This window comes from Malaclemys terrapin, chromosome 8 (genome assembly GCF_027887155.1).
Source record: "Malaclemys terrapin pileata isolate rMalTer1 chromosome 8, rMalTer1.hap1, whole genome shotgun sequence".
In the NCBI taxonomy this organism is placed as follows: Eukaryota; Metazoa; Chordata; order Testudines; family Emydidae; genus Malaclemys; species Malaclemys terrapin.
Window position 1 is genome coordinate 48305306 of NC_071512.1, and position 288358 is coordinate 48593663.

Below are 288358 nucleotides of genomic sequence, written 5' to 3' on the forward strand. Positions count from 1 at the left end.
GCTGTAAGATCTTGTCCACCTCCATTTCCCTGCCCACCCTTTGTCTAGCTTGTACGATCTTTGGGATGTGTGTGGGGCCAAGCCCCAGGAGGTTCTGAGCTTGGCTGGGGGCTCCAGGCATTGTTTGCTGCCATCACAGCTTTTCTGGGGAGTCCCAGATTAGTTCCTAGCAGAGAGCGGGGTCCCTACCACAAAAGCACTTGCTGCAGGGGTCATCTGAGCAGCTATGCTAAGGATTTTATTGTAGCAGCACCTAGAGATGGCCGTGGAGATTGGGGACCAGACAAAGGTCTTACAAGAGTGGAGAAAATCCCATTTTTACAGATGGGGAACTGGGGCCCAGAGAGATTCAGTGACTTGCCCAAGGTCACACAGGGCATCTGTGGCAGAGCCAGGAATTGAACTCAGCTCTCTTGAGCCCCAGTGCAGCACTCTGGGTACAAAACTGTCCTCTCTCTCTTCCAGCATTTGGTACCTGGAGAGCGATCTTCCCTCTCCTCCTCAGAAATGGCTCGTTTTGTCGGGTGGGTGTGGGATCCTCATGGGCTGGGGTGGAGGGAGCCTGCACAGCTAATGCCCCTTCTGCCAGGCTTTGCTGCAGCATCCACCAGTGCAGTACCCGAGTCTAGAACTTCAACTCGTCTGGTGCCAAATTGCACACGATCCCGGGAAGGACACCATCAAGTGACCCTACTCTCTGTGTTCACATCGCAAAACCCCCACAGCTGCACCCTCTCCTCCCCACACAGGCCTGCAACATCCCACAAGCCGGGAACCAGCCTGCAGCAGGTGAGCGCAGACAGGGTTCGCCTTCAAGCGGCATTCCCTAGCTGGGGGCCTGCGCAAAGCCTGAGTCTTTAAGCCCTCCGCTGCAAAACACCAGTGCCCGACCCACACCCAGCTGATTCCTAGGTCCAGAAGCCATGCCCATGGGCAAAATGGCTGCCACTCGATGCTCAGGAGCCAGGATGAGACGCCAGGCCTGGGAGGGGCAGCAGAGACCCTGGGAAAGGTGGGTGAGAGGAGCGGGGGCGGCAGGGCACTGGGAGGAGCAGGAGGCAGATTTAGACAATGTGAGGGGCGGAAGCGAGTGGAAAGATAGTGATGGGGGAAGGGGTTGGATGGCAGCCCCCCCAGCCTGGGGGCAGTGATGGAGGCGGAAGGGAGCAGGTGGCAGAGAAGAGGCTGGGGGTAAGACAGTAATAGGCAATGGACAGCAGCAATCCCCTATCTCAGGAGGGGAGGAGAGGGTACGTGGAGTCAGCAGCTGAGCAGCCCGGGAGATGGCGAGTGCAAAGTAAAGGTGGCCTGTGCAACCTGCAATTCTCACCCACGCCCTGGCAGAGGCATAGAGGGGAGTTCTAACCACTCCCCAGCCAGCCTTGTGTCAGCAGCGCTGCTGCCACCACAGCGAGACTGGATTGCCAGGGCCCCGGTGAAGGTAATTACCCAGCGGAGACTAGCCCTGAGCCCATTCATCGCAGCCAGCCTAGGGGGCTCCGGCCCTCCGGATAGGGCTTGCCCCCGTTGTACTCCATTCATGAACATCACTTGCTCTGGCTGGCCATTGTTAAGCTATTGTAAGCGGCTGAAAAGGGGCTCGGCCTTTCTCAGTTGGAAACTGGTCTGAATTAAAGTGCACAATGCAACCAGTTGGCTGCAATGAGGGTGGGTGCATTGGGCAGGGAGAGGAGGGGAGTCATGGGCTATGCAGCCGTTTACCTCTTGAGGGGGCTGGTTCAAATGCAGGCAAATGTAGGGCTCAGGCTGCAAGGTGCTGAGTGCCCTGGCTGCCCTAGGCCAGTATACAGGAGTTGTATGGCAACGTGGGGGGAGGGAGGGAGCAGGACCCACAGCTGAGCGCCCAGTGGCTTGCAGGCCCAAGCCCTTACTGTTGCGGGAGTGCTGTTATTCTCTGCATGGGGTTTGGCCACAGTGGTCTCTGGAGATGAGCCTTGTTCCTTGGCGACGGATGTTCACAGGGCCCGGGTAGCACTAATGGGCACCTTTGTGGGCAGTCCAGGCCCTGGGGCCTGATCTACTCCCTCACCTGAGTGGGGTCCCTCCATGCTAGGGTCAGGGGGGTACGCGTGGAACGTGCAGGGTCACTGCCCATGCTGGGCCAGTTCCGTGGGTGCTGCTCCAGTGTCCTTGCCTAGCACTGGCTAACAGCATCCGTATAATGGCTTTTCACTCAGTCGGTGCTCTGGTTTCTGCGGGTCCAGCCTGAGAGCCCTTGGGCCTGGTTTCTGAGTGTGCAGAGCAGCCCTGACTCCCAGTGGGGACGAATCGAGCTGCATGCTGGGCGGTTCCTAAGCCAGCCAGTCCCCCCAGCCGCTCAGCTCTCTGTCCCTTAGCAGCATCTTCAATCGTGACTGAAAATGCTGTTGTTAGAGCAATGGCCCCATTCCCCCCACCTCCCGCAACCCAGGAAAAGCTCAGCACGGATCAGAATAATTTGCCTGGCTTTAAATGTGACATGGCGTAAGGTTCAAGTATTGGAAACCCAGTGGCTAGTGGAAAGAAATGCAGATGGGCTTGGCTGGCAACCTCCTGGGTCCACATAGCAGAGGGCCTCGGTGCAAGAAGCCACCAGAGCCCTGGTCCACCCCTGACCATATACCTCCTACTATCACCAGCATGTAATCCTACCAACATGAGCTGGGCTTATGCTTCCCAGATTCCAGGCAGTCGTGCTGCCAAAGGAACAATCAGTAAAGGAAAAACCAGTGCGCTGGGAACACCTTGCAGTAACACTAGGCCATTCATTCACATGGCTATTAGGCCGTCCAACAAATATGCTGGCATTTAGAGCTAGGGGATATTTGTTTGCAGGGATCCTAATATTTAGATGAGGTCTGTACCCACCCCCCCTCATCCCAGCATGAGTATTGCCAACTCTCAGAATTCAAAAATCACAAGCCAGGGCCTCAAAGATCATGAGATTGAAACAAAATGTTGAGTTCTCTGTATTTACCTTTGGGGTCTGGTTTTAAAGCTTTTCTCTGCAACCATGAGGGCTAGAAACTTGCTCTTTTAGTTTAAATGGAAGCTGAGAGTCTCACATAATCCCAGGACTCCAGGAGCTGGGGCTTTAAAACACCAAATACTGTGAGACTCATAATAAAATCACTGCAATCCTGACTCAGCTTCCCACCAACCCTCCTCCACCTGAGGAAACGGAATCAAAGGGATAGACTTTGCCACAACAGTTAACTCAAACTATTACACTGGAGTTATTCCTCCCAAGATAGCCTAGCAGAGCCTACTGAGTGACTGGATTAGCTGCTGAGGCGCTCCAGCTGCTGCATCCCCACACAGCTGTACTAGCTGGTGCATCGGCAGCAATTAAGGTTCAGTCTGTGATGGGCCAGCTAGTTTGAACTGAAAGCACCATGGAAATTGAACTAGCCATTCTGGTGTGTGGCCAGAAGTTAGGTTAGAAGGCCAGCGAACACTGCAGTGAAGAAAAGCCCCAAGTTTCTAGCCCTTTTGAAGAAAACCTTCCACAAATAAAGTGGGGGCAGTGACATCTGCTTGTCTGCAACCGGCCTGAACCATGAGCTCTGGGACAGCTGAGGACTGATCTGTTCTGATGTGCTCCTCCTAGTCTAGTAACGATTATCCCCAGGGAGATCGCTGTGCTATTAAAGACTCCGAACCTGATCTGGGAAACTTCAGTGACTAATCTATTAGTTTTATGACTGTGGCCCTGAGGTGCCCTAGGCAGAGGCCAGCACAAACACAGAATAAAAACTCTACACAGCCCCTTGGCTCCTTTTGCTTCCTCCAGACACATAGTACGTCCTCCCCAGTCTATTGTACTTTGGAGTGATCTGCTCCTGGGAGAACTTCTTACCCATCAAGTAAACACTGCCAAAGGAAGACAAGAATGTGAGACTTTCCCCTGAGCTTCCACCATGGTCACTGTGCTCCATGATAGACAAGCTGACAAAGAACCACCCTGAGGTCATGTCTACACTGCACCCTAAACCTTGGCTCTGATTCAGGTATGAGCCCAAACTTCCCTTCTGTCCACACACAGATCAGTCTGACTCTGGTCAGCAAGCACTCAGGACCCAGATCCTAGGACCCTGCTACAGGGGTGGGTCAGACCCCAAGTTCAGCAATGACTCACTCCAAGCCCTGTCATTTTTGCAGTGTGGACGCAGGTGAAGCCACAGGCCTAAATCAGAAGGTCTGTGTAGTGCCATATGGATGCATTGGCACAGCTGTGAGAGCCAGGCCCAGCAGTGTAAACCTGGGCTTGGAAACACAGAATCCACAAGCATGGGCTTAAGTGTGTGCAGTGTAGACATACCCAACGAGGGAGCTGAGAGACAAATACTAATTGCTAGCTCTTTAGGGCAGGGACTGTGTCTTCCTGGGTGACTGGAAAGTGGCTAGTAGAGTAGGGGAACGTTAATAACTGTCTGTTAATTATTTAATATCAGCCTTCAATGCTGATCTCTCCTGGCATCAAATACATTTAGTTTTAAATACTTTCAGTTATTTTCCACTAGGGGGCTCCCTAGGACACATCTTTCCCGGTTTGATTTTTCAGGCACTGAAATCAGCATGTACTAGCAGGCAGCCCTCACTAAGCTGGCTCCCTGTAACAGAGGCAGGGGTCAGCCTTCACTCCTGCTGCAGCTGGGTCCCCTAATCCGATTTCTGGCCTTTAGAAGCATTACACGGTAATGGAATGGCTGCTGAGCCCTTTCTAATTGCCATCGCCAACAACGCTTGAGGAGGAGGAGAGCTGAGAGTGAAGAGAAAAGCTTGCTGAGGTGTTGGGTCCGATTCTCGGCTGGTGTAGATCGGCGTAGTGCTGATGAAGTCTGTTTACACCTGCTCGTGGTCTGGCCCTGTATGGCGCGGGGGGCACAAGAGAGGAGGGAGATGAAAGCACAAGGAAACTTTCTCCCTTCCCTTGTGCACTAGAACCCAGCACAACCTGATTCTTGGGCTCCCCACCTGCAAGGCTGGGGGAGTCTCGTGTGCACAGACTACACCCCAGAAGTGGGAAGGCACCTGGCCCTGCCCCATTGCACTGGCCAGCATCGCTCGGCTGGTATGGGGCAGGGGGCAGTGGTACAGTGTTATGGGAAAGGCGGGAGCAAGGCCTGCACTGGCACCCATTCCCCCAGCATTCCCTGGAGCATTGTGACTGGTTCAGGAACAGCATCCCGTAGTGAACAAGAGAGATGGAGTTGTTACCCCACCCCCAGTCAGCTGGCAAGGTAATACCCCCTAGTGGAGAGCCCCTCCTTACTTGGTGTGGGCCATGGCTTACAGACACTTCTTGACCTTAGTTTTGACAAATGTTACCCTAGCTGTAAGTCAAGCATCAGTGATTCTAGTACACAGTATTGCCAGGGCCAACCAATCAAAAACCATCATCATCATTGTTATTATATCATTGCAATAATGCCTGAGAACCCCAGTCATGGACCATGACCCCATTGTGCTAGGTGCTGTACAAACACGGAACAAAGACAGTTTCTGCCCCAAAGAGTTAATCATCTAATCTAGTCAGCCCTAAAATATCATGAGATTGGCTTACATTTGGGATTCTTATCCTTTGCCTTCTGGTTCCTGACCCATTAGGGGTCACATTTTCAAGCTCTTCTTTGCAACCAGGAGGCCTAGAAATTGATCTTTTAAAAAGGTTATCTTAATCCCATGCCTCCGGGAGCTGGGGATTTAAGAAATAAAAAAAGACTGAATATTGTGAAACTTGCACTGGGAAAGAGTCTAAGAAAAGCTAACAAATGCCACTTAAAAACTGCACTACCCCCCCCCCCCCAAAGGGGTAGCACTGGGGGTTTCTTTCTAAATGAATTAATTAGCATAAATGAGTTAAAGAAATGAATTCATTCTCTAAGTGGAGTTTATCCTTGCAGAATAATATAGTAAACCTATAAATTCATATACAGCTTAAATAATAATAAATATATGTATTGGTTAATCAATTCCCCCTTTGTATCCTGCCCTGCCCAGACATCATTGAGAGGCATTGGGGGTCTAGAGATTAGAGCAGGGACCTAGGTGACAGTAAATGGAACTGTAAATCTGCAACTCAAACTTGTCAAAAGTTGTGGAAGTTCTGAAAAGTTACAGTTGCGAAAGGTTAAAAGAAAAGGGGGGGGTGAGATTAGACACCAATCAGTCTACTGCATTCAGCGGCAAAAACAGGTTGAGGGGGAGAAAGGGAGGGAAAACCCAACAAGCAGAAAATGTGACATTTCAAAAATTGAAATATTTCCATTTTGATGGAACCCCTCCCCCCCAAAAAAATTCAAAATAACCCAGAACTTTTCACCCAAGTTTTCAGTTTTAAAAAAGACCTTTTTAAAATTAAAAATAAAAGTTTAGCACAAACTTCAACCAGCTCTACATGAGAGCTATGACTGAAACTCTGGGATGTTACTTATCCTCACCTGTAGACAACACAAAGAACCAGCCATTGAACTCTTTCTGAGTTGCCAGTTTTGGTTGGACGTATCCCTAGAGGTGTCATCACATGACCTAATCTTTAATTCCTGGAGACTCCAGGACAATCCTAGAGGGTTGGCCATTCAGCATTATTGATCAAGACTGCTGTGCTCAACCAGCTCTCTCTTCTGTTGCTCACTGTGACTGGTTTGTTAAACAGGGAAGAGACAATCATAGATAGGTCATTTAGTTCACTCCCCTGTATTGAGGCAGGACAATATTATCTAGACTATCTCTGTCAGGTGTTTGTCAAATCAGTTCTTAAAAACCTCCAGCTCCAGGCTCATCTTTTCTGGCCTTTTCACTTCAAGAACCGTTGGCTTTCAATGGACTGTCTCCCAACTGTTGAGCTGGTTTTTGATTATGAAGTCCATGTCTTCTGTATTTCCTAAAACCCACCAATAGTGGTTCAGATCTTTCTTCAGCTTGTTTGCTTAAAGCAAGTAGCATTGATGTTTTGGAGGCATTATCTAATCTGACTTAGCAAGAGGATGTGGCCACTTCTCAGACATGTGGAAGTCTGCCCCTTCCTTAAGCTATCTGTGGATGATGCAATGCTTGCTGTTTCCTGCCCGGTCTCTCTCATACACAAACACATCTGCAGAAGATGCTTGAGAAGATAATGTACTTGGATGCCAATCACATCCTACATTTTAGTCAGGGTGTAGGCCTCCCTTGAGGATTATGATCATTGCTGTGTTGGTCATAAAGGATCTCTTGCTGATGTTAAATTGGGGTCAATGGATTCATAGGGCCAAGATTTTCAAAAGCACTTTGGCCTAGGTTCTCAAAGACATTTTGTTGCCTAACTCCCATGTATTTCAATAGGAGCTAGGTGGCTAAATACCTTTAAGGATCTGGGCCCTTGTGATGTTGGGTACTCCATGTTCGGGTGTCCAACCTGAGTCACTTTAAGGGGTCTGAATCTCAGAGGTGGGTGCTCTGCATTTCCTGGACATCAAGACCCTTGGGTGGGTTTCAAGTCAGACACCCAAAATGACCAGTCACTTCTGAAAATCTTTGGTTCTTCAAGTGATGATCCCTATGTGTATTCCACATGTGCATGGGCACCGTGTGCCGGAATCTGGAATGCTTTCAAAGCAGTGTCCATTGACTCGCACATGCTCAGTTGCTCTCCTTGTTCTCCCATCTGAGAGGTCTCCAGTTTCTTCTTACCACATATGGTGTGAGTTGGCATCATGTCCTCCTTCACTATTGCGCAACCTGTAAAAATGTAATTGTAGCTAGTTTATATCTTAGCACAGGAATTCTAGTTAGTGTATAGTTTAGAAGTAGAGTAAAATACCACCCCCAGCAGGGGGGAAACCCTTCTGGTCCCAGGACTATGCCTAGGGTCCTGGTCTTCAAGAACTGAGTCTCCTGTCTTGCTCCTTCTCCATCAGCAACAAGCATCACTGGTGCCTGTACTGTCTGGGTTAGGCATGTATCTCTGCTAAGTGCAGTATCTATAAATCCTTCTCACCCAGGACTAGAGAGGCCCATGAGCTCCGTCTGAAAAAGTTCCTGATGGAAAAGGCTTTCTTGTGTTTTGGTCATATGCTAGATTTCCCAAATACTGATCCCACTGAACATGGATTATTGCTTTGATTCCAAAGGGGCATTGCTGGTTTGCCTGGAACTGCCCCCAGGGGATTCTGCCCTACCTAGAAAGCTGGAGTCTGATGGTGGTAATGAACTACTAACTAGTTGCCATCACCTAGGATTTGGTGTGTTGCATCCCTCTGGGTTTGGCCCTAACTCTCACGTTCTTCACATGATTCTTAGTAAGGCCATTTCTAAACACTGAGTAGGGCCACATCCCTTAGGGGAATTCTCTCCTGCAGGAACAGTATCTGTAAATTATGTTGCTATCATCACCACCAGAAAAAAACCCAACAGCAGTAACGTGAGCACTAAAGTCACACATCTCTGGTCACAGGAGAACACAGACACTTCAGTAGGAGAGGCAGTGTTGCCTAGTGGATACAGCACTATACTGGCACTTGAGACCTTGATTCTATTCCAGGCTCAGCTGCTGGATGACCTGGGGCAAGTCATTTCATCTTTCTATGCCCCCATTTTCCCATCTGTATAATGGGGATAATGCTACTGACTTCTTTTGCAAAGCACTCTGAGATCTACTGATGATAAGGGCTAAAAAAGAGCTAGGGATTATTGTTATTGTTACAGACTTCTTAATTCTGTACAGTGATTATAAACCAAGATGATTAAGCACCTTAGAAATACCTGAGCACTAAATGTGCAATATTTAGCAATAATACAACTGTACAGCTCTTGGTCTTGGGATCCTGAATATTTGGTCTAGAAGAATGTTTGGATGCTATTGCTGGAGCACTCCTATTCTCAACCCCGGGAAAACAGAATTCTTGCAGAAGGGCAAAGGACACCATTAAAAATAATTTAATTAAAAAGAAAACACCTGTCAGTGCAATAATCAAACTTTCCAATTTAAAGCATTCAGAAGTCAAAAAAATGCCAATAATAATGTTCGACACAAAATCTTAACTTAAATGTGTGTGCTTTGATGCTGTCTCAAAAATCTCTGATCATATTCCACTTTTCAGGTAAGACATACGATAGGATTTTTCCTCACAATCTTGACTATGTATAACTTGCAGAAACTTGTGATTCTTTTTTTTTCAATCCTTCTATATGTACATTCATTACAATGACATTATGGTTCAACATGTTCTTATTGACACTGATCGAAATGTTCAAGTGTTCAATAATTGTGGGGCTTCACTTTTGGGGCCTGTTTCTGAGTGGTTCAGTGCTTAGGGAGGTTTCTGTAGTCTACAGAGCTCATAATGTTGCATGTGATATAACTGTGAAAATGGGATACAAATGGAGTATGAAAGATCACCATGTCATCATCTCGTCCCCTCCCCCCTCCTTTTATGACGATCTATGCTATAACACTTTTCTGTTCTCACTGTTTTTGGGACTCAAATGAGTACCAGAGTCATGACACCTGGGAATCAGTTGGGTTACCTTACCAACACATTAGCCAGAAAAGACAGAGGATGACTGCCCTGTTTTTCATCCTCAGAGGCCAGGTGAGGCTTGTTGAGGAAAGAAGAGATTGGGGTCAATTAGGATCAGATAAATGCAGCTGTCCTCAGGGTGGTGCAATTCCTTCATGGGAAGTTACTGACCTACTGAATCTGAATCTTGGGGTTAAACCTTGGAGGACTGCAGGCTGGAGAAACAACCCTGTGGGGAAACTGAATTTTGACTTTGGGGCTCTTGTGTTTTGGTGCATTTCTGAGCTGGGAAAGGACAAAGAAAACTTGTATTGCCCTTGAGAGAGTGAGACAAAGCCCTTGTGACTTATGTTGGATGAAATCCACTGTAACGCCAGGCCAGTTGGCAGCAGCCAAGATCAAACCTGGGACTTCTGGAGTTTCATGCATGAGCCTCTACTGCGTGAGCTAAAAGACATGTCTCTTAGCCAAGACTGTGGCAGACTAATCAGTCTGCAGCTGCTACTAGAGGAGGACAGTGCTATATCAAGCAGGTATGGGTTACACCACTTGAGACATCTATGTGATGGGGATTCAACTTGAGGTACCTCTGGAAATTAGGTGGTCAGTGACTCAAGTAGGGGCCCCCTTAACTGGAATGCTGTACATATCAGCAACTTGAAAATGTGGATCTCAGATTTCCTATATAGCTAACTCACTTCTCAGGAAGTTTGGTATCTTAATAATTTTGTCAATGCCCATATACTTATAGATTTGAAAGGCCAGAAGGAGCCATTCTGACCTCCTGTGTAACACAAACTAGTGCATTTCACCCAGTGACTTCTGAAGAGAGACCAGCAACTTGTGCTTGAACAAGAGCATCTCTTTCTGAAAGGTATCTAATCTTGATTTAATGACCGCCTGTGATGGAAAATCTACCACATTCCTTAGCAAGTTGTTCCAGTGGTTAACTACCCTCTCTGTTAAAACCCACATACTATTTGCATCTTTATTTAACAGGGTAAACTCAATTTCCTGTGCTGACAGCTACATCTCAACTGTTCTTTTAGTAAGTATGTCCTAAGCTGTGTCTCAGCAAAACACACCTGTAGAGTTGTAACTGTACCCTGTATTTATAGTGCATATTTGAGGTGATCTTGTCTGTCTCTTTTAGGGTAGAAGTTGAGCTAAAGTATGTTATTCAGGTGACCTCTTCAAACTGTAGCTCTAATTCAGGAAAGCACTTATGACTGTCCTTAAATCCATCCCCATTCAGGAACGCAGGAACAATGCTTAAGTGCCCTTCTTGAATGAGGGTGCTCATGGCTGGTCTTATTAAAATTCAGGTGTGACTTTCTCTGACTATTCAATACACTTTCTTTAAAATATTACTAAAGCATCAGTGTGCTTCTATTTCTACTGGCCCGCTGTCTGTTCACCATATGTATCTATTATGCTTCTTTGCGAATTCTTAACTTTGGGGCTCTTCACTTGTTTCTTCCTGGTTGCAGTTAGAAGCCCCCCACCCCTGATAGCCTTGAAAGGGGAGGGGCTTCTAGTCACAACTTAAAAGGGGCGGGGTCAGCTCCTGGAAAGAAGTCAATGGCCCCTCCTGAATCGGAGCTGTAGTTCTAAAATAGCAGTGAGGAAAGGCAGCTGTCTCTTCCCTGCAGAATCCATAGCAACCCAGGGCAGGGGAGGCGGAAAGGGAAGGCCCTCCCTCGGAGTAAGAAGAAAGATTCAAGGGGTCTAAGGACACAGCGGCCTCCCTTTAGGACACACCTGTGGCTGGGTGATGAGAGATCCGGGAGCGGGTGGGGGTCTGTGAAGGCACTTAGGTGCCCCCAGCGGGATAATGGGATGGTGGTGATACTTATACTGATGCAGCAGCAAGAGGATCCCACTGTGCTAGGTGCTGTACAAACACAGAGCCAGTCCCTGCCCCAAAGATCTGACAGTGTAACTTTGGAATGGAAAATGCTTTGTGCCTTTATCCGTAGAAGTTGCTACTAGCACCCTGTATTATAATATGCCCTTCTCTATCCCTTTTCATTCAGGAGTCTCTCAGCAGCTGCCAAACATCTGAACTATGCCTCACAGCCCCCTTTGAGGAAGGGAATAACACCTCCACGTTTGCAGATGGGGGAAAATGTGTTGCAGAAAATTTATGGCCCAGCCGCAGTGTCAGAACTCAGCAGAGTTCATAAATCATGACTTCTACCTTCCAGGCTCTGTTGTCCTATCTCTGCCAGATGGCACTTTCTCCCTTCCTCTTCATACTTAGGCCCTGAGCCGTGCTTAACATCAAGCACGGATGTCAACAGAAGAACTCGTGCAGTGAACATGTTACAAATGCTCAAGTACCTTGCTACATCAGGCCTGGTAGAGGGAAGTTGCTGGGAGGTTGCGTGAGGCAGACTACAGACCTTGGCCTAGCTCCCAAGTGTGTCTGTCCAGAGTGAGGCAGGGGTGTTTTTTCTCAATGGTGGGATACCACAGCATAGCCTGTGCATACGTTTCTGGGCTCAGGGCACATTGCCTTTGTTTATTGATCTCACAGTCACATAGTAGTTTAGCAACTGACTGAGTTTGTAGCTGGTCCTTAAGAGATTAAACTATTTTCCTCTAAAATCTATCTAGTTCAATGCTCCTCACTTTCCAAAAAACCCACTTTGGGCTGGTTCCTCAGCAACTTGTAAATTACCATACCACTGGAGGGGTGCTGATTTACACCATCTGAGACTCTGGCCCCCTTGCCTTTTCTTTGGCCAAAGGAGAGCATGTTGTTGCTATGTCTATTACCTTCCCTTCCCATTTGTACCCCCACCTCTGGATGGGTTGGATGTATATGAATTTTAATAGGGTCTGTTTATGATCGTCTTTTTATTTTGCAATGTTTTGAGGGTGCTGTAGACATCTTTTTAAAGATAAATATTACAATTTTCCTTTTTAAAAAATAAAACCAGGGAAATTCCATGCAAAATGATATGTTAATTGTAACAATACCTAGGTCTAATACAGCACTTTCATCCATGGATCTCAAAGCACTTTACAAATGGCGTTGGTATCCTCATTCCCACTTTACAGATGGAGAAACTGAGGCACTGAGCGATGACGTGACTTGCCCAAGGTCCCCCAGGAGGCCAATGGCAGAGTCAGGAGTAGCACCCAGGTCTCTTGCCCCTGGCCAGTGCTCTACTATAAGGCAACACTGCCTAATGTAATGTTAGGTGTCTGCTGTGAGGGTCACAGCTGTGAAGAAACATAGAGGTACAATTGATTTGGTATTACACATGTGGGTATGCATTACAATGCAGTCTTTAAGAATGTCATTTTTCTCCAGTATTGTAGTGTTTATACGATTTTCTCCCCATACGGGGGTAATGCCACCCTAATTCTTCATTTCCTGGCTTCTCTGAAAGGGCATAAGGCACCCATAAGGGCTCTGCTGAATCAGCGCCATGCACCTGACTACGGCTTCTAGACCCTGCAGTGCGCTGTGCATGCAGCACCCTGTCAAGTTGTTATCTCTGAGAGAAGAAATATAGTGGATGGATCCCTGTAATTTGTCTGTAGGGAGATACACCTCTACCTCATTTAGCTGTGTGACCTGGGCAAGTCACTGCTCCTCTCCGCCTTAGTTTCCCCTCCCTGCCCTTTCTTTGTCCTTCCTATTCAGAGTATAAACCCCCAGGGCAGAGATTGCCTCTTACTATGTGTTTGTACAGCACCTAGCACAGTGGAGCTCTGATTGCAGCCCAGGGTCTTGCAGGGCGACTGTAACCCAATTAACAGTACGTATGCAACCGTCTCCTGCTGCAGTTTTCTCCTTATTTTACATTGGATCCAGTCTCCGAGCCAAATTCCCACTAATGCCAATGAGAGCACTGCACAAATAAGTATAGTTAGAAACAGCCAGCCTTGTGCTCCCCTTGTCCCTGTGCCCACAGTGCATAAAGGAGCATGACATGGTGGGTGCCCCCACATGAAGTTCAAGATTGCTGGGTTGGGAGAGGGCAGAGTGGGGAGCACCAAGCACTAGCACATTCTCTCCCCTTTGTGTAGCACCCCTTTCCAGGGCTGTGCCCTCCCACCCCCATGAGGGCCCAGGGGCAGCTGGCACTCAGATCTCTGTGAGAGCTACTTTCTCAAACAGGGAGCAGGAAGCCAGCTGGCTAGAAGCAAGGGGACTGCACCAATGCCCCTGGATTCTAGCAGCTCCCCTAAGACGTGTGGGTTTCAGATGGATGCATCTGGGCCTCTCTCCTCGCAGGTGCAAAGCAAACCCTGCCCCACAATGAGAGAAACTTCAAGCAAACTCTGCAGAGTGAAACTCAACTGGTTTCAATTTCCCTGTCTAGGAATCTCTTACATGGAGGAGAATGGGGCCCTGGGGAGGAGTCAGGATTTGGTCTTACATCCAGAGTAGTTCTGAATTGCAGCCACCTCTGGGGCCCGGGATGGCCTCTTACCAATGCACCGGCCAGAGGAGTGAAATGTTGGCCCAATTTCTCTTTCAACCTGCGAAGCACATGCAGTAAGCACCCTTTATAAAGTGCTTTGAGATCCATGGATGATCCAAGGGGCCCATTGGTATGACGTGCCATGGATGCTGTACCCAACACCCTGATCCATCCCATTGAGGTGCAATATCCAAGATCAATGAGATTATGAAAGCGCTGGCATGATTCATACATGCAAAGGAACAGCGCAGAGAGTGAGCCGTTAGCGTCAATCCTTCATTGGAGGGCTTCACTGCACAGCATCACTGGGGGAGCACTACAGTAGACTTAATCAGTGCCAGTCTAGCTGAGATGGGGTAAGCAAACACAGGTGTCTTGTCTAAACTAGGGCTCTCACCAGCGGCACTACAATGGTGGGACTCCAGTGGGGGAGAGTTCCTGGGAAACACTAGCAGAGAGCAGGCTTTGGTCCCGTTGCTAATGACTTGGGAGTGTAACTAATAAAGTGGGAGAGGCTGTGACCAGGTCACTGATCTCTCAGGGGAAAGGTGGGAGGGAGGAGATGCAAGAATGGGGAATCTTTAAAACATTTAAAGCTTTTTCCTTTTCAAGTGCCTTGAGCCAAGCCATGCCTGGGCCATCTCTGCTAGAGCTCCCCTTCTCACAGCCCCCTGGGGGGTACAGAGGAATGTGGGGGGAGCTGTATCTGTGCATCACTACTTTCCCCTCACACATGTTTCTTCACCTGGAGGAAGCAGGGAAAAATCTGGGCACCCCGCCCCCAGGCAGTGCTCCCTTGCCAGCTGGGAGCAGTTTCTGACACTACACCGGGAGTGCACACCTCTGCACTGCTGCATGGTGCCCCCTTGACCATGGTGTCCCCAGGCAGTTGCCCGCGTGGCCCACCCCTAAAGCCGGCCCTGACCAGAAGAAGCATCCTAATGTCTAGTTCTTAAGTATCCAATGGATCTTTTGGAGAACTTTCCATTTAAAATGTTGCGACTGAAAACAAATATTCAAGTCTACTTTTGGAGAAGACCTTGAACCGCCCCCACTTAATGAGATTTACAACAAAAAACTACAACTAATTTTCCCTGAAGCTGTGCATAGCCCTACACATTTTTTGCACATTGACAATGACTGCAGCAGAAGCCGAAAGAAGTTCCAGCAAGCCAGCATTCATCAGAAACTGCAGACCATCTATTCTGTGCCAGTCACCATGCTGTCTTGTCTATTGAATGTGAACTCGCAAGAGAAATTCACCTTTGTGAGGTCGTTTGTAATAGTGCAATGAAAAAGGGCAGAAAGGTAAAGTTGTAAAGTGATAAGACCGATCTATACCATTCCAGAACTAAGACAGTATTTTCTTTCATTAATGAGCTTGTCTGTGTGGGACGGGCTGGGGGCCCAGATTATGAATTTGCTCTGGGCCTAGCAAAATATTGTTTGGAGCTTGTATCCTGGCTGAGGTCAGAGAGAGATGCACTGTTGTCCAGTCACCGGATGAGGCAAATGAGGTCAGTGTAACTGGAGAACAGAGTTCCTTTGCAGGTTCCTTTCTGAGAACAAGAAGATGCTTCCAAATACTCCTGAAAGGACCAATTGTTTAGACAGCACCAGAAAGTGCCACATTTCTCAAGAACTATAGTCCGGTATTCAGATCCCAGAGCCACAGAATTGGCTGAAGACTCCACACTTTGCCATGCAAATTCAGCTCCAGAATCATAGTTTTTGGGATGGGGGTTAGGAGTCTAGCCCTTATGGTTGTGTTAAGATAACCTTCCAATCACCCACTATGTAACTAATGCAGTCCGGTCTGCCTGAGTCTGCAGTCAGCCCGAAAGGCTGGCTCTGAGAGGGGTGAACGACCCATTCATCTCAAAGGGGTATGAGGTTTGAAACTCAATTATGGCAATTTCAGTGTGAACACTGTTAACTATTTAACTGCTGGTTATTTTAGCAGGCATATCTAGCTAATGTGCTAACCCCAAACTGCCTGCCACACTTCCCCATGTCAAATGCCAAAACCTCAGCTTGCCCCTTAACCAGCTGCCACTCCCTTCAGCTTCCCCCTGATAGCATCTACGCTTATATAGATTTAACACAATACTCTTCAGCACACTAAAAATTACATATTTGGGGGCAGAATCAAATTAATTAAATTTAATATCAAACTAAATATCCCAAGGAGTATTGCACTGAGTGTATTATTTATTTTCATATCTCAATCAATATCAACCTCTATTTCTTACTTTGTCTGACCCTGCCACCAAATTGCCGGTCTGCTGAACAAGAGCGCTGCAGAATCCAGGGATTTTGCCACAGAGTTTAGCTCCAGCTTGCCACAGGGTATCGGGCCTTGGCTACAACTTTGTGTCCAAGAAAGACCCAGCATTAATGCAATGTTAAGGAAAATGGAGAAACCCCCCATTCAAAAGTCTGAAAATACAATGTTGAGGTTGCAAGTTCAAAATGAATTCTGCTCTTTCATTTCATAGTTTTATAGATTTTTAAGGGCAGATGGGATCATTAGCTCATCTAGATTGACCTTCTGCATAACACAGGCCATTAAACTGCACCCCTATGTTAAGCTGAACAATTTTAGTTAGACCAAAGCATTTCAGTCCTTAGGAAACTAAACTATGTGCCATAGGCAGAGAATAGGAGAGACCCAGGTGCCACTTGCAATGGCCAGTAATTAGTTAGGTGAGAGATGCCCAGATGATTCAAATTGGTGAACCATCCCCCATTCTGCAGAGGAAGGTGAAACCCCTCCCCCCCCAAGATCTCTGCCTATCTGACCTGGCGGAAAAATTCTTTCCCTGCCAGTGGAATTGGAACAATGTGTGTAGTGGGGGTGCTGAAAGCCATTGAAGCAAACTGTAAACCCTGTATGTGATGGAAACCACTTTAAACCAGTTCCACCATCCCTGTTCCTCACCCCAAATCTAGAGACTGTGGACGTATGAACAAGGCACACCTGCCACGTGAATAAAAAGAATTTTTTGTACCATCTCTTGTTCTTATGTGTTAAATTATTGTGAGAGGTAGCAGGGCTGGGGGAATAACCTGGGACTCTGGTTACGTAGGTTCTCATCTCACCTCTGCCACTGGACTGCTGTGTGATCTTGGGCAAGTCATTTCACCTTGAGGTGTCTTAGATTCTCCTCAAACCCATCCTCAGTCTTGTTTGTTTAGTTTTTAAGATCTTCGGGGTTAGGGTAACCTGTCTGTTACTGGTACAGCTGGTCAGAAAATGGATTTTCTCTCCTATGACAAATGTCGAGATTTTGAAAAAAAAGTTGTCCCAAATTGAAGTAAAAAGCCAAAAATTCAAAAAGCATGGCAAAACCAAATAAAAAATTGTGTGGGGCCAATCAAAATATGTTATTTCTAGAAATGTGAAACATTTTATTGCTAGGGGGATTTGTTTTTATTTTTATTATATAGATATATTTCTAAAATACAATGCAAGATGAAAAGGCACTTTGCAATGAACCATCAAAACTTTTCAGTTCAAAAATGTCAAAATGGGATGTTCAACATTTTGAAAATTGTTTTTCCACTTTTTAAAACATAATTCTCACCCAAATTGATACATTTTCATGAAAAATTGCAACTAAGTTAAAATTTCATTTTCCAGAGGAAAACTGTTTCAAGGAACATTTGCGAATCCATTCTACTCTCTACAGGGTCTCAGACAATGGGACCCTGACATCTGTTGGAACATCTAGGCACTACTGAAACACAACTAGTGGAAATATGCCTTGTCTTTGTACTATTATAAGTGGTTGATAATCAAAATGTGATATAATTAAATGCAAATAATGCACATTTAAAATGGCTCTGAGAAGTACTTAAAAGCCAGGAAATGCTGGGGTTAAAGTTGCCTGTACAAATTTAAATGCCATCTTAAGCGTATGTAAACAATAGTCTTTAATTAAGAGATCACAGATTGTGTCTCAAATAATATATAATGTAACATATTATTAAGGAATGTAATGTAGATGCGATGGATAAACATGTTTAATATCTTGTCATATATTAGTATCTTAATTTTTTCTGAGTTCATTATCTTAATGTTATAGAATATCTGGACTGACTTGGGTTTTTTAAAAAGGGTTCCCCACCCCCCCCAGCATGACATTAAATAATGGTGTGAACACTGTGCATCCAAAATCCAGCGATTTCCCTCTTTGGATGAAGATACATTTATGCATGATCAAATAATAACCTTATCAGTCCATATAATAGCAGTATATATGATAATTTATTAAAATGTATCTTTAATATGAAGAGTTGGTCCAATATTTCTTTCCGAGCAGGCCTAGCCCCAAGTTCTTTAGCGAAATCCAAAATGTTTTGAGTACTTTGCAATACAAAATGAAATGATGATAATATTGCAAAACGGTTTCTTTAATTTCCTATAGCAGATGAAAACATTGATACTGACAACTTTCGAGGCAGGGTGTATTTCCCATTAAGACGGTATTTCTAACCTGTCAAGGTGCAAACTGATTTGATTGTTTCATTGTCTGACGTGTTTTCCCAAGAACTAATTATTTCCTTGAATTAAATAATTACAGTATATTTTCAAGATATTAAACCTTGCATGTTTTGGATATAGCTGCCCTTAAAATGAATGGGAGATTTACTTAGCTCCAGATCAGGCAAAAACTGAATTCAGACGTTAAAATTTGGCTCCGCTTTGCTGTCCTCCGTCTGAAATATGTTGCCTAACTACTTTTTCTTGGGTGCTTTCCCTATCGATGATTATCAGGCACTGTTTGTACAGCTGAAGTAGGAATACAAAATGCTACACACGTCTAGTTAAAGGTTTTTTTAAAACGTAAGATATACAATATTAGTTGAAGAATACCGCGACCCTCAAATTAAAGGGTGAAATTCCGGCCCCACTGAAGTTAATGGGAGTTTGCCATTGATTTCAAGGGAACTCGGGTTTCCCCCAAAGATTGTATCCTAGTGAATACACTGGGATGCTAAGATTGCACATTCGACCTTAACTTGAGCATTTCCCGGCTGAGAGTGGTTAGATTTACCACCCTAATATTGCATGGGTGTAGGGTGTCCCCCCCCCCACTATTAAATATGCATGCGGCGTGGGTGCTTTACACGTCTTTACTGCACCCTATGTCCTCTCTTCATTTCGGAGCTGCGTTTGCAGAGACAGGGAGCAGGCTAGTATGGAGAGAGAGAGGGTGCGGTGAGGCAGGAGAGTTGCAGATGGGGAGGAAACTTAGAGATGAGACTGGGAGGTACCAGAGTCAGGAAATGAGACCAGCTCCCGCAGCAGGGAGAGAGCTAAGTCCCGAGCTCGCTTTCCCCTAGGTTAGCGCAGCGTAGGGCCCGAGGAGAACTGCTAGGGGAAGCCACCTACCCGAGAGAGAAGCAGACATATGCCAGCAACTCCGGGTAACCGCCTCCCGCTCACCTGCAGCTCCCCACCCCGAGGAGCAAACACAGCTGGCCCGGCCGGGTTCGCTCTGCAAAAGCGCAACCCACGGGGAGAGCGGCCCGAGTTGGTCTCGGGGCAGGAAGGCTCTGCCGGCCCCTGGGAGCGAGGAGGGGGCAAAGCCCTGCCGAAGAGCAGCCGGGGGGCTGCTGCGGGGGCTGCCGGCCCAGGGGAGGAATCGGCCTTTCCTCCAAGGCCCCCCAGGCGCGTCTGCCCGCAGGAACCAGGGATTCCCCCTTTGCTGCTACTTTGCAACTGTCTCCCCCCCGGCCAGGTAAGCGAGCTCTGCCTTGGGATGGGGTTGGGCGCAAAGCGAGGGGACTTTGCGGGGTTCCCCAGCGGCTTTCTGATTGCCCTGGGTCCCTCTCGGAGCGGTGGTAGAGATGGATCCTCGCCTCGCCTGCAAAGAGGGGATGGAGCTGAAGCGGGGTCCGCTGGGAGGGGACCAGTTGGGAAGATGCAGCCCTGGATCCCCGGAGGTGGGGGCCAAGGGAGTTCTTGCAACGAGCCAACCGGCCTAGGTCAAAATCTGATCGAGTAGCGACCCCCCTCCCCCGCCCTTCCCCTCTTCCCCCCGCCTTGTCAATTTCGGCCCCAGCCCGGCTCTGGGGTGCGTCTAAGCGCCGCGTGTCCATTGCTGTTTTGCAGCCGGGCTGACTCCCCTCCCGGTCCCTCACCATGTTAGACGGGTTGAAAATGGAAGAGAATTTGCAGAACGCGCTGGAGACTTCGGCCCCGTTCTCCTCCTTGCTGGGTAAGTTGCAAAAAACTTCCCGTGCTGATCTCGCCCCAGGGTTGAGGGGGCCGGGAGGGGGGCCCCGCATCCCACCCGTTGGACAGGGAAAAGAAAAGGCTGTTGAGTCTTACGAGGGCGTGAGGCGCTGCGCAGCTCCCTTGCTGCCCCGGTAAGAGACCAGGGGTTCGGCTCGGTTTCGTGCGCTCTCTGGGGCAATGGTTGATTTCAAGCCCCTGGTGAAATCTGAAGCCCCTCCAGCCGCGCAGATCTAGCTTCCCCCTGAAATCTCGGTCCAGTCTAAAGCTGCGGTTAAATTGGGCCTTTTCTTCCCTGCCCTTCCCGCACTCCACTACCGAATGCATGTGTGAATGTGCCGCTGACGTTCTCAGAGCGAGAAGGCAAGAAATCGGATTTAGCCAGAGCCTCAGCAAAAGTTTGCACGATTTCACTCCGGTGGGCACGCGCCCTGGTTCCAGTGACCAAGAATAAACAGCCCAGTTAGGTGCATACATTACCTCCCCTCCCCCCAGTTTAGAACTAATTTCCCACCTGTGAGAAAGTTACAAATAAAATCAAGTGTAGAAGAACCAGGGATCGAAATCCGCAGCCTTTGTGCGTGGAGCAGGCGGATTCTGCTTTTTTCTTCACCCGGGATTGTCTTTTGTTTTTGTTAAACAGGCCTTGAAAAATCAAAATAAAAACTATTTGAAAATTGCCTTCCAGAATATTAGGCTAGGATTCAGGAAAACGGGCGATTTTTCATTGAATCGTTTGTTTTTTAATTGTCTTCCCCACTCTTAAAAGAAATGAAAAATATCCACCTAATTTGCGATGTTAGCGTTATAAAATTAATGGATTAAAAAAAAAAGAATGAACCGCTTAGATCGCTCTCTCTTTCTTGCTTTGATTAGTAATAATAATAAACATAATAATTACAGTGTTGGAAATCTCAGATTGGTGCCGACAGCATTGTGGAATTTATTCCGATGGAATGTGTACAAATTTACCATCTCCGATATCATTCCTGTTATTCTATAGCGCGTTTCTCTATATTAGCTACACTAATTTTTGTTTCTAACTATAGATCTATAACACACAAATGTAGTGTGTGTATATATATAAAACATACATATATACCCACATATATACTGTGCACATATAAGATATACACACTACATATTTGTGAAATCTAAATCTATCTATCTATCTAGATTAGTTTAAGAGGAAAATACCCATATTTTGAAGAATGTTTAGTCCTTGTAAGAAATACCTAATTCCAGAATAGATGACTTAAAACTAAATTCGTGTTCAAGGTTCACAGTTCAACTGTTGATAAAAAATCTTAAAATTCAAACGAGTGAAATTTCTTTTTTTAATTAGCTGAAGTGTTTTCTTTTTCGTCTTCATTTCACTTCTCTATTAGCACGAGGCACAACATTTCCCCTTTGATGATATCTGCCCCTAGTTTTTGTTGATTTATAAATTCTCTCCTTATCTCGTGAGTCAAACGGGTTCCTTTAGGATTATTTCGACCCCAAACATTTCATTCTTTCAATGCCACTTTTTAAAAAAATGTGTCACGGGGGGAAGGGGGGGGATAGCTCCTAACCTGGGGGCGGGGGGCGCTTTCGTGAGCATAAACACGAATTTAAATAAGGAAGGTTAATTCTTTGAAAAACTAACCGCTTCCCATCGAGATGTTTATCTCCATAGTGGATTTCCTGTCGATCATCTTTTGCCATCTTTGGGAGGTCAACTATTTTTGTTATTTTCCTACAAATTCGTTTAGGGAAAAAAATGACAAAATATTCTTGAGACTCGAGTCTGACTCGCACCCGCTCAGTTGCGGAGGGGACACACCAAACAGCGGGCAGTGTACTTTCTCGCCTGTGTGTCCCCCTTGCGTGGTGTCTAAGGCGCGTGTATGCAAATCCCACGGGTTTGTGTCAGGGCGGCCTGGGAATCCTTGCTCTGGTGAAATAAGTTCACCGGATCATTTCTCTGCCCAGAAAACATCCCCTTGCCGTTGTAATGATCGTTTTGGTTTGCTCAGCCCCCCGCTCTTCCAAGAAGAGGCACAACAAGCCCAAGGAGCCTCTGGCAGTGGCTCGTGACTCATTGGAGACCCACCGCCTGGGGTCGTTGGGGAAGGGAGGCCGGGGGAAAGGGCCTCTTTGCTGCCCATGGTGCCACCCCTCTCTGGGTTTCTTTGGTCGCAGGCAGAGCCGTGAGCCCCAAGTCGGTGTGCGAGGGCTGCCAGAGGGTGATCTCGGACCGGTTTCTGCTGCGGCTCAATGACAGCTTGTGGCACGAGCAGTGCGTGCAGTGCGCCTCTTGCAAGGAACCTCTGGAGACCACCTGCTTCTACCGCGACAAGAAGCTCTACTGCAAGCTCGACTATGAGAAGTAAGTTGAGCGCGATCAGATCGGCCGGCCAGCCCCCACCCCGGTCCTTTCAGAGCGCGATCTCTGCCCGGAGAAAGGCCTGTCCTGGAGGCCGCAGGTCCGGGTCTGATCCGCGGGGAGAAGCGATCTGAGAACGGAGCTGTGGGGCCGGGGGAGCGAGGGCCGGTGCGTGGCAATCAGGTGCATCGCTTTGCTGGAGCGCAGCCACAGTGTGCCCGAGCCCCCGGCCAAACGCGCACTCCCGCATGCACGCGGCTACCGACGGGCTAAGGGCGATGGCCAGCAGCTGGCCAGGGCTGGCTTCGCTGCACGGGACTATTTCCCTCCGTCGCTTCTCACTCAGCCGCGCCCCTTGTGTCTGGGCTGCGGCTCTGTGTTCGGGACACTCTGGGGACGCAGCCGGACCCCCAGCGGGTGAGATTGTGTCTGTTTCCTGTTGTGTGGAGCCCACCGCCTTGCTAAGGCTAGAGGCCGGGGGGACAACTACAAGTGTTGCAAGGGCTGCAGTTTCAGAAGGGCCCTGTGCACTCGGGAGCCCGTGGAAAGCTAACGGGATTCGGGTTCCTGAAAGGCCTTAAGTGGCCCCTGGAGCGTGTGGATTCTTCACGGGCACACAGGCTGTATTTGCCACACAGAACTCTGCACACACAGTATGTCCCAGCGGGATATCTGCTGGGTTGTTCCACACCACTTCCCCAAGCCCCTCTATGTAGCTTTAAAAATGGGGATTCCTGGTTTCTTTCATATGATCTCAAATGCACCCAAAGTATTTATCTAAGGAGCTTACCAGCCCCCCATCACTGCAGTGTCTGAGCACCTCCCAGTCTTCGGTGTGTTCACCCTTTCACCCCATTGCACAGACGGGGGAACTGAGGCACCCAGAGATTAACGGCGAAATTCTGGTCCCATTGGGCTTAATGGCAAAACTCCCATTCACTTCAGTGAGGGCATGATTTCATTCTAGGTGACTTAGCCAAGCTCCCACAGGGAATCAAACCCGTATCTGCAGAGTCCCAGTCTTGGAAGTAACCCTGCAGGGCTGGAAAGGTGGGGAGAGGGGGCACCTTCTTGTTAAGACAGGGAGTGGGGCCTTGCTCCTGATGTCTTCACCCAGGCAGGACTAATCTTGACTCCAGCAGGAGTTGACTTGGGTGAGAACCACAGGATGTGTCCTTTAGTAGGTACTGGGGTGGAATGGGAGTCCCTCTTGTTGTATTTCCCCTTCAAATCCTTCTGCAGTGCTAAAGGCAGGGCTGGAGGGAAGTTCGGAGAGCAAGGAGCTTTCTCCCCCAGCATAAGGGACGGAAGCAAGAGTGGCCCTGGAACTGCTACTTTCCCACAGACACAGCACCCCATGGGCCCACCCTCCCCTCCAGACTGCATCGCCCCAGGGACCTCTTGATGCCAGTTGGGCAGAGGGGATAGATGGGGGTTTACAGGGATTCCCTGAATCAGGTGTATGCATAATAATTCACCAAAGGGCAGCAAGTAAGTTCTCTGCTGAGAGCCAGTAGCTCACTGGTACCATAATCATTGTGTGATGTAGCTACAGATAATAGTTAAGAAGTTTTGTATCTACTCTGGAAATTATTCTCTTAAAAGCATTGACATTGAAAGCAGGTCAGCAGAGGTGACATTTCCCTCTCTCTCATTCCTTGGGTTTGGCTCCCTGTGGCTGCTAGGGAGGGCTTGTGATTCCCTGCACAACTCCTCCAGGCCTGCTTGCTGCCTTTTACTATGGGTGCTACCTACGTGGCAGAGCTGGACCCTCAGGATGGCCTGCTTCAAAGCCTGTTTAAAGCCAATGGAAAGAATCCTACTGCTTTAAAGGGATTTTGGATCAGGCCCTTGGCAAACCAGGAAAATGGGCCCAGATCCTGCTGCCACTAAAGTCAGTAGCAGTTTTGCAGGTTTCTCAGTGTTTAATGCTGGGGCTCATTTTCCCAGGTTCTGCGAGTTGTTTAGTTTGTGTCTTTGCAGGGGTGTGCTGGTGGGAGGCCAGCCATTCGTCCCACATTAAGCCGGACAGTCCTCTTTTTTCCTATGGTTTTGTCCCCTGTGCCGTACCCTGGATGGGCAACACCAAAGAGCGCACCACTCTGCCCCAGGAGGTGTGACCGCATGTGAAGTCATGCTAGCGGCTCTTCAAAATCTCATCCTCCGGGTGGTAGGGCGGTGTCACATAGGTGAGGGTGGGCCCATGCCCTTCCCGGAAGTACCATAATGTCCAGTATGCTGGAGATGCATCAGTGGCCACCCAAGTTTGTGGGCCAGTGGGCTTGTTTAACAGGGCACTTCCCAGGAGTCAAATATTCAGACTTTTATGCATGAGAATACTACACATATTGACAAGCCCCATGATATTCATTCAGAAACATTGGAAATGTATCTGATATATTAGAAAACTGAGTATACTGGCAAAGTTCTTCTCTTGCCATGTTAATAAGGAGAGTGTATTCTAGAGCAAATCTTATATTTCGCTAAAGCGACTTCTGTAACTTCCCTTTAAGGCCTGTGTAGAGGACATGAGTTTAATTACTGCAGCTATAAGTAAAGTTTGAAGCAGAATTTGTGAGAGTGGAAGCTTGGCGTTGTTTTCAAACGCTCAGGAAACAAGGAAAGAACTCTCTGAAGCTGAAATGAAAGGAAGAGGTTCAGCTAAAAAAATTAAAAACGGTTGTGGTTTTTTTTTGGTCTCATGCCTTGGTATGTGTGTGTCGTGTTAATCCATTGGTAAAAATATAGCTGCAAGTTTTAGTACTTTGTGGGATTAAAAGCAATGTAATGTGTCCTCTTTTAAAAAAAATTCAAAATGCGTCTTCAGAACATACTTCCTTGCTATTATGGTAGTGAAGGGAAAATATGATGAAATGTCACAATATAAACACCTGCCTAAGTTGCCGTACGCTTGGCTTTTGAGGTTGTGCCTTATATATGTCTGTTTTCATGGCTTCTGAATGTTTAGCTAGAAAAGGGGCCCAGTCCTGCTGCCTTTACTCATATGAATCTACCTTATTGAAATAAGATGTCACAGTGTAGTCACTGAGCCAGATTTGCAACTGGGGCACATTGCAAAATCTCTGTTGAAATGCACCGAGCAATGCTGATTTCCACCAAGTGGAGGGGATCTGGCTGACCGGGACTCTTTGCATGAGTAAGAACTACTTGGAAAAATGGTTCCAGCCCAGAGATAGATAGCGAGTTACATAGTCAGAAATGTATACAAATGAAAAGCCAATTTATTGTGAATATACCACTTAATCTAATTATTAGATGGTTTCATGTTATTACTAACTTTTTACTAGAAATAAAAAAAAACAACTCTTTGACAGTATAATTATAAATTAAATTAATTGTTGCCTAAGTATTAAGGGCTCAGTCCTACACCATTGAAGTCAGTGGGAGTTTTGCCATTGAATTCTGTGGGAATAGGATCAGACCTTTAAGGAGATGAAAAATACAGAAGTTAAGGGAACACAGCAGAATGGAGACAGTATGAGTTACAATGGGTATGCAGATTGTTTTCATACAAGATAACCAGATCACGTTAATTAGTGTGACAGCATAGAGAAGAGGGGGTGGGGGAAAAACTCTTTCAGTTTCTATACTCTTTCAGTTTCTTTTAGCTGTATTGAGATTTCCCACACTTGTATGCTTTTAATAACTATTTTCCAAACCTACTAATCTTCCTCTTATTCTGCTTATAGTTTGGTTTCTTCATGTGCCAGATTTAGTGACAATTGCTTAGAAGATATATTCTGGCTGAGATCCACATAGAGATGCACACAAACAGGCCCACAGTCTTGATATGTATTGTATTGGCATTATTAGCATGAAATTAATGTGGAGAAAGCAGTTAATATTGGAAATATCTAATTATTCTAAACTAATCTATGATTCTGTAATGGTTAGTTATTATTGTAGGTGATTTATAAGTTAGTTCTGTTGGCTCAATTTCCAAAGGTAAGCTCCTAAATATTACATCCAAAATCTCACCCAGGGGTACTTAAATGAGAGTTTAGGAATGTAAAATAGTTGTTTATTGGCCTAGACCTTCTTCCATACAAATCAATGGCAAAGCTCTCGTTGACTTCAGTGCCAGCAGGATTGGATCCCATGATGAAACCTTGGTCAGTTGAAGTCAATGGGAGGTTTGCCATTTAACTCAATGGGGCCAGTATTTCACCTATGTGTCTAGATGTTGATTTAAAACAAAATTATCCAGATAAGGGATTTGGACAAACTTTATGGTGGCTTTAAAAAACATTTTACCTAAGATAAATAGTTACATTTCCCCAGTATCTGCAGCATTTCTTTCTGCTTGCAATGGGATTAAGATTTTCATTCATAAAGAGTTTAGAAATGAGTATTAGATGTTCTAGTATGTATTTATGGACGGGTATAAGCACATCAGTAGAAAGCGTTACAGATGGTTCTAATAAGAGCAGGTTGGGGATTTTTCAACTAAATAATTTTCACCGAAAAACGCCAATTTGCGAAGAAGCCTCGGGTTCAGTGAAGCATCCGACTTGAAAAATGTTTGGTTTAAAATAAAGTTTCCGTTGCTTTGAGTCGAGGCGACTTTTCCAGATTGTGACTTTTCGGCCCAATTGAAGATGGGGAAAATTTTTCAAAATGTCCAAAATTGGCACAGGGCAGGAAAACCTTTTCTTCCCAGTCTGAGTTATGACCAACTGATTTATTGGCTCTATCATAATTGATTAACCATTTCATAAAACATCTATTAATCATTTATTACCCCTTTATAAAGCTTTTATGAATGGCACTTTAACGTAAAACATGAAGGGGAATCCATTAACAATTGCAAATACTGAAGTTGCCTAAATCCAAATACTCACATAAGCACTAATCCTGCCATTCAGTACACAGCACTAAGCCCTGGGTATCTTGATAGCAGAAACAGGGGAAATAATGAATGAATGACATTTAATACAGTAGTGCCTACCGACCAACCAATATAGGGACCCCATTGTGATAGGGCTCTAAAACAGTACTAGACACTTCCTGCCCTGAAGGGGCAGACTGACACAGGCTAGGGGGAAAGAGAACAAGCCGAGGGATGATGGGAAACATTATATTAGTTCCATGATTTTTATTTGTGGTAGTGTTTAGTTAGGAGGAGTTGAGCTGGGAATGCTCATCTTCCCCCAACTCTCCATGGCAGGGAATTGTGAAGCCATTAGAAGGCTGTGACTACAGCCCTGAGGCAATGTGAGGAGGAGGGGGGAGCCTTCCTTGGCTCGCTTCATAGCCTTCTGCATTAAGCAGAAGATACCATTTCCTTGGTGCAGAGGGGCTCCAGTGAAGCCACTTTGCCTGTAATACCCACTGCACTGCCCCTAGGCAGGGCCCCAAGTATTGTCACCTCATGGTGCAACCAAACAAGCCAGTATTTAGATATTCTTACCCCCTCTTCATTTGGCATAGCGTTCTCTTACAAATGCCCTGAATCTCTCAGGAATTTGCAGAATTTATTTTAGTGCCCAAGGAAGATATTTGTGGTGTGTGTGTGTGTGTGTGTGTATTTGGCCTGGGTCACCTCTTTTTCTGTCCATGAACAGACCTCGATTTCCTCCACTTGACCAGGTCATTAGAAATTATTTGCCCACTGATTTCTCCAAATATTGCCGGGTCTACAGATGATTTGCAAGCCGTTCATTGCAATCCTTTGGATTGGACACAGAGGTCAGCTGGCATTGTTTCTGTTCCCTGAGTGGATGAGGGTGCATCTTGGAATCAGGTTTGCACAGTGCATACTTGTGATTTCAGGGTCAAAATTCACTTTCTGGGTGAAATTTGTCCATGTGCATAGAGCCAGCCCCAGCTAATTAAGGTTCCATTTATAAACAGCAACTCTGAAGCCTTATTTTGTGAATTAGCAAGTCTTAAATGGTGCATGGCACTTGTGCTGGCCATCAGCACAGGCGTGAATTTCACCCAAAGATGATAATGTTCTGTGGAATGGGCCCTGACTTGGAATCCAGGGCCTGCGTCTATTGAAGTCCAGGGTGTTTTTGCTTTAATGGGAGCAGAATCTGGCCTCAAGTTTTCATTGTTACTTTCATGTGTTTGTGAATCAAGCCTAGACATTTCCCAGTGCGGGTGAAATTGATCATTACAGAGCAGTTGGGGTCAGACATTTTAGGAGCAGTGCGGAATATTGGTGTCGGTGTAACCGACTGCTGAGCATGTATTACCTGTCCTCCTTGTCAGGGCCAGCTCTACCATTTTTGCTGACCCAAGCAAAAAAAAACCCAAAAAATGCTCGGACTGGTGCCACCCGAACTGCCGAAGCGCAAAAAAAAAAAGCTTCTCGGACTCTGCCGCCCCAAGAACGGACGGAATGCAGCCCCTTAGCATGTGCCGTCCCAGGCACGTGCTTCCTCCGCTGGTGCCTGGAGCCGGCCCTGCTCCTTGTACCCAAACCACAGAGCACAGGAGTTTGTTACAGCCTCCACCCAAGGGGGTTGGCTCTTTAGCTCAACTGTAGCAGCTCAGGTTTCAAGTCTGGATGTCCCTGCTTCAGTCCCCAGTGTGTTATTGGCCAAGATAGCAACCATGACACTATGATCACCAGCCGTTCACACCAAATCAAACTGTGCGCAGCTCAGTAAATCTCAAAAGATTTTGGAAAACCTTTCCTTGGAAGAAATGACCTTGTTTAGAAAGGGAAGTAGGTTGAGAAAGTGAAGTCTGAATTTCTATATAGCCAACGATTGGCAAAATTATTAAAGGCCTGATCCAAAGCCCATTGATATCAATGACATGTCTCCTGTTGACTTTGGATGAGGCCCTAAACTGGGGAGGGATGCCAGTTGCAACTGGGATGCATAGGTGCCATCTTTATGAGTTACTGAGGGATGCTCGAGCCCCTGCTCCACCCCAGGCCCCGCCCCCACTCCATCCCTTCCCCCAAGCCCCTGCCCCTGCTCTGCCCTGTTCTGCCCCCTCCCCCAAGCACACCCCACCCTCGCTTCTCCTCCTCCTCCTCCTCCTCCCCCTCCCCCAGCATCTCCTGGATGCTGCTAAACAGCTGTTCCGTGGCGGGTGGGAGGTGCTGGGAGGGAGGGGGGGGAGTTGATTTGTGGGGCTGCCAGTGGGTACTGAGCTCCCACTATTTTTTTTCCATGGGTGCTCCAGCCCCGGAGCACCCATGGGGTCGGCGCCTACGCTGGGAAGTTTTTGGGTATTAAAATCGGAGATGATAAACATTCTGGATTTCATCATTGCTGCGGAGTTTGGGTTGGTATTTTTATTTATTTTTGGGGTACAAACACATTACTCACAGATCAAAACTACATCTGTAGTTGCTCATATAAAGCTGCACTTGTGAAGCCAGTCACAGCTGTTTGCTTTGGCTTTTCGTTTTTATTTTTTTTGGCACCGCAGCTGGTAAAATAAAACAGAGGGGAAAAAATAACACTCAGAAAAATAAAAACCATACATTGACAAGCATGTTAGTTTCTTGTGGCTCAGGGGCTGAAAATCAGAGCCCTTGAAAGTTTAATGTGTATCTAGGCCCAGGCCAGAATTAAACAATAACTGAAAACATTTCTTTTTCAGAATCCGCCCTCTCCCCCCAAATTTAATGAGCTGGGACATTGTTTGAGACCCTCCCTTTTTAAATGTAAACAGACTTTACAAGGTAAAAACATGAACATGATTTTATGTGGCAACATTAAAACAGCACACAATGGTATTTATAGTGTGAGAAAATGACCTAGGAGAAAGGATAGGAAACCAAGCAATTGTGGGGCAGATTTTCCATTGACTTTCGGTGGGATTTGTGCTCCTAAATCCCCTAGTGAAATATTTATATTCTCCTTAATGAAAGGAAATGTTTCTTCTTATTTAGTCTCCAGCTAGCTTAGGTGTTTTTTTTTTCTCACCTGCAAGGAACGGAAGCTCTGAAGAAAAAAGCCACCAGCCCCTTGATTTTTCTCCATGATATCACTCTGGTTTGCATTTTAATACTAGTGTAAAGCAGAGCTGGGAGTGCCAAGTTGCCCCCTCCAAAGGGACAGCGTGAAGTGCATGCTGCTCTGACACACCACGGCTTGTGGGAAGGGACTGTTCTTCCCAAAGCACAATCCCTCCTGCAGCTCCCCATGGGCCACCGCAGGTTGGTGGCTTAATTCAACAAACTGGACCTTATCCTACTTGGGCTTCCTTTTCTGCATCTGTGCAATTGGGTTAATAATCCCGCCCCTCTTTGTAGGGGTTCTGTTAAGAATAATATGCCGGATCCTCTGGTTCAATGATTTACCCCAGCTAGGGATCTGGCCTAAAGTTTATAAAGCTCTAAGCATTATTACTGTTGTCATTTTTTCTGGGTACTAAGTAAAATAGAAGATACTTCTCCAAAGGAACTCTATTCACAACTATTGCAGAGTACATTGTTGGGTTGCCAACTCTCATAGCATAATCTCTAGTCTCCCAATATTACGTGTTTTATTTGAAGCGTCAGCTCCTGGAGTCATGTGATTGTGCAAGCATCTCAGCTTTCTTTCTTTTTTTTTAAAGTAAGTTTATAGCCTCCTGGTTGCAGAGAAAAGCTCAAAGCAGTGACATGAGTGGTCCTAAAGGCTCAGAAGCCGGACGACAAATACGAACCTCAATGTATTTGGCTTAAAAGTCCTGGGATTTTAAAAAAACAAACAACTCATGATGTCAGGGGATCTGACTTGTGATTTTTGAACACTTGGGGTTGGCAATACATAGTGAGAGATTTAAGAAGCTCAATCTATCTAGTTTATCCAAGAGAAGCTTAAGAGGTGACTTGATTGTGGTCTGAAGGTACCTATAGAAGGAGAGATTTCTGGAAGTAGATGGTTCTTTAATTTAGCAGAAAAAGACATAACAAGATCCAGTGTCTGGAAGCTGAAGCTAGACAAATTCAGACTAGAAATAAGGTGTACATTTTTAACAGTGGGGGTATTTAACCATGGAACAATCTACCTAAGGGTGTGGTGGATACTTCATCACTTGAAGTCTTCAAATCAAGAGGGGCTATCTTTCTAAAATACATACTGTAGCTCAAACAGAAGTTATGGGCTTGATGCAGAAATGACTGGGTGACGTTTTAGACCTGGGTTATGCAGGAGGTCAGACTAGATGATCACAATGGTCCCTTCTGGCCTTAACGTCTATGATGCTCTGAATAAATTAAATGAGAATCGGAGGCTGCTATTGCAGTGGATGAGAGGGGAAGTGGTTTAACCCATCCTCACTACTTATCTCATTTGTTACATTACAGAGTAGCAGCCTTGCTGTGTATAATCAACAAACCTAATTGCACAATTAGCTGCAAATCACATAACTGCTCCCTCAGCCTACAACCTTTAGGAAAGGGATTCCACTAATACCTTCCAAAAATGTAATTATCAAGCACAGTAACACCAGTATTAAACAATTAGTTCACAATGACATTTCTTGTCAGGAACTTTATCTCAGCATAAAGGGAAAGGAGAATTTGGAGTCTCAGCATGAGCTAATGATGCACTTCAGGTTTTTTAAGGATGAAATCCTGATGCCATTGAAATCAAGGGGGGGTTGCCATTGACGTCAGTGGAATCGGGATTTCACCTTAGCATTTTGTCTGGTGGTTCTGTTGTTCACATTCTGATGTTTAGGGTTGGCATGTGCCGAAAGCCTGGAGCTGCATCTGAGATTCAAGTTCACAGTTTAGAGATTTCTTTATAATGGCCCCAGCTTGATCACTCTGAACCTATTTCAGTCACACAAGTTATGGGTTTGATGCAGAAATTACCAAGGTATGTTCTTTGGTTTGTATCCGGCAGGTCATGTGAGATGATCATAATGGTCATGGGAATCTATAAGCAGACTAAGACCTGGGTTTCTACCCTCCAAGTTTAGGAGTGTTTTGGTCCAGGATTCTGATTCTGCTCATTATAGATATTCTCCATTGCCCTGCAGCTGTGCAGAATGAGGGCACAATGGATTCAGGGATGCAACTGGTGTTTTCCTAAGGAGGGGGCCCAGAGATCTCCCTCCCCTGTCCTGCATCCAGCCCTAAGTTGTCCCTATGTACTCAGCCCTGAGCTCTCCCCCTGCTGCTCCTTCATACCAGGCCTGAGCTCTCCACACTGCCTCTGCACCCAGCCTCACGCTGTCCTCCGTGTGACCCAATCTACACCCACTCTTCTCCTTCTGCCCCACACCGAGCTCTGAGCTCTCCCCCTGCACCCAGCCCTGTGGCCTCCCCGCCCCACACCTAGCCTCAAGCTCATACCCAATGAGGCAGTCAGGCTAAAGAGCACCATCCGCACCAGGGGTCAGGCAGTTCTGAGAGCCTTAGACCCCCTCCTCCTTCTGCGTCCCTGCTTCCCCAGGCAGCACCAAAAGCCTGGATCCAGTTCTCCACCCTTCTGGGGCCTGGGGGTTCCAGACACCTGCTTCACTTCTCCCTGGGGGTGGGGAGCTCGTACCCATGGGCACTGGAAGGATTACAAAAGTGTGGGAAGAGGCAAGCTGGTGTGTGGAGTTGCAATGCCGCTCAATTTTCCATCTGTGCTCAGGGGTCAAGGGGTGGGTGGTCTGGGCCCCTTTCCCCCTCCTCCAATTATGCCCGCCAACTAATGTATTTTGTCTAGCGCCCAAAGCCTCTTGCATGGGGCAAAGGGGGAGCATTTAGAAATTTCTGTTTGAACCATCTGCTTGGTTGTTAAAAGAGGGGACGGCCTCTGAGAAAGCAGAGTTTCACCCCCATTTGTAGGGCAGGTAAGGGTTTATCTGACTGGGTTTCAATTATCCTTCCTCCTGGAATAAAACCTTGCTGACTGTTTTCAGCAGAACCCGGGGTCCCGCTACACCAGCTCACAGTCATTTCTTTCAGTGTGAAAATTTAACAATGAAACAAACCAGCTAAATGTCTTTTAAATACCGGGCCATTAAAAAACAATGCATGTGCATTGCCATTATTCTTAAGGAGAGGTTATTAAATTAATGAGTGCTAATTATGGGAGGGTTTCATGCTGTTTTAGTTTATGGGGAGCATACTCTGGCAACCGTATATCTGTGGGGTCTTTTCCACATGAATGGGAGTGAATAAAATGGGAAGTTGGATGGTAAAATCAGAGGCCCAGATCCTAAAAGGTATTTAGGTGCCTCAGTCGTGGGAGTTAAGTGCCTAAATACCTTTGAGGATCTGAGCCCCAGCTCCCTGAGGCGTTAGACATCCGTGCAATGCAATTCTGAGGCCCAGCCCAGAGAAGGGGGGGAGCAAAGATATGCTAATGTGGGGCAACACTAGGAGGGGTGACTCTATCTTGGAGTCCCTTGGCATGTGCACCTGCGGCTGCACCCCTTTATTGGGTTCATGTAGCCCCCCCAAAGGTTGTGCAGCTGCCGGGGTGACCTTTGATGCCATTTATTTCATTGGCTAGCTTGCATGCCTATAGATAACTTGCATGTGATCCCAGCCATTCCTTTGCAAAGCCCCGTGTGGATGTAGCGCTGGCCAGAGGCATGGGGCTGAGGTTGGATTTCGCTCATGAGGTTCCAGCGAGTGGTGGGAGCCAGAGTGAGGGGGCAGGACCTTGTCCCTTTCTCCCCTCAGAAGAGGAGTGCCCAGTGGGTAGCCAAAGGCTTGTGTGGGATGGCCAGGGCCCACAGAGGGTGTGCGGCTTCTGGGCAGGAGGGAACTGGAGTGCTGCTATAGGTTGGCATGAGCCCCATGAACTCACCTTCCCTCTGTCTGCCCCTGTTCCCAGCCTGTTCACCCTTTCCCACCAGTAGCTCCTATCACCCCTTCCCCCAGCATTTCCTCTGTGACCCCCACTTTCTCCTCCAATGATTTCTGTCCCCCATTTTCCATCCTCACCAATCGCTCCTCATTCCATCCCCTTTCCTCCTAATGGCTGGCATCCCCCCTTATTTCCCTTCATATCTCTTTATTCCCCCCACCCCAGCCCCTGATCCCCCCTCTCCATTCAGTATACTCCCACTGTGCCCCAGGCCTGCCCTGGCCAGCATCACAGTTCTGACCGCTCCTTATGCCCTTCTGGAGCATCACGTGTCTCTGGCGTGGGTGAGTCTGGAACATTCCCTGCATCTCCTGAGCTCAGAGACTGCAGTTCTTCCAGGTTCTTAGGCAGCGGGAGGTCCAGTGCAACCTTTCCCAGGTGTACTGTCAGGCAGAATTTGGCCCTGAATAAGGAAGAATGCAAAAGGGAGGCCAGGTAATTCTATACTCTGCTAGTCTGTCTCACCTGCTTTTCTTGTTTGCATTACGGGGCAAATTCAGCTCTCAGAGTGAATCCGGATCCAGATTGTCACCTGTGTAGCTAAGAGCTGAATCTGGCCCTGAGCCTGCCAAGAGAGCATTGATGGATTCGACAGTTGTTGTACCAGTTGAGGTACTGGGAATGGTATCTTTAAGTGGTTTAGCTTTGCAGATAGGAATTCTGGGGGAGGGCCATGGCGGAAACCCACGTTCTGTTACGAAGGGGCAGCTGGAATTGGGACATGCCAGATCAAGAGGGTGTCTCTCAAGTGTGTTGGGCCTGGAGTGATTGCTGGACCCAACACAAGCCCAGCCATTGTGTTGGGACAGGCCAGGGTTTGATGTGGCTGCTGTCAGGGCTCCTCTTACTAGCCAACCATAATGTGACGACAAGTAAAAATACAAGGAGTGCTGCTTGCCGTTCCTAGCCTGTAACTCGAACCACGCGAAATGGCTCCTCTCATCTAGTGTTCTACTTTAAGTAGCCTATTTTAGAAGGGGAGCAAATAATAGACTTGGATTGTTGCCCCTTCACCCCGCCCTTTAATTAGATTTATGCCTGACAATTATCATTTCATATAAAGGGCTGGGAGTGATGGATACTTGGCAGCCTTAGCACTGGGCATCCTTGCCTGCAAATAAGACAGATAAATACATCATCTGTCCTTCATTGCCCGGGACATACCTCATCTTGGATTCTTCTTCCTCCAGTCCTCAGAGACCTGCTTTCACCTCCTTTTTATCACTGTAGAATTATGGACATGCGATAGGCTGAATTGTGAAACTAAGCTGACAGGGATTGTTATCAGTGCTGGTAAAGTGAGTCCAACATTGATTTAAGCTTCTTGTGCTACTAGCTTTCAACTGCTTCTTATTCTGGGACTGTTTTTTTTATTGTTGGGTTTGGGATAGGTTAGAGCTGGTTCAAAAAAATCAAATGGTGACAATATTTTTTTCATTGAAATTTCAGTGAAGAAACTAAATGGAAACCAAAATTGTAGGGAAAGTTTTAATGAACGTTTCAATTTTCAATCAGCTGTAATCATAGCATTTACTTGTGATATTGACTATCTATCATCTATCTTATAGCTAATCTTCACCCGCTTTTAGGTTCTACTGGGATATGTGAATTTTTTAAATAGTATTTTAACATAACATCAGGCTTCCAGTTGTGATGTGAAATGCTTTATCAAAATTATGAGCTTTGCAGCATGTTCTAAAAGTAGCCAGATTCCAGATTACTCTGATCTCCTCTTGTAGCTCCCTCTACAGCCAGACCCTTTCAACTGATCAACACTTTATTTTTGGCTCTCCTATACTCTCCCTGGGCTTTGTAAGCGGCATTATCTCAGAGGAGCTCAGCTGTCACGTTAGGTCATAGATGGAGATGTAGTTGCTGATGCAGAGGTGTCCTGACCCCACTGGTGGCCATGGAAAGTGGGATCAAGTCTTTAAATTGGACCCAGAGACAGAGAAGCAATCAGAACACAGGGATGACGTACTTATGGCCGCTTATCCTGACCCAGAGGAAGCCTCCACCTTGCTTCCAAGTTCAGCTTCAGACACTGTGGATTACAGTAAACTAGTAAGGAGGTGATGAATGTGGCCAGAGTTTCATCCAAGAGGAAGGAGCGAAGTCTCCTATATAATGAAGACAGAAGATGGCATTTCTTGATGTTGTTGCTACCTGGTCATTCCAGAGTGTTGGACCCCAAGCCTTCATAGAATCATAGTAATGTAGGGTTGGAAGCATCATCTAGTTCAACCCCCTGTGCTGAGTCAGTGGCATAGCACTGTGGTGAAATGGGGCCGATGTCTTTGTTGGGAGTGAGGGTCAGTGTCCTGGCTAATGCTACAAAACATCTTCCCCTTCTGGCTAGTATCACTTGTGAAGTCTGAGACAGCTTCACGGTTATGGGCATTGGGCCCTCTGTGCGGTGTCAATGGCCATGTGGGCAGAAGATGTCACCCAATTGGAGTAGAGTCCACTGGTCTTGCAGCCTCTCCAGGTGATCTTATATAGATATTGAAGAGGAGGAGGGGGACAGGTTAGATCCCTCTGGGGCTCCACAGTTGAGGGCTTCTGAGGAAGGGAACAAAGCCAAATAGAAGAGGAACAGAAATTAACAGGAGAGATGCAACGTCATTGCTGTGTCATGAGAAGAATGCTGGGTATTTTTCTCTTGAAAAACCTCCTTGAAATTTCCCGCACTCCCTTATTCTGTGACAATGATATTGCTTCTGGATGCAGAGCTACACAGCCTTATCTAGGGAGACTGTTGACATACCGGTCCTTTTTATTTACTGCCGGCCAGATTTTGCCACCCTTACACTGACTAGCGCCTTATTCTCCAAGTAATTCCATGGCAACTAGTGCAGTTACTAGCAGAGTAAGGTACAATTCCTTGTGAATCAGGATGGCAGAATCGGGCTCTGAATAAATAAGAATCAATTAGAGCTAAAATTAGAAGATGCATATTTATTTGAAAGTGGAGCTGGTTGGAAAATTTCCAGTGAAATGGTTTCCAATCTTTTTGAAACAGAACCTTTTGATTTTCTGTTCTGAAAGGACTTGTGATTACAATTTTTAAAATTTTATATGGTATACTATAAAAATAAAAAAGACACAATGAGAATGAAATGTTTCGATTTCATGCCACAACTTTTTTTAGTTACATTTTATGGGAAATTTCATTTTTTGTTTTGTTTTGTTTTGTTTTTTACTTCCTTTTTGGAACAGATTTTTTTGGTATTTCCAACCAAATGAAAATTCTGGTTCTCGCCTAGCTCTATTTGAAAGTGTAAACTATAGTTGTCCTTTTTTAATGGCTGACACTACAAAACTGCAAGCAAATTGATAAATATCCTATGGACAAAACAAGCCAGCCTTCTCCCTAATACATGGCACCACAGTTCTATCCTCCTAGGAGACATTTAAAACCAGACTGAACAATTAACTACAAAAGGCAGAGGACAATCTGACTCCCAGTAAATGGACCAGAGGCCCAGTCTTTCAAGAGCTCCTGAAGTCAATGTGTTCCATTCCACAGGGTTACTAAGATCATCAAACCCTAATTGATCTACAAGGGCTTTTCCATCTCTGACTTTCCTGATTCTCTGAAAGCACAGGTTAGTTACCAGCCAAATCCTGCAGTTCTGAATCAGGCTTGATGGCCCAGATTCTCAAAGATATATAGGCTCTGAAATGCCACAGACATCGTTTAGGAGCCGAAATACCTTTGCAGATCTGGGCCAAGGTCAACAGGAGTTTGGAGGGTGTTAGGACTTCAGGATTTGTCCCAGTATCACTAACAATTGCTGCATTGTTTTTCACTATCAGTTGGTTCTTCCATGGGCTCTCTCATCATCTGTCCTATTCAGAATCGCTTGATTAATTAAGGGCTAGATTTTTCAATGTGCTGAGACTCGTCAGCGCTCATTGAAGAGCTTGCAGAGTTGGAACCTACTTTCTTTAGCTAGTGTTTGACTAATACAACACTACTTGTTTACGTAGATCAAAATAAAGGGGATGGAGTCATGTTATGTCTTATACAAGTGATTCCTTTCCTGATTTTTTTTTTTTGATCAAATTTTTTTGATCAAAAAATCAAAGGGGGCCTTAGTAATCAGTGATGAATGAAAAGTATTCTCTGTCCTTGTGGATCAGAAAAAAATCTAGGATTCAAGGCAACTGGTGGTTCAATTCCTGGCTCTGTTGGCACAGATTTTGAGTGACCTTGGGCAAGTTCTTTAACCCCTTCTGTGACTCAGTTTCTCCAACAGTACCATGGAGTTAATATCCCCAAAGGGGTGTTTGAAGGGTTCATTCAGGAAGGACTATATTTTTTGTTCTGTGTTTGTACAGCACCTAGCACAATGGGATTCTGGTACAGCAATACCAGTAATAAATAATAATACTTCACTATGGTTTGAAAGTGTGCCTTGAGCACCACAGATGGAAGGTGCTATATAAGTGCACCCCTATTATTTCCAAATCCCTCTTTTTGCAAAGTGACCTAGTTTTAATATGGACAGAAATATTCCACCCCCACCCAAAATTGCCAATTAACCCTCGTCTAACTCACCACTCTGCTCCACCTGAATTTTTAGCCCACCCCCATTTTCATAGACTCCTCCTGGCTTTATCTGGAGCTGCTTTTCCCTGCGATCCCGGGTTCTCCTCTAAAACTATTAGGGAAGCCGCATCCGCCCCAGATCTGAGTTTTATTCTCAATGTTGTTGCCATGAGATGGTTTGCAGCCAGAGAGGACTGGCTCTGTACAGCAGGGACAGCCACAATGCTAACTTATTTAGTGCTCTGACCTCTCAAGATGCAATGAGCTGAGCGGCAAGGCATTTGTGTGAGTCAGTTTAGTGTCTCTGCTCCTCTCCAGGGCATAAATACCTAGAGGAGCGTAGCATGTTTGCTGGGTATTCCTCAGACAGTAATTGTACTCTCTGAGCCCATCAGGGCTGCATGTATTGATTCTTCACAGCTGTCTCCCTGTCGCTGCTGTCTATACATTGTCTCCTTCTCTCCTCCCCTCCTGGGCTTCATTTCCTAATGCCGCTCTTAGGGAGATCTTTCTGTCGTTGACAGCGGAACAAATCCCTTTTAACACAACCATCACTCCTTTCTCCATTGTCCTCCCCCCTTCTCCTTCACCCCCACTGACACCGTGCAAATCTCCCAGTTGCGAATCTATTCCTCCAGAATGATTATAGCTCTGAGTCACGACGGGATGATGTGCCAGGGGCAGAACTCAATGAAAGAAAGAAACTTCCCCCCACCTGAAGAAAGCAAAGTGCGAACTAAACACCGTGATGAGCATCTTATCCAGGAGGTCATGGAGAAAAGTTTCATTGAATACCATTGTAATTGTAGTCTGTCTCGCTGGCGCATGTCCCTTTACCTCATTTTTATGACGTGGGGCTATTTGAATAAATCTGGAATTTTGTTTCTCAAGGGAACCTTCCTCATCCAGCTGAATTCAGAGATGCAAATTATGAGTTTATTTACACTTCGTGAAATCCCGTCAAAGCCAACTGGGTTGCACCGGGAGAATTAGGCCTCGAATCTCCTGTTTGCAACGATGGCTCATTTGAAATGTTTGTAATGAAAAGCTTTTTTGGTAGGAAAAATGGCCCTTTTTTCAAATACAGTTTTTCACAAATCAAAGCTGTCAAATTTTTTTCTCCAAAAAAAAAAAAAAAATGTGGTGACATTTTTTAATTGATGTTTCTATCCAATTTTTGTTTTGAAAATGTTAATGAAGTTTTTCTTTTACTGGAAAACAGGTCTTTGGTAAATGAAAAATTTCAATAACGTTTCAATAAAAGTGTTGATTAAATTTGGGGGGGGGGGGGAACAAAGGAAAAATGGGTCCGTTTTTTTGAACCCTGTGTATTTGAACTGTAAATTTCAAAATTTCTTGTGAAATTTGATTTTTGTCTGTATTGATGCCTTTACAACTGTCTCCACACCAACTAATTTTGATTTAGTAGATTCATAGATTTTTTTTAAGACTGAAAGGGGGCAATTACCATCATCTAGCCTGAACCTCCTGTATAAACAGGCCAGAGAATTCTACCCCTAATTCCTGCAGTAAGCCCGTATCTTGTGGATGAGCTAGAGCATGTTTTGAAGAAAGACATCCAATCTTTTTTTTTCCGGTTTCAGAGAGGATTCTGGTTTACAGTTGGGACTAAGCAGCAGAAATAGATTAAACATATTCAGACACACCTTCATAAGAAGCAAAATGATCCTTATGAATCATTACAGATACTCATCTTTAGGATTCAGTGCTGAACGGGGAGAGCAGAAAGAACTGAGTTCACCTTGGTCTTCTCACTTCTACATTGTAGAACACTCCCCAAGCTGATGGCAGGGAGGTGGCTTATAGCATGAAGATAGGGGGAGAGGGAGCCTCAGGTAGCAGAGAGGCAGGACCAATTGCTGCAGGCATCAAAAACTGCAACTGACACGCCATGTGTCTTTTCCCCCTTCCGAGGTTTATTTTCTAGAAACAGAGAGAAGAAATGCAAGCAGCCCCTGGAAAGCCAGTCACTAAGACACTGGTGGCCAATCAAAAGCAACCATGCAACTGAGTTTCTGAAGAGTAGTTAGAGAATATGGAGTATAGGACATATTATGGGCACCAAATGCTTCTGCTTCCATTAACCTCTGGTGACGTGAAGCCCAGTTGTGCCTATCCATAACATATTGTGATTGAGCAGGAATGAGAGTCACATTGTGCCCTAACCACACCCTCTTCTCCCCCAGCATCTCAGGACAAAGATGCGGATTAGAGGTGCCTGGGTGGGATTGGATTTCTACTTTTCTGATGCATGGTCTGGGGCAGCACCATGCATTGCTCACTTTTTCCCTGGAGCCCCTGGTCTTTGCCCATCACACACACTGACATTAAACGACCACCCTGCTCTGGAATGTAACAGTACCACACATTACATGACTATTGTGCTACTGGATACCTAACCTGCGTAAACATGGGCTCCTTCCCTTTGCTGTGCAGTGCTCTCTAGACCGAACAAAGGGGTTACAAGTGTGCTAGGAGGTTGAGAGAGCCAGAGATGAAATATTTAATTATGCATATCTTTTGACTTCTCCGCTGACAGTTAAAGAGCTGGAGCCATATTAAATGTATCCTTTTAAATGGCAACATGGCCACGGTGCATTGGTAGGAAAGCCATTAGTGGTTGAATCTACTTAATATCTGCTCAGGTAAATGCTGCTCCACTGTTCTGCATCTATAATTATGAAAGGCTTAAAGGGCAACCTCAATGGACCAGCTTAAAAGTTTAATGACACTTAAAGTTTTATGGGTTAGACTATTAAGACCAAGCTTGTTTCAGCTCTGGCCCTGAGAACGTTGGTTAACCAGAAAGAAAGAGAGACTTTTTACTGCACACATTTCCTCTAGGATGTTAAAACCCACACTTATAAAGTTGTATTAGGAGAATGTAATGGGAGGGGACCATTACACACCATAGATGAGGCATGGGCTCTGTGTAGGAAAGTGGACCTAAAGGATGTAGACTTCCCTTATGGAGCAGGGAAGGACTCTTCCCATTCTCTGGTCTGTATGATGCTGGAGATTAGACTAGCCTTAGAATCTATGGCTCCAGGAGGGTGGATTACCAGCTCACTACAGTTTACCAGTCTCTGATGAGGTGATTATTCCACATTGGCAGTGACAGGGTTAAGGGGAGCCAGCAAACCTAATTAGCCCATTCTGTGGCATTTGGAGGGGAGTCAGTTAATTAACGATTAGACCCAGCTGAGGAGAAGTAGTCTGGGTGGTTCCTATAGAGGAAGGACTGCACAGCACTAGGGAGAGGAGGCACAGGATAAAGATGATTGGAAGTTTCTTTTCTCTGGGGAAGGAACCACAGAGGGGCCTGTAGGAAGGAGCTTGTACCCTGGGACTCCCTGAAGCGAGAAACTGCTGGGGAAAAGGAGACTTCTAAAGTGGGCCCGGGAGAAGAGAGACCCCAGGGTCAGTGGTTTGAGAGGATCTGGGCCTCCAGGCAGAAAGCCCTGGGATGCAGCCCTCTTTAATAGAGTGAGGAAGATCTCTGAGATGTCTGGGAGAGAGGCCAAGAGCCTGTAGAGGACTGAGCCCAGGAAAGGTGGTGGAGTCTCTGTTTCTTTGAGTTCAGACATTGTTACTCTAGAAGGGGTGAAACTCTCAGTGTGACATGGCTGGAGGGCCCAGACCACCAAAGTCTGGAGGAGGAGGGTTAGGAGTGGGGCTGCAGTGCTGGGTCTCACCACAAGGAGATGCTCCGGGATGGTGAGTCTGTGGCAGGGTCATTTTCATCTTTGTCTCTGAATTATCCAATAAAATGTGCACTCCTTTGGGTCAGTTCCTCTCTGCTGTGAAATTGTCCAATCTGTAAGGGATGCAAATGAGTCCTGACCATTTGGTGGTCCACATGAAATGATTTGGTAGCCTCAGTCCAGTTCCTATGGAACCAGCTGTCCATATCATAGAAAGCATCATCAGGGAAGTTCTCTCTGCATGAGGACTGCAGGCAGGGCTGACACAACCCATTAGGTGACCTAGGCAGTCGCCTAGGGCACTACAATTTGGGGGGCGGCGACCACGGCGGTATTTCGGTGGCAGGACCTTCCGCTGCCTTTGTGGGGGGTGGCATTTCGGGGTGGGACCTTCCGCCACCTAGGGCGACAGAAAAGCTGGCAGCGCTTCTAACTGCAGGACTGAATCCCTGATTTGCACGTTTGCTGGCAATCTCAGAAACGAGGCCCAGGTCTGAAAGGACAACAGAGACTGATCTCTTCTCTCACAGCCAAGAACTGATCCTTTCTTCCATGGCAGGATGAAGGCACCTTCATAGGACAGCGGGGGTGGGGGGAGGGGGTTGAGGAGAAGATGTTTCCTGGTGGACTTGTTTAGAATTCTTAATTTGATTCAATTTTCTACTAGTGACTGGAACTGAATGACGCTTGGATGATGGTGAATTGTGAGGTCATAATGGTTATGGTGATTAAATACTCCCTGGATCTTTTTACAAGGGTCTGGATAATAGATCTGTTATCATGGCTGAACTGCAGCTTACCTTATGCAGTATCATTCTTTTCCATAAATTGCCCTTGGAGTTTGAAATGAAGACTTGGGCCCAAATTTTCAAATTAGGATGGTTGAAGTCCAACACCTAAACCCATCATTAGGCACCTGGGTACAATAAAAATGGCCTGATTTTCTGAGGTGCTCAACACCCAATTCTTCTGCTGACTTCAATAGCTGCTGAGGAGGTTCAGCACCTATGAAAAGGAGCCATTTGTTTCTGAGCCTGTCCTAAGACACCTTTGCAGAAAGTGCTGAGCACACACCTTCTGAAAATCAATCCCCTTTAAGGCATCTCAGAATGGGCACCAAAAAACAGAGGGACTCAAACTGACTTGTCCTTCTTGAAAATCATGTCCTAAATGCCTAACTTCAGGTATCCAATTTTCAAAATCCTTTATTCTCCACTTCCCTTCCTGAAGTGTAGTGTTACTGGTAGAGAGTGGCTGCTGTGTTTCACCCCAGAGGCAGCTGCATTTCAGTTGGGGTTAGACTAGATGACCCTTGCAGTCATTTCTTACCCTATGGTTCTATGAATGATTCTTATACAGCATAAAGAAGAACAGGAGTACTTGTGGCACCTTAGAGACTAACAAATTTATTAGAGCATAAGCAAGTACTCCTGTTCTTCTTTTTGCGGATACAGACTAACACGGCTGTTACTCTGAATCTTATACAGCATGTTTTATTGGTGCTGGGTGTTGGGCTCCTGCTGGGTGATAGATACTGTATATAGATATATGCATCTATTATTATTATTTAACTCGAAAATTGTAGAAAAAATTGAGTGACTGCACTGATTATAGAATCTGCATTTTTCCATAAGGATAAGTGTTCAAGAGCTGAGTTTTTTAGCTGACAAGCCTTTGGCACAGAAATAATTATAAGCTCTTTTTGCTTTGTGTTTGTTAAGCAGTTCTGAATGATTTTATCCCACTGGGCTTTTTTTTTTTTTTTAAAGTCCACAAAGAAACGTGCATTTCCTTGGTGCCCCTGAAAATATGTAAAACCCTTCATGTTTTAACTATAGTTTGTTTTTAAAAAACAGGGCTCATGATCTGGCATTTCCTGGCTAATGAAGCCTCAGAAATAGATCTTAGGCTACATCTACACTACAGGGGGGGGTCGATTTAAGATACGCAAATTCAGCTACGTGAATAGCGTAGCTGAATTCGACGTATCGCAGCCGACTTACCCCGCTGTGAGGACGGCGGCAAAATCGACCTCCGCGGCTTCCCGTCGACAGCGCTTACTCCCACCTCCGCTGGTGGAGTAAGAGCGTCAATTCGGGGATCGATTGTCGCGTCCCCACAGGATGCGATAAATCGATCCCCGAGAGGTCGATTTCTACCCGCCGATTCAGGCGGGTAGTGTAGACCTAGCCTTAGAAATTATAGATGAAGGTCCCTATTGGGTCCTATCTAGCCCATCCCTGGAGTCCATTGCACGATTATTCTCTACAGCGTATTCTATAGTGCGTTTGTTCAATTGAGTGATAGAGCTTTATGTTGTTTATTTCAGATCCACCTACAATTTTTCATTGTTCAGTTGCATGAACGCCTCATTATTCCCTGATACGACTTACTAACCAATTGCTCTTCCTCCATGGCGTTTACAGCCTTGAGATATCTGTAGATGGTTATCATCCTCACACACGATCACCGTCTGGCCAAGTTACATAGTTGACATTGGCACCAAAGCCTATTGAGGTCAATGGAAAGACTCATTTAGAGCTGGGTGAAATTTTTCAGATGAAACTATTTTTTTTTATAAAAAAAATGCAGATTTTGGGTTGACTGCAACATTTCATGAATTCATGTCAAATCGCCCAGTTGTTTTGGTTGAAAAACAAAAAAAATCAGAAAAAACAAATGTTTGAACATTTTCAGAATAAAACATTTTTGATTTTTTTTTTTTTGGTTTCCAAATGACTTTTTTGTTTTTAATTTGACTTTAATTTTATTTTTTTAAAAACCCCTCAAACTCAAAACTGAAACATTTCCTTTTGGGTCAAACTCAACAATATGTTCAACCTTAAACAAAATTTTTCAACTTTTTTGGCTCCCCCTCTCTGCCCTCCCCCACCACCAAAAGTTTTGGATCAATCTTCACAAACAGGAGCTATTTCCCCCCATTGCCATTGATTTGGATGGAGGCTAGTGTCCTAATTCCCTTTTGTGCCTCTGAAAATCTCCTTCTGAATTTTCAAATTTGAGTGCACAGAGATAGACATCTGGGCCAAGATTTTAAAAATGGCAACTTAAAGTTTAGCTCATAGCGTGGGGGTTTTCAACAGCACCTAAGTGATTAAGGAGCAGAAATCCTGTTAACTTTTAACGGGACTCATGCACTTAATTAACTTAGGCACTTTCAAAAATCCTGCCCGTAAACCTAGACGTTTGTTTCTAAATAGGTGCCTTGGTTTTCAAAACAGCTGAGCACCCAGCAGCTCTGCTTGAGCTTTGGAGATTATGGCACTTATTGGAATGTCCAAAGATGAGACTAACTTTAGGCATCTTGTCTTGAAAATTAGACCTTACGTTTGAAAATTTGTCCTCAACTCACTTGCAGACTTTGAAACTCAGCTTGAAAGTTCCCTTTCCTTCATAGCAACTCCCTCAGTGGGAGGCGCTTTGGGACAGCATCTTTGTAAGATGCTACATAACTCAGAGTTGAGCTCCAACCAAGACCCAAAGCCCCCTGAACTTCTCACCTGAGATTTTCAAAGCCACCTATGAGATGTGGAAGGCTAACTCCCTTTAATTTTAATGGAAACTGGGTGTCCAGATGCCATAGGTAGCTTTCAGAATCTCTGCCTGAATAGGTGGATAATAATTCGGTGGCATCATACTGTGTTGTTGTTTCCCCTGTGACCCTATGTCTTGCCCTCAGGGGTATTTAGATATTGAAATCGGTGGGAATAAGGTGTCTAAGTACCTCAGAGGATCAGGGCTGTGGTTCTTATGGGATGCCATGGGAATACTATTGTCCTGTTATTTTTGGCTGTCTTTCTGCATTGGCTGCTGTAGATCAGAAGAGACAGACCCAACAAGGATCTGGACCAGTTGACCTTGGTCACTGATACCAGTAGAGATTCCGGGGAGGTGAAATGAATGTGCTGGTGAGTTCCTCATGTGGGATTACACGGTTGGAGCCTGGCTAATATTCCTGATGCTTATAGATATCCCTGAGTTATCTGGAGGGGGAAGGGAGGAGAGCTGCTTGCCTGGAGGGTATTGAGAAATATGGAGTCTTAGAGATGATCATATTGAAATCTGAGCTAGTGGGCTTGCTGCTGACAGCTCAGGCATGACCCAAATCCCCCTCCATCCCTCCCTTTTAATCATTCTGTGCATCCCACCCCCACTGGAAAGGTCTGGGTTTGAGTGAACAGTGTGTAATATAAAAGGGCAGAGCCGGGCCTGGAGGGACCAGAGGCTGCATACACGGGCTGTGTTATTGCTTCCTCTGGCAGGCCAGCACTGAGGGTCTCCACTGGGATTACTCACACAATATTACTGCCGTCAATGGGGTGGGGAGGGGAGGGTCCCAGCCATGCTCTGATAATAATAACGCCGCTTTCCTCTTTTATTAAGTTGGGAAAGTCTCTGTTCATCATAGTAAATGCCCCAGGCTTGTCTGGGTTCCTCATTCCCAGGCTCTTGCGGAGAGAAGGGCGAGGGGCTGGCATTTGAAGTAATTAGAGAGAGTCCATTGCAATGAAGCGCACAGGCCAGAGCCGGGGATTAGCCAGGCGAAGGAGGCGGCTCGCCTGTTTCCCAGCCATCGCCTTATGACCAGGGCTGCTGTGACGCTGGGGGCCACACTGGCTGCTCGCATGGGAGCCCAAGGGCTGTTCATACCTTTGGGTAGATTCCCTCATGGCCTCTACTCACCACCCCAGCATTTGAGCAGGGATGGCTTCTCGGGTGAGCTCACCAGCTATAGAGCACTGCTGTTCTGTGCTCATCCCATCCGCTCAGGACTCAACTCCTGCTCTTCCTCCACCTTGTATTTCTCTGCACACACCACACAGGGTCCTCTCTTCCCCCTCTTTTATTCTCCCTCAGGATTTCCTACCCCTCTTTCCCTCTGCTTCTGCCCCAGAGGATTACCCCTCTGCCAGAATCTCTCTCCTTCGCTTGGGTCCCTGACTCCTTCCATCTCCTCAGTCCCTCTCTCCCTCTCCCCCCAAGCTTTCCCTCGTTCCCTCTCCAACACCCTGGTGAGCCAAAGGGGTGGGGGTAGGCCCCTGATGCTGTGGCTAGAAAACTCCAGGCCTCCAGCAAGCTACACATTAGCCTCTTCTCTCAATCTGCGGTGAGACAGGGACAGACAACCTGGAGGCGGTGGAGCCAGGAGAAGGTAAGGATACTGCCCAGAAGGACCCTTGCTTTTACTGAGCTCAGGCCTCTGTGTCTTTGGGACATTTGTCAGCTGTGTGTGTCTGTGATGGCACCACCAGGCCAAATGTACCATGGAATACAGGGGAGCTGGCAAACCTGCCCTGCTATTGACTCAGGTGTAGGAGGGGCATGGTCAGATCCCAGGTGTTCTCCAGCTTGCTGCAATTCCGTATAGATTGCGCTCAGCTGCACGTCTAGACACTTTGAATCCAGCTAAAACTTTTGAGCAGAGCAGGGATTACATGATCAAGTTTCAGCCCGTGTTTAGAACTGGTGTAAACTTTCTGGCCTGAGTTGAACTGACATTTCATGGGAGATCACAGGGTATTAAGTGTAGGTTCTTGGAGATAAAAATAGCAGGCTTCCCAAGAGCCTTTTCTGTCTTATCATCTCTCGGGTCACGGGTGTGCCCCAGCTCTGTCGTCTCCATATTGGCTCCCCAAATCCAATCTTTCCTTAGTGCCAGAAACTTAGTACATGCAGTTATACGAGTCACACCTCCCTCCATGAAGTTGTAGCCAACACTGGCATCAGAGATTTCATTCCTTTCTTCCTGCCCTAATTTGCCCTCCAAATCTCTTGGTCAGACACTTTTTGGCTCTGCCTCCTGGCTGGCTGCTCCCTCCCAGCAGTCTTTGCACATCTACGATTGAGAGGTCTGACTGGAAAGGCTTCTGGGATGCATGCACTAGTCAGTTGATTGTCATGCCAGTAGGCTTTGCACCCACCAGCTGTGGTCTGTTGGGTTTGCCAGCATGCCAGGAGCCAGGGAGACTGCCAGATGAAGAGAAGTGAGCAAGGTGCCGCCCATAGCAGAATGTATTGCATCCTGGGGTGGCCAGGAATGCTCCCTGGATTACTCACATCAGTACAAACCCCACACTAGGCAACAAGGGGATAAGGAGTTACTTTGGGTCCAGGCAGCCCCGCCCCGCCACACCTGCAGCAAATGCGCCATCTGGTGGAGGACTTAAAAGACAGGGAAACATCCAGGCTTTCAGCACCTGACACCTGGGGATGTCTTTCAAGCTTCCTTGTGATGCGACAAATGGCTGAACCTGTCCGTCAGTTTGGGACTGAGTCAGTGGTTGGATCAAAGCAGGTTAATGCTACGTTCTCTAGTTCATAAGAGAAGGTCAGTGCTGGTGGAAGGTGTTGCCTAGGCATCCTTGCAGGCTGTACTCATCTATTCATGGGAATGGGTGACAGGGGATGGATCACTTGATGATTACCTCTTCTGTACCTTCCTGCTGAAACACCTGGCATTGGCCACAGACAGGATACTGGGCTGGATGGACTGTCTGACCCAGTATGGCCTTTCTTATGTTCATTCATGTGTGCAGCAAGGTCAACAACAACGCATGCTTCCTTCTCCCCTCATAACCTAGCCAACCCTGTCCCTGACCTGAAGGGACCACCTCTAGGGGAGGCCAGGAAATTCCTTCTCTGTATCCCTTTAACCTTTGGTCTCTTCTGAAACTGCCAACATGGGGGGCAGTTGTGGTGGTGGTTTTATTCAGTTACTGGGAAGGGGCCTGAAATTAGCCCAACTCCCCAGCTGGTGCTGCGTCTTGGAGACTCATAACATTAAAGAGCATAGTTTCTTCTCATTGGAGGAAAAGAATATGCTGAGAAATGACAACACCTGGCTCTTATTCAACATGCTCCATCTGCAGAGCTCAAAGCATGGGGCAGAGAAGAGTATGACCAGCCCCATTTTACTGAGGCGGAAACAGGCACAGAGCAGTGAAGTGACTGGCCTGGTCACTCAGCAAGCCGATAGCAGAGCTGGGGAACAGAGTCTGTGTCTAGAGAGGCAGAGGCGTAGGAGGAAAGGTGAGAAGTTCAGCCTTGGAGAGACTGATTTGGAGGGGACAACTGGGTACCCAGGAGGAGATGTCATGGAGGTAGCTAGAAATGCTGGTGGCTGGGGCTAGAGAGGGGGACTTAGGGATCGTTAGTGTAGACATGGTTGCTGATGTCACCCTGAGGGGGCATTCAGGGGAGAGCTGGGTGGAATGGACCTCAAATGATGCGAGGAATAGGGAGGATAGAGTTTGTTTGAGAAGCAGCAAAGGAGGAGGGGAATGGAGCGCACTGGATGCCTGTAGGGTCTGCGGGGTTAGTGCTGGAAGGGTGGGAAAGGAGGCGTGGGAAAGAGCATGAGGGGGAGAAGATGGGAATGGAGGATGGGGAGACATCATTAGAGCAGAGGAGAAAAGGAGACTTGTGAGAGTGAGAAGTGGGGTGAGGGGAGGGGGAATGGAGAAGGCAGGCAGAGAAGCAGTGAAAGAAGGAGATTGGCCCCCGGGAGTATCCCTGCTTATAACTGATTGGCTAGCTAAAGCAGCTGTTCTATGCAGCTCTATCTTATAGCCTTCTTCTCCCGTTAGACCTTATGGCAGGCGGCTCTAGTTCTAACTACCAGGGCTCTGTGAAAGGACAGCAGTGGCCTCCATGTGAATCTCTGAGACCTAGGCCGCTCTGGAAGCAGCAGTGCTCTTTGGCCACGCTGCTGTGAGATCTGGATGACCTTGAAAAGGCAGTGGGGATGCCAGGGAGTCACTAGAAATCTTTGAAATCGGGGATGATGTGGTCATGCTCCTTGGTATAAGTGTGTACGTGTGACCAGCCCAAGGCTGCCAAAGAGCTGTGGGGGAGGATCAGCATGGGAGTTGCTTCTCAGTCTGGTCTTGCTGCTAAAGGGGAATATGGGGCCGGCTTATGACTGGGATACAGTACAGGAGCTACAGCCCTGCTGGCCGCCTGCTTTGGCTGAGTCCTGTGGTAAAGTGTCATGGATCTGTAATCCCGCTGGAGCCCCCACAATCAACTTATAGATGGTGGAATAGAGTCTGCTTATTGCTGGTTTCCAGCAAAGATTTTAGGTTCTGATGATCTATTCAGTGACTTCACCGTTTATTTCTTTCCTCTGACTGCGAACCTCTTAAAGAAAAATAGTACCTTCCCCAAAGCAACCGGGAGAGTCTTATCGCATTCTTAATCAATAAATAGGCAGTTTAGGCCTATTACTGTACATAACAATTCCAAGTACCTTTAGGATGTCTTATTAAATCGGAATAAGTGAGGTTTAAAATATTAATGGACAGTTGGCTCTCACCAGCTCTCCTGTTACATGAAAATTTCATTTGTAATTTGGACAAGACTTGGGATGTGCTAGGAGACACTCGTAGTACAGCTGTACAGAAGGGATACTGGGTAGTTCTCTCAGGCCAAAAAATAATCGAGGCCAGGGGCTATCTAGAGATCATGCGAGAGGGGTTGGGGATGGGATATACATGGCCTCTATGCAGCTGGTTGGAGTCTAAGCCGGGATGGTAGTGAATGAATATCACTGCTTTCTGATGCCTGTTTGGTGGCCTGTGTGAACTGAGCTGGTCAGGTGTTTGTGTCATGAAACCAGAGAACTAAACTGGTGCTAGTAGGTGCTTTTGTGAGTGGTTTCAGCGGAAGAGCTGATGTTTTTCAGTGGGACATGGGAACTGAACCGCCTGTCACTCTCATAGATGGTCCTTTGCAGTCACAGTTGAGCCATGTGCGTACAGAGTAGAGTAGAAGAAGCTTGTATTGTTGCTATCCATGAGATATGCCCATTCTGTGGCCAATAAGAGGACTTTGGCCAATATTTTCAAACATGAGAGCCTAAAGTTGCCTAATCGTTGGCACCCAAGTTCAAATACATTGGCCTAGAGCTGCCAGCCTGGCACATCATCAGTCAAGACATCTACATCATTCTTTTAGAAAGATGCTGGGTTGCCAACTCTACTGATTTTTATTGGGAGACTGGTGATATCTGGTGTATTTCGTTTTAAAGCCCCATCCTTAGAAGACACATGATTAGGTGAGAATCTCAGCTTTCATTTTGAGAAAAAGGAATTTCTAGCTCTGAGATCTGTGGAGGAAAGCTGGAAAACGTGACCCAAATGCATCCTAAAGACTCAAAAGACAGAAGATAAATGTAGCATTGGCTTAAAAATCATATTGAAGATGCCAGCTGTTCCCTGAAATGTTTGGCCACCACTTTGTGACTCAAAACTCCATGAAACCAGAACCAAACTCCCGGTGGTGGTAGTGGGGAAATGCCATCAGGTGTAATCATTGTTAGGGTTTTCCAAGTGAATTTTGGGCTGATGAAGTTTCTGCAGCTGCCTCCGATGATTAGGGCTACAGTTTTCTCATGGTGGTCATGGAAACCATGAATTTGATTAAAGTGTGAAATGCCCCCGAACTCAATGTCGTTGTGACTTGGCACATGGTGTCGCAGTGCCACACAGGTTTGGCCCATCTGCCCCTCTGGCTCAACTGACAGAGGGGTGGAGGTGCCAAACCTGTGTGGCACTATGACCATGTGTTGGGTTGCAATGCCTGGACTGGGGAGCTGGGCCCAGGTCCACAGGACAGGAGCTGCAGAGGAACAGTAGCCCATGCTAACACAATGTGGCTCTCTGTCTCCCTCCAGTGACTAGAGCACATATAGAGACTTATGAATCTGCTACTGCCCCAAGCTAACAGAGCTGGGCCGCTAGTTTAAGCAACAGTGGCTCCTGCTTTTACATCCGGAGTTCCCTGGCTCAATCCCTGCAGGCTATTCCTCCAGCTTCCTCCATGCAACACATCTGAACTTTGACCAGGAGGAACCAGCTCTAGAAATGATACAGAATTTCTACTGTCTACTCAGAGGAGCAGCATAGGGGGGAGACTGTGAACCAGGATGAAATGGAGCTAGAAGGACAATGGGTCTATTCTAGTGTGGCAGCTTCCGTGTTCATGACGTTCAATCATTGCAGAGTTGTTATGCTGCCTGAAAATGATTGGAAAGAGAGTCAGGGAGTGGCATTCCCCTGTGATCACTGAGCCAACAGGACTACCCATCCTCACTTTTGTGACCACTAAATTTAGGGAGATATGAGTTACCACACTGGGTCAGACCAGTGGTCTGTCTAGTCAGTATTCTGCCTCCCACAGTGTCCCGTGCCAGCTGGTTCCAAAGGAGTGTACAAGAAACGATGTGGTTGTAGAATAAATCTGCCCAGAGGGAAAGTTCCTGCATGAACCAAGCTTTAATTAATAGGGCTTAAACCCTGATGTCTACAGATTTATAACTCTTCCAAACCTCTTGTTATATTTCTAATTATAAAAATTAAAAGTGAAAGAAGAAGATACTGTGCTAGCCTACCAAGCTACTCTAAGATCTCTCTGCTTCTTATTTGACATGCTTCTTCATTCCAGAAGACCATGGCGATATTCCTCTTCTGTAAAATAAGGCGGGGCTGCATGGCCCTCAATCGAGAGAAGCACGTTGCTTTTGTGGCAACTATTAATTGCTTCCTGAATTTGAAAAGCATAAACACAAGAGCTTGCCAGGGAACAAGTTAGCCAGTGGATAAATGCTTTGCCATTAATGCATTGTTGACCCTGAGGATGATGCGAGATCCATGAGAGCTCTTAAGAAATTTACCAGAAACCATTTCAGCGGAGGTCGTGTGTTATAAATCCTTAACTAATGGGATGAAGGGAATGAGACTAGATAATAGTTCGCACAAACTGTCTGGGCATGAATCTCCATTGAGGAACTTTGGAGCATTATAAATATGACATTGTGATGCTGGGCTTTCGTGCACTGTTATCCCAGAAACTAACAAGTGCTTTTATACATCCTGAAAAATGAGATGATCCCAGGCATGTCTAGGGTTTGTTATACACACTGCAGTAACAAAGACCAATACATTGCCCTTCTATGGAGCATTGCATCCAAAGCTGTAAAAGCCCATCACAAATAGTATCATCATGAATTTCAAGTGGTCGGGCACCTGAATGTGTGGCATTATTTTCAGAGGCGATGAGAATCCACTAGCTCACGCTGACTTCCACAGAAGTTGTAGGTGCTTGGTCCCTTCGAGATTTAGATAATAGACCAGGGGTGGCCTAACTTACTGATCCTCTGAGCTGCATATGATAATCTTCAGAAGTTCGAGAGCCGAGCGCACCTGCTTCAGCCCCATGGGAGGTGCCTGCCAGGACTCAGGGCTTCAGCAAGAACAGGGCTGAAGCCCCTAGATCCCCTCCACACCGGGCAGAAGCCCCTAGCCCCACCACCCAACTGCAGGGCAGAAGCCCTGAGCTCCCCTCCCCCAGTCTGGTAGGTGGAGAATGGGGAACTCCGCGAGCTGCACTTTAATTGTAAAAGAGCCGCATATGGCTCACGAACCGCAGTTTGGCCACCCCGTCATAGACCCTTGTGAAGCAATAGCCAAAACTTCAGCTCAGTGAGCCAGGGAGTTTCCTAGATTTTCCCACTGGTACAGTATCAAAGCACCTCACAACATCCCAATTAGGCGAGGCAGCATCATTATCTGAATATTACCAAGGGGGGGACTGAGGCACAGAGAGACTAACGGACTTGCCCATGGGGGTACTAAAGGGGGTGTGACCAGAGCTCCTGAGTGATGGCATCCATTGATTCCCAGAACACCTGGGACTTGCTGATACCGAGAACTGCGGGGCAAGAGGACCGAGCAAGACCTGGTCTCTTTGCCCTTCCTGAGGGACAAGAAGCAGTTTAATTTGTGAAGGCCTGAAACTCAGGATGGACTCCCTTTCCTCTTGCCATCTCTCTGTCTCTCCTGTCAATTGACAGAACGTTCCAAAGCTTCTAGCAGGTCTGAGGTGGGCCCCCCATTGCCATCTCTCACCCCTGCCTGGGGATGCGGAGTTATTTCACAAGGGGGTGTTGGCGTGTGGAGAAGTTTGCTGCCTTCACTCCAGAAAGCATCTTCTGTTTGCTTGTTACCTTTGTCAGTTTGCTGCTACCACCCTATGTTTTCATTTTCTTTGGAAGGAGAGGAGAATGAGCTGGAAACACTGAGCATGTGCAAAAGGGGGATGTCCAAATTAGGTATCCACCCAAACAGGAATGCACTGTACGAGGGAAAGAAGAAAATATTAGCGAGATAGGATGGCTTCCTGGACTGGTCATGGGGTAGAGGTGAACAGACATGGGATACAGGGCATTTCATGTCTAAGTTACAAATTGAAATCCAGACCAAGCAGGTGTTGGGTGGGGCCAGCTACTGCCAGGTTTTTAAGTATATAGCTCTAGTGCTTGTTGGGAAGTAATTTATTTCTCCCCTCCCTGCCCGTGAAAAGTTTTGACAAAAATTTTAGATGGTCAAAAAAGTTCAGTGGCCAAAAACACACACTTTTTAAAAATGGAAAACTGATACTTTTCAGCAAAGCTGGTGTGTTTTTTTACAGGAAAAATTCCATTTAATCAAAAGGCCATTTTTGATTAAAAAATGAGAAGTTTTGATGGAAAGTTTTCATCTAACCCTACTTAGCACCCACATTTGGAGCAGATTTTCCAACATGAACCCAAGGCATTGATCTCTTTGGAAACTCTAGCCATGACCATCTATTCAGTGGCCTTTGAATACAGGGAGTCTCATCTGATTTGACTGGATTGGTGCCCACATCATGAAAGCGACCGACCATGAAACCACCAATCACAACTGACCCATGAGAGGCAGTGTCACCAGAGAGGTCTAGGGCTGAAAGGGTCACAACAATCAAACTCCCTTGGTGTCTCTCCAAGGTTAAGGCCTGTTGGTGAACAGTATGGGGCAAGTTGGCAGTGCCACAACTTGTGCTTGTACCTGTTTTGTAAATAGAAGACATTAGTTCCCATGGCTGTTAATCCAACACCTTTTACTTGGGGTATATAGAAAACTGTATTAAAATTATAGCGCTATCACTTTAAATGCTATGGGGTTTCCTGGTCTTGATTGCAGATTAGGGGGCTCTATAGGGAGCAGCAATCTGGAAAGAAGCAGCCTAGAATAACGTGGAGTAATTTTAGGTTTCAGAGTAACAGCCGTGTTAGTCTGTATCCGCAAAAAGAAGAACAGGAATACTTGTGGCACCTTAGAGACTAACAAATTTATTAGAGCATAAGCTTTCGTGGACTACAGCCCACTTCTTCGGATGCATTTTGTGGAGTAATTTGTGCCTCTCTACCTTTTGGAGCAGTCTGATTTGTCTCTCTGTTTTTGGTGACTATGTGATATCGTTCTTGATTCTAGGAATAAAAGTAGGGTTTCTTTGCAACCTTTCAGCATGATACAAAACAGAAAATACTCTATTTTTTCTGTGTGAAAGCTGTGAGCGTAACACCACTATTACTAACATGCTCTTTAAAAATGCAAAAGAATGAAGACTGTATTGTATTAGTGAAATAGTCTGGGGTGGTAATAAACAATGGCGCCTACTCATGCAAATTAGGAACTTTACATTCAAGTGTAATTTGCACACATTCACTGATGATTGACTATTGTATTTTACTAACAGCGTGCGTTGACTTTCCGGACATGTACCCTGCCCCAAAGAGCTTACAATCTAAGCAAACGATGTTAGACCAATTTGCATCTAAAATGGGGACATGAGAGAGAAATTCTCTACAGGGGCAAAAAGCTTTTCCCAAACCCCATTAGCCATGTAACAGGCAACTACAAAGTGGGAATTGTATCCTGACTTAATGGAGCATGAATAAATGACAGAGTTCTAATTACAGCTTCGCCGATGATGTGCTGTTTGTCACAAGTGTTCAGATCAAAACTGGCAACGGATCTTGGGTCCCTTTTGAAAAAACTTCTGAGGAACAGATCTGTGCCTGGCTTGCACATCTTGGAAATGGGAAGTACTAGGGTCAGGGTAAGGTCCTAGGATCACTCCTCATGGACTAACATTGCTCCACTGACTTCAGTGGGACTTTCCTGTTGAACCCCCACTACACACAGATTTTATGCCGATGTAGCTATTTCAGTTGGGGGGAGGGGCTGACATTCTACCAAAATAGTTAAACTGGCACAACCCCTAGTATAGATGCACTTTTATCAATACAAAGTGCCTATAGTTTATTCCCTGTTCTCTAGGGGAACAGCTCTACAGATATAAGGTATCTTTATACCAGTATAACTGCATCCACACTAGAGGAAGGGTGTTGAATCGTTTCAACTCCAGCAGTATTGTTAAAGTAGTACAATTGATGTGTAGGGCTTGAGAATTGGGCCTTAACTGGGACTGTTATGCTATGTCTACACTACCGCCGGATTGACGCTCTGGCGATCAATGCACCGGGGGTCGATTTAGCGGGTCTAGCAAAGACCCACCAAATCGACCCCAGATCACTCTCCGGTCAACCCTGGTACTCCACTGGGAATGAGAAGAGTAAGGTAAATTGCCAGGAGAGTGTCTCCCATCAATCCAGCACGGTGTAGACACCGCAGTAAGTCGACCTAAGGTACGTTGACTCCAGTTACGTTATTCACATAGCTGGAGTAGCATAACTTATGTTGACTTACTGCGGTAGTGTAGACAAGGCCTTAGGATCCGTTGGTCAATGTCTGCATAGGGCTGAGGCTGTTGATGTTGAGTGCCATATAAGTTGTAACTGTTATTATCCAAACAAGTAGGAGGATGTCATCATATGGTGAGGGGGGGAGGGGGATTCTGCTAAACATCTGGGCCCTGATCCACACTTGGTGTAAATCAGCATAACTCCATTGGAGCTGCACTGATTAACCCCAGCTGAGAACCTGGCTCTCCATTCAACTCCCTGCTGCTCAGCCGGCAGGATTTGCCTTTAAAGGAAACCTTTCATGTGGAAAACCCCACGGGGCTTGTGATAAAGGAAGCTAAACCTGAACAGAACTCCAGGCCAAACAAGATCAAACAAAGAAGGCGTTAGAAGAGCCTTAAACCCCTCCAAGTATTTTGGTGACTCCACCCGGTCCCATCCCCTAACCTGCAATAGCAAAGGAGACTCAAAGAATTCCCGTGAAGGTGGGTGTGACAAAAGCAGTGAGTGACTTAAGCTGCCTCCAGGAACGGCTGAGGTTTCCAAGGGCTCAGATGGCAGCTTTGAAAGTCAGCTTCATTTATTTATTTAAATCTCTTGCTCTTGAGATACATATCTCATTTTGGCAAGGGTGCCAGGTGGCAGCAGCTGTATGGTATTACTCCAGCAAGAACTGTAAAACCGAGGGCATTCAGGCTAAACCAATTTCTAAAGCACCTAACTAACCTCCACAGCCCACCTGCAAAGTAGGTAAGCTCCATTTTACGGATTGGAAAACATGCACAGAGAGCTTAGAATCAACTTGCCTCAAGCCCCATAGTGAATATCTGTCAGAACCAGGACTAGAACCCTAGAATCCTGCTCCTCTAACAGCTAGACAAGACTCCAGCACTGAGCACTCACCATTGCTTTTCACTTTCACACCCTCACTTCACTCTCTAGATCATAAACTCCGCAGGGCAGAGATTGCCTCCTACTGTGGGTCTCTCCTGCACCCAGCATGTTCTGAGGTCTCTGTATTATAACTAATAATAAACTTGACAGTGACAAGTCTTTGTAAGATGATGACTGGGAAATTTCTCCAAGCCAGATGTCCTGGGTGCCTGTTTCAATGGGCCAAGTAGCCTGTTTCACCTTTCTCAGGTGGCATCCTCAAAAGCCTGCCTCCCTTTGCCAGCCGTAAGCTATTGCAGGGAAGGGAAGAACATGATATGGGTTTGGATCCTATATACAAATCCCAACCTGCTTTTGATCTGTATTAACAGGGATCTCAGTAAAAGTTCTCAGACACCGGCTGTGCAGTGAGTGAGGCCATTTTTGTGTGGAGTCGTCCCATCTACAGCTCCTTTCCACTAGATCTGAACTTAGAGATTCCAAGGCCAGAAGGGACCACTGTGATCATCTAGTCTGACCTCCTGCAGAACACAGGCCAGAGACCTTCCCCAAAATAATTCCTAGCACAGATCTGTTAGAAAAACATCCTATCTTGATTTAAAAGTTGTCAGTGATGGAGAATCCACCACAATCATTGGTCAGTTGTTCTAGTGTTAATTACTCTCACCGTTAAATAATTACACCTTCTTTTTAGTCCGAATTTGTTACCATTCATCTTTCTGCCATTTGATCATGTTAGACCTTTCTCTGCTAGATTGAAGAGCCCACTATTAAATATTTGTTCCCCAGGTAAATACTTATAGACTGTGATCAAGTCACCTCTTAACCTCCCTTTTGTTAAGCTAAATAGATAGACACAAGGAACTCAATCACTATAAGGCAGGTTTGCTAATCCTTTAGTCATTCTCATGGATCTTCTCGGAACCCTCTCCAATTTATCACCACCTTTCTTGAATTGTGGGCACCAAAACTGGACACAGTATTCTAGCACCAGTCACACCAGTGCCAAATACAGAGGTAAAACAACCTCTCTCTTCCTACTTGAGAGTCCCCTGTTTATACATGCCAGGATTGCATTAGCTCTGTTGGCAACAAAGCCACACTGGAAGCTCATTTCAGCTGATTATCCACCATGATCCCAAATCTGCAAACTGTCCTGCCACCACTCCCTAGTGCCAGAAGTCCTCTCCTGCTGGTCAGGCTGTTTCCTGCCATAGCATCCTTAGAGCTAGGACTTCCTTTCGCCTTCCCTTGTACCAAGATCCTTATCTTGCATTCATAGGCATCACCCTTTTCTGCTGCCAACATGTCTCTCCTGCCTACCCTACCTTTGTATGTGCCTATCACTGGGGTATATAAGCACTGAGGGTGAAATGCCGGCCCCATTGATAGCAGTGACAGAACTCCCATTGAGTCCCATGGAGTCAGACTGAGAGCTGCTGTTGGTACGCACCCATTCTTAAAAAGTTGGAATCATCCAATCCCTAGTTTTAAGTTGTAGATCCACTAATATGTGCTATTGGATCGTGGGCTTGATCCACTACCACTCAGCTTCAGTTCTAAACCAGTGTAACCCCAGTGAAGTCAGGGTAAAATGTGGTGATGAAGCAGGCCCTACCCAACTATAACTGCAGACAAATCTGGGTGGGCATTTCAGTCTTGTGCCAGGTATACACTAGAAACTTTTGCTGGATTAGCAATGTTGGTTTGGTGTGAGGGAGGGAATAGGTCAGTTCTATGCTGGCCAAAACCCTAGTGTGGAGACACAGTAATACTGGCAAACAATGTTATTTTGCTGGTATTGCTTATTTCGCTTTGAGGAACCAGTATAAGCTATAATAGTGTGAGCACTCTGGTGCATCTGCTCTTGGAAGGATTGCTGGTATAGCTGCAAATGCTTTCTAATGCAGTCCTGGCCTAACTCATTCCTGAAGTCGGTGTGCTAGCTGTTTGCTCCACTCCAGACAAGGCGAGAGCAGGGGACGGTTCACCCCTCTCTTGGGCGAGTGGAGTAGGCCGGGTTCCCAGCTGCAGCAAGGTGGCAGATGAGGTGTAGGGGACGCTGGGGTAGGGCTGAGGTTGTTGATGTGAGGGTGGCTGGAGTAGAGACAGTTCTTTTGTCATGCCCCTTACTCTGGGCGGGAGGGGGAAATTAACCTTTCTCTGACTGCCTTAAGAGACCCATGCACTTACCTACTTGGGTATGTCTACACTGCAAAGAAAAACCTGTGGCGCTGAGTCTCAGAGCCCAGCTCAATTGGCTCGGGCTGAGGGGCTATAAAATTGCAGGGGTGGGAAAACTTTTTGGCCTGAAGGCCGCATTGGGTTTCGTAAATTGTATGGAGGGCCAGTTAGGGGAGGGGGTCATGGCCTGGCCCCCTCCTCCTATCTGCCCCCCCCCCCCGGGACTCCTGCCCCATCCAACCCACCCTGTTCTCTGACAGCCCCCCACCCCCGGGAGCCCTGCCCCATCCACACACCCCCATTCCCTGTCCCCTGACCGCCCCCAGACCCCTGCTGCCCCATCCAACCCCTCCTCACATTCCTGACGGTCCCCCCGGGACCCCTGCCCCTGACTGCCCCCTGCCGCCCCATCCAACCCCACCTCCTTCCTGACTGCCCCTCCGCCCCAGGACCCCTGCCCCCATTAAACTCCCTGTTCCCCCCCCGACCACCACTCCAAACTCCCCTGCCCTCTATCCAACCCCCTCTGCTCCGGGCCCCTTTACTGCACTGCCTGGAGCACCGGTGGCTAGTGACGCTACAGTCATGCCGCCCGGCTGGAGTTGGGCTACGCTACTGCCACCACCACGCAGCACAGAGACCAGGTCAGGCCGGGCTCTGCAGCTGTGCTGCCCCAGGAGCTCACAACCCCACCACCCAGAGCATTGCGCCGGCAGTGGAGTGAGCCAGCTAAGGCTGCGAGGGAGGGGGGACAGAAGGGGAGGGGGTTAGCCTCCCAGGCCAGGAGCTTGGGGGCCCGGCAGGATGGTCCTCTGGGCCGGATGTGGCCTACGGGCCGTAGTTTGCCCACCTCTGGTGTAGACACTCGGGCTGGAGTCCAGGCTCTGAGACCCGCCTGAGCCCAAACACTTCCACTGCTATTTTCATCCCTGTGTCCCTGAGTCAATTGACCTGGGCAGTGAGACTCATTGTTTTATTGTAGTGCAGATAGAGCCTGGACTCTTACCCAGGTGCTACCCCTAACACCACTCCTGCCCACATACAAAACCCTCCGTAACAGGCAGGGCGTGCCCATGGGCTGGAGAGACTGGGGCTAGACCAGCCTTCCTTACAGGATGAGCCCACCTGAGGGGAAGCAGGTATTTCAATCATCAAAGCTGCAGGGATGTGGTGGGGGGAGGAGTCAGGGAATCCCAACAGGAGAGGGAAGCAGAGCTAAGCTCTAGCCAGAAAGGGCGGGGGAGTGGTAGCTGCAGGTGGAGCAGATTGACACAGAAAGAGCTCTGGCTGTGGCCGAAGAACCGGCACTAAGTAGGAAGGGTTGAATTATGGTTTGAGGCTGTATACTGAGGGCTCATTGAGGGTTGTTTGGATTACTGACTTTAGGGGAACTTTAGTTGATATTAAATCTGCCCCAGAAAGGGGGGCTTGAGCCCCAACAGAGATTGTCTGGAGAGCTCAATGGGGCTACCAGGGGCAAGATGCCTGTCACATGATGCCTGGCCATGAGGGGGTGCTCAATAAGTGGCCACATTCTTATATCCTCTAACCTGTGTTTCATGGTGCTTTCAAGCTGGGCTAGCTGGCCTGGCTGTTGCTCAGGTGATGCTTTTGCTCCGGCTGGTAACCCTGCCCCTTTGCAGTGGGGAGGCAGGCTAAATTACTCCTATGTCAGTAGTCCTCCAATGCCTTCCCACAATTCCCCCTGCGTGCCCAGAAAGACAGAAGTTCTCCCGCAGTTCACTGGGAAGGAATCACAGGAGTGACTCAGCTTCCTGTAGTGCAAAGAACCAGGGGAAGTGCCCCCAGAAATCCTAGTGACATGCATGAGAAAGCACAGCACCCGCGAGAACACAATAACTCAGGAGGGGCTTTGCACTGTGGCTGTTACATCTGGGCAAGGCTAACTGGGGTGTTCAGAGTAGGGTTGCCAACTTTCTATTTGCAGAAAACCGAACACCCTCGCCCCACCCCCTGCCACACCCCTTCTCTGAGGCCATGTCCCCTGCTCAATCCATCCCCTTTCCCTCCATCGTTCGCTCTCCTCCACCCTCCCTCACTCACTCATTTTCCCCGTGCTGGAGCAGAGTGCGAGAGAGGGTGAGGGCTCCGACTGCAGGCTCTGGTGTGGGATGGGGGATGAGGGGTTTGGGGTGCAGGAGGGGGCTCCTGGCTGTGGCAGGGGGTTGGGGTGCAAGAGGGGATGAGGGCTCTGGCTGGGGGTGTGGGCTCTGGAGTGGGGCCAGAAATGAGGGGTTCAGGGCTGGGGCAGGGTGTGTGTGGGCTCTGGTGTGGTGCTGGGGGTTGGCGTGCAGGAGGGGATTTGGGGTGCATGCTCCAGGTGGCACTTACCTCAGGCAGCTCTCGGGAAGCAGCAACATCTTTCTCTGGCTCCTAGGCAGAGGCGCAACATGGCTTTGCGTGCTACCCATGCCTCCAGGCGCCACCCCCTCAGCTCCCATTGGCTGCGATTCCTGGCCAATGGGAGCTGCTGAGCTGGTGCTGGGGGCGGGGGCAGCACGCAGAGCCTCTGTGGCCATCCCTCTGCCTGGAGTCAGAGGGAGATGTCGCTGCTTCCCGGGAGTCATGCAGAGCCAGGTAGGGAGCCTGCCTGCGCTGCCAATCAGACTTTTAACAGCCCAGTCAGTGGTGCTGACCAGAGCTGCCAGGGTCCCTTTTCGACTGGGTGTTCCAGTCGAAAACTGGACATCTGGCAACTCTAAATTCAGACCCAAGCACCAATGACCAGGGCTAGCTCTGCAATGGAGGCACAGCCTTAGCGTATATGCAGTGATGAGCTGCCAAAATCTTAACAACCGGTTCCCTATAAAAAGTTCTGATTTAAGGGATCTGCCACAGTATGTATTTTTTGTACCAATAGGGTTACCATACGTCCGTATTTTCCCGGGAGGAATTTTTAAAATTTAAAAATTCCTCCCGGACGGTGATTTAAGAACCCAAAAGCCTGACATGTCCGGGAAAATACAGATGTATGTTAACCCTACCTAAAGTTCTTTTTTAAAAAGATGGGCCTGAACTAGAAATGAGCTGCGTTTCACATGTGTGGGTCCCCACCACTCTCTGGGGGAGGTGTGCACATGTGTGGATCCCAACTGCTCCTTGCCCCCCTCATTGAAGCAGGTGTTCAGGGTTACTGCCCTGGGAATTGCAGGGCACCAGTGGACATGGGGCCGGCTGCAGACAGAGGCATGGGGCAGGGCTAGCTGGAGGCAGGGGGTGCGGGGCTGGCTGGAGACAGGAGGGTGCGGGGTTGGCTGGAGACAGGGGGTGTGGGGCTGGCTGGAGGCAGGCAGGGGCTGACTGGAGGTAGGGGCTGGCTGCAGACAGGGCAGGGGGTGCACAGCTGGCTGGAGACAGGAGGGTGCGGGGTTGGCTGGAGACAGGGGTGTGTGGGGCTGGCTGGCTTTGGGCAGGGCCGCGGTGGGGTGTGTGTGTGGCAGGGGTTGGCAGGGCTGGAGACAGAGGAGTGTGGGGTTGGCTGGCTTTGGGCAGGGGGGTGCAGCAGGGGTTGACAGGAGACAGGGCAGGGGGTGCGGGGCTGGTGCAGGCAGGGCAGGGGGTGCGGCAGGGGCTGGCTGCAGGCAGGGCAGGGGGTGCGGGTACTCACGCGGAGAGCGGCTCGGAGCAGCCCGAGCAGCAGGAGAGCCCAGGCCCAGCAGAGCAGCTGGGGACCCAACAGGCAGCAGCGGGAGCCCCAGGGCCAGGGGTCAGGGAAGCAGCAGCAGCAACAGGACCAGGCGGCAGCCCACATGGCTCCTGCAGCACAGTGCCCCGGTGGCTGGAGGAGGAATTACACACTTCCCGGCCGGAGCCTATCAAAACCGCAGCGCCCCCTCCTCGCAGGGAAGCGGGTTAACAACCGGTTCTAAAACCGCTTCAAAATTTAACAACTGGTTCGCGCAAACCAGTGTGAACTGGCTCCAGCTCACCACTGTGTATATGCCTGCTGCGCAGTATGCTGTTGAAATAGGAATGTACCACGCTGGCGGGAGGGGAGTACTTTCCTAATGAAAAGGGAATGAACCAGTTGCACGAGTTTTAAAGCTGTTGAATACCTAGAGCTGTTTTTGAAATCAAAGGGAGCTGTGGGTCATCAGTTTTGGAGAGAATAGGTCAGAGGAGAATGATGTTAATAATACTTTGATAGATAGTGCCCTTTGTTTTAGAATCCCAATGCATTTTACAATAGTAGGTATTATTAACCTCATTTTATAGAAGGAGAGACTGAGGCAGGGAGCTGCTCAGTCTAACAAAGCAAGTCAGGTCTCCTTTCCCTAAGGCCTTTTCTCTAACCCTTAACCAGTGCTGCCTCCATTATGCTTTTGGACCAGGAGTGGGCCATGAAGAATAGGATTCCCACTCCTGATGGCAGAAGGTACCTATGGAAAACCAGACTGGGTTTGAAAGATCAGAGGGTCAAGAGTTAGGTCTCCTAGTTCAAATCAAATAGCTCCAATTTTGATACATTAGCCTTGTGTCCCAAGACTAAGCTTTTCAAAGATTTAGGTGCACAGTCCCCATTGTAAGTAATGGCAGTGGCAGACGCACATACAAATAAGGAGAGAAAGAAGATGAGAGCAGTGAATGAGGGAACAGTTAGATGCAGAGCTTGAAACATTTCCAGGGCACTTTGTTTAGAAACACTTGAGCATGTGCATGAATTTGATGTACATATCCAAATTTGCGCTTCTTAAAATATATCTTTGTGAAAAAGCTGATCCAACAAGGGATTTGCCAGAGCAGGAGAAAGACCCAAGAAATGGCTCTAACTTTGTCTCAGGGTGAAGAATGGGATTCAAAAAATCCCGCAGGCCTATAGTAAGTTTTTGGTAACACCCAATTTCCCTGTATTATATCATCCAAAAGGGGTTAAACTCTGGCTGGTGAGCTCCAAATTCAGCAGCGGGTTGAAACCAGGTGTCTCAGAGGTGAAAGGTCAATGCTGTGAACCCGCTGCACTCACTAAAATGGACACACTGACCGTTCACCTTGAGCAGATGCAACGTCCTATTTGGTCCAGTTTTGAGTGTTTAGAAATGTCTTGTTGAGATCAATTTGGGGCAGAATCCATCAAATTCCAGGATGTGGGCACCTGAGTCCAATTTTCTGTCTCGGTTAATGGACAGGAACATGAGGGTTTAAGTCCATTGTGTAAATGTCTAGTGGCCAGACTGCATGGTCCTTCCCCAACTCCAGGCTGCTGGGTTCGTTTCTGGAGCTTTGACTAGGGTTCCTGGCTGCATCTTTTAATCCATAAGAAGCTGCCTAGATGCAACGTGCACCCGCCCTCCCCCCCATACTGCCTATTTTTTGTTGTTTTACAAGGAGCAATGGGGTTTAAGGCCATTTTCTAGAAGCTGGAAGATCAGGACTCAGGTTACATAGCAAGTCAGTGTTTGGACCAGGATTAGAGCCAACAGTGCATGCTCAGCACCACTGTTTGAGGGTTGCTCCTGCCATACAAAGCATAGAAATTGCCAGAGCCATCTAGCCCAGTCCCCTGGCTCTGACAGTGACCTACCCCAGAGTCTTCAGAGGATGGTGCAAGAAACTCCATAATAGAGAACTATGGAATAACCAGCCTATAGAAGAAATGTATTTCTGACTTCTGTCAGTGAGAGGCTAGTTATTCCGTAGTTCTCTGTGAAGTCTGAAAGTTTCTATTCTTTTTCTTCTTCCTGCAGTGTAACAAGGGGATGTTCCCATTACCCTCTAATCCTGTGTTAAACTCCTATTAGGTTCTTGACCCCAATACTATCTTGTGGCAGTGAGTCCCACAGGCTAATAATGAATTGTTTTAAAAAGCGTTCTCTGTCCACATTTCCTTCCGCAAAGCTGACCAAGTGGCCAAAAATTTCAAACTTATCTCCTTAAAGTTAGGCACTTAAACTCTATCTTTAAGGACCTGAATAAGGGCTCGAACACCAGCAGCTCCCTACAAAAATCAGGCTGTCGTGTATAGGATACTCTCCCTTTTAATTCTTGGCGAGTCCACTAGTGGTACTCACTGTGTTCTGTATTTCAGAAGCCCTCAGAACCCAGTCAGAGCAGCAGTGTGTGTAGGTAGGTCTTGCATGTTTGTGTATAGTTAATAAACAACTGTGCCTATAACTGTGCCTATATGATTTCTTCATACTGTTTTTGTTGTGTAAAGTGCTGTTTTTAATTTAAGCCCCTAACTATGGATTTTTGATGGATCACTTTTAGGTCTCCACAGTGTGAAAAATTAATATCTCAGTGACTGTCGCCTCATCTGTAAAGTGGAAATAATGCTTCTTTATAAAGCTGCTTGAAAAACAAGGGGGAAAATTCATGAAAAGAAATTAAACAAAAATAATTCCCTGTTGTCTTGGTGGCAGTTGGTAATAGTGTTTGGAGGTGGTGGTTGTTTTTTGTTTTCGCTTTGGAATGCTTCAACTGGTTTTACTTATTTACCTATTTCACAGAGGCTGTGTCTCCGTTAGCAGCAAATAGGTGCTCAAATGAGCCAGCTGAGTTAACTCACTCGAGGTAGAATCCTAGTGAAGAAATAGCGGGCTGTAGTTTCCACACACACTAGCGGGTCACAGTCAAGTCTGCGGGGGAGCCTAGTTAACGTGTGTGGAAACTACAGCCTGCTATTTCTTCACTAGGATTTTTAGCTCAAGCAAATTAGCTCAAGTTAGCTAACCTGAGTGAAGAACACACCTTGATTTCCTCACAAAGAGAAGGCTAGAGGGGCTTGGAGGATTGGTCAGTGCTTTGAAAGCTGTAACAGACTGTAGAAAAAGCACTGTGCATAGGTCACCCACTCATATCAAGTGTTCCCAGGAATAACCCTATGCCAGTAAGGTTGCACAACCATAACTCCCTGGAGTCAAGGGCTGGTCTACACTGGATTTTTACATTCGTCTCCCAGGGGTGTAAAAAATCCACACCTCTGAGAGATGTAGCTCTACCGACCTCAGCCCGGTGTAGACAGCGCTAAGTTGATGGAAGAATTTGGCCGTCGACCTAGCTACTGCCTCTCAGGGAGGTGGATTACCTATGGCGATGGGTATGGGTAGTGTCTACACTGAAGCACTACGGCAATGCAGCTGCACTGCTGTAATGTCTTAAGTATCAACAAGGGATGGTTCATCCTGGAGCTGTAATTTCCAGCTTGGGTAGAAATACCAGTGCTAGCTCTGCTCGAGCTAGCCGCTAAAAATACAAGTGTAGCCACCTTGAGTCTGAGCCCATCTGAAACCTGTGCTTGGGCAGCTAGTCCCCTCCCCCAAAGCTTGCAGTGTCGTGGCTACACCGGTATTTTTAGCACTCTAACGTGTTCAGAGCTAGCGTGGGTCTGTCTATCCAAGCTGGAAATTACATCTCCAGTGGCCGTGTAGACATACCCTTCGTCCAATGCTTTCTAAGAAGAACAAGGAAGCAGGAAGCTGCTCGTAAGTTGAGAAGCAATTGGAAGGGTTGTCGAGAAGGAAACTTGGCAGATGTGTCTTCCTGCAGAGAGAGAACACGATTAATGGTACAAAGCAAATAAGAGAGGAGGAACATGGACTCTCAGATTTAGCATGTGTGTTACCATTGCACCGAGGAGACCTAGTCCCAGACCAGCAGCCCCTTGTGCTAGGCGCTGTATAAACACAGAACAAAAAGACTCAACGAGTTTACAATCTAAGCAAAGGGCTCAGCTTTGAGTGTCAGCTAGATGCTTTGGCTGAGGACCAGTGTGCTGTGTGGCAAGCTAGGTCTGCGTTCTGCAGCACAGCTCCTGGTTTCTAAGGGGCTCCAAGTTTGAAAAGCCTCTGGCCAATCCCAGTATATTAGAAAATGGAGCATTCTGGTGAATTAAGAATGCACCCTGGAAATGAGCAATACCATCAGCACCATAGTCTCTGTGGTGTTTATTCTGATGGTCAAGGTCGCTACATGTAGTTTTGCTGCCTTCCTATTTTCAAATGTTGCTTTACTGTGGGATTGTGTACTGAGGAAGTAGAATTTCGTTGTGGAAGTTGCAGGGGGAGGAAGCTAGAGTTTTGGCAGCTCAGTGAGGGATGCGTGACAAGTGGGAGGTGCTTTTGAGTTTTGGTAGGCAGGAGGTAGTTAAGGCTCTTTGCACTGTGGGGAGGGTACATTTCCTGTTTCCCTCCCTGCTGAGCAGGGCTCGGAGGTGACTACATTTTAGGAAGGAAGGCTTGAACTCTTCTTTCCCCACCTCAGCAACCCTGGACAGAATTAGCAGTGAAATAGTTAGCAGCATTGACATTTGTCATCATTAGGCTTCAGTGTTAACCTGCCATTGCTATGAATGGGGGCATTTTACACCCCTCTTGGAGCTATTGTTTCAGGCTGTCTGCAGACTCAGGAACATAACGCTGTTTCGATTTCCATTCTGTTCACAAGTATAGTGGCAGAAAGATGAGGTTTTTGCTGCACAGCTCCCTGGTAGGTTGCAGATTCTGCAGCAAATTTTAGGACGACTCATGGACTACACAGGCTTAGTGGTCATAGTGGAATATGTAGTCTTCCTGGAGCCACAGGTTCAAATCAAGGAAGGGTTGGCTCGGCACTTCAACTTCATGGGAGATTCTCCACATCTTTGAAACCGATGGAAGGCGTCCACAGAGTAGGGATCTGCATGTGGGGAGAGGGCAAGTTAGGGGTCAGGCCTCAGAAATCGGGCTTGGGGAATTGGTATGCTGTATGCATCTCACTTGACAACCACAGAAAAGGTAACCTATCCCTAGGTTGCCATGGAGACCACACAGGCAATGTATAGGTTCCAAAGGCTGAATCGCCGGGCTACGTCCTGTGGATTTTCTCACTGGAGGGGGTAATCTGGCCCCATGTTTCCCAGCCACCAGGAATCTTAAAGACAAGAGTTTTTATGGGACGTTGCAAACTTCCCCGCCTCAAACACATGAGCTAATAGTTTCCACAGTGAAGCAGAACACTCCCCACCCTCCAGTTCTCTCAGGGTTACCTGGGTGGAGAACGTTGCTGAGCTGGGTGGCTAAGAGCATGGGATGTAGGCAGAAGAGCGATCTGACAGCATCCTTGGCTGGCTTGCTTCTGCCACCATGAACGTTGGCAGCTTGGGGTATCTTGCACCGACAGCTTTGGGTAATTGATCTATGTGTCGGAAACTAGAGGGAAAGCCTTTCAATAAGCATCCAAGCAGGATTCCCAGCCCTCAGCCGCAGCGCATGCCAAAGGCTGTGCCTTGAACTTACTGCTTATTGTCCCCATTAAACTCTCCACATCAGTCACTTTGTCAAGCTATTTTGGTACTAATTGTTTCCAAATGGAGTTTGCGGTCACCAGCAAGATGAGGAATGTCTTCACTTGGGATCTCTCTTTGGAAAGTGATTTTTTTTTTAAACAGCTTATTTTTCCAAATAGGATTGGGAATAGCATTCAAGATGTCAGTGAGTATCAGTTAATGTCACCTCGAATAATAACCGTGTCTAACAAACACAAAGATGGTGGTGAAAGGATTGCTGGGCCGTGTTTTATCCAAGCCATGTTTTAGTGTTGGTTACTAGAGATGGTCCCAATCCCAAGGCCCAAATTCAAACACCTTTAAAACTGGGGCAGGAGGGATGGAATTTGAACCCTGATCTCAATTTTGCAGCCGGCGCCATCTCTGTGACATGCTCCAGATCCAAACGCTCCTGAACTTGAGGGGAAGGAGCGATTAGCGTCTAGCTCTAAGTGTTGCCACTTGATGCCTTCTCTGATCATCCATATAATAAGACTGCAGGATTGTCAGCAGTCTGTGCATCACACTGAAGCCTAGAATGGCTCTGGACTCAGTATGTGATGGAAACAACCACAAGCATGGGTCAGAATAGCACCGGGTTCAATCAGTGGATTTTGCGGTCTGTTACCATCCCATTTTTAAGTTCTCAGCCATTTGGACTTTACAAATTACACCTGGCTGGGGTAGCTACAGTAAAGCATGTATTCTATGTCAATGCAAGAGTCTTAGACCACTGGGCTATCGGATAACTCAACCTTTATTGCTTTCTACTTCTACTGGTAGAACAGATCAACTACCATTTATGGTAGAAAGGATACCTAGTAGATAGGGCACTAGCCAGCCTGTTTGGGTTAAATTCCTAGCTCAGACACAGTCTCCCTGTGTGACCTTGGTTGAGGCACTTAATCTACCATGTTTTTAATCTGTAATATGAGGGTAACACTTCCCTATGAGGGATATTGGGAGGGGAAATCCCTGATTGTGAGATGCTCAGCTACAGGTGGCTGCAAGGGACATATTAGATAGAATCGGTCAAAATTATTGTGCTTGTATAAGCATAAGATTATCTGCTCCATCTAAGAGGAGGGTGGGAGAGGGAAACTTGTGCTGCAGCTGCCCTTGTTGTCTCTGAGCAGGAGTTTGGAGACCAAGGTTCTGAGCCTGGTTCTGCCAGTTCCATGCTAGGTAACCTTACATGTCTCAGGCTAGAATTTTTAAATGTGGGCACATTAAGCTCCCAAATCCATGTTTAAGCTCCTAATTGAAAGTGGCCTGATTTTTCAGATTTGCCTAGCATCTGCATCTACCATTAAAATGAATGCTGTGGCATCCCATTTACTCCATCCCTGGTATAAGCAAAGTTGCTTAAACTAGAGATGGAGAAGAATATTTAGCTAAACCAGTCCAATCCCCCTGCCAGTTAAGGATTGTTCCTTAAGGTACATTTTTTCCCCTAGTGTTTTGTCCAGGCTGGCTATAAAGGTTCCAAAGGTTGGGGCTTCCACCACATTCCTTGGGAGATTATCGCACAGCCGAATATGTATCCATTTCATCTCCCCATTTCACACATACTCCCTTTGGATATATGCAAAGAGAGATCATAACTATAACCTTTGCTTAGCTAAGAGATACACTGTTAGCTCTTTAATCCTCCTTTGTAAGTTGTTTCCCACCTGCTGATCATTTTTGTTGCTCTTCTCCTGAATTCCCTCCCGTTTATCATTATCTGTGTGTTGCCAAGAGCTGAGTGCAATATTCCAGGTGTAGTGACATCAGAGCCATGGAGACAGAGAGCGCTTATTACCTCCCTTCTCCATGGCATAATGCCTTTGCATCTACAGCCCTGTATTGTGCGGGCCTTTTTGCAGTCACGTCACTCTGCAACCTTATGTCTATTTTACTGTCCACTATCACCTCTGTCTCTTGCAACCTTCCTGTTTCCCAAATTGCCTCTCCTAGTGAAAATCTGGGCTCCAGATTATTTCCCCACAGATGTAATAGCTGCATTTTCCCAAGCTAAATTTCATTTGTATTCTGTCCATATTTCTAATCTCTCTGGGTCCCTTCAGATAATTTTGCTCTCCTGACTGCTGTGATTATCTTGAAATATAATTAGTGTGCTATTTACACCTTACTATAGTTGGCTGATGATGTCAGATAAGACTGGTCCTAACTTTGATCCCTGTGGGATCCACTTCCCTCAATAATACATATTGCCATTTATCACTATTCTACCATTTTCTGCAGGGCTTTAGCAATTTTCAGTTTACAATGAATGTTCCTATTGTATTGATCAGTGGAGCCAATACAGTGCCACCTACTGGTGGAGGTATCTTAGGGTTAAATTGGTATGGTCTTTGTCTTTGTTTGCGGGGGTGGGGAAGTGAAGTCCTGCCTGAGTTTGCTGGAGTTGTTAGTTGCAGTGTCACAATGAATCCTGTGATTTCTGTAAGTGAGTATGACGATAGCCATACAATTAGAATTAATCTTTCAGTAAAGATTTAGTGAGACATCAACTGCTTTATTAAAATCCAAGGGCCATATCATCAGCTGTTATAAATTGGCATAGCTCCACTGCAGAACTATTCTGAGTTACACCTGCTGAGTTTCTGGCTCAAAAAACCAGATTACATTGCACTTCTTTTGGTCCTTCTGTAAGGACCTAGAAGTGCATTGCCAACATTAATGAACGCTCTCTCACAACTGCCCTATTAGGTAGGTAGGTATTTCCATTTCACAGATTGGGAAACTGAGGCAGGGTAAGTTGACTTAGCCAAGGTCACACAGCGAGCCTGTGGTACAGCCAGCAATATGATGCATTCCTGTATTGTAAGTTTCCTAGTAATAGTAGGGAGATGATCATATGCACTGGCTAATACAATAACAAAAGTATTTAAGCATATTGTAGGGACAGAGGAATTTTCAGACCTGTGGCCCATCTAGCCCAGTGTCCTGTTTCTGACACTGGCCAGCGCTATGTGCTTCAGAGGGAGGTGCAACAACGGGGGCAGTTATAGAATAATGTTCCTATTGGTGACATTTCTTCCTTATCACAGCCGCTTGTTAACAACCTACTTATACAAGAATGTTTATATCCTTTCACAACAGTTTTAAAATGAATCCTACTCCTGCTAATCCCTAGGTTTTATGTAGTGATTTTCATCCGTTGATCTTGAAGCGCTTTACAAAGCAGGTCGGTATCATTATACCCATTTTACAGATGGGGAAACTGAGGAACAAGGCAGGGAAGTGACTTGCTCACAGTCATGGAAACTGTCAATGTCCTCATTATCCATGTAAATGTCCAGTTCTTTTTTTGAGTGGTGCTAAATGCTTGTTCTCAATGGTAGTGGCATTGAATTCCACTGGCTAGCTGTGTGTTGGGGGGGAAATGTATTTTCTCTTTTCAGTTTTAAATTTGATCCCTCTCAGTTTCATTGTATGGCCTATTTATTACGAGACCGGTGCTCCTGTTTACCCTACCTTCCTTCTCACTATCATATATCACTATATCTTGCATACCTCTGTCTCCTCTCAAAACTAAACAGCCCGAATGTCTTACATCTTTCTGCAGACAGAAGTCTCTCCTTTTCTCTAATTTTTGTCACTTGTTCAAATCACAGTAACTTTTTTGTGACAGCTCCTCATCATCCAGTCAGGTAACAGAACAGATATCATGTGACTTATCTAAACACACATCTCAAATAGCAATTTGCTGATACTGGATATTCAAATCAAATGTGGCTTCTGACCAATTGCAGTTAAACTGCAGACTGAAATTTGAGTGATTACAAATAGTGGGGATTGGGAAAACAACTGATAAAATACAAACTCTTTGTAGACCACATGCAAAGAGAATATGGGCTTTAATCCACCAAATAAATTATGCATTGTGACCTGTTCACCCAGCTGTTGTGATGACTCAGGAGAGGCCCTGAACCCACAATGAACTAATAACCATATGGTTTGAATGTGCTTTAACACGCTGACCTTGAAGTGAGTGCAAGGTTAAATAGATCAGTAATATGGACCAAAAGGCTGATAACTGCATCCCAGTGTCTGCTTGGAGAAGGAAGGGGCAGATAGATACATGTGCTTCCTGAAGGGGAAGTTTGCACCACCACTGCCTATGCCCTATGCCATTCATGGATAATAGTATTGCCAAACCCAAGTGTTCACAAATGATGAGTCAGGCCTAAAAAATATCATGAGATTGACTTAAAAATCATGAGATTTAAATAAATATTTGAGTTCTTTTTATGTGCCTTTAAGGAATCACATGTTTAAGCTTTTCTCTGCAACCACATAGGCTAGAAACCTACTTTTAAAAAAATAGAAAGCTCAGATTTTCACCTAATCACTTGCCTCTAGGAGTTGGGGCTTTAAGTAAAACACCAAATATTGCAGGACTCAAGATTAAATCACCAGACTTCGCAACAATGAGGCTGTCATCTTTCACCAGCTTAAAGCAGACATTTAGAATGAAGTGAAAGCAAGGTAGCGACCACGCTGTCTGACTTAATAAGTCTGTGGGGTGAGTGCACCCTCTTTAAATTGGAGATATGGGCCTGAACCCCAAACGTTCCCAAAGTTTAGAGGGGTATCTGCATTTTGCAACTGTCTCCTCCTTCTATAATGGATAATGCCTCTATCTGAACAGCCCTGTACTTAGGAAAAGTTCAGATCCTGAGTCAAGTGTTGTGTCTTTGACCCCCTCTCTGCTTCCACTGAACTGCAGCATCATTTTGAGTAACAAACCTGGAAACAGCCAGGTTTCCCCAGGATTATGCTTTCATAGCCAACTCTGAAGACAGCCGAAACTGGGGGCTGTACGTCTCTAGAAATCAACAAGTGTGATGCCCACAGCACTGCTTCTAATACAGCCTGTATTATCAAACTAACAAGTTAACTTCCAGGGATCAATAACTTGAAAACAAAAACTCCTGAGTCATCATAAGCTGCCTTTCCCCCTTCTATGTTTGAGGACTAATTTAGCTGTAGATTTCTTTTTCAGTGCATCTTTGGCTTGGGCTGTGAGTTTTGACACTGCTGGTGCATATTTAGCAGTGAGTTCTGATTTCTTTTTTTTTTTTTTCCTTTCTTTTTTTTCATGGTAAGCTGTCAGGTTGCAGGCTCCGTAAGTGTGTGATCACAAAACATGCTGTCACATTTCTCTGAGTGTAGCATAAAACTGTATCATTTCACTGCAAATAACTCAGCATATTGCATTGTTCGACTATCCCTGAAACAACCCTGCAGTCACTGTGCAGTCATTTCATATTCCTCTGTCACATCAGTTTTCATTTGCTGGTGTAGCAGCACAGTGGCTTGATTGTGAATTCAGAATATAAACCCAAGTGTTAAACTGAGACGTTAGACAGTAGCAGAAGTGCATTCAATTCAGATAAGAAATACCCAACATGTGGATTCTGAGTATACAAACTGAAAGCAAATTTTATTTCTTAGCCTGCTGCATGAATCTCTGTTGCATTTTCGCAAGAGCCGGTTGAAAAATGGGGGGTGGGAAATTATTTAAACTTTCAAAGTCGTTTTGGTTTGCAGGTTCAAAATGGAACAACTTTTTAAAAAAGTAATGATTCATTTATGAAAATGTTTGAATTTCCTCAACTTTGGGAAAGTTCCAACTTGGCAAAATTAGAATGCTCCATTTTTCCTTTTGCCACTTTAACTTTCCTAAAATTGAGACAATTTTTAGAAGTTACAGACTGGAAAAATGAACAAAGAAAAAGTTAAATAAAAACCCAGACATTGTTCAGTTCATGGCAAAAAAGGTGTGAGGGGAAAAATATGAAAGTTTGAAATAAAAAAAAAAAAGGTTTTCAGAAGCCCAAAACTGTACAAAAATTTCAATTAAAAAATCCCCAGAAAACTTTCATTTAATTTTGTTCAGAAATCTTACACTGAAAAATAGAAACAATTGATTTTAAAAAATTGACCTTTTCCTCCAAAAATGATGTTTTTGACAAAATCCCATTTTCACCAGAAAAAAATGAAACCAGTAACAAAAAGTAACCAGCTATGTGTTCAGAGGAGAATTTGACTCTGGATGAATATACCCACTACTTCTTGTTGTATTGGGAGCCAGTCCCCAATGACCTGTAACGAATGGCACAGGAAACTAGTAACCATCCCAAATGGGCAGGACTGGGGGTAAACTGAAGCACTCAACTCCCATTGAATATCAGTTGGTTGCCTAATTCCTCTAGGTGCCTTTGAAAATCAAGGTCTTAAATCTCATCTCCAAAACCTTCTGTGTCTGTCACATTATTCCCAAAGTGCTGTGAAATGTTCACAGTGTAATCTGCAACCAGACAACTGCCTGGCTTGAGCTTTCATTACAGAGCTAATTAGGATGGTCAGATTTTTTTTTCCAAATAAGAATTTAAGAGCTGCCAGACTGGCTCAGACCAGTGATCCATTTTGTCCAATATCCTGTCTCTAATAGTGGCTCATACCAGAGCCTCAGGGGGAGTGTACAGAGTAAGGCAATTATGGAGTGTTCCCTGTCGTCCCCTCCTGGCTTCTAGTAGTCAGAGGGTTAGGGTTGCCCTAAGCATGGGCTTGCATCCTTGACCATCTTGGCAAGTAGCCATTGATGGATCTATTCCCCATGGACTTCTTTTTTGAGCCCAGTTATACTTTTGACTATCACAACATCCCCTGGCAATGAGTTCCACAGGTAAGTTGTGCATTGGGTGGAAAAAATGCTGTCTCTTGTTTGTATTAAACCTGCTTTCTATTAATTTCATCAGATGAACTCTTTGTTTTTGTATCATGTGAAAGGGTAAATAATATGTCTCTAGTCACTTTCTCTAAATCATTCATGATTTTATAGACCTCTATTATATCCCCCTTAATCATCCCTTTTCCAAGTTGAACAGCCCTAATCCTTTTAGTCTCTCCTCATATGGAAACCATCTCATACCTTTGATTATGCTTGGTCCCCTTTCTTGGAACTTATTCCAGATCCACTATATTCTTTTTGAGATGGGAATACCAGAACTGGACACAGTGTTCAAGGTGTGGGCGCACCATGGATTTTTGTAGTGCCCTTATGATATTTTCTGTAGATATTTGTGCATGTGGGACTGTTTTGCAGGACTAAGGTCACAGGGGGTATTGCCTGGCAAAGTCAGGCTAGGAAGACAAGCATCCCTACATACAGCTCTGCCAATGCACCTCCAAACCTGATATTCAGCACTCTCTGCTGTTCCAGTCCTGAGCCTGATAGATCTCTGACAATCCTGACCTGCAGCCCTCTTACTCTTTCACTGCTGGTCGTTTCCTTAGCAGCCAGCCAAATATTCCAGCAGAGTCTCTCGAAGTAGCGGAGTTCATTTCCCCTCTCTTAAAGGCCAGCCTCTAACATTTCAGTACCGAAGTGACTGCCACGTACATGCGGAGCAAACACACCTGTTTCATCCTTCCGAATATTGCTTGTCCATCATGATGACTTGCTCAAAAAATAGCTGAGTCCAGAGCAACTGCGTGCGCTGACAAAGGGGACATCTGTCCGCTCCCATGCCATGGATTTTACAGTCACCTATGTGAGCACCAGCTCTCCAGAACAATGTAGATTTCATTTCATATGTCAGGAGACCCAAGGATGTTACCTTGGAGAGGGACAGTGCCTGTTCCGCCTCTGGAGGATCCCCCATCAAATGCTGCACGTAGCATGGTCAGCTTGCAGGACCTGGTGTGCAATATCCAAGCACCCAGGTATTCTGCAGCAAGCTGGGTTGTGTTTATACAGTGCCGACCTCAATGGGGTCCTGGTCCACGATGAGGACTCCTAGGCGCTATGGAAATACAAATTAAATAATATTGTAAACCTCCGGAATGGCAGACTTTAGGTATATTCTAGAATGGAAGAGTGCAGTGAATTAAACATGACACAGAGTAATACAGTCCCTACAGGATCTCTTAAATTACTTATTTTGAGGTTAGCATCAACTTATTCAGCCCCTACCGTTCCAGCATGCTGTGGATATTTGTACTAACTGGTTTGTAAGGGTTGGCAGAGGGAAATCTGAAGGTTTTATCAGCTGCCCTAAGGAGAATTGGAGCTTCTCTTATCCCCAACCAGGTGTCAGGCCTTTGGAGATTATGGGATAGATACATTACCTGGATATTTCTGCTAAAATCTTCAGTGGAGAAACAGCTAACAAAGTTGTCATTGTTAGGCTCCAGAGTTAACACCCAATTACTATGCATCAGCCAGTTCACACCTCTCTGACTGATTGTTTCAGGCTCAGAGGGACAACACAGAATCAGTTTACACTAAATTCACCTTCAGCAGTTTACCAGAAGGGTTAGAAATGTACTTTTAAAAAACAGTAAGGCCATTTCTATACTAGCGGGCTTACAGTGGACAGCTGTACAAATGCAGCTGCGCTACTGTAAGAGCGCTTGTGTAGTCGTTCTATGCCGATGGGAGACAGCTCCCACATCGACATAATAAAACCACTCCCACGCGCGACGGTAGCTAGGTCGGCGGGAGAAGCTCCCCCATCAACATAGCGCTGTCCACACCGGTGCTTAGGTCGGTGTAATTTATGTCGCTCAGTGGGGTGGCTTTTTCACAACCCTGAGCAACATAAGTTATACCAACATAAGTGGTAGTGTAGACATAGCCTTAGATTGTGAAGTACCATTTTGCTGCACCGGGTGGATCCTGTGGCAAATGCTGCAGGTGTTGATTGTGGAACCCACGGGGCCTTGGTATTCTGCCTATGTATGGTGCCATCATACCTGTATCAGCAAAGGTTTCTAATGGAAGGATGTTTCTGGACAGCCCATCAGTCAAGTGGCAAGACCTTCCTTATATAATTAGAGCTTAATTGTTGCCATTAGGCTATACAGATTTGTTACTCCCAGAGGGTTGCAGTAGATAGTGAATGCAAAAAGGGCAAAGTGTCAGGTTTTTAGCTAATTAGGGCAGCAATTGTATTCCGTCATAATAGCGTTTGTTCTTTATGATCATGCTGTGTCAAGGGGTTAGTTTTGTAAGCCATGAAATCACTTTCTTCAGAACCTCTGGTCATCAGGACGTCTCTGGAACGTGAAAGGGAATGAATTCCTGAAACCTTCTCTGGTGTGATTCTGTGGACCTCAGTAGAGGTATACCTGGGATGAATCTGGCCCCGTGTTCTTAGCAAATTATATTTCCATCTAGGGTGACCAGATGAGGGAAAGAAAATATCGGGACACATGGGGAGGGAGGGGTGCCCGCTGGCGGAGCAAAAAAAAACCAAAAAAACAGCGCTGCCGACGGATATCGGGACAAATTGCGTCCCGACCGAGAATCAGTCGGGACGCGGGATAAACCCCGAAATATTGGGACAGTCCCGATTTTATCAGGATATCTGGTCACCCTATTTCCATCCCTTGGGACATATTGTTTTTTTTTTAATAGGGTTACCTGAGAATACTGGGCTTAACATGCTAGTTTGTTGCTGTCGGGTCTGGGAGCAGAGCCAGATATAGATGTCTTAGAAAGACTGGATTTGGATCCTCTTACCAATTGCTTCCTTGTCCCTTCCTCCGGTCTCCCCATCCACTCCCCTCCTTGCACCATTTCCTTCCTTCCTGAGCTATCTTTAATGTGCACTGTTAGTTCACAGTCATGCCCCAGAATACTTTGCCCTAGTTGCAGTAGGGCTTCAAAAGAAGTAAAACTCTGGTCACTGCAAGGGATTCTGGGGGGTGTCAGAACTGAAGGTGCCCCCACCCCGAACACCCAGTGGAGCTGAAACAGGCAGGGCAGAAATACTGTAGCCAGCAAAGAGCAGGTTGGCTATTTGGCCTGTTGGAGCATGGCTCCAGTAGCCCCAGCACTATGGAGCTATTCCAAAGCTCATTCAAGTCAGTGGAAAGACTCCTATTGACTTAAATAGGTTTTGGATTGGGCCCAATACTGGCAGTGTTGCCCAAGGTGCCACTCCCAAGACATCTGGCTACTTCACCTATGCTTAAGATAGCCTTGGGGAGCAAGGAAGTGCTGGCTAGCTCTCAGTTTGCATGCTGGAAATTCACCCTGCCCCTTGCACAGAATGGGAGATGCTCAACAACCTTTGGTGGAGCTAGTGGTTAATTTGAACGATCAATATTTGTTTTGTAAATGCAATCGGAGGAAAAGAGGGATTTAGAGAGCCAGAAATTAAATTGACCTGTAAAAATAGATACTGAGTAAAGCGAACCCTTTTCCTGCCAAGCAAATATTTAGAAAGGAGAAGCAATAAAATGAATAAGCATCAATGTAATATCCTGCTGCCGAAGTCTGGCGGGAATAGCTACTACAATCGATGCACCGATAACCCCGGGGAAACTTGAAACTGGAAGTTTTGTTCTGGAAACAGATTCATTTTCCTCTCTCACATGCTGCCTCAGACTAGCTCATGCAGCACTAGCAACTACTGCTGGGAATGCTCCTTAGTGGTTAAAGACCTGGGCATGAGATCTGGACTGAGCTGTTGTTTGTAACTGTAACCTTGAACTAAATCTTGTTCTTGGGGCCTGATTTGCAAAAGAGCTCCAGCACACAGCAGCTCCCATTGCTCTCCATGATCATGTGGGGGGGGCGGGGGGCGGTTGTCCATTGCTCTGTGTGTTTTGGCAGTGTGGGGGATGTTTGTGTGGGGGGATTATCCATTCCTCTCTGTGCGTGTATGGAGGAGGAGTAGGGCAGAGAAGCAGATGAAAATGTTTGCTCTGCTCTGCTCACCAGCAATAGACTTTCTCCCAGGAAATTCCAATACTTCAACATTTGGTTTGGTTCTGAATTGGGATGGAAGGTTGAACTATCAATTTTAAGTTCTGAAAATTTCAATTAGGAAATGGTGAAATGTTTCATGGGAAATGTGGTCTACCCAAGGAGCTCGGCCCTTCTGGGGCCTGAGGCAACCAAACTACAACTCCCATGAGGCAATGTGGCACCTGAGCGAGATGCACTTGAATGTTGAAGTGACTCAAAAGGAAATGTTTCAGTTCAGTTCGACCCAATAAACTGAAATGTTTAGATTCACGTTGAACCAACTCCAAATGAAATATTTCATTTTGATTTTCCTGATGGGGAAAACTGCGAATTTTAACTTTGCAGAAACTACATTTTCTGCCCCGTACCCTGCTACAAAAATCTAGCACTTCGCACTTTTCAGAATCTGGCCCCAACTGTGGGTGCTGAGCCCTTCTGGAAAAGCTGCCCTTAGTCACACCAATACATGAGCCCCATCCAAAGTCCATTGACATCAGTGGAATCTTTCCTTTGCCATCAGGAGTCGTTGGATGAGACTCTAAATCCAGAGCTACTCCTCTGATATCAGGAATGACTGGATTTGTACTGTTGTATCCTTTAACTCTGAATTTCTTGGCTTTCAGCCTCATCCATTCCCTAGAACATTCTACTAAGGATTTCCCCCTTCAGTTATTGATAGGGAGGCAGTGTGGCCTGATGGGCAGAGCACTGGACTGGCACTCAGACCTGGGTTCTATTCCCAGCTCTGCCATGTCCTGCTGGGGGACCTTGTGCAAGTCACCTGATCGCCCCGTGCCTTCGTTTCCCATCTGTATAATGGAGATAATGATGCTTTGTAAAGTGCTCTGAGATCTATGGTTGAGAAGTGATCTATAAGTATTACTACTTACAGCTTTTTCTGTGGGGGAAGTGTTCTTTTCTAGACTGAATGCCTGTTTTCAGGGTATAACCAGCCCTCAGTGGGTCACAACTGAGAATGCCAAATTCAGGACAAACTGCTGAGAAATAAGGCAGATACAGCCCAAGACTGGTGGCTAATTCCCCATAGGATGTACCAAACCAGCAACAAAGGTAAACTCCTGTTTCACCACATTGGCTAACAAAAAGACATAAAGGCAGTTTCCTCAGGCATTCCAGTTCTTATATCTCAACCAAAACCACTGGATTCAGAGATGAGTGGTTCATTACAACCAGTCTCATAAAATAAAAGGTTCTTCTGATCCCAAAGGACCAGCCACACAGCCAAGTCAATATATAATTTAGATCTTACCCAAAAATCACGCTAATGCCAATCCTTTAGTATCTAAAATCTAAAGGTTTATTCATAAAAAGCAAGAAAGAAAGGTGAGAGTTAAAATTGGTTAAAGGAATCAAATACATACAGTAATTGCAAAGTTCTTGGTTCCACCTTGTAGCAGTGATGGAATAAACTGCTGGCTTAAGTCAAGTCTCTGGCTGCTTCCAAATCATTGGAAGTCCTCAGTCCATTAGTTAGAATGCTCCCATTAGTATAGTCCAGAGGCTGGAGCAGGATAGAGGCAAAATGGAGGGGTTTCCAGGGCCTTTTATGGTTTTTGCCATGTGGAGGGAAACCCATTGTTTCAAACAAAAACCTCAGCAGAGCCAGTGGAGAATCACAGGTGACCAGATAGTGTTTGGAGTCACATGGGCAAGTCACATGTTCATGCCCAATTTCACTCAGTCAGGAAGCCATTACCTATATTCCAGACAGCATGTTTACAGGACAGTCCACTCAGTGTAGATGGGAGTCTTCCATTGTCCATTGTGAGTTAATTGTCCTTTTGAGGTGCTACTCAATTTGAATAGTCCCTTGAAGATGTGCTGGCTAACTACCTTGTGGGCGGTACCCCAGGAGCAAACGTTTGAGATCAAGGTATAGAGCCAATACTTATAACTTCAAATACAACAATGATACATGCATACAGATAGCATAATCACAACTAGTAAATCATAATCTTTTCATAGACACCTCACTTGATAACCTTTGTACAAGATTTGTTGCAAATATATAACAGCGGTTGCAACAATGATCTATATGCTCATATTTTAATCAGATAACGTCACACAGGGTCACTTTGGTTATGTTTACACTGCAAAGAAAAACCTGTGGTGACCTCAGAGCTCAGATCAATTGACTTGGGTTTGTGGGGTTCAGGCTGCAGGGCTACAAAGACCAGTGTAGATCTTCTCACATGGGCTAGAGCCTGGGCTCTGAAAGCCAGGGAGGAAGGGTCTCAGAGCCAGGCTCCAGCCCGAGCAAGAACATCTAAGCTGCTATTTGTAGCCCCGCAAGCTAAAATCAATTGACCTGGGCTCAGATGACCTGTGCTTGCCGATTAGTGGGGGGACAGAATGAGGGCAGCCAGCTTCAGCAGTGTTACTGAGCATGCTCAGTCTGTGTCATCCTGTTCAGTACAAGCTAAGCAGCAAATCTCAGGAGAAGGGGGGAAGCACATGACTCTGTATGCCCCTCCCCATGCATCGCCTCTGCCGAAGCTCTGAGACTCAGCACTTTGGATATTTCTTTGCAATGTAGACGTCAGGGCCGGCTCTGGCTTTTTTGCCGCCCCAGGCAAAAAAGCCTCCCACTGACCCCCCTCACCTCCCAGCGTGGCAGGGGAGGGCGCCCAGCCTGGCCGCCGGCCACTCTCCCCAACCGGCCGGAGAGCAGGGGGGAGGGCGGCGAGCCCGGCCGAGGCTCCGCTCTCCCCGGCAGCCATAGCGCTGGGGGGAGGGCGGCGAGCCCAGTCGCGGCCCCGCTCTCCCTGGCAGCCAGAGCGCCGTGGGAGGGCGGTGAGCCCAATGCGGCTCCGATCTCCCCGGCAGCCGGAGCCGGAGCACCGCGCCGCCCCCCTCCAGGTGCCTCCCCAAGCACAAGCTTGGTGGGCTGGTGCCTGGAGCCGGCCCTGGTAGACGTACCCTTTGATGCTGGCCTGCCCTCGCTGGTTTGGTATTGTTGGATTGGATAGTCCATGGCAATTGGGTTTGTTGGGTGATGTGTGAAGAATGTGCCATACAACTCTGGACAGCTCTCACTTGTGAAAGCTGTGCCCACTGACATATTATTTTAGGGTTGCGTCTTGCTTTTGTGCTGCTGACATTGCAAAACATCATTGAAGATTTTTGTTTAAAACACACAGAAAGAATTCCAGAAAGATCTTGCAAAATGATATTAAGGCAGGGAGAAAAGGTGCTTACATTTATTTCCATTCATTCACAAGCATGTTCCTCTGGCACTTCTGTGCTTCTCTTTAGCTGAATTTGGGTAACATTGAAACAGGTTAGAGTGCTCTCTAGTGCACAGATCTATGAATGAAGGGTGCCTCTTCTGAGATATCTAGATCTGCAGTGCAGCTTTGTTTAAGAACCACTTCACTTGGCTTGTAAGTGATACCAGAACAATTGTTTTTTCCATTTAAAAAAAACCCTGACCACACATTTCAATTATTTTTATGAAAGAATCAACATTAAGCTCCCCCCCCCACACACACACGGCTGAGTTGATATTCATGAAAATGAAAGATTAGATAATGAAGAAATATTCTAACGGGAAATTGACAACTCCATTTTATAAGTCCCTTGCTTGTTTCTATAGCCTTTTCCGATGTTTTTAGCTCTTTGTCATGTTTGCTCTAAACAGCTGGCTTGTACGTCAGGCTCAGTTTACTCTGTTTAGATTGTATACAACTGAGCGAGTTTTATAGCAGCCAGCTCATAAGGAAGTGACATGCCAACGTGACAGGATATTGCCTTTCATATAATTAGAATGCTCTGGATTAACACATCTATAGCCAGCCGGGCCAGCGCTGGCAATGATAATGCATCATAAATTTTAAATGCCTGAGAGAGGTTTGTTTGAGGAGCATTACTGACAGTGAGCATGTATGATCCTGTATGCAGATGTTTAGATAGTCCTCCAGGAATATACATCTTCTGCTTTAATGCAGTCCTTGATTGAAACCTTGGAGACATGACAGCAGTTTGGGATCTGGTTCTTTAACCATTTCTTCCTGCTCTCATTCCTCCATCTCTCTGGTGTCACTGGCACCCAATAAGACTGGTAGAACAGGCAGCTGGAGAGCCCCACTTGAAAAGGAACGAGTTGTTGTCATTGCCAGGTTGGCTTGGCTTGGTGTTCCCTGTTTACAGCATCGCTGGCCTGATAGGCAGATGTGTGTGGCAGGGGAATCAAAGGCAAACCCTTCTCAAGCACCATAAGGGAACTGAATCATCACTGTTAAAGTTTGCAGATGGTACACAAATTGGGGAGTGTTAAATAATTAAGAGGACAGGTCACTGATTCAGAGCGATCTAGACTGCTTGAGCCCAGTTTACCAAGCAAACAGTATGCATTTCAGTAGGGCTAAATGTGAATGGATACACCTAGGAGCAAAGTGCATAGACCATACTTACAGGATGGTGGATTTTATCCTGGGGAACTGTGACTCTGGAAAAGATTTGGGGGACGTGGTGGATACTCAGCTGAACATGAGCTCCCAGTGTGATGCTATGGCTGAAAGAGCTAATGCGATCCTCGGACATATAAACAAGAATCTTGAGTAGGACTAGATCTACAGTAAAAAGTTAGGTTGACCAAGCTATGTAGCTCAGGGATGTGTCTACCTTGAAGAGCTACAGTGGTGCAGCTGCCGCTGAGCTGCTGCAGCAGTTTTAGTGTAGACATAGCCTTGGAGTAAAGAGGTTATTTTATCTCTGCATTTGGCACTGGTGGAATACTGTGTCCAGTTCTGGGGCCTGTCATTCAAGAAGGATGTTCGTAAATTGGAGAGGGCTCAGAGAAGAGGCACAAGAATGATTAAAGGATTAGAAAATCTGCCTTATACTGCCAAGAAGCTCAGTCCATTTAGCTTAACAAAGAGAAGGTTAAGGGGTGACTTGATCGCAATCTGTAAGTACCTACAGAGGGAACAAATATTTAATAATGGGCTCTTCAATCTAGCAGAGAAAGGTCTAACACGATCCAATGGCTGGAAGTTGAAGCGAGACAAATTCACACTAGAACTCAGGTGTAAATTTTTAATGGTAGGAGTATTTAACCATTGGAACAATTTACCAAGGGTTGTGGTGGATTCTCCATCACTGGCCATTTTAAAATTAAGATTGGAGGTCTTTCTAAAAGATCTGCTCCAAGAATTATTTTGGGGCAGTTCTCTGGCCTGTATTATGCAGGAGGTCAGACCTGATGAAGATCATGGTCCCTTCTGCCCTTCGAATTTATAAATCTATTAACCTCAAAGATCTCTGAACTTTTTACTAACAAGAATTAAGCCTCCGTGCTAGGGCTAGGTTAACATTTTTCCATCAGCACTTTTTTTTAATGGAAAATTGGGTTTTGATGAACCAAAAATTTTCCTGGAAAGTGTCTGCTTTTCCTCAAAATCTTCGGTTTTTCACCAGAAACCTGTTTGGCTGATAACTGAATTTTTCTGGCAGGTTTTGGCCAAAAATGTTCATGTTTTGAGTTTTCATTTCTTTCAATAAGTCAAAATTTTCTGGGGGAGGGGGAACCTCACCTTCCAGCCAGTTCTACTCACAACGGCCAAAGGAAGGAGGTGCTATTGTCATATCCACTTTGCGAAGTGGGAAACAGAAGCACAGAAAGATGAAGCTACCTGACCAAGGCCAAAGCATGAGTCAGTAATAGAATTTAGGAGTAGAATCCAAGTGTACTGCCTCCCAGTCCTTAGTTTTAACCCCCAAACAGCAGCTCCTATTTCACAGCATGGGACTGTGCTGAAGAAAACTGAGTGCCCCATTGCTGGAAGGTCTCTCTTTTAGATGAGACCATAAACTGAAGTTCCTTCCAATTATTTCTGGCCCAGTTAAAGTTTGCCGAGTGCTTTAAAGAGAGCGGGATAACCTAGCCACTGGCCCTGATTTTGGTGCTCATGGGAGTTGAGCTGTTTTGAAAACTTAGCCATGCCCTGGCGCACACGTTTACCCAGCTGGTGTGGAAAACGTTTTTTTCCTGATCAGAAACAGAATGAAAAATCTGCATTGAAAATGTTTTGGTTTTCCCAGGGGAAGCTTCATACCAATTCAAAACAAAAATGTTCATTTAGAAAAACTGCAATAAAACAATTGAAGCTGAAGCAAAATGAAAATGTTCACTTCAAAATGTTGCTACAAAACAAATGTTTTCATTTTAGAAATTTCCAAGGGCGGGGGGAGGGAGAGAGAAATTCAGTTTCAATAAAACCACATTTTTCAGCAGGAAAACTTTTGGCATGCAAATTTTTGAATTTTCTACTCATAAGCTTTTCTGAAAAGTGCTTAATTTGGATGTGGCAATGAATTTTGTAATCCAGGAGACCTTAATACTACTGGTGGATCAGCTTTTGCCTCATATTCACTTCCATTAATCTCAATATAAACAAAAGCTCTGAAGAGGAAAGTTGAAAAGCTCCTGGGGGTACATTTAAATCAGTCCTTTCTAATAATGTCTGTCGGCCTCTCTGCGGTAGCTACCGCTCCCCCAGGAGAGGGCATGTGTATGCAGCTCTGTGGCGAAACACAGAAGGGTGTAATTAATTCTGACCTCTGGCTCCTGCTTGCTCTTTCCTAATATTAAATTTGACTAGTGATATTCTGGTTTTCAATTATCTTGGCTTTCTTGGGGGGTTTCCTGCTCGTAAATTGAGTTGGTTCAGGCTGTGCCTTCTGCCATGCAGAACTGTAATTAGGGAAGCGGCAGGCTGGGGCCAAATCACTAGATGATGTAAATCAGCAGAGTTCCATAGACTTCAATTGATGATTGGCACTGGCGGATCTACAGTGATTTTATACCAGCTGAGGATCTGGTACTAGTACAGGCTTTATATTACTGTAGACCAGCTTGTCCTAACTTCGTCCCAACCCTGATCCAAGTGCTAGGCAGTTCAAGGTGAGAGCTTCAGCTGAGATCCCGCCGGCTTTTTGTGCACATGAAAGATCTCATGATAGGTCCCTCAGAGTAGAGATTTGCACCAGGCTTTTGCCCTCAGCCAAGGATTTCTTTCCTCTGTTGCTTTTGTGAATGTGGTCTGTCTAGCTATTGCTTTCCCACTCCAGAGGCAGTCGCATGATTCCTGTGTGCACAATGGAGAGACTCCCAGATTCTGCCCCCACTTAGTTCAATGGGGGTTCTGATAATTTATTTATACAGGAGCAGGCCCATGGCTTGTAAACTGTTATGGGGCTCTCAGGGATTAAAGATCCTATAAAAATATAAGTGATTATTATTCTTACCCATTATCCTTATCAGTAAACGTTAATATTAGAAACCCTTTGCCACGCCCTGCCTTCAAGGTGATATTTGCTACTTTGTGTTATAAACAAGGCCTGAAAGTTGTCAGGTTTTTAAGTTTTTTGTCTTTTAACACTGAAATACGAGGAACATCAGCTGTTCCCTGGTTGTCCTGGGAGGATCATTGGAATGTCTTAGGTTGTTAGTTCTGACACCTTAACCAAAGAATGGGGACAGAGAGGTCCTTTCTCCAACATGTTAATTAGACCTTTAAGTTCAGGAGGATTCAGTGGAAAAAATAAGAGTTGTAAATAGCCAGGCAGCAAAAAATTCCTCTCTCTGTTGCTCATCTTTCAGTCCTTGGGTTTTGTGATCTCACCATTTCACGAGTGCTCTAGTTACCATCAACCTCGTCGAAAGCAACTGCTGCTGACAAAGGGGTGTCCTCTATGAAGCATTGTTGATGCAGGGGTAGACAAGGGCAAGTTGTTTCCTGGGTTTGGTTGCTAAACCCTTGCTGAGAAAAGTTTGTAGTGAATCTTGCAACTGACCATGAGTATTTTGGGTCATGTGGATAAGCCTAGAGAATCTCACACAAACTTCTGAAATTCGGAAACGTTTAGACACCGTGTTGTTAGATCTATGCCATGCTTATGCACTTTCGAGACCAACCATCAGCTGGTGTGCATTGGCATAGGAGCTCCACTGGGTTCAACAGCACTATGCCCAGGGGCAGGTCTGGCTCCTGGGTTCTAGCTGAGGCTAGAACTGGAGATGTTACTAGCTATTGAGAGGCTGTGATTGTGGTATTTTCCTCGGGAAGGAGAAGGGCCAGAATTTGGTGGCGCTTCAGTATTAAAGGCATCACCTACCTTATTCAGCAGTTTGGAGAACCCAAAAGCTTCCAGGTGAGCTGGAGTCTGAGTAACCAAGGTGGCAGCTTTGCAGAGTTTGAAGACTTGAGCTCAGGGTTTTCCTCGTCCTCATTGCTGAATTCAAATCCTGCAGCACAGACAGTCCCAGTTATAGAACTGAAGTGCCTTCCTCCTGCTGGCTTAGCCACCTAGTCCTGGGGGAGCTGGCCATCAGTTTTTGTCGCCAAATCCTGGCTCCAAAGGAGATGCTCTGATTTATACCAGTGGCGAGAGCCTGGCTCTAAATCCAAGTCTCATTCATCTTAAATATTTTGAAACAGCTGGGGAGTTAGCCCCAAACCCCTGTAAATGGGTAAGCGAGGTTCCATGAACAAGACCTTGTTGTATATGAATCTCTACAGTGCAATGCCATGGGAATCTGCCTTACTGAATTTGGCAGCCCAAGAGGTTTGGGCAGTGCAGATTCAGCTGAGGAAATTTGGGATGATTGCTCAGACCTCATCTGAACTTTGAATCTTTTATGGTTCACCTGAAGTGTAGCAAAGGGCTCAAAATTCAGATCAAATGCTCCAGAGTTTGGAACTGAGATTTTGGTTCACACCCATCTCCACACCAGCAGCTTGTCTGCAATGTTTTACTTCCACTTAGCACCATCGCTCGTTACCCTTTCCAAAAGGGAGACGCCGAATTGCCAGAATTCTCATGCCATGGCTGTGACATGGGAGAGGCTAAAGTTAATGCACTTGATAAAATAATACGATTTACCCTCGGTTGCTAAGTCCCCTCCAAGCATGAGAGGATGCATTCTGCTGGCAGGAATGAGGAGAAACTGAGACAAGGGAGCTGGGGGGGGAAGGAGGGCAGCTAAAAACCACACTTGCTGCAAAGCAATAGAATTCCCCAATAAACCTGAATCTGCTGAGAATACATTTTACTAACATGCAGCTGAGTTGGCTGCTTTTGTTCTGGGGTTTGTTAAGCATTAGCTAAAGAATGCGATGGTCCAGCCTGCTCGGTGTGAAACCTAATTCTTCCCCTTTCTGGAGCCATGGCATGGAGCGCTCAATTTTTTTCTCTCCATAGGGCTGCAAGCCCTCCGGTACTCCAGCCAAAAACCACTCATATTTTAGCAAGCTTAGCTCCAGCCTGGTTGCCAGGCAGTCAAGCGAAACACTTGTCCACCCCAGGGGGAGGGGACGCAGACATCGGGGGGAGAGAGGGAAAGGGTCATGCTAACGACTCGGAAAAACATCCCTCCTTAAAGCCATTTGGGAGGAGGTTTTTTCCCAAACACCTTTGGATATTTTTTTCCCTATGGAGAGAAAATACAAATAGCAGCAGTTGCTATGGGTTAGAAAGGGTTAAAGTTTTATACCTATTTGAGCTTGGTGGAATCCTCCAGTGAACTCCTTGACTTCACCGGAGCCAGGATTGCATCCTAAATTTCTGTTATCTATCTTCTAAAGATGGGCCACACCTGACCCTATAACCCCATTTCCCTCACCCCTTAACCAGGGGGTGGGATTGCTCTCCCTGTGCCTTGATTCTGCAAACAGCCAAATTGGCCAGAAGTTTTGCCAAGCCCAACCCACCACCACCTCCTCAGTCCAGCTGAACCGTAGAGGAAACCAGAACGGCCGTGAAAGGTGTTGAGTTATCAGCCCTGAAGACTGATCCCTCCCCTGCCTCTCCCCCCGTCACCGCCACAGGTTCCCTCTAACCCCCCTGCCGGGATGCTTTCACCCAGGGCGAGGGGTGCCGCACTCGGAGGGCAGCTCTGTCTCCATGGCGAGGAGTTGCTAACAGGCAGGGTGGCTTTGGGGCACAGAGGCCTGTCCACTAGGAGCCGGAGTTAGGCCCATGAGGCTTTGCCAAAGAGACATTAGAGGATAGTGACTTTTGGGAGGTAGGGTTCGTAGCAGTGACTTGATCTCCAGCCCTTCAGAGTTACCAATCCCCCAAACAGCTGTATTTCCCCCGCCCTCCCGATACAATTCTAATGGAAAAACATGCCCCTTTTCTTGCCGTATCTGTGTGTATGTACCTTATGCAGTGGTGTTGTCACTGTGTTGGTCCCAGGAGATTAGAGAGACAGGGTGGGTGAGGTAATATCTCTTGGACTTAGTTTTGTTGGTGAGAGAGGCAAGCTTTTGAGCTACACATGAGTAGAACCATAGGTTAGAAGGGAGCGCAAGGGTCAGCTAATCTAACTCCCTGCCAAGATGCAGGATTTGTGCTATAGTAGCAATCTTCTACACAGGACCTGAAGAAGAGCTCTATGTAGCTTGGAACCTTGTCTCTCTCTCCAACAAAACTTGGTCCAATAAAAGATATTACCTCACCCACCTTGTCTCTCTGTATGTATCCTACTCCTTTGGTCAGTATTCTGAGAGACAACATGGAAGAAGATGTTTCACTTGGGCCATTTTGATCTTTTGATGATTGTATTTCTTTTCTGACAGAACCAAATTTTTAAAGGTCCCAGGGTCTATGCGAGGCTCTCATACATGCCCTCAAAAGCGGGTAGAGGGTTTATGTGACACATTCATTCCCCCTGCATTCCCCTCCCCTAGCAGTCGGTTAGAGGTCTGGGATAGCTTGGGAGGTGGAGACATGGCATGATCAGCATGGAGGGAGTGTGGTGGCTGATAAAGGAGGTTGGCAGCTGGAATTGAGAGAGAGAATACCTGGCATCTCAGAGGAAAGGAGCCAGGGTCTCTGTGTCCTACCTTCTGTCACCACCTTCCCCTCCCCCCCAAACAAAGAAGTAGAAGGACCCCCAGATTCTTGCTAGGCCAGTAGCTGCTGCACTGTGTGCAGCTCCCGCACTGCTAGGGGAGCGGTCTCTGCTTGGCGCCCCTGCTGGGCAAAAGGTGTACTCAGCACAGTGCAACAGGTGAGGTCGCTCCTGCTGGGTCAGCACGACATAAGGACAGCTGCAAATCTGTGTGAGTGCAGCCAGTGTGAGAGCCTGGAAGGTAGCGTTGCCAGTTTAGGTTGGACGTATTCCTGGAGTTTTCATCACATGATATAATCTTTAATTAAAGATTAATCTTTAATTCCTGGAAACTCCAGGGCAATCCTGGAGGGTTGGCATCCCTACTGGAAGGTGGTTTGGGGAGGGAGTCAGGCATCAGCAACCTGACACAAACTGGAAACCTGATTCCTTTTATCTGCCAAGCCTTCCCTGAGAGTATCGTCACAGGTATATTGTCAATATAATGAAAGCTCTGCACCCGTCTCTCTCCCCAATTCATATGTACCCAGATGCGTGTAGAAATAATGCAGAAAAGGAAACACACCGTAACACCATTACCATCTTCTCCCAGCTCAGGCCAGCATGATCTGGAGGTTCCTTACCTGGAAAGCAGAATCTGGCTGTTTCTTTCAATGAAACCCTGTTGTGGGCCAGTTCCTCAGTTGCTGAAATCTGGTGTTGCTCCATAAATTCGTCGAGCTATGCTGATCTACACCAGCTCAGGACCTGGCCCCACGTCCCTGGTTTGGAGCTGTGACACTGAATGAGAAGGCAACCTGATGCCAAGACAACTCAATCCAACATAATTACCTCCTGCAGAGCAGTTCCGCTAGTTGCCTGCTGCAGTCTCCACTGGCATCTACTCCTGTCCTTTTCGCTCTGTACGTCACTGCCAAGCTCGTCCCCAGGGAGATCTTTGCTCTCACCAGCTGCCTTTCCACTCTTCTGTCTTGCATGTATTCAGATCTCTCTCCACAGCACCTAGGTGAACATTACCACATGAATGCTTGTGCACTGCTTTGAACACACATGCTATCACACCGTGGCACTTCCATACTCGCTCACGTACACGCCCATTCACGCTAGTGCCTCCATTCACCCAAACACACATGAGTGTGAATGTCTTGTCATCTCTCACTCATCAGTGGGGAGTTATGCCAGGGCTAGTCCCTAGGCAAAAGCTGGCCAAAATCTGCTAGGGAGTGTAGCCCCTGCTTCTTACCTGTGTGCCCCCACGAGTGCCAGGTGCACAAAAGGAGCAGGCGGCGGGCATAGCATTCCCTCAGCTGAATTGTCCAGGCACAGATTGGGAGCACACTGCACCCTCTCCAAGGGTGGAACAGCAGGTACGTGGATGCGCGCTATCTGGAATGCATTCTGGCTGAGTCAGATTAGGGACCCAGCATGCCCCACTCAGTTGCCAGCATGGAGAGCCCCCTGGCTGCATCATTGCAAACTGAGCCACAAGTTGCCAGAGATACTTGTTGAGAACTCCTGCCAGCAAATGGATGTCCAACGTAGTATCTAGCCTTCAGCTTGCCACCTTAGGTGAATGTGTCTTACATTGGTACTGGAAGGAAGGGAGGGGGACTTACCTTGTGGGAGGTATCTGGAGTACTAATGAGCAAAGCAGGGGCTGCTCTCTAGTCTTTATCAATGGGTATTGGCCGGGAGAGGAGGAAGAGAGACTATTTAAATAACTTAGTGTGACTTAAATAACTAAGGGTCTATGTCTGGAAAGGAAAAACAGACATAGACCCTTGGTCTTGTTACCCAGGGACATTGTGCCTGGAGGATCCATTCACACTATCGCAGCCTTCCTCCAGCACAGCTCCTCGTTCATGTCTGCACTGTATGCAAATACAACAGCTCATGAGCTGGCGTCCCTTTCTGCAGCCTCCCATGTACAGCAGTGGTTATTCTCTCACACAGCATCAGCGGAGCTGTCTGCTGTGCAGAGCTGGCTAATGTTCAACTCTGGGGCTGCAGGGGGAGGGACATGAAGGAATCTGTAAGAACGAGCCAGTCGAAACCCCCTTGGTTTTTTGTTTCTTCCTTAAGAACTGGCTGTGGAGAGCCTTTGGCTGGACTGCCTGCACAATAGATGTCTCTGCCCCAGAGATGGGTTAATCAGTGTTTGCTTGGCCTCTGGACTTGTCCTGTGAAGGAAGGAGGGTGGTGCTGAAAAGTCTGGCACCTGCAGGCGGGGAGAAAGCAGAGGGAGGCCAGGCAGGCCTGGGGGAAGGGAAGCAGCCCCTTCTGCTAAGTACTATTGTACTGTATATTGTCAGAACCAAAAGTCCATCTTCATCACTGAACAATTCCCCACAGCTCCTAATTCACAGCAGTTCAAGAGCTTGGTTTCTGCACCATCGCCCCTGTTTCCTGGGGGAAGAAAATACTTGTGTATAACCCACATTTTTGGTAGTTAGGAATGGGTTCGCGAGGTACCATTGTGACCCCAATCTCAACCCCCCCCGCCTCCCATTTCAGCATGATTTGGGACTGAGGGTGTGGTCAGGCACGTTATGAAGAGAGACTATTTGCAAAACTGGGCTTTTTGTCTGGATTTGGATTCTGAACAGCGCCAAAGGGGCCCAGGTTCATGATTCAGATCCATCTCTAACTTAGTGCTGATTGAAGGTACCAGGCTGTCAGCCCTGGAGGTTGACTTGCTGTTTTTTTACCCCCAGAAGACGTACAGTCAGCAAGTGTGATTGCAGCAAGTGTGGATCAAAGCTAGCTCCAGTAACACTAGCCATGAAGCCGCGGCTGCTCTAGTATGTAACAAGTTCCTGAGCAGACGAAACTAATCCTTGCAGCTGCCCATCCTGCCGTGGCTTCATTGCTGTGTTACCCAAGCTACCTTTGATCTAGTATGTCTACATGTGCTGCAATCAGACCTCCTGCTTGCAGTGTAGACATACAGCAAGGGCAAGGATTGCAGCAGTCCCTCACGTGTAGTATTCTGCCCCACCAATGAATCCTGAACTCTGGCAGGTCCATCCCTTTGTCCCTTTTGTCTTTTCAGTCCTTGGCCCCACTAGGCATGGGATTGAAATAACTCATTCATTTCCATGTTGCACCAAACACCCATTTCTGATGGGCTGATCTAAAATGACCCATCCTGACCTTTGCCCAAAGCCAAACTGAGACTTCTTGAGTTACTGGGTTGTTTGACATTATAATGGTTGCACGCCTTTCTGATCCACATTTCTGCCACTGCTTTCTGCAACCAAGTACTGGAAATCTGACAAGAGCAAACCAGGTTCAGATATATTTTCTTTCTTGGTCCACAGTAACTGCAGTGTACGTGATCACAGTGGTCCCTTCTGGCCTTAAAAGCAATGAATCTATAACAGGGCTGAACTTGACCCCTCTTTTTTTTTTTTTTTTTTTTAAATAACTTGCTCCAGACAACTTCAGACAGACACTTTTGTTCTTCTGTCCCAGTGGTTTTAAAGCTTCAGGTCACGACCCAGTACTGGGTCGCGGAATGCAAGGCACTGGGTTGCCTTGCTCAGCACTGAGGGACCCTGGTGGCTGGCCAGTAAAAACTACTAGTGCCTACCTGTTCTGACACCATGCTCTGCCCCAGAAGCTGCCAGCAGCAGGTCCGGCTCCTAGGCAGGGCGGGCCACGAGGCTCTGCATACTGCTCCCACCCCATGCACCTGCTCCGCACTCCCATTGGCTGGTTCCCGGCCACTTGGAGCTGGGAGGGTGATGCCTGTGGGTGAGAGCCACACAGAGCTGCTTGTGCACCTCTGCTTAGGAGCCGGACCAGCTGCTGGCCGCTTCCAGGGTGCAGCGCAGTCCGTAGTACCCGGACAGGCGGGAAGCCTACCTCTGAACCCTGGCTGTGCTGCTGACCGGAAGCTGCTAGAGGTAAGCCCATGCCCCAACCCTGCGCCCCAATCCCCTGCCCCAGACCTGAGCCTCCCCAAACCTGGAGCCCCCTCCTGCACCCCAAACTCCTCATCCCCAGCCCCATCCCAGAGCCTGCACCCCCATCCAAGAGCCCTGACCCCATCCCACACCCCAACCCCCTGCCCCAGCCCAGAGCCCCCCTCCCACACCCTGAACCCCTCATCCCCAGCTCCGTTGGGTCATGGGATCAACAATTTTCTTCAACTGGGTTGCCAGAAAAAAAGTTTGAAAACCATTGTTCTAACCCATACCCACTCCTTCCTCTTAAGTAACATGGGCTTCTTTTCTCCCTTTCTCCGTTGCTGGTGCAAGGCTCTTCCCCTCTGCAGCCAGTGCCATCAGTAACAACTTCCTCGTAGCTTTTCACCTCGCCTGCTCTCCATCTCCTCTATAGCGTTTGGATGGCTCAAAAGGGTGAAATCAGCTGACGGGATTTTCATCTCTGCATCACCTGCTTTGAATCCTTTGATACTTTGAGTCATGACCAAAAGTTACTACAGACTCAGGTAGAGCTGGTCAAAAAATATCAATTTTTCTTGGCAAGAAAATTCAAAAAAGATTTATTGTTTTCATTGGGGTGAAATTTCCTGTGGAAAATATTTTGGCTTTGCAATGAAATCCCCAAAATGAAAACCAAAAACTTCTGGTTTCCCAAAAAAAGCATTTTTTTGCCAAGAATTTGTTGGGTTTTGGTAAAAATGTTCAGAATCTGAAATCCAAACTGGACTATTCACTGAAAAACAAAAAATTTGACAGAAAAACCTTTTGGTTTTGTTTCCTTTTTTTTCCCCAATGAAAAAACTGAAAAAATAATAAAAAAATGGAATGTTTTTGGCAAAAACTTTCTTTTTTGACAAAACAGTCTTCTGTCATCGAAATTACCATCAGCAAAGAAACTTCAGCCAGCCCTAGTCTCCTGGCTTCTCATTGTGCTATGCAGCCAGGTGCTTCCACCCCCAAAAAAACCACAGCTGGGATTAACCAGCCCCTTTGTCAATGCAGGGATCGAGAACTGCGTGGCACATGTAGCCCATAGGACTATGTAAGTAAGTATGTAAGTGTAAGGGGGAAGTTTGTCCATAAAGACACCAACCAACCACAGAAACATGAGCTAACACCAGCTTTTGGAAAGAACATCCAACCACAAGAGTACCATAGCAACGAATTGATATGTATGATAATAAGTTGAGATCATTGATATACTAACCTATAGAAGGACACCTCAACATTAGTAGGGTGAGGAAATACAAATATCAGGTAATCACTTTGATTACCTGTTCTATCATTCCCTCTGGGGCATCTGGCATTGGCCACTGTCGGAAGAGAGGATACTGGGCTAGATGGACCTTTGGTTTGACTCAGTATAGCCATTCTTATGTTCTTAAGGAAGAGGGGAGAAACCCCTACTGAATATACATTAGGCATAGTGGCATCAGCGTAATATATTATGAAAAGTTACATTCCAGTCTGTGGGCAGGAGAAGAGAGAGATGTAGCCCTTGGGAGGCGCCAGGATGATGGCCACTGGTGGTGACGAAGAAGGTGATGGTGATGAGGAAGACAATGGCTAACTTTTCAGTTCTGCAAGGGATGGCATGAGTATATGGATGTGCAGATGTACTTGCTGTAGTCTCTCTATCTACCTTACTGAATTAAAGTGTTTGACTTTGCTAAATGTATTAATAATAGGGCTCTCAAGCGATTAAAAAAATTAATCATGATTAATTATGCAATTAAAAAATCGTGATTAATCATGCTGTTAATAATAGAATACCATTTATTTAATATTTTTGTATGTTTTCTACATTTTCAAATATATTGATTTCAATACAACACAGAATACAAAGTGTACAGTGCTCACTTTATATTTATTTTTTATTATAAATATTTACACTATTTGCAAAAGAAATTGTATTTTTCAATTCATCTGATACAAGTACTGTAGTGCAATCTCTTTGTCATGAAAGTTGAACTTACAAATGTAGAATTATGTACAAAAATAACTGCATTCAAAAATAAAACAATGTAAAACTTTTGAGCCTACAAGTCCACTCAGTCCTACTCCTTGTTCAGCCAATCACTCAGACAAACAAGTTTGTTTACATTTACGAGAGATAATGCTGCATGTTTCTTGTTTACAGTGTCACCTGAAAGTGAGAACAGGCGTTCGTATGGCACTGTTGTAGCTGGTGTCACAAGATATTTATGTACCAGATGCGGTAAATATTCATATGTCCCTTCATGCTTCAACCACCATTCCAGAGAACATGTGTCCATGCTGATGATGGGTTCTGCTCGATAACGATCCAAAGTGGTGTGGACCAATGCATGTTCATTTTCATCATCTGAGTCAGATGCCACCAGAAGAAGGTTGATTTTTTTGTTTGTTTGGTGGTTCGGGTTCTGTGGTTTCTGCATTGGAGTGTTGCTCTTTTAAGACCTCTGAAAGCATGCTCCTCACATTGTCCCTCTCAGATTTTGGAAGGCACTTCAGATTCTTAAACCTTGGGTCGAGTGCTGTAGCTATCTTTAGAAATCTCACATTGGTACCTTCTTTGCGTTTTGTCAAATCTGCCGTGAAAGTGTTCTTGAAACAAACGTGTGCTGGGTCATCAGCCGAGACTGCTATAACATGAAATATATGGCAGAATACGAGTATCACCGAGCAGGAGACATACAATTCTCCCCCAAGGAGTTGAGTCACAAATTTCATTAACTCATGATTTTTTTAATGAGCGTCGTCAGTGTGGAAACATGTCCTCTGGAATGGTGGTTGAAGCATGAAGGGGCATACAAATGTTTAGCATATCTGGCATGTAAATACCTTGCAATGCCTGCTACAGAAGTGCCACGTGAATACCTGTTCTCACTTTCAGGTGATGTAAATAAGAAGCAGGCAGCATTATCTCCTGTAAATGTAAACAAACTTGTCTGTCTGAGCGATTGGCTGAACAAGAAATAGGACTGAGTGGACTTGTTGGCTCTAAAGTTTTACATTATTTTGTTTTTGAATGCAGTTATGTAACAACAAAAAATCTACACTTTCACCATAATGATCTCACACTTCAATACTTGTATGAGGTGAATTGAAAAATACTATTTATTTCATCACTTTTACAGTGCAAATATTTGTAATAAAAATAACAATATAAAGTGAGTACTGTTCACTTTGTATTCTGTGTTGTAATTGAAATCAATATATTTGAAAATATAGAAAAATATCCCAAAATATTTAATACATTTCAGTTGGTATTCTATTGTTTAACAGTGCGATTAAAAATGCGATTAATCACAATGTAAAAAATTAATCATGATTAATTTTTTTGAGTTAATCGCATGAGTTAACTGTGATTAATCCACAGCCCTAATTAATAAACAATATGTAAATACAGAAGAGTTCCTACAATGGGAGTGTAGCAACCGTGCACATCGGGGTTCCCCACTATATAGTAACTTTAATAATACTGGGCCTGATCTTGCGACAAGAACCTATCAACCCTCAAAGTGATAATATTATTAATACATAATCTATAGATCAGGCTACAGATATGGCACCCTAATAGGGCCAAACTTCCCCCTTACACTCTATTTCCAGTTTCTCAAAACTTAGGGGTGACCATTAGATCATTTATCTGTGCCAAAATCCATAGGCCTCATGCTAAATGGTGAATCCAATGGCTTACAGGATACAGGCCTGTAGGTTCCTTGCACTACTGCTTAATATAATAAAGGCAAGTCAGTGACTATAGTAAAGGCAAACTAGTCCTATGGGCTACAAGTATTCAGACCGAGCTTCCTGCTTATCCCAAGTGGGGGTCAGGATTGAAGCACGGTGCCAGGAGACAGGGTAAAGCTGGTGTATTGCTGTCTGTGCTAGATGTCTTTGATGCAGAATCCCCCAGACTGTCAGCTGCCACCCAAGAAGAGGAGAAATTCCCATCTCAGCTGAGTGCCTCTCTTTCCCCTTGTGCCCGTCTACCTTTTAATTTCTCTCCCTCCACTCCTATTAAATATTTAACTCTGAAAAGCTTCTGGGGTGCAGCTGAGCTGCAAGACAGCTCTGCCGAATAAAGTTGTAATGCATTAGGCATTCAGAACTGAAGCAAGCCTATGAATCTTTTGAGATTTGTCCATCACTATTTAATAATGGAATCCCTGACCCACCACAACCTGTGCTAGAAGGCTACAGAGGCCATTATTCATATGCTACGCAGATAGCTAGTGTGCGGGCAAGACAGCAGCCTGGAAGCGCCTGTCAATCACACCCCCTCTTATTGTGTCACATTAAAGTGTTCTCGGAATCTCATTGCAAATGCCTCATCCCTTGTGAGAAACGTTAGCTCGCTCGCCAAACACCATCTTCTCCGCCAGCCCTGCTTTACACTTGGTAACTCCCCACACTACAATCCCTGCTGAGGACGCCAGCAAGATTTCAGCAGAGGATTTTCCCCTATCCCGGTGGCTTGGACAACCCACCCAATCCATACCTGTGTGCATGGATCCCCTAGAAATCTGATCCTGCTTTATTCCACCTCTTGGGTCTACTGGCATTCATCAGAGCCTCTGATTTAGGTTTTTTTGATGGTGAAAATGGACCAATTGACTTCTCATCCCATCCCCATTGCTGTGCTCTATCAGTATTGATGGAGAATTCACACACTCTGGGGTTATGTGCATGGTGAGAGAGAGACCGTTCCTGTCGCCGATAACTCATCGGCTTGGCTGCATGAAGTGAGCCAACAAGGTTGGCTGGTGTTCTGGCCGCTGCAGTAACCAGAGCTTGATGGGCTCTTGAAAAATGGAGCTGTCTGCAGGAGCAGTAAATGTTTGCAATTAACTTAAATATGTGGTGGATTTTGTGTTTGTGTGTCTTTCGAGCACAAGAGCCAAATATCTGGCACAAAATGCACCCAGTGTGTGTCATTCACTCGTCCTGATCAAACCACAGGGTTATCAGAATTCGATGGAAGCTCCTCCTGAAACACCACTTAATCAACAATCGAGATTGCTTCAAAGCCTCCTGATACCATTCAGTAAATCAGCACCATCTCCATTTCAATGATGTGTCCACAGCAGAAGTGGCAAGTGTTTCACCTCTCTCTCTCTCTTTCCAGTCTCAGCAGTTGAGCCTTCCTCGGGATGCTGGTAGCTTCTTCCTCAGCTTTGCTCTTTGTCTGGTGCTGCAGTGATTCAGAAATCATTTATTATCACTGTTCTCCTGGTTATATTAAATTTATCCACATAGGTGGAACCTGCTGAATATGCCAGATCTTCAGCACTTCACAAATAGTAGAAATAATATAGGTTGGATGCATCTGAGCATACCTGGGAGGTTCAGGCAAAATCCACTTGCCATGCTGCTAAACATTCTAGATCCACTCAGGTCACACACCCCCGCTGTGCTGCTGAATGTTCTAGTCCCACTGCAACAAACCATTGATTTATATGGAATGTGAGTGGACAATTGCAGCTCTGAGAGTGCACGACGCTCCAGCAGTGGTGGGCTGAGGTAATATCTTTTTGGTGTAGGCGATAAGTTGGAAGATCGCTATGACTTACGAGACAAGTGAGGGATGTGGGTTTCGAAAGATACTCAGCTGTTGGGCTGGCTGGAAAACAGTCGTTCCATTTTGTGAAAAATTGTGAGCTTTGGGCATTTGTGTTTGTTCTGCAGCAGAATAAAACTGAGACTGTTTGAAATTTTTCACAAAATAACCCGAGAGCCCTGCCCCAGAATAGTAAATAGCCTGGTGGTTAGGGCACTCAGCCGGGACAGGTGGGAGTGTGGATCAAGTCCCAGCCATGAATCAGGCAGATCAGGGACTTGAATAGATCTATTAGAATTGTTTGAGGGGGTCAGCAAGCATGTGGACAAGGGGGATCCAGTGGATATAGTGTACTTGGACTTTCAGAAAGTCTTTTACTAGGTGCCTCATTAAAGGCTCTTAAGCAAAGTAAGCTGTCATGGGATAAGATGGTAGGTCCTCTCATGGAGCAGTAACTGATTAACTGATCTGTAATTGATTAAAAGAAAACAAAGAGTAGGAATAAATGGTCAGTTTTCACAATGCAGAGGTAAACAGTGGGGTCTCCCAAGGATCTTTACTGGGACCTGTGGTATTCAATATATTCATAAATAATCTGGAAAAGGGGGTGAATGGTGGAATGGTAAAATCTGCAGGTGATACAAAATTTCTCAAGATAGATAAGAACATAAGAATAGTCATACTGGGTCAGACCAGTGGTCCATCTAGCCCAGTATCCTGTATTCTGACAGTGGCCAACACCAGATGCTTCAGAAGGAATTAACAGAACCGGGCAATTATCAATTGATCCATCCTGTTGTCCACTCCCAGCTTCTGGCAATCAGAGACTTAAGGACTCCCAGAGCATTGGGGTTGCATCCCTGACCATATTGGCTAATAGCCATCGATGGACTTATCCTCCATGAACTTATCTAGTTCTTTTTTGAACCCAGTTATACTTTTGGCCTTCATAATACCGCCTGGCAAAGAGTTCCACAGGCTGACTGTACGTTGTGTGAAGAACTTCATTTTGTTGGTTTTAAACCTGCTGCCTATTAATTTCACTGGATAACCTCTCATTCTTGCATTATGTGCAGTGGTAAATAATACTTCTTTATTCATTTTCTCCTCACCATTCCTGATTTTATAGACCTCTATTATATCCCTCCTTAGTTGTCTCTTTTCCAAGCTGAACAGTCCCAGTCTTCTTAATCTCTCCTCATATGGAAGCTGTTCCATACCCTTCACCATTTTTGTTGCCCTTCTCTGTACCTTTTCCAATTCTAATATCCTTTTAGAGATGGGGTGACCAGAGCTGCACGTGTAATGCCAAGAGACCCAGGACATCATCAGCCAGGATCAAACCTGTGATCTCTGCAGCTTAATGTATGAGCCTCTACTGCATGAGCTAAAAGACATGTGTCTCCTAGCCAAGGCTGTAGGAGGCTCATCAATCTCTAGCTGATCTAGCCACCACTAGAGGGGAACAGAGCGCCACATGAAGCAGGCACGCAGTTCTCAAGTTGTGGGCATACCATAGATTTATATGGTGGCATTATGATATTTTGTTTTATTTTCTATCCCTTTCCTAATGGTTCCTAACATTCTGTTAGCGGTTTTGACTGCCGCTGCACATTTAGTAGATATGGTTAACTATCCACAATGACGCCAAGATCTCTTTGGATTGGTAACAGCTAATTTAGATCCCATCATTTTGTATGCAATGTTGGGATTATGTTTTCCAATGTGTATTACTTTGCATTTATCAACATTGAATTTCATCGGCCATTTTGTTGCCCAGTCACCCAGTTTTGTGAGATCCCTTTGTAACTCTTCCCAGTCTGCTTTGGACTTAACTATCTTGAGTAATTTTGTATTGTCTGCAAATTTTGCCACCTTACAGCTAAGTCTAACCTAGTATAGCCATTTTTATGCCTACTGCATCCTGAGCTACTGGCTCTTATAGAGTGGGTTGTATTCTCTCTGACCAGAAATTCCAGTCTGGATCTGAGAAACCTAATTGGTACTTCCTGATCAAGAAGTCAGTGGGTGGTTACAAAAGCTGTATAAAAAATGGTGCTGTCGGTCCACTGTAGCTATGGGTAATAATAGACAGGGCCACCAAGAGGATTCAGGGGGCCTGGGGCAAAGCTGGGGAGCTGCAGCACTTGTACTTACCCGGCGCGGTCATCTGGGTCTTTGGTGCCATTTCAGCAGCAGGGGGCCCTACAGTCACTCCGCATCTTCGGCAGCACTGAAGGGCCCCCTGCCACCGAAGACTCGGACCGCCACCGGGCCAGGGCTCGTGGGACCCCTGCAGGGCCCGGGGCCTGAGGCAAATTGCCCCACTTGTCCCCTCCCACCCCCGGGCGGCCCTGATAATAGAACCTAGCTCTCACATAACCACTGTGCTATGGTTTACAGCCCAAGTCATTCATGTTTAGAAGCTCATAGGTTCAAGCCTTTGATTCACAACAAATGGTACAGGCAGGGGTGAAAGTAAGTCCAGTGACTTACCGGTACACTGGGGCCAGCTCTGGCCCCCAGAAGGGGCGGGGCCTAGGGCGGAAGGGGTGTGGCTGAGGGAGTCAGAGCCAGCCCCAGCCCACCCTAAAGGTAAGTGCCCCACCCCACCGGGGTAGCAGCAGCATCCCAGGGCTCCGGGGGCTATTTAAAGGGCCCAGGGCTCCCTGCTTCTACCGCCCCGGCCCTTTATATAGCTGCGGGAGCCCTGGGGAAGCAGTGGGGCTCCTGCGGCTATTTAAAGGACTGGGGCGGCAGAGACAGCTGGAGCCCCAGGCCCTTTAAATAGCCCCTGGAGCCCCTCGCTACCTCTGGGCTCCGGGGGCTATTTAAAGGGCTTGAGGCTCCCCTGCTTCTACCACCCCGGCCCTTTAAATAGCCGCCGGAGCCGCCGGAGCCCTGGAGTAGTGGTGGTGGGGCTCCGGCGGCTATTTAAAGGGCCGGGGCGGTAGAAGCAATGGGAGGCCCGGACTTTTTAAATAGCCCCCAGAGCCCCGCAGCCCTACCCCAGGGTTCCAGCAGTGGGGCTCTGCTGGCAATTTAAAGGGCCTGGGGTTCCAGACCCTGCTGGGAGCCCCAGGCCCTTTAAATTGCCCCCTGGGGAAGCTGGGCCGCCCCGGTACAGCAAACCAGCTTTTGCCGGTACGACATACTGGGGCGTACTGGCTTACTTTCACCTCTGGGTACAGGTACACTCCTGGGGAGGTGTCAAGTTGTCAGAGGTGTTGGCCTTCAAAAAGGGCTGTTAAACTGCAGCAGAGGTGGAAGGCCACTTGGTTTCAGTAAAATAAATGAGGTCCCATTGCTTTTTCTGGATGGTTAATTTGCTCTTTAGTGAGCCTGCACCAGACAGATGGGAAAGATTCTTACTGACTTTAATGGGTTTTGGATCAGGCCCTAGGTTTGCCCTTGCTATGCACTCCGCCACTTTGTGTACAATCATTCGTGCTCCTCGCCCTTCATCTTGGAGGAATAGAAAGCAGCAGTGCATGGAGAGACTATGGGCAGGCCTACACTACAAAGCTTTGATGAAGACTTTCTAAGCCAATGGGAGAGAACTCTCCCGTCGGCTTAGTTACGCCACCTCCGCAAGAGGCAGTAGCTATGTCCACAAGAGACGCTCTCCCGTTGACATAGCGCTGTGTACACAAGGGGCTAAGGTCAGTATAACTATGTCACTCAGGGTGGATTTTTCACATCTCTGAGCGACGTAGTTATATCGGAGTAAGTGTGTAATGCACCGTGGGCATTCTGCCTTCCACAGAACCCAGAACGTGTGGGGGAGTGGGGTGTCTCTGCATATCCAGGAGGAAATGAAATGGAAGCAGTTGCGGGAAAGTTTGGCAGGAGCATTTTTTGTAGAGAGAGAAAGTAGTTGTTAGCACTCCCTAAATCCTATTAGAACCATTTCCAATGTTTCCTGTCAGATATGATAAGGAGCATTGTTATAAACCATGTGATCTTCTCAACAACGAATCAGCATCCAAAAATCCCCGCCAGTCTGAAAAGTTCCAAGTTTGCTCTAGGTAGTGTCTTCACCAACTCTAAAGACCCTGGTGAATAATATGAACTGTGCAAAATAAATTGATTTATAATAAATTATTTCCTGACAGCTAGAGTATGGAAGGACTCTTTGATTCATGATATAGGTGCATCATTAGACAACAAAAGGGAATATTAAGCAATGAATAAGAGGTTGGTGGTATAATAGCATCTTCAAGTGTCTGAAGTGGGTAAGCACCAAGGAGAGAGAGCTGGGAATGAAAGGGGTGTAGCTAGGAGAATATGTCTCAATGTCTGTCTGAAAAGTGTTCAGACAGTGAGCTCTATTATACTTTGTAATAGTTGCCCAAGGAAAGTTGTGGGTCATTTAAAACTGGACTATAACGTGCTGAAGAACATGCTGGAGAGCAGTCCTCCATCGACTCTATTCCAAGCAGTTAGGTGAAGTGACTTGCTTGATGTCATGTTGTAGGTCAGTGGGTGAGCTGAGATTAGACCCTAAATCACCTGACTTCCTCACCCAGTCCCTTTAACCATAGGCTGCGCTGCCTTTTTGGCAGCAAATAGCCTAAGGGGCCAATTACAGGAGATTCATGTAAACCTTTCCCTGTTGTTCACTTCAAAGAAAAACTCCCCATCTGCATGTTAATACCTGAAATAAGATTAGGAGACAGAACCGCTTCGATAAACTGGATCAAACTATCTCGACATTCTCTTGTTAAGAAAGAAAAGCAGCAAGATGGTTCCTGGAGGTTCAACCAGTAGGTGGCGCTGTTAGTGAAATACCTTATTGAAATGAACCTCAGCCGCACCTAGCAGAGCATTAAAGGATTTTATGAGGAACATCTCTGCTGTGGATAAGCAAGCTCTGCGACCAGTCCCTGTGTGGTAGAGGAACATGGTACGAAGTCAGGAGTAAACTAAAAACAGAAACAAAAGGAACATAGCTACAAGGGTTGCAGCATCTCCTCAACATGCGCCTCTTCACTGCCACAAAGGATGTCACCTTTGACAAACCTTCACAATGCACAACCTAGAAGCTGTATTTTTGCAAGATTTCAAATTGCAAACTCCACAGAGAAACTGGAGATATACAGGTATCTTCTTGCTTCCCTGCAGCATAAATTAAAGCAGAGCTTATCTTTAAATCCTCTGACTTTACTGAAGACAGTCACAAAGATGACTATGAAAGGGTTCTGGCTATGTTTGATGTGTACTGTATACCTCAGAGACATGAGGTTTATGAAAGAGCATGTTTTCACCGGAGAACTCAAGACTAAGGAGGGAAATGTTGAATGTCTTTATAAGAGCTCTGCCATGCATTAACTGAAAACTGGTTTTGGGGAATACAGAACATGAAAATATCAGACAGGCTGGTTATTGGGTTAACAGATAGAAACCTTTCACAGCAGCTACAATTGAAGAGAGATTTGACCTTAGGCACAGCTTTACAAAAAGCAAAGCAGTGTGAGCTAGTGAAACAGCAATCCTAGAGCAACTTGAAAAACCTGCAGTGAGCTTACAAACTGTAAACAGACACTTGAGTGTTAAGTCATTATCATAAAGCCCCTGAAACAAGGAGAAAGAACTCCCAGTTCTAGCCTATGTGCACAAAGTGCGGAAAAAATTAGAACCTAAGAGATGATGCACGCCCAGCACAATGTAATAAATGCATGAAATATGGACATTTTGCAGCTGTTTGCCACCCCAAAGGAGTCAGGAAACTGTTTTGTCTTATGGACAAGCAAGAGCCATTGTTTCTGGGATCTATTACGTGTGATGACATAGAACCTGCCTGGAGAGTGAAATTGAATATTCATGGCAAGACAATTGACTTCAAAATTGATTCAGGAGCTGAGGTCAGTCATCTCAGAAGGGACTTACAATCACCTTCAACCATTCCCAGAGCTGAAGTCACCTGACATAGCTCTGACTAGCCCTGGAGATTCTGAACTGCATGCACCAGTTCACCACAGAAACCACTTACACTCTGAATGCAAAACTTTTGTCTTTGTGTGTGATCAAAGGACCACAGACCAACAGCCTTCTCAGCCACAGCATGGTAGCCATGGATGGACCTAGTGGGAAGTGTGAAAGAACTCGATGGAATGTTTGGTGATATTCAGGGGTGCCATTTAGGGAAGGGGGAGTACCTGTCCCCCCTGAGTTTCATGTCACATTTGGGTGAAGTTTGCAGCAGGAGGGAAGATGCTGCCCCTCCTCCCTCTGGTTCCCTGCTCCACTGCCATCTGCATCCGCAGCACTACAATGGGGCTGCCACTGACCAAGTTGTTCAGGACTCAGAGCCTGCCTCCTGATCTGCTGCGCAGAGCCAGGCAGAGGCTGATGTTGGGATGTCCCCCTCCCCCTACCCATCATGTACCCTGTCTCTGCTGAGGTGGGGTGGGGGAACAGGGAACCTCTCTGTGCCACTCAGGAGTGGGAGCTGCGGCTGCTGCTGCTGCAAGCATTCAGGTTCTTGAGTGCTCTACTTAAAGAGACACATTCCTCCCAACACACACACACACACTCCCCCCAACACACTCTCCTCTTTTTCACACACACACACACACACACGTTGTAGTTGTTGTTATAACTTGGTACTTCCTGTCAAAATTTGCAATGCACATATATTCTCTGTAATTTTATTCTTCCAAAGATCGTTAAGGATTACAGTGCTGTTATTTTTGTTTTTTGTGCATTTCATAATTTAATTTCTCTTATGCTTAAATTTAATTCTTTGAGTAGTGAGTTCTAAAATGCCTAATCTGTCCTGGCTGGAATAATTATCATTATTACTTTATTACCATATTTTGCTTTGTCATTCATTATTTAAAGTGGTACAATCAACTAATAGTATCCTTCTAGAATGTAAATTTAACTTGCACTCACCTTAGCAGGGCCAGTTTAAAAAAAAATAGCTAAACACATAACTTTAGACACTGGGCAGATGAAGGTTGCTTATTTTCAAATGTATTTTTAGTTCTATCTGTAAAATAACTTAAAATCTGTATGAAAATAAATGCAGTTCCACGACTGATACTAATAGTAATAATGGAGTCAAATGTTAGTGAATCACATACATGATTGTGATTGGTAAACTTAAATGCCAAAATAATTAGAAAAATAAATTCCTTTTCTTAATAAAAGATTAAAAAACCTTAATTGCTTATGTTAAAATTAAATAAATATGCTTTTATTGGAATGAAAAACAATTGACTAAAATAGAGTAGATAATGGCAGTAACACAGAGTGTGTCTGTTAGAGGAATTAGGAAGATTTTATTTTGATTTATCTTTACTAAAGATAGTGTACAAAGTATCAAACTTGTGCTTCTGAAATCTGTGTTAAATCTCCAGAATTGATACTTTAAGGTTTGGGATTGGGAATATCTTGCTATATTATCTCCTGATTGTTCTAAATTTACATATAATCTTAAAATGTGGTTTTAATTGGTGTTTGTATATATTTTTTCTTTCTTTATATGGGAATTAGACACAGTGCTCCTGTCAGCTAATTTCTAAGTTATCTGCAAAAATAAACTAGAGTTCTCAGGTGCCTAAGTAGCCCCTGGAATCACAGTTAAAGTTGTCCCCCCGCACAAAGAGAATCTGAAATGGCATCCCTGGTGATATTGGATTTTTTAAAGGGGAAGTGGTACAAATCACCTTAAGAGATGATGCTGAACCATATAGTGTACATGCACCTCACAGCCTTCTTCCCCCATTACGTCATTAAATAGAAAACTTGTTAAAGAGACTGGAGCTGATTTGCATAATTGAGAAAATCTCTGAGCCAACAGCATGGTGTACCCCAATGGTACCAGTATAAAGAAAAATGGAAACATATGAATGGGTGGATCATAAAATACTTAACTTGTGAGAGAAAAATCTATCCTCCTAACACTGGATGACTGCCTCCCCAAAGTGAAAGGAGCTACAGTATTCTCCAGGAAGGATGCTGTGAGTGGATTTTGGCAAATTCCTTTAGCCAAAGAAAGTATTAAACTGACTACATTTATCACACCCTTTGGGAGGATTTGCTTTCAAGGATTACCTTTGGGATTACCAGTGCACCTGAAATTTTCCAAAGAAAGATGGCAGGATGGTTAATGAGCACAAATGGAGTTGTAGTTTTCCTGGATGACATTGCGAGATATGGATCTTCAATGGAAGAACACAGCAAAACCCTCAATGAACTCCTAAACCTAATCAATTATTCTGGACTGAAGCAACACAAGAGAAAATGATTTGGGAGTCGGCAGAAAATGCAAGTTTTTGCGACAGGCAACAAACAAAGATGGAATCAGTCCTAGCCCTGAGAAGTTAAAAGCAATTCGAGAATTGAATGCACCAATGAATGTACCAGAACTGAGATGTATACGGGGTATGGTAAAATAGTTTGGTCAATACCTACAAGACCATTCCACAGTGACAAAACCACAGGATGAACTATTCAAGTCCAACACATCTTGGCTATGGGGCCCAAATCGAGAAATTGCCTTCAAAAAGAAATGATCTCAGACGCTCCAGTTCTGAAGTACTATGATGTGAACAAACCCACGATGGTCAGTGCGTATGCAAGCAGTTATGTTCTCGCAGGTGCACTGTTGCAACGACATGATTCTGAGTGCAAGCTAGTTGCCTGTTGCTCTCGCACACTCACAGAATGAAAAGGAGTGCCTGGCAAGTCTATGGGCATGTGAACACTTTTACAGGTTTTTGCATGGCCTGGACTTGTTTACACTGATACCAGACCATAAACCTCTTGTAACTTTCGTCAATGGAAAAGAGCTAGATCAAGCACCACTGAGATAGCAGCATCTATTGTCACTTGCATTGTAATTCCAAGGGAAATGAGAGGAGAAACCTTATCCGGGAAGGAATCAAGGATTAGCTAAATGCTGTGAATGGGCTAACCAGTCAACATGGTGGCCGGGTATCCTCCTATCTCCTAGAACTGGAATGGACCTTGACAAGTCATCGAGTCCAGCCCTCTGTTTTCACTAGCAGGACCAACTACTGATTTTGCCCCAGATCCCTAAGTGGCCCCCTGAAGGATTGAACTCATAACCCTAGGTTTAGCAGGCCAATGCGCAAACCACTGAGCTATGGACATAAAGAATAAATTATGCGCATGTGACAATTGCAGAATTAACAGACCAATGTAAAGAACCTTTTTAATAACAACACCTTTACCAGACAGAACTTGGAAGAAGCTGCAAATTTATGGAAATTCAGAGGATATCATTGCCTGGTTGTTGTAGACTATTTTTTCAGGCATATAACAATATAATATACTTGAAATACATGTTGCACTGTTATCGAGAAAATGAAGTGGACTTTTGCTCATTTTGGTATTCCAGAACTTGTGATGGACCATAGACCACAATTCACTGCTGCAAAATTCTGTCATACTGAACAAAAAATGATTTGATCCTATTACTAGCAGCGCACATTACCCTCAAGCGAATGGAGAGGCTGAGAGAGCTGTTCAGACAGCCAAGAAAATGCTACAGCAGGAAGATCGATTCCTTGCTCTTCTGAGTGACAGATCAACACCAATAGCAGCTCTTGGATATAGTCCAGCACAGCTCCTCATGGGAAGACAATTCAGACTGTTTTCCAAAGTTGGAACGGTAGTTCTGTCTCCAAAGTGAAGAGAGGAGCCAAATCAGAAAAAAAAGGCTAAAAGAATTTATGAACGCATTTACAATGGACATCACACCGAGAACTGCTAGGTCTAGAACCTGGTGACTGTGTTCATCTCAAACTGGACGGAGAAAAAGGATGGACAACTCCAGCTGTCAAAAAGAAAAGGAATTCAGCACCCAGATCATATGTCATTTGAGAATGACAGTGGAGAGTTCAACAGAAACCATTGACATCTGCAGTTTTTTCCACAGAGAGAACAATCAAAAGAGCAAACTCTACAGGTAGCAGATGCAGAAAAAGAAATCAACAACTCAAGGATTCTGGACCGACCATAGCCTGTTGTTGAAACTAATGGACAGCCAGATGACCAAGCAGTTACATGTTCAGGCTGCATAATTAAGAAAGCAGTGCAATTCAGAGACCCTTAACAAACCAATACATACTGAACTTCAAAGACAGAGTACAGTGTAAATATTGTAAATGGTAGGAATGTCAAAATTAAAGGGGGAGATGGAATGGAATGCTAAAACCTATTATACTGTTCAGCCACCGTGTGTGTGTGTGTGTACAAATACCTTATTTAAACAAACCTCAGCTATACCTGGGCAGAACATTAAAGGATCTTAGGATGAACACAGTTGGAGTGTATACGCAAGCTCTGGGCCCAGTCTGGGTACAGGAAAATGACAGTTCCTATTTCCAAAGTGTCAAGAGCCCAACATTTCCGTGGGATGCTCTGACCGGGTGGCGTAGGTGACTCAGGTAGCTGGCAGTGGGCGACAGATGCTTCTCATGTGGGCAGCACATGGAGGGACAGCTCTGTTTCTGAAATCGGAGGCCTTGTGTGTTTCAGTTGACTGCCACACAGCGACTGAGAGAAGGAAATGAGACAATGAGCATCTCTGGCCACTTGTTCCTTGTTCTTCATTCCACTGTTGTGGAGGAGAGAGAGACCAGACGCTGAACGGGCACCAAGGCTACAATTCTCCTCGTGCTAATGGATTTGAAGGAGTTAAATTTGGCTAATAAACTCCAGCCTCTGGGGCCTGATTCTCCTCTGATTCGATGCCGCTTGAGCTCACCCGATCTCGATGGAGCTACTCCCAGCTTTAAACCACTGAGATCAGAATCTGGCAGCGTGTGGGCTACACCCTCCTGTGTACACAGTCTGACGCCTACGACAGACATTCGGACAATTCCCTCAACCCCAAACCGCCTTCTACGGAGGAATGAAGGAACCTGACAACACGTGCTGCTATTTCCTGTGACACTTAGTTCAGCTGTGAAGGATCAGTGTCCAATATCCTCCCGCAGCTTGGATACAGCATGTTTACAGCCCCCAGAGGAGCCATAGCTTACTGTGGGGTGTCTGAGAATTGTGGGGGAGGGGGAGCTGATTTATGCAGGCATTTGTCCCACACTTTCTCTGACAGAGTGCTATCATCAGCATACTTGCAAGGTGACTATTGCTCACCAAGCATTTATCTAGTGAATTCCCTCTCTCTCCCGTCATAGCTTAGATAATCCTCGTGTTCGGGGAGGCACTGAGCATGTTTGGAGTGCGTCTAGGAGTTGGGGGGGTTGCAGTGTGTACTTTCAAGGGGTAAAGCAGGGCCTCGCTACCACACAGTAGGTGGGCCTGGGAAGGGGGACGGCCTGTCTGTTGGCTCAAGAATGATGAGCATCTACTGGCTGAACCCTCCTGCTGCAAAGCGGTGACAGAAGCTACTACAGATTGGAGGAACCTGGTAGGGCAGATCCCATCTATCTATTCCTCCATCCCAATCACTGCAGAACCCCACCCTTGGGTGCCCCCTGTTGAGGGGCATGGTGCAGGGCCTGGCACGTGGCCCGTCAAATGTGGATTCCATTGTGTCTGAGGATAGTCTGTGTGCTGCGATGCATCAGCCAGACCCTAAAGCAGTGCCGGTGCTTTTCCCGCCCTGGCCGGGGGTTAGCTCTCTGTGTTGTAACATGAAGAGCACAGGATTCGTTCTCTGCGCTTGGATTCTCTTTTTACAGTCCACTTAGTCCCTGTCCCTGGTCTCTTTGTGTCTTGTGGCAGCAGGAGAAAGGAGGGGTTTGGGGATTCCATGCTCCGCTGCTGGTCCTCCTCGCTCTGGCCTGCAGGTGCCGGCGTGCCCATGAACGAAGCATGTCATTTTTCTCTCTCCCATGGCTGGCTGGCATTGGAAGGTTTTTGTAGGCAGTTTCCCCCTTAGGGTATGTCTATATTGGAATTAGACACCCACGACTGGCCTGTGCTAGCTGGCTCGGGCTCAGGCCAAGGGGCAGTTTCATTGCAGTGTAGACGTTCTGGCTGGGCTGCAGCCCCAGCTCTGGGACCCTCCCACCTCACAGGGTCATACAGCCCAGGCTCAGTACCGAACCTGAATGTCTACACTGCAATGAGAGAGCCCCTTAGCCCGAAACCCGGGAGGCCGTCAGCTGGCCCGGGCCAGCTGCAGGTGTCTGATTGCAGTATAGACACACCCATGTCCCAGTTCCAGTTTCCCCAGGGTGGACCGAGATCTCAGTGCAAGCAACATGTTCAGCTCCCAGTCTCTCACCAGCAGGAACGGATGGGCTGCAGAGCAAGCACACCCAGCCTCTGCTCGCCACCTCTCTCTGCCCGGAACTGGGCAGGTTGAGGAGACAGAGGGCCTGCTTCGTCATTGCAGCACTCCAGTTTCCCATAATAGATCAGATTGACACCGGGGTAGAACTGGAGGAATACACTGGCCTGGAGTGAGATAGAAAGGATGCATTTTGCACCATTCTGCAGTGCCCTCTGTGGCTGAGCAAGAAACTATATGGCTGGGGCTGTGACAGAGACCCACCTCCTTAGCAAAGCAGGGATAGCAAGGAGGGTGCAGGCGCAGGAGGGGAGGAAGGATGCAACATTTGTTCTGTATAAGTAAGAGATGCAGGAGGCTCCCAACTTCAGACAATTTCTCCTTACCATCCAGCGGGATTACTAATAGGAAGGGAAGCGCAGGCTGAGTGTTAATTACATCAGGAGCTTTCTAAAGGGTTTCCCCCTCCTCCAGCCCACCTTGGCGGAAACAGCTGGCACGTGGCGTGTTCAGCCACTGGGTCAGTTGTGGCACCCGCTCAGCTGTGCGCACATCTGGCTCGCAGGTGTTTGGTTCTGTACTTCGAAGCTTGGCAGATACTGGGGGAGCTGGGGGTGGTGGTGTCCCCAGTGTTACCTACATATGGAGAGAGACTGAGGTTAATCATCTTCCCCTCCCTTCTCTGAAGACAAGTTCAGGGCTGATACTGTCGCTTACTCCCCTCCCCTTGCCTGAGTCAACATGATGCTTTGAGAGAAGAGGTTAATGAGATTGGCACAGATGGCACCAGCTGCTGTGGGCTCTGAAGTGCTTGTTGACTCCCCAGCAGTGTTTGTCTCAATCTCTTGACCGTTTATTCAGCTGACATGGGCGGGGTGGAGGCCGGGCAAAGGGAGGCAGAAGGGAACAATGAGTCCTCAGTGTTGCTCATTTAGGGAGCGTTACCGGCTTGGGCCAGTTGGTGAGCCCAGTGTCCGCACTCAGCGCGTGAGGACTAATAGTCAGCAGACTCAGGAGTGGAGAGGCAGGTGGATACGGTGTTCGCTTGGGAGTCCTGGGTTCAGTTCCCGGCTCCAGCCCAGGTTTTCTCTGTGCCAAAGCAAGGCACTTAGGGCCAGATTTTCAAAGGCATTTAGGCAACTAAAGATGTAGGCCGCCGCCTAGTGGAAGAACTCCCCAAGTGCCTGACTCCCACTGATTTCAATCTGTTTAGGTGCTTTGAAAATACCACCAGGCACTTATCGAGCGGTCTAGGTGCCTAAATACCTGCCTGTTAGTCTCTCTGGCCCAGATCCTCAAAGGTCCTGAAATCTTGGCCCATTGGTTTGCCTGGGCCTCGTTTTTCCACCTGTGAAGTGGGGATAACAGCACTACCCTATGTCACAGGGGGGTTGTGAGGCAAAATACGTGAGTGTGTGGTGCTCTGGTGATGGGGGTCTGTGTCTGAGACTAGGATTGATAGATGCTAGAGGTGAGGGCGTGGGAATGTCTTCGCAAGAGCTCTCCTCCCCCCTGAGATGCTCTGTAGCTACATGAGGGGCGGCTGAGATGTCTCCCCGCATTGGCCATTCCCCAAATGTATGTCTGCATCAATAGCTAGTGGATGATGCACCAGTAGATGGCGCACAACAATAGGCAGCCTAGCTCCTGGATTTTATTGGACTAATAAAACACATTGGGCAGTGCATATGGCTGCCTTCGGGCAGCTCTTTACCTCAGCTCTTAACAGATAAGTCTAGCCTTCAGTCCAGCTGTTTTCTGTGCCTTTGTGGGACATGTATGGCTTGGGAGCTGGCTATAGCTCAGTTGGGTATAGCACATAGGTTATATCTGTCTGCATATACACCCCCCCCCCATACCCCTTTTTATAGGTGTTTTTTGTCTCTGTCTCCTGGGGATCCATAATCTCATCCCTAGGATCCCTATCATGTAACTGGGTCTGCATAGGCGCTGTGTGGGTGCTGGGGTCCATCCACATGGGTCCAGTTGCCAGGACCATGGTCTAGAAAGGTGCAAATTAGCACAATTTTTTTTGTTGTGGTTCCTTTTGTTTGGTGTGATTTCTTACAGACACCCCAAATTGTGCTTGATGCAGAGTGACTATTTAGAGATTTTTAAATGGGGGGGGCAGAGGGAGGATTTCTGTGTATCTCTATGTGAGCCTGTCTTTGCTGTCTAAAACAGGTCCAGGTTGTGCTCATTTTCTCTCCAAAAGGATCTCTGAAGCACTCAAAAAATGGACAGAACACAGCCTTAGCAGACGTAAGTCAGCCAAGCTGCACTGATTTCAATGATCCTAGGCTGACTTACACCAGCTTAGGATCTGGTCCGATGTACCTGAGCAACTGTTTTGGCCTAAAAGCTTTCATGTTGGTAATGAAATCTGAAAATCCCAATGATCACAGTGGACCCTTCTGCCCTCAGAACTGATTAATCTATTTTCTGGTAGTTTCTGCATTTTGCTGTCAACATTTTGCACACATCTGCTCCTCTCCTTGTTGGAATGATACTGATTCAAGACTGAGGCATTTCATTTCCTCTGTGTGGGGGGGGGGGGTTTCAATTGATTTTTTTTAAAAGTATCTACTCTGACGACTTGATGAGGAATGTTATCATCTGGTAAAGTCTGCCAAGCTGTTCATGGGAAACCCAGGGAAATATGAAGTATCCAAGGGAAGTGGCAAATTCATCATTGCTTGAACTCATTCAGTACAGGTTGGAAGCTTTTTAAACACCATGCTGTAGTTCAAGCCCAAGTGATTGGACTTAATTAGTGTCATGTAGTAACGAAGAATTATTCTCTGGGTATTTATCCAGAAGGTCAGACTAGAGGATCACAATGGTACCGTTTGTCCTCAGTATCTATGAATGTCAGGATCCCAGCTATGAGATGCAGACAGAGGCCAGAGGGGGGCTCGGTATCTAGGATCTGAGTTCAGTCCAGGGGGTCCAGGCCAGAAGCAGCAGTCCGTACTAGTATCACTCTGTAGGGCAAGGTCATGTTTGAGGTCAATGAGCCGCACCGGGTTGGAGCCAAGTAGGTCAGCTGAGTATGTGAGTGGAACAGAGGCAGGGTGAGAAATCAGGAGTGGAGCAGGGGCCAAGAACCATGAACTGGGACCAGGAGCAAGACTAGGAGTGTGCAGCAGGGTCTGTCGCAGCAGCAAGAATGGGGTCTAACTACTTTCACAGCCAGCCTGCAGATGTCTTCCCTAGGCCTTACATAGCATGCCTGGGCCAATCAAGGAATCCGGTAGGCACTGCCAGTCAGGGCCTCTGTGGTAGAACATCCAGTGGTATTAGAGCCCATAGGGCTAATAGGCAGCTTTTCCCCACTCAAACAGACCTTTCTGGGTGGTGGTGTGTCCAGGAGCCAGACAGCCAGGTCCAGACCCCTGGAGCTTCACAGGGAACTTGTAAAATATTGGTAGGGTGCCGTGAAGATGAACACATTAGCCTACGGTGCCTGTGTTTCATGAACAAAACCAAGATGTAAGTGCAGACCATAGATGCTGGTCTCATCCCATGGACACAAGTGGTACACCACAGTTTGGGAAGCATCTGAATGACATTCCGAACCCCCCTCCCAAGAACAACCCATCATCTTCTGTTTTCTACAGTCCTTTTAAACACTTTTCAGTGTGCGGGGAACTGCTGGTTTGAAAGCCCAAGAGATTAAACGCCAAATGGGCATGTGCCTAAACCATGCGTTGCCAGAACAACCTACCAAGATGCAAACCTCACTCTGTCTCCATGACCTGTCTGCTGAGATTAACATCAGTGGCTCCAGTTGAGATGTGATCTGTAACTGGACTCTTACCAGCATTTGTACAGGCCCCTTGAAAGCCATCAAACGGTCTGAACTTGGCTGACTTTGAACCAGTGATCTACAGGTGAAAGGTGGCCTAGTAGGTGTGAGCACCAACCAACAGCCTAGTCCTGAAAGTATCCTCTACCATGGAACCACCCACACAGGTTACCATGGTTCTTGGACAAATGGAGGAAGTTGAAATGCAAAGGCAGGAAGCCGGAGGACATATTCTCCTCAGAATCCAACCAATGGCAACATAAGGAATTTATACAAACTCAGGCAATGTCTCTGGTCCTCTACTCTACCACAACACCCTCCAAATTCCAGCCTTGGAAGCTGTTCCGAATAGTCAGTCAACCAAAAGCCCACACTGTGTCTGCTCTACCCCAAGCCCAGCCACTACCTGCAGTGAGCAACTTTCCTTTCTCTTTTCTAAACAAATCGAGTGAACCCATCGCAGCCTCCTTGGCCGCATGATCAATGAACCTGTGCAGAAGGAGACTCACAAACCAGACACTTCATCAGAATTGGGCACAGTGCTTCAGCTGCTGGAGCTCAGAGTGAATTCTGTGGCACCATCTGGCACCTGGACCCTGCCCCTCAGGGGTGATCAAATCCAGCCTGCAATGCCTGGTTCCTCTGCTGATAGAAATAGTGAGCTCCTCCCTCTGGGAGGACACCATGAGTCACCCTGAAACACTCAATAACCCACCCAATTCACAACATGCCACTGACTGAGTCTCAGTCCTCTCCTTCTGGGGCAAGATCCTCAGGAACCATTGGAACCATCTGTCAAGAGTTGTGATGGATTCTCCATCATGGGCAATTTTAAAACCAAGATTGGATGTTTTTCTAGAAGACCTGCTGTACTTCAAGGAGGAGTTATTTCACAGAAGTTCTCTGGCCTGTGTTCTGAAGGAGGTCAGGCTACACGATCACAGTGGTCCCTTCTGGCCTTGGAATCTATGAGGCAAGACGACCTGGATCCTTCAAAGTCATCTTCAGGCCATTGTTGTTTGCACTGGTGGACTTCCTCCTCAAGGAGATGGGTTAAGCAGTATCAGCATCTTTGTCTGACTTCTGAAGTGCTAACTCACCAGATCCAGCAAAAAAAAAAAAAAAAAAAAATCACCATAATTGCACTGAAATGGCTTTCTTCACTCCTTCCCAACAGCTTCGGTGGGCGGGCACCTCCTGCTCCCCAAAATCTCTGCCATCCAGAATTGCACAAGGCTTGGTCTTGTTACCGCTCCTCTTACGTACCTTAGTACAAACCTCAATGATAGAGTGAGACAACATAGGCTGTCAACAGTATGCTAAGTATCCTTTCCCTCCAATGTGTCCTCATATCATCCAGGGCTTCAGGGATGTTCAAGGCAAGATGGAGAACAGCTGGCTTAATCAGAATCCTGGGAAGACTGAAGTAATGCTAATTGGGAGAGGTAAATAGTTGGAGGTGTTGTCCAAAGCCATCACCTCTCTGTCGACTGTGCATTCTGGCTGGCGGGTAAGGGAGTACGCAGTCTCAGGGTCACACTGGATTCACCACTAACCCTGGTGCATCAATCAGCAGCAGGTACTAAAGCATCTTTTCTCACCTTCGGCCAACCAGGGATTTTCAAAAGTACTCAGCATTGACCTAACTCTGCTCCCACTGATGTCAATGGACACTTCACCACTGACTTGGCTGGGAGCAGTTGGGTCAACCCTGACGTCTCCACCCATTCCCCTCAAATGGAGACCCAGCCGCTGTAATTCATACATGACTGGACTCTTGCAGCTCTCACTCCTCTGCCTAGACAAGATATCCAGAAAGGAAAAGCGCATGCTGATCAGTGGAATGAGCCAAAGAGAACACTTCACATCCCAGTATGCCGCATCCAGCACAGGCTGTCTGTGAACCACAAGATCTAGTTGAAGTTCTGCTGCCGATTTTGGAAACCCCAGAGGGGCTAGGCCATTGTGATTTCAAAGACCAGCCTTTGTGGCAGCCACAGTCGTTGGGTGTGTATCAAGTAGAGATTCAAGAGAGCAGGAAACAGAGTCAACATCTTCTCAAAAGCAGCTGAGAAGAGTCCTACTCGTGATATTTTCAGGTCATTTCTGTAAGACACATCTTCAGCATAGCATTCCCCAAAGAACAAGAGAGAAAGAAGACTTGGCAGCACATGCAAAATAACAGCCTATGACTGAGCTGAAATCAGGATAAAGAAATAACATTATATTCAAAATCAAGGCCCTTGATTACACCTGGAGTAGGTTGGACAAATGCACAGACTGTGCACTGGGTGGTTCTCTGCATTTTAACCTTGCTCAGCACTTAGGTTCTTTGTAAATTAGATTGAGAGACAGATTATATGGGGAGACTCTGTATCCCATTCCCTTGAGTCACCTCATCCCCCTGCAGAGCTGGCCTCCTGTGGTAATGACAGCTATTCCAATAGGACGGGCGTTGGTGCTAATTGGTGGCAGCTGCCGTTGCTGTTATGTTTACATGGTGCACTTGAAGAATTGATGCCAATAAACCAAAGCAGCCTTGTAATGTATGGCATTAATGGAAATAGCCTGGATCACAGCCCTTCTCTCCAGAGATGTGAATAAGCAAAGGGGGCAGACTGGAGACAAAGGGTGATTTCTGTGGTTCCTACACTGAATGACGGACAATAGTCCACATCCCATGTTAATGAGGGGGAATAGCCACTTGTAATGTTAATGGCTTTATGAATGGGGGAATGGACTTTAGTAATATCAACCAGGGATACACATCCACTACAAAGGGAAGTACACACCGTTCATATTAATAGAGGTTTCACCCACCATACCCATGGGGAGCTCACCCAATAATGTTAATAGGAGATGGAACCTATTCTTCTCAGTGTGAGTCTCCAATAGGGAGAGTCAAGTGTCCCTGTTGAACAGGTGATATTCCCTACTAATGCTAACAAGACTTATTCCCTCTCTTGAAAAGGGAAAAATTCCCATTACAGTTAGTTAATAATCTCTTGCTCTTATGACTAACACCTATTACTTAATAACCGCTAGCATTTTTTCATCTATAGATTTCAAAGCACTTTACTTAAGAGGCCAGTTTCATTAGCCCCTTTTTACAGACAGGAAAACTGAGGCACAGCGCAGGAGCACAACTTGTCCAAGGTCACCCAGCAGGTCAGTAGCAGGGTCAGGTCTTCTGAGTTCCGGTCCATTGTGCTATCCACTAGGCAAAAATAAATATGGAGTACGTTTCATGCTACATGACAGGATCGCGGTCATTAAAGATGGGTAAAACAACCTGTTGTAGCCTCAAATGCATCATCCTACAAGGCAAAACACAGGATATGCAGCTTTAGCTCCTTTGAAGTCAATTTACAGGCTGTGCTGCATTGAAACGTCTATGTCCAAATCAGGAGGACAATACAGTCCGCAATATATTACACGTTCTGAATTCAAAGACAAAATTTTAGCCATAATTATTATTAGAGATAAATGAAATTTTTCAAAATAAAAAGTTTAGTCAAAAATGGTCTTTTTTATCAGTTGACAATTTTTGTGACACATTTTCACGTTGATTCAATTTTTTTTTCTTTATTTGATGAAACTGGAATTAAAAATTTTAGGCCCTGAACCTGCAAACACTTCTGCAGGTGCTTAACTTTCCTAGCAGATGAGACCACATTGGAATTAATAAACCTGCTCAGGGAGCAAAGCTGAGCACACGAGGAAATAGTTGAAGAATCGGGGCCCAGGTCTGTGGTTTTTCTTTTCTTTTTTCCTTTTGCTGCTCTGTAACTTTGGCAAAAGTGTTCAATTTTTTGTAAGTGTCAGAACTGCAAAAGTAAAAATGACATGAAAAAAAGTGGGGAAAAAGAGAAATATTGATGACATTTTAGTCCATTCAGTAGAAAAAAAAATTAAAAAGGGAGAGATAGGATATAAAAAAAACCCAATTCTGAAACACATTTTTTTGACAAAAAATTGAATATTTTCCAAAACAATGAAAAATAATTCAGTTTTTAAACTTCCCAAACGAAAATGGCTTTTAAACTGTTGTTTGCAGTGTTGTAGCCATGTTAGTCCCATGATATGAGAGAGACAAAATGGGAGAGAGAGATCTTTTATTGGACCAACTTATATAGGTGGAATAGACAATCTTTTGAGCTACACAGAGCTCTGCATTCCTTGTGGGTAGACATAGGACGCCTTTTGGACCTAATACAAAGCAAAGATGCTTATGATGTGGTCGGGAGTTGCCTTTACCTTTAACTCATAGGATAAAAAAGTATGTTTCCATTTAGCTTTTATCAATTAAATAAACAAAACCCTCATGCCTTAAAATTTGGGAAATACGTAGTTAAGGAAATTTCAGATAATTTCATTTCAGTATCTAGAAATATTTTTCAGCACTTCTAGCTTTTATTTTGTGTATCTTAGTACTTGCTTTACTAATTAATGAACCACAGTCCACTACCGACCTTAACTCTGACTTTATTCTTATTAATATCTTGAGTATAAATAAACTAAACACTTCTATTACTTCTGATAATTAGTAAAACGGACTTTGCTACACTCTATTACCCACAGAGATTAGAAATGTATTGCAGTTTAATTATGGTATGTACTTTTTTTCCCAAACACTTTAGGTAATTGAAAGTTGTGAATTACTTAATTTACATAATTCTTGACTCCACTATTTTCTTATTTGTCAGAAGTAAGCACCGTAAAATGGAGCGATGGGCCCGTGGATACTACAGGTTCCATCATGCCATGCTCCATCTTGAACTGATGGTGTTATGTTCATGGCACACCCGCAGAAAAGTTAGATTAGAAACATCAGATAATCTTGCTGGAAGATTGCAGTGTAACATTACTTTATTTCTCAGTGGTCAGAGCGATAACACACGAGAATCCCAAACCAGAGAAAGACAAAGCAGGCTGCTCCCTAAAACAGGGAGACAACTCACCCCACCATGTTCTAGGCTGGCTCCTTTCAGCCTGACTCTGCCTCTCTGAGCCCTGGATCTCATGCTTCACCAAAGAGTCATCTAGGCTGCAAGCAGGACCAGGAAACCCCCCAACTCTTAAAGTGATAGCTTGCAATTCCAACACAGTCCTCAATAGACCACAGAGGGAAGGTGGAGCATTGGACATTGGGATTTGCAGTGCAGGCTCAACAAGCCACTGCTCCATATTAAAGACGAGGACAGGTCTGTTTAATACAGATTTGGCGTGTCCCTCCCATCAGGGGCAGGGTGGTAACCAGCAGAAGGGGTCACGGTGCCCCCAAGTTGGCAGCTCCGCTGGAACGTGTTCCTTCTCTCTCTCCTGCCAGGCTATTCGCTGTGAAGTGCGGCGGCTGCTTTGAAGGCATCGCACCCAGCGAGTTCGTCATGAGGGCCCAGAAGAGCGTCTACCACCTGAGCTGCTTCTGTTGCTGCGTCTGTGAGAGGCGGCTGCAGAAGGGCGATGAGTTCGTGCTGAAGGAAGGCCAGTTGTTGTGTAAGAGCGACTATGAGAAGGAGCGGGAGCTGCTCAGCCTGGTGAGCCCGGCTTTGTCGGATTCCGGTAAGGGGGAACCCGGAGCAGAGAGTAGTTTGTGGCCTGTGCTGTGGGGAGTGAGTCCAGGCCCCCGCAGAAACATGCCTGACTATTGTTATTGATTTGTATGACCCTAGCACGTAGGAGCCCCAGTTATGGCCCAGAACAAAAAGACGGCCCCGGCCCCCGAGAGCTTATGAGAGATGGACCCCAGCTGGGACATATAAATCCAAACTGAGAACCACTCTAAGCTGTAGGGGTGGGTATGTAACCCACAATAACAGTGTGGCTGCTTTTCCCACTCGAGTCATGTAATGAGACTCCTCCTTGGCTCCTGTGTGATGACTGAACCCATATCTCTGCCTCTAAAAGCTCCAGCTTCTATGTCTTGCGTCCAATAACATTAGCTTGTAGGGAGGAGCAAGCTTTTAAATCTCTAGGTGTGGTCTACCCACTAGAGGGAGACAGAGATTACCATGGGAGCCCCAGTCGTGGGCCAGGATCTCGTTGCGCTAGGTGCTGTACAAACACCAAATCAAACAACAATCCCTGCCCCGAAGGGCTTACAAACTAAGCATAAGCCAAGAGACAACCAATGGAGATGGACAGAGGTGGGAGCACCAGGAAGTGAGATTGCTCCGGTCCGTATGATTGGCTGTGGGCTCTGCACACCCACAGCTGAACCGTTATTAAGATTTCTTTAGGCCTCATGGCAGAGAGGAGTTTTAATGAGGGATCCAAAGGAGAATAATGTGTTAGTTTTGTGGCTGTTCGCAGGGCACTTCTCCAAGCACAAGGAAGAGCAGGGAAGAAAATACCAAGGTGCGGGTTTGAAAATATAAGTGGGTGATGGAGGCTGGAAGTGGGTGATGGAGGCTGGCATCAAGAGCCAGTCGGAGGTGGGAGTCGACCTTTCACTACTGGATGAGATGGAGGGTGAAGAAAGCCCATGGAAGGTCTCGAAAGTGCCGACAAGTAGCTTATGTTTGATACAATCAAGATCTGGGGCTGGATTGTCACTTCCCAATCTGCCTGAGGCAGAGATGGCATGTAGCTGCACTGCCCCAGGAACAGACCTGGGAAGGAATTGTGCATCTGGTTTCCCTCTTGCTCCAGGGAGGAAGTGCTCTGCTGCAGATATATACTCCAGCCAGTGTGTCAGAGGGGTGGATAGTGGTTCAACTGTGGGTCTGCCCATTCCCTGCCCCTATCTACCTACTCCTCCACCAGCAAGGTGGAGGAAGAGTTGCTCCTTGGAGACTCTTGCAGTAATCCATGATGCAGCCTGACTCCTCTCTGCACTATCGTGAAAGCACTCCTTCCCTTGATGGACTGTTCATTGTGTGATAGACCCAGACCAGTTGGGAACAGCAGAGTAGCAGAAGGGAGATATACTGGCCACTGGATAAGTAGTTTTCTGTTCCCTGAGTGACCAGAGCAGGGGCTGCTCCAGGCTAATAGACCACCTGACTCCAATTAACCTGCTAAGAGTCAGGTGAGGCAGTTAAGCACCTGACTCCAATTAAAGCCCCTCTGATGCTATAAAAGGGCTCACTCCAGTCAAGCCAGGGAGCCAGAGGAGAGGAAGTGTGTGAGAGGAACTGGGAGCAAGAGGTGTGCAAGAAGCTGAGAGTGAGTAGGCGTACTGCTGGAGGACTGAGAAGTACAAGCGTTATCAGACATCAGAAGGAAGGTCTGGTGGTGAGGACAAAGAAGGTGTTGGGAGGAGGCCATGGGGAAGTAGCCCAGAGAGTTGTAGGTGTTGTGCAACTGTACCAGGAGGCACTCTAAACAGCTGCAGTCCACAGGGCCCTGGGCTGGAACCTGGAGTAGAGGGCAGGCCCGGGTTCCCCCGATACCTCCCAACTCCTGATCAAACACAGGAGGAATTGACCTGGACTATAGCTTCTACCAGAGGGGAAAGTCTCTGGACTGTTTCCTGACCCACAGGGTGAATCTGTGAAGTGGGCAAATCCGCCAATAAGCGCAGGACCCACCAAGATAGAGGAGGAACTTTGTCACAATTGATAGGTTTTTACACCATCCCACCAGCTCTGACTATATTTTACAAAGGTTATGCAGAATTATGGACACGCAGAAGGTTTGCAGGACTTGGAATGTTGAAATGATGGAGAGATGCCTTCCCCATGTAGTGACAATAATACTTAGCAGCTTACCTTGGTAGATCTCTTTACAAAAGTGAGTTAAGTTATTATAATGAGTATGTATTATTGTGCAGACATGGTGGGGGAGGTAATAGCTTGTTACTGAACCAACTTCTGTTGGTGAAAGAGAAGCTTTCAAGCTTACAAAAAGCTTAAGAACTTCAACTGATTCCGGGCCTTATTATGCTGAGTGCTGTACAAATACATAGTGCAAATGTCCATAGAGCTGTGCAACAAACTGATCTTTGGTTCAGTGGCGGATCTGAAAAATAAATTTTAAAAAATCAGTTTCGGGTTGATCTGAAATTAAAATGTTTTGAACTTTTCAGTGAAAAAAAAGTTAAAAAAAAAAATTCATTTCAGATCTAACTGTTTCAGTCAACCTAAACCAAAATGTTTTGTTTAGTTTCTGAGGGTTTTAACCTTTTTTCTTAAATAAAATGGAAGTAAAGTCAAAGTGAAAAGTCATTTTGAATAGAAAAATCAAAATATTTTGTCTTGAAAATGTTGAAACAAAACATTTTGACTCTTTTGGAGTTCTTTTCTTTGTTTCGACCAAAGCAATTTGTTTTCCATGAATGAAAGTACAACATATTGGGTCAGACCAATGGTCTATCTAGCTAGGGTGACCAGACGTCCCGATTTTATCGGGACTGTCCCAATATTTGTTCGTTTGTCCCATGTTCCGACCAACGTTTGGTCAGGACACTGGACAAACAAGCAATTTTTGCCCTCCGCTCTGGCTCGCGCCCCGTCCCTCGCCCCAACTCCACCCCCTTCTTCCCCCATTGGATCCCTCCCCAAATCCCCGCCTCATTCCGAAGCACGCCACATTCCTCCTCCCTCCCAGGCAAGCGCTGGAGGGAGGAGGTCCGGGGACGGCGGGGTGAGTCTGGCCTGGCCCTGGCTCGAGCGCAGGCAGGAGGGCGGGGGGATACCTGCAGAGGGGCAGCCCCGGGTCCGGCCTGGGGAACCGGCTCCCTTCGCGCCCATGAGTGGGAGTGGGGGGGCAGCAGCTGCCCGCGTGGGGACTCCGGTTCCTCGGGGCGTCACCTCCGCCACATGCGCCCCAGCCCCAGAGGGGTGTAGTTGGCGCTGGTGCCAGGCACATGCCTCTGCCTGACACGCGGTGAGGGAGGAGCAGCTGGAAGGGCCGGTCGGGTGGCGGCTTCGCCACGGTGCTGGGGATAACTAGAATTTGTGAGTTTGTCTGCCTCCGGGGGGCAGGGCGGGGGGAGCAGTGCATGCCCGGCTGGGTGTTCAACCCTAGGTGAGGAGATCCCGTCCCGCGATGCTTGGGCGAGTCCCGGCCTGGGGGCCGCGGCAAGGTCCCGCTTCTCCAGCAGGGTGTAGCCCAGTGGCACGAAGGTAGCTACAGCTCCGCACTCCCGGGCCCGCGGGGAGCTGGAGCCTGCCAGGGAAGGGGCTGCCACACGCTGGCGCCCACTCCCCCTGTCCATGCCCATCTCCACGGCATTGGGGTGTCAGTCCTCGGGCTCCGGGCGGTTGTTGCATCCCGGGACCTGGGGGCCGCTGTTTACATCTGTGTGTTGCCGGCGCCAGCCTAGGCGCTTCCAGCTTGTTCGTGCTTTTTTTTTTTTTCTCCCCACTGGCTTTTTTATTTTTTGGCTCCGCCCCCTTCCCTCCTCCCCCCCCGCGTCCCGATATTTAGCCTCTGTGATCTGGTCACCCTATATCTAGCCCAGTATCCTGTCTTCCAAAAGTGGCCAATGCCAGATGCTTCAGAGGGAATGAACAGAACAGGGCAATTAACGAGAGATCCACCCCTGTCATCCAGTCCCAGTTTCTGCAAGTCAGAGGATTAGGACACCCAGAGCATGGGGTTGCATTCCTGATCATCTTGGCTAATAACCATTGATGGCTGTATCCTCCAGGAACTTACCTAATTTTCGTTTAACCTAGTTATAGTTTTGGCCTTCACAGCATCCCCTGGCAATGAGTTCCACAGGCTGACTGTGTGTTCTCTTAGACTTTAGGTGAGAAGGGACCATCATGATCATCTAGTCTGACCTCTTGCCCATTGCAGGCCACAGAACCTCACTCACACCAGTATTGTTGTGTTAAGAAGTTCTTTCTTATGTTTGTTTTAAACCTGCTGCCTATTAATTTCATTGGGTGACCCCGGTTCTTGTTACTTGAAGGAGTAAATAACACTTCCTTATTCATTTCTACACACCATTCATGATTTTATAGAGCTCTATCATATCCCCCCTTAGTTGTCTCTTTTCCAAGCTGAAAAGTCCCAGTCTTTTTAATCTCTCCTCAGACGGAAGCTGTTCCATACCCTTAATCATTTTTGTTGTCCTTCTCTGTATCTTTTTCAGTTCTAATGGGGTGACCAGAACTGCACACAGTAGTCAAGGTGTGGACATACCATGGCTTTATATAGTGGCAGAATGATATTTTCTGTTTTATAATCTACCTCTTTCCCAATGGTTCTTAATATTCTGTTAATTTTTTGACTGCTGCTGCACATTGAGCAGATACTATTTTTAGAGAACTACTCACAGTGACTCCAAAATCTGTCTTGAGTGATAACAGTGAATTTAGATCCCATCATTTTGTATGTATAGCTGGGATTATGTTTTCCAATGTGCATTACTTTGCATTTATCAACATTGATTTTCATCTGCCATTTTGTTGCCCAGTCATCCAGTGTTGAGAGATCCCTTTGTAACTCTGCACAGTCAGCTTTGGATGTAACTATCTGGAGTAATTTTGTATCATCTGCAAATTTTGCCACCTCATTGTTTCCCCCTTTTTCCAGATCATTTAGGAATATGTTGAACAGTACTGGTCCAGTACAGATCCCTGGGGGACACCACTATTTACCTATCACCATTCTGAAAACGGACCATTTATTCCTACCCTTTTGTTTCCTCTCTTTTAACCACTGATTCATGATTTCCTCTTATCCCATAACTGCTTATTTTGCATAAGTGTTTTTAGTGAGGGACCTTGTGAAAGGTTTTCTGAAAGTCCAAGTACACTATATGTACTGGATATCCCTTGTCTGCATATTTGTTTGACCCCCCTCAAAAAATTCTAATAGATTGGTGAGGCATGATTTCCCTTTACAAAAGCCACGTTGACTCTTTCCCAACAAATCCTGTTTATTTACGTGTCTTGTGTTCTGTTCTTTACTATCCTTTCAACCAGTTTACCTGGTACTGAAATTAGGCTGACTGGCCTGTATTTGCTAGGATCACTTCTGAGGCCTTTTTTAAAAATTGGTGTCACCTTAGCTATCTGCCAGTCATCTGGCACAGTGTCTGATTTAAATGATAGGTTACATACCACAGTTAGTAGTTCTGCATGAATTTGTGAAATATTTTGCTCAAACTGACTATATATTTAGTTTGGGGAGGATGGAGTTCTGTTTGAAAAATTTTGCCCAGGTCCAAAGCCAGTCTCTGCCATAAAGAGCTTCCAATCTAAAAGTAAGTTTTAATATTAGGCAGCGTGACCTAGTGGATAGAGCACTGGATTGGGAGATCTGGGTTCTAGTCCCAGCTCTGCCACTGGTGTGCGGTGTCACTTTGGGTGAGTCACTTCCCCTTTCTGTGCCTCAGTTTCCCCATCTGTAAAATGGGGTCTAAGGATAGTAACCTCCTTTGTAAAGTGCTTTGAGATCTGGGGATTAGAAAAGCTAGGTATTTTTATCATTATTTCCATTTTTACAGAGGGGAAACTGTGGCACAGAGATATGACATACCTTGCTCAAGGCCATTTGGTGACTCAGGGGCAGAACTGGGACTAGACTCCAAGCCTTCCAAATTCTCTGCCTATTCCCTAGCCTCTGAACCACGGTAAATAGCCTGACTCCAAAACTGAGTCTGACATACCCCGGATTTGGTGACTTTGCGGGCATACGGCCAAAGGACTGTTTGATAGGATGTTTGGAAAGGGCTGAGGGTGTGATTCCCCAAATGACGAAGGGCTGGGAAGGAGTTTTGGTAGGTGCGTGGCTGGCTGAGTTCCCGTTGAAATGGTGACTTTAATGCTGCTGGAATTTGATTGTGCTATTAATGATGTGTTAGAGTGCCAGAGCCTTGGATCGGCCGCTTTCATTATTTTACACATAAATGTTTAACATTTCCTTTAAAAAAAAAAAAAACCCAAACCCTAAATAAGAACAGTCCCGCAGCAAAAGCTAGAAAAAGAAAATGAACTTTAAAGAGAAATATTTCAGTTAGATGGGGTGCAGTCCCTAAAGACGCCGTCTAAGAGCAGGGGCAGACAGACACATGCCATTTGCCTGTGTCTTGCAATTGCATCTGATTTTCCAAAATACTGTTGGCTTCCTTTTTGAAACATGTTGTCAGACGATAAGGTGCTAAACACCTGGAGGCCGGTGCCCTGTGAAAGGAACAGCCGGCAGTCATTTGTAGCAAGTCTTTGTCACTGTAATAACAGCTAGCTCTTCTGTAGCAGATCTCAAGGGGCTTTGCAAAAGGGGTCAGCATCATTTCACAAGCGGGGAAACTGAGGCACAGAGCAGCGACGTGACTGGTCCGAGGTTACCCAGCAGGCCAGTCGCAGAGCTGGAAATAAAACACAGCTCTGCTAAATCCTAGTCTAGTGCTCTGTTCACTAGGTCGCACTGCCTCCCCTAATAGTTGTCATTATCCTCTGGGAATGTCCCTTTCCAGTACAGGTGTGATGAAGATGGACTGGGACCTTTCTCTGCACTTGTAATGGAGGTGGAAAATCATTGCAGCTGTTGTAGTGAGTGTTGGGTGCCTTGCTGATTTCACTGTTGGGGGAGTTGTATGTTTTGGATGCAGCAGTTATGGTGAGTGAGTATCCATAGAATGAGTGAGATCCCTTATAGCCAATGGATCTCCTGGAGAGAGAAGCTGATATTCTACAGATTTGGATGGCCCCTATTGGAGGGCTTCCATGCCCTGTGATATTGAGTCAATTAGCGTCACGAATGATGAACGCCAACAGCTGAGGGTGCAGTTGCAAGTATTGTTGCTAGAAAGTCAAGTAGATGATTGTCCAATATTGGAATGTATGAATTGGGAACATGGTGCTGTGAGAGTGCTGAATCAGACCTTGGAAAGTCAACTGGCAAAAAATCCCTCTCGCCTCCACTTTTAACTTACTGGAGATAAATATCTATATTTATCAAGGAACAAGAGAGCCAATTCAGATAAAATAAGAACCAACAGGAAGCCTCACCCCAAAAGTGAACCAGATCTGATTTGTGAGGGGTTGTTGTTTTTTGAGGTTTAAAAAAGTTTGGCTAACTTTTTCCCAGGTATTCCCAACAACCTCGGCTGTGCTTACAATACATCTAGCCCAACCAAAAGGAGTGGCAGAAACCTCAGGGAAAAAAGTCTCTTTCTATGACAACTCCAGCCAGATTCTGGAGACCCAGGAGATCTGGAGGGTTGGGACAAACTTCAGAACAGGATCCAAATCCTTGAGTGGCGGTCCGCCATTGCTGCTTGTGACGTGACTGCTTTGTAGCTCAGTCCAGGATGTTCATCTCTTTGCTCCTCCCATCCGATGGGTTCAGTAGCGGGATCTCACTGAATGTGGTGGTGTGCGTGTGACACGGTGACTTTGATTTGTGATGCCGTCTGGCAACCCAACATCTCAATGCGCCTCTTTCGAGGTGGAGTGAAAGGGAAATGGGTGATACGCTGCCCTCTTCTGGAGAGGGATGGCTTTGCACTCACTGTGGCTGAGCAGCTGTGTGAACCAATGGACTGCTGCCGTGCCCTGTGGAAAGGAGACCGAGCTGTAAGTCCCAAAGCAGAGCAGTGCTCCAGGAAGGTGGAGTAATACCGTATCATGTGAGAAGAGGACGAGGCTGTGGTTCAGGCAGAACCACAGTATAAGCAGTGCTCCAGTGCAGCCTTTCATGAAAGAGTGACCCATGCAGTCTGGCCAGCCACCTCTGTGCTCCTTTAACCTCTTCCCATGGCTTCTCAGTCCCCTAACTCTTCTCAGGCTGCTGGCCTGATTTCCAGAAGGGCTGAGCAGCCATAAATCCCAGTCAAGGCAATGGGAGCTACAAGCGTGAAACCAGGGAGTGCCCCTCCCCCCCCCCCCCCCCCCCCCCGCGAGGTTGTGACTCTCCTTCGCATGGTTTCCTGTCTCTCGAACTCACTGCGGGTGGAGTGAGACCCTGAGGCCTGTCACCACAGCAGCTTTCCCCCAGTGCCAGGTGAACCCCATCGAGATCTCCAATGGAGCTTGGTCCCTGACTTTCCCTGTGCTGGAAGGAGCTGTGAAATTAAGAGCTGTGTGTGTCCAGCCGGTGGCTGCCTTCCCAAAGGCCCTCCAGAAATGTAAGAGGCTGGGAGGGAGGGACACAAACTGAAGGCCATTTTGTGAGAAAATGCAGATGAAAAGCAAGGCTGTGGAAGCCATATGTTCTCTTTAATCTCCCAAACCCTTGCTTCAATTACTGCCTCCCCTGAGCTCCAGCGGCCAAGCCTAAGTAAACAAGCCCTTCTGAAAGAAGACCCTAGTTTCCAATTAAAAGTGTACTAACATTTCTCCTCTCCCTAATTCCTTCTAACCAAAGAATTTTTTCATCTCTGCGCACGAAATCGAGTAGCCCTAGATTGCTTCCCCACACCACCCGGCTCCCTTCCCCATTGAGTTGTGGGGTCACCCAGAGGTCACCACAGACAATATAAATGGCCCCCAGCCCTTTCCCATGTGATGTCAGAAGGAGCCTTAAAGATTAATTAATTCCTACCTCGTTCACGGAAGGCTTTAAAGGCAGAGTTAATTAAAAGTATTACCACACTAAATCCAACTCAACTTTTTTTTCCCACTCAGATGGATTCTTGGAGCAGGTGTTTGGGGAGTTTGGTCCCCCTTTTCATCACTTGCAGAGTAGAGCGCAGAGATCTGTTTGTTTTCAGTGGGGTATTTTTTTAATGTCTTGAAAGCTGTAGCGGCTCCATTATCATCCACTGAGCTGCACTTGTCAGACACTAACAGCAAAATGTCCTGCTGCACTCTAAAATCATGTGGTTAGAAATAGTAGCCAGATGCTAGCTGGGAAATAGCATCAGGGCAGTAGAACACCTACAGGCATCGTCATAAGATGCTCTCAAGCACCCAGCTTTCTTTGAGAGAGAGAGAGAGAGAGAGAGAGAGTTTTATTGCCATCACCTCTGTGGTGGGATATAAATGAAGACAACAGGGTCACTTGTCCCGAGCAGAAAAAGCTCAGGTTCCTTATTCTTAAGTCTCCAGCAATGGGCTGCAGCCACCAAGTTCAGATCTGGGGGGTTCTTTTAGGCCGTATATAATTCTTGATAAATTACACATAGTGTTAGACAAACATGAATAGGTTCTGAATAGAAATGGGCCTGACCCCTTTAGCTTTGGGAAAGTTCAGATCCAGCAGCAGTTTCTTTTGCAGAAGCTGACATAACGCTTAGTGGAATGTAGCTGTTTATATAGGCATTGCTTTACCGGCTACTGAAATGCAGCCATCTCTGGTGTGGAACACTCCTCCCAGGTGTCTAACGGCACAGTATTGCTGCACAGTGGTTTAGGATGGGCATAAGAATGCCATGTGCAGTTGGAACTGCAGGCGGAAGAATGTAATTACCCACGCTGGAATGTAAGCAGGACATTGGCATTAATGCAGCATTACACATACACAAAGTGGCAAGGAACCAAGAAGTGGCTAGCAGTTACATATTGCATCTGAAACCCAGTGAGCAAACCCCCTTCCTTCGTTTCCCAGTAGCCTGCAAGGAGAATGGGTTTCTTTCTTGGAGAGGGAGGGAGAGAAAACCCCTGCAGCAGCAGCCAGAGATTGGTGGGAATTAGTGTGACCGGTCTGCCCCCTGAACCTAAGCTGCCTGTGGGGTGGGAAAGGAAAGCAGCTGCATGCTGCTAATAAAGCATGTTGTTCCATGTTGGCGGTGCCTATTAGCCACACCAGGTGTGTGTGCTCAAGGAAGAGTGGTGCTGGAAGCATGCAAAACGGCAGGGATGCCATAGGGAACCAGTTAAGTACAGTGGTTAGGCAGCTGCGCTGTGATGGCTGCTTACCACACCAAGCTCCTCCCATCTGCCTGTCCTATCCCCCTGCTGGCTCTTGCACATAGGCACTGTCTTTTTGTCATGTGTAGAGCCTGGATCCTGGACTCAGGCCTCTAGGCACAGCTATAATAATAACAGCAATGATGAAGATGATGATGATATGGCAGCCGCAAAATCTCTCAATCAGTACTGTGCCACTCCTCTCCTGTTGACCAGGGCCAGCTCTAGGCACCAGCAAACCAAGCATGTGCTTGGGGCGGCACATTTTCAAGGGCGGCATTTTGGCCATTTTTTTTTTTTTTTTGCTTCCCGTGGCAAAAGCCTAGAGCCGGCCCTAGCAGCAGCAGCGTGTCGTGCGTGGGGGGTGCCCTGGGGCCACTGCGGTTCGTGCCGCGGGGCAGCAGCGACGTGCCTTGTGGCTGGGCCGGGCAGGCTACAAGCGGGGGACACTCGGGCTAGGGGCCACCCCGCGGGGCACACGGAGCGGCCTGCAGGTGCCGCAGGGCGGCTGCCCCCCAGCGGTGCAGCCGGGGCTGGGCGAAGCGGCCCGAGCCACCCAGGGACTGCGGCAGGGCAGCCAGAAGCAGCAGCAGGGCCATAGAGGGCGGGGTGCTGCCATGCGGGGCCCATGTCCCGCTCTCCGGGACTCTGCTCCCTCTGGGGCTACCCTGCCCCGGCTCCTCAGCCCCCTGCTGGGGCGGTCCCCCAGCTCTGCCCTCCCGGGTCCCGGCCAGTCCTGGAGGCAGGAGCCCTGGCTGGAGAGACCCTGGGCTGAGGCGCGGCCCAGGAGCCCCTCTGCTTATCCCGACCCTGCCAGCGCCAGACCGGCTAGAGGCGAGGGGGGAGCGGGCGGAGTCAGCACTGGTCGGGGGGAGCCCAGGGCTGGGGCAGCAGGGGGTGCGGGTGGGGGGGGGAAGAGAGAGCCCAGGGCTGGGGTGGCAGGGGGTGCGGGTGGGGGGGGGGAAGAGAGAGCTCAGCGCTGGGGCGGCAGTGGTTTGGGGGGGGTGAGAGCCCAGGGCCGGGGTGGGGGGCAGCCCAAAATTTTTTTGCTTGGGGTGGCAAAAAAACTAGAGCCGGCCCTGCTGCTGACTAATGCAATCCTTGGATGAATAAACAAGGCGATATCGAGTAGGAGCCAGGAGGTTTGTTAACTTCCTTTGTAATGCACTTGGAGACCACTGATGAAAAGTGCTGTGTAAGAGTGAGGGATTAGTTAGTTATTTGGCACTGGTTCACTTGCTGCTGGATACGGTGCTCACACTTCAAGAAGGATGCTGATAAATTGGAGAGGGCTCAGAGAAGAGCCACGAGAATGATGGAAGGATTAGAAAACCTCTCTTAGGGTATGTCTACACTACGAAATTAGGTCGAATTTATAGAAGCCGGTTTTATAGAAATCGGTTGTATACAGCCGATTGTGTGTACCCACATAAAATGCTCTAAGTGCTCTAGTCAGCGGACCGCGTCCACAGTACCAAGGCTAGCGTCGACTTCCGGAGCATTGCACTATGGGTAGCTATCCCACAGTTCTCACAGTCTCCGCCGCCGATTGGAATTCTGGGTTGAGATCCCAATGCCTGAATGGTGCAAAACAGTGTCGCGGGGGGTTCTGGGTACATGTCGTCAGGCTCCTCCCCCTCCATCAGAGCACCGGCAGACAATAGATTCGCGCCTTTTTACCTGGGTTACCTGTGCAGACAACATACCACGGCAAGCATGGAGCCCGCTCAGATCAGCTCACCATCACCATATGTCATCTGGGTGCCGGCAGATGTGGTACTGCATTGCTATACAGCAGTAGCAGCTAACTGCCTTTTGGCGGTAGACAGTGCAGCAGGACTGGTAGCCATGGGGCTGGCAGCCGTAGGGCTGCATTGCACCAGCCCCTTGCCTTTTGGTAGAAGATGGTATATTATGACTGGTAACCATCGTCATCGTACTGCAGTGGCTGTCAATCATGGGCACCTGGGCAGACATGAAACTGTCTCGATGATGATGGCTATCAGTCGTAGTATGCTATTTTCTGCCAATCGCCCAGTATTGTCTGCTAAGCACCCAGAAGAGGCCGAGGGCGATCTGGGTGCTGGCAGATGTGGGGCTGGCAGACGTGGGGCTGCATTGCTACACAGCAGCAGCCCCTTGCCTTTTGGTAGAAGATGGCATATTACGATTGATATCCATCGTCGTCGTACTGCAGTGGCTATCAGTCATGCTGCACCGTCGGCTGCCAGCTTCAGATGTAAAAAATAGATTTGTTCTGTATTCATTTGCTTCCCCTCCCTCCGTGAAATCAACGGCCTGCTAAACCCAGGGTTTTCAGTTTAATCTTTGGGGGGACCATTCTGTGTGACAGTTGTTTGTGTTTCTCTGATGCACAGCCACCTTTCTTGATTTTAATTCCCTGTAGCTGTACGCCATGTCGTCACTCAGCCCTCCCTCCCTCCCTCCTTCCCCTGGTCCATCAGATACTAGTTTTGTGCATTTTTTCAGACCAGGCACCATAGCTAGCACTGGGATCATGGAGCCCGCTCAGATCACCGCGGCAATTATGAGCATTATGAACACCACGCGCATTGTCCTGGAGTATATGCAGAGCCAGGACATGCCAAAGCGAAACCTGGACCAGCCGAGGAGGCGATTGCAGCTGAAATGGGATTCCCAAACTGTGGTGGGGCCATAGACGGAACCCATATCCCTGTCTTGGCACCGGAGCACCAAGCCACCGAGTACATAAACCGCAAGGGGTACTTTTCAATGCTGCTGCAAGCCCTGGTGGATCACAAGGGACGTTTCACCAACATCAACGTGGGATGGCCGGCAAAGGTACATGATGCTCGCGTCTTCAGGCACTCTGCTCTGTTTCGAAAGCTGGAGGAAGGGACTTTCTTCCCGGACCAGAAAGTGACCATTGGGGATGTTGAAATGCCTATCGTGATCCTTGGGGACCCAGCCTACCCCTTAATGCCATGGCTCATGAAGCTGTACACAGGCAGCCTGGACAGTAGTCAGGACCTGTTCAACTATAGGCTGAGCAAGTGCCGAATGGTGGTGGAATGTGCATTTGGACATTTAAAAGCGCGCTGGCGTAGCTTACTGACTCGCTCAGACCTCAGCGAAAAGAAGATCCCCATTGTTATTGCTGCTTGCTGTGTGCTCCACAAGATCTGAGAGTAAGGGGGAGACAATTATGGCGGGGTGGGAGGTTGAGGCAAATTGCCCGGCTGCTGATTACACGCAGCCAGACACCAGGGCGGTTAGAGGAGCACAGCAGGGCGCGGTGCGCATCAGAGAAGCTTTGAAAACGAGTTTTATGACTGGCCAGGCTACCGTGTGAAACTTCAGTTTGTTTCTCCTTGATGAACCCTCCGCCCCCCCCCCCCCACCCGGTTCACTCTACTTCCCTGTAAACCAACCACCCCACCCTCCCCTCCCCAATTCGAGCACCGCTTGCAGAGGCAATAAAGTCATTGTTTTTTCACATTCATGCATTCTTTATTAATTCATCACACCACTAGGGGGATAATTGCCAAGGTAGCCCGGGATGGGTGGGGGAGGAGGGAAGGAAAAGGACACACTGCAGTTTAAAACTTTAAAACTTTAACACTTATTGAAGGCCAGCCTTCCGATGCTCGGGCAATCATCTGGGGTGGAGTGACTGGGTGGCCGGAGGCCCCCCTCACCGTGTTCTTGGGCGTCTGGGTGAGGAGGCTATGGAACTTGGGGAGGAGGGCTGTTGGTTACACAGGGGCTGTAGCGGCGGTCTCTGCTCCTGCTGCCTTTCCTGCAGCTCAACCATACGCTGGAGCATATCAGTTTGATGCTCCAGCAGACGGAGCATCGACTCTTGCCTTCTGTCTGCAAGCTGACGCCACCTATCATCTTCAGCCCGCAACTTGCTCTGTTCATCCCGCGATTCAGCCCGCCACCTCTCCTCTCGTTCATATTGTGCTTTTCTGATGTCTGACATTGAATGCCTCCACGCATTCTGCTGTGCTCTTTCAACGTGGGAGGAGTCTTTTGGCTTTTTTAACCTTCTTAACATGTGGGAATGGTTTCAAACAGCAGCGCCCTCATTTCCCATATCAAGGATGAATTGGGTTGGCCATTTAAAATGGGTTTGCAATGTAAAAGGAGGGGCTGCGGTTTCTGGGTTAACATGCAGCACAAACCCAACTAACCCCCCTCCCCCGCACACCCAATTCTCTGGGATGATCACTTCACCCCTCCCCCCACCACGTGGCTAACAGCGGGGAACATTTCTGTTCAGCAGAGCAGGAACGGGCACCTCTGAATGTCCCCTTAATAAAATCACCCCATTTCAACCAGGTGACCGTGAATGATATCACTCTCCTGAGGATAACAGAGAGCGATAAGGAGTGGATGTTGTCTGCATGCCACCAAACACCGGGACCATACGCTGCCATGCTTTGTTATGCAATGATTCCAGACTACATGCTACTGGCCTGGCGTGGTAAAGTGTCCTACCATGGCGGACAGGATAAGGCAGCCCTCCCCAGAAACCTTTTGCAAAGGCTTTGGGAGTACATGAAAGAGAGCTTTCTGGAGATGTCCCTGGAGGATTTCCGCTCCATCCCCATACACGTTAACAGACTTTTCCAGTAGCTGTACTGGCCGCGATTGCCAGGGCAAATTAATCATTAATCATTAAAGACGCTTGCTTTTAAACCATGTGTAATATTTACAAAGGTACACTCACCAGAGGTCCCCTGTGTGCCCTCAGGGTCTTGGGTGAGTTCGGGGGTTACTGGTTCCAGGTCCAGGGTGACAAACATATCCTGGCTGTTGGGGAAACTGGTTTCTCCGCTTTCTTGCTGCTGTGAGCTACCTACATTACCTCCATCCTCATCTTCCTCGTTCCCCGAACCCTCTTCCCTGTGTGTTTCTCCAGTGACGGTTGGGGTAGTGGTGGCTGTACCCCCAGAATGGCATGCAGCTCCGCGTAGAAGCGGCAAGTTTGCGGCTCTGCCCCAGACCTTCCGTTTGCTTCTCTGGCTTTGTGGTAGGCTTGCCGTAGCTCCTTAATTTTCACGCGGCACTGCTGTGCGTCCCTGTTATGGCCTCTGTCCTTCATGGCCTTGGAGACCTTTTCTAATACTTTGCCATTTCTTTTACTGCTACGGAGTTCAGCTAGCACTGATTCATCTCCCCATATGGCGAGCAGATCCCGTACCTCCCGTTCGGTCCATGCTGGAGCTCTTTTGCGATCCTGGGACTCCATCACGGTTACCTGTGCTGATGAGCTCTGCGTGGTCACCTGTGCTCTCCACGCTGGGCAAACAGGAAATGAAATTCAAACATTCGCAGGGCTTTTCCTGTCTACCTGGTCAGTGCATCTGAGTTGAGAGTGCTGTCCAGAGCGGTCACAATGAAGCACTGTGGGATACGTCCCGGAGGCCAATAACGTCGAATTCTGTCCACACTACCCCAATTCCGACCCGCAAAGGCCGATTTTATCGCTAATCCCCTCGTCGGAGGTGATGTAAAGAAACCGGTTTAAAGGGCCCTTTAAGTCGAAAGGGCTTCGTCGTGTGAACGTGTCCAGGCTTAATTCGATTTAACGCTGCTAAAGTTGACCTAAACTCGTAGTGTAGACCAGGCCTTAGGCTCAATCTATTTATCATAACAAAATAAAGGTTAAGGTGTGATTTGATCACAGTCTATCAGTATTTACACAAGGAACAGGGATTTGATAATGGGCTCTTCGGTCTAGCAGAGTAAGATATAATAAACTCCAATGGCTAGAAATCGAAGCCAGACAAATTGCAACTGGAAATAAGGTGAAATTTTTGACAGTGAGGGTCATTAACTCTTGGAACAACTTACCAAGAGCCGTGGTGGATTCGTCATTACTGGACATTTTAAAATCAGGATTGGCTGTTTTTTCCCTAAAAGATCTACTCTTGTTCAACCACAGCTATTGGACTGGAAGCAGGAATTAATTCAGGCAAGTCCTATGGCCCGTGTGATGATGCAGAAAGTCAGGCTACATGCTCACAGTGGTCCCTGCTGATCTTAAAATCTATGCTGTATCTCGCTGAAGCCTTAATGATCATTACCAGTTGTATTGTGGTAGCCCTTCGCAACCCCAGCCTCAGCGTGAAATGTGCTTTCAGCCCAACACCCAGCAGTAGAATAGAGCTTCTCCTCATTTCAACAAAGAGTCTGGTGGCACCTTAAAGACTAACAGATTTATTTGGGCATAAGCTTTCGTGAGTAAAAACCTCACTTCTTCGGCACCAGACTCTTTGTTGTTTTTGTAGATACAGACTAACACGGCTACCCCCTGATACTCCTCATTTCAGTTTCCCGTATCCATCCTTGGCTGTCCAGCGGCTGCTGCAGACATCAGGAGAGGAAGAGCTCAATACACAAACATTGGATTATTATTTATTTATTGCTATTCCAGGAGGACCTACTGATCCCAATGGAGGTCAGGGCCCGCACTGTACAGACATATAGCAAGAGCCAGTCCCTACCCCCAGAGAGCTGGTAGTCTAAATAACCACAACAGAAATAGAGTGGGAAAATGAACCATTAGCTCTACTTTGTGGACGAGGAACAGAAGGATCAAGTGACTTACCCAAGGTGACATATGGTGTCTGTGGCAGAGCTGGGACGTCAACTCAAATCTGCTGAATTGCAGTCTAATGCTCTAAACACAGAGCCATCCTTCCTCCCTTTGCCAGAAACAACTTTTGCCTATTTTGCGAATACACTTTTTGTAAGTCTGGCTGATGTTGAAGTTACGTTTTTCTAGCGCAGTCGACAGAGAGGTCATGAATGGGTGTGAGATCCTCACTGACTTTCTAGAATTTGTGATTCAAGTTATTGTCCACTGATAGAGAAATTCCTTGGTCCCACATGAATGTATCTTCTGTGGACTGCTGCTGCCTGGAGTAATTCCCAGTTTCCTAAACGGCATTAGTAAGGCATATGCAGTGTTGTTGTAGCCGTGTTGGTTCCAGGATATTAGAGAGACAAGGTGGGGGAGGTAATATCTTTTACTGGACCAGCTTCTGTTGGTGAGAGAGACAAGCTTCTTCAGGTCTTGGAATACTGCAAATACCAGGTGGAACAGATTGTTTAGCATAAGTAGTTACACACATTTCAAGAGACCATGCAAGGTGAAGTAAGTTTTGACTGTTTCGTATAATTAATTGAAAGAGGAACAGAAATATGTCTGCAAATCTGGGCATTTCAATGTGGCCCATTCTATTTCAGAACCCTGCTTAACCCCCTGATTCTTACTGTGGAAATGAGCCAGAGAGATCACAGCCAACTGCCTGCTTTAAATTACAGCCTGCAAGGTGTGGCGCGCAGCTGGAGTTTCCCCAGACCACACCCATGTCTGTCAAAGACCACATCCACCTTTTCTGGCTTCACTGCAGACTTCCTAGAACTGCTTTTCAGCTTGCATTGCACCGACGCGGAGTCAGTCTCAGCTCCCCATGAGCAGGGTCCCCACCTTGTGCGCACATGGAAACATAGAGGCTGGGAGACTCTTCCCAGATCCTCTAAGGTTGGCCTTAATTACTGCCATTTTGCTTATCCCTACAATGAAGCCCCTTCCAAGCCTGCCCACACTGTGCGTATCATGTTGTTAAAACAAGCCACTTAGCTTCATTATAGGTGTAATCACCATAAACACTTCCCCAATGGATCCTAGAGCAGCTTTGCTGGAAAGGTTATGATTGATTTACAGCACATTGGAGGGGAATTCGTACACAGTAAAATGGTCATTTTACAAGTGCTTTCATGGTGCTCCTCTGAGGATTAATAACCGAGGTTACCAATACAGTATTTAAGTCATAAATAAGGTCTTTTAATTATGCAGCACAATAAAGTGTTCATTGCATAGCATCTTCTGTGCAAGCTGTGTCCCAAAATGCCACACTGAGTTAAGCATCACAAAGCAGCGTGGGACACAAGCTAGAGAGAACAATTGTGGGGAGGCACTGAGGGGTGAAGAAATAAAAGCAGTTTGGGCTAATAACTGAGGAATTAAAAAATGAAAGGGATGTTTTGTTATAGAAGATTACAGTGGGGGGCATTAAAAATCACTAATTAATGGTTTCAGTTTTTAAAAAAACATGCCCACGTCATGGATTACTATTATTTTAATCAAGATAACTTCAGCCTTGGAATAAAAACGGTTTGAAACAATTTCATAGTGCTTAGTGATTTTCAAAAGCATTTCAAATCCCTACCTCTGTGGCTTCTGGTTCAACCATACGGAAGCAGAACAGGAACGCTGGTGGTTATCTTCCTGCTGCAGTCTCTGCTAACTTGCTGTGCAGACACCACTTAAACTGGTGGGAGAGCGCCGTGGATTTGTTCCCAAGTAAACGAGCAATAATAAAATCCAGGAGGTGTCAGTAAGTGGGTCACAGGAGACTACCGTTCTGTACCTCACTCTTCTACTGACCTACTTTGTGGCCCTGGGCAAGTCACAGCCCCTCTCTCTTTTCTTGCCCAACCTTTTTCTGCCTTGTCTCTCACTACGTGTCTATACAGCACCCAGCACAAAGGAGCCCAAGTCTCGGTTGGGGCCTCTTGGTACTACCATAAAATAAATAATCCTAAAATGACTTTTGGGCCTGCTCCTGCTATATGATGTGTGCGCACTACAGGATACCAGGTGCTCTCAACTCCCACTGAAGTATTGCAAGTCCAAAGACTCATAGATTCCAAGGCAGAAGGGACTTTTGTGATTATCTAGTCTGACCCCCTGTATAGCACAGGCCAGAGAACTCAACCCAAAATAATTCCTGGAACTGATCTGTTAGAAAAACATCCAATCTTGACTTTAAAATGATCAGTGATGGAGAATCCACCACAACCTTTGGTAAGTTGTTCCAGTGGTTAATTACTCTCTCTGCTAGATTGATGAGCCCATTATTAAATATTTGTTCCCCACGTAGGTACTTATAGACAGTCATGGAGACACCCATTAACCTTCACTTTATTAAGCAAAATAGATTGAATTCCTTGAGCATATGTCTACACTGCACTGTAAGCCCAGAGTTAGTGGGACTCAAGTCATCTGACCTAGGTTAGAGCATCTACACTGATTGTTAACCCTACATTAAGAATTTTCAAACCTGGGGCTCTGGCATCCACACTGCAGCATGCAGACCCGAATCAAACCAACCATACCGCAGACTCCCTACCGCTCTCTCGAAATGTGGCTGCTCTAGGCCTTTGACCATGCTGCACTACGGGAAAACTTTACAGTGCACCCAGCACCTTACAGGAAGTTTGAACAGCCCACCAACATTGCCAGCCGAGCAACATGGGGAAGGCTCCTTTTCAAGTTCTCTTGCTTGCACTTTCACTCCTGTGTCAGGAAATGGGCAGAGCTTCCATGAGGCATTGGTGGGCATTTCGGCTGTGTTTTCTGACCCACCAAAGGCATCTGACAGAGCTCAACATGGAGGAGGAGGAGATGTATCCAGGCATGGCAGACTCACACTCGCTCATGCTGCTCATGACAGTGTAGCCGCTGATGTCTCCTACGTAGGCTGGTGGGATCTCATCATCATGGGCACCTGCGATGACCAGCAGTGGGCCAGAACTTTTGCATGAAGAGAGCTACATTTCTGGAGCTTTGTGGGCAGCTTGCCCCGACTGTCTGGCGTAAAGAGACACACATGAGGGCACCCTTCCCAGTCCAGAAGTGGGTTGCTATAACCATCTGGAAGTTGGTTACACTAGACTGCTACAGGTCTGTTGCCAACCCAGTTTGGTGTTGGAAAGTCAATTTGCGGATACATCAGTGGTGGACATTTCTGAGGCAATCAGGTGTGTGGGTTACCCCAAGGCGGTGGGCATTAAAGATTTTCCTGAGGTAATTGCTGGCTTTCAGAGAATGGGGTTTCTATCTGCGCTGGAACCATTGGTGGGACTCATGCCCATAATTTGACCTCCACAATGGTACTATCCCACTGTTATGCCAGCCCTCGTGGACAACAGAGGGAGATTTAGTAATGCCAATATAGGCTGCACTGGGAAAGTTCATGAGACCAGGGTTCTTCGCTGATCGGAGGCCTACGTTCATGGACAGGCTGGGACACTATTCCCACCACATGACATTGTCATCAGTGGAGCTACTGTCCTACTGTTGTTCCGGGGGACCCTGCATTCCCCCTTTTGCCTTGGCTTATGAAACCATACCCTAATTGCAAAGGCCCTGGCAAAAGATGGTTTAATTATGCTCTCGGCAGGTGAAGAATGGTGGTTGAATGTGCTTTGGGCAGATTGAAAACCCATTGGAGGCAGCTACAGACCCATTTGGAGGCCAGTGTCATCAGTGCTGTCCCCCTCACTGTGGCTTGCTGTGCTCCTCCCAATCTTTGTGAAGCCAGAGGTGAGCCATTTCCCCCTGAAAGGACCTGTGCGGGCGAGGGGCCACTGAACCGATACACACAGCCAAAAAATGCAGCTACCACAGCTGGAGCTGGCTATGCCCAGGCAACAGAAGTCAGGGATGCTTTGTGCTCCCTTCCATGTTATGGGCGTGTACGGCCCAATGGAAGAGGGAGACTAGCACCTTTATGAATGTGCTTGTGGGCAGGAGGGGAGGGCATTAATTGATTTGGGGGGGCTCAGTGCTGCAGGGGTGCTGGTTACCATGCAACGTACTTGCGAATGACAAGACGACTTATGAAATGGGCGGGGACATGATTCACGGTGTGGATTCATATAAGGGAGTGATTGAAGTGTGGCTTGCTGAACGGAACCAGATAGAGGCTTAGGATCTGCTTACTAATTCCTAATTGTTCCTCATCATGTGTTCGCCTTTATTTCAAATTGGATTGTATCATGAGATGCAGGGACAGCAATAAACTTTCTTGATGACATAAAAAGCGTTAGTTGTAAACATGTATTAAAACCGTACAACATTCACCCATTTCCAGGCAGGCAACACCATAACACCAGTTACAACAAGATCTAAAAGAATAACAACAAATGAGCATGAAGTGCAAACTGTGAAACCATGTACAAGACAGAAACCCCCTATCATGCCATGTTCCCTGGCTTCCCCCCCCCCCATTTTCCTTTCTCTTCGTTCCCTCTTTTCGCACACTTAACACCGGGGAAAGGGGGTGGAGGCATCCCCAGGAGAAGGGGGTTCAAGACTAAGGCCTGCATGGGACTAAGTTGCTCATGGGACTGATTGCATGGGTCACCCAACCAGGAAGTTTTCCAAGCTGTTTCTGGACTGAGATATGTTGTAGGGGACTCAGGCCATGGTGTGGGAGAGGCAGCAGGAGCCAATGATCTGGCAGCCAGTATAGATATGAGCCGCTCAAACGGTTCTCTCTGCTGAGCAATGTCCGCCTCCCCTAGCCGCTGTTCCTGTTCCAAGAATTGGGAAGCAAGTGCCTGCTCCAGCGCTGAAACCCTGTCCTCACTCTGTGCAGCCAGCCGGAGTATTTCCTCTTGCCTCTTGCCATGGCTTTTCCCTAGCCGCAAGTCTTTGGAACTGGACCTGCTCATTGGCCCTGTCCGGAACTTCAACTGTGAGTTCATCACGGAAACACTTCCTCTTGGAACGGTCCATGGAGGTATGTTGGCCCAGGCTTCTGCTGCAGTGTGAGCAAGCTGTGAAGGTGCTGCAGCCGGTAGACGTTGAGGGGCTTGGAACAGGACAAGACCCAGTGGGTTATTGTCTCCAATAGTTCAGTGCAGGAGCACAGAAAAAATCCTTGTGGAATTTCAAGGACATAAAATATTACTTTTCCAAACTGAACCTCAGTATATTGTGAAAGGGATACTTCAGTCTGGAGTATCTCCCTGGACACAGCCTGCAGGGCAGTGAAATATGTGCAGAGACCAGGGTAAGTTAAACATTCCAAGCTTTCTTCTGGTCTTCGGGAACTTCCCGTGTTCCAAGACTTACTGAAAATTGACATGAACAATCCAGAGAGCTCTTCAGACAGCTCTTTTAAAACTCTTGGATGCGAATCTTTCAGACTTGCTGATTTTAAAATGTGGATTTGATAGTGGAGTAGATAGAGTTGGCACCTTGTAGGAAGCACGCAGGCCTGTATTTTGTATAGTGTCTTTCTTTTAAGCTGTATCCCAGAATTCTGTACTTGCTTAGAAAATTCCGTTATGGAATTGAATAATAGAGGGGGAGGGAGGGGGTGGATAATGAGGTTTTCAGTTCACTGAAAAAAAAGGTTTGGGGTTGAACTGGAAATGAAATTGTTAGAAATTTTTGGCAAACCATAAAGTTAAAAAGAAACAAAAAATCTTCATTTCAGTTAGAACAGAATGATTAGTCTCAAGAAAATAGAATCATTTTTGCTTGTTTCTAATAAAACAAAAGGAAATTTTGAAACAAAGAGTCATTTTGAACCAAAAAGCAAAACATTTAATTTAGGAAAAGTCAAAATGAAATGTTTTGATTTTTTCAGAATTTTTTTTTTTTTAGTATTTTCGACCCAAGCAATTCAGCAAAATGAGCCCAGTTTGGTGAAACTTTTTGATGTGGCTGAATCTGAATTTTTTTACCAAAAAAAAAGTTTTGATTGAAAAATCTCAGCCAGTTCTCCTGAATAATAAATGAATATTGACGTCTGTTGATGTGAAATTGACATTAACCCAAGAGGTAAATATTGACTAATATGACCTGCATGGGAAAGAAGGTTTTAGGCGGTCTTAGGCCATTTGTACCATTAGTTGGGTGGCAGGAGATAAGAGCCCAGAGTGGATGGATCAGTGAACTGGTCAGGCGTCCTAGGAGGTTGGCTGCTGTATAAAATGGAGCAATGGTCTGCTGTGGTATAGAACGGGTTTCAAATTAGACAGACCAGTGATCTAGACTGTTGGAGCAAATCCTATGAGCTGTTAGTCATGTGGAACGGCTATTCCAACCCATACCTCTCAACTGTCGTGCATTGTGCAGGGCGTCCCACGCCTGGCCCCGATTTTTAAAGTTGTCCTTCAGTCCTGTGCATTGCCATTGCGAAGTCCCGATTCGGCTGCTCGGCCAGGTTCCTGTTAGTGAGCTGCATGTCTTGGTGCGTGATGTCGTCATACCTCACATTCGCAACCAGTCACTGCCACGCTGCAAGCAAGTGGAGCAAGGGATGCCTTGAGGGCTTCCCTACACTGGGGGAAGGTGCCCAAATTCCTCTCGGAGCTTGAGATCAAGGACATCCTTCAGGCACCCGTGTTGACTCCCAGGGCCAAGGAAGGGGCAGCCAAGCAATTGCTTAGCACCTCTCTCGACTGCTCTTCAGTCACCTGCTTCCTTGAGTAGTTGGACATGGAGCTGCCTGTGCTAGAGCTGGGCTGGCTGGGTTTCTCCAATGGCTTGGACTGCAGGCTCAGGTGAGTGGAGGCACATTTCCAGTCCAGCTTCGGGGAGACCATCTGCAGCTGCAAGGATGTGGTTCACAGGCAGATCCGTTCTGCCAGGGAGGGGGATCCCCTGCCCATGCTCTTCCCTGCAGCTAGGGCCATCAGCATCCCTGGGGAACTGAGGGGCCACTTCATTGCTCCACCTGCTCCCCTTTCCTATGAGCTGCAAACTTGGATCAAGAAAACTGGAGTTGCCGTAATACCTGCCCCTGTCACCTCACTCCACAGTTTGGAGCTTGATCTTAACTATATGGGTTCATCCTAACATTCTTTCTGTATTATTGTATTTCATTAGTATAAAAAATCACTAATTTGCTTTAATGCTTTGCTCTTCCAAAGCCCGTGACACTCATGATTGAAGGTAAAGGCCAAGAACCAGACTCTAAAGAGACAAGTGCTCGCATTATTTTCATCTTAGCATCTTAAGTATGCTTTTAGTGCACAGAATCATTATTTAGTTTCATAATAAGTCCCAGGCTATTTGTATGCTTGTACTTTGATTTACAAACAAACCCAGTGTGTCCAATAAAAAAAAATTGTCCCTCATTTTAAAGTGGGTTGTCCCTCATTGTCTCTCATTTTGAGTGTCACTGTCCCTCATTTCAGAGTCTGGGGGTTGAGAGGTAAGTTACAGCCTTTGAAAATACAGTGAATTCATCGGCTGAACTCTGATCCGTCTGTATTGCTCATGCTGCTAAAATTACTTCCCTTCCTGCTCTTCTGTTTGGATAATTCAGCTTTTAATCTGCCACCTGAGGCACTAAGCAGTGAGTTTATAAATTGTTAAGTATTTTAGACCTCCAGGGAAAAATGTCCAACTTGTATGGCTTCAGGCTCCACCTCCTGTCCTTGTATTGAAAGTTCAGCTTTCCTCGAAATGGATTTATAAATCATCATTCCTTTTTCTATTGCTGACACTGTTGTCTCAAGCAAGGTTCCACAGGTGTCTAGCTCTCACAGGATATAACCTTCAGCAGAGACTGCTTACACCATAAATTGGTGGTATGAATAGAGGAAAAAAGGGGATGAGAAAACCCCCCTCAAATTCCTTCCAATCTTTAACAAATATATGAAACAAGTTTAAACTTCACATGGCATTAATTCTTGTTTTTCCCCAAGTGCCTGAGTTTGGGTGGTTTTATGTCAGAGAAGAGATGTATGCTCCTATTGCCTACAGTTCTGCAAATATCGAGCGCTAGTCCTTTCATCTCGCTTTCACATTGTCAGGTTAAATTATGAAGAACATCTAGACCAGGGGTCGGCAACCTTTCAGAAGTGATGTGCCGAGTCTTCATTTATTCACTCTAATTTAAGGTTTCACATGCCAGTAATACATTTTAACGTTTTTAGAAGGTCTCTTTCTACAAGTCTATAATATATAACTAAACTATTGTTGTATGTAAAGTAAATAAGGTTTTTAAAATGTTTAAGAAGCTTCATTTAAAATTAAATTAAAATGCAGAGCCCCCCAGACCAGTGGCCAGGACCCGGGCAGTGTGAGTGCCACTGAAAATCAGCTCACGTGCCGCCTTTGGCACACGTGCCATAGGTTGCCTACCCCTGAACTAGACTTTGGATTTGGGGGTCAGAGCCTGTCCCCTCTTTATCTCTCTGTAATATTTGACTGCTACAGCATTTTTAGTTTTTAAGAGAAAAGTTCTCCCACATGAATTCTAGGGAGAAGCTTCTACGGTTTCATGTTTCACCTTGGATGTATTCCTGACCCAAAATCATAATGTCCTGTTATATAAACTCCATACGTACACATTTAAATCTGGCCTGATCTATGATCTGTAAGTGAATGCACAGCAATATCTTTTGATCAGTCAAGAATGGCCTTGCCCTTCTTTTGTATCAATATAAACTGTCCAGGCACAGTGTGTGATGATGAGACCCACAAGACAACAACAGAAGGGTGGTTTGAGGAGGTCATTGTACAATAGAGACACAACACAGTGGATAGTCCTGGTTTCTAGGCCCAGCTTTACCCCTGATCTGGTGTGTGACCTTGGTTAAGTCACTTCATCTCCCTGAGCCTTAGTCTCACCATCTGTAAAATGGGAATAATGATACCTTTGTAAAGTGCTTAACACAAGAATCTGGAATTATGGGAAGTGTGGGTTGGGCCTCCGTAGCTAAGGCTGCATCTAGACTTCCATTCTAAGCCCTATTATGGTGTGACCAACCCGTGTGATTTTATTATGAATCTCACAATATTTGGTGGAGTTTGTTTCACATAATCCTGGAATTCAAACTTGGGAATTTCCCTTTGTTCAAAATGGCCACCACTTCCCCTTGCTTTCAACAGGGCTGAAGCCAAACCTCCCCCAGTCAAGATGGCAGTAATTCTACAATAGCTTTGCATGCAAAAGTGAGGCTGCCTCTAGTGAAGATGGCCGTCCCCTCTGCTTTCAGTGAAGCCAGGCTGCCCTCAGGGAAGATGGCTGCCACTTTGTGATTAGGAGGCTGGATAGGAAACTATGAGGAGGCAGGGGAATGTGGAATCCCCCAAGTCTGTGGTGGTTTGGATCAAATATACGTAGCCAGATGAAAGTGTAAATAAACCTATGTGAGGTTTGGCGGGGTGGCTGGGGAACTTGCAGCAAAAAGTCTTTAAAAGGTGTAGATATATGTACTAAGGGTTCAAAAGTCGCCAAGTGATTTAGATGCCTAAATCCCATTTTCACAAGTCACTTAGGAGCCTAAAACTCATTGAAAGTCAATAAGTCTCCGGCTTCTAAGGCCAAGTGGGAGTTGGGCACCTAAATCCCTTTGAGGATCTGGGTGCTAAAATGTACAGTTCAGCTAAACCAAGACGCACCGCCCAGAAAGCTGGCACGCTCTGTCCATCACCTTTATGGGCCTGCTTAATTCTTTCAGGTAAAAGTGACGATGAAGAGAGTCTATGCAAAATGGGCCACGGTCCCGGGAAAGGTGCCGAGGACAGCAAGGATCACAAGCGTCCCAAGAGACCCAGGACAATCCTGACAACGCAGCAGCGGAGGGCATTCAAAGCGTCATTCGAGGTCTCCTCCAAGCCATGCAGGAAGGTACAATGATAAGAGAACCGTCCGCATGTTGGAGATGTCGAGCCAGATCCTCAGCCGGTGTCACTCCATTGAAGCCACGGGGGCGGTGCTGATTTACAGTGGCTGAGAATCTGGCCTGCTCTGTCTCTGTTGCGTGTGTGTGTGTGTGTGTGTGTGTGTGTAACATGTACTTGTGCAGCCAGATGTACCCAAGGAACTCAGCTTTCCAAAGCACCTCCAAATGTGAGCAAATTTCCCAGCTGTGCATGCAAGAAATGAAGGTATGTGCTGTAAGTGTAAATATGAACGCCTGTGTGCGCGCAGCATGGTGGGTAGTTCTTTGACTCTAGGCCCAAGCTGCAGTAAATCCTCCTAGTTCCACTGAAGTCATTGGACTGACACCGATTGACACTTGCTGAGTCCCAGCCCCATGCCCTGTTCACTGGGGGAGGGCGGGCGGAGTTACTGCTGTCTGTGGCATGCATGAAGTGCACCTACCAGTGCCCCAGAGATTCCAAAAATCTTACGGAAGAGCCTGCTTATATCTCCCTGGGTGCTCAGTAGCCTGGTGGGAGTCAGGTGGAATGGTATCTTCCATGAGGAAGATTAACAAGTAATATCCTTTTTTTGGAGCGGGTTTGCTTCGTACCACTGATGCGCTTAGCCGAGGGAAGCATCGTCTTGTAGCTACGGCACCGGCACAAGGCTCAGCAGAACAGGTTTGGTTCCTTGCTTCGCCCCAGACTTCCTGTGTGAACTTGGACAAGTCCCTTGTGCCTCAGTTCCCTGTCTGTAAAACGGAGATTTTAATTCTCCTTTGTCTTGTCTATTGAGATTGTAGTCTCTGTAAGGCAGCGTCTGTCCCAGACACTGTGTGCTAGGTGCCGTACAACGCATAGTAGAGGATACGACCCCTGTCCCCAGGACTTTCTGGTGGAAAGGATCTCTTAGATCAAGGGTTCTCAACCTGTCTCTTTCTGAAGCCCTGTCAACATGTTATAAAAACTCCATGGCCCAATTGTGCCACAACCATTTTTTTTCTGCATATGAAAACCAGGGATGGTGTTAGGGAGTAGCAAGCAGGGCAACTGCCCAGGGCCCCACACCACAGGAGGCCCTGCACAGCTAAGTTGCTCAGGCTTCGGCTTCAGCCCCGGGTGATGGGTCTTGGGACCCCAGGCTTCAGCCCCGCATGGTGGGGCTTTGGCTTTCTGATCTGGGCCCCATCAAGTCTAACATTGGCCCTGCTTGGTGGGCCCCTGGACTCCTGGTTGAGAACCACTGTCTTAGATCATCCAGGAAAGTAGAGGTGGAAAGGATCTCTTAGATCATCCAGGCTATTTCCTGAAAAACGGAGGATTGTTTCCTTCCTATTGTACATTTCTCAGTGTTTTAAGTCTAGTTTTTAAAAAAGTCCCAAGCACCTGCAATTTCTGCTCAGATTAGGTGTTTGCTGGACCTTAATGTCCTAGAACTTCATGAAGTTGAACCCAAAGAAAGCAGGAGATTGGATCATTGACTCCAATAACATCGATTCAGTTGCTGAGCAGTGCGTCTGTCCTGGTGATTCCATTGGACAATATATCCCTGACTCCATCCTCACCCAACTCTGAGATTCATATTATCCTCCAATTGGCAGTCCTTCTGGGCCAGCTACTCGGATGATGTAAATCAGAACAAGTCCATTGAAGACAATGGAGCCACGCCAACTGACACCTGCTGGGGATCTGGCCCCTTCTCTCCATTCCATCATTAAAAGGGCCTTTTCCCACCAGTGCTCCGGCAGATAGATTTAGAGTTACGGCTAAACGGCTGTGTTTTTTCAAGGCTCGATTACTGTAATTGTTTGTTATACGGGTCTCCTTCTCATTACTGATCGAGGCTAACGGCTCATTCAGGCTGCTGCGGATTCCATTCTTATGGGCATGGAGCTGCCCGAGGACATTACTTCGCTGCAGAAATTGTTGCTCTCACTCCCTGTCAAGCTAGACATTGATTTTCTTTAAAGTTCTTCTATTGTGTTTAAGGTCCTGAGTGGCTGTGGTTCACATTATAGACCCCATCTCTGTTCTGATGTTCCCAGCCAGTTCTTATGATCGGAAGCTGCAGGTAGCCGGACTGCGCCTGGCTGTGATCTTGCGTCCGTGGAAGAGAGAGCATCTTACAGTCACGTGCCCTATCTGTGAGGTTCTCCACCAGTCGCAATAGGAGGTGCTCAGTCTGTCCCACAGCTGAAACCTGTCTGGGATTCCCCAGTACTATAGCCCTCCCACCAGCCTCATCTGCCTACCCTCCCGCACCTTGGAAGAGCCTGGACCTTCCAGCATGACCTGAAGGCTCTGGTGAACTGATGGGGAAGCTGGTCCATAGCTGAGACCCCCCCCAACTAAGAAGGCCCTGCCTCCAGTCACACCCAGGCTCAACAGGAGGAGTGCTTGCTCAATGCTGCTGTATGATCGCATGAGATAGTCTTTGAGATAACCAGGACCCAGTCCATATAGGGCCAGATTGTATCTTACTGGCTCTGTCCCACTGGTGGGGAGCTTCATGGGCTCCTTCCAGATCACATGGGGGTGTAGCTACTCCGTGCCTTAGCTGCAAGGGGTGGTGAGGGCGAGAGAGGGATGCATGGCCCCCATATCCTCCCTGCCCCCTTGGTGCAGCTTGTGCCCTTGGAGGAGCTAGGAGGGAGCAGTCCCTGTGCTCCCCCAAACACAAGCACTGCACTTGTGCCCCGTCCCCACATGGGGATGTGAGGGAGAGGGCAGGCAGCAGAGATCCTTCTCTCTCCCCTGGGCCCCTGTTCTGGGCCGGGGCACGGAGTTGGCATTAAGGTGAAATCCTGGCCCCATTGGCATCAATGGCAAAACAGCTGTGGGGAGCAGGATTTCACCCCCAGGCTTCATAGGCTAAACTAAATCCCTTAAATTCCAGCCAGTGCAGACTGGGGACTCATCCCTAGGCATTTGATTGCTTGTGTGTACATGTGAGGCAGAGAGCGAGCTATATTGTGTGATTCCTTATTCTTTATTATTTTTACTACGGAAGCACCCAGAGGGCCCAGTCAGGGATTGGGGTCCCATAGCACTAATTGTTGTAAATGTAGGTCATTTAAAAAAAGAGTCCTTACCACAAAAGGCTTACGGTCTAGACTGATCACCAGACCCAAGAGGGAGAGCAAACAAACTGAGGGGCAACTGTAGGAAGGCAGAGAAGATGGGGATAGTGAAACAAGCACTTCATATGGGAAGCAGCTCACAGCTCACCATCTATGTGGCCAGCTGCAGGGTTCAAAGGCCTCGAGGCAAAGCCTCTATCCAAAGGGATCTGGAGGGGATGGTGCAGTCCATGGTTCTGTCTCTCTGAGATGGCTCCAGTGGTAGGAAAACGCCCCGCCAGCAAGCTGCCTGCCAGGCCTCCTGGGGACTGTGTGAACTGGAGACTCCCTGATGTTCTGGGTCACCAGGGTTTGTCTGATCGCTGTTCCTCCTCTGCAATGAAACTGCAAAGTCGCTGGTTAAAAGACTGAGGACGTCTGCTGTGTCGTTTATCCCAGGTCAGAGAGACGCTGGCAGCCGAGACGGGGCTGAGTGTGCGAGTCGTGCAGGTTTGGTTCCAGAATCAGAGAGCGAAGGTACGTAACCTCGGGGGACAATATGGGGACTGGACTCAGTGACCCAGGAGGTCCTTCCGGCCCTATATTCTCCTGAAAAACACTGTCCTAGAGCTTTGCTCTTGCCTCCTCCATAGATTGACTTGTTTCAACCCTCTGCTTTCCTTTCCTTCCTGAACAGATGAAGAAACTCGCGAGGAGGCAGCAGCAGCAGCAGCAAGATCAGCAAAACACCCAGCGGCTCAGTTCAGGTACTGCCCAAGAAGACCACCTAACCCCCTTGCTGCATGAGACCCCCATGACCACTGTCAGAAATCACAGAGAGGCTGCACGATGCTGCCCACCCCCCCAAAATGCGGCACTGGTATTCCCAGTTCAATTGCAGTGCCCACTTTCTGCTGCCTGTGTACCGTTTCCTGGCCTAGAACCCCAACTCCTGTAGCTGGGATCTCCCATTCTGCTGCGAGACAGGCCCCCACTGCACTTCAGAACTCTGCCCAGGATCCCCCAGCTCTGAGGTGTGTTACCCCCAGATCCACTAGCCCAGGCGTTCTCAAACTGGGGGTCGGGACCCCTCAGGGGGTCATGAGGTTATTATGTGGGGAGTCGCGAGCTGTCAGCTTCCACCCCAACCCCGCTTTGCCTCCAGCATTTATAATGGTGTTAAATATAGAAAAAAGTGTTTTTAATTTATAAGGGGGTCACACTCAGAGGCTTCCTATGTGAAAGGGGTCACTAATACAAAAGTTTGAGAATCACTGCACTAGCCCATTGTAGAATGCCCTACATGCATGGGGGAGTCTCCCCATTAGCCAGCAGAGCTGAAAATGTTACTATCCGTCATAAGATAAACAGCTCACTTAGAAGCCCAGCCACAGCATGAGACTTGATAATCTCTTTGCAGCAGTGAGTTCCACTGGTTGTTTACATGCTGGGTGAAGTAGCGTTTCTTTATTACATGGCTTACAGTATAAGGGCAAGGGGCCGGCAAGGGCAGCTAGTGTGGGAAAGGGGGTCCGGGTTCTCATTGCCGCAAGGGGTGAGGCTAGGAAAAGGTGGTTTGGCTTTAATTAAAACAGAGACGAGTAAGGGCTCGGTGCTTCTCTGAGAACCAGCCTAGTGCACTGGGCAGGCAGGGGCGGGGGTGGCAAAGCTGCTCCTGTCAGCGAGGGAGAAATTCTCATTTCTGATAAGGCACCTTGGTGCTGCTCTGGGAGTGCAAAGGAGCCTGAAGGGGAACGGGAATGGCCCCCTGGCTGGTGCAGAGCTGGTGAAAGGGCTCTACAACCCTGATCTACAACCCTGGGCAAGGGGTGTTTTTGCACTAGGGAATAGGAGGGAGGGCTATGCTCGTGGCAGGGGGCGGGAAGGGACATGGCCAAATCACACTGCTCTTCATCTGTTCTCTGCATTCCAAGGCCCATGGGGAGTCATGGGAAGCCGAGAGTCAATTAGAGCAGCCCCGAGGAGGCTCTAAATTACACTGCAGGGCATGGTAGCCCCATAATGACCCCAGAATACATGGTATGTGAAGGTGACTTAAAACCACCTTTGTATTACCCCTCCATCCGGGCCCCAAGCATAGGGCTGGAGTGACTGACAGAGCATTTTCCGGGGAGCATGCAGGGCTATGACTTGTCCAGAAGTCTGGAGTGGACAGAGCCTGACAGACATCTCTGCCCATTGCTGCAGGAAAGGAGGGATGACAGCAGCACAGCACAGAGAGACGCTGATTCTGGCCGAAGGGGGGGCAGAAGCTTAGGTGACAGGGCAAGAAGGGGGGAGCTGAGTCCTGGCACTGGTGGGATAGAGTAAGGGGTGCCACCGTGGGATTGCAGGCTCAGGGATATGTGTGAGAGAAGAGCCCGGAGGGGTGAGAAGGGACCCAGCACTGCTGCCTGGGGATGGGTTTGGAGTGCAGACCTGTGTAGCAGCCCAGGGAGGTTAGAAACCGGGGACCCCTACAGCAGCATTTGGCTCTGACATCAGTTCTCCCTTGTCTTACAGCTCAGACAAACAATGGTGGGAATGCTGGCCTGGAGGGGATCATAAACCCATACACCACACTGGCCCCGCCACAACAGCTGCTGGCGATTGAGCAGGGCGTCTACAGCTCGGACCCCTTCCGGCAAGGGCTCACCCCGCCCCAGATGCCAGGGGACCACATGCACCCCTATGGTAAGAGCCTCTGGGAAATTGCAGTGCTCATCTCTAGGCACCTCTGCAGCGGGTCTCTTTCCACCCGCCAATACAGGGCCAGAATGGAGATTCCACCCTGACTTACACACACACGCCAGTTCTCACCTTCCCCGCGAGTCTCCACAGCTGGTGAGATTGGCGCCTTCCCGAAGCACATGCTGCCTTCCAGAGCTCCAGCTGGAGTGTCGTGAATCAGCAGCGCCCCCTAGCGTGAGCAGCGGCTGAATGCCCACACTCCAGCCCTTTAGCTCTGCTGGGGGACAGCGCTATGTCACTGCAAAGCACTTTGCTAGGACTGTCCATCGCCAATAATACTCCAACATCGTTTGTTTGCCTCACTTTAAGGTGCTGAGCCCCTTTTCCATGACCTGGATAGTGACGATACCTCACTTAGCAACCTGGGCGACTGTTTCCTAGCGACTTCAGAAGCTGGACCGCTGCAGTCAAGAATGGGAAATCCCATCGACCATCTGTACTCCATGCAGAACTCCTATTTCACTTCTTGAGCCTTGTCTGTGTCACCTGGCCAGGCACAGGTGCCTATGACATTACAGGCTAAACCCACTTCAGATATGGCGGGCGAGGAGTTTGTGTTTCTGGAATGCTGTCAGACAATATTTTGTAGCTCAGTATTTCCAAAGACTGAATAAGTTATGGATTGCATAGTGTAATGTTTTTATTAGAATCCTAGTACTAGATACTAAGTGTTTATTAGAGCTGGGCTGCTAGGTGTTTTCAACTTGAAATTTTAACAATGGGGGAAAAAACAGGTTAAACATTTCTATGAAATTTTAACATTCTCAATCTCCTGTTTACCCCCCTGTCCGGCTATAGAAAGGGTTGATTTAAAAAAAAATTATTCATGTATTTATTTATTTTTATTTTGAAATTTAGACTGAATTTTGATGGAGAAAGAAAAAAACAGGGAACACTTTGTGCAAAGTTTTCACAATTCTGTTACCCACACCCTCCCCCTGCAATTTAATGGGATTTATTTCAGCAAAGTTCTCTGGCCTGCGATATGCAAGTCAGACAAGATGATTGCATCGAGTGACCTTCTGGCCTTAGAGTCTCTGACCATACGATTTCAGTCCTCCTGTAGAAATGGTCCAAAACTTTTCAAATTTTGCAATTTTGGCAAAATTTGATGAAAAAACAGGGAAAATTTCAAAGAAATGTTTACCATTTTTTTCTTGTATCTCTACCAGCTCTAGTGTTTATTGACAAAAACAGGGACTTTTAATATAGACATTCTCATGCAAGTTTAGACTTCTAGAAACTCCTAATCTGTCTCTCACTAACTGGGAAACTCCTGGCAAGAGGTAGGTATGTTTGGGTGTGTGCCTATGTGCCTGCACATGGGGTGTGTGTGTAAATGTATGTACTCCACAGACACACTTGCATATAGTATCAACAAAGTTTATTCCTAATTCTATCAGAAATGTACTGTACAGCAAAAGTAACTTTATTTTCAGCGTGAACCATATTTAAGGAAATGCTTGATGCACTTAAGTTATAAGACAATAATTTACTTTTATAAAGGTTATGTGTAGTTTTCAAAAGCCCAGCGGCAGGGAAGGAACACTCAATTCCTTGCAGTCGAGAGGTCTTTGGTGCTTTCCATCTGCTTGGTTGCTTTTAAAGGTTGGTTATAATCCAAAGAGTGTCCGTGTCAGTCATTGGAGCCTGATCCTGGGCCCACTGAAGCAAAAGGCAAAATTCCCATGGACTTTAATGGGGCAGGATCAAGCCCTGTATCTGCTCTGCTCCCTCTGTGTCTCTGAGTCACAGCTGCTGGCGTCACTGACCATCTCAGGAGTTTTCCATTCCTAGCCCGGTAGGAGCCAATAAAGCGATGGAAGAGTGAGATGGAATATGTTCTGCCCCATGCATCATCAGCAAGTGGATTAGCCCTAGAAGATTGCAGATCTGGTGACCAGCACAAGATCTCGATTCTCCCAGTGAGGACCTGATCCAAAGCCCATCAAAGTCAATGGAAAAACTCCCATTGGTATTACTGTGCTTTGAATTGGGCCCTAGAAGGAGAACGGGAAGTCGTTTTTCATGATCTTGGGGAGAGTCTGCAGATCCTTGTGTGAACATTTACAGGGGGCTGTGTTTGACCTTGGGCCAACCCTGATCAGCTAAGCTCAGATGGCAGAACCTAAGGACTGGTCTACACTGGGAACTTACAGCTGCACAGCTACGCATAGCTGCTGGAACTAGGGGTGCTGCCGCACTCCCTGGCTTGAAGTGGTTTCCATCGTAGCCAGGGTTTACAGTTTGGATCAATGGCTCTCAGCTCCCCCCACTGTAAAAATTGCTCCAGCCCCCCTGCAGCTATGTCGCTCAGGCGTGTGATAAATCCACACCCCTGAGCAACACAGTTAAACCGACCTAATCCTCTGTGTAGACAGTGCTAGATGGATGGAAAATTTTTTCTCTTGACCTAGCTACTGCCTCTCAGGGAGGTAGATTACCTATGCAGATGGGAGAACCCATCCTGTTAAGCACAGATAGTGTCTACACTGAAGCGTTGCAGCTGTGCCACTGTAGTGTTTCAAGTGTAGACAAGCCTTACATTGCTGCTGCAGCTGAGCACAAATGGATTTCCAGTACCCAAGCGGGAAATGTGAAGCCAGCACTTTGGGTTTGCTCATGTGAATGCTTAGTTTGCGGCCAGTTGGGGGGTGAATCTACACTGCACTAGCTGTCCATGCGGACCCTGCTGTCAGGCACTAACCGTTCCCTAGTGCATTTTAATCTACTCCAGTTGCAAAGCAGGCTAGAGCAAAATGCACTTTCAGAATCTTTGGTGCTCAGCAGCAGGGTCCAGATGGACACGTAGCTTGCAGCAAGCCCCGGTGTCAATCTACCCAGCATTAGCTTGCCGCACCCTAAGTGTTTGCAGAGATGAGCCCTGAGAAACACCCTCCGTTTGGACCTGATCCAAAGCCCATTGACGTCAGAGGTTTTCTGATCGAGCCCTTCATTTGAAAACGGAGGTTCAACACTGGATCCACATGAGCTATTCTTCCGCCTCTGGAAGGGAAAATATATATGGAGCCTCACACGGTCACTTTTCTTTAAGCAATGGGTTACCCTGCTCTTTGCTTCCCCAGTGCAGCACAAAAGCATGAAATGTCAATGTCCCAGTGGTCTTTGGGACAAATCAAGTGTGGGGGGCCTGCCTGCTTTCCACCCACGTGCTCCATTGAACCGCTGGGGTGGGGAAGCCGCGGGCACCTTGGCAGAGTTTTTCTTAGAATCAAGCCCTGTGCTGAGGCAGGTGCAGACGAGTCCTTATCCTATTATAGTTTATGTGTTGTGTAATTTTGTGCTGTTGTTATGGATAAATTATGCAAACAACAAAATGTAAATGAATGAAAGTAACTGTGGTGCTGTAGTTTCCGGCTAGTGGCCATGTTAAAGACCTGACACTGAATGTAACGGGGGGCTGATGGATGAAAATGACACACCATCGGAAGTGATGTACGAAGATTAAATTAAAAATCTCCGCAAAGTGGCTGGTCTCTTTGTGTGTGAGATGTTCTGTTTACTCTGCAGTTATCAGCAGGGTGGGGATGTCAAGGAGGAAGAGGAGTTGGGCAGGGCATAGTGAGATAAACTGACCAAAGAAGGATTTAGACTGAATAGTAGGCAATATATATATATATTTAACAATGAGGGCTCTATGCGACAGGGGAATAGCCACTCATAAAGAAGCAATCAAAAGTCCACAACTGGTCTGTACCTCTGCCTCCCACTCAGAAATAAACCAGTCGCTGCTTTCCAACTGGAAAGCCCCACTAACTGGCATTTCAAAGTCAAAGGGGTAACATCAAACGGGACAAAACCCTGGATAATCCCTGCCAGGGCTGGGGAAACGTGGTAGAAAAAACAAACTATAGCAATAGGGATTTTCCATCTCTAACTCCTGGGATGTTACAGCTCTACTCTGTTGCATTGCCTGGTGTTTGCTCACTTTATGAGGCCTGAACCAGAGCCTTTGAAGACTGTGGGAGTTTTTCCATTCACTTCTTTGGGCGTGGGATCAGGTCTTTCTGCTGCTGTCTTTTGGTAACCATTCATTGAAGCACTTTGCGCAACTCATTGTTTTCCTGCACTGGCTCAGTGGTCACCATAGGATCAGTCCTCCCTTATACGGAAACCACCAGGATCCTCACTTGCATGTATTCGGACCATTGGTTAGCTGTCTTTTAAAGCAAGCGGTGGTTGTGCCTTCCTTTAACTCTGGCAAGTTTGGTTTCAAAACAGACAAGTGGAACAGGGATTGTGTCTAGCTGAATCAGGGCAGTGCTTAGCACAATGGGGCCCAGATCCCCCCTGTTCTTGCCTGTTAACATGGGGCTGACATACCAGCTGTCTCCTGACAGTGGTGCTGCTGGTAATTCAACACGTATTCCACGCCCTGTACTGTTATGAACTTGATCGCAGGTAAACGCTGTCGGAACTGCCAGCCGCACCAGGGAGGTTTTAATACTAACGAGGTCACAGAAGGTCTCTCTGGCTGTTCCTATGTCTTTCTTTGCTGCTTGTATGGCTGCCTGGGGGGAAGGCAGCGAAGAGAAAAGCATAGAGGCGGAGGAAGTTGGGGACAGAGATTTCAATTCACCCCTCTGCAGAAGATTTAAATTGTGCTTAGACCTTATAGTGGGTGAACTTCACCCCGGGTGCTGAAGTGAGAGACCAAACCCTACAGGGCTGGTGGTGAGGATCAGGGCTGGCTGAACTGACACAGATAAAACAAACCACCTCCTAACCAAAAACCTGAAGCCTTTGGAAGTTTAAACTGAAACATCTTCATTTCTCTTCCCCCCACCCCCCTTTCAGACTGGAAAATCAACGGGAGTTAGATGCCTAATACCTTTGAAAATCTAGGTCTTGCTTCCTAGAAACAACCAAATGTTGCAGACCAAGGAGGCTGGGTTGGTTGGGATATTAGTCCAAGCAGCTGGGTGCTTGCTGGAACCTCTGGACTTCAAGGGGTTCAGTAATCGTGGCTGGAAGGAGTTATGGAACAATGTCCTAATAATAGGATTGTTTAAAGAGGCAGGAATGAAAAGAATCTGGCCTTAGGCAATGATGATCAAAACCTTTCAGATCTCCTCTGAAAAAGACAGGTAAAAGCCACTATTAGCTAGAGGCCAAATCGTACAGACAGCTCTCACTCCAGTAAAACTCCCATTGAAGCCAGCTGGAGTTTCACCTCAGTAAGGGCTTGGGCTGGTGTTTTCAAAGCCAGGCATTGAAACCCTACTGATCCGAAGAAGTGGGCTGTAGTCCACGAAAGCTTATGCTCTAATAAATTTTAGTCTCTAAGGTGCCACAAGTACTCCAGTTCTTTTTACGGATACAGACTAACACGTCTGCTATTCTGAATACTGAAATTCAGTGGGTGATGGGCACCGCCCTCCTTCAGCTTTCTTTGAAAGGGCTTGTGGTAGGCTGGGCCGCTTGGGCTCCCAGATCTGGCCATACAAATATAGAAATGTCTGAGGTCGGTTGGCTACTGGCCATGTCAATGCATTTCAGAGCTTATTCCCCATTGATGATATTTCTTTGTAAGACAGCGATGCTCCCAGTGGTGTGTAGGGCACAGCAAGCCCTGGATTGCAGTGAAAATATGGTTTCTTAAACCTGTCCTCCACCAGAAATGATTTCTAGGCACGTGGCAGGTCTTTCCTGTGCCTTCTTCAGAGGTGGCTTTACAAAGCTGCTGGCTAGACTGCTTCTGATACCGCCAACTGCCCCTGAAATGGCCCTGCTCAATGGGACGATATCTCTTCTGGCCTAATGAGCTCATTCCTTTTGCCCAGATTGTGGGTCTCACCAAGTCCATAGCCACAGCAGCCCAGATGTGCAAAGGTATTTAGGTGCCTATCTCCCACTAAAATCAATGGCAGGATGGCACCTCAGAACCTTTGAGGAGCTGGGCTGTGGTCACTTGTTATCAATCTGCACCCTCCATTTTGCATTGAGTGGCACCCATGAAGGTGCATAGGCATCTAAACACCAGACTTAGGTGCCTAAATCCCAGTTTTGGTTCCACTGTGATCCGCAAAATTCCTCCTATAAGCATCTGGACTCACTGACTGCCTACATTTTTCAAAGTAAAAGTCCCCTATATTCCCTGGTGGTCACGTTCCAGTCTCTGGGCATGCTCACTCTTAGGAGTCTGGCCCCCTAAGCCCAGGGCGATTCACAAACCAGGGGAAGTTAGGAGTTCACCAGTCTAAGTTATGGGCGGGGCCCGATTTGGCAAGTGGCCTCTAAGCACTTGTACTGGATTGGATCCCCTTCAAAATGCAGGGGGAAAAGAGCAGGAGGTATGGGTTATAACTCCTAGCCTAGTAGTTAGAGCACTTCCCTGGGGTGTGGGAAACCCAGTGCATTCCCCCTCTGCCTGATGGGGGGACAGGATTTGAACAAGGGTCTCCCACCTCTCAGGAGAGAGCACTCTAACCCCTAAATTATGGGATGCTCTATGCAAGTCTCCCTCAGCCTCTCCTGGTGAAGCTGTAGCACGCCGGATAACTAAGGAATGAGTGATTGGAGCAGGGGGACTGGACCCAGAGTCTCCCACCTCCCAGGTGGGTGCCCAATCCACTGGGCAACAGAGTCATTGTCTGGCCTATTGTGGATAAATACATAAATAGTCATTAGGCCAGAGAAAGAGAGCAAGACAGCATGAAGACCCTGAAGCCTGGTGGTTTGGGCACCTACCTGGGAGGTGGCAGACTCTGGGTCCAGCCCCCCTGCTCCAATCACACTTTCCTGATTTATCCAGAGGGCAACAGTTTCAACATTTATTTTTTATTTATTTATAACAGGAGAGACTGAGGGACTCTTCTATCAGAATCTACTAAAGCTCACTAGTTAGAGCGGGCTGTGCAGGAGTAATAGACCTCTGTCTGAATCCTTTGCCACCCTCCCCACAAGTCTGAGGGAGAATTAAACTTGGATCTCCCTCATCCCAGACAAGTGCTCTCGTGATTGGGCTGAAGGTTCTAAGGTGGACACCTCCTCCTCTGGCCATTTTATGAGGCACCAGGTAGGCACCTAATGCATTCCCTCAAAAAGTGCCTTGGGCACCTAAGCCCCCCGACTCCAGACAGTTCGTGGATCTCAAAGTAGAGCTAGGTCCCCTCCCTGAAGCCTGGATTTAGGCGCTCAGCTCTGAGGGAGGGGAAGGGCTTAGCACACCCCTTTCTTGGTGGCACCTCTCAGGTTGCCCGCCTTGCATGCTGGCTTTTGTGGATTGCATTCTAAGGCACCTCTCTCTCCCCATTCATTGTACAGGGAGCCTTGGTGTCTAACTCAAGCTTTGTGGGGTGCAGTGTTGTTCCTGTGAAGTTCTAGACACCTAAAAGTTAGGCACTGTGATGCTCAGCATCTCAACACCTAAGTCCCTTTGTGGATCCCACCCCTATGGCTACACTAGAAATGCTGCAGCTGCACAGCTGTAGTGTAGACACTGAGGACTTGTCTACACAGACACACAGCTGCCCTGCTGCACTGATTCAATGTAAGCATTACCTACAGTAACAGAAGGGATTCTCCTGTCAGCGTAGTTAATCCACCTCCCCAAGAGGTGGCAGCTTGATCTATGGAAGAATTCTTCTGTCAACCTAAGAAGTGACAAAGAGTCCTGTGTCACCTTATAGACTAACAGAAATATTGGACATGAGCTTTGCAATTAAGCCAGAATAATTTGGTAGTGTCCCCCTGCCTTTGTGACTGCCCTTTTGATTGTGAAACTGTTCTGAGCCCTCCCCTTGCCTCTGTCACCTCCTCTAGATCTGAAAACATCAAGAAGTGTCAGAAGGAATCCTTCCACCTAGCAGAGGGCTAACAATGGAGAACAATCAAGAGTCATTAAATTAGATGATCTTCTATTCAAAGGGAAATCCCTGGAATAATGATCTGGCTGCAGTGTAGAGAAACCTTTGATCAGGTGGGCCATAGCTAAGCAACAGATCACCTGACAAGGGACTTGAAGCTGCTCAGAGTGGTCACCTGACAAGGGCCTGGAACTCTATAAAAGGAAGGTGCTCTCACTACCCCATCTATTTTAGAAGCAGGTTAGAAGCAGGCAAGGCTATGCGGAAGGAAGGGTCCTGAGATCCTGAAAGGACATGGACCAGCTCCCAAAGCACTTTCAGAATGGTGAGAAAACTGAGGCAGGGTTTTACATGAAGGTTTTGTTGCGTTTCCATAGATCTGCATATCTCTAGTACTGTGTGTGTGTGTTTAGAAATTCCTTTGCAGAGTCTCTTTGTTACTTGCTTTTACTGTCATCTAGCCCTTGAACAAAGGAACAATAAACCAGATTTGGTGGAACTCTGGGAATGTGCAAAAGCTCCTAAGCAGGCTTGGGAGAGCTGGTGCTACTTTCAGGGCCTAGACAGTTGGACTGTCCCCAGCTCTCAGAAAGGTATGCTACACAGAGGATCTCCTCCCTGAGAGAGGGTGGAGAGATCCAGGGTCACTGACAATGCTTAGACTCTGCCCAGCCCTAGTGAGACCTGAGCATGAAGAATCCAGGGGCTTGGGTCCAAACAAGGAAATCCGCTGAGCATCCTCCAGGGAAGCCCCTCCAAGGGTTTAAGAGGGGCCTATATTTCTGGGTGCCCAATTTGAGCAACATTAAAGGGGTCTGAGTGTCAGAGGGCATGTGCTCAACACCTTATGAAAAAAATCAGATCCCAGGATGGTATCTCGAATTGGGCATCCCAAATCACTGGTTTCTTTGGAAAATCTTGGCCAGGATTCTTCTAGCTGTCTTTCCTATCCCCACAGCATAGCCTTCTCTCCTGACGTTTCTGGGAGACTACAGCCCTCTACTTTCAACAGAGCAGGTTCAGCTGTACCATGCAATGCACATGTTAGGCAAATCCTGATCCTCTGGCCTGGTGGAGGACACAGTCCCCTTCATTCTGTGTACATGGACTCTACCCCAAATGCTCAGGTGGGCCATAACTAAGCAATGGATCACCTGATGAGGGGGCTTGAAGCAGCTTAGGGTGGTCATCTGATAGGGCCCTTTCACTGGCTACCTCTCTACTTTGACCCTTGTCCCCTTGTGGTGGGATGATGGGATTGCGGGAGCACCAAATGTCTGCACACCAATTTTTAGCTTCTCTCCCCCTACTCCCCCCCTGCCCAAAAAACCCAAGTCAGTTGACCTGGGCCAGCTGCAGGTGTTTAAGTGCTGTGTAGACATATCCTAAGTGGCCAAGGAGCACCAGCTGCAATGGTGACCGTTGTCTCCTAAGGAATGAACTGAAGCCCATCAAGTCATCTGACCTAGGGGATTCAGCAGTCAGCACATGACTGACAACTTTCAGCCCCTGTCGCTATCAGCCCTCTTATCAGCTACGTGTCAGGTTAAAACTTCGCTATGGCCCATTACTCATCTCCTGAGTTGTCCAGTTCATGGGGAAACCTCTCCATGTGAGGGGCACTTTTGTGGTGCTAACCTAAAACTTTCAATTCCATTTCTGCTTAGCCTGCTCCCGGCCCAGTTAGTGCCTTGTTTCCTTCTCTGGGTCGGACAAACTACAGCCTGCCACCAGATTGAGAAGGAAAGAAATGCGGGGTTTCTCTGTGAGTCTCCTACAGAAACCAAGTCATTCCCATTTTACCCAAAGCAAGGACACTGAAGGGGAAGAACCGGGCTGCGACCTTGGCGTCTCAGTGGGAACACTGAATTAACAAAGCCCCCAGTGTTTTCAGAGGCTGCTCCATGGCCAATCAAAGATCAAGGCAGAGATTACCTTTCAGGTGAGGCTACTGATTAGATGATATTGATAGGAAGGAACTAGCTAGCTCTGAATGACATTATGTTAATTAACTTGCTTCCAGTGATGAGTTTATACAGGCGCTTGGCCAGAGGTAGAATGGAATGAAGCTGAAATAGACTCAGCCGAAGTCAGCTGGAGCACGTGTGCTTCTAAGCAGCAAAGGTCCAAGGCTGCGCTGTCTAGAAGCACGTAACAATGGGGGCAGGAATTCTGTGTCTAGAACAAATACACTCCAAATTATGTGTGAGATCCTCAGCTGGCTTAAATCAGCATTGCTCCGTTGAAATCAATAGAGTGATGCTGATTTAGACCAGCTGAGGATCTGGCCCTAAATAGACCCGAGCAGTGGAGAAAAGCAGCGGTTGCTAAGTGGCATGTTTGGGAACCCAGAGGTTAAACTGCAAAAAGGAGAGAGGAGGGGGTAGGTAGAAGCTTGCCAGTTCTGGCGGCTGCAGGTTGTCGGTGGGAGGACACTGCGTTGTCTTGTGTCTGTGTGGGGAAGAGAATCAGTGCACCTGAAGGAAGCTCATAGCCAGACATGGGAAAGTGATTGTATTTGTGTGTGGAGCTGTGTAGGGGAATTCCTTGTGCTTCCAGGTGGTCTCCTGCCCCTCTCCACCTTGAGGGATGGGTGATCTCAGTCCTTGGTCTTGTTCCACGAGGGAAGGTGGGAATAGGGTCTCCCTTTTCCCCAGGAGGGGAGGGAGAGCTGTAGGCAGAAGGCTCTGCCTCTTTTCCCCTTCGGGAGAGGAGGGGAGGTAAGTGGAGGACTCCGATGGGGCAGCTCCTCTCCCTGCTGGCAGGAAAGGTCTGGAGCCTCATGCACTCCATAGCCAGGCACCAGCTCTGCCTACTGCTCCCTGTTCAGCTTCCCTCACCTGGTGAGGCCCAGTTTCAGCAGCCAGCAAGAAGGCAGAGCTCCATGAGAGGAGCTTCCCAAGCCCAAGAGAGTGACAGAAGCAGATGGCGCTGGAGTTGCAGAAAGGGCTTAGGGTTTTTGCTGTGGCAAAACAGCGAGGTTCTCACTTCCCACATGGCAATGGGGAGTTCTCCACTCCAATGGAGGATCAGGTAACTCACATAACCAGTCCAATACAAGCGTGGGCTCCGTCTGCGGCGGCGGTTGGGTAAACAAGTGCATTTCTTGTCTCCAGACCAGGATGCAGAAGAGATTCTTAAAGAATTTGATGACTGGGTTAGTGGACGCATTAAGCAAAATGATAGAGAATCTCCAGGTTATAGTCAGGAGCAGAGGATGGAAGAGGATAAAGTAGGGGCCAGATCAGATGATAAACATTCACATAAAAAAGAATCTGATACATCAGAAAAGGGCAGACAAATAAACAGTGACAAGTTTTTAAAGTTTGTACACAAATGCTAGAAGTCTAAATAATAAGATGGGTGAACTAGAGTGCCTTGTGATAAAGGAGGATATTGATATAATAGGCATCACAGAAACCTGGTGGACTGAGAGCAATCAATGGGACACAATCATTCCGGGGTACAAAATATATCGGAAGGACAGAACAGGTCGTGCAGGGCGGGGAGTGGCACTATATGTGAAAGAAAATGTACAATCAAATGAAGTAAAAATCTTAAGCAAATCCGCATGTTCCGTAGAATCTCTATGGATAGAAATTTCATGCTCTAATAAGAATATAACATTAGGGATCTATTATCGACCACCTGACCAGGACGGTAATAGTGATGATGAAATGCTAAGGGAAATTAGAGAGGCTATCAAAATTAAGAACTCAGTAATAGTGGGGGATTTCAATTATCCCCATATTGACTGAGAACATTTCACTTCAGGACGAAATGCAGAGATAAAATTTCTCGATACTTTAAATGACTGCTTCATGGAGCAGCTGGTACGGGAACCCACAAGGGGAGAGGCAACTCTAGATTTAGTCCTGAGTGGAGCGCAGGAGCTGGTCCAAGAGGTAACTATAGCAGGACCGCTTGGAAATAGTGACCATAATACAATAGCGTTCAACATCCCTGTGGTGGGAAGAACATCTCAACAGCCCAACACTGTGGCATTTAATTTCAAAAGGGGGAACTATGCAAAACTGAGGGGGTTAGTTAAACAGAAGTTAAAAGGTACAGTGACTAAAGTGAAATCCCTGCAAGCTGCATGGGCGCTTTTTAAAGACACCATAATAGAGGCCCAACTTCAATGTATACCCCAAATTAAGAAACACAGTAAAAGAACTAAAAAAGAGCCACCATGGCTTAACAACCATGTAAAAGAAGCAGTGAGAGATAAAAAGACTTCCTTTAAAAAGTGGAAGTCAAATCCTAGTGAGGCAAATAGAAAGGAGCATAAATGCTGCCAAATTAAGTGCAAGAATGTAATAAGAAAAGCCAAAGAGGAGTTTGAAGAACGGCTAGCCAAAAACTCCAACGGTAATAACAAAATGTTTTTTAAGTACATCAGAAGCAGGAAGCCTGCTAAACAACCAGTGGGGCCCCTTGATGATCGAGATACAAAAGGAGCGCTTAAAGACGATAAAGTCATTGCGGAGAAACTAAATGGATTCTTTGCTTCGGTCTTCACGGCTGAGGATGTTAGGGAGATTCCCAAACCTGAGCTGGCTTTTGTAGGTGACAAATCTGAGGAACTGTCACGGATTGAAGTGTCACGAGAGCAGGTTTTGGAATTAATTGATAAACTTAACATTAACAAGTCACCAGGACCAGATGGCATTCACCCAAGAGTTCTGAAAGAACTCAAATGTGAAGTTGCGGAACTGTTAACTAAGGTTTGTAACCTGTCCTTTAAATTGGCTTCTGTACCCAATGACTGGAAGTTAGCTAATGTAACGCCAATATTTAAAAAGGGCTCTAGAGGTGATCCCGGCAATTACAGACCGGTAAGTCTAACGTCGGTACCGGGCAAATTAGTCGAAACAATAGTTAAGAATAAAATTGCCGACACATAGAAAAACATAAACTGTTGAGCAATAGTCAACATGGTTTCTGTAAAGGGAAATCGTGTCTTACTAATCTATTAGAATTCTTTAAAGGGGTCAACAAACACGTGGACAAGGGGGATCCAGTGGACATAGTGTACTTAGATTTCCAGAAAGCCTTTGACAAGGTCCCTCACCAAAGGCTCATATGTAAATTAAGCTGCCCTGGGATAAAAGGGAAGGTCCTTTCATGGATTGAGAACTGGTTAAAAGACAGGGAACAAAGGGTAGGAATAAATGGTAAATTCTCAGAATGGAGAGGGGTAACTAGTGGTGTTCCCCAAGGGTCAGTCCTCGGACCGATCCTATTCAACTTATTCATAAATGATCTGGAGAAAGGGGTAAACAGTGAGGTGGCAAAGTTTGCAGATGATACAAAACTGCTAAAGATAGTTAAGTCCAAAGCAGACTGTGAAGAACTTCAAAAAGATCTCACAAAACTAAGTGATTGGGCAACAAAATGGCAAATGAAATTTAATGTGGATAAATGTAAACTAATGCACATTGGAAAAAAATAACCCCAACTATACATACAATATGATTGGGGCTAATTTAGCTACAACAAGTCAGGAAAAAGATCTTGGAGTCATCGTGGCTAGTTCTCTGAAAATGTCCACGCAGTGTGCAGAGGCGGTCAAAAAAGCAAACAGGATGTTAGGAATCATTAAAGAGGGGATAGAGAATAAGACTGAGACTATATTATTGCCCTTATATAAATCGATGGTACGCCCTCATCTCGAATACTGCGTACAGATGTGGTCTCCTCATCTCAAAAAAGATATACTGGCACTAGAAAAGGTTCAGAAAAGGGCAACTAAAATGATTGAGGGTTTGGAACGGGTCCCATATGAGGAGAGATTAAAGAGGCTAGGACTCTTCAGCTTGGAAAAGAGGAGACTAAGGGGGGATATGATAGAGGTATATAAAATCATGAGTGATGTGGAGAAAATGGATAAGGAAAAGTTCTTTACTTATTCCCATAATACAAGAACTAGGGGTCATCAAATGAAATTAATAGGCAGCAGGTTTAAAACAAATAAAAGGAAGTTCTTCTTCACGCAGTGCACAGTCAACTTGTGGAACTCCTTACCTGAGGAGGTTGTGAAGGCTAGGACTATAACAGAGTTTAAAAGAGAACTGGATAAATTCATGGTGGTTAAGTCCATTAATGGCAATTAGCCAGGACCGGTAAAGAATGGTGTCTCTAGCCTCTGTCTGTCAGAGGGTGGAGATGGATGGCAGGAGGGAGATCACTTGATCATTGCCTGTTAGGTTCACTCCCTCTGGGGCACCTGGCATTGGCCACTGTCGGTAGACAGGATACTGGGCTAGATGGACCTTTGGTCTGACCCGGTACGGCCTTTCTTATGTTCTTCTGTAAAATGTCATGAGTCAAGTAAAATCTGGTCTCGTGCACGTGGTACAAGTAGAGATTCCTGAGAGTCTATGGCTACCAAATCCTGCGGGTCTTGCACAGTGGTGCCATTGGTATCCAGTCCCTGGGGGTGGAGGTGGTGGATAAATCACTATTTCATCTCTTTTATGGTTTAATCATTTGCCGAGTGTCTTCATGTTTAAACCAAATCTGAGTTTTTAACTCCTGGGTGTATTTTCCAGCACAAAGCACCATCCAATGGTAGAAAACCCTCTACTCCCTTAAAGCCCTTTGTATCAAGTGCAAGGGGTTGAATCAATAGCTTTGCAAACTCTTCAGGTGCAAAAGTGATGCTGGGAGCCAGATCCTCCGGTAGTGAAAATGGCACAACTCTGTTGCTTTTGCTGAGTTCCATCCCTTGAGGGTCTGGCTTTCTATGCACCAATCAGCAGGAGGGAAAGTTCACTGCAAAGTTTTATATAAACCCGTGGCAAGGGAAATGTGCAATGGAAATGCAGACAAAGGGCCAGATTCTCACCTGGTGTAAATGGGCAGAGCGCTCATCAATAGAGCTGCAATGGCTGAGGCTAGCTGAGGAGCAGTCCCACTGAGTGCTGCTCTTCTCTCGGCATTGGTCATCTAGAGGTGACCGCAGACTCCGACAGTCGGTGGTTTCCAGGTTGACATGTATAAGGTCACAGACAGAAGATGAGTGTATCCAACTGATCAAACACTGTTGGGTCTTTTAAAAAGAACCCAGATTCCAGATACCTCGGCTCCCTCTAGGCTGCTGCTTATGAAGAAGGGTTCATGTTTCTCCTTTGGTGATCTGCCCATGAAAACGAGATGGATTCCTTTCACAAGGGCACTTGATGGGGTGAATTCTGTACTCGGAATGGCGTATATCCAGGCTGTGACTGGAGTTACTCTGAAGGCACGTGGGTAGAATGAAGAGCAGAGTTTGGCTACAGTAGTGATGGCCAACAGTTGACTGGCAAAAATTACGTGCAGTCACAGATAGCAGCTTCTCAGGGAAAGAGCAATGGCCAGCTGTTCCTCCTCTGGTTTTATACTGCTGTGACTCCATTAGCTTCAATAGCTCTGCTTCTGACTGATGCAAATGTGAGTGGGTCAGACTGCAGCCTCCCTTGGGTGGCCCATGCAAAGGTCGGCTGGAAGGACAGGCTTGGGCGAGTGCCGGCCTGCCACCGAGATGTTCCCCACCAGGAGCAGTGCAGCAGAAAGCAGACATGGAGGGTGGGGAAGAGCAGGGTATAGGAGAAGCCGTGGCCTTCCCCACCACTGTAGGCACTGGCCAGCAGGAGAGACCCCAGGTCCCTGTGAAATGGAAACCAGAAAGTGCATGTAAATAGCAGCTGCTGCGACCCATGTCTGTAATGACCATCAATCAGTCCCACCCTGAGATAGTGAGGTGGCCGGCACGGAGCAGTGTGAACAGCAGTACCCTAACACCAGGTGCCCACCAATGCACCCTGGAGCCCAGGTACTCGTGACAGCCATCAGCAGGGCTGCCCAACACCCACAGCTCATGGGGAACAGATCACGGGTGGGAAAATCAAGAATAAGAGGCCTGTGCGTAGGAGGCGTGACGTGTCTGTGACGTGAGCCACTGCATCACAAGATGCTGTCCATACACGTGCCGGGGGGCCAGCTGTCTTTTGTCACCACCACTGAGCCCCAGGCAGTGAGCCGGAATCCAGCTTAGGAATGTGCTGCCAACTAACGTGGGTGATACCAAAAGCAGGGAAAAGAGCAACAACATTTCTAGGGGAACAGGCAGCACCGCCTATTACAGTTTCCAAATGCTGTCCGTTATAAGACCCTGGTTTCAGGGGTTTATAACTTTACCAAACTTTAACCATTTGGTCTAAAATATCCCAGGCTGGGTGTCTGCCTCAGGGTGAATTTTGTTTTTAAGTTTCAGATCAAACAATTCAGCTGTTTTCGAGACTAAGATTAAGGGGAAAATATGTATTTTGCCCATGTTGAAAAATTCTGTTCCATTGAGAACCTCTAGCGCCCCCTTGCTTTGGCTCAGGGAGTTAGAATGTGTCAGGTGGTCACTGTGGTGTCAGGGATGTGCTTTTGCCACCACTGGAAAATTTAGCCAAGTTATAAGCCCCTGAAACATCTCAGCGTGCACATGCTCAGTGGGGACGTGTTAGAGCACGCCGCCTATAACCGCTGAAGGTTCCTTCTTCACTGAGCATGCTCCGTCACCTCACAGCTCCTAGAGCTGAACAAACTGCATGCACTGTCCTAATAGAGCAACTGAGCATGTTCCCTCCTGTGGCTGCAAGGCAGAGCAGGACTTTGCTGCTGTTGCTACTCCTGGCTGCTGCAGTGCTGGGCACTGGAACTAATAACAGTGAGAGTGTGTCCTGTGCATTTAGTGCTCCCCCTGCTGGTACAAAGAGCCAGGAGTGAGCAGCCCCACTGCAGTGCAGAAGGGTGAAAATGAACAGGTGGGGGCGAGTGGGAGAGGGGGTACAAGGACCAGGGGATGGGGAGGTTAAATAGGGAGAACAGCAGGAGCTGGAGTGGGCAGATGGGAGCACACAGGGACAGAGATATTCTAGAGACAAAACAGAGCTGTGAAACCCACTAGCAAAATGTCTCAGCCCTCCTCTAGTCACTGGTCCACATAAAGGATAACAGCCTGCTACTGCTACCAGTTACTCTGTTTTTTAAAACAGGAAATTGCAACCTTAATATTGTTTAATATAGTTTTTGGATGTAAAGTCACGTATTCAAAAGTTAGGAAATGCCAGAATTAAGGTTGTCCATTTAACCTTAACTTGACCCCCTTGTGCATAAGCATTATGATCGTCTTTAATTACATGGTCACAGAATATTTTTTTCACAAGACCCCTGCCTCATTCAGTGCACAGGATGGACCTGCTCTGGGGATATATCAGGGTTGTGTTGTGAAGGAGGCTGTTGTCTGCAGGACGCCTGCTTCATTTGTTGCAGAATTGGGAAGGTGTGTCATGAATGAGGCAGAGGATTGTAGGAAGAAAAAGGACAGTCTCATGGTCAAGGCAGTTGAATGCTACCCTGGAAAACTGGATTCTATCCCTGCCTCTGCCACAGAGTTACTGTGTGATGCTGACAAGTCACGTACACCAAACTTTTCACAGGTGGTCACTGATTATCTGCTCCTTGTTTTCTGGGTGCCCAACATGAAACACCTGGGGCCAGGTTTATCAAAGGGCTGAGCACTCACAGCTGCAACTGAAGTTGACTGGAGCTGTACTTTGAACATATAACGTGGCACAAAATTGCAAATTTCTCTGAAAAATCAGACCAGGCGAATCTAAATTAACTGGCATGCTTGACAATCTTGGCTTTAATCTCCATGTGCCTCAGTTTCCCCTCCCCACATCACAGAGGGGTGTGTGAAGTGAAATTAACATTTGTGAAGCACTCAGATACTGTGGTGAGAGCACCAGAGAAACACCCAGAAGGAAACGAATAATTCTGTGTTCAGTGCAGGGGTTGGATGGCATGCGGTAAATAAGGCACAGGGCTGTCACAGTTTCATGGCAACTGCACCTGTATCTCTCCCCTTCGTGGCCAGCTCCAGGAATGCCCAGTCAGGTCTCAGGTCTCCAGGCATCCTATGTCTCTAGGTAAGGACCCTTGACCTGCTCCCTTCTGAGAGGGTGTTTAAGGCTGCACAGCTCCCTGCATAACACTGTGCTCTCCCCAGCAAATCAGACTGCCTAAAAGGAGCACCTGCACTTTGCTTTCTCTCTGAGTACGGTGAACAGCGTATTGCCAGCAGTTACAACTTCCCACCCAGCTCTTTCTAAACAAGCACATTTATTCTTAAGGTAAAAGCATTACCAAAAAACCATATAAAAGTTCCTATAAATGTACTAAGAGCTTACCAGAGGTCACCCCTCAGTCTTATGGGGCCGTAGTCAGCCAAAGTTCTTCCAACCCTTCTGTTTGCTGGACTGGAAGGAAGGCCCTGAGTCAGTTTAAATGTAACCTTTGTATAGCAAAAGCCCTTTCTTTGTCTGTTTTTTCTGAAAAACCTAGTTTGAAGCAGGATATACAAGCTGCCCCGAGGGGGCGGTGCCTCTCTGGAGGTGTTTACAACCTGAGTGATTCATCTGAATTGCCCCCTCGCTGACTGTGCATTGGGTTTGCAATATCTGTCATGGTGGGGGGCCCACAGTGAATGTGGAGGATAAAAAGAAATATTGAATAACTAGCAGTTCCCTGAATGAGGAAGGGGTCCTGTGGAACAAATAGTAGGTGATCATACAATTAAAGACTCTCCGAATGCAGACATACAAGGGGGCTGAATTAAGGTTGCACTGGATGGTTTGGGGGAAAGTAAAGAGATCTGACTTCTTAAAGATCTAGGGTAAAATTATCAGAAGTGACATAAGAGCCCAAATCCCAGTGGGGTTAGACTAGATGAGGGCGTTAGACTAGTTGATTCTTGCAGTCCCTTTTAAGCCTATGATTCGATGACTTTCAGTGGTCTAAGTCACTAGATACTTTTGAAAGTTTTACACTTAATGAAAGAGGGAGTGATTGGCCGGGAATAGACGGACTAAAGGGAAATGATATGAATGAGGAAAGAAGGGTCAGCTGTGTTCCCATATAAACTAAGACAACGCAAAATGTGTCAAATATGATGGAGAAAAAATAATCTTCTTATCCGTGATCTAATTCAGCATGACTTCAATGGAGAGAACTTGGCCCAAGATATTAAAGGGGCTAAAATATAATTAAGACATTTTTTGCAATAGATGATTTTATTGAAGTCGTACTTTCTACAGATCACTCATTGTGCACATTTTGACTATGCACTCATCGTGTGCAGCAACCTTGGGCTGAAACGCACCAAGCCATCTCAGGGTTGTGGATGCCTGATTTCCATTAAAATGTGAGGAATTCTGTGCTCAGATCCCTAAAGTGGCTTTCAAAATCTCAACCCTAGTTTTTCTTAAAGAACATCCTTGCCCCCTATTTGTCAAATGGTGCTTAAGATGTACAAACTCTCAGAATAGCAAACCATAAAGCACAGACACTAAGAAATGTTAAAAAATCAAATAACAAACCATCTTCCCTATCATAACACCCAAGAGGGTATTGTACGTTATGGAACAAACCCCCAGATGAAGAAGAATTCACCACTATGCTCTGCTGACTCTTGACACAAGTTCTTTACTCTTCCAAATATGGATTTAAAATTCATCCCATTCTGTTTAAATAGTGCATCTGTCCGCTTCTCTCTCTCCTCTTTGGCAGTGAGGAGCTGCTGCTGTGTAACTTAGGAACATTTGCACAGCTTTTACCTTTTTCAAAATAGAAAAGAGCAAGGCCAATGGTCTATTGGCTTTACATAACATGTACTGCACGACCAGCCTTGGCTCCTATTGGCTTCAGTGGACTTCTGAATCAGGACCCATAAAAGAGGCATGAGACTCAAACTCCCAAGGTCTTACTATAGCCTTTCCTGAATAGCAATCACCATTCAATGAGCTTTTTGGTTTTGCTGTAGGGATGATCTAGTCCTAAAACAACCCATGGGAAGAACTTTCTCATCCCAGTGATACTTTTGGTAACACGCCTATATTTTAGGGTACTCTTTCATGGGAGGGATAACTCAGTGGTTTGCGCATTGGTCTGCTAAACCCAGGGTTGTGAGTTTAATCCTTGAGGGGGCCATTTAAGGAACTGTGGTAAAAATATGTCTGGGGATTGGTCCTGCTTTGAGCAGGGGGTTGGACTAGATGACCTCCTGAGGTCCCTTCCAACCCTCATATTCTATAATCTGCTGATGCCTGCCTTCCTTTTCAGTTCTTACAAACAGAAGGCCAGAGTGCCTTACACCATGACTAGTCCCATTGAAATCACGGGGCAAACTCTCGCCCCATTGACATCAATGACAAAATTCCCATTGACTTCATTGGGGTCAGGACTTCACTCAGTCAGATCCTAGTCAGTATGAGAGAGGAGATCACAACCTTGCCCACAGAAGCTATACATGTGAAGATACTAGTCTGCCATGCATTTGTAAGTGTCCTTCCCCCCATTCCTTTCAGTCCCCATGTAGGCCAAAGAACTGTTTGGCAGACTAGCCCTTGAGTGTCATTAGAACATCTTGGCCATCACATCCCTGGTCTATTAGACAAGAATGATGCAATTAGTAGGTCTGAGTTTCAGTAATTCTCTTAAATAATATCTTTTGGTGCATTGTGGTTTATTGCATCTTTTTCCTCCTTGGTCATAAAAGTCCCATCAAGCAGATGCTAGTTGCTTGCTCCCGAAAGCTTTTAAGTGCAAACAAGCTTAGTAAAGAAAATGGAATTATCCCTTAATTAATAATTCCTGCAGTTTAACATCTGTTTCTTTGATTTTTTCTCTCTCTCTCAGAATAGCAGCTACTGCACTGTCCATCTCACCTCAGGCTCATAACACTCAAGGAGCTACCAAATGTTTACCATGGTTTCTCATTTATCTGGAATGAAAGGCTAGACAGACAGATACATATGGTGACTATATAGAGAATTCCGAACTCAGCAAGTAAAACACTACCCAATTAAGTACTAATGAGTCTTTATAAATGTGTTTTGATCCCAACAGGCCTCACAAAGCCCACTGTGTATTTAGATTGGGGATGAAGAGTCCTGTTTCGCTCCATCAACCCAGGGCCACCCTAGCTTAGCCACTATCTGACCGCATGCACTAGGCCGAGCCTGGCTTGATAACATCATTTGGAGTATAGTAGGCACATTGTGTACAGGAAGGGATCTGGTTACCTGGGAACCGCTCAATGGAGGCTGAGTGCAAGATGACAAGAACGAGGGAATGACTAAGTAAAAAAGGCATTAAAAGAGATTGGTTTTGAAATCCTATCGGATTGTCCTTTAAGGTGCTTCCCAATTCATCAGCCCGATCACTGTTGTTAAACTCTTCATGCAGAGGGAATTTGGGGAGTACCTGAGGGTGGTTTGAGAGCTCATTCTATAGGGGTTTACAGCAGGAGATTTGCCAGTATGCTCACAGCTGCTGTGCTACAGTAATAATGGAGCATGCTGAGCATAGCATACGCAGGGGAGAGAAAAGTGTATTTACTGTGCTATGGTATGGTTTCCTTTTCACAGAAGCAATCTCCTATTTGCTGCCAACCTGGTTCCACTCACTGGTACCTGCAGCAAGATTGGGGCCCCAATAATCATGTTTAACCTTTCCCTCCCCAAATGTCAGGTAGCAGAAAACCATTTCTCATTCACTTCCCAAACACTAGTCCTGCTGGCTTATTCTGCTCCGGCCTCCACAAATGGGCCTGGCCTCTGACATGGGAAAGCAAAAGTGCGGGAGCTAAAACATCACTCAGTCCTTGGTCTCTTTGCTGAGGCACCCAGCGCTGGGGAGGAGTAGGGCCAGTGCCAACAGACAGGCATCTAAAAGGAACAAGCCTAAGGTCCTAAACTCATTTTGCATTCAGGAGGCCACAGAATAACCATCAGATGGTGACACTCTTCAGCCACTACCGACCTAGGCTGCATTGGAAGTGGACTAGTACCAATGTCAAATTTGCTGGTACCAAAGCTCCCCATGTGATCGCGTGAGTAAAACAGTACTGCGGGGGCTAATGCCACGTGCATCAGCATTCACAGCATAAAACAAGGGCAATGCTTTGTAACTGTAGTCTCAATAGCACAGATGTTGTAGGACCAGATCCTTTGTTAATATGAGTCAGCATAGCTTCATTGAGGATCCTGTGCTTAAGAGGCTAGCTTGGGATTCAGAAGACCCGAGTTCAGTTCCTTGCTGTGCTACAGACTTCCTGTGTGACCACAACCAATCACCTACCTGTTCTGTGCCTCAGCTTCCCCATCTGTAAAATGGAGCTAATGCCACTGCCCTACCTCAGTGGGATTTTTGTAAGGAGAAGTACACTAATGGTTAGTATGTAGTAGGGTAATGGCAGCCATTCATACTCATTTACACTAGCTGAGGATTTGGCCCAATATTTGGAAAAGTCACCAATATTCTTCAATAATTTATGCATGCAATGAGTGCTATGCCACTAACCTATTCAGTGCCTTTTGGGGTAGAAATTTTTTCCCTTAAGGATGAGTCCTACTGAATTTAGTAACATTGAAATCAAGAGGGTTCTTCAGAAATGACTCAACATCTCTGGAAATGAACAGAGAATGAGGTCTTTCCTCTACAGCTGGTTTGAACTTTCCTTTAGAATTTTACAGCAGAAAGATAATTCTCCATTCAATTCTATGGGATTGAGCACCAGCCTCTCTTAAATTACACAGGGTGTTTCCATCAAGAAGTAGTATCCTTTAAAACAGGCGATGGGCTCTGGCAAGTCTGGGGAAAAAATTTTGTAACGTGTAAGTTGCAAAGACATGCCAAATGTTAACAAACATAAGCCAACTACTAAGATGCAGAGGAGTGAGCATCTGAGTTGAGGTTAGTATTCACAATGCTTTGGTGTGTGTTTACAAATCACCAGGGAGAAGACCTCTCAGTGGTTGGACTTTAAACAGAACCTTCAGTGTAACTTTACACTTCTCTTCATGGAGGAAAACTAGAGTATAAAATGCCACCTGGTGAGTTACAGCCTCTTTATTCCAGGTTTTGCAATTGTTGTTTAACACATAATGGTGTGTAACTGGTGTGAATTGGCACAGCTCACAGCCTGGAGAGTGTTGGACAAGGCAGAAAACTGAGTCTGGGAAACATGGGGGCAGGAGAAGATGGAGGAGGTGCCAGGAGAAATGGGGGGGCTGGAGGAGATGGAGGGGTTGTTGGAGGATATGGGGGGCAGGAGATAGGGGGCAGGACAGGTGATGAATGACTAGAGGAATTCTGAGTAAAGCTTGTCACAATAAGTGTGTGGCAGGATGCTTGTGTGTGCAAGGTGAGTGCATATGGGTACAATGCGAGGATGTGGAAGTGGCTGGGTGGATCTGTGGGCTGAGCACAAGTGTGTGCACGTGGGATACGCTATATGTGTGCACACAGGCAGGATGAGGTAGGGCCAGCTTGGTTTGAATGTGTAGCTAAGTGGTGGGGAAGAAGTGTTGGTGGAGGGCATGTGTTGTATTTGTAGAAATGTGTCACCAGAAGAAGGACCTGTTGCCAGAGTGACTCAGCTGTTTTTATCTTCTCCCTTCTTTGCAAGGATCAGATTTTGCAGGGCAGCTTCATGCCCTGAGCTCTCTGCAGCCTGCTGAAATGAGGGAAGGGTTGTGGTTTTTAATCTCTGCCCAGCAAGCCCAATTTGGGGCCATGAGTAGGCAGGGGCAGGGCTACCCATTGTAGAAACTAAGCTGCCTCCCTCAGACTGGCCACACTTATTTGCGAGCAACAAAACACATCTCCACTTCTTCCCTAACCCCCGAATCTCTTCCTAAGGCCAAACTGCTTCTTCTGGGAGTGACTGAGGCTAAGAAAACGACACACCACAAATAAGATTAAAACAGTGAGGGTGAAATTCACCCCATCACTTAATTCCTCTGAATATGGGGGGGCGGGGGTGGATTCATGGTCCCATCTCTTCCCATCTCCCTCCACATCTGTGTGTGTGGAGGGAGCAGTCTCTGAGCTTAACTGAGGGATGTCAGTTGGGCAGGATGCAAAAGGGGGCAGAATCTTTGCGTGCACAGAAGTGAAAGGGCCTTTCCCAACCTGGTCCTTATTTAATATCCCTGAGACTTTTTTCAAAGGGAATCAGGCACCCAACTCCCCTTGACTTTTGGTGGGAGTTGGAAGCCTAATGGGTTTAGCCCCCTTGAAAATCTCAGACTGTTTATAAGACACTTACTGATAGGCCTCTAGGCTCTGTGCAACTAATAAATATTACACTCCCAATAAATGTGCACTGCTTCCGACGTGACTGTAATTGTCAGGATGGAGTAGTCAAGCCTACAGGTCCTTGGCCCCTTAATCTGCTAATGGGTGAAAGAAGCACAGCCCTGTTTGAGATAGCCTTAGTCAAACCAGCAAGTACGCGACAGAACAATATATTCTAACCCTTTCCAGAAAATAGCGCTTCCACCAGGGTGTGACTCGTTTGCTCTTTGCTGATGTTCCCTGGAAATCAGACTCGAGGCATGACTGGTGATTGCTTTTAACAGATGGCTTCAAGTGGCCATTAGCAAAGGTACTGATCTTTCCATGAGCTGCTGCTGTTGTTATTTATATGATAGTGCTAAGTAAAAACAGGGCCCCATTGTGCTAGAGGTTGTACAAACTCTACGCTGAAGAGTTTACAATCAAAATAGACAAAGACTGGGAGGAGAAACAGAGGCGGAGAAATGATAGAAATGTAGGGCTGGAAGCAATCTCAAGAGGTCATCTAGTTCATCCTCCCCAAACCAAGACAGGCATGCCTAGACAATCAACTCGCCTGAAGTCACACAGCTGGTCAGTGGCAGAATTGGAAGTAGAACCCACGTTTCCCGATTTCCAGTCCAGGGTCCTGCCCCGTTACGGTGCATTGCCATCAGCAAACGAAAGGAATCAGAGCTGGAAAAAGGCCTGTTGGGTTATTTAGTGTACCTACCTCCAACCAAAGCAAGATTGTTCCCCACAGCATGTGATCTGAAGTGCTCTGTCCAATCCAACTGTAAATGATTTATCCTACCCCAAGGCAAATTGTTCATTTTCTCTGGCTATGACCCATTGTGTACTACGTTGCCTACATTTAAGGGATTGTGCTTCTCTCTAGCTGCATGGTCCTGGGCCATTATCTCATTGAGCTTAGAAAGTAAGGACCCAGTTGTGCAAGCTTTCCTTGGACACTTAAACAAGTAGCCCCAAATGCTCAGGGATCTGAGTGAGATCTGGAGAACTAGGCCTGATGTAGGTTACGGTTTGGTCAGTATTTACATGGAGGACTATAAAGGAAAATCCAGTGGTGTTGGTGGTTGAGTAGCTCCAGCTCATCCCTCTGTCATCCCACTTCCCCAACCTGATGTTTCTATGCTGCTGAAGAGGGAGTCCGAAGACTAGGCATCTAAATCCTTGATGTCATTACATTTCTCTGTGTCAGCTGAGGAGTGCTGGACAAATTGCAGCTCAGGCATTTACATTCTCCATCCCCAAAATTCCTTCTGTTTCTATTGCAGCTCTTGCTTCACCTGGGAACTTTTGTATAGTGTTGCTGTAGCGGGGCGGCCTGGCTCCCAGGCGCCCAGGAAGCGAGGAGCCAGAACAGCCGCCAGAGTGGGCGGAGCCACCGCGGCCTGTCCCCGCCCCCCGGAAGTCAAGGGGCGGGACAGGAAGTATAAAGGCCAGGCCACAGCGCTCAGTAGCTGGCCGGCAGCAGGAGAGGACAGACGCTGGTGCCCAAGCTCCCGCGGACCTGAGCCTGCCGAGAGCCCGGTATCCCGAGGAGGACTGGCCGAGCCTGCCGAGAGCCCGGTATCCCGAGGAGGACTGGCCGAGCCTGCCGAGAGCCCGGTACCCCGAGGAGCGGCCTGAGCTTCCCCCCGCCGAGGGCCCAGAGGGAGCGACAGACCTACCTGGTGCTCGGGGCTCGGAGGAGCCCATGATCTGTGACCCAGCAGACGGAACTCAGGAAGAGCAGGTACCCATGGAGGAGGAGATGGGAAGTGGCCCGGGGATAGCAGACCCCGAACCCATGTCAGTGTGTTGCGGTCAGGATCCCCACTGACTGCGCGGCAGATGGACTGCTGTGGATAGGGCCCCAGGCTGGAACACAGTGGAGCGGGTGGGCCTGTGTTCCCCCCTGCCACCCCGCGCCGGGTGGCAGTCTCTCCTCCTCCTTGTCCAAGGGGCCTGGGCCCCTGACAGACTATCTGTTGGCTGCCCCGCCCTGACCTAGGGCCTGGGCTAACCCAAACTGACCCAGCCCCTACTACAAGGCCTGGGCCACTGACTGACTATTGGTTTGCTGCCCCGCCCTGACCCAGGGCCGGAGCTGTTAATTGTATGCTCAGTCCCTGCATAAGGGCCTGAGTCCTGAACTGTTAACTGTGTGCTCAGTCCCTGCACAAAAGTTGAGCTCTGGACTATCAATTGTGTGCTTAGCCCCTTCCCAAAGGTCGGGGCCCTAACTGCTATTCGCTTTGTAGCGGGGCGGCCTGGCTCCCAGGCGCCCCAGGAAGGGACGAGCCCCACCCCGGAACTACTACAGTTGCAAATGAAAAATGGATGTCACATGTTACCCCAAAGATGGCTGCATTTCAGTGGTGGGCAGAATCATCCCTGTACAGCAAGACAGAGAGACCATGAAGATGGGCAAGATATAAAAATATCTATAGTTTGTATAGTGCTTTGGCACCCAACATAGTTAAAGGCGCTATTTACTGTATACAACTATATATACTATATACTACTATTTACTATATACAACTATATACTCTAGTTGTTCTGCCAAAAAGCAAATAATATGGTGCATTCTGCTTGATGCCCAACAATTACTAGAAATGGGGCTATGCCACAAAGTTGGGGTCCCAATCTAGACTCCTCCAAAGTTCAGCAGTGTGTGGATATGGGGGTTTAGTTCAGGTCCGTCTCTGGCACAACATGATCCAATGGCTGGAAACAGAAGTCAGCCAAGTTCAATCTTGAAATTTGTAATAGTGAGGGTAATTAACTGATGGAAAATGGTGGATTCTCCATGTGGAATCTTTAAATCAAGATTGGATGTCTTCCTAACAGATATGCTTTAGTTCAACTGCACATAAGGGGACTTGAGGAGGTTCTTTGGTCTGTGTTATGCGGGAAGTTAGACTAGATTATCATAATGGTCCTGCTTGGCCTTAGAAGTCATGGCTTTTAAGGCCAAAAGGGAGAATTATGGTCTTCTAGTGAGACCACCTGTATAACACAAGCTAAATCTAGGAGTCTGGGATGATTAGTTGATAGAACTGCCCACATCAAAATGATTTACAGAGTATGAAAAAAAATTCCCCATCAGGGCTTGGCCATCCAGCTTCTCTCATCGCTGATGGGTTTCCGACTACTTGAAAATGTAAATTATTCACATTCTTGACTGGGCTCAGGTGAGCACAGGTGTGCTAGTCTGGTCCCCCCATGCATTCCACTCTACCTTCAGGCAGACAGACCCACTATTGTACTGCAGAGAGCAGGGTGTCCAATGCATATTCATCAGATGCATACAGGGCAGGAGATCAAATGCATATTGGGGGGGAAGGGGTTGTGCCACAACTCACTAGAGTCCAGGGAAATAAGGACTGCAAGCCTGTGGACACTGAAACATGTAATCTGGTTTTGCATAAGAAAAGCAATTTACAAGCCAAATCATTTTTTCCCCTGTGACTCCGCAGAGTAAATCAGTTAAATGAAGAAGGAAAATATAACCCTTATTCCAAACTCCCCATCCCCTTTGGCTTTCACACTGATTAGACTCTAGAGCTATTTAACACATTAAACTTCTTATAAGGTTTCTGTCAAGAAGGATTAGCAGGGAGTTGACAGATTTCTATTAGGGCTCCCGTGAACTTTTAATACCCACCAATCAGATCTGTGTGTGTGCGTCTCCCATAGATCCTTATGGGTTCTATTACTTTACATTACCTCCATAGCTGCCATTACCATATATTCTTGCAAAGTCGCACACTTGTATAAGCCCCACCACATCCATTTGTCTAAAGTGCCAAAATCAAGAAAAGGAGCCCCAGGCGGATATGATCCTAATGTTTACCTTCTTTCCAGGGACTTGAAAATGCTTCAAATACATTAATTAGACTTCCCACCATCCTGCTGAGAAGGGTATTGTTAGGACACAAACTGTGTTATGACAGATGGTTTGGACTAGTGGCGTCTCAGGTAGAAAAAGCCCAGGGGCTGGAGGAGGAGAGGGGAATAGAGTTTTCTAAAATGCTCCAGATCAAAGGGGGACAGACCAGGTGATTGGAGACCAAGAAGTGAAAGGGGCTGTTCCTAGGTAGCAGGGCAGTGAGAACTGAACTGAGGTTTCTGCAGCAGGATTACCTGTGTGCATTTTGGTGCACCACTGCCTGAGAGTATGTCTATACTGCAACCACAGGGTGTGATTACAGCGCAAGGAGCCACACCAGCACGAGCTTTCACTCTGGTAGCTCACAGTCCAGAGCAGTGAAGCCGTAGCAGTGCACTTGCTTTAGCAGGGGCTGTTCAAACTTGCCAGGAACCCTCTTTTTTGTTATTTTTCTCTTCAGGGCTCAACTCAACTACTCTGGGATCAGAGCTAGCTCCAGGAAAGCGAGCTTGGGCATGTCGACAGTCACATCCCATGACTGCAGTGTAGATGTACCCTAAGATCAACAAGGCTGACATACATCGTGTACACAAAGACAACGTGGTGCCTCCTGTAAACAATTAAATTACCCGACATCAGCCGTACAAACCAGCCAGCCCTTGGAGGAGAGCTGGGCTCAGCATTGACCCTGCCTTAGCAGCTAACCCTCAGCCATCCTGAGGAGCTGGCTAATTAGTGACCCCAGCTGGGTGTGATGAGGCCTAGTTAAAAAGACTGACCCCAGCTGTGGTGGGGCAGCAGGTGAGCGCTACTTAAACAGAGTGGGAAGTCAGTAGAGGGGGAGCCTCTGGAAGGAGCAACAAGGGGAGTGCCCTCTGGAGGAGTCTGAGGAAGTCAGGGTGAGTTACCCTCTGGGAACCCTGAGTTAGGGCCTGTGACAGGAGCTGGGAGATCCCCAGAATTAAACTCTGGAGTCCCTGGTGAAGGGAAGCAGCTGGGGAATCCTGCTGGAGAAGAAGCAAGACAAGAGATGCTCTGCCAGGGCTAAGAAGCAGAGGGCATCAATGGTGCCTGAGAGGGACAGAAGCACTATTAATTTGGGCATGTGATTTGGACTCTAAGTTGGACCTTTGTTACCCCGGAAGGGGAGTGAACTGTTGCGTGACTTTGCTGGAGGGCTGAGCCCAGAGAGGGAGATGGGAGAAGACATTGGCTGGGACTGGCCATTGTGGCCAAGGAAGTGGCTGTGAGGGGGGGCACAAGAGGCCAAGTCCCCTGCAAGCCCACATTCAGACAGCATGGATGGCCCCGGAGGTGAGGATGTGCCTTTACGGTTGGACATTACATCACCAATTTCTCTAACCACACAGACAGATCTGCTGTAAGGCTCCCAACCTGACCACTGCTTGCACAAGGGGTAAGGGCATTGCTTGAATTCTGTTGGGGGGTTTTTTGACTTTTTTTTTTTTTTTTACACACACACACACTGAATTTCACATGTAATCAAGAGTTCAGATGCTGGGGCTTTAAGAAAGACACCAAATATCATGAGACTCACAGTAAAATTGTGAGTTAGCAACACTGCATTCCCCCAGTCAAAGCCAGACCTCACAGCATGCAAATTGCGATGAAAGCAAGATTGTCAGAGACACTGCTCTTTTGCTCTAGCACATTTCAAAGTGTCTTACAACCAACAAGCTCAACATCTTACAGAATCTAATCAATCTAAATGGTCTCATGAAAAAACAGCCAATGACAACAGTTCTTTAACAGCACATGAATGTTTCTCTGTAGTGTTGGGAAATAAAACCCAACAGCCCTCTATCAGGCCTGCAAGGGCATCTCTGTCCCCAACATGTCATATCAGCATATAGCAATGGCCCATTATCCTAGACAAGTCAACCTCTGTGCGTAAACTCAGCCATACTAAACCAGACTGCCCTTGGGAGTGGTTAGAGGAAGGGCCTGCAGTCAGGACTCCTGGGTTTTTTTCCCAGATCCTCCGCTGATGTGCTGTGTGCACTAGTTAAAATCATAGACCATATTCTGGACCCCTCATTGGCACAGGTGAGCAGCTACACGCACGAGTAGACGCAGTTTTGTCAATGGGACTACTGTATGAGTCACTGCACCTCCCAGTGAGCATCGCTTGGCCCATCGCTTCTGTGATTCATTGCGCCCCTCTGCACAATGGAGAGAGCAATTAGAGCTCGTCAAAAACCAGCAATGACATGGGGATGACATTATTCATTGGCAAAGAGACATTTTGGGGGTTGAAATTCAAATTTTTTTTTTTTTTTTTTTTGACAAGTTTCTAGCCCAAACGGTTGCAAAGGAAATCTTGAAAACATGACCCCAAATACACCCCCAAGGCCGAGAAACCGGCAAACACCCCACACCGCCAAAATTACTTTTAAAAAAAAAATCTCATGGATATTTAAGGGACTATCCTGAGTATTTTTTTGAGACCTGGCTCATTATTTTGGAATGATTACAGCTGCCGATAGTAAATGTATCACCCCTGAAGTACATCTGCATGTATTCATTATTCTTCACAATTCTCAGTGTTTCATCTACTGGGAAATAGGGATTCCCCAGTGGGGAATTCAGCCCCTACAAAAATCTCAGAACTGTTGATTAAACAATGCCTGTTGGATCAGGTGTCTGCCTTGGGCCTAGAGGCTTGTGAACCTGAAACTGGTCCTGGGTGCCTCTATAAATGTCCTCTTTCTGTCTCGTGCAATGTAAAAGGCTTGGCAAAGTTCTTGTCACTTCTCCATTATCTTTATCATTCAGCAAGAGGTTACAGCTGACTCGAGCATCTCAGCAGCTCTTTTGTTGGAATTAATGAAGTCTGCTATTCTGGCCTCTTGCCTGCGTGCAGCATGTGGCACCGACTAGGCAATGTGGCTTGTGCAAATGCTGTAGCTCTCGGCCTCAAATCCACCCAAGCTTCAAAGATACGTGACTGCAGCCTTTGCAGTGGGCTGAGGCTATATGCACGTGATTCCTTGGGCCAGGGGTCTGATCCAAAGTCCAGGTAAGACAAAGGGATTTAGGTGCCTAACTCCCTACTGATTTCAATGGGATTTAAATACCTTTGAGGATCTGGGCCTGGCAGTTGTCTGACTTCAGTGGGCTTTGGATCATGACCCAGATCCAGGCTCTCGCAGTGGTACAAAGTGACAGGGAAGCTGGAGGAGGAGTCCTACACAAAGGAACCCCATGCCTGGCATAGAATTACTGTGGCTCTGTTCTCTTCTGGTCTCCAGAACCGGGATTATTTCTTCATTTCCAAGAGCTATGGGCTTGGCCTGCATACTCTGCATCCCGGTGAGACCTGAGTCTGCTCTGCATTATACAGGGAACTAGCTGTGCCTGTTAGGAGATGGGCAATAAAGTATCTTACTGCTCCCCTGCCCCCATCCCGTGCTGTGCTGAATACAGCTCCAACAGGGCCAAGATTGGGACTGATGGGGTTTGGGAGATTGACTGTGGGGAACAGTGAATTTAACCACACGTTTGTGGGAAAACTTAGTTTTTTGCACTCTTCATTGAGCTTTTGCTGGCTGACAAGCGAGGCCCTGCACTCAGCTCGACGGCACATCCCTGCTGTCGGTGTTCTGTGGGGTCGGTTTGAAAACTGCGTCCAATCTATTCCAAAATTTCAGAGACTGTTCTAGACATCAAGGGGCAGAAGCCTAGTGATCTGGTGAAAATGGGAAAACCAGAAAAGCCTTCTGTCGTCTAAAACCAGCGCTGGATACAGGGGTTGGGCAGGGCCGTCTCAGATCTGTGGCAGAGGAGCAGAGTCCCTCTGGATACAAGGGTGCGGCAGTGACTTTAGGGTCCCTCACCCCACTCCAGCCAATCCCCCTCAGCCAAGCCACTTGCCCCCCCAACTTCAGCCAGCCCCACCCCCCTTCTGGGCCTCTAGCTCCCACTCTCACAGACCCCTTCTACTCCTTGGTTAGAACCCTATTGATTTTAGTGAAAAGCAGCCTGATTTTAGGGGAAATCAGACTCTATTGATTTTGGTGACATTCAGAAAACCAGAAAGTTTAGACTGGAGTGGGAGGGGAGGGCGAGAAGGCTAGCTGTAGTGGGGGTGAGAGCCCGTCTGAGTGTACATAGGGTTGCCAACTGTCTAATCACACAAACCCTTGCCCCTTCCCTTCCAAAGGCCCTGCCCCTTCTCTGAGGCCCCGCCCCACTCACTCCATCCCCCCTCCCGCCATTGTTCGCTCTCCCCCATCCTCACTCACTTTCACCAGGCTGGGGCAGGGGGTTGGGGTGCAGGAGGGGGTGAGGGGTGCAAGCTCTGGGTGGGAGTTTGGATGCAGGAGGGGGCTCAGGGCTGGGGCAGGGGGTTGAGGTGCGGGCTCCGGCCAGGCAGCGCATACCTCGGTCGGCGGGAAGTGGCCAGCACATCTCAGCAGTCCTTTGGGGGGGCAAGGGGCTCCATGTGCTGCCCCTGCCCGCAGGCGCCACCTGGCAGCTGCTTCCGGGAGCCGTGCAGAGCCAGGGAAGGTAGGGAGCCTGTCTTAGCCCCAGGTCCCCGCTGCACTGCCAGACTTTTAGCGGCCTAAAATCTCCTGGATTGGCTTCAGTAACTTCCGAGAGATCGAGCCCAATTCCGGGAGACTCCCGGCTAAACTTGGAGGGTTGGCAACCCTAGATGTACAGCTTGGCCTACATAAGCAACAATGCATGCAACTCGCTAGCAATAAGTGATGGAAAACAGGAAACGAGTAAATTCAGTTTTTGTGTTTCATACCGGGGATAGGACACACAGCTCTGTGCTTAACCTGCAACAAGACTGGGAGAGTGGTCCTCCAACTCTGAACCTTGGCACGATTAAATTAAAGAGACAGGCAAGAATATGCAACTGCTTCCTCTGTGGTTAGGAGCAACATGGGAGGCTGTCTGGTGAATGGTGACAGCTGATGGACCATAGCAACTGGAGTGTTGAATCAATGCAGCATGTAGGGGTGAAGTGCAACCTTGTCCTAAAATCCTCTGTCAAGGAGCCTGCTATTGAGGATCAAAAACAATCACATATGATTGTGCTTGTCTCAAATAAGACTGAGACAAGCATGGATGTGGCAATATCTTTTATTGGACCGACTTCCATTGGTGGAAGGGGGACACTTTTGAGCTTCCCAGAGCTCTTCTTTAGACAGATAGAGATGGTGTAGTTTGATATCATGTTGCGCTGTGTAGTACCGCAGTACTTAGAGGTCTACATCTCTCTCTCCTGCCTCCTGCCAGTAGTCAACTAGTTACATTGCAGTGTTGCCAGTTTAGTCAATTTCCAATCCCCCTCTCCCCCCTGTAAATTCGAACATCCCCATCTAATGTCAATTCCTCGGGAAAACCCTACTGGGGTTGTACCTACTACTAGTGTGAGATTGGTCGCTGATCCGATGAACTTGCAATCTAACTAGATAAAGACGTGCTCCTGCAAGTGTACCTACCTATGTATACCTCCACGTGCAAGCTCACACGCAGGTATACATCACATGTGAACAGAAGCACTCATGCTGAGCACCCCCTATTGACTGCACTGGACCTGGGCTGTAGAGAGGAAGGGCTGTGCGAAAGGGAGAAGAAAGCCCAGCTGCCCTGTGTCAGCCCTGGCCTGGCCACCTTGGCTCGTGTTGTGGAGCTGTCCGGCTTGAACTGGGTGAACTCAGCCTACTGCGCTTAAGAATAGTTGATTTTATTGCGCAGCAAAATGCTTTTGAAAAGCTTGGCTATTATTCCCAACTAGAAAAATCCAACCCCCCAAGGCGCCTTTGAAGTGAGCTACCCAAATGAAACCTGTGACATCAGAGAGATGGCCGATAGGCAGCCGAACAAGGCTGTCTTTGAGCACGCCTTGGGGCCATCCAGCACATGCTCTACACCCCACCTCTATAAACTGGAGATGAAAGATGCCCCAGGCAGCCGGCCTGACCCCATTGCCTCCACTATCTCAACTCGATTGCACAGTGTTTTGCTCAGAACAATCCTTCACTGTCTGCCCACGCAGGTGAATCTCTCGGCTTGGCCCGCCGTTGGGAATGCCGTGAATAGCAGGAGCACTCGGGGGCGGTCTCTTGCCAGCTTGCAGGGAGCTCTTTATTGTCTGATGTTGTTCTGCACCATGTGAGTGAGGAGCGCTCCATGCGTGCAAAGAGAAGAGTAAACTGATAACTGTATAGGTGGGGGTGCAGTGAGAAGGAAACACAGAGAAAGACACAGATGAGGAGGCAGAAAGAGACATGGGGAGGACATGTATAGGTGTACCTGTACTGGGGTCGGAGTAGGGGCAGAGCTCCTGTGTGTGGCATATTTTCTTCTGAACCTGGGAGATGTCACCTCCCCTCCTCCTCCATCGGAGGAGACATAGGGCCAGGAGTGGCATGAGGAGCATGGGCATTGGATCAGCCATGCTGGAAGTGGGTCCTGATGGATAGCGGAGAGAGGCCTCTGATGCCAAGCTACAACCGAAGTTCCAAAAGTTACCCTCCTCTCCCATCTCGCTCTGTGCACTTTGGTCTCCCAGCACTGGAGCATCTGAACACAAGGCCATGTGCTTATCCTCACAACTGCCCGATAGGGGGTAGGGAAGGATATTAGCCTTCATTTACAGCTGAGGAGATGAGGCCAAGACTCATTAAGAGACTTGCTCAAGGGAGTCCATGGCAGAGCCAGGAACTGAACCTAGATTCCCTAAAAGGCTGTGCAGTGCCTTAACCACAGATTCCTAGCTTCCTAGGTTATATGGCCAGAAGGTCCACATCTGTGGGGCCGACTCTACAAGGGATGGAATAATGAAACAATCTCACCCATTATAGCCCTGGCTCTGAGCTGCTCTGCTCTGGGAGGAGGATTGAAAAGAGCATGTTGATGCCTCTCTGACGCTATTTGAAGCGTTAAGAGCTCTTTGAACCTCTTCTGCCTGTGGAAGACACCTGGAGACAGGTCTCCACTAATGGATGGTCTCCTGGAGATGGAAAAAGGCCAGGTGCTCATGCCCATTGTTATATGAAACCATCAATACTCACTTTTGTTGTTGCTATAATATGCCTTATATTTAGACAGTAGCTCATGCATGTCAAAGGAGACATTGGAGAGGTTACAATCTCAATAAGATTAGATTTTAAAAAAGCAAGGTAAGACCACAGTTCAGAGAAGGAAGTTGGGGGATTACTGAGGAGAAGGAAGAAGGGTAGATGAACATTGGTGTTCATTACAGATCCCGTGGCACCTTCCACAAAAGTGAGAGGATTTGCTCCGGTGTCCTGCCTGTTATGATGGAAGAGGATGAGAACTGATCCCTGGCTCTGACTCCACAGAACGAATAAGTTGGCTGCTCTTCAGGACTTTAAGCATCTGCCAATGATTGGAAACAGGACACTGGACTATATGGGTCTGATCCTGTATCGCAATCCCTATGTTCCCGTGATGTACCAGATTTCAAGAGAGTAGTTCCAAAAGGGTACTTGAAATCCCATAAGACAGTCCCATGACCCCTTGGTGACTTTTACAGGAAAGGTCAAAGATCCAATTTTTCTACGTTCTCAGCCACCCATGTTGAGCAAGTGCCCAAAATTCACAATTCTTACTCAGTGGGAACATGGAAATTAATCATCACTTGGTTACTCATCCCATTACATTATATTAGATCATTAAAACTCAACTTCATTCCTCAACACCACAAACAAAATATGTTCTGCGATGCCATAGTTCCTGGGTTGGGGCTAACTGTGTGTGTTTGAGAATTGGCTGAACCAGTACCCCAGATCAGAGAGCTAAGGGAGTGTTCTGATCCAGAGCTGAAATTTACTGCACAAGCCCAGCTCTGCCCTAGTTTGCTCACGTGGATTCATTGAAGTAATAATAGAACTATTCACGGATGTAAAGTTAGGCATGGCTGTAAGTGTTTGCAGAATCGAGGTCTTACAAAACTCAGAATTCGGAACAGATTCCTCACTCGTTATTCAGTGCAGATAGGTGAGGTGCTACTTCACAGCTGTTGGCTTTAGATGAACTCCTTAAATGTTAATGTTAGAAAAGAGACCAAAAAAAAAAACCTGAAGAAACAAACAAAAAATCAGCAAAACAAAGGAAAATGTAGGAAGATTAATCTTGAAAAAAGTAAAATAAAAGGAGAAACAGAAGAACAAAGAAATAGCCCTAAAGATGTGCCAGTGACGTTGAGGTTTTATTAAGTGTGCTGATCCAGAATGGAATGGTCTACTGTAGGTGAGAGAGGGAAGAGTGATTTGGATTTTGTATATTAGTGTTGTGTAGAGGAAAGTTGATTTAATGGGTAAAGTAGCTTCACTTAGGGCCAGATTTTCAAAGGTGAGAATTAGGTGCTTAGGCACTTCTGAAACTCCCAGTAGGCACATGCCTGTATCTTTAGGCACCTAAATATCTTTAAAAATCTGGCCCTCAGTGTCTTGGGTCCTTTATGATAAACACAGATGATGATCATTTTGTCTGTCGTGTCTATTTATATAGCAACCAGGGGCTCTTCTCGCTTTGTGAATGTACAGAGCCAAGAAGAATAGAGGCTTGGTTGGGGTATATAGGCACTGCAGATAAACAAGCACCCATATTCTACCTAAGACATAACCAGCGTTGGCATGTTATCATAGGTGCTTTTTACATGGACCAATGGAATGCATCTATTTTCCCCTGATCCTGCAATTGCTAAATTTCTGTGTTCTCATTTGTTGTAGAATGTTTCTGTATGAAATAAGATCTGGTCATCCCCTCTGTTCCAAAAGAGTCATCAGCTGGGCTGATTTTCCTCCTCCTCCCCTGATTCTTGTAGCACAGTCATGACTTTGATGGGACTACCTTATATTCTACATTCAAAGACCATGAGAGTCTGGGGTGCTTTTAATCTATCTTCAGATCTGACCCAGTGTGGTGTTGTCATGACTCTGCATGGCCTCATTGATGGCGCACAATCACGGTGTCACCACGTTGTGATGCAAATGGGTGAGGACGCCCTGTGAAAGGTGACCACTCTGCCAATCTGCTTGCCTAACTAGAGGTCACAGGAAGGCTGATGTGTCTCTGTGTCATGTACTCTGCCTCCTGGCAGTTCTCAAAAGCCAGCTATTGTAACTGGGATACCAGCTGGAGAGTCGTTATTACTCTGTCAATCACCTGTCTCCTATCTTGCCAGCACACAGATACAACTTCATCATTATCATTCATTACTGCAACAATACAAGGCTCCTGAAAATAAAGCAGACGGGAACTCATTTCTGCAGCAAGGTCCAGGTCTGAGACCTTAGCATAGAGATGGCAGAGCAGATAATGCCACCTGCTGGAAATAGGAGGCAAGCTCACCCCAAGGTCACTTTCACCTGGGCACTCATCATATCTGAATCTGACCCAGGTGTGCCTGTCACTGGCAATGCACAGCAGCCTCTGCATCTTTGGGTCCCTCCTACCACATCTATTGGCCTGTCCAGACCCAAATGTTAGCATGCACTTGAGATGGGGTCAAGCCACAAACCATTGGACCCGAATTTCGAACTCCTCCAAGTTTGAGGATATTTGGAGGAAATGTTTTGGTTCGGAACCATCTTGACTGGGCCAATGAGCCAAACCGAGGGAAACCATCTATGATTAATGAAGGGAGCAGAAAACAACAAGGAATTTTCTGTTAGTAGGAAATCACAGTCTATAATCGCTGAATTGAGAAGCCGTGGGCAGCCGTCTTCAACTCACTTGGCACATCTGTCAAGCCACTTGGCTAGGTAACTGAATCTCGCAGTGCCTCCGTTTCCCATCTCTATGATGGAGATAATACTTCCTTTCTCCCATTCTTTGCCTGTTTCAACTGTAAGCTCTTTGGGGCAGAGGCTGTCTTCTACCACTGTATACCATGATGAGCACAATGGGACCATGATCTTAGTGGGGGCCCCGGGTTACTTCTGGTATACAAATAATTAATAACACATTAGGTGCAGGACTCTATCTGAGCCTCAGGATAGCTAAGAAAGAGTTATCATATTATCGATTATAAGGAAATCGGGGATATTAATATCTAGCTATGTCATTTGACTAGTTTCCTCCAGGTGAAGACTGAGAGCTAGACTCTTAGGGTATGTCTACACTACGGGATTAATCCGAATTTAGATAATTCGGATTTGAGAAACAGGTTGTATAAAGTCGAAATGAGTGCGGCCACACTAGCACAGTAATTCGGTGGTGTGCGTCCAAGTACCGGGGCTAGCGTCGATTTCTGCACCGTTGCACTGTGGGTAGCAATTCCATAGCTATCCCATAGTTCCCGCAGTCTCCCGCGCCCATTGGGATTGTGGGTTAAGATCCCAGTGCCTGATGGGACAAAAAACATCGTCGCAGGTGGTTCTGGGTACAGCCTCACTTCCTCCCTCCCTCCCTGCATGAAAGCAACGGACGGCAGACAACCATTTTCGCGCCTTTTTTCCTGGGTTGGTGAACACTGCAGACTCCATACCACGGCAAGCATGGAGCCCGCTGAGGTCAAGACAGCACTCATGAATATTGCAAACACCTCGCGCGTTCTCGTGGAGTTTATGCTCAGCCAGGACCAGAAAAACGAGGCGAGGAGGCAGCGGCGGCGGCAGCGCAGCGACAAGCATGATGAGGACATGGACACGGACACAGAATTCAGTGAAACCACAGGCCCCGGTGCTTTGGAGATCATGTTGTTAATGGGGCAGATTCTATCCATGGAACGCCGATTCTGGGCAAGGGAAACAAGCACAGACTGGTGGGACCGCATAGTGTTGCAGGTCTGGGACGATTCCCAGTGGCTGCGGAACTTTCGCATGCGTAAGGGCACTTTCATGGAACTTTGTGACTTGCTGTCTCCTGCCCTGAAACGCCAGAATACCAAGATGAGAGCAGCCCTCACAGTTGAGAAGCGCGTGGCGATAGCCCTGTGGAAGCTTGCAACGCCAGACAACTACCGGTCAGTCGGGAATCAATTTGGAGTGGGCAAATCTACTGTGGGGGCTGCTGTGATGCAAGTAGCCAAAGCAATCACTCAGGTGCTGCTACGAAAGTTAGTGACTCTGGGAAATGTGCAGGCTATAGTGGATGGTTTTGCTGCAATGGGATTCCCTAACTGTGGTGGGGCGATAGACGGAACCCATATCCCTATCTTGGCACCGGAGCACCAAGCCACCGAGTACATAAACCGCAAGGGGTACTTTTCAATGGTGCTGCAAGCACTTGTGGATCACAAGGGACGTTTCACCAACATCAACGCGGGCTGGGCGGGAAGGGTTCATGACGCTCGCGTCTTCAGGAACATTACTCTGTTTAAAGGGCTGCAGCAAGGGACTTACTTTCCGGACCAGAAAATAACCGTTGGGGATGTTGAAATGCCCATAGTTATTCTTGGGGACCCAGCCTACCCCTTAATGCCATGGCTTATGAAGCCATACACAGGCAGCCTGGACAGGAGTCAGGAGCTGTTTAACTACAGGCTAAGCAAGTGCAGAATGGTGGTAGAATGTGCATTTGGCCGTTTAAAAGGTCGCTGGCGTTCATTATTGACTCGCTCTGACCTCAGCCAAAGAAATCTCCCCATTGTTATTTCTGCTTGCTGTGTGCTCCACAATCTCTGTGAAAGTAAGGGGGAGACCTTTATGGCGGGGTGGGAGGCTGAGGCAAATCGCCTGGCTGCTGATTACGCGCAGCCAGACACCAGGGCGATTAGAAGATCACACCATGAAGCGCTGTGCATCAGAGAAGCTTTGAAAACCAGTTTCATGGCTGGCCAGGCTACCGTGTGAAATATCTGTTTGTTTCTCCTTCATGAAAACCCTCCCCCTTTACTGACTGATTTTCTGTAAGGAACCCACCCTGCCCCTTCCCCCATCTTTCTTTCAAACCAAATAAAGTCACTATCATTTAAAAATCATTTATTCTTTATTAATAGATTAGAAAAAGAGGGAGGGAACCCGGGTGGTATTTGGGAGGAGGATTGCTGGGAAGGAAAAAGCCACAAAGAAAAGGTTAAAAAAATGACAGCCTTTTGCTTGGGCTGTCTACTGGGGTGGAATGGGAAGGTGTACGGAGCCTCCCCCCCCACGTTCTTACACGTCTGGGTGAGGAGGATACGGAACATGGGGAGGGTGGAACAGGGGCTGAAGCGGCAGTCTGTTTTCCAGCAGCCGTTCCTGAACCTCCACCAGACGCCGGAGCAGCCCCAGCGTTGCATCCTTCATCCTCTGGTCTTCCTGCCGCCATCTCTCATCTCGATCGTCCCTCCTCTCCTCACGTTGGTCCCTCCTCTCCTCACGTTGGTCCCTCCTCTCCTCACGTTCACTGACTTCTTTCCTATACTTTGAAACTGTTTCCTTCCACTCATTCAGATGAGCTCTGTCACTCCTGCTGGATTGCATAATTTCAGAAAACATGTCCTCCCGCGTCTTCTTCTTACGACGCCTTATCTGTGATAACCTTCGGGATGGAGGAGGGAGGCTTGAGGAATTTGCAGCTGCTGTAGGGAGGGGAAAAAAGAGAGAATTGTTTTAAAAGCTACATTTTGCAGAACAATGCTTATACTCTTTCACGGTGACCAACACTGTTCACATTACATAGCACATGTGATTTCTGTGCAAGGTCGCATTTTGCCTCTTAATGCTGAGTGCTTGTGGCTTTGCTGCTAGAGATCACAGGTCTGGGCAACAGAATTCGGCTTGCATGCGGCCATGGTAAGCCATTGTTTTACAGCTTCTGCACCCTCCTTTCCCACATACCAAGCATAGCCTGTAGAGTGCTGCAGAAGCCTGGCCAATCTCAGCCAGTTGGGGGGGAAGCAGTGGGGGGGGGGGCTTGTCTGGGCCCCTTCAGGCAAGTAGAGTGCTGCGGTTTTTCTGTTAACATTCAGCAGCACTAGAAAACAAACTAACCCCCCCCCCCCGCCATGAATTCTCTGGGATGATCACGGTACCCCTCCCCCCACCGCGTGGCTGGTATCAGGGAAGATCCCTGCAGGCACCAAACTACCCCCCCCCCCCGCCGCCGACCCCCCCCCTCGCCATGAATTCTCTGGGATGATCACGGTACCCTCCCCCCACCGCGTGGCTGGTAACAGGGAAGATCTCTGCTAGCCAAACGCGGAAAACTTCAGGGCCAATTTCCCATCTGCGCTTGGCTAACTGCAGGGAAGGATTTATTTTCCGCCACAGGCAAACAGCCCAGTAGGAACGGCCACCTCTGTCCCCTTAATTAAGTTCCCGTATTTCAACCAGGTTACCAGGAGTGATATCACTCTCCTGAGGATTACACAACAAGATAAAGAACGGATGTTGCTTGAATGCCAGCAAACACCGGGACCATACGCTGCCAGGCTTTGTCAGGCAATGATACCAGATTACTTGCTGCAAGCATGGCGTGGTCAAGTGTCCTACCATGGAGGAGGGAATAAGGATGCACTGCCCAGAAACCTTCTGGCAAGGCTTTCGGAGTACCTCCAGGAGAGCTTCATGGAGATGTCCCTGGAGGATTTCCGCTCCATCCCCATACACGTTAACAGACTTTTCCAGTAGCTACAGACTTTTCCAGTAGCTGAACTGACCGCGAATGCAAAGCCAGGCAAAGTAATCATTAAAAACCGTTTGCTTTTAAAACAAGTTTTATATTTTAAAAGGTAAACTCACCTGAGGTCCCTTCCATGGGGTCAGAGTCTTGGGTACTGGCTTGGGAGGGTACTTCAGTCAGGGTGATAAAAAGATCCTGGCTGTTGGGGAGAATGGAGTGCTGTGTGCTCTCTGCAAGCTCATCCTCCTCCTCCTCCTCCTCCTCTACCCCATCGGCAGAATCCTCAGGCGTCGAGACTATCCCCGACCCAGAATCCACGAACAAAGGTGGGGTAGTGGTGGCAGCCCCCCCTAGAATTGCATGCAGCTCGGCGTAGTAGCGGCATGTCCGCGGCTCTGACCCGGAGCGACCGTTTGCCTCCTTTGTTTTTTGATAGGCTTGTCTGAGCTCCTTGACCTTCACGCGGCACTGCTCAGAGTCCCTATTGTGGCCTCTCTCCATCATGCCCTTGGAAATTTTTTCAAAAGTTTTTGCATTTCGTCTTTTAGAACGAAGTTCTGCAAGCACTGAATCCTCTCCCCATACAGCGATCAGATCCAGTACCTCCCTCACGGTCCATGCTGGTGCTCTTTTTCGATTATCAGCCTGCATGGTTACCTGTGCTGATGAGGTATCTGTGGTCACCTGTGCTCTCCACGCTGGGCAAACAGGAAATGAAGTTCAAATGTTCGCGGGGCTTTTCCTGTCTACCTGGCCAGTGCATCCGAGTTCGGATTGCTGTCCAGAGCGGTCACAATGATGCACTGTGGGATAGCTCCCGGAGGCCAATACCATCGAATTGCGGCCACACTAACCCTAATTCGAATTGCTAAAATCGATTTTGGCGCTACTCCGCTCGTTGGGGTGGAGTACAGAAATCGATTTAAAGGGCCCTTTACATCGAATTAAATGGCGTCGTTGTGTGGACGGTTACAGGGTTAATTCGAATTAAAGCTGATAAATCCGAATTAAAGTCGTAGTGTAGACCAGGCCTTAGCGTGAAACTGTGTTTTGTGTGATGCTTGTTATATATAGTATTTAGGAGCAATAAGATTTGAGCTACACTAGAACCTCAGACTGATGAACACCTTAACACAGTACTGTACCTGTATTGTATTTGCTTCCCCCCCCCCCTTTCTCCCCTGTTGCTGCTGCCTGGTTATGTACTTCTGATTCCAAATGAGGCATGTGAACATAACATAAGAACGGCCATACTGGGTCAGTATCCTGTCTTCCGACAGTGGCCAGTGCCTGATGCTTCAGAGGGAATGAACAGAACAGAGAATCATCAAGTGATCCATCCCTTGTTGTCCATTCCCAGCTTCTGGCAAACAGAGGCTAGGGACATGTGGTTGACTGGTCAGCTCATAACTCTGAGCTTCTACAGCACTTCTCTGATCGCTCTGTCTAGTGGCTGGGTGGATTTCCGTCCTTTCTCCCCAGCCTACTTACCAAAAGAAGACTTGTGTCCTACTATGTCTTATCTCTTCTGAGCCACACCCTCTAGGCTTCGTGCCGACTCTAGAGGATATAACCCTCTCTCGCCAATTTTTGAGCCTTTACTTGCTAAAGAAAATAAGATTGTGGTTATTAAGCCAATAGGAGAATTCTCCTTTCTTGTCCATGGTAGCCAAGAAGCTTGACCTGGCTTCAGTACGCAGCCCTTAGAACTGTGCTTGGAGTTCATAACCATTACCTCCCACCAGAAGAAAGAGAAACCCCACCAGGAGGAACTAGGTCTTATCAAACAATTAGGTAAACTTGATCAAATCCACAACCTCAGCCTTACATACAGGTGGTTGGAAGGATGGTTTTGGCGGTTAAGACAATGGAGTGAGACGGAGCCATAGTTCCCCACCTGTAAAACAGGGGTAACAGCAGGATTTTTTTTCTCCAACCCGTTACCTATTTGATTGTAAACTCTTTGGCAAAGGGACTGTCTCTTACTATGGGTATAAACTGAATGAAGCATGACTTGACCCTCTAAGTGCTACCATCATCGTAATACCCAGTGTCCTAGTTGGTTTAGAGCAGTGGCTCTCAACCTTTCCAGACGACTGTACCCCATTCAGGAGTCTGATTTGCTTTGCGTACCCCTAAGTTTCTTCCCACTTAAAAGCTACTTGCTTACAAAATCAGACATAAAATACAGAAGTGTCACAGCACACTAGTACTGACAATTTGATTCCTTTCTCATTTTTACCATATAATTACCAAATAAATGGAATATAAATATTATACTTTCATGTCAGTGTATAGTCTATAGAGCAGTATAAACAAGTTATTGTATGAAATTTTAGTTGGTACTGACTTCTCTAGTGCTTTTTATGAAGCCTATTGTAAAAGTAGGCAAATATCTAGATGAGTTGCTGTACACCTGGAAGACCTCTGTGTACCCCAGGGGTACATGTACCCCAGTTGAGAATGACTGACTGATTTAGAGCACCCATGATTACAAGGCAGCTTTTTGCTACAACTCACCATGCATGACAGCTTAAACCTTAATGGAGTTTCCCTCTGAGAACATTTTGCAAATGTTCCTCACCATTGTTTTGCAGCCAGATTTTTAATATAGCAGCCCATCCTCGTGGAGCCCTATTCACATTTCACCTTTCAAAGATCAGCTGGTTTTGGAGAGTGAAAAAATGAACTTTCTTTTCCTTCTATTAAAAAAAAAAAAAAAAAGTGGTGGATTTTTTTTATTTATTTATTTATTTTTAATCCTCTCCTAACTTAAAAAAGGTTCAAGGGATTTTTGCTCAAACCTTCTAAAAACAGGAAAAGGTTGTTGTCAAAGCCAAGCCTAGAAAACTTCAGCCCTGATGTTGACTCTCCCAGAAAGTTATGGGCATGTGGAAACAGAAGATTATAATAGAAAACATTTTAAATCTTAGCTATAGCTTTCTGCCAGACACCAGACTCTCTATCGAGAATAGGTGTTAGGAATTCAAGACCCATTGAAACTCAGGGTGGTTTCGCCTCCTAACTCCCTTAGGCACTTTATCTTAGTGGATAAATGAACATGTTTGCTGACCCATCAATGGGATATTTATGCATCTCTAAATGGCATTGATCAAATACATTGACTAGATCTCTCTGGAGCTAAATTTTGAAGCCTAGATCTAATATTAATATATGATCAGATTTAGATACCAAGCAGGCTGGTGATGACAGCAGCCAAATGGGACACTGAAACTTCAGGTCTCTTTAGTCTGTAGGCAGGTAGGCCCAGATAAGTTAGGAGTCTAAATACCTTTGTGGATCTGTGCCATAGAACTCTTGTGTATCTGAGAAGTGAGATCTTTAGGTCTCAGAGTAAGAAGAAGGGAGGGGTCAGTAAGACTGCTAGCTCGTAGAGCAGCATTGTGATTAGCTTGGAAGGAGGTCAATCACTGGTGTCCATTTAAACAGGAGAGTGTTGTTCTGAAAAGAAGCCCTGAACAGAAAGAGAGAAAATTAGTGGCTCACAGAATGAATGTGTGTTGGATGCCTTTCTAGCCCAGGAGCCTTTCTCCAACAGTAGACCATGCCAGCTGCTTCAGTAAAAGATGTCTAGCCCCCTAGCACAGAATTCTTCCTGACCCTAGCTGGTGATGACTTGATGGCTTGAAGAATGAGGATTGGTAACCGTTATAACTTTTATCCTCTTTAACCTAGTTATGGATGGAACTTTTATGATGGAGTCACAGGAGTCAATCCATAGTTCAAGTTGCAAGACAGATCATGAGTTCAGTCTCCTTGAAAAGGAAGCAATTGGAAAAGCCACAAGGAACTTCAAAGAGCCATTTGCCCAGTCTCAAGAAAGCTAATGGAGACTTCTGGAACCACCTGAGTGTAAAAGACCTTGGAAAAAATAGTGGATCTCCTGCCATAGCTGCATCTTTTGCACGTAGATACTTCTGTGAGAGGGATGATTGTATGACAGTCACACCTGTTTAAAAATCAAAGGTGATATTGGCTGTAGCTTTGTTAGATCTGATCCAAAGATTAGCCTCTGTCTCTTGCGAAGCTCTTGAAAGTTATTTAGCCAGTCATACAACCTCTAGAAGGCATTTAGCCAGACTGTAAGGGCTGTGAACTGGAGTGTGCAAACTATGCACGTGCACAGGAGATGGACAGAAGCTCCTTGACCTAGGCTGGAAAAGGGGAGTATAGAGTAAAATGGAGGCAACAACAGACTGAGAATTCTACGTCCTGCTGAGGGAGGTGAAGTGAAAAAAGCTGGAGAAACAACTAGCAGTGTCATAAAACAACCAACCAACCCAAACCCCTAGATGAGTACTGGAGGGATGATGGGGTCAGCCTTGTGATTTGAGAAGCCCCAACCTACTAGAATGGGGAAAAATCAGGTCACGAGTTGATTTTTCCTGCAGTGCTATGGCCAGGGTAGGTCGAGTGCTATGAGCACTTGGCTACTTTCCATTCTGGCCCCACTGTTCAGAGGTGCCCATGGGCTGCAGCAGTAGCATTGGATACAGCACCTTAAGGCAGCAGAACCCCAAGAAGTCATTTGCTTTGTGCTTAAGGCTGAGATGTAGCTAGGTGCAGTTGCTAGAGACCCACCAACCTCCTTTCTACCCTACGTTTCTTCTAGATTCTTTTCCATTCACCTGGACACACAGCCCAAGCCTGGGCAGCATCTGCCACCCAAGAGAAACCTTGGAACTGGTGGGAGTGGTTTAGTGCATGCGCATCACCTTTCTTTTTCTTCATTAGGAGTCAATATTTTCCCAATAACAAGGTGGCTTCTGTTCCACAGAATCTGCCAATTAGCCATACTGGCTGGGTATATCCATGGCACATGAACAGATGACAAGCTGGCAGGCAGTCCAGCCCCTCCTCGGGAATAAGCCAAGGATTCCTTTAACACAATGTGACAACTAATCTCTCTCTAGCATCTGATGGAGCAGTTTTAATTAACAGCACTCTCCACTCACCCTCACACAGGGTATAATGCAGGAGTGGTGTGGGCATGTATTGAAATCACGCTGCAGTCCTGTTTCCTGAAGTGCATTGTCACCTACAAAAAAAGACCCAGCTCTGACTTATTTCTAAATTCAGCTCCTATAGTTTATGCCTCCTCCATCAGAATAAGGCAAGACTTCAACCTCTCACCCTCTTGCAAAGCTGCGGACACAATTGCGCACTGGAGCGAAGGTGTTTTCACAGCCAGGATGGCACTCTGATAAAGGCCCATCTAAGTTAAGACAGTCCTGGGGCGAGGTGAATGAGGATTATTTGATGGAATTGGAGGAGAGCTGTCGGCAGAAGAAAGCTGCTGCACCACTTCCAAAATGCATTCTGTCTTTATCTGCAAATGAGAAAACATACAGAAAAGTCCATGGGCCTGTTTCTCAGGTGATGTAAATAGGATTTCTATCCCTGATTGATTTTGATGGAGCTACACACTCATTGACATCAGCTAATTATCTGGTCCCTTGAGAAGGGAGAGCTCAAAAAATCTGGGAGACCAATAAGTGATTTCTTGCTTGGTACTCTCCAGTGGAATGTGCTGCTTTGGGGGCTATTTGTGCCTTTAAATCTGTATCCTTAACTGTGTTGCCAACTCATGATTCTTCTGTTGAGTTTGGGGATATTTAGTGGCCTTCTTGTAGCCCCAGCTCCTGCAGTCATATGATTACAAGAGAATCTCAACTTTCATTTAAAAAAGAAAAGTGAGTTTCTAGCCCTCCGGGTTGGGTCATGTTGTCAAGCTTTTCTCCACAAGTGCACCCTAAAGGCTCAAAAACCAGACAGCAAATGAAAAAGATCCAAATATTTATTGTCTGCTAAAAGCTCATGGATTTTTAAACCTATCTCATGATTGTTGGGGGGGGAGGAGGCTAGATGTATGGTTTCTGAATGTGTGCGGATTGGTGACAAGAAGAATTCAAAGGAGACAGAAGTTCCATGTGGGTAAGCATTCAAAAGTCTGGATGTGTATCCCAACCTCTTGGGTCTAGAGACCTGAGCTGGCTGGAACAGTTTTGACAAAATGGAATCTAATCAAAGTTAAAATGTTTCACAAAGACGTGTTGGTTTTGACAAAGCGTTTGAGGTGCTCGTAACTCTGTAGCCTGGCAATGAGGGCACTGGGATGGGAGATGGAAGATTCAGGTTCAGGTTGCTGCTCTGGGACTTGAGTGATCTGCCTGCATGAGAGATGAGAATAGGGCCTTGAAGCTGGGTCTCCTATACTGCCGGCAAGGGCACTGATACCAGCATGGACCCCCCTGCTCCCACCTAGCTCAGCATTTGGTCTGAAAACTGACATTTCAACACCACTCTTTTTTGCAAAAAACATTTGAGGGATTCCAGGTTTCTTCCAGTGGGAAATGAAAACAAATTTTCAAAACTTTGGAAGCTGCTGTGAAATGGAGCTGTTGTCCTCCAGCCACTCTGCTAGGAATCTCGTGAGGAAAGGCCAGATGTGAGAGTGCTGGCAGGGCCAGAGGCGACTCTTGGGTCACTGCTGTGTCCAGAAGGAGCAGTGGATCTTAGGCAGTGTAACAGGCTTCAGCACAAAACACATGTAATTCCTGCTGGGAGGTGAGTCAGGCTGCCTCTCCTGGAAGGAATATCCAGGGCTCACAAGTGGGAAGAAGACAAGAAACCATGTTTGGATGGGGGAGGGTGGAAAGAGAGACCATCCTGGAAGGGGTACAGGAGCTCAAGGCTCTCTGAAGGTGGGAAGATCCAAGCTTTTGGTGGGGATGGTAACCCCTTCATCCGCCTCTCCCAGTACTTTGGTGCTTCTGATCCCAGACAGAATCAGTAAGCCTAGAAGGGCACAAAAGATGAAAAATAATGAAGTCTGTCATTGTTAGCCATACATTTGGAACCTTCTGAAACTGCTTGGGGTTTCACGTGTTCGTGGTGGGGAAATGCAAGGATTCCAGCTGCTCACATTCCCATTGGGTCACCTTATCTGTCTGTCTCTCCAGAGCTGACCATTAGCAAGTCTTTGTTTTATCTCATTAGCGCTAATGCAACCGCTGTATCATAGAAATGTAGCCTGGAAGTAGGGTGACCAGACAGCAAATGTGAAAAATCAGGACAGGGGGTGGGGGTAATAGGAGCCTATATAAGAAAGACCCAAAAATCGGGACATCTGGTCACCCTACCTGGAAGGGACCTCTAGAAGTCATCAAGTCTAGTGCCCTGTGCTAAGGCAGGACCAAATCTACCTACACTATCACTGACAGGTGTTCGTGAAATCCCCATCACTGGAGGCTTTTTAAAATCTCCCATGGAAGCCTTACAGTAAGAGCATTTTTCCTAATGTAATGCCAACAGACTCCGCTCGTCAGTGGGTGGGATTGAACCTGGGACCCCTGGAGCCTAATGCATGAGCCTCTACTGCATGAGCTAAAAGCCAAGTGGCTCTTAGCTAAGGCTGTAGAGCAGACTCATTTAACTCTCTCTCTAAGTGGTCTTGGTGCCACTAGATGGGACACAACACCACACCCAGAAGGTGTGTGGGTTATACTAACATCTAATCTAAATCTCCCTTGCTGCAGATTGAGCCCATTACTTCTTGTCCCACCTCCCGTGGGCATGGAGAACAGTTAATCACTAACCTGTTTCTAACAGCCCTTAACAGTCTTCAAATATGTTAGCAGGATCCCCCACAGTTGCCTTTTCTCAAGACTAACTTTGCCCACTTTTTTTAACCTTTCCTCGTATATCAGGTTTTTGTTGCTTTCTCCAATATGTCCACATCTTTCCATAGTGTGGCATCCAGAATTGGGCACGATACTCAGGCTGAGGTTTCACCAGTGCTGAGTAGAACGGGCCAACTACCTCCCATGTCTTACGTGTCGCCCTCTCCGAAATGGTTTGACCCTGTACAGTGTTTTGAATGTAACATTGCATTGCACTGTTTTAATCCTTTCATGCACCAATTCCTATGTGTTTTCTGTACTGCTACACATGCCTCCCACATGACACATTTGCTAAAAGCAGGCGCCAAACATTGCATATAAATAGAATCTGCTGACACCAAGAAAAGGCTATAGAGCTAGAAGGGAGCAGGGAAAGCATCGCTCAGTTCTCGGTGTCTGCTCACTCATTCAGCAATGAGGACTGGCTAATACCAGAGAGAGAGAGAATCATGGAGCCAGGAGGAATGGAAGAGACCTGCAGGGCTTGAGCAGAGGTGGCTCATGTTAACTTTTTTAAGTGAATTTATTGTGGGTGAGAGGTGCCCTCTGCTTATCTTCAGGCTGTGCAGTCCCCACGCCCATTCAGCGCAGCTCAGTACTGAGGCAGAGAGGAGCATGTGAATTCAGTCTTTCTGGCTCAATGCAAAGGCCAATGAGCAAGTGAGACTTGTAACAAGGGGTCCAACCAGCATCAACACTTGTACTGATTTTTTGTGGAGTGCATGCCCATCCACTAGGAACTGGACTGTGACTCATTTCACGCAAGCCAACAAGAGCCACTAGCTGGTGACCATTTTTGGTGGCTTCCAAAATTGAAAGCCGTGGATTAGCGGGAAAAAGTCTTCATTTCTAATTACCAGCCCCAGGCCCTCCAGACCCCAGTGGGTCACACAATGTACTATTAAGTCAAACCACTTTTTAAGAACTACCCGGGATCCCAAGTCAAGAACAGAATGCCGGCATATGGATGGACAAACCCAAGCCTGACAGCCAAACACCTATGAACTTTGAGAAAGTTCAGATATAGCTCAGATATAGCTCCAATCTACATGCATGCAGCAGGAGAGGCAAGATCAAACACATTGCTTGTTATCTCCAAGGGCCTGACTTCACCCATCTGGGTTCACTGAAAGGTTTCTGGACAATGGAGCGGCCTTCCATACGCTCTTCTCAGTGATAGAGCCCATCCACCCTAAGCCATAAGACACCTCCGTCATCTTTGGCTTCGAGTTGCACAGTTTGGTTTGGGTCCACACGGCAACTTTCCTGCTATCGCTGTCTTGTTTCTGGGTCCACAACTAGCCCTCAACCTAACTGTGGTTTCAGGAGTACATCTGGGAACATTCTGTCCTATAGTGCCTGGTGATAGATGCAAAAAACCAAGTACTATGGGTATTTCTGCAGCTTCCCCTCCCTTCCACAGAGGATTATGAGATTTCTTATGCAAACCCCATAATCCTTTGCTTCAGGGGACAGTGGCCATTTCAAATCACGGAGACCTGCCTCTCTGTTGAAGGCTGCTGCATCTGACAAGCTTCTGCTTTATTATTATTTTATACAATGGATGCACCTAAATGCCACAACCAGGTTGGACCTCATGTCAAAAGCACTTTATTAATTTGACTTTTTAAACTGATTGATTCAAGAGTGGGCAACAATTGTGCCATGGATTAAAATTGAGTGTTTATGCAACAGTGGTGGCCCAATGTGGTATTGAGAGAAATGTTACTCCAGAACAGGGTTTTTAATGGAGAAGTGTAAACCAGGCTAATAGCTGTACAGGCCAGTCCAGAAAAAGGGGAGAAGAGGGGAGGTGGGAATCATTACTATTTCACTTGTTGGCCCTGCTGTGGGAGATGGGGCTGGAGTGCATCAGGGATCCTATATCTTCTTCATCCTTTGCATCCTATATGTCTGCATCTCAAACTGCTGTCTTCATCTCCTTTCCTGACCTTTCCTTTCCTCCTGCTTCTGCTGCTCCTTCTGCCTCCTCCCTACTTCCATCTCTCCCTCCACTTTCCTCTGGTGGCCTCAAGCCACTCTACACCTAGTAGCACATGATTATCTTCTCATGTTCCCCCGGGGAGTCCAAAAGGACTTCCCTGCCCTCCACCTTGCAAGCTATTTCCCTTAGCAAGCTGATACCAGAGCAGGTGGCATTGGCATGTGCTGGGTATAGCAGCGCCATTAAACTGTGGGGCAAGTTGGCTCCTGGTGGGAAGAATCCAATACCTAGTGGGAGTAATTCACTGAGAGAGGGGCACTTGAGGATGGCTCTGCCAGTGCAGTAATGAAAGCATCTTGTGTTCTGGGTAAGGCTGTCAAGGGTCCACTGGTACAGATTTACACTCAGAATAGTCTGGATTCCTAGGGTGAAATTCTGCCTCCACTCAAGTCAAAGCCAAACTCCCCTTGACTTCAGCCAACTCAGGATTTCCACAGAGCTGCAGGCCAGGAGGAACCATTATGACTATCTAGTCTGATCTCCTGCATGGCACAAGCCGTATAGACTTCAACCCATGCTGACCACATCCAAGCCCAAAGCTGACCCAGCAAGTGGCTGACAGAGCCAGGATTGGAACTCAGGAGTTCCTAGCTGCCAGAGCCCTGTGACCTCTCAATGACAGGTGCTCTCCCCCGCTCGAACCAGCATCACCCTCTCATGGCTCTCAGCAGAGAGGCAGCACGTGCAGTTGCTCAGCAGCTCACAATGTCCAGCTCTTCAGCCGGTGGTGTGAGTGCTATGTCCAGCAAAACAAACCACAGGCTCTTTAAACTTACCCATGGCTTTCAGCCAGGCACCCTCTGCAATGCCTTATGCATGGGAGATCGAGTCCCCCAGAGCTCAGGCGCACAGACTGGCATCCTCGACACATGGGAAAGTGCGATGCAGGGTAGTGTGCTGAATTACAGGAGGAGGGAAGACTAGCTTTACTGGTTACAGTGGCACAGCTAAGAGCACCCGTCCAAAGAGCAAAATAATTGTGACTAACCAGTGATGGTTACTAGTGCCAGACTAGACAGCTAGTGGAAGGGCAAGTGATATGAGTCACCTGCTTTTTACTATGGGCATGAAGCATATTTCTAGCAAAGCGTGCCCTTAACCAGTTAAAGGCCCTGAGGACCGGGCCTGAGGCTCCGAGCCAGGATAATGCCAGGGCTGGCCCTGATTTAAAATGCAGCATGGCAGCCGTTCAGCAGCGAAGGGGCTGCCTCTCTCCGAAATAGCTGCGTGCCGGGGTGGATGGAGCGGCTAATGCTCTAGATGATGCTAAGCACCAGCAAAGCTGTGCAAAGCTGGTGCTGCTACGCAGAGTGTATAAACCCATCGCTGGGCTGAGGGCTGCTTTTGTTTGACTGTAGCTCCGCTCCTCTGGAGTCAAGGGGGCAGCCGGCAGGCATTCGACAGACCTGCCTCATCTGCCCGTGTGGCAGCGCAGTGGGGAGCTAATGAGAAGCAAGGTGTGAACCAGGAGCCGCGCTAGCAATTACTGGCTTGGCAAACTGCTGACCGAGTGCGGTCAGCAGAAGGGCTGCTGCGCCGGCAGTCTTGGCATCTCCAGGCTAATAATGAGGTTATTACTGTCCCGCTGTTTGACGGCCTGCATCAGCCTCTGTCTGCTGTTTCTTCTCAGATCCCACTTGTGGAAAGGCTGGAAGTAGCTATCCCAGAAAGAAAGTTTCACCCTTCCTGAGTTTCTGCATGAGATTTCTTAGAGGGGAGATGTATTAAGCCAAGATTTGCTTTGGGAAATCAGGAGATGGTGTTGAACTGGTTATTTGTCTGATCTGGGCATATTGTTTTGTAAGTCCCTGTAGGAAGAATGACCTACTGGGCCAAATTCTGCCTTAAGGCAAAAGCACTGGGATCCCACTGGGAAATCTGCAATGGGTATTTGGAGGCAAGACTAGGCATATTGACTTTCCTCCCCTTAATCATCAACCCTGTATACTGCATGGAAAAGGAGGGGTGTGTATGTGTGTGTGTGTGTGTGAACTATCCATAGTACAACTAGCTATCCACACAGCTGTTCAGTTCACACTCATAGTTCAGGTCTGTAGATCTCCAAACCACAGTTCATTGTCACACATGCCATCTAGACAGAAACGTCAATCTCCGTTTGCTAATCCAATAAAGCTAGTTAATTCATATTGACATCAACCTGCTATTAACATACACCTTGGCAAGCACGTTGAAAGATGAGCTTGTTTGAAAACTTTGATCTAAACCAATTGAAAATCTTATTTTTATAGGTTGAAGTGCTGTTTTACTGATTGATCAATCAGACGTGGCTCCTGTGGAAAGACATGTAAAATGGCAGATTGCACTACAGTCCTTTGTAAAACGCCTAGCACAATGGGATCCGCCTCTGTAATTGGGCTCCTAGGCACTACTTGTCACACTGCGGGGTGCAATCCAGACCAGTGGGGGTTGTCACTGCCTGCCCCATAACCTTGGGTGCCTCACAATGCTTTGCTGTTGTGGTTCCCAATCTGGGCCACTCCTAATCTGCCAGACAGCATGTAGGTCACCCCCTGAGTGTCTGTGTTCTAGACAGCCCTGATTCAGCAGGCTGAACAACCCCGTGTCTCTACAGCCCCACTCTGGCTTCCACCCACCTTGGTTGCTCCTTGCAGGATCACCCCACACTCCCAGTCCTGGATTCTGCAATGTCCAGCCCTCTCCAGGACAGTCCAGATCTAAGGTTCGTGGCTCTTATAAGGAGTCAATATTCAACAGTTTTTGTTACTTTTACCTGCAGTTACCAAACAGTTCAGTTCAAACACAGCTCTGGACTGGTTTAGATTAAAAATAAAACAAGTGTATTAACAAAAGAAGATCTTTGAGAGAGAAAGTTTGATTTGCTTGTAACCACTTCTAAGTGAAAACACCTTTGAAAGTCAAATACTTAATCTAGCAAGCTTTGGTTCAAGGCTTTGTTTTTCTTACTCCCAGTCTTCAAGCAAGATGGTGACTGACCCTTTCCTTGGTCATGATCTCTCCCTGAGGACTGAAGGCACCGGGGCCTTTGTCCTCTTAGATGAAAGAGAGAGAATTTAGGATCTTCTGTCCCTTTCTTTATAATCCGATTGAATGTCTGAAGTGGATTCCTCTGAAGGTTACCCCTCAAAGCAAAGTTTACCCCAACAGTGAAGAAGGTGACATGGAGTCTGATGGTAAAGGAGGCTCCATGCTCTTTCTTCCCCCACCTGTGTTTGCTACAATGCAAATCATTCTGTTTCCTGTCGTCTCCTCCCCTTGCTGTTTTGAGGACCCAGTTTACTACTTATATGTAAATTGAGCTAAATGCACCTAGGACAGGCCTGTTTAACAGCTTCTGCCCAGGCAGAGTGGTCTGGTTTTGAACATGTACTAAAAATATCATACGGGGGAATTCAGAACTTTATATGTAAAGTTGCTACATACATTTCACCAGGATATTATTGACCACCGAGTTATTAATTTTCAAATGATCCCTCACAAGATCTATTTTGTACAACAGTTATTACAATCTATAGGGTGTGATTCCGGGATGCTTTCGGTCCCATTACTGCAATAGAAATAATTAATAATGTCCATATAATGAATCCTGGGGAGCCCAATTCCACATCTGAATGCCCAGACTGGCACATAAGCATCTAAAATGGACATTTGTGTAGCTAAATGCTGAGCACTTGAATGGAGGGCTGAGTGCCCTAATTTGGGCATCAGAGTGTTAATAGGCCCTACAGTGTTGGTATGGCAATCCTGAAACTCAGAGCTTTCTTATCAGCCTTTCACTTGCTTGTTCTAACAAGCTAGGCAGAGATGAAAGGTGGCTTAGAATAGGCCAGGATATATGCTGGCTAAGGCTTCAGTTTAGCAAAGCACTCAAACATCTGTTCACTTGTATGGTTCAAGTTAGGCATGTGCTTAAACACTTTGCTGAATCAGGGCCATCATGCACATTCAGCTTTCAGTTTCCTGTTGCAAAGACTGCTAAGAGGACTACAGGTCTGGATAGGCACAAACATCACCTGCAATATGGCATAACCATTTTAGATTTTCTGGGGGCAGTTTTTCCTTTGGCCCAGAGTTTTTGTTCATCACTAGACTTTTAGCCAGATTTTCCAAATTGTTCTAGGCCAAATTTTCAATTGTTCAGCACCCACAAATTGGCCCAAAATTTCTAAGGAGCTCAGCTCCTATTTAGACCACTAACCAAGTGCTCAGAGTTTGTTGGCAGACTGTCCCAGCCCTGCCAACTCTCATGATACTCGGTGTTTTTACTTAATGCATCGATTTCAGTAAAGCGTTTGATACGGTACCGCATGAGGATTTATTGGTTAAATTGGAAAAGATGGGGATCGATATGAAAATCCAGAGGTGGATAAAGAGCTGGTTAAAGGGCAGACTGCAGCGGGTCGTACCAAAAGGTGAACTGTCAGGTTGGAGGGAGGTGACCAGTGGAGTTCCTCAAGGTTCGGTTTTGGGTCCAATTTTATTTAATCTATTCATTACTGACCTCGGAACCAAATGTAGGAGTGGGCTGATAGTTTGCGGATGACACAAAGTTGGGAGGTATTGCCAATTCGGAGAAGGATCGGGATATCCTGCAGGGAGATTTGGATGACCTTGTAAACTGGAGTAATAGTAATAGGATGAAATTTAATAGTGAGAAGTGTAAGGTTATGCATTTAGGGATAACTAACAAGAATTTTAGTTATAAGCTGGGGACGCATCAGTTGGAAGAAACGGAAGAGGAGAAGGACCTCGGAGTCCTGGTTGATCGCAGGATGACTAAGAGTCGGCAATGTGACGTGGCCGTTAAAAAAGCTAATGCGGTCTTGGGATGCATTAGGCGAGGTATTTCTAATAGGGATAAGGAGGTGCTGGTTCCGTTATACAAGGCACTGGTGAGACCTCATTTGGAGTACTGTGTGCAGTTCTGGTCTCCCATGTTTAAAAAGGATGAAATCAAACTGGAAAGGGTACAGAGAAGGGCCACTAGGATGATCCGAGGAATGGAAAATCTGTCATATGAAAGGAGACTCGAGGAGCTCCGTTTGTTTACCTTAACCAAAAGAAGGCTGAGGGGGGATATGATTGCTCTTTAAATATATCAGAGGGATAAATACCAGGGAGGGAGAGGAATTATTTCAGCTCAGTACTAATGTGGACACGAGAATGAATGGATATAAACTGGCCGTCGGGAAGTTTAGGCTTGAAATTAGACGAAGGTTTCTAACGGTCAGAGGGGTGAAGTTTTGGAACAGCCTTCCGAGGGAAACAGTGGGGGCGAAAGACCTCTCTGGCTTTAAGATTAAGCTTGATAAGTTTATGGAGGGGATGGTTTGATGAGATAAAGTGATTTTAGTCAATAGGTCAATAACGTGCCATCGCTGGTAATTAGTAACAATGGTCAATGATGGGATATTAAAAGTTACTACAGAGAACTTTTTCCAGAGGGTCTGGCTAGAGAATCTTGCCCGCATGCTCAGGGTTCAGCTGATCGCCATATTTGGGGTCGGGAAGGAATTTTCCTCCAGGGTAGATTGGCAGAGGCCCTGGAGGTTTTTCGCCTTCCTCCGCAGCATGGGGCAGGGGTCGCTTGCTGGAGGATTCTCAGCGATTTGAAGTCTTTAAATCATGATTTGGGGACTTCAACAGCTGAATCAAGGGAGAGAATTCTTCCAGGAGTGGGTGGGTCAGCTTTTGTGGCCAGCATCATGCAGGAGGTCAGACTAGATGATCATAATGGTCCCTTCTGACCTTAGAGTCTATGAGTCTATGAGCTCCTGGAGTCATGTGATTACAGGCTAAGCTCAGCTATCAGTTTTTTAAGTATATTTCTAACCTTCATGGTTGTAGAGTAAAGCTTGAATATTTGACCCAAGTGCATCCTAAAGGATCAGAATCCAAAAGACAAAGAGCAGAATGTTTATTATTTTCAGATCTCATGGTTTTTTGGGGGCCTGACTCATTATTTGTGATCGTATGGGGTTGGCACCACTGGGTATACTGAGTATGTGCACTGTTGAAAATCTCAACACCTATGAGGTGGAATTTTCAAAAGAGCCATTGACTTGTGCTCCTAACTCACTTAGGCACGCTTTGAAAATTCCATTCATGAACCTAAATGGAACCTGAAATTTTGGACAATCTCCTCTTAGTATTTACAGTAGCCATGTATAATTATAACTATATTACTCTGTATACAGGGACAAAGCGGCCTGAGGATAAAATTTTCAGAAGTGTCTAGGTCCCATTTTTTAAAAGGGACTTAAGCCTAAATCTCTTTCTCAATGAGACTCTAGCACCAAATCCCATTTTCAAAAACCTAGGAACCTAAGTCATATAGGTGCCTAAACACCTTTGCAAATCTGGGCCTAACTCTAATTTATGTCAATGGGAGTTAGGTGCCTAAATACTTCTGTGGATCCTGGGCCATAGGCACCATTGGAAATTCCACCCCAGGTGTCTAGCAGCAGGGACATAGGACTTGGGTTCCATCCTGGCTCTTTATCTAAGTTTCTCTATATCTCCAATCTGCTCTCAGGCTAGTGCACACCACAGGGGAGTGGAAATCAAGAGCTCTGGATTATAATCTCAGCCTTGTTGCTGGCTTGCCCTGACTTTGAGCAAGTCACTTATTCTCCTAGAGGTCAGGCCCGTAGGAACTGTGCTTTTGGAGCGGGAAGGCTTGCGTTGCTGTGATGTACGGCAGAATAATGCCTGTGAAGTTCCCAGATGGCTATGGAGTTGTGACAACATTGCAGACTTTGCACCAGCTGTTGGGTATAGCAGCATCTCAATCTGACCAGATTAACCAAGCTGCAAGGGAATCAGGAATGTCATGCCCAGGAACTTTAAAATGTCCCCATTGCTCTGACCTGGACTTGGAGGACTGCGGCCATTTCCTGGGCATATTCCCACATTTGGAAGATGCCTGCGTTTGCCTCTCCAAACAGCTGGCACATATGTCACAGCCGATTAGATCTGGAAGGAGGTGAGAGGGAAGGGATGACACTTCGCTTCTTGAGCCCTGCTGTCATGGGGCAGATGTGGAGTCCGACAAATGTTCCCCAACACCGCAACGCTGCTAATTAATCACCTCAGCCACAAAGTCATGACAGCTTTTTACCCAACGTGAGACGCACGTGAAGGCAGAGTAGCAGACGGCAAAGGAGAGATTTGGACAGGAAAGCAGGATCGGGCTGGGTCTGTCTGTCGCAGCGTTGTCCCCTAGTCTGTCTGTGTCAACTTTGATCTGTGTCTGTTTGCCTTCCTTGACTTTGAGCTAGGTTTGTTTAGCTTGCCGTCTCTCTCGGCTTTGAGTTGGGTTTTCTGTCTCTCTGCACAAGCAGCGTCTCTCGGTGTGATTGGCTGAACCTTGAGCTATATAAGTCTGTCTGTCTCAGCAATGAGCTGCATTGCTGTCTGTTTCAGAAAGTTTTTACTAACACTGCTTTTGGGTCTGTGAAAAAGAATATGTTCCCTTTATTTTAAAAAAAGTGATTTAAACAATTGCAAATAATGAACGGGCCTGTCACTGTCTTTAAATCGTGATTTGAGGACTTCCGTAACTCAGCCAGAAGTCGGGGGTCTATTACAGGAGAGGGTGGGTAAGGATCTGTAGCCTGTGAAGTGCAGGAGGTCAGACTAGATGATCATGATGGGCCCTTCTGGCCTTAAAGTCTATTGTTGTACATAATTTTCATCATTTTCAGCTATGTAACTTCTTTATATCTGAACTGGATTTCTTCACCACACCATCATGCAGATAGAGCCATCAAACCTTGGACTTTCTGTTTTTGCAGGAAATGCTAATGTTTTGTTTTGCTCTGAAACAAATAATTTCAAGATTTCCAGCAAAGAGATTTTAAAATAATTGTTCTGAAAAATTCATTTTGGGAAAATTTTGCCTGTATTCCAAAATGTTCTCAAACAAACCTTTTTTTCTTTAAAAACAAAACAAAACAAAACAAAAAAACATTTGTCATGGGAAATATCTCAAAATCAATCCGAGTTTGTGGGGAAAATTCAGTTGTTTGTTGAAATATCAATATTTGGACAATTTTTTTCAATTAAAAATTTCCAATCAGTTTTAACTATGGGTGAATTTCCAGGACACAGACTAGGATCCAGAAGCCATAGATTCTAATTCCTTCTCTGCCACTGGCGTATGGAAGGTTGTATCACTTCTGTTTCCCTCTCTTTCTCTGTGTTTAGATTATAAGCTCTTTGGGACAGAGACTGTCTCTCACTATGTGCACCCCGCACATTGGGGCTATTAACAATAGAAAAAACAAATACTGTACTCTAAGGCTGTGGCAAATCTGATGTTACAAAACACATCCAACTTTTAGTTCCTATTAGCCAAAAGCATCTTAATTGATTTTTCTGGTGGACAAGTAGATTTTTATTTTTTTGTACATTCACATAACTAAAAGTAGCTGCTTAGAGAATAGAATTTCCACCGCCCAAGGAAATTCTGATTTTCTTTCATCATTTGTTTTTTGTCCTGAAATGCAACATAAAGTTGAAATATCAAAAACATTTCATGGAATGAAACATTCTGAAATTTCAGTTCAGAAATTTTAAAATGAAACCTTTTGGAATGTTTTTAGTTTCCAATCAGCATTCTTAACACTGCATTATGCGTCAACGTTTTGACTTAAAATTATGTTTTGAAGAGAAAACATCAATTCGGAACCAAAACTTTCTTTTCAATCTTTCTGATGCAAAAATCAACCCTTTTGCCAAAATTGACACTTTCCCCATGGGAAGTTTTGCTTTCAATAAAACCATATTTTCCAGCCGGAAGCTTTCGCCAGAAGCTCTTCCACGAGTTTTTCTTAAAGTACAGACTTCCAAAGGCACAAATAGCAGTCAGGTGCATAACTCCCATAGACATCCAGTGTGAGTTTGGACGGGAGTGGGTGTGGGCAATGAAGGGTGTAGAATATTGTCTAACTGTCCATTGCTGATTTATATTTCTGAATAACAGCAATAGACTTTACCATATGGCGGAAAGGGATCGCTTGATGTTTTGGCCCAGACTCTGTGCTTTATACTAGCTTTGCACCTCTGGCTGCTCCAGAGGCCAGCATAGCATTTGGCATGAGTAGCCCAGGGACTTCTCTGTCTACGGCAACCTTACTCGCAAAGGAGGTGGTGAGGCTACTCCAACAGTCTTTGTAAAGCGCTTTGACCTTCACTGTCAAATCCAGCATAATCTAATGGGCTAATAGCCATTACCTTACCCTCTTGTGTTCCCTTCCCTATGGGATCTTTTCCCACTCCCCATCTATTCACCCCAAATAGAAATCATTGTGCTTTCCTCAACCTGCAGAGATTCCCAGGTCTACATGCAGAAGCCTCCATCTTGTGGTCAAGTCGTGAACAGCAGCTCCATTAGGATGGAGAGGAGGTCCTGGGGCACTCACCCGTTCAGAGTGCCAAAGGGAATCCGCTACCTTTGTGCTTGTACAACCCAAACAGAATTTCTGACACTGCCTGTCCTGTAGTGACTTGCTCACCCCGTCGAGGACCTTTCTCTGCTGTTCTCTTGAGTTTGTGCTGTCACCCCCATTCCCCCCCCCACACGGATGAGTTTTCCATCCCATTTGTTGTGCATCTATCGGGCTGGGAAGAACAATGGGCTAGATCCTGCAGCCTTGTTCAGACTGAGGCTCTTTAGTACCTTAGGGATGGGTCAGACAAACTCTTTGCCTGTCTGGCGGTCGGGGTGATGATGGCACATGTTGGAGGGGGGGTTGAGGAAGATCATCAAGGATACAGCAGCGCTGGGTGGGCGAGTGGTTATTTATAGAGCTGGGTGGGGAATGGTTTTCCCATCCTGTGATGGGAAATTTTCAAGAATTCAAAATTAAATCCCATCTCAAAATGGGGTGAAATGTCAAAATCTCACAAAATGTTACGAACCAATCATCTGAAAAGTATTTCAAATCAGGTCAACTGACACATTTCATTTTGAAACGTTTCTCTTCAATTTTGATCGTTTAAAAATGTTAACTAAAATTTTGAAAGAAAAAGTCGCTTTGAATCAGGAGATGAACCTTTTTGTTTGGAAACTGTCAAAATGGATGTTTAGACCATTTCAAATCTCCCCCGTCCCCACCCCAACATTTGTCAATTCAGGAGACTTGTCGAAACTGACCCTTTCTCATGAACCGGTTCCGTTTCGGCATGTTGACATTTTCTGATTGAAAAAAAGTTTTCTTGGAAAATTCCCAACTAGCTGTAGTCTATTTATTAACAGAGCTAGGTGAATAGAGGAAACAACTGAGTGCAAAGAGCATTTTGCAGTGAATTGGCTTTGAATGTATTTGCAGCCCTTTTGGGTGTCAGAGGCATTTATGCATTGGGGTTTTACTGGCACAGATGCTTGCAGAAAGCACATTTAAGCTAGAGAAGGGCACCAGCCCTTGGACATGGCAGGGGCCATCCAGCTGAGGGTCACAGCTGTTGACAAACAGGGAGAGCTTCTGTCCAAGGGAGCCAGCTTTCCAATATGACATGGAAGTATCTGCCCAAGAAGCCAGATCTTAGTTGCAGGACAGGATGCCCAGATGCCTATCAGCTCAGAGGCATCAAAGCAAGTAGACGGGCGATTATGCTGGCTCCCAAATACAGGAAGGGCCATTTGGTGCCAACTCTAGGGTACAAGAAGTGCTGGTTGAGAGTGTATAGCAAGAGCAGGCCCAAGGTGCATGCTGGGGCTGGTAGGAAGAACTATTTGTAATGAACTTTCCTTAATGCTGGCAATATAACCCTATTAATTCCAGGTGTTCCCTTTCCCTGGGGCTGTGCACTCAGAGGCTGCTGCAGTGTTGAGCTCCCCTGACAGAGCTGGCCGTTGCTCTTGATTTATTTACCATTTGCTTTGCTTCTGCAATACATAGTCTATCTCAGAAGGTTACAAAGTCTTTTCAAAGCTGTATCCAGGGCTGGCTTCAGGCAACCACAAGACAGTCATGTGAAATTAGGCAGCATCCACATCTCTCTGCCTGTTGACATCTTTCCCTGGGCTGTGCTGCTCTGAAGGCATCAGATCCCTGTCTGGCCAACGATGGGAGACAGGTCAATTTCAGCAGCAACCAAAGCAACCTTTCGCCATGCATGAAGCTTCAGTTCACCTTTCATTCCATCAGCCTCTTTGTGAGCAGCAGGGCCCAGGACTGACTTCCACACAAATCAGGGACTTTATTTAAAGTCGAGGTCTCGCTTGCTTTCGTTTGTATTCCTCTTGATTTCTTAAGTGAATTTTAAGGTGGGGGACGGGAAGTTGTCAGATCGGCAGCCCTAGCGAACGAAGCCTTTTAAATCCCCAGTCAGACATAGCACTGGCAATGGGAGTCCAAGCTTCTCCAGATTTGCCCTTCCGGTGGGACTTGACCCCAGTGCTGTCATAAAAGAGTGTATGTCGTGTGGGTAGCTGCCATGTTGGACCCAGGATATTAGAGAGACAAGGTGAGTGGTGGAATATTTTTTATTGGACCAAGTTTTGTTGGGAAGAGAGACAAGCTTTCAGGCTTACGCAAAGCTCTTCATCAGGTATGGGAAATGAACTCAGTGTCACAGCTAAATACCAGGTGGAACAGATTGTTTAGCATAAGTAATTAACACTTATTTCAGGGAACCATTCAAGATGAAGTGGCTAGTTAACACCTCTCCAGTCCTGAGGGGGAGGAGTATTAAAGTGCCCCACAGAGGCATTGTGGTGCAGTATGGTGTACTGAACTAGCAACTGGGAGACCTGGTTTCTATTCTCAGCGCCGATGCTGGGTGAGCCTCCTTGTGCCTCAGTTTCCCCATCTGTAAACACAGCTAAAGATACTGATCTCTGTGATGTGTGTGGAGGCCTCTGGATGAAAAGCACTAATTATTGCCTAGCCCTAGACACCTAACCTGATATACTTGCTCCTTCCCCTTGTGCTTTTAGGCCAAATGGAACCTACGCCCCACCCCAGCAAACTCTCCCCCCACTCACACACCTGCACCCCAGCAAACTTCCCTCAAAAGCATTGCGTTTCACCAGGCCTTGTGCTGAAATCGTCCATGTGCTCAGGCTGGTTCGAAGTTTGTAGCCTTAGCAAACATCTGAGGAACCTGGTCTGCGTCTGACGACATCACACCAGGTGCATTGTGCCTACTGTAGGTTTTCACAGTGCATAGTTTCCACCGCTCCTTTTTTGTAAACACAATAACCTCAGAGTTACAAACACCCTGGGAATGGAGGTTGTTCGTAACTCTGAAAAAATGTTATGGTTGTTCTTTCAAAAGTTTACAACTGAACATTGACTTAATACAGCTTTGAAACTTTACTATGCAAAAGAAAACGGCTGCTTTTAACTATCTTAATTTAAATGAAACAAGCAAAGAAATAGTTTCCGTACCTCGTCAAATCTTTCTGTTTAAACTTTCCCTTTATTTTTCTAATAGTTTCCGTTTAACACAGTACTGTATTGTTTTTGCCTTTTTTAAAGTTTTTATTAATTTTTGGTTCTGCAGCTGCGTGATTGTGTACTTCCGGTTCCAAATGAAGCATGTGGTTGACTGGTCAGTTTGTAACTCTGGTGTTCGTAACTCTGAGGTTCTACTGTAGTTCATCTATGGTTACAAAGGCCCCAGCAGCTCCCATAGCACACCAGGTATCTTTGAACTCAACCCCTCTCAATAATCCAGTCACCTCAGGAGCTCTCCCTCTTTTCCTGCCTGCTCTTCTGTGGTCCCCATGGCAGTAAGGTTCTTGGGACTGCAGAGTCACCTTGCCCCAGCAGAGGGAGCATTTGAGTGGCACTTAGGGTTGCCAGGTGTCCTCTTTTCGACTGGAATGCCCGGTCAAAAAGGGACCCTGCCAGCTCCAGTCCCGTCGACACCGCCGACTGGGCCATGAAAAGTCCGATCGGCAGCGCAGGGGGGCTGGAGCTAAGGCAGGTGCCCTGGCTCCCAGAAGCAGCTGCAAGGTCCCTGCAGCTCCTAGGTGCATGGGTGGCCAGGGAGGCTCCACGCGCTGTTCCCACCCCGAGGGCTGGCCCCGCAGCTCCCATTGGCCAGGAATTGTGACCAATGAGAGCTGCAGGGGCGGCACCTGCAGGCGCAAGGGCAGTCCGTGGAGCCTCCCTGTTGGCCGTGTGACTAGGACCTCAGGGACCTGGCGGCTGCTTCCTGGGAGCTGCAGTAAGTGCCACCGGGATGCTGCACCTTGAACCCCTTCCCACACCCCAGCCTCCTGCCTCATCCTGCAGTCCCTTCCTGCGTCCCAAACCTCTCATCCCTGGTCCCACACCAGATCCCACACCCCCAGCTGGAGTCCACCCACCTCCCACACTCCAAACCCCTCAGCCCCAGCCTGGAGCCCCCCCCAAACCCCTCAGCCCTGACCCCATCCCAGAGCCTGCATCTCCAGCTAGAGCCCTTACCCACTCCTTACCCCAAGTCCCTGCCCCACTCTGGTGAAAGTGAGGAAGGAAGGGGGAATGGAGCAAGCAGGGGGCAGGACCTCAGAGAACGGGCAGGGTGGGGTTGTTCAGTTTAAGGGGTCAAATCCCTGCTCTGCAGTGGTCTCCCTGCTTGACCTTGGACAAGTTTCTCTGTTTCCCAACTGTAAAAATGGGGAAATAATATGGTAAAAATAGCACTTCCTACCTCCCAGGCATGGCTTGAGATTACTGATTGCGAGGTGCTCCCCTACTACATTAATAGGGTCATAAGTCCCTTAGACAGACCTGGCTATTGTAAAGCGGGGAGCAGCCAGGCGTTTGCAGACCATGGAACTGAGCAGTGAGCAGCCTATAAAAAGCGGTGTCACCCCGGACTCCCTCACCACAGCTATTACTTGTCTCCGCTTCCCATTAGCCCTGTTATCCAATTTTCCATTTGCCTGCCTATGAGACACCAGTGATCACTTTGTATCTTGCTCCTCTTACTGTCAGGAGTCTCTTTGGGAAGTGTATCCAGGAAGCTTATGCTTAATGACTGTGCTGATGCTGGATCCTGTGTCATAAAGAGGCAACTCATGAAGGTTTGGCCTTGAGAAGAATAGCCAGGAGACTGCCAGCTACTATCAAAGTGCTCACAAAGAGGTGAAGGGGACAGGGAATGAAGATGTTGTCTGGATAACCTCAAGGAAGAGACAGGGAGAAATCAAGGCAGCTGACAAAGTTATTACCGATGCAGCATTCTGACAGCAAGGTACTTTACACGCCGTACAAAGCCTTCCTGAGAAGGTAGGTTTCTCTGCACCACAACCAGGATCTCGTTCACCAGGCCAGTGTGAAGAAAATAGGTTTTGTTCTGTCAGTCTCTGGAAGGGACAAGGTGGGCTAGGCTAGGCTGGCAAGGCTATGTGGGTAGGGGATACACTGTGGGATGATATGCCAGGAATGCCTGTGTTCTAATCCTGACTCCACCAGCTTGAGCTAGTCACTTAACCTTGCTGTGCCTCAGTTTCCACAATCCTCTTTACCGAGGATTAGTTCTTTAAGGTTTAAAAAGCACCTGGAAGGTTTTAAGCTGAGCAAAAACTTTCCATCCCCTGGGAAATTCTGACACTTTGACATATATTTGCTCCCAAATCGTGACAAAAAGGTGAAATTTCAAAATTTTTGGCAGAATGGAAATTCCTAAAAAATTTCACTTTGGAAACATTGAAATGTTTGAGTTTCACATTTTTGATCGAAAGCAAATATTCTGACATTCCCCAAATCAAAATGTTTCGGTCTGGTTTATTGAACTGATCCGACATACTTCCTTTTGTAATGAACTGGCTTGTGTGTATGCATAACACTGCTTTCTGCTGCATGATATCTGCATACTCAGCTGTGTGTTCTGGGCCCTATACTGCTAACAGCTACTGGAGTTTCCCCTTTAACTCAGGCGATAGGACAGCAAAGCCTTTTCAGTCCACTCACCAGGGGCATCTGGGACTCTGCTTTGCTTCAAGGCTCAGCCTAATTGTGTTTTTTTTTTTTTTTTTTTTTTTTAATTCTAGTAACAGCACCCTGTGACTCTCTGGTAACCGCACATGTCCCCTCTGTGCCCAGTGTGCAGAAGATATTGGCCTGCTACAGCTCCCAGCTACTTCTACAGTGGGGGGCCCCACTTAAGTGACGACTGCCATCTCGGCAGACAACGGGAACTTCCAAAGCTAAAAGCCTGAGGCTCTACAGCTTGAGATAAAGGGTGTCACAGACCCAGATCCTCTGTGGATTGGGCACTGACTAGCCATGGTCCCTGTCCATTCCACCTCCCACCATGCTCCTTCTTTCCATGACTCATCTAGTTACTGACCCCTCTCATGCATCAGGGGGTATCCGTGTTAGTCTGTATCCACAAAAACAACAAGGAGTCTGGTGACACCTTAAAGACTAACAGATTTATTTGGGCATAGGCTTTTGTGGGTAAAAAACCTCACTTCTCTCATGTGAGGTTGTTTTTAGGCTTGCTTTCAGGAGAGCCCATCCACAATGCTATCTTTTATACCAATGACTTGTTATATCTAGGATTGTTATAACACAGTGATCTTCCCAAAGCACAGGCCCCCATAGCAGGAGGATCTAAGCTGTATCCCCGCTGCCTTGGTGAATTTCAGAGCAGCCATGATGCAGACATAACAGAGTAACGTAGGAAATGCTATATCAGATTGGACCGATCATAACCACACGAGAGGGGTCAGTAACTAGATGAATCATGGAAAGAAAGAGCATGGTGGGAGATGGAATGGACAGAGACCATGGCAATTGCAACTTGCTAGTCAGTGCCCAATTCACAGAGGATCTGGGTCTGTAATAGGCTCGGTAGCTAAGGGTATCTATCTCTTTATCTCAAGCTATAGAGTCTCAGGAGAGCCTCTGAGAGTGGCCCTTACTAGATCTGTTGGAGGAAGGTGCAAAATCCTCTGATAAACAATTAGGTGCATGATTTATGGCAGGGGTTGATACCATGTGTATATTTTTATCCTAGATAAGGTCAATGTGGGTGATATTTCACAGGTGATCTTTTTGCCTCAATAATATCATGTGGCAGTGAGTTCCCAGGGATAATTTTGTATCATGCAAAATTTGTTTCCTTTATTCAATTTTCAATGTACTTCATTTTCATTTCATTGGGCTCCCCTTTTTCATTTACTGTAAGACAGAGTAGATAGGAACTCCCAGCAGACTTTCTCTGTACTATTCATCAGTAGAGCAGGAGCAGAGGCAACTACTATAGTCAAGAGTGCACAAACTCTTTTCCCTTGTAACCCTGTTTTGAATTGCTCAGAAATTTTTGAAAATTTTCACCTTGTGGGCTGACGTTTCTAGGCTTCGGGGCTGCTTGAAGGTAAATATCTTTTGTATTTTATAGTCAAAACCAAAAACAGCTATTTTTGAGCAGGACAATGGAAAAAATACACCTTCCCCTAAATTAAAAAAAAAAAAAGAATTGTGTAACCAGTTTTTGAACAGAACGACAGTGGAAATGGCTGGGGAAAGGAAGAATATTTGACCAAGCTATGAGACTGGGAAAATTGCACTTATTGTGCATACATAGTACTGTTCGCACTGAGTTTCCTGCTAAGTGTGTAAAAGGCATAGTTAAGAAACAATGAGCTGCTCATGAGTGAGTGGCTACCTTTACTGTGTTTAGGAGAGACGAATGAGTGAGTGGAGACAACTGTGACTATGTAAGGTCCACAACTGGGAGAAGAATTCTGATGCACCTTAGTAGTTCGACAGCCCATGGAGTTCAGAGGAGACATGGAAGATGGAGGTAGATGTCCTGTGGACATGAGCAGGGCTCTGAGGTGCTAAGGTAGAACAAATTAATAATACCTGCACGTCCCCCCCCACCCCCACCTAGGAGCCAGACCTGCTCATCATTTCCGGGCCACGGTGACAGCCAGGACAGGTAAGGACTAGCCTGCCTTAGACCCGCAGCACCACTGACCGGACTTTTAACGGCCCAGTCGGCGGTGCTGACCGGTGCCACCACGGTCCCTTTTCGACTGGGCGTTTTGGTCGAAAACCGGACACATGGCAACCCTAGCCATGGCCCCAGCTCCAACCTTGAGTTCAAGCTGTAGTGACTCAGGCTCAGAGCTCTAGAGGTCCCTGCGTCAGTCCCTGTTGGCCAAGATGGCAGCCATCACATGAGCAGCAGGAGGAAGTGGTGCCTGGTTGAGGAGTGCATTGGGAGTCCAGCCTGTAGGTGGGGCAGGCTTGATGGGAAAGAACTGCCCTGGTAGAGGGGGACAGAGACAGAGGCCATTGCTTCCAGCCATCCCTCCCTTCCAGGGGACAGAGACCCTGCCCCCAGCTTCCCCAGGGGAACAGGCTGTAAGCTATACCTGGGCCCTCGACAGCAGGGTGTGGATGAGAAGAGGGTGATTGGGGAACTATTTTGATTCACTCCAAGCATTAGTACTGAGCTGGTAACATCACAAAGGCCTGTGCTTTGGCTGCAGACTAACAAGCTAGAGGAGCGAAGCCAGTGCATGACCTCAAAGTCCTTAACATCATCCTAGCAAGCCGACAGGGCAGGGCCAGTGAGGTCAGAGAGGCCTGCTTCTTCGCAGGCAACCAACCCTCCAAAGCTGACGAGTAACCTCACAAAAGCCAATGCATTGACATCGCACTGGCATGCTAGAGCTGGTGACCCATAACCTCCCAGAGGGCCTTGAAATCAGCCAGGGAAGCTGAGAGGCCCTACCAATGACTGCAAAGAACCCCGGCCTTGACATCAGCCCAACTGCTGAATCTAGGGACCTTTCAGGAATAAACAGATAGGGCAAGTTAGTGAAGTCACAGCTGACAGTTCTTTGACATCTAGGGTGACCAGACAGCAAATGTGAAAAATCGGGACAGGGGGTGGGGGGTACTAGGAGCCTATATAAGAAAAAGACCCAAAAATCGGGACTGTCCCTATAAAATCGGGACATCTGGTCACCCTATTGACATCATCACTGCAAGCTACAGGTACCAATGCTAACTTCCCCTAGACCCGGGCTGAAATTTTCCAAAACTACTCATGATTTCATTTGCTCAATGTGAGACCTCTGGAAGGGGTCTGATTTTCAGAAAGTGCTGAGCCCCCACCCTCTGAAAATCAAACCCTTCTATAGTGCCAGGTTGGACACTTATGAATGCTGCTTTTTTCTTTTTAATCTCTTGGCCCTGAGGTGTAATGGATAACCCAGGCTTTCTAATAACATAATTTAAATGATACATTATCCAGTTCTCAGTTAAGGTTTATATCATCTGTGCTAATCAAGCTGGTGTGCATAGTCCAGTTGTATAGGTACTGTGTACTTGACTGAATATTTCCAGGTTGTCAATTAGCATAAAGGATTCCCTAATGCAGCTAATTTGCTTACCCACCATACTTGGGAAATGTCTGGTTTGGACAGTTCTTGGCTGGCGAGGCAGCTTTGCACAGATCCAGGAAAGAGCTCAACAAAAATCGATGAGACAAATGGCAGCTACATGTCAGATGTGCAGCTCTTATCTTTATAAATATGCACCATGCCACAGATGAATAAGAACATAGTATCGCGAGGACTTGAAAATAAACTTTCCCATGTCCCACATGAGCTGCTGCACAAGCAGAGCTGGATTTGAAAGGAGTTGCATGGAGCATTATCTCTGCATGGCAGCATAGCACAAGAGGATTCATTGCAAAGGGAATTCTCCAAAACTCCCTTCCCTGCAGGGTATGGGTGTTTTGCATCAGTGATCACAGAAGCTACTCCCATGCGTTGAATGTAGTAGATTCCATGGAGAGGCTTCCCACTCAGCTTGTAGACAGGGAAGGAAGATACCTCTCCACCCACACATCTAATCACTGCCCAGCTAGCCCTGATACTGGACTCTGGATTTTCCCTGCTTCTCCCAGGTCCGCTTTGCTACAGAAACCTGGAGAAACAGAGGAAATAGAGACCAAACTAGGAGTGGTGAAGTGAAGAGGCCAATGTGTGAAATGATGCAGTATCTAGAGGTCAGTTTCATCTGGGCATGGAGGAAAGCTGGTTGGGACTTTTTTCCCCATCAAAAATGAATTTGGATAAGTTTTCCCACATACAGACATTAATGTTTTCATGGAAAAATTTCATTTGCGACTAAATTTTCCAGTTTTTGACTCTCTCTCTCTCTCACACACACACACACACACACACACACAAATATGTAACCCCCCCCCCAAGTTAGTAAAATGTTTTCAATAACATTTTTCAGTTTTTGAAAATTGAAATTTTTTTTTTTCAGTTTTATAATCAAGGAAACAATAACAAATGTTCTCAGGAAATTTAATTCCCCCCTTCCCCTCCCCAAAATTTGCAAAATCTCATGTGAAAAATAATTGACATTTTCTGACCAGCTCTAATTATGGGGTCTGTCTTCACTTTGTAGAGTTTGGGATCAAAATCTTTATAAAAGTGTTGGAGATTCTCCTCAATTCTGCAGAGCATTTCAGTTCTTTCTGGAGCTACTTTGGTCTTTCATGGCAACAGAACTTGAGGCTCAGGCAATGGAAATTTGATTTGCAGAGAGAATCTTCTTAATATCTATTATTATTTGTATCACTGTCATGGATCATTAAAACTAATATCTCTTTATTTAAAAAAATAATGCAGTTGTGGCAGAATCTCTACCAAAGTAAGAAACTCGTGAGAGGAGCGATGGATGGCTTTGATGATGACTCTTAGTAAAGTCTAATTCCTCCCTCAGCCCCATTTATGCTAAAACTTAGAGCTGGTTACATTTTTTTTTTCTTTTGATTTTTTTTCAAAACTTGAAAACGTGGAAAAAGTCAGATATAACTTTCTACAATATTTGTTTGCCTGTTTTTCTACATGCCATATAGAGGCTGAAATTGTTGAATGTCAAAATACAAAGTGGGGCTGGAGGGAGATTTCAACACTTTCCTTTCTTTTTTTTTTTTTTAATGTTCCCCTTTTTTTCCAACCAGTTCTGCTGAAAATATTGCTAACATGCAGTGCTTCCAGATGTCCAGTGCTTTGCAGACGTATTCAAAAGTGCTTCTGTGTCTCTATAAAGAACTATCCTTGTTTATAAAGGCTGCTTCTATTCTAATCTATTCAGATTCCTATATTGCACCCATTAGCTTGATAGCTGTGCAGAAAAGCCAGTGCATTATAATGGAAGTTTTAACCCCATTGCTGGAGTGTTGCCAACTCTTGGTGCTTCTGTTAAAGCTGCAGCTTCTGGATTCATGTGACTAGGTGAGAAGCTCAGCATTCGTTTTAAAAATAAAGTGTCATTTCTAGCTCTCATGGTTGCAGAGAGAAGCTTGAAACTGTGCATAGATTCACAGATTTTTAAGGCCAGGTGGCGTCATTAGATCATCTAATCTGACCTGTATACCCCAGGCCAGAGATTTTCACCTAACTACCGCTGTACTGAGCTCAATCACATGTGTTTGACTAAAGCATGTCTTCCACAAAGGCAGCCAGTCCTGAGCTGAAAACCGCAAGAGATGAAAACTACACCACTTCCCTTGGTAGTTTGTCCCAGTGGAGAATCGCTCACTCTGTTAAAAAGTTGTGCCTTAAAACATGAATCCCAAATGCTCAAAAAACATAAGGCATTTAAAAAAAAATATTTTTAAAAATCTCTTGATTTTTAAGCCACTCTTGTGATTTCTTGGGGCCTGAGTCATGATTTTTTGAATGCCTGGTTTGGCAGTGCTGCTGTTGTAGCTCAACAACTCATTTAAACTCTCCTGAGGTGTTGGTACCTCTTGCTTGGACTAGAGGTGTGGCTTCTTGGCCTGGCATTGACGCTTCATAACTTACACCCGGATTCAGCAAGGCATTTAAGTATCTGCTTTGCTTTAAGCTGGGATGTGTGTGCTTTGCCTCATAGGGATGGATTTGACCCCATCTTAAAACAAAGCGTGTATTTAAAGCTCAGAGTTGCACCTGAAGCATTGAATTCAATGGGAGTCTTTCCACGGTCTTCAGTGGGCTTTGGACCGGCCCTTCAGCGCGTGATTAAGTCACACCGAAATGAATCAGGGCCTAATAATTTCCCTGGAATGCTTTAGAAACAGGTTGAGGGTTACCAAAACAGGAGTTCCCATTTAATTTTAAAAAGGAAGAGCAGTCCCTACCTTCCACTGATAATCAGGTGATTCTGACCTTCTAGCTGGACCCAAAATGTCTTTAACTATCACTGCCCAGTGCAGAATGGGACAACATTCTGGACTCTGCCTTAAAACTCAGGGGCTGGGACAGCCTGACCCATTGCAATATACAAGGCAACAGTATGATGCCAGTTCTGCGCACTGTCCACTAGAGGTAGCCAGAGTTGCATACAAGCAGGTTCTGATACTTGGAGATTCTAGGTCCCCAACCCTAAATCAGCATCAATATACATGATTATCCTGCCATTAAAGGCACCCATCCAAACACAGAAGGTTATTCATTCACAGCTCTCTCTTTTATTTATTCTCTCTCAGTATGTGTCTTATAGCTGTATTTCCACACCAGGATAGCTAAGACAGTGAAGGCTGTGTCAGCATTTTCCCATTGTAAACCAGTCATTTCGGGGGTTTATAAGTAGACTCAAAAATTCACTCTGTTGCTGAAATTCATCATATGTGTTTTCCAGCCTTGGGAACAAATGTGTACAAAATCAGAAGCCGGGGAGGGGGAGAAGAAAAATAACTGTGTTCCAAGGAGGAATAACAAATAACTTACATAAAGCTAGTGGATTAAGGGGCTTGTCGTCCTCCCCCCCTTCTTTTCCCCAAATAAAGATTTAATTTATAGAAATGACATTTTGCCAGTTTAATCAATAAATACTATTTATGCATGCATAGTGGTGTACAGTAGATGGAGAATGCTAAATCAAACACAGCAATCAGCTCGGAGAGCCTCCAGCTTGAAGGCACAAATGGGAGGTTAGCATGACAAGAAGCACACGGAGTGGTTTTCCTGGCATACTGCTGCATGGTCATTCTGTCTGAAATGCTCCATGCAATAGATGTTTCTTTTAGGAGTGTTTGGAACAAGAAGAAGCAGGGATCTTGGTATTGGTCAATTTCATCTGGGAGTCTTTGGATAATGTTAGAAAAGTCTGAATCCAATCAAGCTGAGTGATCTCATTTCATGAGCTGCTTACAAGAAGAGGTGGAAATATTTTCCCCCAAAGGAATTTTAGCCCTCACTTGAAAAACAGCAGGAAAACCGATTAGTGCTCACCCATTGCAAAGGGCTTCATGGGCCAAAACCCTTCAGGGAAGGGTTACAAAGCCATTGAAGTCTTGTTTGTTCATCACTGACCAGGTAGGCTTCATTGACTGAAAATTACCGTCTGAAGACTGTTTAGCAATATATCAGAAATGAGTTAGGGGTCTCAGTCCAGTTGCTTATGGTTAGGTGTTCATATCATAACAATCATCGTCACTGGCAGGAACTCAACAGGGAGATCGAGGTTTGAATACACCATGAAGACCTAATTTCTCCCTCACTCCGGGAGGCGATCCCTCTAGTTCAGGGCTAAGGCCCTCTGTGTAGTGGCTGTTTCACCCACACTACATTTGCTTTGTGGGGGGCTGATCAAAAGCTCAGTAGAGCCAATGGGAATCTTCAGAGGGCTTTGGATCAGGCCCAAGATAAAGGACTTCAGACTTGTGAAACGTTACTCTTGCAACTTTTCACCAGAATTAAAGCCAGTAAAGAACAAGGTGATTAAAAAAAGTCTAGGGACAAGAAAGACACCAACTGGGAAGGAATGATTACTTTCTATCAATGTAATAGGTGCATCTAGGTTGTCTTTGAGTAAAATATTACCACAGGAACTTCCCTACGTAACCACTAGGGTGAATTGGCTAACACAGTTCTTTAAACAACCCCTAACTACCCAGTTACTTGAGGGTATCTTCTGGATTATTGGTATCGAAGAAGGTATGTCCTTTGCTGGGAGACCGTGTCCTGACTGGAGATCTAGGAGGTGGAGAAGCGCTTTTGTGTGATGTTCATGGAGGCACCCATAGGTCTGTTTGGCTACAGACTCCGTTAGTTAAGATTTTTAGGCATATTTGCAACAATGTGCATTTTACATTGGTTCAAAACACACATCAACACAAAAGGCCATAGGGCTCTATAGGCTAATGACTAACTTGTAACAGTTGGGTGGAGTGAAGCAAAAATATTCTGCTAAGAAAATACAAATGGGAGACATTCATATTGCGTGGCGTATTAGCTGTGTCCTCATTTAGCCTCAGACTCAGTGTTTGCGTGTGCCTAAACCGAACTGCGCAGAGCTGGAAGCATGGGCCTTATTCTCCATTGCTCTGCTTCTTGGGTAGTTCTTTGCATCAGCCCAACGTGAGGGCAATTGCCACCATTCTGAACTGCAAGTATTCCACACCCACTTTGCCCTGGTTTAAATGAGTGCATAAGATGCAGCATAATGATGATCACGTCCCATGTGTTTATTCTGACCATAAATGGGTCAATTAATATAATCACATTGAAATGGTTGAAATTTTCCATTTGAAGCATCTTTTCAACAACAACAAAAAGGCTTCTTCGTCAAGCCAATTTTGACTAAATTTGCGGGGTTTTCATTGAAAACCAGAATCTTTTTAAAGAAAAATGTTGATGAAAATGGAATTAACATGGTTCCAAGCTATTAGAACAGGACACATACGCTATAGACCAGGGGCGGGCAAACTTTTTGGCCTGAGGGCCGCATCGGGTTTCGGAAATTGTATGGAGGGCTGGTTAGCGGAGGCTGTGCCTCCCCAAACAGCCAGGCATGGCCCGGCCCCTGCCCCCTATTTGCCCCCCCCTGCTTCTTGCCCCCTGATGCCCCCCCAGGACCCCTGCCCCATCCACCACCCCGCTCCCTGTCCCCTGACCACCCCAGAACCCCCACCCCTGAACTGCCCCCCACCACCCCATCCAACCCCCCTCTCTCCTTCCTGACTGCCCCCCAGGGACCCTTGCCCCATCCAACCACCCCTTCTCCCTGTCCCCTGACTGCCCCCACAACCCCTGCCCCTGACTGCCCCCCACCGCCCATCCAACCCACCCTCTCCTTCCTGACTGCCCCCCCGGGACCCCTGCCCCTATTCAACCCCCCATTCCCCGCCCTCTGACTGCCCCAACCCCTATCCACACCCCCACCTGCTGACCACCACCCTGAACTCCCCTGCCCTCTATCCAAGCCCCCCGCTCTCTGCCCCCTTACCGCACTGCTTGGAGCACTGGTGGCTGGCAGCCACCTGGCTGGAGATAGCCAGGCACTGCGCAGCACAGAGCACCGGGTCAGGCCCCAGCTCTGCAGCTGCGCTGCCTCAGGAGCTTGCAGCCCCGCTGCCCAGAGCATTGCATCAGCGGCGGGGCAAGCTGAGGCTGTGCGGGAGGGGGAACAGTGGGGGAGGGGCCAGGGGCTAGCCTCCCGGGCCAGGAGCTCCGGGACCGGGCAGGAGGGTCCTGCGGGCCGGATGTGGCCCCCAGGCTGTAGTTTGCCCACCTCTGCTATAGACTGTTCGGGCAAAGAACTCATGTACAAACACAGGTACACAGTGCTTAGCATAGTGCTCGTGGAGTTTGAGAGTTCCTGACATTGACCAGCTGATTACGTCTGACCAAGCATCAGTAGGAAGGTCCTTTGATAAAGACGCTCATGCAGTAAGAGGCAGTGAACTGTCCCACATTTAAATCGGGGACAAGCTGCAGAAAGAAAGCCCAACATATTCTGAAATAATGCTCTTTTCCACTCCAGCCATCCACATCAGCTGTCATCACCACACTGCATGATGAAGAATTCTTCTTTGCCACTCTCCAGTAACTTCATTCATTTGAGGGATAGCTGATGATTCAAGAAGGCAGACTCTTCACCAAACTGGCTTATCACCCATAGTTTTCTCGGTTTTGGAAGCATGGGCCTCAAGCATAGATGTTTGATTAATCTGGCCCATACCACCACCATCATCATCAGGAATGGTGTCCCTAGCCTCTGTTTGCCAGAAGCTGGGATTGGGTGACAGTGCATGGATCACTGTTCATTCCCTTTGGGGCACCTGTCATTGGTCACTGTCAGAGGACAGGATACTGGGCTTGATAGACCTTTGGTCTGACCCAGTATGGCCATTCTTATGTTCTTTGCTGAAAGCATCAGCATGATGGTAAAGGCCAAAAGGATGCCAGCTTGCCCGGAGTCGTCCTAGCAAGCCAGCTCTTTCAAATGGGAGGGGTTTGAGTCTGGCTTTTTCAAAGATAGCTCGTCCCTTCTTGGGTACAGATCTCCATACGTGTCAAACCACTGCAATGACAGCCTCTTCAAGCAAATGCTTGAGGCTGTTTTTAAGATGGAGATGTTGCCTTCCACTCTGGCTTGAGCCTCCACCTGGTTCACTGCCGAAGACTTTAGGTGGGAGATGTTTAGCGGACAATTGAACATTCTGCCCAGCCCAGCAGAATTAAGGATAGTGGTAGCACCTGTGAACTTTGACTGATGAGGAATGTGAACACTGAACATACAGTTATGCTAGCTGATGATGAGACTCCGTCTGAGGCAATGCATATGGAAGGCATCGATATGAAGATGAGTTTTTAAATGGATCTTAAAGGCAAACTGAAAGACATTCTACATGAGCAGGGGGTTGGACTAGATGACCTCCTGAGGTCTCTTCCAACCCTAAGCTTCTATGATTCTGTGTCCACATCTGGGATGAAGGATTCTGCATTTGGATTCCATAGAAAGATAGGGGTTGGAAAGGACCTTAAGAGGTCATCTAACCCATTCCCCACCCTCCCCCCTTTTCTTAAAAACCTCCAAGAATCCATAACCACCCTGGCTAACCTGTTCCACTGCTGAACTCCCCTTGGATATTAGGAAATGCTTTTTAACCCTAAGGTAAATCTCTCTTTCTGCTACCTAAGCCCCTTGCTTTTTGTCCTACCCTTGGTGGATGTGGAGAACAATTGATCACCATCTGGTTTATAACCACTTTGTGAAATAATGGGGGTGGATATTGCTAGCCCCTAAAGCAGAGAAGGGAGCTGCCTTCCTTGCGTAGATTTAATTGACTTGAATGTCGTTGGCTGCTGCGCAGGAAAGATAGACATAGACTGCAGTATTATAAAGCCCAAGCATTCAAAAATCATGAGTTAGCCTCCCCAAAATCATGAGATTCTTTAAAATATCGTGATTTTTATGATATATATATATTGTTTGCTTATTTTTTTAAAAACTTGCCCTATAGGGTTTGAGCTTTTAAGATTCACATTTTCAAATGTTTCTCAGCAACAAGCAGGGCTAGAAATTTGTTTTATTGAATGAAAGCTGAGATTCTCACCTGACTCCAGAAGCTGGGGCTTTAAGAGTAACACCAATATCATGCAGCTTAGGATAAAACTGTGAGAGTCAGAAATGCTGATTGTGGTTCTTAGCAGCTTAGTAAAGGAGAAATAAATTGTTAATAGACCTAGTAAAAAAACAGAGTAAAAAAATTATTATAAAATTTTTGAAATGTTTGCATTTTTTCAGTCAAAATTTCCTAGACCCTTCACAAGTTGAAAAATTTCAACCAGTTCAAGTTTTTTAACTATGTTGTGTTGAGCTGTAATATAGAAAAACCTGCACATATATTCAGTTATGGGTTTTGTATCTTAATCCAGTCTTTTAAAGTGAACAAATAGATTTTTTTTTTAAAGAAGAAGAAAAAAGGCAGTAGAGTTTCTTGCAATGAGAAAATCTCTGGGGCGGCATGAAATAGTATGTGCATAACTCTTGATAGCAATAGCTCCAAGACAAATTTCCTGAATTTCCAGGCTGAAAACACACACCTATATTACTGTTTTATTCTCATCTGAATAAAAATTCCATGGCTAATAAAGAAAAAAGCATCTATCTGTGAGTCACACCAATTAGAAAGTCTGATTTCCTTTAGTGGGAGTCACATGGGACTCATTTGGTGTGAACAGTAGAGCTGAGCAAAGTATTTTTTTTTTTACAAACTTTTTTGCTTTTCACTGACAAATGTAGTGTCAGCCACACCGAAAGATTTTGTGAATTTTGTGTCAATATTGCTGACCTGTTTCGGTTGGGGGGAGGAGGGGAAATAATCTATTAAAAAATCAAAATGTTTTGTTGTGAAGGTTTCTGAATGAGATTTTTTTTATTTGAAACTTTTGTTTTGAAATGTCCTTAAATTTTTTTTTAAAAAATGCTCAAAATCTGCACAAAACCATTTAATTTGCCACAGTGAATTTCCCCCCACACACACTTTTTGATTCACCAAAAAATTTCATTTTCTGTTCCCCCGAAATTTCCCAGATTTCCCTCTCCCCCACAATTTTTTGTAATTGCAATGAATCAAAAAATCTGAATTGTGCTCACGTCTAGTAACCGCAGATGACGTGGCTCAGTGGCCACCAATCCCTGTTGTATCAGACTCCCCCATTAGTGACCGGAGGTTTGGAAGAGGCAGTCGGTAGTGAGGACAGTGCTATCAACTAGGGCTGTCGGTTAATCACAGTTAACTCACACGATTAACTCAAAAAAATTAATCACAATTAAAAACATTAATCACAGTTTTAATCACACTGATAAACAATATTCTATTGTTTAATAAATGTATTAAATATTTTGTTTTTTTTTACATTTTCATATATTTTGTATTCTGTGTTGTAATTGAAATCAAAGTGTATATTATTTTTTATTATAAATATTTGCACTGTAAAAATTATAAACAAAAGAAATAGTAATTTTCAGTTTACCTCATACAAGTACTGTAGTGCAATCTCTTTGTCATAAAAGTGCAACTTACAAATGTAGAATTTTTGTTACATAACTGCACTCAAAAACAAAACAATGTAAAACTTCAGAGCCTACAAGTCCACTCAGTCCTACTTCTTGTTCAGCCAATCACTCAGACAAACAAGTTTGTTTACATTTACAGGAGATAATGCTGCCCTTTTCTTATTTACAATGTCACCAGAAAGTGAGAACAGGCATTTGCATAGCATTTTTGTAGCTGGCATTGCTTCATGCTTCGGGCACCATTCCAGAGGACATGCTTCTATGCTGATGATGCCAATTAAAAAAAATGCATTAATTAAATTTGTGATACAATTCTCCCCCAAGGAGTTCAATGTCCCCTGTTCTGTTTTACCCACATTCTGCCATATATTTCATGTTATAGCAGTCTCGGATGATGACTCAGCACATGTTGTTTGTTTTAAGAACACTTTCACTGCAGATTTGATAAAACACAAAGAAGGTACCAATGTGAGATTTCTAAACATAGCTACAGCATTGACCCAAGGTTTAAGAATCTGAAGTGCCTTCCATAATCTGAGAGGCATGAGGTGTGGAGCGTGCAGGGCCGGCTCCAGGGTTTTGGCTGCCCCAAGCAGCCAAACAAAACAAAACAGAAAAAAAACAAAAAACAAAAAAGCCGCGATCGCGATTACAATCTGCGATGGCAATTCAGCGGGAGGTCCTTCGCTCCGAGCAGGAGTGAGGGACCATCCTCTGAATTGTCACTGAACAACTGAATGTGCCGCCCCTCTCCAAAGTGGCCACCCCAAGCACCTGCTTGGTAACCTGGTGCCTGGAGCCGGCCCTGGGAGCATGCTCTCAGAAGTCTTAAAAGAGCAACACTCTTATGTGGAAACTACAGAACCCAAACCACCAAAAAAGAAAGCTGCTTTGGATTGTCATTGAGCAGAAGTCATCATCAGCATGGACGCGTGTGCCCTGGAATGGTGGTTGAATAATGAAGGGACATATGAATCTTTAGTGCATCTGACACGTAAATATTTTGCGACGCTGGCTACAACAGTGCCATGAGAATGCCTGTTCTCAGTTTCAAGTAACATTGTAAACAAGAAGCGGGCAGCATTATCTCCTGCAAATGTAAACAAACTTGTTTGAGCAATTGGCTGAACAAGAAATAGGACTGAGTGGACTTGCAGGCTGTAAAATTTTACATTGTTTTATTTTTGAATGCAGGTTTTTTTTTACATAATTCTACATTAAGTTCAACTTTCATGATAGAGATTGCACTACATTAGTTGTATGAGGTGAATTGAAAAATACTATTTCTTTTGTTTTTTAAAGTGCAAATATTTGTAATAAAAATAAATATAAAGTGAGCACTGTACACTTTGTATTCTGTGTTGTAATTGAAATCAATATATTTGAAAATGTAGAAAACATCCAAAAATATTTAAATAAATGGTATTCTATTATTGATAGTGTAATTAATCACACAACTTCTTTTTTTAATCACGCGATTTCTTTTTTTAATCGCTTGGCAGCCCTACTATCAACCTGAGTCACCATTGGTCCTGCAGCACAGGTAGCAGATTTAGTTGCTTAGAATATGAAGATTCCCAGTTCACTTGCCAAGGTGGAGGTTCCTACAGGCAGTTGGGCTAGTTGGCTTTTTTCAGATCCCTGCCCATGACTGATCTCAGATACTTATTGTTTTTGACAGTACTGCATATAGGCCTTGATTCAGGAAAGCACTTATGCACATGTTTAAGGTCATCCTGACCAAGGAAAGTACTTAAACGCATGCTTGGCTTTAAGGATACTGTGACCCTTGTGAAAGGGTCCCCTGTTCTTTACAAATAGCGCTCACCTTAGACTTGCCAAACTCTCTACACCGTGTCCTTACAGAACATTTCTCTGTTGCCTACCTATGCCACACCCCCAGAACAGTCAATGGAAAACCATCAAAAACAATTGCAAATGGTCAAAGCAACTCCGAGGTGAACAGGACCCTTCCACTGGGTGGGAGATGGCCCTGGCTGGGAATAAAGTCAGTAGAACAGAGAAGGCAAAGGCACTGTGTATCTGTTCAGCCATTCATGGAGAAAACCTTTTAAGGAGTGCGGGGAGAGGGTGGTTCATGAAGGTTTGGATCCTGGTTCTCGTGAAACCAGCCAGCTCTGCACAGACTGAACTTTCTTCTAGTTTAAGCTTTCTTTTTATTTATTTATTTATTTTTATCTGCAGTGATCAGTAGCGCTGTCTGCTTTGCAGGAGTGGCGGTTTAAGATCCGCAGATTTATCTGGGGTACAATGCACCTTTGGGTGCAGAGGGCCTGGGATTTCGGTGTGTGTTGGGCTAGATATCACAGGGGAGCGATTCCCAGGGACTCGGGGATAGGATGCACCGATTGTTAACCTGCAAGGTGAGGCTAGGGCCAGCATTGTCGTGAGGAGAGCGCTGGAGTGGCTGAAGGGCTGTCGGTGTCTGGGAGCTGACCCCCAGCTACCACCAGAAAGACTCCTTCATGTTGGAGGCAGGTGGTAATGAGGTGACCCTCAGTCTTGGGTACCCCAAGAACCATCACAGGTATGCCTAGTTTTAAGGAACATACCTGTGAGAACATCCATATACATACTCACACTCCTACGCAGGAACAAGACATCTGCGTTAGTCCATTGACAATGACCCCTATTCAGCAAAATGCCTCCACACAGTCTGTCTTTAACTTTTCTGGAGCAACTCACATGCTCGCAGTTTAAGCATGTGCTCAGATACTTTGCTGAACCTGGGCTACTATCAGGTGTAGGGCCTTTATTTTTCTTGTATATGTGTTTGTGGTGGGGTGAAACCCTTTATGACTAACAATTCCGCACGCACAGTGGTGTGAATAAGGGCCCTCATTCACACCCAAACAGGAGAAAAATCTTTTTTTTCTTCTTCTTCTCGCAGAGTGGGTGAAGCCCCTAACACAAGGTACAATACATTGGCACACACGACATTTCTCTCCCCTTCTTTCTAATTCTCAATGGAACGTTGGTGCAGTCATGGAACAATAGGAGAAATATCTCCTCTCCTCGTCTCCTAAACACTTGAGCCAACCTTGCCCAAAGTCAGGCTCCTAAATCTACAGCTAGGTGCCCAGATAGAAGTGACCTGATTTTCAAAAGTGCTGAGCACCAGCAGCTCCTACTAACTTAAATATTGTGTGAGGAGACTAACGCTAGGTTGGAAAGCTTTGACTATTGAAATAGAGCTAGACTTCCTCCCTCCCTACACAGGCAGGCCCCCCTGATTCTGAGCGGGCTACATGTGCGGTCCCCTGGAGATTGGGAGGAAGCGTGGCACCGTGAGAATTGGGGAAGTGCCAACCAATTGCTCTGTATGGAAGTGGCACCACAGGGAGTGGGTGGGTGAGGTTTTATGGCCTGCGATGTGCAGGAGGTCAGACGATGATCACGATGATCCCTTAAAGTCTCTGAGTGCTGGGCTGGAGCGGTAGAAAGGCAGGGTGCCAGCAGGGTGCGGGGCTGGGCTGGGAACGAGGCAGCCAGGGAGATGCTGCAGGGTTTGAGTTGGTTGGGATGCTCGCAGTGAAGCCGCATGCGACAGCATGCAGGAAATGCCTCCAGCAGAGCAGGAGTTTGTTCATGCTGGGGGCTGGGGGACAGCCTGCTCCTGTGTATATGTTGGAAATACCGAGGACGTGGTTGCCACATTTCTATATGTATCTTGGCAATGCTGGTGGCAGGTTTGCTGTGTGCTGGGGCGAGTTTTCTGCAAGCTGCTTTACAGTTCTGAGCAATGCCATGGGCTGGAGAAGTGAATGAATCTCTGCCTGTGTTGGCTGGCCTGGGGCTGCCATACGGTGCACTTGCGCTGCTGACGAGCCTGGATCGTCTGCAATATTGATTGTGCCGATTCCAGGCTCCCAGCCGTCTCAGCACCAGGGTGAGAATTCTTTAAGGCAGTGACTAGTGTGTGAGTTGGACGTGAGCCAGTGGAAGGATGGTCGGGGGCGGGACTCTTTGATAGCCCTATAGAGCACAGATCTGAAACTGAGGCTCGTCCGCACTGGGTCCCAGGAAGACAGAACACAACTGTTGGTTCGCCAAGACCGAAACACGGCCACCTGAACCCATTACCGGACATTTGTTTCAATGGGATGTGCCCCTGCTTATGCCAGGGCTGAATTTGAATCCTCTGCACCAAAACCACCCTCTCAAATCCCTTCCTACCCTGGCGCGTGCCCCCTCCAAACACGATTAGATGGTTATCGCATCCCTCTTTCTCCTGGCCGGCATGTAGCCAAGCTGTTTGTATTTAGTCCTTTTAATTTCTCCTTATGTTAATCCCTCCAGCCTCACATCAGTAGCAGAGACCAGAGAAGAGCATTTCCAGCTGGGAGGGACGGAGTGACAGCTCCAGCCCTTGTGGTCGGCAGGCTCTGTGAAGCCCTCTCGGGATTTCTCACGCAACATGGGAGAGTTAAGAGGCGTGAGCAGAAGGGACGGGGGCCTGGAAGGGGCATTGTTTGCCATTGGAGTCGAGCACTTTCACAGAGCGGGACCATCTGTACCGGCTCCGTGCAGCCTCGATTCATTTTTAGCTGGACCCGGGGTGGTTGTGTTGGCTTATCCACCTCTCACGCTGGAGAATCACACAGAGAGGTGGCTCGGGCAGCTCCTCAACTGCAGACAAACAAGCAGCCACAGATGCTTCTGATTTGACCCCATTTTCAGCCTGGAGGCCGCTAACTGGCCCCTTGTCCTGCAATCTCAAGGAGCGCATCCAGTGGGTTTTTATTTCACCTCCAGCCCCCTCCCTTTCCTTCCCCCCTACCTCCCTCCTTGCGCAGCTGAGGAAAAAGGTTTATTTATAATCATTTAGTTGCTTCCCTTTACATAATTGAAATCATTAACCTTCTCATTTAATGAAAAACATGACTCTGGGGCTTTGGCACTGAAAAGGGCCCAGGAGCCCTGGAGGAGAGAGGCTGGTTGACAAAGCCCGCTCCCGGCTGAAGCTGTAGACTGTAAATTTCTACAAGTCAGAACAAACCGCCTGGGCCAGATGAAATGTTATTTGAATTTGGCCACCGGGAGATTGGGCTAAAAACCTAACAACTATGTCTTAGTTTCATGCTCCTCTTTGGGGCGAGGGGTATGGGTTTCTCTGCCCTGCGGGGAGCAACAGGGCGAGCGATGGCATTTCATTTCGACTGAGAAGTCATCCACTCTGACCATCCAGAGGAGTATGCCCGCCAGTCCTGTTTCTCTGACTATATTTAGTCCATTATGAATATGTAATAGCATTGAAAATGATTCGCCCAGACATCCCTCTGTCCAGCCTAATAACGTCAAAGTCATTAACGGGAGAGGGACAGTTCGCTCTGACAGTGGGCCTGGCAGCCGGGGCCTGTCCCTTCTCCTGCCTGTCCTAACGGATCGCCGGTGCACAAGCGAAACCTCACAAGAGCCCCTGCACGCCGGCGGATGCCTTGCTGTCTGCCACAGCTGTGCTGGCGGAAATGCCCGGCCGGGCAAGGATTCGCCAGAATGAAAATAAGAGAACGATCACGTAAAGAAAGCGCTTGTGGATTTAGGACAGGTCGGGCAAGTCCTCTGCAGACATTTCAATTTTTTGTTGGGAAGCCCCGATCGGCTGTGCAGATTCTAAAGCCACCCTCTGAATAATGATACCTAGCACTTCAGCTGCTTAGCTGGTGAAGATCAGCATGTCTCCATCCCAATCAGTAGCGCCATGGTGATATCTGCCAGCTAGGGTCTAGCCCATCCAGCGCTTTTCAGCCGTGTCTCTCAAAGCACTGTAAGTACACTGTATGCATCGATGGGGAAACGAAGTCAGAGACGTGAAGTGACCTGCTCTAGTTAACACAGCAAGTCTGTGCTACACCACGTCATAACCCCCAAATCTACCTTCTCCCAGCCCCCTTGGCCAGTCCACTGGGATAGGCTCCCGCCTGTCTAACGTGTGGTTTAATTTCTCTTCTTTTTAATGCCCTTTATTCTCCTTGGCATCCCCTGGCCAGAATCATTATTATTCTATGTATTCCTTACGCCACACCATGAGTGTGAGGGTCACTTGACTTGCCCCAAGCAGGTTATAATCTGACTTGGAGGGGAGCAACACAAAGAAACCAAGGGTGAGGCCTGAGAGCTGGAGGAGACAGAGCTGCAGGAGATCAGTGACCGGAGGGAAAGTGCAAGGAGTAGGTTTTAAAGACTGGTTTGAAGGCAGAGCAGGGGCATCAGTGGATTGTTGCAAAGGAAAAACAAAGCTCACAAAGGAATGTAAAACTAACAGCCATGTAGTGGTCATTCTTCCACTTCACACGCACAGCTCAGACCATGTAATAAGACCTCAACTACACTGGTGCATCCATCATTTCATTCTCAGCTAGTAATAGCGTGTAAGTAACATTTACATTACTCTTGAAATTGACATGCTGATTGTGAATATGCAGTATGTAAACTAATTCCAAATTTTGGCTTATAGTCACCTACCCAGCAATTTGCCAGTTAATCAGAAATGGACTCACATAATGTTTCAACTTGGAGCCAGCTCTGAACTTCCCAAAGTTCAGGGATATTTGGATCCGGAAGTTTTAGCTTGGGTCCATCTCTACAATTAATAAATTAGACCCAAATCCTATGAAAAATTACTGTGAATTGATAGTTCGCATGTACATTGTCTCCTTCATTTTCATGCACTGGATAGACCAGGCTGGATGGTACTTTGTTACCAAAGAGGCAGTATGTTACTGGGAAGGCAGCATGGTCTAGTGGATATGGCTCTAGACGGGATATCAGAAGAGCTGGGCTCTATCCGGCCTCTGACCTGCTGCAAGATCAGGGTCTTGTCATTTCTCCTCTTTATGCCTCTGTTTCCCTCCCACCCTTTGTCTATTCAGGGGTAAGCCCTTCGGTGCGGTGACCTTCCCTCACCACATGTGTGTACAGCACCTAGTACAATGGGACTGCCAGCTGCTACTGGATTGCAAATAAGAACCTGCAAGTCTTGCTTTGCAGAGGCTCAGTTATAAAGATTCACCACATGCTGCAAGAGGTCCTGCATGGCACTTTCCCCTCCATTTTTCATACACATTTTCTGCTGTGTCCCTTATGCTTCAGAGCAGGTGTTTCTTCTTGGGCTCCCACAGCCCTTCATTCATGTACACCTAGAGAGAGGCTGGAAAACTTGGATGAAATAAAATTCTATTTGCAGGACACTGTGTCCGTCCTTTATTGAATAAATAACCTCTCTGTGTGCTCCAGAGCACACTCTTAACTGAAAGCACACAGCTAAGTCCTATCTACTTCATTTAAGCACGTGTGCTTTGCCGAATCAGGCTCGAAGTGTTGAACTGTTTGCCAAGCTGAGTACATATTAACAGCAGCTCTTGTTCCATTTAGGCAAGATATTAATTCTTCTGGCTTGGATGTCGCAAAAGGCAATCCCAGCTTGCGGAGGAGGGTGAGGAAGCCAATGATCATGCATCGTTCCATGAGGACCAGAACCACGAGCAGCTTCAAGAAAGAACAGATCAAACTACGTCACATGTGTGCTTGTGGCACAGCCAAAGTATGCCTTTAAGGCACAGCCTCACGTGAAAGATGTTGCAGATCCGCACAGCTCCCCACAGCAGCAGCCCCAGGAAGGATTCTCCCCTTCCCTCCGCTCCCGACCATCTTGTAGAAAGTTGCCACCTCCACTCTCGCTTCTGTGGCTGGTCAGCTCGATGAGTTCGCGCAAAGGAAGGGACAAGGGCTATTGCCGTACCTCCTCCTTGCCTCTTTTCCCGCTGGGGTAAATGTATACTCATGAGGGCACATAGATTAAGCCCAACCCATCTGGCAAAGTTCTAGAGGACGTAATAGAATGGTGATTATCAGGGTGGCTTGCAGCTGTTGCCCAAAATGAAAATTTTCCTATGAAAAGACACATTTGGTTGGAAAATTCCCAACCACCAGCCTGTTGTTTCCTCGTTTTGTGGGCACAAGTCAGACCGTGACCACCTTGAGGCATTGTTCTATGGTGCCGAAGGACAGTTCGGTTAGGAACAGCCGTGTTTTTCAGACCAGGGGTAAAGGAGTGTTCAGGAGGATACACTTGCTCAGATGGGCGGCTGGAACCTGTGCAGGCCGAATGACAATCCAGTTAGGAGGCTGTGACAGTCCCAGATCGTTCCAGTGCAGTGCAATGTGCCGCTTGCAATTTCACCCCAAGTGAATTCCTCCCACCAGAGTGAAATCATCGTGTGTTTGTAAAACATTGGTACTGTTGGAAGGACTGGATGGCTGGAGGAATTGGCGATGGGTCTGAGTCTATCACCTCCAAGTCACTAGCACGACTACAGCCCAGAGAGATAACTGATCACTATTCCTGGCTGACAGGTGGTTGGTGGCATGTGTGAAATGAATTGGGGAGCGTCTCTGGCCATTTTTTATTAGACCAGTGTCCCCATCCTGGAAACCACCATCACAGCCGGCCCCTTTCTCAGCCATAGCAGTAAGGCTGAGCGCTGAAGAAGACTAGAGTCTGGGCACAGAAGCATTCTCTATCTAGGTCATGGGGAAACATATTGGCAGGAGACTCTGGCAGTGGAAATCTTACACACCTCTGTCTGTGCTGGGCCAGGCCTGTTGAGCAAGACAGGACTTCCATCCCCAGGGCTGCTGGTCAAGCACTGCTCACCAACACTGAATTCACACAAGAGACTTTTCCTTTAAAAACAAATGGACGGTGCTACCACGGGTGTGATGGACAGAGTGCGAGATCAGACCCCAGGCACACGGGTCCATCGGCAGTCTGCAAAGGGTTAAGAACACCTATATTTTGCTTAGCTCTCAGAGGCGGCTGTGGAGTAAATGTGAGAGAGCACCGAGGTACTGTACCACAGCAGGGCCATCACAACCGCTTAGCATTTCCCTCACTCGCGCAGTCTCTGCCTGTCCTTTCCGCAGGAGATGGGTGATGAGGATTGTCACATTTCAGACGAGGCTCTGGCAGAAGCTGGCGCGTCAGTGGCACTTCGCAGGTTAGTGCATCGACTTGCCGTGATGTGCAGGTGCTTCCCAGAGCAGCAAGTCCATTTGGTGAGCACAGAGCTGGCCTGGTCTGCATGGAACAAGCCAGCCATGATGGCTCTAGGGCTCCAAGCCTCTCCACTTTTTGAGCACAAATTTCTTGGACCCCTGATTACACCCAGAGCTGATCTTCTCTCCAAGTGTTATCTAGCCCTCATCACATTGCAACAGAGCACCTCACAGTCACTGAAGGTTGTTATTCTCACAACATCCTTGAGCGAGCATCCCCATTTTACAGATGGGAAACTGAGGCACTGGGCAGCCTAAGTGACTTTTCAAAGGTCATGCAGGCAGTCTGTGTTTAAACCAGGAACAGAACCCAGGTGTCCTAAGTAGTCCTATCCCTAGCCACTAGGCCATCCATCCTAGCCCAAATGGCATTTGATCTATTCTACCAGTTGGGCTGGAAATAGAATCCAGGTCTCCTGGCTCTTAGTCCAGTGTCCTAACCACTAGCTCATCTTTCCTACCCTTATTTCCTGGCCCAAGAGCCTGCATGTTCCCTGTAGATTTTGCTCCATTTATTTTACTCTCCAAAGTGAATGGTAAGCTCATCTGTCCTAAAATCAGGGTCTGGGGTGACTCAGTGGGGTCAGCATAACATCCCTGCCACCAAATCCCCACCCATAACCATCCGTACGTCTTGGCTTTGTTTGTCCAAAGAGAACTTTTGTGCCAGAGATTACAGTAGCTTTTGGGCATTGTGGAAGAGAGGGAAAACAGCTTTATTCAAGCCGTTAATGAAATGTCATTTGCAATTCACTTCTAAGCACATCACGTGCTGTTGGGGGGCTGCAAGCTGTGTGTGGAGGGGTTATTTATTTAATTTGACTGTGTATGAGATCTGGAGGGGGGTTCATTGGAACTGCACCAACTCCTGCTTTGGGGCTAATTATTTAGGTACCTCTTTGGAAAATACATGAAAGCCTTTTTTAAAAAAAATCCAAAGACACGAGATCTCTGGGAATCTTCTCCTTATGGGCCGCTCTTCCCGCAGGTGGTGTCAATGTTTTCTCGGTAATTCAGCCAAGTGCGTGGCTCTGCAGGGCAGTAAGGTGTTTCACAGCTTACTGAACAAATTGGCAGGGTTATTCCCCCATCATGTCTCCCTCTCTTCTCCCCTCTCCCCCTCCACATCTCTGCTCATCTCCCTGTCCTTCAGCCCCTCCCTGTCTATCCTGCTCGGCATCTCAATAATGCAGGCGATTTTTGTTGTGTGAGTAACATGTTCAGCTCACGCTGGGTTTAACCCTTGCCGGCCTTCCACCACATACTCTGTGCCTTTCCAGTGCCCTTTCTCCTCTCTCCTGGTAATTTTCTGCTCCCTTTTCCCCAATTTTGGAATCGGCCGCAGCCACTGAACAAATCTTTCTGTTGGAGGTTCTTTACAGAAATTGAAAACTAATTAATGTTTATCTCAGCAGTTAAGCACATAAAATCCACTGTGCTCGCATCTCTAGTCTTAAAATAATGACTGCACGTGAGCCTGAACAGGGCAGATCCTGATGAAGGCTGACAGTGTGCAAGCTGCGCTGAGACAGAGCAAGTAGGCCTCAGCCTCCACTGATGATGAGACCTGCAGGAGCTATGGAAAGCAGGGGTCTCTCAGCAAAAGGGCATTGCATCGCGGGTCCAGGCAGCTAATTCATTTTCTGCCACCCATCTGTCCGCTCAGTAATGTTCCTTCCCCTGCCCTCAATGTCCCCACCAGAGTCTGAGAGGAGAGGTTTGTTCAGATCCAGCCCGGGAAAATAGAATGTCTCAAACAATGATCCCTCCCACTTTTGTGCAGCTTTGCTGTTGTCCTGCTCACCAGTGTGCCCCGGAACACAGGCCATTTCTAGTGCTCTAGCTGTGCTCACATCGCTGGATTTATACACCGCGTGAGCAGCTCCTTCTGCAACACAGGGCAGCGGGGCTGCTCTTCGGAGCATCTCTTGTTGCAAAGCAAGGCAATGCAGGAATGATGGAGATCTGTGTCGGCATAATGGAATGAATGACTTGCAAGCAGACAGCGTTGCGGGCCCAATGCTGTGGCATGCAGAATCTGAATTCCCCTACATGTGTTTCAAACTGTGATCCTAGACTGACCCTGAAGAACATTAGTGCAAAGGCTCCACCTGGCTTCAGGGACCTCCCCCCATTCCCCGGGATTGTTATACAGTACATCAGGGGCCAACGGCCTTTGGGGATGCATGTATGTGACACCCATTGACGGCATTAGGTGCACATGTTTCCTGGGGTACTTTGGCACCAGAAGTGGGCACAGCCAGCAACCATTACAATGGACGTGAATGAGAGACAGAGAGAACCCAAATCCTGACCCATGAGAAAAAGAAACAAAGGCCTCACCAAGTCAAGATCCCCCAGGTCAGAGATTAAGGACCTGCTAATGGGATACTGAGCCAGCCACTGGAGGTGTCTGGTTTGAATCAGGCCCATGTGGTGGTGATAAAAAGCTGTTCCCATCTGATATCTACCTTGAGGTCTATATGAAAGACAATCCCAGTTTCAGTCGGGATCCTCCAGCCAGCAGTGAACATCATGTAAGCCACCACCCTGGCCTCCTGGTTACAGTCTCAGCAGAACAACCAAAGAATGAAAGAGCCATAGAGGTGTGACATTCTCTCCCAGGTTCAAGGTGCATTGACAGGGCAGTGAGTAGGCAGCTTTGTTCTGTAGGGCAAAGACTGTGGCCCTCAAAGTCGTCAGTCTGACACTCCGCTGGATTTACAGACGAAGGAGAGGTGGGAAAGGAAAGCCTAGGGACAAGGTGATGTTCAGATTTTTGGCACTGGAAGACAAGTTAAGGCGAACTATAAGGATTACAGTCAGAGGCATGGGACACAGAGGACGGTTTAAGTGCAAGGAGTATTACAATTCTGGAAGCACTCAGGAGTATAAGCTACAATACATCCAGAAGCTGACAGAGATTGTGAGTAGAGAATGCACCAAGGGAGACGTAGTATTATAGAGTCATCCACAAAGAAGCAATGGCCAAGGTTGGACCAACTAACAAAATATCCCATAGGGAGACTGTAAATGGAGAAGAGAAGAGGGCAACAGACAGAGCCTTGGAGTGCTTCATCTCAGAGGGGATGAGGGCTCAGATATCATTGCCCTACAGCATCATGTGCCCTGATAGCAAAGGCTCATGATCTTAACACAAAGGAAGGAACATGCATGTATTTTTGTTTCATTTACATGAAAATCTGCCCTGCCATATTACATACAATGTATCCTGTGTTGTGTATTGTATGCCCCTTTGCTCCTAGATGATAGCTGAGTTTATACCAGTGTCACTGATCTCCAGTGCACTGACTGCACGAGAAAAGTACATGCTGTTTCTTGCTTTCATTAGGAAACTTAGCTGGAAGCTCAACACACCCAAGGCTTTCTGAGGGCAATGGAAGTCATAGTAGACATACTCCTGTCTGCATCCTTAAGACCTATTAGAAAATTGATTTCCTTCCATCATTAAACCACAATCTGAACTGGGGTTAAAGCTCTTTATTGTAATGCTATTATTTGCATTATATTGTTCAGCCATTAGATGTCTCTGTGGGCAGTATAGAGTTCTAGACAGGGAGTAGTCCCTGGTAAACATAAACATAAGAATGGCCATACTGGGTGAGACCATTGGTCCAGCTAGCCCAGAATACTGTCTTCCAACAGTGGCCAATGCAGGTACTTCAGAGGGAATGAACAGAACAGGAATCATCGAGTGAGTCGTCCCCCTGTCATCCACACCCAGCTTCTGGCAGTCAGAGGCTAGGGGCACCCAGAGCATGGGGTTGTGTCCCAGCCCATCTTGGCTAATAGCCATTGATGAACCTATCCTCCAGAAACTTCTCCTAACTTCATCCGGTGACCCCTGGTTCTTGTGTTATGTAAAAGGGTAAATAACACTTTCTGATTCACTTTCTTCACACCAGTCATGATTTTATAGACCTTTATCATATCCTCCCTTAGTTATCTCTTTTCCAAGCTGAAAAGTCCCAGTCTTTTTAATCTCTTTTCATATGGAAATTGTTCCATACTCCTAATCATTTTTGTTGCACTTTTCTGTGCCTTTTCCAATTCAAATAGATCTTTTCTGAGATGGAGCAACCAGAACTGCAAGGTAATGAAAGCTAGGTAATCAAGCATTTATACAGTGGCATTATGATATTTACTGTCTTATTATCAATCCCTTTCCTAATGGTTCCTAATATTCTGTTTGCTTTTTTGACTGCAGCTGCACATTGAGCAGATGTTTTCAGAGAACTATCCACAATGACTCCAAGATCTCTTTTTTGAGTGGTAACAGCTAATTTAGACCCCATCATTTTATATGTATAGTTGGGATTATCTTTTCCAGTGTGCATTACTTTGCATTTATCAGCACTGAATTTCATCTGCCTCTTTGGGCTGGTCTACACACGGGGGGGGGATCGCTTCAAGATACGCAACTTCAGCTACACAAATAGCGTAGCTGAAGTCAAAGTATCTTGGATCGAATTACCTGGGGTCCACACGGTGCGGGATTGACGGCCACGGCTCCCCCGTCAACTGCGCTACTGCCGCTCGCTTTGGTGGAGTTCCAGAGTCGACGGTGAGCACGTTCGGGGATCGATATATCGCGTCTTAACGAGACGCGATATATCGATCCCGGAAATCGATTGCTACCTGCCGATATGGCGGGTAGTGAAGACGTACCCTTTGTTGCCTAGTCACCCAGTTTAGTGAGATCCCTTTGTAAGTCACTGCATTCTGCTTTGGACTTAACTATCTTGAGTAATTTTGTATCATCTGAAAATTTTGCCACCTCATTGTTTACCCTTTTTCCGGATCATTGATGAATATGTTGAATAGTACTGGCCCCCATACAGATCCCTGGGGGACACCACTCTTTACCTCTCTCCATTCTGAAAACTGACCATTTATTCCTACCTTTTTGTTTCTTGTCTTTTAACCAGTTACCGATCCATAAGAGGATCTTCCTTCTTATGACTGCCTACTTTGCTTAAGAGCCTTTGATGAGGGACCTTGTCAAAGACTTTCTGAAAGTCCAAGTACACTATATTCACTGGGTCACACTTGTCCACATACTTGCTGACTCCCTTAAAGAAGTCTAATAGATTGGTGAGGCAGGATTTCCCTTTACAAAAGCCAGGTTGACTCTTCCCCAACAAATCAAGTGAGGCAAAGCTGGAACTCAAGCTGGGTGGAAACCTGTGGGTTTGTCTGCAGTGGTAACTGTTCCCTTTAATATCCACCTTCTGTTTAAGAAACCCTGTAATTCTATGTATCATGACTGTGGTGAATGTCTATTTCCAATCTTTGCCACTGTCACTATCCCCTCCTGCCTGTGGAGCTACAACTCCAGGGTGCTCAGCTGAAGGTGAGAGGAATGGAATAGCTCAGTTCCATGCCAGCTCCCATCCTTCTATCCCTGGGGGACACATCCAGCTGATAGTACTTGTTATTTATCCAACATTTGAAGACCTGAAGAGGTGAGATTCAGGGTAGATTCAGAAGCAAAATCATAATATTTGCTAATAAACATAAAATATCAGATAATAAACATAACATTTAATTATGCTAATTTCTTAATATTTCATTATTAAACATTGTTGAGCAGCACAAAAACCTGAATTATTTGCTAAAGCCACTAAAACACACACATGCCTGCACTTATTAGCCTTCCAGGGCTATTTTTTTTTTAATTTTCCCTGTTGGTACATTTTTGTTATTAACAATGCAAATTTGTTCATTTGCTTTTGGAAAATCCTAGCTGGGCACGTATTTAATCTCACTGTTTCCTAAGGAATACACATAGAAAGGTGCAATGCCAGAACCACCAGAGATGAACCCGTGCAGCAGAGTTTGGATCTAGATTTATGCCAAAGTTCAGGTGCTTGCAGATCCAGGCTTTTAGGTCAGATACATCTCTAGTATTCACAGCTTTAGTGACAGACTGACCCCACTGCATGATATAACAGTAGAAGAATAGTTATGCATAGAGTGAGCCGGGAACCTTCTCCCCATTCCATTGGAGTTGTGCTGCATGTTGGAGAGGAGATCATAGAAATTCTCAATAAAAGCCTGTGTATCTACTGTAAAGTTGCAGGGAAGAGTTATAACCACCAGTTAATGAAAAAGACCAGACCCAAGGGGAATTTCAGTGGTATGATAGTGTTATGCAAACATTGCAGTCTAAGCTATGCATGAAAGTTAATGTAATTCAAAGCAACCCCTTCCATTCAAAAAAGAACTAGATAAATTCATGTGTGCAGTTCTGGTTGCTCCATCTCAGAAAAGATCTCCTTGAATTGGAAAAGGCACAGAGAAAGCACAGTGCACCTTCGGCAGCCAAAGGGACCCAGAGAGACCCCATTAGTCCAACCTGGACCAGCAACAAGTGGGGGAAAGAAGCCAAGGTCCCGACACTTTAGGTGAAGCAAATGGCAAAGAAGAGGCAGATGCCAAAGTCTGATGTTACTCCCTTATGACCGCGTGGTGTTTATGACCACAGATTTTACCTCATGGCCTTCTGATGTCTGTGGAACCAGGCCAATTTTCTCAAACTTCGGGAGCACCTAAATAAGTGGCCTGAGTTTCAGAAGTAGAGCACACACCACTTCCAAGTCAATGAGAGTGTTACCAGAGTAAGGACTGTTGTATTAATTTAGATGGAATATCTTGGCCAAAGGTGTTAGCATAACCCAGTCACTATCGAACATTAAACAGTGTTAAACAAGGTTTGGGGTTTGGTCTAGAGAGATCTCAACCTGCTTAGTTCCAGGGCACAAACACCATTAAAAATCGTTTTAGCCTTTTATTAAAGACATGGAAGAGAAGAAAAAACAGTTAAAGCCTCTGAAATGTAAAGTGTTAAATCAGGCTTTCATTTTAACCACATTTCTTGTTCCCTTTCCCTGTAGCTGGACAGAGTTTTAGAAGGGAAAAAAACATTCTTGTTTGACAGTGTCTGAGATAGTATCAAAGAAAGAAGAGGTAATAACTGCCCTTTTGGGGGAAAGAGGAGAAGTTAGTTGAGAGGGGTGAAACTGTTGTTTAAGTCCAGCCATCTTTCATCTCAGGTGGCAGTAAGGAGCTAGTAGAGATGGTGATGTTGTTTGGATCCCTCTCTGGTCTAGTCAGGCCATCTCTCTGGATTAGGATAACAAAGGCCTAGCCTCCCAGGAGATGGTGGAGGTTGCAGCCAGGAGGGTGAAGCTCGGACCATTAGCCTCTGTCTCTGCTTCCTCTCCATTTTTCTTTTTCTCCATCTATTCTTTCTTTAAGGACCCAAAAGAGAGTGGTGGGAGGAATAGCCCATCCCCTCTTTATTTTGTCCACCAATTAGGCCTAGTTTCTGACACATCAATTTTGGTTAATTAATTTCCAGTTCCGCGTCTTCTGTTTTCACAAAGCATGATTTCAACATAGGCCTTGTCTACACTGGCACTTTACAGCGCTGCAACTTTCTCGCTCAGGGGAGTGAAAAAACACTCGTGGAGGTGGGTTTTTTATAGCACTGGGAGCGCTGTCTCCCAGCACTGGTGCCACAACTACACAGCCATGGAAGCGCTTTAACATTGCTAGTGAAGACATGACTATAGTCCTTGAATCTATCAATGTGGTCTTTTCCTTTTAGGCTAATTCAGTCTTTCTCCCATTCGTTCCTTTCCCCATCAACATGTGTTGTTACAAAGTTATTGTGACATTTTATGAACTTTCACATACTTTTTACTGCTGAGCTGCCAATTAGGGTAAATTTGTAGGCCCAGTTATCACAACAGGACTTCAGTCTTCAGCGCTGATGAGCCATACAAACTGTGATTATTTGGGCAGAACCAAAACCTGGGATCCAAAAGCCTCACACTTGGGGGGCGGGGGGAGGTTTGGAACTCAGCTCCTGATCCAAATCCACTGGTTGCAACTGGCCTCTGAGACTCTACCTCCGTGATTCTCAACCTGGGGTACGTGTATCTCTGGGGGTATGTAGAGGTCTTCCAGGGGGTACATCAACTCATCTAGATATTTGCCCCGTTTTACAACAGGCTACATAAAAAGCACTAGCCAAGTCAGTACAAATTTCATAATGACATGTTTATACTGCTCTATAAATGATACACTGAAAGGTAAGTACAATATTTACCCCAGTTGATTTATTTTATAATTATATGGTAAAAATCAGAAAGTAAGCAATTTTTCAGTACTAGTGTGCTGTGACACCTTTTTTTTTTTTTTTTTGTATTTTTATGTCTGATTTTGTAAGCAAGTAGGTTTTAAGTGAGGTGAAACTTGACGGCATGCAAGACAAATCAGACTCCTGAAAGGGGTACAGTCGTCTGGGAAGGTTGAAAGCCACTGCTCTACCTCAGGTTCTACAGAGCACACAGACCCTGACTCAGTGTCTAAAACTCACCCCCTTCTTGGCACATGGTTTTACAACATGATCTAGGGGAAAGGGCTCTGGGAGTCAGGAGAGCTGGGTTCTGTTCCTGGCTCTACCACTTATCTGCTAAGTCACCTTGTACAAGTCACGTCCCCTCTCTGTGCATCTGATTCCCTTCTCATCCTTTGTCTTGTGTTAACAGTAAGCTGTTTGGGGCAGGGACTGATTCTCGTTATGTGTATGTGCAGCACCTAGCACAAGGGTCCCTGATCTTGGCTGAGTCTCTAGGTGCTGTTGTTATACAAAAGGATGAGCACCACTTCTGTTTGAAATAATTACAGCTCAGGGTGAGGGAGACGGGGTCTAGTGTTTGCATTCGTATTTGTTTATCACTGGGTTTTTGTCATGCTGCAGGGAGCCATCTATGAGGCTGAAATTGAAATAGGACAAGCTCTGGTTTCCTATGGTGTTGTAGTTCCTAGAGGGCAGGAACACCAAAACAAGATTCAATCTCATGTTTCAGTCCCATAAAGGGCTCCCTGATATGGAAGAGACCTGAAAAGAATATAAATATTGGGTGCGTTCAAGTTCCGAGAGCACCCAGGTGTCCAGCCACAATGACAGCATAACCTCCAAGAGGAAGAGAGATCAAGGAAGAGTTTGATTGGCTATTGACTCCTAATAAGAGGTACTACAAGCACATCCAATAGCAGAAAGCCAGTGGGAGCAGAAATCCTTGACCTTCAGATGACATAAAGCAAGACGGACCAAAGGTCTTGGCAGATCATATGAGACAAGTACGCCTGCAAGTTCTCATCTACCTGTTCTGACTCAAAGGCGAATTTCCAGAGAAACTCCTCTTGAGCCTTCAGGATGAATCAGTTTCAAATCCTGCTGTTTACCAGCCAAGCAACTCCAGGTATGTTTGTTTCCTGATCACACTGAGCTCTAAAGTTTGTGAAAGGAGGAAAAAAATAAGCTGCTGGTAGCCTCGTGGTGGCTTTTGGGTGTCTGCAATCAGCTGAGCTGTGCAGAGGAGAATGCCCTGGTGTTCTATTACAGATTGTCCCATACAATCTAGCTACTTTGTGCCACTCAGACAGTTGAAATGAGATGAATTCTTGCTGCAAATGGCCAGTGGAGAACTCCCTGGCAGAGGGGAACTCTCCATGGTGGGAAGCCAGAGAAGCTAGCTCTTGTGCCAGCCAACCCACACCCACTATGGTGGAGGAGGAGGAGGCATGACTGAGCTACCCTGATCTTCCATGGGCATAGGATCATGCAGGCCAGTGGCATGAATTAGAGCAACCCCTAGGCTGATCAAGCTGGGGCCCAGGATCAGGGGGCTGTAACCAAACCCCTGATATGCTCCTGGAATGGGGCAGACCCATATTCAAATCCCAACTCTGCCTGATTAGCAGAAGAGACTTTAACCTGGGTCGCCTACAGCCCGGGAGAGAGCCTCTCTCTTGCTCTCAATTTTTTTGTGAAAAATTCCGAAAGGTCTCCATTTTGTTCCAATGCAGAACAGATACAAATTTCCAATAATAACTCAGCTTGGAGAGGATTAACTTGAGTGAACTAAGCACTTTACAGCCAACACTCCTTTTCAAAAGGTCTAGGTATTAAATGCTCCGTAAGCTCGCCTAGGTATTAAATGTCTGAAGCTATGTAAGGTGAGCCCTTCTAAAGAAGGTCAGCTGGGGGCATTACAGGACTCATTGTAATACACTCCCTCATGCGACAGCAATGGGAACTGATGTTTAGGGCAGGTAACAGGTGCCAGGATCCCTAGGATCTAGATCAGCCTGGGAGGGAAGGCAGACAGAGATTTGACAAGGATTTGGCTCTAACATGCAGGAGCGTAAGCCCAGATGCCACTAGCGCTATCCTAGCTGAGGATGCAGCTCTATGTTGGTAACTAATATTCACTGATCATACAACCCAGAGCTGACCCTTTCCTTTGTCAAAAAGCAAACAGAAGCTAAAAGCAACTGATGTTTCCATCCCTTTGTCTTGCAGCCGGCTGCAGCGTCTGATCCATCCTTAGAGGTTTTTAAAGCCCTGGCTGGGATGATTTAGTTGGGGTTGGTCCTGCTTTGAGCAGGGGGGTTGGACTAGATGACCTCCTGAGGTCTCTTCCAATCCTGATATTCTATGATTTAACGCCCATTGAAATGAATGAGAAGCCTCCCACGAATCACAATGGCTTTGGATCAGGCTTTTAATGGCGGCTGTATTAATTTAATTGAATTGCCATTTTTTGTCTGTGTTTCTGGAAACATTTTCATGGGATGGCTGCACTGTGGGGTCTGAAATGAGGCCTGTCTCCTGATGGGAGAAAAGACAGCTGAGTGGCAGCCTCTGTTATTATTGTTTATTATTTGAATTATCATAGCATAGCCATTGAAAAGGCTCATGTACTTCGTTTGGTACATTGGTTGGCTCTAAAGATGTCAAATCCAGGTCATTTGCTGGGCACCTCATTTGTTGCTACTACTTACTGAGGAGTCTGTTAAAATCCTTCACCACCAAAGGCTGAGCAGATGGCTCAGGGCAGTAGTTTTCAACCTGGGGTCTGTGGACCCCTGGGGGCACACAGCCTATGTCTAAGATTTCCAAAGGGGTCCGTGCCGCCATTCAAAATGTTTTAGGGGTCCACAGCTGGGAAAAGGAGTTGGGAATGGGCAAGGTAGCTTTTCACCTCAAGGCCACTGATTTGAATTGAGGTCAGTAGTGACGGAAAGTCATTACCATCTGGTGGCCTGTGTGAAATTAGTTGGTGGCCTCAATACAACTCCTGGAGGCTCAGGCTTCAAATGGCACTAATTAGTCCTTTGACTGGCAGTCTCCGAGTGAGGCCAGTGACTGAATGGACCCTAGACACTGAACTCCTCCTTCTCCACTTGTAGCGACGGTCCCTGTAGCTCAGGGCTGAGGTGTGGGGAGGCTGCTGGGAAAGCTTGCTGGGGATAAATGGACGTCTTCAGCCTTCCAGGGTTATGATTCTGGTACCTTTCACCAGCACAAATTCACTTAAGGAAGAAAAAAACCCCACTGACCGGAGTGGCCTTAACGTACGGCCGCGCTATAGCAAGCTGGAGATGAACAATGGCTGGAGCTAAATTAATGGTGGGATGTCAAAAAAATGTTCAGATTCAAAGCCAATTAAGTTTGTATAATGTGAGTGCAAAAGTGCTGGTTAAAGACACGATAACAACTGAACTGTAAATCAATTTATTTAAATGCATTTTTCTTTGATAGCAGAGTATATGCATATCATTAGCGTATAAATGGGTCTAATAAGCCTGTCTTCGCTAATCTGCCACAAAGAGTCTAATTAACTTTCTTAAGACAGTGAGGATCCATGATAGCATTTTCCTCACTGTATCTTTCAACTTCAGCAAAGCAGCCCCTGTACCATCAATAAAAATGCTAGTTTATAATTAGGGCAGCTTGGCTTCTGTTGATGTCTCGGTCCACGACTGAGGACTGAGGAGACTGCCGTAGCTCTTTCTAGTCCAGAGCTCACTGGTATAACAGACTTTAAAGGCAAGAGAGCACAAACAGCTGTGACACGCAGCTTTCTTCCTGTGGAGAAAGGTTGGTGGGAGGAGAGGCAGAATACTTGCCTTACAAGCTACATTTCTAGTCTCTGTTTGCATGTGGGGAAAGCTTCAAGCTCCCAGTGCTATAAGCACTTACGCACGTTTCATTTTACTCTGCATGTGCAGTCCCCCAAGAATAATGTACTTAAGTGGATCGGGGCCTAAAAGCCTGATCCTCCCTGACTCCTGTCCTACCACTGACATAGTCAGAGTTGAGGGCTCTCAGCACTTCCCAGGAATGCTCAGTACGGTGGAGGAGAGAGCTCTGAGGGCCTCACCCAAAGCTCTTGGAGTTCATGGGATTTAGGGGCACTCAGACCCGGATCCCACTGGGAGCTAGACACCTGGAGAGCTTTGAGGATCTGGGGCCTCAGCATTTTGCAAGATTAAGGTTTACAGCCCCAGTTCAGCAAGGTACTTAAGCACTTGGGCAAATCCCCTAAAAGCTCTGTGCCTCAGTTTCCCTTCCTGCAAAATGGGAGGTACTAACACTACTGCCCCTCTGTTGACTGATATGAGATTTTGGCGCTGTGCAGGCTGGAGGAGACATAGGTGACATGGAGTCTAGGTATTTTCTCAGGGTAACTATATACACCAGTCCTTGAACAGTGGTGGTTAAAGGGCTCACGTTCAGTCCCTTCTTTTTAGAAATCTCTGCCCACGCCCCAAACCCTGGTTCAGGCAGAAAGCAAACTCCCTTACTGTTTGCAGCAGGTCACACTGGCGCACTCCGGAAAAGAACTTGAAAAACTGTGTTACAGCACCACCTAGTAACTCCCATTAGTACTTACTCTCTTTGGAATGCCCTTTGAGCACCTCAAATGCAGCCTGATCTATACATTTGAGTTTCATTACTATTAATAATTAAGCTGAAAAGACACAGCTAGTTCCACTATCAATATCTGTTATAGAACGTAAGAGCTGTCATACTAGCTCATGCCATGGTCCATCTTGCTCAGTATCCTGGCTTTGACAGTGGCCTATTACAGAGTTTCAGGGGAGTGTACAGAACAGGGCCATTATAGAGAGATCCATCCCCGTCTTCTGGTAGTCATAGGCTTAAGGTGGCCCCAAGCATGGAGCTGCGTCCCTGACCATCTTGGCTAAAAGCCATTAATGAAGCTATCCTCAATGAACTTATCCATCTCTTTTTAGAACTCATACTTTTAGCCATTACAGCATCCCATGGCCATGAGTTCCACAGGTTAGTTGTGCATTGCTTGAAAAAGTACTTCCTCTTCTTTTTGTATTCAACCTGCTGCCTATTAATGTAATTGGGTGACCCCTGTTTTTTGTATTGTGTGAAAGGGTAAATGACACTTCTCTATTCACTTTCCCCACACCATTAATGATCGTATGGACCTCTATCATGTCCCCCTTGTCATCTCTTTTCTAAACTGAACAGCCCTAATCTTTTTAGTCTCTCCTCATAAGGAAACAATTCCATACCCTTGATCGCCTTTGTTGCCCTTCTCTGAACCTTTTCCAGTTCCTCTATATCCTTTTTGAGATGCACACAGTATTTAAGGTGTGGGTACATCATGGATTTCTATAATAGCATTATGATATTTTCAGTTTGATTTCTATCCCTTGCCGAATAGTTCCTAACATTCAGTTAGCCCTTTTGACAGCCGCTGTACATTGAGCAGAAGTTTTCAGAGAACTATCCAGGGTCACACTAAGATCTCCTTTTTTGAATGGTAACAGTTTATTTAGAACCCATCATAGTATATGTATAGCTGGGATTATTTTTTTCCAGTGTGCATTACTTTGCACTTATCAATGGTGAATTTCAGCTGCCATTTTGTTGCCCGGTCATCCAGTTTTGTGAGATCCCTTTGTAACTCATTGCATTCCTCTTTGGACTTAACTATCTTGAATAATTTTGTACTATCTGCAAACTTTGCCACTTCACTGTTCACCCCCCTGTCCAATTACATTGAACAGCACAGGTCTCTGTACAGATCTTTGGGAGACCCCACTGTTCAACTCTCTCCATTGTGAAAACTGACCATTTATTCCTTCCCTTTGTTTTCTATCTTTCAGCTAGATACTGATCCATGATTGGACCTTCACTCTTATCCCATGGCTATTTAGTTTCTTTAAGGGTCTTTGGTGAGGGACCTTGTCAGAGGCTTTCTGAATGCCCAAGTACTCTATATCAGCTGGATCATCCTTAGCCACCTGTTGGTTAAGACGGAGATTTTCAAAAGCACCAAAAAGGTGTAGGAACACAAGTCCCATTCCTAAATGCCGGCTGAGTATAATAAACATACTGACTGAGATTCAGCAGCTGGTTAATAAATATAGAAAGGGAGTTTTTATTTCATCGCTGTCACACTTCAATAAATGCAAGTCAATAGGAGCATGCACTAATAGTCTTTCTAAAACCTCAGTCAGGATGTGCAGCTGGAAGGATCAGAGAACTAGTCTGTGTGGTTTGGATGGTGGCATATCATGTTTATGCTTTTAACTGATTTGTTGAATGATTGATGTGTTTTTAAGTGTATGGAATGTTTGTTAGCAGCTCAGACTAGGAATTTCAGCACCTTTAAACTCCCCTTGCTACACGTGTAACCGGGGACATCATTAGTTTTGCCAATGATACCACGAGCATCCATCTGGCTGCTTCTCCCTCAAGTGATTCCAAGATTTCTTCCCAGGACACCCAATGCATGGGACAAACTCCCCATCAAAAGGTACCACCTTACATACCATTAAATCCCTCCTGAAAACCCACCTCTGGGGTGAGGTCTATAAAACACTCCTGCATGCTATTGGTTAGGCAACTGACAAGCCGTGACTTCTGTATTCCTGCTAAACTCTCTTTTGTTCCTCCCTCTGCCTCCCCATCCCCCACCCCATTTGTCTATTTTGTCCACCTGTTGTATCCTGTCTGACACCCAGACTGGAAGTTCATTGGGGATGGGACTTCTTTGTTACTTGTCTATAGAGCACCTGGCACAGTGAGGCCCTGCTCCTTGACTGGGGATCCTAAGTGCAATGGGAATACAAATAACCATACATAACAAATACATGCATCATGGGTAGGAATGTACCTATAGCAGCTGTAGCCTGGATACTGTGCACTGACAGTAGCAACTACTACTAGGTAGCTAGCTGTACACTCTGGAGGTTTAGTTCAGCAGAATGTTTGTATCGGATCATATTCCTTCTCACCTGGACAATGGAGAAAGCTGTTTACATAGGGAGTCACAGGAACTTCCCTGGCACCCCAATATTCACCACTGTCAAGCAATTAGGATATGTTTTGTACAAAGTGTGTCTTGTGAGGTATCATAATTCTAAAAGTCTTGATCTGCTAGACTGTAATATCTCGTTGGATTGTATGTGCAATCGTCATATGTGAAGGTATGAAGTTTGGTTATGTATGTTACTGAAACATGTTGTGAGGTTGAAAACACCCACAAGCAGCCTTTCAGGTACAACAGTAAAAAGGCCAAACAATGTTAATGGTTCACTGAGGAAATACACACAAACCCAAGGATTACCCCAGGAACTGCGTACAACAGAAACCTCTCAGAGATAGCACTACACAATGGGAACTGTTTGACCCAGGTCACAGCAGAAGAGTTTTCCAGCAAGTGGGAAGAAAATATAAAAGGGAAAATGACATCATGATGGTACCTCACCCCCCCTACAACAACACACCTGGAAACACTTGAGGAACAAAGACTGAACTGTGGGACATGATGGTCCCAGGATTTTTAGCCTGTGTATGAAAACCTAGGAAAACCAAGGCAGCTTGTGCCTTAAGAATCTTCCAGCCTGTTAATCGCGGGTGAGAATTTGCTAATTCATAACCTACCTATCTAGTGTGGTAAGCTCAGTTTGTGGTTTTGTTTATTTACTATGGTAATCTGCTTTGATCTGTTTGCTATCAATCACTTAAAATCTATCTTTAGTAGTTAATAAACTTGGTTTTGTTTTGTCTAAAATCAGTGTGTGTGGGAAATCATAACTTGGGGTAGAAAGCAGTGTATATTCCTCTCCACATTGAGGGAGAGGGCAAATTTCATGAGCTTACGCTGTACAGTTCTCTGTACAGCGCAAGATGATGCAATTTTGGTTTACACTCCAGAAAAGGGTGTGCTCTTGAGTACTGGGAAGTTCCTTAGCTGAACCTTCCCATGCATAACTGATCTCAGCTTTTGTGTGTATAGCTGCAGCTGGCTCTGTCCCTGACTGTATGTGTGCTAGTAAAGTGCAATCTGAAGCCTGAGGGAGGTCTTGGCTGGCTTGCCTCAGCAATACAGTGTAAAGGGTGCCCAGGCTGGCGGGTCAGGTGGGCTCAGAGCTACCCCAGTTCCAAGTGGCACCCTGGGGGGATCCGTCACAGTTCCCATCCAGGCCAGCAGGCCTAGCCTCTTCTTTTCCGCATTAGCACAGGAACCCACTGTTGATAGCTGTGCAAAGTAGTGCTGATGCAGCCTTTCTAATGTTGAGCAGGGCCAGCCCTAAACCAAATGGTGCCCAGGGAGATGGTGGGGGGGAGAAGTGAGGGCATGGTGGGTTCAGGGGAAGGAGTGGAGTGGAGGCAGGGCCTGTGGCAGAGCCAGGTGTTGAGCAGTGAGCACCCCCAACACATTGGAAAGTTGGCACCTGTAGCTCCAGCCCCGGAGTCGCTGCCTATACAAGGAGCCGCATATTAACTTCTGAAGAGCCGCATGTGGCTCCGGAGCCACAGGTTGGCCACCCCTGTTCTAGGAGGTTCAAGGAAAATGTAGTTCTCAGAAAGTCTGAAAGGTTCCACAAGATTCTACAAAGGTCCAGAACATTCTAGGAGGTTAGTGAAAAATTAATCGGCATACGGAATACCTGAAACATTTTATTTCAAACATTCTCTTTTCCCTTTTGTCACTAACAACAAAAACAGCATGCCAAGCCCAGCGCCCCCCACACCTGACACCCCAAGCAGTCACCTGGGTAGCCTGCCCCTGATGTTGAGAATAACAGCTGTTTCCTGCTTTCTCTGGAAAATCCACAAGAGCTGGCCCTTGCCACTTCCAGATGATATGGGAGAATGATAAGCCGACGCTGCTATCTCAGGATTGTTTGTACATTGCAGACTGCTCTCCAGTTCACAGGTGTTTGCTCTGCAAAGAAACCAAGCCAAAGGTTGAACCAATTCCTATTAACTGCTCTGGCGGGTAACATGTGAGAAAACATTTTATTTTCTATCACCTTGTCCTTCCAAAAGCATGCACAGCATTTTGGTTATTTTCATCTCTCTTTTCCTGTGAAGGGTGAAAACAGGATTTTTGTTGCATGTGGATTCATCTGTTCTGGGCACCTTATTCCCCGCTGAAAGTCATACCTTCTGTGTCTGACATTGTTGGTTGCCTGTGGCAATGACTGATGCCACAAGCTGAGGACTCCAAAATGAGATCTCAGTTTGTTTAATCTGTCTCATGATGATACAGTTGTGTTACAAGAACCAAGATCACATTATGTTTCGACACTAGCCAAAAATGGGACTGATCCAAAGCCCACAGAAGTCAATGGGAGTTTTTTTCCCATTGACTTCAGTAGTGTTCGGATAACATCATCTTGTTATTAGACCGGATCAGAGATATTTTGATAGAACCATATTTCATAGGACTCTGCAGCTCCATCATAACCAAAGTGCTTTGCAAAATCAGGTTGTTGTCCCCACAATTTTATTTCAGAAAAAAAAACAGGTGAAAAAAAGTTTTGACAATATCAGAATACCCATTTTGGCATTTTCAGAAGAAAACATTTGAGTTGTTTTGAAATGACTTTTTTATTTTGTATTATCTATTACTTGTGACAAAGTTCCTCCTCTATCTTGGTGGATCCTGCGCTTATTGGCGGATTTTCTTGCCTCAGAGATTCACCATGTGGGTTGGGGAACAGCCCAGAGACCTTCCCCTCTGGAAGAACCCACAGTCCAGGTCAATTGGGAGGTTTGGGGGGAACCCGGACCCGCCCTCTACTCCGGGTTCCAGCCCAGGGCCCTGTGGACTGCAGCTGTCTATAGTGCCTCCTGTAACAGCTGCATGACAGCTATAACTCCCTGGGCTACTTCCCCATGGCCTCCTGCAAACACCTTCCTTATTCTCACCACAGGACCTTCCTCCTGGTGTCTGATAACGCTTGTGCTCCTCAGTCCTCCAGCAGCACACCCTCTCACTCTCAGCTCCTTGCACCTCTTGCTCCCAGCTCCTCGCACCTCTTGCTCCCAGCTCCTCGCACTCGCACCACAAACTGAAGTGAGCTCCTTTTTAAAACCCAGGTGCCCTGATTAGCCTGCCTTAATTGATTCTAGCAGCTTCTTCTTAATTGGCTCCAGGTGTCCTAATTAGCCTGCCTGCCTTAACTGGTTCTAGCAGGTTCCTGATTACTCTAGTGCAGCCCCTGCTCTGGTCACTCAGGGAACAGAAAACTACTCATCCAGTGACCAGTATATTTGCCCTCTACCAGACTCCTGTACCCCACTGGTCTGGGTCTGTCACATATCCCTCCCCCCTGCTCAACACCAAGAGGTTGGGCAGCGTGGGACGCCAGACAGTGCACACGTAACAAGCCATCGGCGTTGCCATGATGGCTCCCTGCTCTGTGTTGCACACAGAACTGGAAAGGTTGAAGGGATAAGAACCATCTGGTCACCCTTGTGTTCTTCTCCTTGTTCTGCTGCATCCATTGAAGAGGGGCATGGTTGGTCACGAGGACAAATCTGTGCCCGAGCAGGTAGTAGCGCAATGTTTCCATGGCCCATTTTACAGCGAGGCATTCTCTCTCCACCACTGCATATTTTTGTTCCCTTGGAAGGAGTTTCCAACTGAGGTATAGAATTGGGTGTTCCTCCCCCTCGCCCATCTGTGATAGAACGGCCCCCCAACCCTACTTCCAATGCATCCATCTGCAGGATAAACTCCTTGGTGAAATCAGGGGCTATCAATACAGGGTTACTGCAGAGGGCAGTCCACAGGTCTGTGAATGCTTCCTCTGCTGTGTCAGACCATCTCACCAGATCAGGTCCACGGGCTTTCACTAGGTCTGTCAGGGGGCTTGCCCTTGTGGCAAAGGGGGGGAATAAATAGTCAGTAATACCCCACCACATCTAGGAACACCCAGATTTGTTTCTTGCGACTTGGTTGGGCCCAAGTTTGGATGGCCTCTAACTTGTTCACTTGGGGTTTTACCAGACCTTTTCCCACAATGTAGCCAAGATATTTGGCCTCTGTAAACCCTACAGTGCACTTGACAGGGTTTGCTGTAAGGCCAGCTCACCTGAAGGTATTGAGGACTGCCTCCACCTTCTCCAGGTGGGTTTCCCAGTCTGGGGTATGAATGACCACATCGTCCAAGTAGGCAGCAGCATAACAGTTATGCGGGCGTAATAGCTTGTCCATGAGGCGCTGGAAGGTAGCTGGGGCCCCATGTAATCCAAAAGGGAGGACAGTATATTGAAAAAGATCCTCTGGTGTAGAGAACGCAGTCTTTTCCTTTGCGTCTTCTGCAAGGGGAATCTGCCAGTACCCCTTTGTCAAGTCTAGGGTAGTCAAGTACCGGGCATTACCCAGACGGTCCACTAGCTCATCTATGCGAGGTATGGGGTACGGGTCGAACTGGGATACTTCGTTTAGACGCCGGAAGTCGTTGCAAAATCTTGTGGTGCCATCAGGTTTGGGCACCAGCACGATTGGGCTGGACCACTGACTGTGGGATTCTTCGATGATCCCCAACTCCAGCATTTTTTTTACTTCTGCTTTTATTTCCTCCCTTTTTGCCGCTGGCACCCGATAGGGCCTCATTGTTACTCTGGCCCCAGGGTTTGTGAAGATGTGGTGATATGTCTCGGTTGTTCAACCCGGTTTAGTCGAGAATACATCTTGGTTCCGGAAGATCATCTCAGACACCTCATTCTTCTAGTCTGGTGTTAAATCGGGAGACACACTCACCTGTTTGGAAGGCTTGTTTTCCTGGGTTAGGTCTTTTTGGACCGTTGTGCACGCCTCTTGTGCATGCCAGGATTTCATAAGGTTAACGTGATAAATCTGTTCTTGTTTTCTGCATCCTGGCTGCCGCACCTTGTAGGTTACTTCCCCCATGGGTTCAACCATTTCATAGGGCCCCTGCCATTGGGCCAGAAGCTTGCTTTCTGCCGTGGGTATCAACACCATAACCCGATCCCCTGGTTGGAACTGTCGCACTTTTGCCTGGCGATTGTAATGGGTTCGCTGGGCCTTCTGTGCCTTCTCCAAATGTTCCCATACAATAGGGGTAATCCAGGCTATCTGGTCTCACATCTGCATTACATGCTCTATTATATTTCTCCCCTCATTGGGTTCCTCTTCCCAGATCTCTTTGGCGATATCTAATATGCCATGGGGGTGACACCCGTATAATAACTCGAAGGTGGAAAACCTAGTTGAGGCCTGTGGTACCTCCCAGATAGCGAACATAAGGTAGGGTAGTAGGGTGTCCCAATCCTTCCTGTCCCGATTTACCACCTTCCTTATCATAGCCTTGAGGGTTCGGTTAAACCTTTCTACCAACCCATCAGTCTGCGGATGGTAGACCGAAGTTCTCAGGGTATGTATATGGAGCAGCGTACAGAGGTCCTTCATTAGCTTTGACATAAATGGGGTTCCTTGGTCGGTTAATATCTCCTTCGGTAGTCCCATTCGGGCAAAGATCCCCACCAGCTCTTTGGCTATAGTTTTAGAGGCCGTGTTCCACAGGGGGACGGCTTCTGGGTAGCGAGTAGCATAGTCCAAAACAACAAGTATATATTGGTGGCCTGAGCCATCTTCTCCAGGGGTCCCATTAGGTCCATGGCTATTCGCTCGAAGGGGACCTCTATGATGGGAAGGGATACTAAAGGTGCCCTCAAGTGGGGACGGGGACTGTGCAGCTGACATTCCGGACAGGAGGCACAGTACCTCTGCACTTCTTCATGTACTCTGGGCCAGAAGAACCATCGTAGGACTTGTGCCAGGGTCTTCTGCCTGGTCCCGTCCAAAATTTCCTCTCCCGGGGCTAATCTGCCCAAGATCTAGGGGTCCAGACTCTGTTGCCTCTACTGGTTCAGAAGCATTAGGGTGGGGGTCAGACTCAGGTGCTTCTCCCTCCTGCGTGGCCTCCTTTTCAGCTGCGCGGGTCCACCTACCTAGAAGAATGACCCTCTGGCTTTGGGTCAGTATTCGGGTTCCCAAGGCCTTAGCTGCCCTTCTTTCCCTTTTTGTCTTTCTACCCTGTCTGGGAGTGGAGAACAAATCTGGGGATATTTCAGAGGAGATTGGGAGTTGACAGTCTGCTGTGGATGCCTCACCAATTTTAGGGTCCCCATCTTTCTCCAATCCCCCGACTGGGAGTAAGTTTCCAAACCCTGGGAAGTCCCTCCCTATGAGCACCAGATATGGGAGTTTAGGGACTACACCTGCTGCTACCTCAGTAGTGTTCTCTTGGATCTCGATTTTTACTGGGATGGTGGGGTAGTAACTAACTGTCCCATGGACACATGTTATTCCCGTACGTTTAGCCTACAGCAGCTGACTACGCTTCATGAGCTTCCCTGAGATAAGCGTGATAGCACTCCCCGAATCAACCAGTGCCGTGGTCCCTACCCCATTTAGTTTCACTGGTCTGGTATAAATATGTGGGGTTAGTGAGACCCCCACAAGGTGGATTAGGGAGCATGGATTTGCCCAGTTCCCCAGGTTACACTGCATAGGCTCTTCAGCATTGGGACACTGTGCAGCTATGTGTCCCCACTCCCCACAGGCATAACATCTGTATGGGGCCCTAGGCGTTCCCCGATCTCTTGGTTTGGGCAGTCTAACATCATGATCCTCTTCTCCCTCAGTGCTCCGACTCTTTGTGGCCTCTGATGGGCCTTCAGCCTCTCTCTTTTTCTCCCTGGCCCCTCCTGGTAGCCCAGTCACCCGAACTTTAGGGCTTGGTGCTGCTAGTTTAACCTGGGGTGCCTCTTCCTTAACTGGTCGGGTCAGCTCCCTCGCTGTCCTTCACCTCTCTACCAGGGTGACAACCTTGTCATAAGTGGAGGGTTCGTTCTGGCTTACCCAGGCATGAAGGTCTGGTGGTAGTCCCCTCATGTATCGGTCGATGACCAGAACCGCTAGTATCTCTTCCAGACTCTGGGACTCTGCAACCACTTTCGTGCGAGATGGATGAGGTCATACAATTGGGACTGCGGGGTTTTGTCTTCCTGGTACCTCCAACCGTGATACTGCTGGGCCCGCACTGCTGTTGTTACCCCAGATCTGGCCAGGATCTCTGCTTTCAGCTGGGGGTAGTCTTCCGCAGCCTCTTCAGGCAGATCATGGTAGGCCTTCTGGGCCTCCCCACACAGGAATGGGGCAAGGATGCCAGACCACTGATCTCGAGGCCAGGCCTCCCGTAGGGCTGTCCTCTCAAAGACCAGAAGGTATTCCTCTACATCATCCTCCTGTGTCATTTTCTGCAGCCAATGGCTGGCCCGCATGAGCCGCGTCCCATCATGGCCGCGATTCAGCTCTGTAAGGGACTTTACCTGGTTTACCAGTTCCCGCAGCATAGCTCAGTCTTGAGCAGCCTGGTCCATCAGCAGGCGATTAGTCTCTTGCTGCAGCCGCACTGCCTCCTGTTGGGCGGCTGCCTGGACACGGGTAGCCTCCTGCTGGGCCGCCGTAGCTTGTATCAGTGCCCGCACTACAACATCCATTGTGGTGAAAAAAAAAATAAACCTTTTTTTTTTTTTTTAAATTGCCCTCCTTCTTCCACCATGCTGTGCACCCCAAGATCCCACTCCTGACACCAGTGTGACAAAGTTCCTCCTCTATCTTGGTGGGTCCTGCACTTATTGGCGGATTTTCTTGCCTCAGAGATTCACCATGTGGGTTGGGGAACAGCCCAGAGACCTTCCCCTCTGGAAGAACCCACAGTCCAGGTCAATTGGGAGGTTTGGGGGGAAGCCGGACCCGCCCTCTACTCCGGGTTCCAGCCCAGGGCCCTGTGGACTGCAGCTGTCTATAGTGCCTCCTGTAACAGCTGCATGACAGCTACAACTCCCTGGGCTACTTCCCCACGGTCTCCTCCAAACACCTTCCTTATTCTCACCACAGGACCTTCCTCCTGGTGTCTGATTAACACTTGTGCTCCTCAGTCCTCCAGCAGCACACCCTCTCACTCTCAGCTCCTTGCGCCTCTTGCTCCCAGCTCCTCACACTCGCACCACAAACTGAAGTGAGCTCCTTTTTAAAACCCAGGTGCCCTGATTAGCCTGCCTTAATTGATTCTAGCAGCTTCTTCTTAATTGGCTCCAGGTGTCCTAATTAGCCTGCCTGCCTTAACTGGTTCTAGCAGGTTCCTGATTACTCTAGTGCAGCCCCTGCTCTGGTCACTCAGGGAACAGAAAACTACTCATCCAGTGACCAGTATATTTGCCCTCTACCAGACTCCTGTACCCCACTGGTCTGGGTCTGTCACATACTCTATAATGCAAAGACAAATATGTCAAATCAAAATGGAATGTTTCGATCGAACCAAAACACAGCGTTTTTCAGAATTTTCCTTTGCAGAAAGTTTTGGTTTTCACTCCGCTTTGGAACAAAGCCTAATTTTTAAATCTTGAAATCCTTCATACAACAGAATGGCTGTCCTCTGCACAGCTCCAGTTATTCCGACCTAGCTATCTCTGTGGAAGGGAGAGGTGGATATTTTAGAGAGGCTACTAGCAGGCGTTCCTGATGAAAAAGGGCTCTAAGAACTACCATTTCCAGAATGCCCCTGAAGAAGCTCTTCTTCCATGGGGAAAGGTGGTTATGTGTGGGTGGCAAAGGGTGTGTGAGTTATACGTTAAAGGACATCAAGAAACAGTGACGTTGGAAAAAGTCCTTGAGAGTGTCTCCAATTTATTAGGATTTGGCGTTCTACCCTAGCATTATTAAATGAAAAAGAGCAGGCCCAATGGCTAAGGGGCCAAGGCTAGTGAAGACGGGAGAGAGAGAGGCAGGGTAGCCTGCTGGAAACATCTGAATCCTCACCACAGTTTCCAGTTTGTGGCCAGATGCTAACACAGTCAAAACCAGCTAGGAGAGGTGTTAACGAATTGTAGTCATGCTGGCAGACGTAGGTCTTTATGATGAGAGCTCTCAAGAGAAGACAGAAATGTCCTAGTAGTGCAGGTGTGGGCAAACTACGGCCCACAGGCCACATCCAGCCCGCAGGACCGTCCTGCCCGGCCCCCGAGCTCCTGGCCTGGGAGGCTAGACCCCGGCCTCTCACCTGCTGTCCCCCCTCCCCTGCAGCCTCAGCTCGCTCACTCCGCCACCGGTGCAATGCTCTGGGCAGCGGGGCTGTGAGCTCCTGGGGCAGTGCAGCTGCAGAGCTTGGCCTGATCCAGTGTCTGTGCTGTGTAGTGCCGCCAGCCACTGGTGCTCCAGGCAGTGCGGTAAAGGGGCAGGGAGCGGGGCAGGGGGGTGGATAGAGAGCAGGGGGGGTTGGGGTGGTGGTCAGGGGGCAGGGGTGTGGATGGTGGTTGGGGGGAAAACAGGGGGTTGAATGGGGGCAGGGGTCCTGGGGGGCAGTCAGGAAGGAGGGGAGGTGGATGGGGCAGCAGGGGACAGTCAGGGGCAGGGGTTCTGGGGGCAGTCAGAGGACAGCGAGAAGGGGTGGTTGGATAGGGCAGGGGTCCGGGGGGGACCGTCAGGAATGAGAGGAGGAGTTGGATGGGGTGGCGGGGGTCCGGAGGCAATCAGGGGACAGGGACCAGGGGGGAGTGGATGGGGCAGAGGTCCCAGAGGGACCATCAGGGAACAGGGGAGGTTGGATGGGGCAGGAGTCCGGGGGGGGGGCAGATTGGGGGCCGGGTCATGACTCCCTCCCCTAACTGGCCCTCCATACAATTTACAAAACCCGATGCGGCCCTCAGGCCAAAAAGTTTGCCCACCCCTGCAGTAACGTATGCAAAGATCAACATGTGGCCCAGACAAGCTCCACCCAGTTCCCACGGACCAACACAGAGGGAGAAGAGCCCTCCTTAGCACCCCTGTCTAAGCTACTGCCTCCAGATGAGGCTTACTGTGAGCCTGTAGTGCATTTCAAGGGGTGGATGGCGAGCGAGTGATTTTGTCCTCTCTACTGTCTGGCTGCCAGCCGTGTCACTGACACCGAGTATCAGCAATGATTTAATGATGGCAGCCACATGACCAGTAGTGCTGTTGGTAAAGAGAAGATGAGTGAGTGGGTCTCCCCCCACCCAACGCCTGCACAAGGGCAGCCGGAAATGTCTCGTAGCTATCGCTATGAGAAGCATATAAAGTTAGAACAGCCCAGTCTCAAGGGCCTGAGAGAAGAACAACCTAGGAGCTGGGCGGATGGGGAGAGGGGAAACTGTCATTGGTCATGATTTCCAGCCGCTCATATGCATTTCATGGCTAGGGCAGGGTATTCCACAGCTGTAGGAACAGCGGTGGACATGACCTCCAAGGAGCCCAGGGGTAGGACGCTGACCCGTCACTCAGGATACAAGGACCGGTGGCACAGCAGTTGACAATATGTTTGTAACAGGTCAGTGGGCAATTTTCCAGTCTGATACTTCCACTCTGCGTCCTCCAAAGCACATGGTACTGGGAAGCTGATAGCACAGAAGGCTTTGAAACAGACGCCCACTGCAGGTCACGCGGTGCTGGACGTGCTCCAGCAAACAAGCTGTTGTTTGGTTTATTTGCAAGTCTCTGAGTCCCAGGTTAATTAATTGTGTCGACTAACCTAGAAGCCCACAGACTAGGATGGCAGGTTCACCTTCACTGGACAGCTTTCACCCATACCACTTATTGCTTCCTTAGGACTTTCTGATGGTACATGGGCCATGTACACAAAAGGCACGGTGGTTGAAAACCGTCCCAGTTCTCATCCCAGAATAGGATTCTGTGCCTTGGCCAATGCGGTTCAACCCACTGGCTTTGTTCCCATCTCTGTGAAATGGCTATGAGACCTTCTGGGTTATGGCACACAAGCGAGCCCTGCAAGGAACCCACTTTTCTTTCTAGAATACTTATCTGGCAATAGGGTATTAAATGGTGGCAGCTAATGAATATTGGGGCTGAGCCACATGGTTAATGCTCTAGGTAAGGTCTGGATATGGAAATTGTAGGAGCAGAAGTTTGGTGGCTCAGCTATTTCCACGCAGCTCTGCCGGGGCATCTTAATGCTGACCTTCCTGGCCCTCTTCTATTCCAGTCCTGGACTTCCTACACAGCTCTTTCAAAGCACCTCCTGACACGCAGGAACCTGTGCTATTTCAGCTCCCAGTGCCCACCTAGCTCTGTCAATGCACCTCGCTTCTAACTTGAGCACAAACTGCTAGGCTTGTTGAGTGTTGACCGAGTCTGCAAATCCTTTATGAGCTATTAAACATGAACCCAAGTTTCCACAGGTAAAAGGCTTTTCATAGATTCCAAGGCCAGATGGGACCATTGTGATTATCTTGTCTCACCTCCTGTATCACACAGGCTAGAGAAGGTCCTCAAAATAATTCCTAGAGCAGATCTGTTAGAAAAACATCCAATCCGGATTTTAAAATGGAGTAATGGAAAATCCACCACACCCCTCGGTAAATTGTTCCAGTGGTTAATTATCCTCACTGTTAAAAATGTACACTTTATTTCTAGTCTGAATTTCTCTAGCTTCAACTGCCAGCCATTGGATCGTGTCATTCTTTTGTCTGGTAGATTCAGGGCCGGCTCTGGCTTTTTTGCCACCCCAGGCAAAAAAGCCTCCGGCCGGCCCCCTCCGCCCCCCAGCGCGGGAGGGCACCAGGGGGGAGGGCGGCTGGAGCGCCAGGGGGAGGGCGGAGTGCCCGGCCGGGGCTCCGCTCTCCCCGGCGGCCGGGGGGAGGGCGCCGGGGGGGGAAGGCGGCTGGAGCCCTGGGAGGAGGGTGGAGTGCCCGGCCGGGGCTCCGCTCTCCCTGGCGGCCAGAGCGCCGGGGGGAGGGCGGCGAGCCCCAGCCGGGGCTCCGCTCTCCCCGGCAGCCAGAGTGCCGGGGGGAGGGCGGAGTGCCCGGCCGGGGCTCCACTCTCCCCGGCGGCCAGAGCGCTGGGGGGAGGGCGGCGAGCCCGGCCGTGGCCCCGCTCTCCCTGGCGGCCAGAGCCGGAGCGCCGCACCGCGCCGCCCCTCTCCAGGTGCCGCTCCAAGCACAAGCTTGGTGGGCTGGTGCCTGGAGCCGGCCCTGGCTAGATTGAAGAGCTCATTATTAAATATTTGTTCCCCATGTAGCTACTTATAGCCTTAAGCCACCATACCCCCTTTACTATAAAAGGTTGGACCCCCTGCAGCAAAAAAAAGCTTACAATGTATCCAATGAAATAAGAAATGAACCACATTCAGATTCTGCAAAAAGTTGGAGATCACAAGCAAATTAGGAAAGCTATCTCTCTGCCTTAGGTTTCCATATAGCACCAATGGCCCTTTGCAAATTCTGCAGCCCTGATTCTGTAGCTGTAGTACAACAAGCTTGCAAGCTCCTCAAGTTTCATGGCTTTGTACTGGGGAGAGGTGGCCGACATTTAAAAATAAAAAAAATATTATTGAAAAAAGTTTTTTTTTTAAATTGGACATTTTCATAAAAAATTGTGGTTTTTAAAATTTTTTTCCATGTTTCCAATGAAATAAAAAAATAAAAATATTAGTCATGTTTATAGTTTCTTTCCTTCATTTTCCCCCTTTTCAGTGGCAAAATGGTAAAAGGGGGGGAAGAGGGAGAAAGGGAGGAAAAAAAGGGGTGGGAAAGGAAAATTTAAAAAATGAACATGTTCTATTTTCATTAAAAAAGAACACTTTTTAAATAAAAAAAAAATCTTTCCTTTTCATAACATGAAGACTAAAAATAACTTCAACATTTTCTAAATCCTATGCAAAAAAACATTCCCAATTTTCATCCAGGTCTAATCGTGGGGATCTAGCCATTGACTTCAATGGAGCTAGGCTGATGTACACCAGCTGAGGACCAGCTGAATTTTTAAAAAGATGAAAGTTGACATTCTGGAGCAACTTGAAATATATTCACAAACAAACATATCTGACAATGTAAATTGCGAGGGTGAAAGAAACAGTAATAAAGAATCATGGTTAATTACTTTGCATAACTCCCACATCATTTTTCCAAAGGTAGACAATGCCCAGGGTTTTCAATGGAAGTTTCTATATAAAGTTTGAAGGGTTAGAAAGAAGCCCTTTGTTAGCTAGAGGCACCTGAGAAAATATGAGATTCAAATCTAACATTTTGTTAAAGGGATAATTTTAACTCAGATATTTTACTTTTAACTCATATTCATAAACATATTTACACAAAGGATATGAATCTCTTACAATACCTAGGAAGGGTAGGGTGTTTAGATCAAGGTGTAGCGGGTCTAGAGATTGCTGGTTCAATCCTGTGTCAGCCATCACGTTCACCCAAAACAACAATGCTGAATTCTCTTAAGTGAAAAACTGAACCCAGCCTTAACAATGGAATTGCTATTAATGCCTCCGAAATCTGTTTTACAGCATCTGTGGGTATTCCCTGGCAACCCTTGAACACTGCTATGGAAAAGGTCAGTATATTTGCTTTCCTTAACAAGCCAAGCCACACTGGGATGGCTGCCAATGGCAGAGATCTGCCCTAGAGGAGAAAAAGGGCGCTGTGAAAGCCTTTACATTTGAGGAGCTGCTTCTAGAAAGAGCGTCCATTTCCACACAAAAATCACATTTTCTTTTCAAATTTTGATATATTTTCTTCAAAATTCTAAAAAATTTTACACTCCCCATTCCATAAGTAGTAGTTAAGGGGGGGGCAATCATGGCTGCTCATGCACCCAAAGAAGGTTTCAAGCTAGTCAACAGCTGCTGCATTCCACCCCAGAGATTGCTGCACTTAGTAACATCACATCTTATAGCACCTGGTTAAGCTCCCTGGCATTAGTCAGACATATTCCCATTAAGTGGCATGTTTGTAGTAATACTACCCCAGCTAAGCATTCACATTAGCATTGGGCAAAATCGGTTCTCTGGGCACCATGGCAATAGAGTGGCCATTCCAATTAAGGGCATCCCAGTTAAGTTGCATTTATAGCACTGGTATTAATACAATAATAATAGTAACAATGGGCCAAGGTGAGAAGAGACACCTGCCAAGGTCACGACCATCTGTGTCATCAGGCAGTAGGACACAGGAGTTTGAAGCTGGGTTTTCTATTATGGGGGAACGAGTTGCTGATGCACTGCAGCATCTTTCTGTATTGCCTATTAAATACACTCGTTAATCTTCCCTCTCATCTGCTCAACAGGAGGGGCTGGGGACCACACTGGAAGTGCCAACCTGATCACATCTGCCTCTTCAGGGTGCGATATACACAGATGTTTCTGAGCCATAAGAAGAGGTTAAATATTTGAATAAGAATTAGCCACATGTTGAAGGTGAAATGGGCTTCTTTCGCCTTTTTTCTTTTAAATGAAAATATACTGGAAGCTTATTAACAAGATGAAAAGCTGGAGTTTAATTAGCAGCAGGACTAGAAGTCTGATGTAGCTGAGTCAGCAAAGTAGCAGGATAATTGCTGTAGCTGGACTTTGGCAGCATCTAAGCATCTTATTAATTGAACGTTCAGAGCATGCATGCCTGACAGCCCCATGCCTAATAATGTAAGCTGGGGGAGGGGGGAATATTTTACAGTCATTCTGGCCCCAATTCTGCAAAGCACGTGCTTCAGTCCCACTGTCTTCAATGGGACTTGCCATGTGTTTTTTAAGTACCTTGCTGAATCAGGGACTAAGGTCCTAAAAGATTTGAAAAACAAATAAAACAAATTAAAAGTAGATTTTTTTTTCAATGCACATTATTTTTTAACATTCCAATCTTCCCTTTCAGGACTGGGAACCCAAACCCAGCAGTCTTGGCTGAGTGCAGCAGACCCACGCAGTGAACCGGAGCGTGCTGGCCACAAACATGCTTTGCCATATGCACACATCTCCCCAGTGACTTCAGTGGGCCTATTCAGGTAAGTCAATTTAATCACATAGGCCCAGAGCCTGCATATGGAGCTGTCTTCAGTGTAGCTCTCATTCGAGTTCTCGACACTCACGTTAACTCCTCTTGGGTTAGCCTAGGTCCAGGGAGAGTGGCCACACTGGAGCTGTGAAGGGGGATCACATTAGCAGCTGAGGAGTTGGGCTAACTTAAGCTTTAGCTTGTGCCCCCAGATGGGCCAGCGAACTGGTGTTAGGAGCACCACCAGTCTCAAGTTAAGGGTTTTGTTGTGTGTGGACAGGGCTCAAGTTAGGGGCACACTCAAATTATAACACAATTTAATTCTGCAGTGAAGACAAGGCCAGGTCTTAGGCACGTAGGTAACCACACATAGGTAACCATACGCATGTAAGTAGGCCCCTTAAAGTCACATTAGAAAAGATAAGTAAGTGCATTTATTGGCTTACGTCCAGACTAAGTGTAGCATGAAACCCTTCGGTATATCGCCAGCCCAAGGGAATCAAACCTGGAACCTCTGAATCTAAAACCATGAACTGCAACTGCCTGAGCTCTGTTAACTGAAAAGCTCCATGCAGGACCAGGGTCGTAATGTGTTAGTGCTGCTCCCCCGCCTGTGGTGTGTAAATAGAATCCATTAGTACTTTCGAGGGCTGGATCCAAGACCCCAATCCTGCGAACACATGTAGAGCTGGGTGGGAATTTCTCAACTAAACATTGTTTTGGTCTAAAAATGCCAATTCCTCAAAACAGAAACTTTTCACCCAAACATTTTGGTTTCGACATTGTTGGGCAGGTGACTCAGGTCCAGGATGGTATTTCTGGTCAAAAGCAGAAAGAGCAAGAGCCCACCCCCCAGAATAGGCATTAAAGCAGTGGCTAGGGCTCTTGCTTGGGATGTGATAGAACCAGCTTTGAATCCTTGCTCTGCCTGGTCCAGAGCAGGGACTTGAACTGGGCTCTCACACATCCCAGGGGAATGACCTAACTGCTGGCTTAGTGGCTATTCCAGCATGTGTTTTGCACAATATTTTAAAAGGTCTTGGTTTCACTCCAATGCAGGACTAAAGCAAATTCCAAAACCTCAACATTTTTCACAGAATGGGAGTCTTGTTATCTGGCCAGCCCTACTTACACGCATGTTTAATTTCAATCGTAAGTGGTCTCATTGACTTCAGCGGGACTATTCACCTGCTTAAAGTTAAGCAAGTGTGTATATTTTTGCAGGATTGGGGCCTAAATTCGTAAGTTATGGACTGGATGGCTGCTCTGACTCACCCTGACTTTACACTGCGTAAGTATTCAGTGGAGTTACTCTTGATTTACATCTGCCTACATGAGAACAGAATAAGGCCCTACATTTTTTTAAATAAATGTCTATCAGGGATGGTCTAGACAGTATTTGGTCCTGCCATGCGGGCAGGGGACTGGACTCGATGACCTCTCGAGGTCCCTTCCAGTCCTAGAATCTATGAAATGTTCAATTTAAAATCTAAGGCAGCATTTCCTACAATATGTAAGTAACGCCTTGGGGGTGTCATGGGGAGCTGTCAGGGGCGGCAGTGCGGAAGATGGACGAGTCTTTTTAATCTTCTAGCTCAACCACGAATTATGGGCTTGGTGCTGGAATTATTGGGTGAAGTTCTATCTATGGCCTGTGTTATATAGGAGGCCAGACTAGATGGGCACAGTGGTCCCTTTTGGCTGTGGAATTGATGAACACCACATGGTTGTATTTAAAGAGCATGGGATCCATTTCCTTTTCCCAAAGGGGGGCCCTAGTCCCAAAGGGGGACACTCGATCTGAGATGTTGTTAGTAGCACAGGCAAGGATTTTTTTCATATATGGTTTAGCTTGTCCCTTGAATGCTATTCCTCATATTTAGCCTTAGCTGTGTAGTAGACCTCACATAGAGCATCTGGAACAACAAGAGCTACTGCTTCATTTGGGACTGCGGTCAGGGCTTCATACACAAAAAGGTGCTGATATTTGCCTGGCATTTTATTAAGACAAAACAGAATAGTTTCTCCCCATTAGAACATGTCAGAACTGCCACTGCAAAGGAAAGCTGATTGTTTACTCTCAAGACAATGGTTTTCAATGGACCTTTCTTGAGATGGTTAGAGCACTGCATCACCGCTTAGGGTCTGGTAGTTCACTTCCCGGTTCCGCTACAGACTTCCTGTGTAACTTGAGGTAAGGCTCTTATTCTCGCTCTACCTCAGGTCCCCATCAGTTCAATTTGGATAATAATTCTGTCTTGTTTGTTCAGTGTAAACTCTTTGGGGTGGGGACTGTCTGTACAGCACCCAGCACATGGATCCCTGAGCTCAGCTGAAACCTCTAGGTGCTAACATAATAATAATGAGTCCTTAAGCGATCATTGAATTTTGACATTGGTTGAAATACTTACATTTGAAGCCATGAGAAGACAAGCTGGGGTGGAGGGGGTTGATCTTTTCCTTTAAGGCTGTGAGGGTCCATCCGACAGCAGGTTTAATGAAGAAAAGATATTTAATTTTGAAAATTAAAACTCCATGAAGACTATTACATTTGGAAGTCAGTAAGCACTTTGGAATGTGCAGCTAACATTTTTAACAAGGTTATTTTAGGTTTATTGGTCAGACAATGAAAATGAGGAGTTGTAAAAGGCAAACAATACAATGCAGCATACAAATATATCAATGGGTTTACATTTCTTGTTTTTTTTTCGAAAATGGATTAAACAGTAATCTGGTAAAAAAATACCCCAAAAATTCATGGGGAATTTTTTTTTAAATTTCCTGCTGTTTTTTTGTTTTTCATTGAAAAATGGAAAACAAAAACCATAACCATTTTTCATGTTTATAAATCACATTTTCAGTATAAAATTTTGGTTTTTGAAAATCATTTTTGGTAAAAATAAATTCACTTTTTGAAAACTAACCAACATTTCTGCAAACTGAAATTTCTTACTGAAAACCAAAATGTTTGCTAAAAAGTTTTTCAGGTTCCGTATTTTGGTGGAAAAACTAAAATTTTTATGCACAAAAAAAATTGTTTTTGAGAAAATATAAAAGAAAATGTGACCAGCTCTATTTAAATGTATTCCTAATGCACAGGGGAAATGGCTTTTTCAGCAATTAAGACTAAGGCCTGGTGTACATTAAAAAGCACCCAGCTACATCACTCAGGGGTGTGAAACATCCACACTTCTGAGCGGCATACATAAGCCGACCTAACCCCTGATGTAGACAGCGCTAGGAATTCTTCCATCAACTTAGCTCTCACCTCTTGGGGAAGTGGATTACCTACGCCAATGGGTGAACCCCTCCCGTTGGGGTAGGTGGTGTCTACATTAAGACCATGTCTATACTAGAGACCTTACAGCGGCACAGCTGTACTGATGCAGCAGCGCCGCTGTAAGATCTTGTGTTTAGCCACTCTATGGCGATGGGAGAGAGCTCTCCCGTCAACATAATTAAACCACCCACAACGAGCGGCAGTATCTATGTCAGTGGGAGAAGCTCTCTGGCTGACATAGTGCTGTGCACACTACTTTTGCTGGCGAAACTTATGTCGCTGAGGAGGGTGTTTTTTCACACCCTGAGAGACATAAGTTTTGCTGACATAAGTGGTAGTGTAGACGAGCCCTGAGGCACTACAGAGGTGCAGTTGTGCTGCTGTAGCATTTCAAGTGTAGACAAGCCCTAGGAGTAATACATCTAATAATGTCACAGTTCACTCTGCATTGCCTCTGTATTCCTACTGTCCTCTCCCTGCATCCTCTCTCTGGCTGATTTTACTACAGCTTCCCAGCATTCCCATGAGCACAGACCGCCAAAGAATCAAAATGTTCTGCAGCATTTTTACTTCATGCCGACCAAGGGTCAGATTTGCTAAAGCGATGGATGGATTTAGCACCTAAATCCACTGCTGACATTTTGAAAGCTAGAACTCAGGCACCCCAAGTCCCCTTCGGTCCCGTCGCGCTGCTGCCACCTCGAGTCCCAGCTCCAGCCAAAGCTTAAGGCCCTGAAGTGGAATGTTTAAACTGGGTGGCGGAGAGCTGATCTCACCAGCACAGCCCATTCTTGTAGGCGAGCTCTGAGTACACCTAAGACCTGGTTCGCATCAGAGCCCGCAGCAGGAGGGCCAGAGGAAAACTGCGGAGAGTGGGTTGGGAGCAGCACAGCACTGCACAAAAGGCAGCTGAGGGCACAGGGCAATGAAGGGCGAGTGGAAGAGAGATATCGAGCATGAGTAGGAGACCGAGAGAGAGAGAGACAGAGGTCCAATGTGCAGGCAGTAAAAAAAGCAAACAGAATGTTGGGAATCATTAAGAAAGGGATAGAATATAAAACAGAAAATATCATATTGCCTTTATCTAAATCCATGATACACCCACATCTTGAATACTACATGCAGCTCTGGTTGCCCCATCTCAAAAAAGATGTATTGGAATTGGAAAAGATTCAGAAAAGGGCAACAAAAATGATTAGGGGTATGGAACGGATTCCGTATGAGGAGAAATTAATAAGACTGGGATTTTTCAACTTGGAAAAGAGACGACTAAGGGGGAATATGATAGAGGTCTATAAAATCATGACCGGTGTGGAGAAAGTAAATAAGGAAGTGTTATTTCCTCCTTCCCATAACACAACATACTGTCAACCTGTGGAACTCCTTGCCAGAGGTTGTTGTGAAGGCCAAGACTATAACAGGGCTCAAAAAAGAACTAGACAAATTCATGGATGATAGGTCCATCAATGGCTATTAGCCAGGATGGGCAGGGATGGTGTCCCCAGCCTCTGTTTGCCAGAAGCTGGGAATGGGCGACAGGGGATGGATCACTTGCTGATTACCTATTCTGTTCATTCCCTCTGGAGCACCTGGCATTGGCCACTGTCCGAAGACAGGATACTGGGCTAAATGGATCTTTGGTCTGACACAGTATGGCCGTTCTTATGTAATTACTAGGGCATGGGCTACTGAAGCGGCTGATCTGACTGAGGTGCCTAACTCCAGGAGGAGATTTGTGGCTGAGGATCCTGAGCAGAAGGATGAAGCAATCTCTGGCCTGTCAGTCAGGTGCACCAGGTCAGCCATCTAAGCCTCTCTCCTTTTCACCCTCCCCACAAGGGCATTTCAGTGCTGGCTAGCTTAGGGGACTCCCCACTCAGCAGCAAATCCCTTTCATAGGTGCTGAGCTATCCCCAGGCCCTCTACTGGGCATCTAAGTGGCATGGACCCACCTAACCTAGTGGGTGACAGAGCAGTTCAGCATTGCTCCACTCAGCTGAGCAACGCCTCAGTTCCTTTCAAAATCTGGCCCCTAGGTGTCCCGTTCCCAGGAACTGTCAATGAGACTCAGGCTCCAAAGTCACTTTTGAAAACTGGACTTAGGGGATGTCTACACTGCCATTAAACACCCGTGACTGATCTGTGTCTGATGACTCAGGCGCGCGGGGCTGGGGCTGCAGGGCTATAAAATTGCACAGCCCATGTCTGGCTTGGGCTGGAGCCTGGACTCTGAGACCCTGGGGGAGCAGGGGGTGAAGGTCCCAAAGCTCAGGCTCAGCTGGAGCCTGAACGTCTAATTTCATAGCCCCACAGTCTGAGCCCCGCAAGTCCAGCTATGGACGGGGGTTTAGTTTCAGTGTAGACATACCCTTAGGCTCCTAAGGCATTTTGCTGCTTATGAAAATGGATGTAAGTATGTACTTAATTTTAGGCATTTGAGTAATCTCATCCCTCTTCAGCAAAACACTTAACGTACTTACTAGAACTGGTGGCAATTTTGTGAATAAAAATGACCTTTTTTCAGCACCTACATTTTTCATGAACCTTCTCTGGTTTTTTGATTGGCTTTTTTTTTCATGGTTGAAATTGGACTTTTTGTGTGAAAATTTTGATATAATTTTTTTAAAATCCCATCATTTGACTCAGACAGCTAATCAAAAGTTATAAAGCAACCAAGCCAAAAAAAAAAGGGGGGGGGGAATAATGAAAAATCTTCCTCATCCCTTGCTCTGTACCACTTTGTTTGTTGGTTTTGTCTTGCTACTATGTCACCTTGACTGGTCAACTAAATCGCGTGATACATTTTTTCTTTTAATTGCAAAATTACTTTTTAAAAAACTCCTTTAGCAAAAGTAAAACATTTTGATGAAAAAGTTCAATGAACATTTTCAAAAACCAAAAAGACTCTTCTGAAAACTAAAAATAAAAAATGGTGATGGTTTTTTTCCACGATTTCCCCCCACCATTTTCTACCCAACTCCACTGCTTAACTTTAAGCAGGTTTAGAACTTGATCCAATGCGCATTGATATCAGTGTAAAGACTTCTGTGGGACTCGGTGGGTTTGGAATATAGAACTAGTTTGGATGCTGAGGGTTAATGGGGCTACCACTCATGTAAAGCTGGTAGCTGTGTTATTCCCCTGCTTCTGGGAGACTGGAAATTCTTCTTGAAATTAAAAGCAGCCACTTTGCCAATGAGTCACTCCTGTAATTTGCACCTTTGGAAAGATTTCACAGGACTTATGACTTGAGCTTTGATCCCTAATTTGCATCTTTAATTAGCAGGGATCTCAGTAAGTCTCTGAGCCTTTCCTCCTCTACCTTTTCTTGTAATTGATGAGGGGGAAGGGCAGTTTGCATTAAAACGTCAACTTTTGGGTAAAAATTATTGTCTTGGCTGCAGCTCTGAGAAAAGAGGATGTTAGTTTCACACAGAAAAAAAGACAGTTCGAAGGAATAAGAAACTCCTTTTTGAGTTAAAGGGTACTGTACTAGCAGCCATTTTCAGGCATGAAGAGGCTACTGAGGGATTGAATAAAATTTTGGGATTATCACTGTACCTATATTCAGTTCTTCCATTAATGGACTGAAGAACTCATGCAAAACTTCTCTTCTGATCTGTGGTTCATAGAGTCCCTGAGCTCCCAAGTTTGGTTTGAGTAAATCCTAAAATTCACAGTGAGTGCCCTTCAAAACTAACTTGGTTCACCCAGTCACAGCAGAGCTGGGAAGTTTTCATTGGTCAATACCTTTCCGTCTAGCTGGCTTCTTACATGATTTTCTGCATTGTAGAATCTGACTCTTCTATAATGCTAAATCGCTATCTCTGCCCCTCTTCCCAGCCCTAAGAAGTAAATGGCTTGAGTGGTTGACTAGTAGGATTTCACTTTATTTAATAAGTTTGTGCTCGTGTGCAGAAGCTAAGCTAAAGAAATGTCTTGCATTTGGTTCTGGAATTGACTAGTTCTGTAGTCTTTGTTCTGTCTCACTGGAGTAGTTCTATAGCCTAGGCCCAGTTTCTGTGAAAATTCTGTCTCTTGAGGCTCTCTCTGTTGGTCCGTAGTTTCATAGTTCTAGTGGAATGTAATAGCTATCATAAGAGGCCATGGTTAGTTACTAGGGTTCTCTATAAAAGGAATGTCCATATATATAGTAGACTTTACCTGTAGATGATGCTCAATCTTGTTCGTAGGTTTTGTAGGCCCAGTAGACATTGTTGTGCACTGCCAATGGCTTCCAGTATAGAATCACAGAAACGTAGGGCTCGAAGGGATCTTGAGAGGCCAGCAAGTCCAGCCTGCTGTGCTGTGGCAGGACCAAGTAAACCTAGACCATCCCTGACAAGTGTTTGTCCAGCCTGTTCTGAAAACCCTCCAATGATAGGATTCCAAGGGAGGTTGTGGAACCCCCATTGCAGAATTTAACTTCCCTTAATGTTAAAGTTTTTCCTAATATCTAATCTAAATCTGCCTGCTGCAGATTAAGCCCATGACTTCTTGTCCTACCTTCAGTGGACATGGAGAATAACTGAACATGTAGCTCTTTACATCAGCTTTTAATGGTCATGGAGGGTGAGGCAGGTAGAGTCAATGCCATGGAAGGCTCTGACCACCTGGGGAGAGTCCTTGGGTTACAGTCTGCTTGGGATTTTCCAAGAATTTGTCTACACTGTGATTTAGTGTGCAGCAAGCCGGGGTGTGAATCTAGAGCGCACCAGTTTGCTGCACACTTAGCAGGGAACTTTTAGTGTGCAGTAGCAAGGTCCTAGTTATGCACTAAGTCACCCTGTAGACAAGCCTCAAGGCTCCTAAACTGGACAACTCCATGTTTTACTGGTGGCCAGCAGACCTTTCCAAGTGAAATCAAAGCATATTTTAGGCACCTGCCTGGCATCAATGTCAGGAATGTCAAAACGCTTCAAAGCAATTTTTTTCTGAATTTTCTATTCCATAAAAAAAAAAGTTATTTTCTCTTTTTGTCCCAATTCAGGTCCAAAACCAAATTTCTACACTTCAGAATTTTTCACAGGGTGGACAGTCCAATTTTCCACCTGCTATTGTTCCTGCCCTAACCCTGTGTCAGGTTAAACCTGTAGATACCTTTGTGTATTGACGATTTCTAATGTATCTTCTTCTTAGTAGTAGTAGTAGTAGTAGTAGTATTACTCTAGCTCCTACATGTCACAGCTGGGATCAGGGCCCAGCTATGATATTCACTCCACACATACATTGTGAGAAACCTGCCCCAGAGAGTTCCCAATCTACAAAGATAAGACGTCTAGAGGAAGAATTATTATCCCCCTGTCCAGAGGGATGCACAGACAGACTATGTGGCAAGGTCACACAGGGACTTGAGCCCAGATTTGACATGCACACCTGGGCCTTAACAAGATCGCCTTCATTTTGCTATGAACCCCACCTAAAGGGGATGTAATTGTTACCCTGAGCTTGCTCAACTCTTTCTCCTCACTACTATTAGGTCTTCTAATGAGCAGGATCTGGTCCCTTTCAGGCTCCCAGTTCATTACCCTTTAACAGACAGTTTAGTCTCCCTAGCTAGTTTATTCCTCAAGGGAGGGGGATCAGTCTCCATTTCCCAATTTTTTTTTTCTCCCCAAGGGCCTATCCAAAGCTTAGGGCCATCACTGGGAGCTTTTCCGGTGACCTCCCTGGTCTTCAGAGCAGGTTCTAATAGCAGATCCTAAAATTCCACAGCTCTGCCAGCACCATTCCAGCTGTTCTATCACAGCAGCATGAGGTTCCCCATCTCGTAGAGTCTCTTTATTATGCTCCTTCCAGGAACACATTTTCAACTCTTTTATTTGTTTCACTCAGTGTTGGAAACCAGCAAATCTGCTGCTTTATTATGCTGATTATTTTTAATAAGCGCTCATACCCTCTCTGAATCAAGAAGCAAACGTGTAGAAGGGCTCATCAATTTCCATATAAAGCTATTTAAATTCTACCTCGTTTGCAATAATTAAAAGGTGCAGCTTGCACTCCCAGTAGATCACACTTCAAATCAGGGTCATTTGTTTTTTTTAAACAAAACCCCAACTAATCCTACACACCTCAAATGCCGTAAGCAATCAGGCAGTGAGATGGAAAAGACAGAGAGGGGCCTGACAGGGCGATGAAAGGTTTGTCCTTGGAATTTAACATTTGCAGAACGAGAAAAACAGGACATTAACAGATATAAAGAGTTGAATAATGAGCTTGTTCCTGCTCCTATTTCAGTCAATGGAAAATGTCCCACTGGTCCAGGAGCGGAAAGATGGTTCGGTTGTTACAGTGCTAACCTGGGATTTAGGAGATTTGCATTCAGTTCCCCACTCTGCCACAGACAGCCTGCGTGACTATGGGCAAGTCACTTAGGGTCCATCTACATGGCAAAGAGAGACTCACAGCAGCGCCTTTCAGAGCCTGGGCCAGCTAACCTGGGCTCATGCCCCTGGCTAATAGAGCAGTGTAGCTTTTCCCACTTGGGTGGAGTTCTGAGACCCTTTCCCCACTCTGGGTTTCAGAGCCAGGCTCCTGCCACAGCGGGAATGTCTGCACCGGGGCAGCTCCAGGCACCAGCCCAGCAAGCGTGTGCCTGGGGCGGCAAGCTGCGGGGGGCGGTGTGCCAGTCACCGTCAGTCAGGCAGCTTTCGGCAGCATGCCTACAGGAGGTCTGCCAGTCCTAGAGGCGGGTACGCCGAAGGTGTGGGACTGGCAGATCACCCGCAGAAACGCCGCCGAATCCGCGTGACCAGCGGACTGCCAGCAGGCATGCCGCCAAAGGCCGCCTGACTGCTGTGCTTGGGGCGGCAAAAAACATAGAGCCGCCCCCGGTCTGCACTGCCATTTTTAGCCCTGTAACATGTGCCAAGTCAGTTGACATGGGCTCTGATCCACCCCCCAGCAGGTCCTAATACCCAAGTTCTGAGCGTTTGCTGGCCCAAATCAGACTGATTAGGTGGGGACAGAATGTTGGGGGGTGGGAGGGGAGGGTTGGGCTCAAACCCGAGTCAGAGCCCAGGCTTAGTGGATCATAGCACTGCCCTCCCTCACGGGGTCGCTGTGAGGCGCTCAGATACACGGTGGTGGTACTAGAGACTAGGCTCATCAGAGGGGCTGTGTTTTTCTCTGAAATCTCACTCACCTTTCTCATCTCGAACTGGAGAAATGAGGTGCCTCTAAATGAATGCTGGCTGGCTCCTGCATGGGGGATGGAGCTCTGTAAGAGGCCTTCTCCCAGAAACAGTTGAGGGCTCCATCTTGCGAGCGGGGAGGAGACGCAAAGAAACAGCAGCTGATTAATTACGGGGGCCCAATGAAAAACCCCAGTGGTGGTTTGACAGACCTGTAGTAGGCTTTATCTTCTGTGTCCACCAAACAAGTAGCATAAGGTCACAAGCCATACAAACTTACCTGATATGCAGCCATTAAACCTCAGTTCTAACCAGGAAGGTCTTGGCTCGATGGGGGATCCAGGCTCCATGGTCCATTCAGTCCTTATCCTTGCTGCTGAAGGTGTCACCTTGCACAGCTTGGCCAGCAGTGCTGTGACAGTGGCTTTTGCAATGTAAACCCCTGTCCATTAGCAACTGGGTGGAGACCATTTCACTCATGTCACTCAACAGCACCAGTGACTGGCAGAGACAGGGCCTACCTCAAACCTTGGAATCCCAGCGCCTCTGAACTTTGGACCAAATCTTGACATTTGCAGTTTGAGTCCATCTTTTGTCACTAACAGCCTGAGTCAGAATCAATCTGGCATCAAAGGGTACATCTAAACCGCAATAAAAAAAAACCCCACGGTACTGAGTCTCAGAGCATGCGGCCATTGGCTTTCCCCACTCGTGGGGTTTCAGAGCCCAGCCTCCAGCCTGAGGCTGAACATCTACGCTGTGATTTTTAGTCTCACCACCCAAGCCCTGCCAGCCCGAGTCAGCTGACTGAGGCCCAGCCATAGCCGCGCTGCAGGTCTTCTATGGTTGATGTACCCAGGGAAGTGCCAGGGCCATGCTTTGCTTTCTTCTACACCAGTGAAAATTTGAACCAACAGCATTATTTCAGTGTTGCTACTCCACTTTACACTAGTGTGACTGAGCTCAGAATATTGCCCCTGACCAGCCCCACACAGCCAACCTTTTATGCCCAGTCTAATCTGATGGCAGTGGAGCTATGCTGATTTACACCAGCTAAGGGTCAGGCCCTAGGTTTCCTCTTATTTCACCCACACTTCTAACTTTTGTTGACCGAAAAGAAGGAAAAATGTTTATTTAAAAGGATGTCCAAATTCAGGGCCAGATTGTCCCTAACACATGGCCAGAGAGTGGAATCAGCCTGAGGTTCAATTCCCCATCCATGGGTGCACCTGGAGTGCACAGACAAGCCTTGGTGAAACAATAGGTGAATTTTGCTGGGCTATCGCATCCCTAGTCTAAGGAGCCCAGAAATGCAGTCTAGGGAAAGACCTTTCCCAGACCCGAAGAAGAGCTCTGGGTAGCTCAGAAGCTTGTCTCTCTCACCAACAGAAGTTGGTCCACTAAAAGATATTCCCTCCCCCACCTTGTCTCTGTTCTGTGGAGAGGAACTTTTCAAGATTTCCCAGCCGTGGCCTTATGAACATCAACTGCTACCCATCACATTGCAGTGGACATTATGTACCTTCGGAAAGCAAGGCAGAAGCCTGCAATCCTTTCAATGAGTAGCTGCCAGATGAACTCTGAAATTGTTTTTGGAAGGGACAGTAGGACTATTGCAATGGAGTCTACAGGTCCAAGGACTCTCAAAAAAGATCTGAAGTAACAATGATGAGCCTTGACTTTTTTGTCTCTTTCTTTTAATCTTGTTGATCTGCCCTTTGGTTGTTGCCTTTCCCTGACCTTTGCCGCCCTGTGACCATCTGTCCAACCTTAGACTGAGTTCCTCCAGGCAAGGAGGGTGTCTGCTTGTGTGCCTGGAAAGAACCTACCACACACTCCAGAGTGCTGATTGAAATTTTTGTCACTAAAAAGGTTTGGTTTGTCAAAAAACGGTCCCTTTCTTAGAATATGATATATTTTTTAAACTCACTGTTATCAAAATGTTGTGAAATTTTGCATGACCCATTTTATTGACATTAATATTGAAAACATGGTCAGTACAGAAATATTTCTATAAAGATTTCTAGGGTACTTCTGACTCAAAATTCAATTTTAAAACACTTCTGGGGAAAGTTTGAAAAAGGCCCCCCAAAAGGATACATTTTGGACCCCACCCAAGAGAAACAACTTTGATTTTTTTTTTAATATTTTTAGATTTTTTTTTACTTTTCTGACCAACTCTAATAGTCAGTACTACCCCCACCCCTACAGGAATCAAATCAATGCATCGTTGCCCTCTTTCCTTTTTTTTCAGTTTTATTTTATTCCCCTTGTGAGGAGGGGCATGTTTGAAGGTAGCAGGTGAATTTGCTAATTTGGGATACACTGTCATTTGAAAGTGTACATTATTATTAATTATGATTATTGCAATAAGGCCTAGAAGCCACAGCCATGACTCCTGACTCCACCATGTTTCCAGGGGAACTGACACCAGCAGAACAATGCGCTGGGGCCTTAGCAATTGTACTTGTGGTGCTGTCCAATTGACTGAAATAAAATTGTGCTGATCGGCGCCTCCCCTCATCTTCAGTCCAAGCCAAAGGCTTGCACCACAGCTTGTGAGCTAGAGTAAAATGTCAGTGTCAAAGCCTATCATCTGCTCATTTTAGTTATATTGCTCCCCCCACACACACACACACACACAAGCCATGGGCACAGCATGACCAGTACAATCCCCATGACTAAGGTAAAAGTATTGGGCCAGATTCTCAGCTGGGGCCAAGTGATGTGGCTCCATGGTAGCCCAAAGTGCTTTGCCCCTTGCCACTAGCTGAGGCTCTGGCCTATTAGCCTGTGAGCAAAATGTCATTAAAACTGTCAGTGACGTGGGGGAATGGGGTGAGGCAGACACATGCTCACACAGACAGGGACAGAGAGAGCAAAGATGAACCTCATGGCAGGGCAAAAACCATGGGTTGAAGGATTGAAACCAATATGGACTTTGGCTTAAGCTTGACTTTTCCATGCTAACCTATGGCCTTGTATTGCAATTGACTAATAAATGCAACTTTGTTTTGAAAAGGCTGCCAGCCCTGCGTCGCTGCAAATACACTGCTGGTTGCACTGCTCCCTACGAAGGTAAAGTCTCTCTCAGGGGTCTGAGCTCAGTTGGACTCGCTGTTGAGACCTATGGTGAGAACTAGGTTGCGCTGGAACCCAAAGGCCCAGTCTAAGACTCATAAAGGTCCTTTGATCTGCCCTTGTGGAAATGTGAAGCCTTAGGGTATATCTACACTGCAATCAAGCACCCGCGGCTGGCCTGGGTCAGCTGACTCAGGCTCACGGGACCAAAAACTCAGGGTAGACATTTGGGCTCAGCTGAAACCCCCTGGGGGGGAGGGGGAGGAGGAAGGACCCAGAGCCCAGGCTCCAACCCAAGCCCAAACGTCTACATCACAATTAAAAAGCCCCACAGGCCAAGCTCTGCAAGCCTGGGTAAGCTGACATAGGCCAGCCGTGAGTGTTTTATAGCATCAGAGCCATACCCTGAAAGCTAGCTCATGCTGGAGTCCAGGTATGATGGCTGCCCTCACGGCCAACACGCTGGGGACTGAATGGAGGACCTCCAGAGCCAAAGCATGAGCTAAAGCTGGCTAGCTGAGACTGATCGCCTCTTGTAGGTTAGGCACAGAGGAGATCCTGCATTGCCATCAAGAGGAGGCTCCAGTACAGTCAGCGCTACCACATTAAGACTCGTGTTGCTTCAAGGGGAGGCTGCCTTGTGAGGTGTGCAGCATGTTCCAAGAGCGGGTGGTGCCCCATCAGAACAAGGCAGTGGCAAGGCGGTGATGTATGGGCGTGTGACGGGCCTGCGTGTGTTGTGGAGAGGCTGTGGTGTGCATGGGAAGCAGCAGTACGCGGGGAGCAGGTGCAATGCGTCATGTGTGAGGCTATACAAATTCACGCTGTGGTGAGGCAGTTGTGCGTGGTGCGCACTGTGCTACCTGAGGCATTAACAACAGAAGCCCCAGCCAGGAGAGATCAACCCTGCTGCCTATCCCAGCTAGGGTGACCAGATGTCCCAATTTTATAGGGACAGTCCCAACATCCGGGGCTTTGTCTTATTGTAACTCCTGTTTGTGTTTTTTTCTGGGGAGCCTTGGAATTTCAGGGTCTTGGGTTGCTCCTTCCCCAAGCCCTGTTGGTGTTTCCCTGAAGCTTCCTAATGGTCTGCTGCAATCTCTGAGATACCCTTGCATGATCTGTCTTGTTTTGGCAGTCCAAGGCATAGTTACCATCTTTCCCACAGTTATAACAGAAACCTTCTCACTGGCTATCACCCCTCCTGCTACTCTCCCCTCTTGAGGATGGCACAGTATGTCCCTGAGACTTTATCATGGCCACTTCTCGAGTCAAATCTCTCAGTGCTGCTGCCACTGATGGGGCATCTTCCATCTCTCCAAGCACTGTAGTGGCGCGACTCTCTGCCATCTTCGGCTGCACCACTGCATCCACTTGCAACAATCGCTCCTCCTCTTCACGTATCTCTCGAATGAGCTTGTGGAATGGGGGTGGGTTTTGGGCCCGCTCCCTCAGCTGCAGTCGCCACAACATCAACCCATCTTGTCGGGTGCCCCGAAGGATTTGGTCCAACCTAGCGGAATCAATGCGCTTGGTGGGGATGCCTCCTTCCGCACTACCTGCTGTAGCAAATCCTCTAGTCTCCTGATGAAATCCGACAATTGTTCGTGGGGCTCCTGATAGGTATGGCAGAACCGATAATACAGGTCTTCACTGCTATCAGTAGTACTGTAGACACTCTCAAGAGCGGTTAAATAGTCTTGCACTGTGGCAGCTGGTTGTGAGTCTTTCAGGGCTCGGATAATTCGCATGGCAGGTCCCCTCAGACTCTCAAACACACGTTTCCGCTCTCAGCATCAGAGCATTCCCACTCTTGGACAAGTGGCACCGTAAAATCTCTCCAGGTCTCGTAATCCTCCTCCCCTAGGGGTACAGGTGACACCCCCGAGAATGAACGTAACCGCTTGTATGGAGCACTTTCATATACCGGCCTCAATGCATCTTTGGGAGTGTTTCCTAGGTCTTTGGCCCATCCCACCAGGCTAGGTGCTGCACGTGTTGGAGCCCCTCCTAATGCCAAAATTAATTCTTCTCTTGTCCGCTTCTCATCCACCATCAGAGCTTGCAATTTCTGAGCTAAAGAACCCACCTCAAGTGACA

The 288358-nt window shown here is 46.7% G+C and overlaps 1 protein-coding gene across 1 annotated transcript; it reads left to right on the forward strand.

Moving 5' to 3' along the window:
• The first annotated feature begins 19623 nt into the window (after nucleotides 1–19623).
• Nucleotides 19624–155246, forward strand: LMX1A (LIM homeobox transcription factor 1 alpha). The gene is made up of 9 exons (XM_054038202.1): nucleotides 19624–19692; nucleotides 20067–20172; nucleotides 22374–22560; nucleotides 122074–122306; nucleotides 148766–148935; nucleotides 152471–152548; nucleotides 152709–152778; nucleotides 154535–154705; nucleotides 155072–155246. Exons 2-9 carry the CDS (start codon nucleotides 20097–20099, stop codon nucleotides 155230–155232), a joined length of 1146 nt encoding a protein of 381 aa, XP_053894177.1. The 5' UTR covers nucleotides 19624–19692; nucleotides 20067–20096; the 3' UTR covers nucleotides 155233–155246.
• The last annotated feature ends 133112 nt before the right edge of the window (nucleotides 155247–288358 follow it).

Excerpts from the sequence above, each read along its gene's own strand:
- LMX1A (XM_054038202.1), top strand. The coding sequence starts at position 20,097 with ATGTTAGACGGGTTGAAAATGGAAGAGAATTTGCAGAACGCGCTGGAG. Across the intron at positions 152,549-152,708 it reads TCCAGAATCAGAGAGCGAAG|ATGAAGAAACTCGCGAGGAG; the intron begins GTACGTAACCTC and ends CTTCCTGAACAG. Across the intron at positions 152,779-154,534 it reads CACCCAGCGGCTCAGTTCAG|CTCAGACAAACAATGGTGGG; the intron begins GTACTGCCCAAG and ends CTTGTCTTACAG.